Raw genomic sequence first — 288,358 nt, 5'->3', positions numbered from 1 at the left:
ATACATTACCCAGCATGGGCAACTATTTAGCTGACGTAGCTGCTCAATCTCATTGGAACTAGTTTCTGATGGCAGCTTCTTGTTTAACTGACAACTTCCCCACAGATTTATGGACAGCACAGTTCTTATGCCTTTTCTGCTTCTCATACAGGTTAGGCGAGCTGTCCGGCTCCATTACTATATTGACAGTTGCTGCATTACCATCTTTCATTTATTTTATTCCTTTTGTTTCACACTTTTATTTTAACTGTGCCTTGGCTCCCAGGAGGTACATCTGCTAATGGAGCTTAGCAATCAACGAGGAGCGGCTGAGCTTCAGTGGGCCCTCTTTGGACAATCATCTTGTGCTCCAGCACAACACTGGCCATACCACCTTTCAGCATAACTAACTATTTCGCTGACATGGCTGTGCATGAGTGCAGCGTAACCATGCAGTCGGTGCTTGATGTGCACGAAACGTAGGCCAAAGGCAAGCCAGTCTACGCCCATCCCCACCAACACCAATGCCATGTCTAGTAGCAGGGGCCCTGGTTCTTCAGCCCCACAATGCTTAAATTGCTGAATGAATGATTCATCCACCATTTACTCGCTCAATGACAATTGTAAGAAATGCCCGCTTAGTCCATTAATAATGCACTCACGTATGGGTCCTATCTCCTAAAATGACTGCAGTCTTTCCACATTTCCGTTTACTTCTCTAGGTAATTATCACATGCTTCTTCACTGAACAATTCTCCCACACTGTAGCCAGTTGTTTTTTATTTATTAAACAGAAGGGCCCATATTTATACTTTTTTTGCTCCACATTTGCGTCGTAACTTACAAAATACACCTCTGGCAGAGATATCTCAAAGCCAAGTTCATGTCTGGTTTGCGAGATCTTGGGAAGTTTAAAATATCTAGTTGATGCCTGGGTAGAAACCTAGGCCCATATTTATACTTTTTTAGTGCCTCATTTGCGTCGTTTTTTGACGCAAAATCGCCACAAACTTCCAAAATACAATTGTATTTTGTAAGTTTGCCCCAATTTTGCGTAAAAAACGACGCAAATGCGGCGCAAAAAACGTATAAATATGGGCCTAGGTTTCTACCCAGGCATCAACTAGATATTTTAAACTTCCCAAGATCTCACAAACCAGACATGAAGGTGGCTTTGAGATATCTCTGCCAGAGGTATAATTTTGATGCTTCCATCAGGGTATTCTATTTTTCACAGAAATCGTCCAGAGAAACCTTGAGGTGACTGGCAAATATCCACAGAAAGCTGCTTGTGCACTCTTAGATTTACCTTCCAGCACTTTGGTGGAATTCAAGTTACATACATTGAGCTTTAGCCCAATTAGTTATTTCTCTGGGAAACTGATCTACAGCCCTCCAGGAGCACAACCTAAGTTCAGTAATACTCTGGCCGACAACCTTTGTAATGCATATTAAAATTTGCTAGTTTTTTACATTTTAGGTGACCTTCATTTTCACCTAGGCTAGCCTTCCAGTGTAAATACGATTACGCCCACAGAATCACTTTGTAGTATGGGACTGACACAGATTGTCTCCGTTCCAGGTATAAGGCCCATCGCTTGTAAGACCCTATTCTCATGAACCTAAAAATGTTAAACTGTTTGATCCTATTTCTTTGGTGTGGCTCCATGCAATTCCATTTTATGTCCCATGTCTATAATTCAAACAGATATACTGAATCAATTTCCAGTAGATAGAGGTTGGTTCAAAACCAGGCACGGTGAAATGACCAACACCCTCTCTGCCACATCACTGAGAACTTCTTGTGATTTAACATCCATGGTGAAGCAGTTCAGTGACTGGATTTCATCCACGCTGGATGTGATTTCTCTTCTAAAAATGACACCATCTGTGATATATCATCTGCCCCTTGATACTCTGATGAGTTATAAGTGGTAAAACACCACCGCAAATGGCTGGCAAGAATTATCTGGTGATAATTCCAAACGTACCTACAAAAGAGGCATACAGGAATATCAATGCTTAATCTTCACTACTTGCAATTCCCTCTATCGCTCAGAAACTTGATGCTTCCACTAACTCTTCTCACTAAATCTTTTCTACTGCCAGTAGCTATTTTCAATCAGAAACATGTAATTTCATCCTGCCCTCAGGGAATGTCTGCTGTATCATCTTGTCCTTCTTCCTGAATATATTCATCAATGTATGCACAATGCATTACATCCCTAGCCTTCCTCAGATGTGTTCCCTTTCTTAGAGTCTTCCCCTGCCGCTTTCACCAGTCTCTGTTTGCACTCTTCTTTGAGCTTTCTACTTGGGAAACACAGGAGCTTCTTACCATCAGTAACTCATGGTCTCCAGCTGACTCATGTCCGTCTCACATCTGACACCTTATGTAATTTATCTCTTTGTACCTAAAGAGAACCAGATTCTTGAAAACACTCATAAGGCACTCAACCTCTCAAGGTATAATCCACTTACTCAAGCACCCTAAGCAACTGCCAGCCTGTCTCATTGCTATCTTTCCCTTCTAAAATTTCAGAGAAGGTTGATAGCATACAACTCTCTACATCTCTACTTCTCAAACCAAATGGCCTTCATCCAGCTCACAGCACAGAAGCAGTTTGTTGTCCGTCACAGCAACACTACTGCCCAGGTCCTCCTCGATTTCTCAGCTGCCTTTGATGCAGTCTCTCATTCTGTTCTGATCTCTAGTCTTTTCAATCTTTCAATCTTTTAGCAAAACCCAAGTCAAGTGAATGACCCTTGGACTCAGAGTAGATTAATACGTCTGAAGTATGTGGCTTTTCCAAGTCAGGTCCATAGTCAGGGTCAAGTTCGTCACTGGTGATTGTGAGGCATTGTCAGAACTAATACCTAATAGGGATTCATCCATTATGTAGCTCAGCAGAACCTCTCCATGGATTTTGAGCTTTCATGCTCCTTAATTTAGGTAGTTCTTTTGGCTTCGCAAGGTACTCCTGTACAAAGTGCCCTGACCTACTGCAGTGCGGACAGGATGTTTTATATAATGTCTCACCTTTTCCATTTTACTGCAGTATCTCTATGCATTGACTATCTGCATTGCTTCAGGCACGCACAAAAGTCGTGCCACTGCCTTTAACCCTTTTTATTTTGCAAAAGTGTGAAGCAAAGGCCCACGGTTCCCACCTCTTTTGTTCTCTCTTTTTATCTTGTTATCTGTAGTCAATGCTGAAACGCAAATTTATTATATCTGTACAGTATGTCTATGGCACGGGGTATTTTTCCTTTAGTCAAGTAGTCTCTACACCCAAAGGTTTCCTTTCCTGTTTTGATAGTAATGCTCGTGAAGCTTTTGTGCAAAAGACAGGGGTAGATTTTTACCATAAATAGTAGTTTCTTACCCATCCTGGTACTGGATGCTCTGCCTGGCACTAGTCAATAGGGATTGGTGCCCCTACCTTCTTTACCTCCTTCCACTGGTAATTATTCCCCAGGTTTTAGTTTTCATTAGCCTTGCACAGTTGTGGAGTCTTGTACTATCAATAGATTTTCGCTTATCTAGAAGGTCTCACACTGTCAACAGATCCTTGTACAACTAGTAAAATTGTTTTTTTTGCCCAGTAAAGAAAACGCCTCACACAACAAGGTAAGTCAACTAAAGTTGGATAGCGCAATGACTGGAGCTTCTTTCAGCCCTCAGTGCCTTCTAGAATGGTGTCTCATTCCTATACTGCTCAGGTTTTGCCTGACAGTGAATTGTTGTCCTCCGATAACCTCTGTTTGTCCAATATCTCTGTTCTTGTGCTTTGAGTCCCACTCCAATTGCTCACCTGAATCATCATTTTGTTGAGCTTCTTGGACTAGTGTGGCCTACTTCTTACTGGTAAGAGAGTGATGAATCTACCATTGTCATCATATCTTCTCAGGACACATTCTCGTTGGACTTGTCAAGTATGTCAGACTGGACCTTTGGTGAGCATGTCCATGCCAGGATCTAAAATCACACAACCATTGTATTTGCTCGCATACTGCCATTGCCACTGTACATGTTTAGAACACATGGTTTCTATAGTGCAAGCAAATAGTCTGGCTAACACAGATGTGCCTCCCAAGGTCCACTGTAATGGAGCATTACAGAAAACAACAACCCTCTCAGTTTCCTAATGATTAATAAGAACATATTAGGTGAACCATCAGATCTGGAAGTCATAGTGGACATAGGCTCTAAGGTACTGAACAAAGACATTTAGAAAAGTTGACCTTAATGTGAGAGAAAAGAAATAAGATGTACGCTCCAGTGTACAAAGGCCCCACTTAAGTCCCTATGCTGAATTACCTACCTAGATATAGATGGAAATGGAGCGTGAAAGTTCAGTGTGGGGACGCTGGGCACCTCCGGGCCCTCTCATGATACTCCTGGACAGATTCCAATGCAAGGCAGTTGAGCACTAGTTTACAGGGCAGTAGTCGAGGGTACACTTGTATAGAAGCCGTCTACCCACTATTTTCACAAGGTGGATGCCGTCTGCCCCGCCAAGAGTTTGAGCCCCACAGAAATATGCTAAGCTTGTAATTTTCAAACGCTGGGACACATCTAGCGGCAGCTGCATGTTGTCTGCTTTTGTTTCAAGCAGCAAGGTGCAGGGAGCTTATCAGATTCCATCTGGGCCCATAACAAATGCAAATTAAGGGGCTATTATGCCTCCTTTTGTTGAAGTACCCTGGCTTGGAGCTATCAGGAGCCTCACACCTTTTTGCAATGAAAAGGAAACAAAGGTGCACAGCTTGTGATCACTTCACAGGTACTTGAGAGGCATGCTTTTGACCATGTATATAAGAGATATGTGTGCACTGTAAGAATGTCAAATGTGTTGGTCCGTACCAGTTTTTACATAAATAACAACTTAAACACCACTATTTTGTTTATTTCCTTTATAGCGCTTCTCATCCCAAGGCAGGATTTTCAGAGCGCTTTACATGACACGCACATTTAATACATTGACAATACATTATGGGGGTCATTACAACATTGGCGGTAAAAGGTGCTTACCGCCGTGCAGAAGACCGCCAATACACCGCCACGGAATACCGCCACAGCTATTATGACCCACAGCTCGGAATCCGCCGAAATTCAGACACCCACACAAGTCCGCCACACCAAAGGCCAGTGATAAACTGGCGAAAACAAATCCTCCACCGTCACGCCAACAGAAACACGCCCATGCTATCACGACACACGAATCCACGCGGTGGTCTTTCAACCGCGGTATTCCATTGGCGGTACACACAGCCGCGCTCAAAATACACACATCTACAAAACACCACTACATTGGACAATTCCAAATACACACACCTGATACACATACAAACACCACTCCCACACACCCAATACAATATAAAACACACCCACATCACCCACAAACCCCTACGACAAAAAATCTGAAAGAAGGCCAGAGAGAGACTACAGCAATAGACAACCCCACCACACAGAGGCACACAACACCATCACTTATACAACATCCACGCTCAAAACACCCCACACCACCACACATCACCACACTCATCAACACATACACCACCCCACACATCACCTACACCACCCCATGTCACGCCAAAGACACCCCAGGTTTTCCGAGGAGGAGATCAGGGCCATGGTGGAGGAAATCCTACGGGTAGAGCCACAGCTATTTGTAGCACAGGTGCAGCACACTTCCATAGCCAGGAAGATGGAGCTATGGCGAAGAATCGTCGACAGGGTCAACGCTGTGGGACAGCATCCAAGAAATCGGGAGGACATCCGGAAGAGGTGGAACAACCTACGGGGGAAGGTGTGTTCAGTGGTCTCCAGGCACAACATCGCGATTCAGTGGACTGGCGGCGGACCCCCACCTCCTCCCCCACAACTAACAACATGAGAGGAGCAGGTCTTGACCATCATGCATCCAGAGGGCCTTAGAGGAGTCGGTGGAGGAATGGACACTGGTAAGTCAAATCTCAACTATCATATCCCCCACCCTACCTGCATGCTACCACACACCCCCACCCTCACCCCCTCCCCTATCACTCCAACTCCTCACTAATGTACTAATAACACAAACCACACATCTCAACTCCAAGCCCTGCATGACACAACTAAGCATGGACACCCAGCGCTAAAGCATGCTCACTGCACATATCCATAACAAACCCCCAACCATCATCATACAAGCCCCCACACAGGAATGCTTGCACTGGGGTACACCTACACCCACCCATTGCACACCATGACACACACATGCAATAATCATGCTCTTATACCCCTGCAGGACCCCTACCCAATGTCACCAGACAGGAGGGTCCAGACATCTTTACTCCACCCACAGAAGAGGCCCACAGTGACGACAGCAGCTCTGGCCAACTCGATCCAGATGACCAGCCCGGACCATCGAGGGCCTCGGGACAGTCATTTCCCTTGCACAGGCACACTGACCTTCCACCCTCTGGTAACACCAGCACAGCACCCACCCAGCGGGCCCATACCTCCGTACCCAGGACACGTCAATCAGCGGTGTGTCCACCACTACAGGGAACCCAGGGTAACCCACCACCCCAACAACAACAGGGACCTGGGGGCAGTGGTAGTGGGCACACGGTCCAGGGGACGGAGGCACAGGAACACAGGGGAACTGGGAGGGCTGCTGTGCGACAGGGGGCGGACAGGCCAAAGGAACCCACCCTCCACAAGGCCCTCTCCTCCATCATGGGAGCATACCACCACTCCCAGGAGACGATGGCCACGGTCCTGGCCAAGTTTCAGGAGACCCAGCGCCTGCAGGACGAACAGTATTAGGGGTTCAGGGAGGAGCTCAGAACCATCAGCTCTGCCCTGGGCACCACTGTAGGGGTGCTGAAGAACATACAAAAGACCATGAGGGACACCGTGGCACTCCAAGGGGCCCATGACACTAGCATGGCCGATGAACTGCCCACCACCTCCGCCGGCGCTAGTAAACAGGACGCCCCGCCACAGGACCACCACACCAGCACCCCACCCCCTGCAGACAGACAACCACCCTGCAAGCGGTCCCTGAGATACAGGAACAGGACAGAGCACGATGGCAAGACCCCCGCCAGGAAATGAACCACCCTGATTGTCCTCCCACTGTCTCACTTTGTCACCCTGTCCAGATTGGAACTGCCCCAGCTCCACTTCCTATGCCCATATGGGCAGTGAACCTGTGAGACTTATAGACTGGACTCTGCCATGGACATTCCTCCACCATCACCTATCACCATTTTGCCATCCCCTCCAATAATTAGCACTTCAATAAACACCCTTGAACCACAAAACAATCTGGAGTCAGTCTGTGCTTTGGAAAATGTGTATTAGCAATGACAGTGACAAAATGCGTTTTCAAATGTAATGCCAACATACCTATGTCACACATCACAAGTCCATGAAGGATGCAAGCAGATGACACACGTTGGTAACCACACCTGTGAAACCATAAGGGAAATGTACAACTCAGTTACCAAATACTGCTACTAATTGACAGACAGGAAGTGTGAAAGTGAATGTAATAGTAAAACAATTGGTCTCACCTGTGTGTCACTGGAAATATTGCTGTATCACTGACTCCCTGTTGTCTATGTCTTCTTCCTCAGCTTCCTCCTCATCACTGTCCACAGGCTCCACAGCTGCCACAACACCGTCATCTGGACCATCCTCCTGCAGAAAAGGCACCTGGCGTCGCAAAGCAAGATTGTGAAGCATCGAGCAGGAGATGATGATCTGGCACACCTTCCTTGGTGAGTAGAATAGGGAACCACCTGTCATATGGAGGTGCCTGAACCTGGCCTTCAGGAGGCCGAAGGTGCATTTGATCACCCTCCTAGTCTGCCCATGGGCCTCATTGTAGCGTTCCTCTGCCCTGGTCCTGGGATTCCTCACTGGGGTCAATAGCCATGACAGGTTGGGGTAACCAGAGTCCCCTAATAGCCATACCCGGTGCATCTGGAGTTGACCCATCACATACGGGATGCTGCTATTCTGCAGGATGTAGGCGTCATGCACTGAGCCAGGGAACATAGCATTTACCTGGGAGATGTACTGGTCTGCCAAACATACCATCTGTACATTCATGGAATGATAACTCTTCCGGTTCCTGTACACCCGTTCACTCCTGCGTGGGGGGACCAGAGCTACATGGGTGACATCAATAGCACCTATGATGTTGGGGATATGTCCCAGGGCATAGAAGTCACCTTTCACTGTAGCCAAATCCTCCACCTGAGGGAAAACCATGTAGCTCCTTACGTGTTTCAGCAGGGCAGACAACACTCTGGACAACACGTTGGAGAACATAGGCTGGGACATCCCTGATGCCATGGCCACTGTTGTTTGAAAAGATCCACTTGCAAGGAAATGGAGCACTGATAGCACCTGCACTTCAGGGGGTATTCCTGTTGGATGGCGGATTGGTGAGATCAGGTCTGGCTCCAACTGGGTACACAGTTCCTGGATTGTGGCACGGTCAAACCTGTAGGTGATGATCAAATGTCGCTCCTCCAATGTTAACAGGTCCACCAGCGGTCGGTATACCGGAGGATTCCGCCATCTCCTCAAATGTCCCAGCTGACGGTGCCTAAGAAGGACAACAGCGACCACAGAGTCAACAAATTCCCAGGTATGTACCCACAGCTACACAGAACACGACACCAAATACAAAACTCTTCCTGTATGTGTGTTGAGTGTAGGCCTAGGTATGTGTGACGCAGTAGTAAATGAAGCCATGTGGGCCCCTGAAATGGCGGCTGCCTGACCTCTAAAGTGGGACAATGGATGTGAGGTATTTGCGCTGGCGTTGTACACAGTTGCGGTAGGCGGTCGTAGACCGCGGCGCAATGCTGCATTGGTTAACATTGGACCCTATGGGTCCCAGGAGCCAATGATGAAGTGCGCCGGCGGTGATGATACGCACCGCCGCGGACGTCACCGCCATTTTCTAGTTGTTCAATCACTCGATACCTGATCTTCGACAGGAGAGGACCTACACTGCAAGTGCTGCTGTGACCTCGGTCTGGAAGAGACAATGGCTGCTGCGTCTGGGAAAGGGCCCCTGCCTTCACTGCTCAGGAGTTGGAGAAGCTAGTCGACGGGGTCCTCCCCCAGTACACGCTACTCTACGGTCCTCCAGACCAACAGGTAAGTACACAGGGAGCACGTTGTATGGGCTATGCCTGTGTGGAGAGGGCTGGTTCTGAGAAGGAAGGGGGCAGAGTTCAGCGACAATGAAGGAGTGTGAATGCATGTGCCACATGGCAAGGGTAGGGATGGGGGCCACTCACTTCAACGGTGCAGTTGGTAATGACTTCTCTTCTTCCCCTGTACATGTCATGTAGGACAGCGCCCACCAGAAGAAGGACATTTGGCGTGCCATCGCCAAGGACGTCCGGACCCTGGCGGTCCACCAGAGACGGGGCACCCACTGCTGTAAAAGATCGGAGGACATTTGCCGCTGGAGCAAGAAGACGGCGGAGGCTCAGCTGGGGATGGCCTCCCAACGTGGGAGGGGTGCCTGTCGCACCATGACCCCCCTGATGTTCCGGATCCTGGCGGTGTCCTACCCTGATTTGGATGGGCGCTTGAGGGCATCACAGCAGACACAAGGGGGTGAGTACAACATCATTCAGCAGACTTTGCGCGCAGTGGAGGGGTCTGGGTGGGGGAGGAGGGCTGTGGGTTTCCCTAGGCTAGGGCGAGTTACGTAGCCTAGGCCCCTCCGGAATGCAGGCCATGTGGCACTCCACCCCACCTCTGTAGAGTGACAAGTACAGGTATACATGCCCCTGTGTCATCTATGTGTGCAGATGTGCACCATAGCCATGTAGGCCAGATCCCAGGAATTGCATCTGTAGAGGCCAAGAGCACGGCGTAGTGCAGGGGGCTGCTGTGTCTGTATTGTCCGCCAACGGTAGCGGTAAGCCATGCACTCAACCTGTCATTCTTCTGTCGTCCCCCCCCTTTTTGTGCTCTCCCTGTTCTTTTGTGCATCAGCTTCATCAGGCGGAGGTACAGTGGCACCGGAGCACGAGGGAGCTGCATCCCACATGGCTGTGGAGGGCCACACCACGGACTCTGAATACACCAGTGGGACGGAGGGCGAGGGGAGCTTAACGTCAGTCACCGGATCACCAAACAGCGACACGGACTCGTCCGCCAATGGGAGCTCCCTTGTGGTGGCGGCACCATCTGTGCCCCCCACTTCTACAGGTACAGCCGCCGCCCCCCCGACCAGCACCGCCCTCCCAGCAGCCCCTCAGCCTTCGCTCCGTGCCCGCTCACCCAGGAGGGTGGGCATCACCTTCGTCCCAGGCACCTCAGCCCCTGCCCCACTCACCCCTGCTGCCCTCAGTGAGGAGGCCATTGACCTCCTCAGGTCACTCACTGTTGGGCAGTCTACCATTGTGAATGCCATCCAGGGTGTAGAAAGGGAGTTGCAACACGGTAATGCATTCCTGGAGGGCATTCATTCTGGTCAGGCTGCCCTTCATCGAACCCTGCAATCTCTGGCCTCAGCACTGATGGCAGCCATTGTCCGTGTGTCTAGCCTCCCCCCTCCAACTTCCTCCACCCAGACCCAGTCCCCTGTACCCCAGCCTATCCCAAGAACACCATCAGACAAGCATGCACACACCTCAAAACACAAAAGTAGCTCAGGCAAACATAAGCACCACACAACCCACAGACACTCACACAAGCATCACCCACATACAGACACAGCAACATCCACTGCCTCCACTGTGTCCCCCTCCTCGTCGTCTCCCTCCTCCCTCCCAGTCTCGTCTACACTCTCACCTGCATGCACTACATCTACAGGCACTAGGACTCGCACCAGAACACCCAGCACCACACCCCGCTCACCTGCACTCACCACCCCACTACCATTTACACATCCCCTGTGTCCACTCCCAGTGTGTCTGTGACGCCCTCTCCCAAAGTACACAAACGCGGGCACCCACACAACCAACATCCATCCACCTCACGACAGCCTCCAGTACCTGCACCTGCACCTGCACCTGCACCCAAATCACCTAAAGTTACACCTCCTACAACCACCTCCTCTTCCTCCACTCCCAGACCCCCTCCAGCTACCCATCCCAGTGTTTGTCAGAAACTCTTCCTCAGCAACGTTGACCTCTTTCCCACCACCCCCACCCCTCCAATTCATAGGTCCCGTAGTAGGACCTCAGCCAAAAAAAGTCCGGTACCAGTGGTGCGTGTTAAAGGTGTGTGGAGTGCACCGGCCACCAGGGCAGCCAGTGTGACACGGAGCCAAAGCACTGCCAGTCCACCCCCTGTAAAGCACCTTAAGTTGGAAAGTGGCCGACGGGAGAGGGTGAAGACTCCTGCCAGCAAAACAGCTCACAAGGGTCCCGGGGGGAGTGCTGAGTCAGCTGTGACTCCTCCCAAGGTGGTGAAGGGGCAGAAGAAGTCTCCAAAGTCTGGGAAGAGCAGCACGGCGGAAAAGGCCGCCATCCTACCCCGCCGGCCGGGACGCCACCGCCAGCACTGTCGTCACTAGTCCGGAGACCACCGCCAGAGTCAGTGCCCTGGAGGGCAGCAGTATTGTCACTGGTCCGGAGACCACCGCCAGAGTCAGTGCCCTGGAGGGCAGCAGTATCGTCACTGGTCCGGAGACCACCGCCAGAGTCAGTGCCCTGGAGAGCAGCAGTATCGTCACTGGTCCGGAGACCACCGCCAGAGTCAGTGCCCTGGAGGGCAGCAGTATCGTCACTGGTCCGGAGACCACCGCCAGAGTCAGTGCCCTGGAGAGCAGCAGTATCGTCACTGGTCCGGTGACCACCGCCAGAGTCAGTGCCCTGGAGGGCAGCAGTATCGTCACTGGTCCGGAGACCACCGCCAGCGTCAGTGACCTGGAGGGCCCCGGCAGCCACAGCCCCGCTGGGCACTGAGGGACCATAATGCCACACACCGCTGAACAGGGCAAAGCACCGCCATGGTGAAGACCGCTGAACAGGGCAAAGCACCGCTGAACAGGTCAGAGACAGCAAAGGCAAGCACCGCTGAACAGGGCAAAGACCGCCATGGTGAAGACCGCTGAACAGGGCAAAGCACCGCTGAACAGGTCAGAGACAGCAAAGGCAAGCACCGCTGAACAGGGCAAAGACCGCCAAATCAAGCATCGTTAGCCCATGTGCAGCTGGGACAGTGACGGAACTGGGACCATCACTGGGAGCGTGATGCACTCTGGGCACCAGTCCCCCTCCAGAACCAGTGGAGACCTGCATCCACTCTGTCTGTCCTTCACAGGATGAAGCACTCTGGGCACCAGTCCCCCTCCAGAACTAGTGGAGACATGCATCGACTTGAGAGACTGTGGCTTTGCACTCCCCAGGATGGTACAGTGGGCAAACCAACCACTGTAGAGACTTTAGAGACTGTGGCTTTGCACTCCCCAGGATGGTACAGTGGGCAAACCAACCACTGTAGAGACTTGAGAGACTGTGGCTTTGCACTCCCCAGTGCAAGTGTTGTGGCAAACCAACCACTGTAGAGACTTGAGAGACTGTGGCTTTGCACTCCCCAGGATGGTACAGTGGGCAAACCACCCACTGTAGAGACTTGAGAGACTGTGGCTTTGCACTCCCCAGGATGGTACAGTGGGCAACCCACCCACTGTAGAGACTTGAGAGACTGTGGCTTTGCACTCCCCAGGATACATCAATGGGCATGGAGCCCCGTTGTGGATCTGGCGTGGTGCTGTCATCCGGCTGAGGTGCCCCCCCTTCCCTTCACCCTGAGGTGCCTGTTGTATTTCTATCTGATGCCCCTGCAGTGTTCTCTCTGTTCAAGGACAGGTATCGTGCGTGGGCCTCGCCCATGCATTTTGGGCCCAGTGGTCCACGGACATTGAAATGTGCATACCTGTACTACTAATCGTGATGTAAATATTTGGAATGTGTATATATTGATGTATATATGTGCTTACTGATTTTTGATACATTACAATGGTTTAACTCATTTCCTTTTGTCTTAGCATTTATCCACGGGGTTTGGGGGTTGTTACTGTGATGTTCGGAAATGCATTGGTGTGTGTGTTGTAGTGGGTGAGGGTCGGGGTGGGGGTGTTGCGTGTGTGTCCCCCTGACTTTTGCCTCCCCCCCCATGTCGTAGGTGCAGTACTCACCGTTGTCTTCGGTGCCTACGTTGCTGGTGATCGTAGAGGAGCAGGAATACAAGCGCAGGGAGTATTTGTAGTTTGGGCTCCATGGTGGGCTCCTTCCTCTTGGAATGTGTTAAGGTGAGCGTTTTCCCATTGCAAAAGCTGTTTCCACCGTGTTTTTATCCACTGTGAATCCGCCCTGGAAAAGGTGGCGGATTGGCGGGTTGTGAAACTGTGGGCGGTACATTGTGTTCCACCTGTCTGTTGGCGGTGACCGCCGCGCTGCTTGTCTGTACCCTGTGGCGGTCGGAGTGTTAAAGTGGCTGTCTATGTTGGCGGTTTCCGTCACGGTCATAATTCCCTTTTTTTGTCCGCCGGCCTGTTTGCGGTCTTACCGCCGCTTTAACACCATCTGCCAGGGTTGTAATGACCACCTATATGTGTGTAAATTGATGTACAGGATGGGTTACATAAGACAGTGTGATTTACAAGGTGTAGGAGTCACGTCCTTCATATCTCACTGTGCTCCTTTAGAAGGATTGCAATTTATGAACTTCAAATAACAAAAGGATCTCTGTGTTATAAGCATTAACCCACTCACCCATTCACATAAAATAAAAAATCTGTCATCTGTGTGTTACATGATGTGCTTTGCAAGAGACAAATTAACCCGGTTTGCTACTTTGGTTTAAAACTAGGACTAGAAAAACACAGATCTCTCCAGCAAATTTACTAACTCAGAGTTATCTTACCATTATTATTATTATTCTCTAAGCTTTAGTTGACACACAAAGATCTATGTGGCTGGTACTTTAACCCCATAAGATACTTTAAAATTCAGTCTTTGCAACCAATTAAGCAGAACAGATTCACTGCTACGCTTTCCCTTGTTGCTAATTTCTTTGTGACAGAGTTTTAAATTATAGATGTGTAAGTTGAGGCACAGATTTTGCTTTGCGGTTGTGTCACTTTTTTGGCAGAACCCCAATGCAAAATCTCATTTGTTTAATATTGTAATGTGCTCAAATGTACTCACAATAGACGTGCTAAACATATGTCTGAGGTCTTAAGATCTGATGTCTCTTCTTGTTATGTCAGTGCCTGTGAAGTCATGGGTTGTGATGTCACTTCCTGTGATGCTACATGCAATGTTACGTGCTGTGATGTTATGCACTGTGATGTCATGCACAATGATGCCATGTGCATGCCGACTAACTTGGTCAGTCCCCCCACTTCTTTTTTAGGACTTGTGCCCTGCTAGTATAGTTTGCATCAATGTCCCTGTCAGTGGCAGACATTTTAGTTTCTGCTGCTCAGATGGCAATGCAGTCCTACCCAACTGACCACTCAATGAGGCACCATGTCCTGGAGAGCAACCTGGGAGCAGTCAAGACACCCAGTGAAAAAAGAAACTCTCCATCCACAATTGATAATGTTCACTGAGGTGCACAAGAGTGATGTAGACCAGGGAGAAGCAGATGTGACCTATAGGCACAAGCGAGAAGCTTGCTACTTCTCAACATGAGAGCACACATGGAATGTGAGCTGCACAAAGTGTGAAGATTCACACATGTCCTTGAAAAAGAGTGAGCATAATGATGAAAATAGTAAGAGTGCATCTTCACTCTGAGATCCTCTACATCCACAGAAACGTGAGTAGTTAATGAGGACCAGGCAGGTCTCCTTCCTGCAGGGGCAGACCATGGTTATTGTGGCACTCTGGGGTGCAGGGCTTCATGTGGCACACTAAGGGGAAAATGATGGCTCTGCAACAGGGTTGGACAGGATCATACAATAGACCTGGGCACCAAAATAAAAGTGACTCGATTAGCAAATCAGATAGCTAAAAAGTGGCCCTCATTTGCAAATCGGGCAGTTTTGAACTTGTAAAGACACACTGTGCATGTGTTTTTCAAGGTATGGAATACTGCTTACATCTGTGCTAGCTACAGTCAATGTTTCTGTTAATATCAAGAAAATCAACTGTAAGAAGCACTTGCAATGCAGCAGGTCTCGCATTTTTGAAAGGTAGAGCTATTGTCATTGAAAATGACAATGGGGGTTATTACAACTTTGGAGGAGGTGTTAATCTGTCCCAAAAGTGACGGTAAAGTTACGGATATACCACCAGCCGTATTACGAGTCCATTATATCCTATGGAACTCGGAGTCACTTTTGGGACGGATTAACACCTCCTCCAAAGTTGTAATAACCCCCAATGTCTTTTATCTAAGTTTTTTGGTTTGGAGTGTAGTGGATGTATGAACAGAGATACAGCTGCAGCGCTGTCTAGAGGCACGAGAGAGTGCACAAGAGAGAGCACAAGAGAAAGAAAGAGATCACGAGAGGGAGAGAGTGCACGAGGGAGAGAGTGCACAAGAGGGAGAGAGAGCACGAGAGAGAGAAAGAGCGACTGCATCGTGGATCGGCCTGTGGAGAAACATGCATTTAGAGATGTGTTCATATGCAGTACTCACACCCCCACCAGGCAAGTATCACTGGCTTCACTTAGATCATAACCTATATCGGCAAGCATCACTTAGGGAAAAGGGCAAAAAATAACATTGTAAAAAAGGTTTCAGTGGTGAATGCGGAATTTCCTAGCTATCGTGAAGGAAAGTTTCAATTCTATTAAGGACACGGAGGCGAGGATTATGTATATCTTTCTTCACTTTTTATTCAAACAGCAATTTCAAAGTTACACAAAAGAAACAAAAAACGGCAATGAGCTCCACAAGACTGCGACCATGGAAACCATTGTCCAATGAGGATCCAGTCTTGCCGGCAGTATATATATCCTCAAGCCTGTCAATCTTCCTCGACTTCGCTGCGAAAGGAATTGTAGATGTCTCAAGAGGCCGTTGTCTCCGATCCTATGGGTAGATATGAGAGGCTAAAGTAGACTGACCAATGGTGCTAAATATCAAGCAAACCAAATAGCCTGTATGTCTATAAGATCTTAGCTATTGCAAAGAAAGAATACAAGTCAAGAACCAATGCAGAATAATCTAACCCTTAAAATCGTTAAAGAAAACATACGATTATGTATATATGTAAAATATATATATACCACCTCAGTACGAGGAGACGTGAAGTTCGGGTGGGAAAACACGTGTCCAGTGTTGGGTGGGATAATCCTCGCCTCCGTGTCCTTAATAGAATTGAAACTTTCCTTTACGATAGCTAGGAAATTTTGCATTCTATGTCAGGACCGGAGGCGAGGATTATGCAAGTTCAAAGCTTACTTACCACCAGAGATGCTGCATCGTGTATCGGTTTAAAATAAAACTTTTTAAAAGTAGATTCTGAAGACCAATCTGCTGCACTCATAATGTCTTCCAGTCTACCACCAACCTGGATGGCTTTTGAGGCCATTGCACCCCGAGTCAAGTGTGCACCGAACACTTGTACATTGACACCTGCTTCAGCTAAAATCCATCTAACCCACCTGGCGATGGAGGGGATGAGACTGCCTTAAAAGGTTTCTTTAATGAAATTAGAAGTTGATTCTCCCCCGGAGGTCTAAGTTCCGTCGTTACATCCTCGTAGGCCTTGAGGCAACATAATACACATAACTTAGGAGCGCTAGGGAAAGCGGGGTAAGATACCGACCTTGTATTATTCTTAGTTCTTCTAGAAATTGTAAAAGTTACTCCTTCTGGAGAAAAAACTCTAGCAGAGATATCCAAGGCCCGTATATCCGATACCCTTTTACATGAAATGGGGAACAAAAGAATGGCCAGTTTTGCTGACAACTCTTTCCTTGACAGGTATTGATTGTCCTTCCACGAGGATAATAAATTAAGAACTAGGTTGACGTCCCAGAGCTCAAAATACCTAGGTTGCGGAGGCCTGGAAAGTCTAATACCCTTAAGAAGTTTACATATCCAAGGATGTTCCCCGATCGGTTGATTATCAAGAGGAGGATGACCTGCTGAGATGGCTGATCTAAAAGAGTTTATCGTACAGTAAGCCAAACCTGACTCCGCTAATTCTGCAAGAAAATTCATGATGTCAGTAACGCGGGCCCCATGGGATCGAAATGTTTGTCCTTACACCAGCAAGACCATCTATTCCATGTGGACCTATACTGCTTACCTGTCCCAGGTGCCCAGGCTTGTGCAATGAACTTCCTAGCTTCTTGTGAAAGTTGGCAATCCTGCCAGCGATACCTGAAATCTTCCACGCCACCAGAGATAAGTGGCCTTGGAGAACCAGGGGATGGAATACGCCTGCTGGATCTCGGAGAGTCGAGGGAAAGACCGGAAGGCGGATTGGAGCTTCGCTTGAAAGCTCCAGTAGAGTTGGAAACCACGCCTGGGATCTCCATAGTGGGGTTATCAGAACCACTGTCGCTCTCTGGCGGCGAACTTGAGCCGAAACCCTCGGGATAAGAAGAAACGGGGGGGAATGCATATCCTAGATGCGGTTCCCAATTCTGGAGAAATGCATCCACTGCTGATGCTTCTGGATCCGGGCACCAGCTGAAATACAGAGGCAAGTGGGCATTCCATTTGGATGCAAACAGATCCACCGAGCAAGGACCCCATCGATTCATTATTGACTGAAAAATCGAGTGGTCTAGTTGCCAATCGCTGGAGTCCGTTAGGAAGGGGGAACTCCAATCTGCTACGACGTTCTGATCCCCCGGGAGATACTCCACCGTGACCGATATCTGATGCTGAAGGCAAAATTGCCAAAAATCTTTTGCTAGATCCGCTAGAGCTTTCGAACGTGTCCCCCCCAGGCGGTTTATGTATTGAACCGCTGAGACATTGTCCATGCGTAGGAGAACAACACATTAAATTCTGTCCCGTGTTAGGGACTTGATCGCAAAAGAGCCAGCAAGAAGTTCCAGGCAATTGATGTGCATATCGAGCTCCCGAGGGGTCCAGCATCCCCCGAATGAGATGTTCCCGCAACACGCTCCCCAACCATGGCGACTGGCATCCGACTCTATCACCAGGTCTGGGGAGGCTCCGAAGATGGCTCTGCCATTCCATGCCTCCATGTGGTCCAGCCACCAATGTAACTCCGTCTTTGCCTCCAGAGAGAGGGAGATTAATTTGGAGTATGTCACCCGGCGTCGAAGGTGATAGGCCTTGAGACGCTGAAGTGCCCTGTAGTGGAGGGGACCCGGAAAAATGGCCTGAATCGATGATGAAAGCAGACCCACTACTCTGGCCAACTGACGCAACGAAATCCTGTTGCATCTTAGGACCTTCTTTAATTCCTTCTTGATCTTGGAGATCTTCGGACTCGGGAGACTGAGGGATGCTGACCAGGAGTCTATAAGGAAACCTAGAAAAGTCATGGTTTGAGAAGGGAGAAGATCTGACTTCTGTTGGTTGATCACAAAACCTAGTTTCTGCAGAAGCACAATAGTTGTGTTCGTATTGGAGATAAGTTGAGATCAGGATTGATCCATAAGAAGGATGTCGTCCAGATAAATGATAAGACGAATTCCCTGCGACCGAAGAACCTCCACTACAGGTTTGAGGAGTTTGCTAAAGCACCATGGTGCCGATGACGGACCGAATTGGAGAGAGGTGAACTCGAACACCTGATCCCTCCACCGAAATTGTAGAAACCTGCGGTGAGGCGGAAAAATCGGGACTGTGAGATAAGCTTTCTTGAGGTCCAGGCGGACCATCCAGTCCTCCTTCAGTAGGAGATCCCGGAGCAAGTGAATGCCCTCCATTTTGAAATGCCTGTATGTTACCCATTCGTTGAAAGACCGGAGATTGATGACCGGGCGAAACCCTTTGTCCTTCTTCTCTACAAGGAAGATGTTGCTTAAGAAGCCTCTGGGATGCAAGGACGTGACGCATATGGCTTCTTTTTGGAGGAGATCCTGAACCTCTGTATCTATGAGATTGGACTCTGTCATTGAAAAAACTAAAGGAATGGGTAGAGAGTCCTGGATTGGGGTTCCCCAAAATTCTATTTGAAAACCGGAGACAGTTTGTAGCACCGAAGCATCGGAGGTGATACGTTTCCAAGCGTCCTTGAAGAAGCGTAACCTCCCTCCAAATTTTTGAGGGGAAAAAGGGGCAAGCCTTACCAGAGGGTCCTCCTGGGGCATTACTTGCTCCCCGGGCGAGTCTATTCGCTCTGCCTTTTCCTCTGCCTCTGTTGGGGTAAAAAATTCCCTGGCGACCGTCACGCCAACCGTTGTTTCTGTAGGAAGCGGGGCCTTGTTGGAAATGGCGGCCGGAAGAGTGACCCCTGCCTCGTCCCGCCCCTCCAAAAACCTTATTTGGAAAGATCTTTTTAATAGACGTCTGCGCCTTATCTAGTGCTGAAAAGGTGTCCACAAATTTTCCCAATTCCTTCACAAAAGGATCACCAAATAAGTTGCCTTGGGCAATAGCCCCTGGCTCTGAGTTGGAAAGTTCCCTCAACTTAGGGTCAATTTTTATAAGCAATGATCTGCGCCTTTCAGCCGAGAGGGCACAGTTTGCATTGCCCAGGAGACATCCAGCTCTCTGGGCCCACCCTGCTACAACGTCAGTTGGAAGGGGTGAGTTTAACTGTTTGGCACGTTCTGCCAGTTGAATTATTTGAGTAAGGGGGCCTAACACATCCAGGAGTTTGTCCTGGCACGTCCTCCAGGATCTATCTATACCCTTCTTAGGGTCCTTCATGTATTTGGAAAAAAAAGGTACACAACTTCGGATCGATATCCGGCGTGACTGCCACCTTGTCCACTAATGTTGGACGCGGGCATTCTGCTTTCAACCGGGAGCACACCTCTTTATCAAGAGGTTGTCTAATTTTTGAGGCCACTTTTTCAGCCACCTTATGGTCTGGTATCCATTCCGAAGAACGAGGATGATAAATTCCTTCTGGTTCGAACATGTCTGATTCAGAATCCTCTGAATCGAAAGTTTCTTGCAAAGAAGCTCCAGGACGCCAAGGGCAACCAGTCTCATCGTCCTCCAAAGAGGAGTCCCCATATGAGTCACCAGTGATGCCTTTTGGAGACCCAGCATCAAGGTCCCATTTGTGGTGAAGCTTTTTACCCATTACGCCGGGGAAAAAACCCTCCTGGGAGGGTTTGCGCTTTTGCGTGCACGCACTCTTACTGAAGGCGCCAGATAAAAGCAAGACGTCTTCAAGGTGCCCTGCGTCGCGCGATTTCTTGGGGACTGAAGAGGATCTACCTTCCGTCCCCGTCGCGCCAAACATGCCCGTCCCTTTGGAAACTTGTTCCGTGAGCTGCGCTACGCTATCTCTAAGAGTAGCGAGGGCTTGAGATATGGCTTGAGAAAACACATCCATTCCTGGGGGAAGGGAACTGTGAGATGGGCCCTCACCTGGGGACATATTGGCGATAGATTAATTGTCCTGAGTGGACTGCATCTTGTGACTCATAGGACTTTGACAGAAAAAACACCCGGAAAAAATCTACAAAGGGTAAGAAAAAACCCCTATCCAATTCTGCCAGCAGCCGAAAGCCGTAAATGTATTCAAAATGAAAGTCCTCCCAAATGGGGTCAGTAACTACCGTAAAACGATGTCCGTTCGATGGGGAAAAGCCGAGGCTTAATTTATTCCTCAAGACTGAGGAAAATCGCGTGCTGAGCGCCGAGGCGTCTCGAGCGCTCAACACACGAGTAAAATATGTAAGGAATGTGAAGCGCGCGGCCTCTAGAGGGCCCGACGCGTCTCCTGAAGAAAAAAATGCGCTCGGGCAGAAGCCTGCTGCGCTGAGGAGACGTGTCGAAATAAACACCCTGTACAGGCAAAAGTCAACAAAGCAGAACGAGCGCAAGCAGTAACGCGTTAGAAATAAAGCGTGTAGTATAATTAACGCTCAGAGGCAGAAAGGCACTTATCTTGTCCTGAGCAGTGAAGAAAGAGGAAGATTGACAGGCTCGAGGATATATATACTGCCGGCAAGACTGGATCCTCATTGGACGATGGTTTCCATGGTCGCAGTCTTGTGGGGCTCATTGACGTTTTTTGTTTCTTTTGTTTAACTTTGAACTTGCTGTTTGAATAAAAAGTGAAGAAAGATATGCATAATCCTCGCCTCCGGTTCTGACATAGAATTATCCCTGGAATTAAGTACAAATCCACATCAATGAAACACCCCCACTGCACGGTCCATTCTCCAAAGAATAGCCGCACCTGCTGAGGGGAGTAGCCGCGTGCCCGTCTCGGACCGCCCTGGACGGGGCGGTCGCACGGGAACCGGCGGGCACCGGCCGCCTCCGCGGGGTGGAGGCGGCCGGGCCGAGGCGCAGCCTGAGCGGGGGACGCAGGGGGTGCCTGCCGGCCGGGACCGGCGGGGACGCCCCACGGAACGGTCGTTCCGAGCTGCTGGGGAAAATGCGCTGGGTGGAGGAGGAGGCGGGCGACGGCACTCGGGTGCCCGGACCGCCGTGGGGGGGCGGATTCCCGGGACCTGGCGCCACCCGACCCCTCTCCACTCTGGTCGGACCGCTGGGAGGGCGCAAGCTGCCGGGCTGCTTGGCCTTCGCTCTGCCGGGAAGGGCCTTCCGAGAAACGGCGGGCCCGCGAGTCGGACGGTCCCTGGCGGGGTTGGAAGCTCTTTGCTTGAAACAACAGCCGAGGCTGGCCAAGCAGTCCATCCCCAAACGGACCAAGTGTGCCCAAATATAGCTTAACAGGTTAATGTGCCTACATTGAACATACAATAGTAATTTAGCAATTATTTATTCTGGTCACTGAAGCGTAATACGAAGGCGCAGTAATGACGAGGTGGCCTGCCCATATGAAAAGCCGATTCACACCAACAAACGTCTGAAATGGCTCCAAGGCCATTAGAGAGCCAGTTTGCTGCTTTCAAGGGCCACTTTTTGTTAGAGCCTGGGACAATTTTTTTGTCCCAGTGAGACCCTGCCAATGGGGCCACTCCTGTGGCCTCTGTCGTATGAGGCCCCGAGGAGTCCAAGCATTACAGTGGTCCGCATCAGTGTGGTGGTGGAATGTAAACAAGGGTTTTGGTGCATATCACACGACCCCTGAACCTGGGCTTAATCTTAACACTGAAGCGGGTGCAGAGATGAGCAGAAGCGCTGCTTTCTAAATCTGTAGCTTGCGAGGGGTGGGAGTAGGGGGACCTTTGTCCTCTATCTTATCTTACATGAGCAGTTAAAGATTTTTTTTCTCATTCCTTGCTGCTAAATATTGCCAGAGGAAGGAAGTCCGGTGAGGGATGAGATGCGGTGCAGAGTGCAGGGAGAGAGAAAGTAAAAGTACGTGGATGATGTGCTGGAGAGATGGTGAGAAGCCTATGTGTCAGAGGTCTTCAAACTTCAAACTGGGGGGCCTCAAGTGATCCCGGGGCCAAAAGGCCAAAAGAAGCATTATACAGATAACGGGTCTTTGTTTTAAGCAGAAGCGTGTTATCGCATTTTAAAAAGGAAACAGCACTTAACAGCAATGTTTAAATAGGTCTAGACATATTTAAATATTGCCATCGTTATAAAACAATTGTGAAAAATTCTGAGGGGGGGGCCAATGATTTGTATTTTTCAACTGGGGGGGCGCGGCATTAAAAAGTTTGGAGACCACTGCTATGTGTGGTGTGTGTGTCTAAGCGAAAGAGCTGTACATGAGCTCTGTGTGTCTGAACCCTCATTCTGTTTGAGAACGTGTGTACTGTGTGCTCGAGTGCGCTCTGTCTGTACAGAAGTGTTATGATTGTGCGCATGTGCTACACTTTCGTGTCTGTCTGCGTCTGTGTGAGTAAGCAGAATATTATTAAACACGGAATGGGATCGATTTCATTACCTAGCCCTCCATTTTGACTACAAGCTCCGATGGCCTCCTGGCAGAGTTTCGCCAAAATACGTCCAGGAATTACAGCCCTGTAAAGAGGAACAGAGCTCGGAGCGCCCACTCAGCGCTGGTGCGGCAAAACACACAAAGAACTGCATGTCTCTGCACTTAATAGAGTGGCAGGGGCAACTCCGTGCTTGAAATGGCGGTGGAGGACAGGAGGGGCAGAAACAGGCACACTCGGAACACAGCCGATTAACACGTGTGTTATAATGAAAGAATTATACTGACTGGGATAAAAAGTTCAGGTATATTGGAGTATTGGCACTACTGTCTTTCAATGCACAGCAAATGTAATCAGATAAGAACATGATTTACAGCCCTGCTTACAGAAACATACCTCAGAGGGACTGAAAACATCTAGCGCTCTGGCTAAAAGCTCTGAGAGAAATGTGAAAGTAGTCTCAAATAGATGCTACAATGGGACAAGTGGAAGGGTACAAGTACTGGGGCACTGCTCTTTCAGAGAGGAGAGGAAAAGGAGGGACAAAGAGGCAGGACTGACCACTAGTAAGCAGGGATTTGCAAATGACACTGAAACAAATAAATTAAATGGCTTTAAGCCCTCAGAAGTATAGTATACTAAAAGTATACAAGAGGCCGTACACTTATGCTCAACCTAAAAACTGTCCCACCAGACAATAAAATAGGCACATGAACATCCAAACTACTGGCCCGCACACTGAGCTGTCGGGTCAGCCTTTCTGGCACTACCAGATTGTCTCATAGCCAGTCCTGCTCTGGGAGGGCATTTGAGGAACTGAAAGGTTGCACTAGTGCAATTGAACACACTGAAGAAAATTGGACTGCTCGTTATTGGACATGGAAGGTGCTGCACAGAGCCACAACGATAATGTCAGCAGATCCCATCAAAGCAAGGATTATACAATTGTGTCAATTACCACCCTAGAATCTAAAATCGAGTTTATGGATAATAAGTCCAAGGCCACTCAAATCCTGATCCTGGTGATGCTCTCTTCTCTGACGAGGGCGACTGAAAGACAGGTGTAATAATGCTTGTGGGATGAAGAGACAAGTGTGTGCCTGCTTAGAGGGCCTCCAGGATTTCTAGGAAGAACCCTGTTGATGTAGGGAGGGGCGAGAACAGGGCTAGTGGAACTGACAGGTGAAGGTCAGAAACTAGGGTTAGAGGATGGCAGCAAATAAAGGATCTGCTTTACTAAAGAGCTCCAGAATTCATAATTTCCAGATCTCATCCATGCCCTTCATTGTAGAGGGGAGGACTGCAATAGATGAAAACAATGTTGCGACTCGGGTGGAGGCCTCCGTGTGGTTACCGTCCCAGCTGAGGGTTCACGAGGAGGGAAAAGCATTTGTGGGGCTCAATGATACATTGAATTTCAGCTTATGTGAATGTGTGTTGTCTTCTTTGGGTGAAAATGGTTACTTCTATAGTGGATGGCGAGGAATATACCCCAGTGTTATACTTTTGTATAAATTGTGTGCTATGTGCAGACAGGAATTAGTGGTGATCCTTCTCGAAAGTGGAGGCACCCTCTCTCTCTCGTGTAAAGCAACAAATCTGAAATATGCAATGGAAAAATGTGTTACCTCTAGGGATCATAAAAACAAAACTAATTTGTTCTTGCTGCACCAGCTCCCTTTAAAGTACAAGGAAAGAAAACATTAATAATTGTTGGGAACTCATAAAATATTGGTGTAAAATTGCAGCAATCTCGTTTGTATGGCTAAGAACTATACTAAAATCTATGTAGGAGCGGAGCCAAAAGCACATACAGAATGGGAGTTCTGGTATACAAATATATATATATATATATATATATATATATATATATATATATATATATATATATATATCCAAGAAAGAAGTGACTCAAACAGATGATCTCACTAAAGAACAAAAATATATTTCTACTACAACGTTTCAGCTTCCGCCTTCCTCAGGTAGTACAAGATTGTTTGCTCAGTGGCTGCATATACTGTTGTAGGTTGGAATTAGTGTATTTGACAAAAATAACATGCACACACAGAAGTACATATGCTTCAATACTCTTAAGTATTTGGGAATTTTGTCTCAATTGATGTGAGTTAAATTAAAAACGTTTGAATAATATAACATAGCCTGTAGATTCACTTACTGTCATTTGTCTCACCATAGTTAAGCATCTTTATTTTCTTTAACTTTTAGGGGTATGTGATGTTCTATGCTCTCCAATATCCCCCTGATCCTCTATTCAACCCCACTGGGTTGAAAATAGTGACTACCTAATTGAAGTTCTATTCCACTTCTATTACAAATGAAAATGTATGACTGGCAACAGATTTGGGCCTTCTACACTAATTTTCAACCAACTGGTTTTTCAGCTGGGAATGCTTTTGGCACTGTTTGGTGGATGTTGGTTAAAAAGGCCAAATGTTGAGAGATCACTCCAAAGTAGTTTGTATCCTATTCAGAGGTGCTGGAATTTGTTTTTAGAGTGGAGGTTCTGGCCAGTGACTTCAGAGTATTTTTCCAGTGCCAAAATACCCTGTTGCTGACTAAGCAATCTTAGAATTAAATGGCTGACATAGAAAGAGGCACTTGAATGGCCAGGTTCACTGATAACTCTGCAGCAGACAATACTTAGTCACTAAGAAGAGTTCTGTGATTGCTAATATCCACACTCATTCGGAGACCTGCCCTTGATAATATCCACTAGGGCAAAACTCGTTTTAGCATTGACAAATACTCAGAGCTCTGCCTCATACTATAGGCATGGCTCCTCAGACTTATGTTCCTACCTATACCTACAGGTACTCAGACTATGCTAACAGTACTGCATAAGCCCACTCAGAGCTCCTTAGGAAACACAGACCCACTCAGAGTTCTCTCCAGATAATTACCCAGATTTACTTCACCATGAGGTCTGGGTTGCTAATACAGTGAGTTGCTCATTGCTCTGGTGTCAGTAATAGATTGTCTTATACAGTCTATCCATGTCGAGCAAGCATGAGAGTTTCAAGGCTCACCTTTTGTTGATAGGCATTAGTCAGCCTCTGCCATCAATTGACCTCCTCGTAGGTCTGAGCCCAAAAGGCTGGGGCATTCCAACTCTCACTGACCTCCAAGTAGCGGCATTTCCAGTCAGACATGTAGTCTATCAGGTTTTAAAAATATGGAATGTGGGTCCTACTTTCCAAAGAAGTTCTTGAGAAAGCTCCCTTGGAAAGCTTTCTTCACTTACTCGTTGATTCTTTCCTTGGTTCTTGTTAGAAATGGGGTCTCTAGTTGGTAGTCAGTTTGCACCCTGTCCAAGTAGGGACCCTCACTCTAGTCAGGATAAGGGAGATACCCACTCAGATAACTCCTGCTCACCCCCTTGGTAGCTTGGCACAAACAGTCAGGCTTATCTCAGAAGCAATGTGTAAAGCATTTGCACATAACACACAGTAATACAGTGAAAACACTACAAAAGGACACCACACCAGTTTTAGAAAACTATCCAATATTTATCTATATAAAACAAGACCAAAATGATAAAAATCCAACATGCAGTAATAAAGATATGAATGTTGCAAGAATTACTTAAAAATACAGTTCCTTGAAGTCGATAGCTCCATCTGGGGTTATCAGGGTGTCGTGATCAACAAAACCAACAGTTGAGGCCAGCTGCGGCGTCGTGAGCCAGCTACGGTGTCGGGAAGACCCGCAAACAGTACCTTTGGATTTTCAGGACATTGTGATCCTCATGATTAGATCCGGAGGGCTGCGTCTCTGGTGTCAGTTCCGGAGGTCGGTGCGGGGGTCGTCGGGCCCTTGAAGTCACACGTGTTGCAGATTGAACTCCGGGCTGATGAAGTCAGGAGCGCTGGCGTGGACGGCGTTGGGGCTGTGGTGTGAAGCGGGACCATGCTATGTGAGGTGCCCACAGGTCAAGGCGCAGACAGCGGATTGGTGATGGTGTCCAGTGGTGTCAGTGAGACCAGGGCTGCAATGTGAAGTGGGGCGGTGCGACATGCGGTGTCACCAGGTCATTGTGCAGGCAGCGGCATCATTGTTGCTTTAGCGCTGTTGTCGGTAGGCCCAAGTTGGCGGTGCGGGACGGGCTCCCTGCGGTGTCAACGTGTACCTCACGAGCAGTGTCCACAGGTCATGGTACAGGCTGCGGTGCCGGTGTCAGCAGGAGCGCCGTCGGGGATGCCTAGGCTTTAGTGTGAGTAAGGTGATGCTGTACTGCGGGCCCATGGGTCATGGTGAAAGCAGCGGCTCATGACGATGTCAGATGGCGCCGTCGGTGAAACCAGGGTTGCGTTGAAAAGCGGGGCAGTGTGGCTCCATGCAGCATCGACTGGTCACAGTGCAGGCCAGCAGGCATTGTTAGCGACGTCACAGTGGTTTTTCTTCTTAAACAGCACAAAACACAGAGTTCCCAGTGCTGTGAGCAGATGAAACTGAAGTCTTTGGTGTCCCTGAGACTTCCAACAGGAGGCACGCTGTACTCCAAGCCCTTGGAGATCTCTCTCAAGCAGGATACGCAGCAAAGTCCACCCTTTGCTCTCTTTTAAGGCAGAAGCAGCAACTGCAGGCCAACCCAGCAAAGAAACACAGCAAAGGGGCAGTACTCCTCCTCCAGCTCTTCAGCTCTTCTCCTTGGCAGAGGTTCCTCTTGATACAGAAAGATTCTAAAAGTCTGGGGATTTGGGTCCACTTTCTGCCTTTGAAGTAGGCATACTTCAAGGGAAAGTCTCTGTTGTTCACAAGGTCCTGCCTTGCCCCGGCCTGGCCCCTGACACACTCCAAGGGGTAAAAGACTGCATTGTATGAGGGCTGGCACACCCCTTTCAGGTGTAAGTGACCACTCCTCCCTCCACTCTAGCCCAGATGGCTCAACAGGATATGCAGGCTACACTCCAGCTCCCTTTGTGTCGCTGTCTAGAGGAGAGATGTAAACAACTCAATTGTCAAACTGACACTGACAGGGAATCCAAAAGAAGGCAGAGTCACAGGATGGTTTAAGCAAGAAAATGCCCATTTTCTAAAAGTGGCATTTTCAAACTAACGATCTAAAAAACCAACTTCACTAAAACATGTTTTTTTTTTAAATTGTGAGTTCAGAGACCCCCAATTCCATAATTATATCTGCTCTCAAAGGGAATCTACACTTTGAAGTTATTCAAAGGCAGCCCCCATGTTAACCTGTGAGAGAGACAGCCCTTGCAGCAGGTAAGACTGAATTTAGTAGTATTTCACTATTAGGACATGTAACACTCATCGGTACATGTTACACCTTTAACATACACTGCACCCTGCCCCTGGGCTACCTATGGCCTACTTTAGGGGTGCTTACATGTAGTAAAAGGGAAGGTTTAGGCCTGGCAAGTGGGCACACTTGCCAAGTCGAATTGGCAGTTTAAAACTGCACACAGACACTGCAGTGGCAGGTCTGAGACATGGTTACTGGGCTACTTATCTGGGTGGCACAATCTGTGCTGCAGGCCTACTAGTAGCATTTGACTTACAGGCCCTGGGCACCTCTAGTGCACTTTACTAGGGACTTACCAGTAAATCAAATATGTCAATCATGGATAACACAATAAACAGTACATTTTATATAGGGAGCACTTGCACTTTAGTACTGATTGGCAGTGGTAAAGTGCACAGAGACAATAAACCAGCAAAAACAGAGTCCAGTACACCATAAAAACAGGAGGTCAGAAAGCAAAAAGACAAGGGAGACATGCCAAAAAGCTGCTTGGTCTAACAGCGCTCAACCTGTTTCTACTACTGAAAGTCACCGGTGAATATAAGTAGTCAGTGAGTCAGATGGATATTCTACTAGAAGCAGGCTCCTTGTGAGCAGACAAGTGCCATTTAATTGAGTAGTAGTTTCTCAAAGCATTAAAAACTCAAAAGGGACCACAAAGCCACTAATTCGATGCACTATCATGTTTTACTTTTTGTAACCGCTAAACGTGTTAAGCGTGGTAAGCACTGATGTTTTATTTTTCCAAATAGCAATTGACTAATTGCTATATCTGCGGATCGCAATTACGTAATCGATATTTGAATAAGTGAAATTCCAAGAGTTTCATTTAGCGATTCCCAACCACTCGCAAATCGACCTTGCTCATTAATATTCATGAGGTAGGTCTCAATTTGCGACCCATTGTGAATGGGGACAATCACAGGGATGGTGGCCTGCTGTGCTCAGCAGACCACCATGTCTGTGATTGCTTTTAAATAAAGCCTGTTTTTTTTTTTTTAAATGCAGCCTGTTTTCCTTAAAGTAAAACGGGATGCGTTTAAAAAGAAAAATGAAAAGTTTTCTTTTCATTTTTTAAGAGTTGGTAGTGGTCCCTGAGACCACTGCCTGCTCTTAAAAAATGTTTTTGCATGCATTCACAAAGGAGAAGGGGTCCCTTAGGGTCCACTTCCCGTTTGCGAATGGGTTACCTCCTGCTTGAAGTAGGTGGTAAAATGCAAATGTTTTACGACTGCATTTCGGTCACAAAACATTCCTACATACCGCTACAATTTGGTATTAGGAAGGGACACCCTTGACACGCCCCTTCCTGATACCAAATCGGTATGTATTTGCAATTTAAATTTGCGATTCTGTATCAAGTTACTGAATCGCAAATTGGAAATCATTCATACCAAAATGCATTTTTGCAATCGCAAAAATGCCTGATACAGCTGGCACTATATACTTGATACCTTACTTCTACTAATGCCAGCCGTCTAAATTGTGCAAGAGTGTTTTTTGGCATACATACTCAAAAGGACTATCCTATATACCCTTGTGGGCTTGAGTGCTTAAACATAAACAAGAAAACGTGTCTACAAGGGATTTCATTTTATTGAGGGTTCATTAAGTTATAAATATTTTTGATGCAATAAACTAGCATCTCAATGCAATTATACAGAAAAATCATACTATTTCTAATCAAAGAATGCATTAAGGAATGCAGAGTTGCTAGTTTATTGCATCAAAAATATTTATAACATAATAAACCCTCAATCGAATTAAGGGCCACATGTACAAAGCATTTTCTCGTTGCAAACAGGCCAATTCGCAGAATCTGCCCGTTTGCGACCAGAAAAATTAGTTTTGGGCTGTACAAAGCCCAAATTGTGATTCGGTAACTTGTTCCCGAATCGCAATTTGTGTTTTGCGATTCGGTATTAGGAAGGGGCGTGTTCAGGGCGTCCCTTCCTAATACCGAATCTGTATGGTATGTATGAATGTTTTGTGACTGTGAATGAGGTCACAAAACAATCGCAGTTGGCACCAATTTCAAATTGGCACTAACCCATTCTCAAAGGGGAAGGGGTCCCCAAGGGACCCCTTTCCCTTTGTGGATGCATGAGAAAACATTTTTTAAGAGCAGGCAGTGGTCCCACGGACCACTGCCTACTCTGAAAAAATGAAACTGAAACGTTCTTTAAGGAAAATGGGCTGCGTTTAAAAAATAAATTGCTTTATTTAAAAGCAATCACAGACAAAGTGGTCTGCTGACCCCAGCAGGTCAACATGCATGTGATTTTTGCGATTCCCAGTGGGTTGCAAATAGCGACTTACCTCATTAATATTAATGAGGTAGGTCTATTTGCGACCCACCGGGATTCGTAAAAGAAAGTGGAGTTTGCATGGAATTGCAATTAGGAAATCACAGTTCCAAATGTTTGTACATGTGGCCCTAAATCCCTCGTCGGCACCTTTACTTGTTTATGTCACCGTTTTTGGCAGCACGAACTGTATAAATGAAGATAGTGTTTCAAACAGTCAAAGTGAGAGAAGCAAGAGTAAACCCCATCTAGAAATCTAGTGCAAATAATGGCATTAACAGTAGAGTGGGTTAATGTGCTTGCTACACTGAACTCAAGCATACCAAAGAATGGCACTGCAAAGCATCATAATATAACACAGCATAACAAAGAATAGCTTAAAATAACACAATGCAGTATAACAAGGCTTGGCATGACATTATTCTGCATAAAATATAACACAATATTATTCAGTATACCAAAGCATAGATTAGCATAACAAAACATTATGCAGTGGAACATAACACGATACAGCAATATAAAACATGGCAACATAGCACACCATAGCAAACTATAGCTTAAGAAAACACAATATAGCATGATATTCATAGCATAACATTTTGGAGGTCATTATGACTTCGGCGGATGGTTTACACCGTCTGCCGAAGTCCCGGCGGTCAGTTTGCTGCCAATGCCACGCCTTCCTGCAGGCCCCATTACGATTTCCCCACTAGGTCAGCGGGCGGAAACAGTGTTTCCGCCCCTCTGGGCCAGCGGGGAACAGCCTACGATATTGATGCCAGCTCATAATAGAGCCGGCGGCAATATTATAGTGTGTAGGGTGCAGCAGCACCTGTTGCGATGAACATCGCGATGGGCTGGCCAGGGGGACCCATGCCAGGTGCATGTGCAGTGCAGAGGCCTCCCTGGAGCACCCTGCACCCTGTCTCCACCAGCCTTTACATGGCAGTGCTACAGCCATATAAATGCTGGCGAAGAGGGGGGTCATAATCCCCAGGGCGGTGCTGCTTGCAGTGCTGCCCTTGCAGATTAGGACCGCCAGGAACGTCAGACCCTCCTGTGGAGGGAAACTGCCGGTGCTGGGGATCAGACTGTGGCACGACTGCCACGGTCATAATGTGGCAGTCAGACCTCCGCCGAAGCGGTCGGACCACCTCTATGGAGTCAGTCAGACCGCCACTGCGACTCTGGTGGTCTGAAGACCACCAGGGTCGTAATCAGGTCCTATTTGTTAAAGAGATTTAACCAATGTCTAAAAAAAGCAAAAACATCTACGACCATATAATATGCACTTTGTGTGACAGCAGTATACTAAATATGCTCAAAGTCTCACAAAGGGGACTCAGATGGCAATTTCCCTGAATGCCTTTTTCCTGTCTGTAAAAAGAGTTTGAAAGCTCCAAAAATAAACCACTTTACAAGGCCTCATTATCACAGATTCCCTCTTATGAACTCCTCTGATGTTATCTGGGGGTGCGGAAGCACTTGTTGCGCCCCTGCTTCTAGAGTCCCTGTACACTTCTCTACGGACACCGGTTATGACACCAAATTCAGCATGGACTAAGAACTTCTTAATTGTGTGCGAGTGTGTTTGTTTTAAATGGTACTCGGAACATTTCCCCTAAATCATTTGTAGATATATTTATAGTTCCTCTAAATTAAAAAAGCTACTTTTGATTGATTCAGAACGCAAAGTTTTTTCACTCGTAACTCCGAAAAATATGTCTACTAGTGTATTTTCCACAGTGGCAAGTGCCATTTATGACCATAAAAATATCCAGATGCTGCTTTTGTGAGTCGGAATATGTGCTTTGTAGATGCAAATACCTTTTGTACACTTATGTTTCATGGCCACAGACTGAATACTTGCATGAGCTGTGAGATAAAGTGTTCAGGCCAGCCCTCATGCCCCTGAGTAATCTCAGGAAGTATTAACAAACAAAATCATTAAAAGTGCCTTCTAGAAGTGCCAGGCCCAGCGCTGGGAGGGGCTCTCTGCGTTACTGTTCTGTGTTCTGTGTTCTGCTGACAATCCCTGCAAACCTCGATAATTATAAGAACCTCTGCTGCGCCTATGGTACCAAAGGCGGTACAGACAGCTTAACGTATTGAATTACCAGCTACAGTTGGTGGCGTCCTTTGAAAGCATCTGCTCCAGGGGGATGAACGGCAGTCTGCACCTTTCACTGAGTTGCACTTAGCTGGCAGCAGGAGGCTTGCTTACACAAGCTCAATGTTTCGTTGTGTAAAGAAGGGAGATATGTTGTACTAAAATGTACTTCTTGTTGACATCTGTTCCCTCATACTCACAGTGTGAAAACGTCACTGGTGGAATGTGGTTCCCAGCAGTATACCTCTGACGTGCTGATAGTTGAGATGAGAAGCTGACAAGGAGCAAGCGAGGGAGCCTCATGTTATGTGGTTGGAGCATCAATAAATTAATTATTTTACAAGGAGCAACGGCGTGGAGTTTTTCTACAATTTGGTAACGAATGCCTGTTTCAGCATCCAGTGATGCAAAGACATATATACCTTGCCACAAAGAGAAAAGGAATCTGTTGACCAAATGGTAACAAGATTGAGAGAGTTGGCAGTCAAAATAAATTTTAGGGTAATGGCGGATCAGATGAATCATGATCAATTAATAGTTCAGTTTAAGAATAAATGAATACAAGAAAGTTTATGGGCAGCGACAAATCCCACAATACAAGAAGCCATAGCTATTACAAAGATAGTTAAGGAATCTGATATCTGTATAAAAGAAATGGAACAATTTGACTCTAAGAAGGATGAGGGAGTCCACTGAGTAATTAAAAAAGAAAGTACGGTTAATGTTGATAGTAAAAATAATCATGAAGTAAAGCAAAATGTGGATAAAATAAAAGTTAAGTCAAACAGTGCTAGAAAAAAACAACTTCAGTGGATGTTTTAGATCTGGAAGTGTGGGACATGCACCCAATTTTAGAGAATGTTTTGCACGAGATAGACTGTGGAAAATGTGGGAGGAAATGCCTTCTAGCAAGAGTATGTAAGCACTTAACTAAAAACAGGGTGGCGTTTATGGAAGAAAATACCACACAAGACATTGTACTATGTATTGAAAACAAAGAAGGTTTAAAAATACAGAGATCAAGAGCAATATTCAAATTGAATGGGGTACAAGTAGAATTAATGGTTGACCCTGGATCAATCTATACTATTATTCCCAAGAATGTATTTGAGCAGAAGTAGCCTGATGTGAGACTGCAATAAAGTGACATTCAACTTAAAGGATTTAGTGGTGAAAGTATTCATATTGAAGGACACATGGAGAAAGATTTTGAATTCTAAGGGAGAATAGCAAAAGGGAAGATGCATGTATCACAGGAAGGTCCAGCTATTTTAGGTTGCGTACAGCAATACGATTTACATGCAGTAATAGATCCCAGATCCATGGAACAAATTTTAGTTGTGTAAAATGTGGAGGGATTGTAAGTGATATTGGAGAAATTTTCTCAGGTGTCTTAGAATATAAATGGGCAACTTAAAGGATACGTACATTAAATTAAAGTAAGAGAAGACGTAAAACCTATGAGACACAGGGTGTGGATAATTCTAATTGCCATTCATGGAGAAGTGAAAGAGATGTTAAAAAACATGCAGGAAGAAGGTATCATTGAACTGGTGGAGGCACCAGAGTGGCTTTCTCTAGTGGTGATCACAAACAAAGGGGGATGGAAAATTAAGATTTTGTGTGGACCTTTAGTGATAGTTTTAGTGGTTCTAGAAACCTACTTAAACGGTAGCATTGGAGAGCAGCTAAGGCTTATCAAGGAGAGTGTAAAGCAGTTGCAAATACCACTCGGGTCAATCAATGTTGTGCAGACAAGAAAGAACCACATTAGTGTTAGAAAAATGATGTATCATTTATTATAACACGAACACTAAACTAACTTTGGTATATCTCCTAACTGAAGTTATATTCACACAAAAATATATTTAGAACCAGGTAAGTAAAGGCATGAAATAACATGGGCCCCTATTTAGGGGTGAGTGGAACCATATACTAAAAAAATGGAATGTGAAAGTCACTACAAATCAAGACTACCTACTCAAGGACCCTTAGGACTGGGAAAGCACTAAACCCCCAAAGGCAGAAGCTAGGATTCCCCAGACACCTACTTGCAGAGTTGTAACCCCGGGTCAGTGTTCATTGATAACATGGGGAAGTCGTGGTTTGAATTTTTGTGTTCTAGGGTCCTTCACAGAGGACCTCGAGGAAACCCATTTGGACCAGAGAGGTTCAAAAGTGCCCCCACCTGTGCATACCCACATAAGCGTAGTACCTACATCAGGGAACCGTGGTGCATAGGGGTGAATTTGTGTCAGACCCTCCTGTTGAAGTCAATGGGAACCTTGGTTGTCCAGCCGGTGTCGTGACCCGTGGACCAGGTTGGTGGAACACAGGCATGGATTCCAGAAGAAGAGGACCTAATGAAAGAGGGAACAGAGTCTAGGCAACCTAGGGGTTTCCTGGCAGTGCAGGGGGCAATGGCCTTCCTTCTTGGTGATGCTTTAATGGTGGACGGTAGACAAAGACGTGCCGCTGTGGAGTCCAGGCGATGCAGGAGATCCCATGAGCCATTCACGAGCTGTCTCACGCTGGTCATCGAATTTCAGAGGGATCAGTGGTCAGCAGAGCCACTAATAAGCCTTGGCAAATGCAAGAAAGTGTTGCATAGTGTGCTACAGAATTGTGGGGACCAGCAAGGTCCAGGAGACTCAAACTTTGCAGGTACATCAGGGCCAGACCTAAGCAAGCAGGAGAGCAAGAAAGAATTGTTGGAGTCCCCGTTCGGACCCTCTGGCAGCAGCCACAGGGAGTCACAGGGAGACCTCAGCAGCACAGCCTAGAGGGATGCTTACGTCGCAGAAGTTATAGAGAGGACGTTGTTCTTGGACCTGTGTAGTGTTGGAGGCTTGGGCTTCTTGGAGCTAGGAGGTCTTGGGACTGAAGAGCCAACTAGCCTTGGCAATGGCAAACAGATGCAGTGCACAGGGGTTCCAGTGAGGGATCCCAGACTTCTCAGTAGCAAAGAAGACAGGTCAGACCTCTGGAGAACAATAGAATCACCACCTGTGTTGCAAAGCCTTGAAGAGTCTGTGGGACAGCAGGATCTGACAAACCGGTGGTTGTCGTTGAGGTGCCTGCAGATGCAGGGCAGTGACTCCTTCACTCCAATGGAGATTCTTTCTTGCTGTCCTAAGTGCAGGCAGAGTCCTTGTGACCCTGGAGAATGCACGGCCCCAGGGTTGCAGAGTCCTTGCAATGCATGGTGACAAAGTTGCAGTAGGAACTCTCCTACGAGGTGCATTTTTGCCTAGGGTCCTGGTGAAGTCCAGCAGCGGTTCCAGTGTCCAGGTTGCAGAAGTGTCTTGTGGAAGAGTCTTCAGATGGTTCCAGAGATGACTCCATAGACAAATCTGAGGTAAGCCCTTAAGTAACCCAGGAAGGGAGTTGGACAGCTTTGACAGTGACCCACCTATCATGGGGGGATCAGGGACGCTAATCTGGTGGACTAACCAGTCAGATGCTTCCAGGGGCCTCTGCTCATCTTATTTCCAAGATGGCACAAGCAAGTGGCCACCTGGCAGAGCTCCGGGCACCTCCCTAGTGGAGGAGTTGGAGGTGGGGGGTCACTTCCCTGTCCTTTGTGTGGTTTTGTGCCATAGCAGGAAACCCTCACACTTAGAACCATGTACCCTGCCCTTGGGCCGAAGGGCCTCCCTTAGGGGTGACGTGTAGGGTCAGAGTGCAGTGACCATGACATAAGGGGAACCTTATATCTGGGGTGAAAGGTGCAAGCCGCATTTCATACAGGCTGCAATTGCAGGCCTGTAGTCACAGTTTGAATGGGCTTCTATGGGTGGCATAATACATGCTTCAGCCCATGGGGGACCCCTGGTGTACCAATGCACTGGGTACTAAGTAGCATATACTAGGGAATGTGGGAAACTGGTACCCTGTTGCAGTACCCCCCACATTTTGTCAGGTTTCTGGATGCAACTTAAACTGGAGGGCTCTGTGATCTTTCTAACCAGGTCTCCAGTGCCAGTGCTCTTTCCCTAAAAATTGGAAAGTTATTGATACTTCAACACATATGGAGCCCTTCCAGAGTGTGCAGCTAAGCCCTAAATTGGAGGGGGACAGATTGTGTTTATGCCACATTTCAGATTCCGAGTGCTGGAAAGTTACCACATTCCTAGAGCTGCACAGGGAATACAGCTCGATGATAAGGACAATGTGTGTATCTTGTGTGGTAATATCACATCTGCACCTTTGTCCCTATTCCACTCTGTTAGACTTGAATTGAGGTGGTAAATCTGTCCTAGGTAAACTGCGGTAGAGGGTTTACCACGTGGTGACTTTATGCACGGTGTTGGAAAATGGGTTATTGGTAAGGGCAGGTAAGTACCTACACTTAGCAGTAGGCCACTAACCTCCACTTAGGTCCAGTTAGGTCTCAGTAAATTAAACCTAGCTCAATCCTTGGTAGCTTGGCAACGAGCGACAAGGCTTAACTTAGGAGACAAAGCGTAAAGCATTCAAATATCACAAAACAGTAATTAAATAAAACACAGGAAACAGTTTAAAAATCCAAAATCACTTTATAAAAATGATTATATTTTTATCTTTAAAATGACACCAAAATGAATAAAATTGGATAAGGGGAACCGGAGATATGAATTTTTAAATAATTAATGCTTTCTAGCGCATAGAAGCAACTAGCGCTCAAAGGGTTAAAAAAAGGTCACACTGGAAAGGAACAAAGTTCAGGCCACCCACGAGGTAACACTGTCGCACTTACTTTCAGAAGTGTTTGATTCAGGAAAGTGGCCCACAGCACCAGCCAAGGGTTCAGAGGCTCTGGGGTGCCTCTTGGGGTCTGGGACTACAACTCCCACAATGCACCTGTTCAACTTATGGAGTTGCTCCAAACGTCTCCAAACTTCTGGATCTTCTTCCAGAGGTCCTTTTTGTGTCCTTGAAGTCTCCACAGCTTGATCCAAGGTTCCAGAGTTGCTCCTTGGGAGTTGGGACTACAATTCCCAGAATGCACCTGGTCAGAATCCTCAGATGGCCGCTGGACGCTGGTCAGCTGGGCTCTGCTTGCAGGACTTGATGCAGGGGACTCTGGGAAGCTCCTTTATACCTGTAGCAAACAGGGAGTCCCTTCTTGAAGCAGTAGAAGACAGGTAAAGTCCTTTTAGTGGTGAAGCCCAAGTGTGCATCTGGTGCAGTCCTCTAGAGTGCAGTGTCCAGGTGCAGGTCAGGGGTCCAGCAGGGCAGTCCTTCTCCTGTAGTTCTTACTTGTTGGAAGCTGATAGGGATCTGAAGTGTGGTTGCAGGTTTGCCAGTTTTATCCCTGCTCCTGGGTGAAAAACAGGGGGGTCTTGGTTCTCCAATCAGGTGCAGGGTCCTTCCCCCTGTGATGATCAATTCCTGGGAAGTGTGGCAAAAATCAATCCCAGGGAGCAACATTCCTCAAAAATCCATCATGGCTGAAAGTGATTTTTGGAGGTTACATCTGGCTGAGCCCACCCACTGGTGTGGCTACAAATCCTAAACACACCCCTCTCCTGCCCTCTCTTAATCAAATGAAGGGGGCACCTAATTGTGTGGGTTTGCAGGATGTGAGGGTGTTGCTGGGTTGCTTCAAATGCCCTTCTCTGCCTTTGAAGTCCAGTTTGGCAGCCCTCCCCCTTCCTGCTTCACCACCTGCTGAGGGGAGATCTCCTCCCACAGGCACATCTCTTTGTGTGGAGCCAGGCCACTTCACACCTCATCAAGGCAGCCTGGCCATGCTGCCAGAGGCTGGCCAATCAGAGCACAGCAGCAAAAACACTGCAGGGCTGAAGTTGGCATCTTTTCAGGTAAAGTTTAAAACTCTTTACCTGAACAAGTTATATTATATCCAACAATTGGAAGTTGTGGGATTTATTATAACAAGTAATTTGATACCAAACTTCTGGTATCTGTTACTTAAGGGGACTTTTAAAATCAAAATAAAGTCTCCCTATTCTAGCCTATGGAGGCCATTCACTACAATGAGGGAAAAACGAATTTGGCTGTTATACCTCACCAGGGCTTATAAAACTATTTTTATAAGGTCCCTGCTTATAGTTACATGGCACCCAGCCCTAGGGGCACATAGGGCACACCTTAGGGGTGACTTATATGTACAAAGAAGGTAGTTTAAGACTTTGGAACTACTTTTGATTCCAAAGTCGAATTTGCATATAACTTTCATTTAAAAGCAGCCAGCAAGGCTGGCCTGCCTTTAAAATGACACTGGGCATCTCAGAAGTGCACCAATGGGTGCACTACCTATGCTGGGGTCCTTAAACCTACATGCCCTACCATATACTAGGGACTTTTAGGTAGGTTGACTTAGCCAATTATAATTAGCCTAATTTGCATTCTGATTTTACACAGAACACAGGCCCTGTGACTGGTTAGCAGTACCCAGGGCACCATCAGAGTCAGGAAAACACCAGCAAAAAGTGGAAAATGGGGGAAAAAGTTAGGGGGCCTCTGCAATCAGCCCTGTTCTTTTTGAATAGGTGCATAGTAGTTGATTCCAAGTGTTCCTGGTTTGCCTCCCTGCCCCTGGGCATGTCCTGTGAGAGTTAGTCTTCTTGGTAGCATCGTTCACATTTTCCACAGAGAGGGTCAAGGTTAATTTGCATCTACAGCGAAGGGGTCGCTTGCAGACTAGCATGTTAAGCTTTTAACCTTGTTAATGTTTTCTCGTATTGGCCATATTTCGTGTTTCCCAATGGCAAATTGTTTAATGGAGCTATCTCAATCAATTAACAAACGGAAGATGGAGGCCTCTAGAAATGTTAGTGTTCATTTATTAGCTTCCTGCTGCTCTTTCAATTAACTAGCGTCCTTCCTGCTTACTTCCAGATATGTGTGTCTTCAGTACAAGAATCCTGCTGTGATGCTGCAGAATTATTTGTCCTCCTCTGTTTTTATTGTCTACTGCCTTTAAGCTGTCTGGCATTCCTTCCTTTATTGAATGTGATGCTTAGTGTTAGGGGGCGTTGTGGTGGTGAAGGCCACACCCTGCGCAGCCAGGCTGGGCCACCCTGTTCTTATACAAACATTCTGGCACATTCTATATTCTAAGATACGGCAGAACTCTAAAATAGTTCATAATCAACAAGTCATCCAGATGAGTTTGGTTGTAGTAGGTTCCTTTTATTAGTAGATATGGACATCATAGTAATAAGATGAGTATCGTTCCACAATCACAGCCAATATGTGTTTCGTCACAACAGATGACTTTTTCAAGGCTGCAAGATATACAGAAATATGATTGCCAAATCTTGTATGCAGATGTTGAGGATGATAGCATAGAGATCAAAAGTGTTTAGTCTGATGGTTGGGTTTGTGTCCATCCAAACCAGGGGTGATTGGTGAAGCACCCATATATCAAAATAGAAGGAGGCAAATGGTTGTGAAGCACGTGAGACAATTAATGATATTGCAATGATACCAGTGATGAGTGTGGAAGCAAAAAGCCAAAGTTGTATGTGCCCACTGCATAACAGTGCAATTAGAACAAAGTCTAGAGTGAGTTTAGTCAGCCCATGTCAAGGTCAGTGGGGTTAGTTTACTAGACAAACCCATAGGGGGTGGTGGTGATTCATTGTGAGGGAAACAGAGCATTGTTGCAAAACCAACAAAGCAAAGAATCAAGAAAAACGTAGTAGATTGCTGTACCTAATTGGGTAAGCGAGTTCTAATTTGGAAAAATCACAAACGCTTATGTCTAAACCAGAAAAAGTAGTTGTGGTCAGTGGCAGAAAAACAGCGTAAAATTGAGAGCTATGTATAGTGAACATCCTATAAATTGAGAACTCACCTCTATACAACAAAGTATAACAGAATGTGGATATGAAGTCAGTCACTTGTTTATGCAACAGGGTACATGGTAGTCCCTGATGCAACAGACCATGGTAAGTCTAGAACCTAGGGGGAAGACACAAAACAGAAGAGCTCAGGCAAGACGGGAAAATGAGTATGTGAAAGATGAGGTGACCGTTACGCAAGCAGCAAAAGGGTCTGCGTTGAAAGAGTAATAGTATGTTAAAGGTTAAAAAACAACAGTAAAAATGGCCAGTGGGTAAGGCGTACTGACTAGCAGGAAGCAACAGTAAGCATGGTCAATGAGTAGGGCATACTAACTAGTAAAAACAAAATAAACATGGTCAGCGAAGGGTCTGCTGGGCAGAACAGCTAATCTGTATTAGAAATCATAGAATCATAGAGTGATAGTATGCTAATGGTTAAGAAGCAATAGTAAATATGGCGAGTGAGTAAGGCAAGCTAACTAGTAAGAAGCAACAGTAAGCATGGCCAGTAAGTCAGGTTTACTGACTATGAAAAAAAATAAAGTAAGCATGACCAGTAAATGGTCTATTGGGCGAAACAACCAATCTGTATAAGAGACCATGAGCACCATAGTATCTATGTTCTGGGCAATACCCAGCTTAGACCAGCATAAACAGTGCTGGGGGGAGGAGAAGGATGTGTGCATTACAGATAGCAAACCGTTAAAGATAGGAAAGCAGACAAAGCAGGTGCGCGAAACGCGATAAGTTATCTAACCTCACGTGAACAACCAAGACCAGTACGAGAGCTAGAAATACAATGGTGGCACAACGACTGAGTCTACAAACTGAACGGCTATAATTGTAAGAGCCAAACTGTAATTAAAATTAACAATGAAAACTGCAGGAACAACCATATGGACATAATGAAGAAGTCCCAATCTGCACATAGGATTCAAAAAAATGTGCAGTAAATCGCAACCACTTACCTGTAATTTCAACGACAACAGTGCGAGAAATGTAGTCTGAACAAACCAAGTGAAAATCCAAACCAACCCCTTATTAGCCCCTTGGCAATGAAAGAAGGGCATGTAAGGGGTGGTGGGCTGCAGAGGGATGTGGCTGCCATCTTTAAGTGTAACAGACCAGAGACGAAGTGCAGTGAAAAAGATGGTAGGTGCGTATATATAGCAGTGAGCAAGAAAGCCAAAGTCACAGTGTCTGCTTGATCCTAAGTAGACACTAGGGAATGGTGTCTACGATGTATGGGGGCACTGGATGGAGTGGTATTAAGCCATATGAAGGTAGAAGAAGAAGGCTTGGGGGAAATGGTGGCCATCTTGGTAAACATAAACATAAGACCCGCACTGATAATTACTCTGTGCATAAACTAGTCATACTAGACTGGTCATACTTACTAGGCAAGAGAGGGCAGTGGTGGCTATCAGAATAGTCCAAAAATAACAATAAGAAACGCAGTGACAAGGGGTAAATGCTGTGTGAATTTGATAACCAACTAAACGTAAAAGAGCGATGACGTAGCACAGAAAAAAAAAGAAAACAAAAAAGTAGCGAGTGGACTGAATAAATATGGCCAAAAAAACATGTAACGTGAAAATGGACGAAAATGTTTTGATAAGATGGCTAAAAGACACCCAGAAGGCTGGTAATACCACCATTACCCATATCTTTCTTTGTATTGTGACACATTCTGACGGTTTAACCGCAGTGGTGCCTGGGAGGTTGCTGACTGTGCTCCACCAGCAGAGTACTAGACTCTGCTGAAATGGGTGCATTCGTGACCTCCTCACCAAGCTAAGAAGAGACCAGTGGTTGGTGTTAGTTGAAGTTCAATGCAGGGACACAATACATTTTACCTGTACCCTTTTAAGCAGGATCTGCTCACCTTGCTGGTGAAATATACTCAGTCCTCCATAACTGAGGTACTTAACCCCCCTGCCCCAGAGTGTTTGTTGGGTGGCAGTGTTATATGTGCATGTGCGTGGAGACCATGAGCTGTTTGCACGGTGTTCTCTTTGAGGGCACCAAACATGTAGCTGTAGACGGGGTTACATGCACTAGAGTTAAGGCCGTTAAAGACGTTTTTTTAAGAGCGGCCCTGGAACCTACATATGAATATGCCTCTAGTCATGTTTGACTTCTGGGCTGCAATTCTCATTGTTCCCAATAACACCTGGCTTTGGTGGTTGAGCTCGCTGAGGACAGCAACCCCTTTATCTCCCCAGCAATGGCTTTACCCCACTTGGGATGTGTAGCCTGTGACTTCGCAACCAACTCCCCCAAAGCATTTCTTATTACGTCACACTCTTATTTCTCATTACCTCACACTCCTATATTCGATACAGGAAGCAAAGGAAAGTGCCCCCATGAAGCTCTCTTTTGTGATTGGCCGAGGATATGAACTGTGAAGCCCGGCTTTGAACGGAGGCTGTGTTATTGCTTTTACTGAGCCTAGGACCAGAGGTGAAGCTGGAGACCCTGCTCAGAAGATTTGGTGGTAGGCCACTCAGTGTGGAGGGGAAGTGCTCTGACCAGGAGTCACAGAGCCTAGGACCAGGTGATGGAGACCTCTGGTGAGGACCAACTCAGGAAGAGCTTGTCCAGGAACTTCAGGGATCCCTGCCCCTCTGAGCCAGATGGAACCTCAGAGAATTGCTCCCACAATGCCCTCTTCCACCAGGCTACCTCGGTGAAGTTACAATTGCACTCTATAATTGAGGGCCAGATGTATAAAAGATTTTACCCATTCTGTGTCTATGGGAAATAGTGTTCATACATATAGGCCCTCATTCTGACCTTGGCGGGCGGCGGAGGCCGCCCGCCAAAGTCCCGCCGTCAGGTTACCGTTCCGCGGTCGAAAGACCGCGGCGGTAATTCTGACTTTCCCGCTGGGCTGGCGGGCGGTCTCCTTCAGACCGCCAGCCAGCCCAGCGGGAAAGAGGCTTCCACGATGAAGCCGGCTCGGAATCGAGCCGGCGGAGTGGAAGCTGTGCGACGGGTGCAGTTGCACCCGTCGCGTATTTCACTGTCTGCGCAGCAGACAGTGAAATACATTTAGGGGCCCTCTTACGGGGGCCCCTGCAATGCCCATGCCAGTGGCATGGGCACTGCAGGGGCCCCCAGGGGCCCCGCGACCCCCCCTACCGCCATCCGGATCTCGGCGGTCCGACCGCCGGGATCTGGATGGCGGTAGGGGGGGTCAGAATCCCCGCGGCGGTGCAGCAAGCTGCGCCGCCGCGGAGGATTCAATGGGGCCGCGGTACACTGGCGGGACCCCGCCAGTGGTGCCGGTCCGACCGCGGCTTTACCGCCGCGGTCGGAATCCCCATTGAAGCACCGCCGGCTTGTCGGCGGTGCTCCCGCGGTCCTCCGCCCTGGCGGTCAAAGACCGCCAGGGTCAGAATGAGGGCCATAGTCCTTAGTTCCATTCATTCAGAGAAAATATCATAATCTGCGCAACAAGAAATCTGCCACTTTCCACCTTGACAAGACCTAAAGGCTTCTCTACACCAAGCTCGGTGTGTTTTGTGTTTCTGCAACTACCTCCTTTGTGTTCCAATTAAGCTCCTGCACCGTGCATCCTCAGTGTTAACTGCCATATACTTGCTCACTGTTATAACGTATTCTGTTTTGCAGTATTGTGCTTCCATACTGCCAGAGCCGCCATGTCTTTGAACACAATAATACATTGAATAATGATGGAGTATGTCATTGGAACAGCATTCTTTTATGCAGAATTACAGATATTAGACTGGTGAAGCTGCTGACAGGCCGGTAGGGCTGAGGCCAAGTCAGTTTGTGTCTTCAGTCTTCTCTGCTGGGTTCAGCTTAGCAGTCCTTTTTCTTTCTTCTTTTTTCTTGTAAGGTCAACAGGAATCTGACGAACTAGGTTTAGGGGAGCCCTTAAATCCTGAAGTTAGGGGCATTACAGGGGTCAGAGGACAATAGCCAATGGCTACTGTCCCTGAGGGTGGCCACACCCTTCCTGTGTCCACTCCCTTTGGGGAGGGGGACACAGACCTAACCCTATTGGTCCCTGTCCTCCAGACCAAGATGGAGGATTGTGCAGGGAGGGGGTCACTTCAGCTCCGGACACTTTAGGGGTGGTCCCAGCTGAAGTGGTCACTCCTCCTTGTTCTTCCTAAGTTTCTCTCTGAACTTGGTGCCACAAGTGGGGCTTTGTCCAGGGGGTGGGTATCTTCACTAGCTGGAGTGCCCTGTGGTACTGTAACAGGAGGCCTGAGCCTTTGAGACTCACAGCCAAGTGTTACAGTTCCTATAGGAGGAGGTGTGAAGCACCTACACCCAGAGCAGACTTTGTTTTAGGCCTCAGAGAGCACAAAGGCCCTCACCCCATGTGGTCAGGAACGTGTCTGCTAGTGGCAGGCTGACACAGACCAGTCAGCCCTCCACTAGAGGGTTGGGTAAAATAGAGGGGCTTTTTACAATAAATCCAACACTGGCATCAGTGTGGGTTTATTGTGCTGAGAAGTTTGATCCCAAACTTCCCAGCCTTCAGTGAAGCCGTCATCGAGCTGTGGAGTTCGTAATGACAGACTCCCAACCCATGTACTTAATATGGACACACTGCAATTACATTGTCTAAGAATGGACTTAGACACTGTAGGGGCATATTGCTGATGCAGCTATGCCCTCACCTGTGGTATAGTGCACCCTGCCTTAGGGCTGTAAGGCTTGCTAGAGGGGTGACTTACCTATGCCACAGGCAGTGTTTTGTAAGCGTGTCACCCTGAGAGAGATGCCATGTTGCCTTTGCATTTTTCCCCCCACCAACACACACAATCTGCAATGGCAACGTGCATGTGTTTGGTGAGGGGTCATTTTGGGTGGCACTTCACATGCTGCAGCCGTAAGGGACCCTCCCTGACCACAGGGCCCTTGGTACCACTAGTACCTTTTACAAGGGACTTACCTGTGTTCCAGAGGTGTGCCAATTGTGGAAACAATGGTACCATTTTAGTGAAAGAACACTGGTGCTGGGGCCTGGTAACAGGATCCCATCACACTCTCAGTCAAGTCAGCATCAATATCAGGCAAAAACTGTGTGTGGGGGGGGGTAACTGCAACAAGGACCAGTTTCATTCAATCCAGTATGTACTGTCGACATCCAACACAACGTTGTGAGTTTTGACATGTTTACTATATGCTGTTCTAGCCATGACTCCAGATGAGTAGGGTACTCTAATGGCATTTGCATTGTCATACAACATCATTGACATGTAAGTCTTTTTAAACAACTGGCAAAGCACTTCAATCGTCTTACACGCAGGCCAGAAACTCTGCACATGTGACAATTGTCTTGCCTCTTGGTTCAGTAATGGACTGTCCCCAGTGTGGGGAAGGGGTCAGGAATGGTTCTATGTTCATTTTTTCAAAACTATCACTTTTAATAAGTACTTGTCAGTGCAGTGCTATAATGTGACATTCGAACGTCAATGTTTGCATGTGTTATATAAAATTACGCTTTTTTTTATTTTGAAGAGACTTTAACATATTTTAAATGATACCTTTACACAGCAAACATTTTCAGGGCTCGGTTTGTGCATCGGCTCTAAGCCAAGCCAGACTCTTAGCTTAGCTGGACCTCAGCTTTCCCTGTTAATTTCTTGGTTTGCCCACCACTACTCCATACGCAAACAGGGGGTTTACTCAGCGATCATAATTTAACAGCCCACCCTTTCTGGGGATTAAAGGCAGCTAAACAAATGGTGTTTTACCCAAGTTAAGAGCACTCCTTTATTGACCCCAGAAGGAAGATAGATTGCAAGTTTCATGCAGCCTCTTCAGTGACCGCGGACATTCTGCCTCAACCTTTGAGGCAGAAGGTAATTTGAGGTGCCTGATGTGAGAAAATAACTACTTTTGGGGTTAATTACGAGAAAATATTTACTTTTAATTAAACCGGACAACCATACCTATGGGTGTGGATTGAATAAAGGGGGCACGTTAGGCGCGCTGACTGGTCACCATAGTAAGTTCATCTTTAGCTGCAAAGCATCCCCTCTCGGTTTCTGCTCTGTTACTTGAATTTGTCTAGGGCTATGGACCTACCGAACGGCATGCAGGCCGAGTTTGAACTCAAAAAAATATATTTTTTAAAGAAAACTTCAGTAAATTCTGCCGTACCTTGGCATTCAGTCATCGTCTGTTCATAAAACTCCATGGCTAGGGCAATCCTTTTTAATAGAATCAGCACTTAATTAACACCTGCTTTAACATTTAGAATTTGAACTAATGTGTGACTTTCCAGGGACCCAAAGGACTGATGCCATTGCAAAAATGTCGGGGGGTTCGGGTGCAAATGTGTGAAAATAAGCGACAGGCCACTTCTGCTTCTGTCGCCTATACCACAACTTTTGCTACTCTGGCCTTCCTCCACCCTGCAACACCTGGGGAGCTGGGAACATAGATTCCAGCCAAAAACCATAGTAGTAAGTTCACACGAAGAACAAATAGCGCATAACTAACAAAATTAAAATACACACACAAGTGAAGAAAATGTACATGGCTTCACATCTGCCATAGTTTCACGCCCATTCTTTAATCAATGGACAACCTTCCACACACACAAATTGCTGACTAGCGGGTCGTATATATAAAGATCAGCTCATTCCCCAGGCAGGAGAGGGGATAAGGTGCTATGGCCAAAGCTGAACTGAGTCCTAGTCTCAACGTCAGCTCAACATCCTGTGATTTTCATCAAATCACATATTTTGCTCATACCTTCAAGAAAACCAAAGAATGGTAATTTGTGCATCAAAACTGGCGAAAATGTAAAGCACCTTCAGATTGAGTTTGCGCTGTATAAAACTACAAACAAGGTGTCACCTAGCCTATCATTAAAAACATCATGTCTATTCGACTCTGCATGCCTTCCTCACTTCTACGTTGAGAGAAAGGAGAAGTCACTTCAAAGGTTTTGCCAGAGCATTTTATGGCAGCCAGAGAATCACATGAAGTGAGTGCTGCTTAAGGCATAATGCGTGGAGGGAATACACATTGTGTGTGGCCTCTTAGAGGGAACTATGGCTGTGGGATTAGTGTATCATGATGGCTCAGACAGTGTCAAAAGGTAGCTGTTACTCACTCACTCATTCACTCTGTATTTTCACAGCGAATCTGACTGGTATTTACGGGATCGTGCCAAAGAGCACACACAAGCCAGCCTGGAGGCTTACTGTAGGGCCATGGGGCCATTTAATGTGTGACTTTCCAGGGATGCAAAGGACGATAACATTGCAAACATTTTGTTGGGGTGGTGTGGTGGGGGTAAAAAAATGTGTCAAAAAAGAAGTGAAGGGCCACAGCATCATTTGCTTCTGTCGCCTATGCCACAAATTTCACCACTCCGGCCTTCTTCCTTCTTGCAATGCCCGGGGAGCCGAGAAACAGCCTCACTTCAATAAATGGCATTTTGAGTCCAGTCCGGCATTGTGGTTGTCTCTGCCGCTCCAAATGGTATCAGAGTGGCAGATGTTCATCGAGCCCGCCACCTTGCCAGCGTTTCATTCACTGTTAAAAGAAAAACAAGGAAATTAAAGGGGGCAGTGTTAAAGCCACAACAATTAATCCAAATTGCTCTGCATTCCAAGCTGAGCCTGGGACCAGCCTTTTTTTAGGGGTCAATGGGGGAGCAGATATTCGAGAAGCAGAGGACAAGGGCAGGATGAATGCAAAAGAATGTCATGGGAGGAAGCAGGAGAGATGAATGCTGCAATAAAATGCAAGCATCTACAGGCTTGATACAGAACATGCACCCACAGTGTAACACCAGCAGTAAAAAAAATTGTAAAATAGTCCCCCGGAGGAACAGATAAACACTCAAAGCATAAAGATACAGGGCTTGGTTCCTGCTCTGTGGGAGGAAACAGAAGACAAAAAAGAGGGACAAAGAAGAAGGATTGACCCTTAGCAAGAAAAGATTTTTAAAGGACACAGAAACAAACAAATGAAAAGCAATGAGCAGGCTTTATGTCAACAAAGAAGTATATACTATAGTATATTCAAAAGGCCCCAAAAGCTTGACTTAAAAAAACGAAGTATATACTTAAGTATATACAAAAGGTCTTGAAAGCACATCCTAAAAATGACTATATGTCCGCCCATCCTAATTGGGTGGACAGAGATTTACAGTCCTCTGACGGCCCTTATTCTGTCAGGCCATTGGAGCAGTTTGGCCATGGCAGGAGGACCATAATGTTGGTGGTAAACACCCTCCGTCATTGTTGCAACATAATATGCTTAGCATCAACATTTAAATCAAGCCCTAAATCTTTTATCATCATAGAGTACATATTCACAAAGCAGAAGGTAGAAAGCTTTTCAGCAGAGGAGGAGGTTTAACATTTATGTAGTTACTAAAACCTCGTTCTGATTCACTTTCAGGAATGTCATCTTCACATCAGAACACAAAGAATCGGGTACAAAGAGGTACTTCTAAGGTGTACCCTTCCAACTGTTAAGATTATTTGTAATATCGTAATTACAGATTATTAGGCTATCTCATCTTGTCTTTAGACTTCTATTTTGACCTGCACATGTTCAGCACCCATCAGAGTGACTAGGCAGAGTGGTGCTATCCAGTGTCTCTGTTTTATCTCTTATTCCATTTCCTCTCTCTTGTTGCTACAGTTGGACAATATATTCTTATTCTGTGTGGTTAGGTGGTTAGCGGTATATGAGGTGATTAATGGAAGAGTGCATTGTTCCCGCTAGATCCTGAAGAAAAGTTAATGTTTTCTGTAATAGTAGTGTTTTTACTGCTGGAATTGTGGAACATGTATTTAACAAGATTTTGCAGGAGGGAATGAGTGTGCTTTAACTCCGTGTGAAAGACTACTAGCCTTTCCCTTCAACGCAAGGAAGGTATTGAAAATTCGTTTTTTTCTATGCCCTTGTTTTCACTAATGTGAAGGAAGCAATTGAATGCACTCGTTCACATTGTGTCGGCATAAGCCTTTGTGAAGAAATGTTTTTTAATTGGAAAATGCATCATGTGACGCTTGTCACTAACTCGACCCTGTTACAGTGACTGACCTTTGCATCGATCTGACTCACACTAAGTGTTTCTATTTCGTGATGTGTCATGACCTCAAAAGTGCAGTTTTACTACCCTAACTCCTAGTAGTGTAACGAAACTTGAGTGGGGGGCCTGCAAAGTACATGGAGTGCCCTCCCGCTCCAGACACACTTTGAAGCTCTCAGGTCAGGGTACTGTGCCGAGGGGGGCCCCTGGAGCTCACCCACCCCCCGCACCGCGGGGCTGTGGGGGCTGCTGCCATAGTAAGTCTGGATAATGTTTGTGGTCAATTAAATGGTTAGTGCGATGAAGTGGTAAGTTCCAATTTGTGGTGTTAATGTGCTAATAATGCATGATGCTAACTTGATCATTAGGCATTGATAGGAGAAATAACGTGCTGAAGAGAATGACGTCATTAACACATTTTTAATTTGAAATGGGCTGCTCTGTGGGCTGACTTAATCATTAACGTAGCAGTGGTGTTTTTATCTTATTCGATTTATGTCTGCATGATGTCAACATGATTGTGTTCTTCTTGATGTTTTTCCTTAGTTAGGTGACAGTGCTTAAGAAAGCTGTTTTATTTTTGTACCAAAAAACGATTTTCTATACCAAAAGGAAAGGTTGATTTCGTTTCTAAAAGTGTGTTTTTTATGTTCTACGGGACTGTGGTACAAATGTTAAGTGTCACCATATTGAACAAGGCCTTTAGTTTTCTTCTAAAGTAATGTTTCAGTAACTCATCTGTAATAGATTAGCGGTGATGATTCACCTATCCGCTCCATTGCCTTCTGGGGAGTTTAACAAAGAGCACGTGTTTATAAGAGTCACGGGACCCGCAGTCCATGCTGTGAAAATCTTTACATCTATTGCAACAATATTTTTCTTTCGGAGACTATTGCACTTCTTCGAACACCCAACTGACATATATGTCACTGCTTATGAGGAAAGAAGTCAAACTGCAAGAAGGGCTTATGGAAAACAGCACAGAGAAAATTAACAAATATTCTTCTCTTGAAGGAATATTCCAGAAGAATCCTTTACACCACTGGCTTCTTGCTTGGCCAAATCCACTATGCGACCGAACTATCCTCGCAAGGCATTCGGAACTACCAAATTTCTGCACATACTTTCAAGCATGTACAGAACATCCACTTTGACGCAGAATTTTTAAAGTGCTTCAAACAGAAATTGTGTCCCAGTGTTTTACGTAGATATTACTCAACTGAATTAAAAAAATGAAGAAAAAAGTGATAAAAAACCTAAAGGTGCCATTTAAAAGTGGTGGTAACGAATTATGTAAACCCGCCCTCGAATAAGAAGCAACCAAGAAACACGTTAAAGCTGGTACATTAATTTTGAAATAGTTTGTGAATTCTTTTTGAATTACCTCTGAAGGGGCACCTTAAATTAATGAGTGGTATAGGACTATTTACAATGTGCAGGAAATATTACTGACATACAACGGGACCATTGTGTGCTCCTTCTGAACGCAGTATCTGTTACGCACTGCAATTTTTGGCCTGGTTTGTCGCCTGTACATGCTGCTTGCTCTACTCTTCCCCTGATGGGTGTAGTTTTTTTTGTGGTCTCACAGAGATATAACAAGCCTGTAATCTGCAGTTTGATGATTGGTTTTGCCATCTGTGTGTGTCATTGACATTGAATACAGAATTTCAAAGTGCCAGGAAGCGAATATTGCTCCTTTGTAACTCTTTTCAACGGAGAAACCCCAAGCAAGCTGGCAATCCAGGACCAGAGTAGAGAACACCCACCTCCTGAAGCATGTTGATTGCTGCTCCTAAATAGAACCTTCATCTACCCAAACTGCACGCGGTTAAACTGTTTCTCTCATGAGAGCCTGTATTGCTGCGATGGCCGCCACAACCTGCCTTCCTTTGTACCTCTACCTTCTTCAGGAGATGCTTTCCCACTACATCCTAGTTGCGCCGGAGCTCTGTGAATGTGTCCTGTGACCGTACAGCTCACTCCTGCTTGCACAACTGCACTGCTCAACCTACTTCCCTTGATGACCTTGTATGATCTTCACCTTATAGCTTTAAAAGGTTAGGAGAGAGATATAGATTTAACTTTTGACCAGTCGCGGGACTGCTTGCTTGGTCTTTTGTACGGAGAGGCTGATTCGCTCAAAATTGTAGAAAGAGTGGGGGGTCATGAAAGAAGGAGGAGTATTATATAGTCTGCTCCCACCCAGAGTTAAGAGTCTATTTGGGAGAGAAGTCACACTTTTGATGTGAGATGTGACTACACTGCCTAAACACAACCAACCACATAGATAAACCTGTTTTTTCTTACTTAGGGCAATCCTTTGCTCATATTTGTTACCACAGAAGGTGTTATAAGTTTATAAGCAAGAAAGTTAATTAAATAACAATACTATTAATTGATGTAGAGGTCCAAGAAGTGAAGTTAAAAAGATAATAGTGTATGTATTGAGAAAGATGCTTGAAATAATAAGAAAATCAGTAACGTTTGAAAGCTATGTCCAAAGGGGACCATGAGAAACTTATCATTGCACATTAGTCAGTGAGAAATAGGTATAATCTTACAAGTCCCCAGTCTGTGACTGCACATGCCTGGATGAATGTTGCTTGAGCCCATCAGTGCCACTACGATCTGATTTAGAATCTTTCTGCGGGTGTTATCAGTGCAGTATGTTGGGCCAGAAGGCTGTGTTGGCGATGCAACTTCAATCGTGAACATCCATGATTCTAAGGTGCAACTGTGATAAAAAGTTCAGAATGTATTTTTTGCAGCTATGCCTCAAAGCGGCATTGATGGATTCAGGTGGAGTCTTGCCCATGTTCTATGCTGAAAGACTACATGGATGGAAAACTTAGAAGTGAAAGACAGTGTTACAAACACACATTTCCCATGGCAATCTTTAGGAGTGGCTCCAATAAACGCAGTTAACTTCAGTGTAACTATATGGGGATTAACACAAGCTTGACAACTGGTACCAAAGTTGTTCATCTGACATTCCACTGACGTGTGTCTTCCTCTAGTAGAAAGCAGCCTTCCTCTGTTCTTTTCACATAGCCAGTTCCAAGCTCCAAAGACAGATTCCAGAGCACTTACTAAGCTTTGGGAGTAGAACAAAACTCATAAGTCCTTGGGAACGTGTCCAGGAAATTGTCTTTACTGCTCCTGGAATATATTTTTCCAGGCAAAGTGTAGCTTGCTCATGGCAACTCTTTTGTTATTTTCTCCAGCAGGTGAAACAGAGATTCTCTTCTAAGCAAATTAGGAATTCTTCCTTGTTGCTGATTGCTTTCTATGCTTGGCCTGAGAGGAAGAGTGAGGTTAGCACAGGGAAAGCATGTCATTGCAAGTTTCTACACTCCCAAATCAGTGTTGATCTGTTTCCCATGTGTCTTACTTGCCCTTCCTCAGCAATGTGATATCACCCAAGCTCTAATATACTTCTCTTAAAGTTGTGAATTTTCACAGAACGCATCCTGCAGATTTCATGATGTAGAAAGTCTTGCTTACAGGGCCAGAGCTATGTTTTCCTATTGGGACCTGCAGACACATTTCTCTCTCCTGCGAAAACCAAGAGGCAAGGATGCTTCCATCAGAGGGTGGAGGAAGAACATATAGTGTAACATGCAGTAGCGAAAGGGCTGTCTGCAAGTGAAACTGGTATCCTGGCTTTCTAATGATCGAGCACACAAAAAATCTGCCTGTGGTCTGTGGCCTTGGTCCGAGGTTGACCATGAGACCCACGGCCCACCTTTGAGGTTAAGGTCGGGTTCATAAATTGTTATGAGTCTTGGGACAAGCACAGTGAGCAAGAGTGTAGTGAAGCACCCGCTACCAGCTCCAGCAGGGATTAGAATAACTTGTTCTTGATGGCCTGCATTACACTTTGATCTGTGAAATAAGATAACAAGATCAATGCTAATAAATATTGCAGGAAATAGGCTAAAGCAACAAAGCTGTGGGGGCACCAAAGTGCCCAAACACTTGACTGAACAAGGGAAGTTATGAAACTGGCAAAGAAAAAAACGAGAGGTCAGTGGGGTGACAGAACGAGAAAGAAGAATGGACACAAGATTGCAAAGAAAAGAAGCAGAGCTGAAAGAGTGAAGAAAGAAGTCACGATGAATTGAAAAATGAAAGATAGAAGGAAAGGAGAAGAAAAAATAGAAAGCAAGAAAGGCAGGAGGGAAGGGAGAAAGAAGGAAGAAAAAGGAAGAAAGAAATGAAGGCTAAACAGATGGACAGTAAGAAGAAAAGATGGAAGGAACAAAGAAATAAACAATGAAGATTGGAAGAAGGAAAAAGAGAAGAAATGCTTAAACACAGAATGAAATAAGAAAGAAGACACATATGCAAAGAAGGAATGAGAGACAAAGGAAGGAAAGAGCCCGGAGGAAGGAGACTGAAAGGAAGGAAAGAAGAAGAGAAAAGCAGAAAGAAGTAGAGAAGGCAGAGAATAACTAAAAGAATGGGAGAAAGATGGACAGGAAAACGATACAAAAGGAAGAAATAATAACGGATGAGGAATGGGAAGAAGGAAGGAAAAGTGGAAAGAAGGAAAAAATGAAATAAAATATAAAGGACAGAAAGATAGCAAGAAGGTGAAATAGAATGGAAGAATATAGAAAAGGAAGTACACATGTATTGAAGGGAGCGTGGAAAGAACTATATAAAGAAAAGAACAAAAGCTCAAAAGTAAGGAAAGAATGAATGAACAAAGAAAGAGGTAATGAAAAAAGTAGCTGTTCGGACAAATTGTTTTAAAATTATCCTTTAAATGCTTCACTTTGCACCTTTTCCCCCAGTGGAGCAATTCACATAGGCCCTTATAGAAATTATTTGACACACTCACTTTGTTCACTCGTTCAGTGTCAGGTTTAAAGTGGAGGATATTTTATTTCACTGACTACTCCATTGACAGTGAGTATTGGTGGCAATATGCAAAATTCAAATCTATTGTGTTTGGACAGGCCTTTCTACCTGTTCCAGGTAAGAGTGCAATGCCTACATGCCTACTCGTGTAACAGTCTGCATGCATGGATTGCATGCCATTCCCACACCCTGCTCTGATATATCCATGTATATGTTGAGTGTGTGTATGGTGCCTGGTAGCACAACTCAACATTTTTGGGAGTTTGTTTATGTCTTAGCCACTGTGATCCATTTTAGATTTCCCCTGTTATTGACATGGCAGAAGATAGATGTTTTGATACACCCTCCAAAGACAGTGAATTGAAGGGTATAGCTTCAGACACTAAGGTGAGGAGGGATGGAGACAGGGCTCCCTTTAGAAATTGTATATGATCTATTTAAGAGGAAATTGCTCATTAGTCCTTCTTGAGCACTGCCATTAAGTTGATGGCAGGACCGGACTGGGAACCCAAAGTAGCCCTGGCAAATTTTGTGAGACCAGGCCCCATAGGATGTGAATAGCAGCGAGACTGACCACTACAGTTGGGCTTAGGGGTGTTCTCCTTCAAGAATATTATGTAAAAATTGCAAAAATGGTGCCTTCTACACCACAGTTTCAGGTTAAGCATGGCAGCATGCAAGCGCTGCATTTCCAATGTGTTGGTATCTACGTGGGTTTTTAACCACATCCACCGCACGCCCATCACTATCACTCGTTCGTGGGCTTGCCTTTCAAAAATCCTTTGTTATCATTAGTTAATGCTTTATGTTTGACCCTTCTTGGGGCGGTTTTGTTACCGCCCTGGGGTCCAACCCTGATACATGGATAATTGCACGTTTGCCAATACGTTTGACTGCGTGCAAACTTCTTTTTCTTTTTGTGTCTCTCCTTCGCGCTCTTGCTCATGGCGGCCGTGGCACTTTGAATCAGCTCGCTTATGTCAAGTGTTTTACTTTTCATTTTCAATTTATATGGCAAGAAAAGTCCAGTGAGGAATTTACAACGCTAATAGCTCTAACTCGAGGAAACACGAGACCCATTGCATTGCAAATGCTTTTTGCATTATATATTCGATTGTATTCGTTATAAAGCATACTAAATGATGACCTTACAGTGCTCCAGGATACAGCAATCTGTATTGGGGCTCTTCACTGATTCCCTCACTATCACCCTGTAACAGTGCCCCTCATCTCTCCATAGCCCCTCTATCACATGTATTTCATTTGTTTTATTGTGCCTGTCTTACCAGCGCAGGGCGTTGGAGCACTTTACATCACAGACACATACAGAGACAATGAATCATATGTGTGTAAATAAGTGTATATAAAATGTTACATAACACAACGGGGACGACAAGGTGTAGGATTCACATGTCACCTATACTGGTAGGCATTTTTTTTAAGTGCTTGGTCTGCGGAAGCACAAACTCATAACGTAGCACAGTAGTTAGGGTTGAATTTACTAATAACAATTTATTTCTACCCAAACAAACCCTTTTTAGGAAAATTAGGATAATCAAAGACTGGGAAACAACATAACTTTCCAACCTGTACAATGCAGTTTGAATTCAGCTCTTTGATGGCATTTCATAGCTCACCGTGCTAGATTTTGATAGAAACTTATAAACCTCACAGTAACAAAAGGATCTGTGTGACAAAAGCAGTATATCACTGATCATTGCACATGAAATACTGTAGTGTGATCTGAATAGTACATGTTCTGTATATTAACCCTCTGTGCTACCTTAGATAAGTCAAAACTGCCTCTAGACAAAACGCCAATCTCTCTCCAGCAGGTACATTAATTGCTAGAGTTATCTTGGCACTTTTATTGTTGTCTGAAAACTGATGGATATGCAAGGGCCTCTGCAGTGCTTTTAAAACTCCTACACTGCTACAATCTGGCTCCCCAGTAACAAAGGCTCCCCCCACCCTTCCAGCATCCCAGGAAAACGCCCCATACCCAGTATGGCCACTACAGCCTTGGTTGATGGTGGGGTAATGGGGGTGAATTAGCAGATTCAGTTATTAGGCGGCACAAAGTTTCTAGGCAGAGCCTGAGACTTTTGTCTTCACTTGAGTGGCCCAAGCAAGAAGACTGATGACAGCTAGGTTCAGAACTATTGTGCTTGTGTTATGAGTACTCCTGCTTAGACCCAGCATCTACACCACCTGCTTTGAGCGCTATGAACTTACATAAAGAAGTTGCCTGCACTGCAGAAAAGAAACAAAGTTATGTAACCACCACAAACTGGTTCCTAAACATTAGATGATGGATCCACATCCTATGTCTGGAAATCATGCTTAAAAGTGGGGCCCAAGCTTCCCACACAGCACTCAAGGAGCTGCTGTGATCCAGAGCTGGTGTGGATATTAGTTAGTCTCCTGGTGGCGATGAGACAGTGCCTGAAGACTTACCGGAGAATCTGTTGGTCTGTATGAGGGTTGGAAGCCTATCTGCCTGCTGAGTGCAGAGAAGGGGAGTGACTTGACTAACTGAGGGCTATCTGCCCAAGGAGGAAGAGCCTCGCTGCCAAGTCAGGAGCGTGGAATGGCCTATAATGGCCTGTGTGACCAAAGAGCAAGTTTATATGTGCGATGAGCCTGCAGAGCACCTGCACCAATGGCCACCACAGAAGAAAGGGAGCTAACATTGCTGGATCTACATTCACTGCATTACTGCATCCTGTGGATGTTGCTCCAGCACCTCATTATTTAGCTAATGCCCCCCCCCCAGCCACCACAGGTATTGAAACATTAGTCCGGAGTGCATTTACTGAGTCCTGTATTCTTCAATGCCTGGACATGTAAGGAAGGCGGTGGGGCTTTCCTTATTAGCTCCAGTGTTTGTGAGCCCCTTGCTGCCAAAAGCCCACACTTAGAAACCCCAAGTTCATCTCACATCAGGAAGCAACACATCAACACCTAAGAGGCATTGACTTATAAGTTTGCTGAACAGATTTTGGTGGGACTTTTAAAGGTACCTGCAACCTGCATACAGGAACTGCATCATCAACAATTACGGACTGACCTCAAGTCATAGAATACAAAACAACTGCACCACTTCATCATAGCGAACCTGCAGCTTCACTTTATTCAATGACTTTCTGTTACTCTCTGTAGTAAACCCCATAATAGTGTGAATCCAGGTAGTTCCACCATTTATCTATGTACCATATTATGTTTTGATGTGATTAAAGTACTATTTTCTTTAAAAAAACAAAGTATTGGCTAGACATTTATTTAGCGTGCATATAAAAAAAAAAACATTTGATTAGTTTTAGTGATACGTGTCCCAATACAACACATTAACGTTGCAACAAGACGTTGTACATTCCCACTATCATCCCACACCACCACTTTTGAAATCAGCCCCCACTTTTTATCTGTAAGGCAGTCTACCAAGCCTGCCTCAATGCCTATGACCCACATAGTTACAAATGTCTGGCTCTAAAGTAATCATGCGAGCATTCCACTGTATCCCACTGTGTGGTGGTGATCCCTCTGTAATCTGGCCATTGCTACCAAATTTTAATGCATTTTTGGCATCAACCCCTAGTTTCATAAACCGGTTGCTCCTTGCTCATGCACCAGTCAAAGCATTTCCTCCACTCCTGATCAAGTGCGGTGCATCTGCCACTGATGGGTGAAGTCCCTTTTAGCCACAGTTAAGCCTAGCCATAACAATGTTTTTAGGTCGAGCGTAAGCGTACAATCTCTTGTATACTTTTAAGTATACTTCTTCTATGGGCTTCCAGCTATTTCATTTGTTAGTTTCAGTATAATTAAAAAATCCTTGCTTGCTAATGGTCAGTCATGCCTCTTTGTCCCTCCTTCTTCTGTGTGGGAGCAGGGACCAACTACTGTATAATTACGCTTTGTCCTGTTTATCTGGTCTGTAGGGGACTTTTCTTTCACTTTGCTTCCTGCTCCGGTCCAGGGAAGCTTCCCTTTTCATTTGCAGGGCATTCTTCCTCTGAGCTTAGCTGTAAACAATGCTATAAATCATGCTGTTATCTTGGTCACATTTGATCTTTGTGGGTTCTCGGCACCTTCTCTCAGCTGCCTGGCACCCGCCCTTCCTTGGCTTGTATTTTTTTCACCAATCTAGCCTGACTGTGTGCTGACAGCAAGGACAGAGGATTGCTTGTAATTGCATATAGCCTAGGTACCCAGCTCTATCAGGGCTACGCAATCCTCAGTGACAGTGCCCACTTCTGCTCCATACTGGGATCCCACTCGCAGCTCCATCAGTGCACCACAGTTCACACACTCCAGGCCCTCAGCTGTGCCGGTGCCACTTTGTCTGCCAGAGCACCTCAGTTCTCGCAGTCAGTACACTCCGCTGCTCTAGTACTAGGACCTCGGGTGCAGCTCCAACAGTGCACCACAGCTGACAAACACGCTGTCTGCCAGACCACCTCAGTTCTTGCAGTCAATACACTCTGCTGCTTCAGTACTGGAACCTCGTGTGCAGCTCCATCAGTTGACCTCAGTTCACACACTCCAAGCCCCTCAGATGTGCCCGTACCAGAACCTCACACACGCTGTCTGCCAGAGCACCTCAGTTCTCGCAGTCAGTACACTCTGCTGTCCAGTACTGGGACTTCTGGCGTAGCTCCATCAGTGCACCGCAGTTCACACACTCCAAGCCCTCAGCTGTGCCGGTGCCACTTTGTCTGCCAGAGCACCTCAGTTCTCGCAGTCAGTACACTCCGCTGCTCTAGTACTAGGACCTCAGTGCTGCTCCACCAGTGCACCACAGCTGACACACACACTGTCTGCCAGACCCCCTCAGTTCTTGCAGTCAGTACACTCTGCTGCTTCAGTACTGGAACCTCGTGCACAGCTCCCTCAGTGCACCTCAGTTCACACACTCCAAGCCCCTCAGATGGGCCTGTGCCAGAACCTCACACACACTGTCTGCCAGAGCACCTCAGTTCTTGCAGTCAGTACACTATACTGTTCAGTACTGGGACTTCAGGCGTAGCTCCATCAGTGCACCACAGTTCACACACTCCAAGCCCTCAGCCATGCCAGGAACCACAAACACGCTGTCTTCCAGAGCACCTCAGTTCTCGCAGTCAGTGCACTCCACTGCTCCAGTATTGGGACTTTGGATGCAGCTCCATCAAAACACCGCAGTTCACACACTCCAAGCCCTCAGCTATGCTGGTGCCTGCAACCCCACACATGCTGATTGCCAGAGCACCTCAGTTCTCACAGTCATTGCACTCTGCTGCTCCAGTCCCGGGAACTGGGGCGCAGCTCCATCAGTGCACTGCAGTTCACACACTCCAAGCCCTCAGGCGTACCAGTACCAGCAACCCCACACACACTGTCTGCCAGAGCACCTCAGTTCTTGCAGTCAGTACACTCTGTTGCTTCAGTACTGGGTCCTGGGGAGCAGCTCCATCAGTGCACCGCAGTTCACACACTCCAAGCCCTCAGCCATGCCAGTGCCAGGAACACCACACACACTGTCTGCCAGAGCACCTCAGTTCTTGCAGTCAGTACACTATGCTGCTCCAGTACTGGAACCTCGTGCGCAGCTCCATCAGTGCACCTCAGTTCACACACTCCAAGCCCCTCAGCCATGCTCATGACAGAACCTCACATTCGCTGTCTGCCAGAGCACCTCAGTTCTCGCAGTCAGTACACTCTGCTGCTCCAGTACTGGGACTTCGGGTGCAGCTCCATCAGTGCACCGCAGTTGACACACTCCAAGCCCTCAGCTGTGCCAGTGCCAGGAACCCCACACACTTTGCCTGCCAGAGCACCCCAGTTCTCGCAGTCAGTACACTCCGCTGCTCCAGTACTAGCACATTGGGCCCAGCTCATCAGTGCACCGCAGTTGACACAGTCCAAGCCCCTCAGCCATGTCCGTGCCAGAACCGCACACATGCTGTCTGCCAGAGCACCTCAGTTCTCATAGTCAGTACATTCTGCTGTTCCAGTACTGGGACCAGGGGCGCAGCTCCATCAGTGCATCGCAGTTCACACACTCCAAGCACTCAGCTGTGCCAGTGTCAGGAACCTCACACACGCTGTCTGCCAGAGCACCTCAGTTCTCGCAGTCATTACAGTATATTGCTCCATTACTGGGACCTTCTGTGCAGCTTCATCAGTGCACCTCAGTTCACACACTCCAAGTCCCTCAGCCGTGTCAGAACCCCACGCATGTTGTCTGCCAGAGCATCTCAGTTCTCGCAGTCAGTAAACTCTGCTGCTTCAGTACTGGGACCTCGGGCGCAGCTCCATCAGTGCACCTCAGTTCACACACTCCAAGCCCCTCAGCTGTGCCAGAGCCAGAACCCCACACATGCTGTCTGCCAGAGCACTTCAGTTCTTACAGTCAGTGCACTCTGCTTTTCCAGTACTAGGACCTCGGGCGCAGCTCCAACAGTGCACTTTAGTTCTACCCTGGCGAGGTCACTTCCTTTCCTATACTGGGACCCCGCTCACGTACAGTTCCATTACAGCAGTTCAATTCTAATATTTAGCCAATAGTGGACCCAAAAGAGCAATACACAGCTCAGCCAGTGCACCTCATGTTTAACATCCAATGCCACTGTTGATGGGAACCACCCCAGTTCCACCAGAATCCATCAGTTCTGCCATTCAGTGAACATTTTTTCTCAGTACTAAGGCTCACACACACGCCCTGCCAGACTCCTCGCTTCTGTGGTTCAGAGGCAATGCCACTCCCATACTAGGCCCCACTCGCAGCTTCTCCAGGGTACCTTCAGGCTAACACTTGGCAGCACTGGCACGCCAATACTAGGTTCCACACATAACTCCATTAACATGCCTCACTTCTGACCTTGTGTGCCCGTTCCTATTCCAGTACTGCAGCCGACATACAACTCTGTCAGTGCCCTTCAACCCTAACCTGCAGCGCCCCATTACTTCAATACCAGGAATTACATGACGCTCTGTTTCTTATTCCTCACCCAATGCCTTTCTGTTATTCCAGCACTGGGCCGGGACACAGGTCTGTCTGTACCTCCAATCCTGATCTGAAGTACCCCAACATTGCTGTATTGGGGTTCACATACAACCCTGCTAATGCACCTCCTGCTGTTCTGCAGTGTCTCCTGATGTTCCACAACTTCTGTTTCAGGACGTGGGTGAGCCAATTAAATCTATTCTTAGCCGCCATCTTTATTTGTAAGTGTCTGTTTCACCTATCTCACTTGTTATTTCCTTTACTCTGTTTACTCTCAATGTTTTCTCTCTCCCCCACTTTTCTCTTTTCAGCTCTTAAAATCCACGCGTTAACAGTTTTGCTCTTTCTTTCAACTATTTATTTCTACTCCTCTCCCTTTTTTTATTTCCCTCTTCCTCTTGCTACCTCCTCTTTCAAACTCACAAAAACTTGGTTATGTCTTTCCTTGTTTCGTTTCGAAGGCAAATGGAAGTGCTTTAGTTAAATGCTGGGCCACTGGAATTATGTCAGGAAAAGACAAAATTATGAGGCAGGGTTGACTAGGTTATGTGACAAGAAAAGTCCAGTTATGAATTTACAATGCAAATAGCTCAAACTCAGGAAAATGCTATACTTATTGCATTGCAAATGCTTGTTTATAAATGATCCTCCTCAACATCAGTGGCAATATGTAGAAGAATCAGATTGGGGTCCTGCAGTATAGGCTGCCCTAACATGCAAACTGAAACAGGAGAGTATCTTACTCCAGTAAGTGTATCTTTTAATGCAACCCCATATGGTATGTAGTAGGTCGCCTTCTTGCATCGTACGTAGGAGGCAGGAGGGGGAAGCTATCATGCCCACCGACCATAGATTACATCTTGTGAGTTATTCTTTGTGGAGATATTTCAGTTGTATGAAGCAGAGTTGTGTGCCAATTGCTGATTGTCTCGAAGTTGCCCTGGCTTCTGCCCATTCCACATTTGTAAGGACCCCTCAACCCTGCTCCTAGGCAGCACACAGCACAGCAAAGGTATTAGGCAGGTGATGTATCAGTGAACAATATGTTGGTGTTATCTTATGATCTCCTAACTCTCCCAGGAATAGTCTTGCTTCCACTGGCTTATATTTGGGGAGTTCTTACAGTCCTATTGTATGGGGTATCAGGGCATGCTGTAGCTGGAGATACTGATACAAGTGGCTACGGTGTAGGTTGTATTTGCTCTGTAGGACCAAATATGACTTTAGTGTGGTGCCTTCGATTACATCAGCCAGGGTAGAGATAACTATGGTGTCCCATTTGGAGTATCCATTCAGCGCTACTTGATGGTTCAATACTGATGCCACCCACAGTGGACTCTGCCCCATGAATCTCCGATTCCTGCTCATTGCTTTTACGGTGCATTCCCATGTAGGAAGCACCACCCTCGTTGCTGGAAGAAATGAAGAATGTGTGTTCCCCCATACCATAAGTGTTGAATTGGAGAGCCTTGCAGCATCCATTTTTCTGAGGCATACGCAGGGTTGTCCTGTGTGTCGAAACACCATTTTATTGTGCCTATTTTTGATTGCTTGAGTCCTGAGCCGGTATCCCTCCACTAGCTTCACTGGACGCCTTGAACTGCCCTTGCTGCTGTGCAAGGGTGCTATCCCTTGCAGAATGTGTGACTATAAGGGCATGTCATCACTTGTTTCCTACGAGGCACTACGAGGTGCTAGACATTTGGGCTAAGTAAGCCTGCATATTTTGTTATATAGGCCTGTTCTAAATTAAAATTATCATTACCGGACTCGTAGGGATAGGACTGGACATAGTGTAAACTTAGGGGTGCAACATTAGTCCTGATGAGATCCTAACCCATAGCGGCCGGTGAACAGGCTGAAACATGTTGAGCATTAGAGGGATATACGTACAATAATGCACATGAGCATCGATATAGATTGCTTCTAAACTATACAAAGAGCACCCAAAATAAAGGTAAACTGGGGTGAGCCTTAGGTATTTTATCTCTATAACCCTACTAGGAGAATATCCAAAGTGCTCTCTGTGACTTGGTGAGCCAATCCTGGTTTATAGGGACCAGGACAAGATCCAGTGATGAACCATTCCACTAACAGAGTGAGTGAGGATCTTCAAGAAAAATAAGAAAATTCATTTTTTGTGTTTATGTTGTACCTGTTTGCAAACATTGGGATCACTTGTATGGGTTATAGGATACTTTCTTTTTTTTATTTATTTGTATGTCTGTATTTTATTTATGATTAATTAAAATCTTTACAATATATATTAAGAAAATAATGTTTGCAATGAATAAAATGGTCAAAAACAGGTGCATTAGACGGATCATTTAAAGTGTTGTGAAAGGCGTGCTAAGTGCTCTGAAAAGGAACTAGAGTGGTAGCAATCAACATAAACATACTCACAGAAGTGTAAAGTGCTTAGACAGAACATTAAACATGTCATAAAATATGTGTTAAAAACTCTGGGAAGAACTTAGACCTATAGTAGCAAACATGGCCATGCATGTGGAAATGTAAAGTGCTCAGAGAGAGCATTTGATCTGAAAAGGACATGAAGTTATTGCAGCAAACATGGACATACACGCAGAAAGTGCTTAGTGGTAGCTAAAATACTTATAAAATAGGTCTATCTGTTGGAATGATAGTAGCTAAAAAGTTGAATGTGAAAAGAGGTGAAAGAAGCTCACAAGTGGAGAGCAATAGGCCGTCCATGGGATATGGTCCGTTGACGTCGCACATGTTCAAAGAGAGTCCGCCACATGCTGACAGTAGCTTGCTGAGGTAGGAATTGTCTTTTCTGGACAGGGACTAACCAGACTTATGAAATTGTATTTAGAGTTCATGTATGAAGCTGATATATTTGCCGAATTTGCCCAAGTAATTTGGCTCTGTGATAGTAAAGACTAGGGGCCAGATGTAGCAACATTCAGAATTGCGACCCGCAAATTGCTAGTCAGAGTGACTCGCAATTTGTGAGTCGCAATTCTGAATGTTGGATGGTGTCCCTGACACCATCTGCAATTCGCCAGGGGGTTGCAAAGGCCCACCTCATGAATAATCATGAGGTGGGTCGCAATTTGCGACCCCCTTGCGAATGGCGGCCCTCACAGGGATGGTGGCCTGCTGCGGACAGCAGACCACCATGTCTGTGACTGCTTTTTAATAAAGCAGTTTTTTTTTGCAATGCAGCCCGTTTTCTGAAAAAATGTTTGCAGTGCCATTCACAACAGGGAAGGGGTCCCCAGGGGACCCCTTCCCTTTTGCAAATGGGTTACCATCCATTTGACATGGGTGCAAAATGCGATTGGTTTGCGACCGCGTTCGCGGTCACAAGCCAATCCTGCATTGCACTGCGACTCGCAAATAGGAAGGGAACACCCCTTCCTAATTGCGACATGCAACCTATTTTGCGATTCGGTAACCAGGTTACCGAATCGCAAAACGAGGTTTGTGCATTGCGATGTGCTTTTTGCACGTCGTAAACAGCTAAATTCGCTGTTTGCGATGTGCAAAAAGCTTTCTACATCTGGCCCTAGATTCCTTGCCTCATTGCAGGTTCTGATTTTTTGTGTTAAAAAAAGTGATTTTAACAAAATGCACCAAACAGCAGCATATCAGATGGTTAAAAGACTCAAATTCGTATTTTCAGAGCCTGCAGTTAACAGTCTTAGAAAGGGAGGGACATTTAGGGTTTAATTCTTTGATCTGGAGGCCCATCGATCTTGCAATTATGATTTGCTTAAGGCAATCTTTCCTGCTCAAGCACTGAAGGTATGGTTGAGGGCTCAGGCAATCTGGGTGGTGGCTGGTGTAGGATTTTGCCACTGCTTGTAACACAAGTGTGCTCTTCAATTTAGCCATGTCGCTTATCTTTGACAGTGTCTGGTTTTTCTAAATTGCTTTAAAAGTTGTGTGGGTGAGCAGAGACTTGATCAGCTCAGACTGATCCATTTGAAGAGTGTTAAATATTTTTTTAAGATAGTTGATCCAACGACACTTCTGTAAATCAAAAACATGCTGGAGAACTGCTTTTAAGGTATTGGATGGCACCTTTATAATCCAGTAATAAGGCACCCATATTAGCCCACATTTTGCCTTCCAGTCCGAATTTCAATCTTGATCATACAACCTCGTGTGTATTGGGGTATCTTGAAGACGTGGATGGTAATTCACCAAAATGCCCGGGGTAGTGGAAATGGCATCATGCACCCTTGGACCTCCACTTTCCCTCACACACGCATACTTACATCTACACACAAATTCACACACACAAACTCTCTCACATAAACGCACTCTCACCTGCAAGTACGCACATAACATACATTTAAAAGCTTTTTTAATTACCTCAGCTGCCATGGAAGGGCATATTCCCAGCTGATTGTACCCCATTTGTATTACACTAATAGTGAATAATATGTTATTATTCACTATTAGTGTAATAACAATTAACAGAAAACAAAGAGAGCGGAGCCCCAACTGACAACAATACGGAGAGTTGCCACTATGTTCCTGCCCTGAATTTGCCACCTCTGAAGCCAGGGTCTCAAAGGCAGTGCTAGGAGGCACAAAGGGCAGCCAGGGGTTCAGCTGCGACCCCTGGTGACCCCTAAATGGCGTCCATGCTTGAAGACCCTTTTGTACGATTTAAGTTGGAATTTTACTGTTATTTTGGTAGGTTGCCCCGGGTCGGCCATAATTAATCGCGGGTAGAAGAGTTGCCCCTATTACCAGTCGTATTGGGACTGTAGAAAGACTTTCTAATAAGTTGTTCAGTTAGCAGACTCTGGTGATTATCAGTTTGGCCTTTGCTTCAAGGTGTCTCAGATGGATTTTAGCTCCTCCCTTTGAGGTCTGCCAAATTCCCAAGTAATTTTATGATTTAGTCCCTTTTATTTTTAATGCGCCCAAGTTCCAGTCATAATTGGTTTTCTTGGTTGTCTTCCCAAAAGCTATAACTTTAGACCTGTTTATCGTCATTTTGTTAATCCTGTTCTATTTATGGAGGATGTTTCTTCATCCTTCGCACTGATATGTTTTGTGCCTATAACACAATAACCGCACCTCGATTGTCGTCCCGCATGATATGGAAGCACTTCCCACATAGGATTAAAACAAAGACAACACATTTCCAACCCTACACGATGTAGCATGCGGCCCATGTAGGCAAGCTCATTAGCCCCCCACATAAGAGTACTAGGTGCTATATAAATGTTGCAATATAATACAATAAAATATAATTCAATACAGTAGTCAGATGAAGATGAGTGATTGGTGATTTTAGACTGGGTTAACTTGTTAGGGACAAGTACTAGGGGCCAAATGTACGTACCTTTACAATTACGATTTCCAAATGGCATTTTTCCTGAATTGCTGTGTGTTAATTGGTACTCTAAATGTATGAAATGTTTATTTTTTTAATTTGCAATATCCAGTGAGTCGCAAATCGACCTATCTCATGAGTATTAATGCGGTAGTTCGCAATTTGCGACCCATAAAGAATCGCAGCATCACAGAGATGGTGGCCTGCTGAAGTCAGCAGACCATCATGTCTGTGATGGCTTTTTAATAAAGCAATCTTTTTTTTTTTAATGCAGCCCATTTTCCTTGAAGGAAAATGGGATGGGTTTAACAAGGAAAAAATGAAACTTTGATGTTTAATTTTTTTAATAATAGGCAGTTGTCCCATGACTTAAAAACATATTTTTTCAATATTCTCAAAGGGGAACGAGTCCAATGGGGATTGCTTCACATTGTGAAAGGGTAACTGGCACTTTTAAAATGGTGGTAAAATATTACTGTTTTGAGAACCGAATTTAGGGGGTTATTACAACTTTGGAGGAGGTGTTAATCCGTCCCAAAAGTGACGGTAAAGTGACGGATATACCACCAGCTGTATTACAAGTCCATTATATCCTATGGAACTCGTAATACGGCTGGAGGTATATCCGTCACTTTTGGAACGGATTAACACCTCCTACAAAGTTGTAATAACCCCCTTAGTCTCAAAACAGTAATACATGCCATACCGGTTTGGTATTTAGAAGGGAACCTCAAAACACACCCCTTACAAATACCAAATCACAACTGCGGTACAAGTTACTGAATCACATTTTGTACATTTGTAAAAACATTTTCCAGTTGCAAATGGCCTGATTCTGCAAATCTTCGTGTGTAGGTGGGGTAGATAGGGAGGGACGCACTAAATGGTCAGATATGGATAGACAGAAAGTTTTGTGCTTGTAGCAAGTGGCATTGAAATCACTAAAAATAGTAAGCTAAGTTTTGAGGTTTCTAAGATGCCATGAATATCCTCATAGAACAATTCAGCAGTTCCAGGTGGGTGCTAGAGGGCCACAGTCTAGGAGCTGAATGAAGGAGAGATAACAGTGGAAGTGCAGTACTCAAATGAAGGAGGATAGCGGCCCAGTGCAGGGGTGGGTGTGATGGTGGTTGATTCAATTTCTTACCAGTAACCTTCATTACCCCTCATCTCTGTCCTTCTCATCCCCGTCCTTACGGTTTGAGGTGATCCTGCCTCCAACAGGAGGTTTAACTGCACGTTAGGACCAAAGGTCCTTTAAACATAAGATTTTTCCTTCTATATATGCTTCACCACACCACCTCCTGCATTTTACAAGTACCTTTACTGGAGGTGCAGCAGGGAGGAAGGGAGCATTGTGGACTGGGATGAGGAGGACTACGAATCAGGTTATTAAAGAGTACCAGTAAGTATTTGAATCATTAAGCCCTCATCTCCATATTCTTTACAGTGTGAGGATTTACCAAGATAATAAATTGCACCAGCAGCAAATGCTGCAGGAATAACTTAATAAGACCCTCAATAATTGCTTCATTTCTGATGGGAACACGGAAGAACCAAAATTACTGTCAAATGAGCAAGACAAATCACGCCTACAGTGCTTTACAAACATCAAGTGTGAAGTCAAAGTTGCTGCTCGGAGAATCTCTTGAAGAGGGGCACCATCAACCTCTGGCCAAAAGGCAGACATTGCTCTACTTGAGCGACCTTGAACATGGGAAGGTACAACTTTCCCTACTGATTTATGGGCTTGAGAAATAGCTTGCCTGGCCCATCTACTTATGGTCTGCAATTTTGCTTTTTACCTTTGTTGGCTGATCCATAAGACGTAAAAAGTGGAGGATCGAAAATCCTTTGTGCATTCTAGATTTGTGATCAATGCTCTTGACACATCAAGAAATGATGGGACACCTGAGGTAGAATCAGAACACACAGGAAGGACAATTTCTTGTGCCAAATGAAAGTGAGAATTAACCATAGGCACAAACTTTGGATTAAGTTCAGAACTACTTGATCAGAAAAAAACACTCAAGTAAGGAAAGGACGCTAACAGAGCTCCTAATTGCCCGCCCTCCTAGCTGAAAAGCAGTTTTAGTGAAAAGCTAAGCCCTTTCTGCTTGCTCCAAAGACTCAAAAGTACATTTAGAAGAATAGAAAGGCATTAGGATGGCACTGGATTCTGAACCACTGGCCTTTTTAAATCTAAAACTCTTCAACAGTCTAATCATCAGTGGGGAAATTTTAGAACAGTATTCTCCCACTTTATTAAGAGCTTAGGGCTGGAGAAGCTAAGCACTTTACAAAAACGGTGCTTAAGAATTCAAGGATTTTAAATTTATCCATTGATGATGTGTCAAAATCTTTAGAAAACCAACATCTATGAAAAAGGTATAAATGCTTCTTATAAGAGAGTTGGGTAGGAGCCAGAATATCTAAGGCAATCAACTTTGAACAGACCATTTTTTCTAGGTCTACCCACTCAGAAACCAGGCCATCAACCTGAGCTGCCTGATTCGTGGCACAGGAAGCACTAGCAACTGCATTTGAGAGGGATGCATCAAGAGGTACAGAAAATTCCTCTTGGACATGTTCAACAGAAGAGCAAATCATGGGCAATGAGGCCAAAAAGGAGCTACCAGTAACAGTGTACCCTTCTCCTCCTAAGTGTTCCGAAACACCCTTAGGAGAAGGTTAATTGGAGCGAAGCCACACAGAATGCCTTGAAGCCAGGGTACCGAAAGAGCACCCATTGCCTATGCCTGATGTCAGCGAACATCTGAGCAGAATGTTGGGTTCATTGTGTAGTGGGGTGATGCAAATAAATCCCTCCAGGGTGTTCTAAAGTGGGCACATATGCGATTGAACTCCCAAGTTGACAGATGGAATGATACTGAGGAAGGGGGATTCCGGCTCAGGCTGTCCACTTGAGCGTTCAAATGACCCTGGATGTAAATTACTCCAGTGCTAGAAAATAGATTTCTGCCCAGGTGAAAATTTGATATCCCTCCTGAATCAACTCTCTGCTTTTGTGTTGCCTTGATGACTGAGGTAGCACTTTGTGGCTTGATGTTCTGTTCTCACAAATAAAGTACTTCACTCCAAATGTGTGGCAAAAGGCTGTAGTGACTTCAAGGGACCTTTCCTTTACATCTCCCCCTAGTGTTGCACCCCAACATCAGAGACTGGCATCTGTGGTTAATCTGAGTGGTTTAGGGTGCCTCTACTGACAAATTGCCCACCACGATCCACCAGCCTAACTTCAGTGATACTTCGGGAGTCACAGGAATAAGGACTTTGTAATCCTGTGTGGGGGAAACAATCACGTCAGAATATGGTTCATCACATGTTTCAGATGATATAGGGCCCCGGGAACTATTGCCTTCATTGCTGTTAATAGCACTTGTTGCAGCCTAAACTTGAGAGATGTTGTGTTGAATTGCTGCAATCCCTAGTAAAGGTAGAAGATCATGTCCCAAGAGAGTGTTAATCTGGGCTCCAATAAACATCTTCTCTTGTTTGACCTGGAGGCAGGCTCGATTATTGTTCATTGACAATGAAGCCTAGTTCATTCAGGACTCTGGTCACCAACTTCACATTCTCTTGAGCCTTCAAACGAAGGGGAGCAGAAAGAAACCAATCACCTAGATACAGGAAAACCATAACACAACATAATTAAAGATGCACAACAACAGGAACTAGTACCTTGATGAAGATCCTTGGAGATGTAGCAAGTCGAAAGGGCAGTGCTTGAAACTGGAAATGTTGGTCCCTCACAGCAAACTGAAAGAACTTTTGAGGGGAAGGGCGAATCAGGACGTGAAAGTATTCTACCTGAAGATTCAAAGTCACTAGAAAAATGTTCTCTGACAACAAGGGAACGATCATTTGGTAAGAAATCATCCTGAATGTTTTTACTGAAGCATATTTGTTCAGATTTCTTAGGTTTATAGCGGGCCTTCGTTTTCCGTCAGGTTTGGGAACCAAAAATAGGATTGAATAAAACCCTTTTCCCCTCTGGTTCACCGGAACTAGAATTACTGCTTTCTTCTATACAAGAGTTTGAACTCCAAGTGACATTGCCTGAACTTTTGATTCTTCTTTTGGCCACCAGGTAGATTTGAAACAATTTTAAAGAGGATCTTGGGCAAAGGTAATTTGGTATTCGCTTTTTACTACCTGTAGCACCCATTGGACTGTGACGCAGGATTTCCAGTGATTATATAAAAATCTTAATCTTGTCCAACTTCTAGATATTCATTTTTTAGACTGATCCTGCACATTGGAAATGTTGGGTCAGGTTTTGTTTCCAAATGCAACCCCTCCAACCCCCCCGACCATGGACCTGGCCACGAAAGGGAAAGGGACGATTGTCCTGAAGATTCTGAGGAGAACGTCTGAACATAGATTACTTCTTTCCAGGGCCAAGCTTAAAAGGTTTGAGAAACTTTTTCTTTTCTGCCACCTTAGGTACCATTTATCCATTTCATTACCAAAGAGCTTTGCGCCGGGTAAAGGGTAGATTTTGAATAAGATTTCTCTGAATGGATTTCCACAACATCATCCACAGCAACCCATGGCCAGGTAGCCTGTAGCCTCCCACAGGATATCAAACTGTAGTCAGACAGGGATTGAATATCCTTGAGTAAGACCTGGGAAGTATAGGCCTTTTATCCACCACATCAGACTGAGTGAAATCTTCTGACACAAGGTTAGAAGTTGAAGCTACTGATGCTAAAATTGTGTGAATCTTGGGTGTCTGTGGAAAATCTTTCCCAAAATCTTTAATCAAATATATTTTGCTCAAGAATCATGGGATGGTAGCTTTTTCTGGGTCTTTCCACTCTGTAGAGGAAATGCCCTGGATGACATTGTGGAAAGGCAGGACATCCACCACACCGGTCCTGTATTGGAAATGAAACCCTTCCTCTGGCTGTGTCTTTTCCTCAAAATTAGGGTTTGTCTAATGTGACCAACAAACCCCGCAAATGTTCTTGAACATATTTGCCTTTTTTATTTTCCTCGGGATCATGATCCTGTTCTTCAGAACACTTTGATCCAGGCTCTGCCATTGCAGAATCCACAGCCTCCTTCATCAAGGATTGAAGATGGCGTGGGAGACATGTGGTACCTCCTCCTCATCAATCTACAGCCCAGCATTGCTGCTTGGAGTGATCCCTTTCTGCCCTTCATGCAGCTTTATAGAGAAGAGACGGCGAGAGCAGCGTCCTGTCTGCTTTATAGGAACTTTGCAATGACTTGTCGAGAAGGAGTCACGCTCCCCCGCCTCTGCCATTGCCACATGGAGTGTGGTAGAAAGTGGCTGGTTCCGTGGAAGGGCTGCTGGTGTGGGGTGTCCTTAAGGTTAGGCGATGCCTCGGTAATGATGGTCAATAACCCCCGCCTAGCCTTCCTTGCCCCATGGTGCCTCAATGTTCGCACTCTTCCGTTGTCAGCTAGGGTCCCTATGGCAATACATACTCCCCAAAAGCTCAGAAATGATTGGTGGATTCGAATCGAGCAGCTGTAACTTGTCAGAGGACCCCCGTGCGAGGAATGTAGCATGTCCTAGACACCACCTCTGGCAGGGGACTGGTGCGGTGTCCATTTCATCCGTCCCTCCCCCTTCACGGAGCAGTGTGTTGGTATGCCTATAAGCAACTGGTCTGCAGAGCTGTGACTGGCGCGAACCTCTCTGCACCTCCCTCCAGAGGGGAGCACGTCTCTCCACATCCACTCTGGGTCTGCCAGCCTCAGCACCGCTCGCAGGGCAGCTCCGGGGCCGGCAGGGTGACCTGGAAAGGAGGCCGAAAAGGGGTCGGTCTATTCTCGTTTAACCTGACCGAAGCTCAGGATCGCAAGAGAAGATGCCTCCCGGGAAGACGGCCCTTTGCTTCCTATTACAGTTCCTACTGCAGTTAATGCCAGACTTCGAGGCGCTCCCGACGTACCAAGGTAAGAGATTAACATGTTTTTCACGCTCGTGGCTGCTTTAAGGCACACTGCTGTTTCCATTGGTTCGAATGTCAATGAATACATTTAACGTACTTTGTTCCCATTTATGTCTATAGTCCGGTTGACTGAGCTGAAGAACGAGATGGATGTATTAACGATAAGTTTAGAGAAAAAGTAGACCCTCGGTAATAGGCGCTATAAATACAAAATAAAAAACATAAAACTAAATGTTATTAATTGATCATTATCCTAACTGAGGGTGTCATTGGGACCCTCTGTCAATGGCCTAGTTTAATTAATTGCCGTTTGTACGTCCAAAGACCCGTTGAACTCATCTGAGAAATAGGTTTATTTTGTCATGTTACTCGGTGCCTACAGCATCTTCTGGGCTCGTGTCGTGAGTTTATATTTACAAGCATGAGAGTACCGCACTCGTGGGCATTCGGGAGCGGTATCACCGAGATTTCTTATCTTCGTATTGCCAGGCAGGAGGGTAAAACATAACAGACGCTTAACAAGCCTATATTTCAAGGGCCTGCTTCAAAATGTGAGGGAGTTGTCTAGTATGAGACTGTTAGTAGCTGATGTGATCCCCATATACCCGCGTCCACCGTGTGTTTCTGTCTGAGGCGTCCCTGAAGTAGTAGGGCTCCGGCGTTGATTAGAGCAGTGTGCACACAACGAATGAAAGCATATCCTTAATAGTTCACAGCCTATTGGCACACATGGCACCCTTAGGAAAAAATCCTTCTGAGTAGCAGTACCATGTGTCGTCAGATGCTTATACAACTGCTCCCTTCTTTCAGAGGATCCGAGGCGATGTACCCCACCTCAAACGTACCCCAAAAGTCAAAAGAGTCCACTTTGTATATTCCTCTATACTCACAGACACAACAAAGATGCGTAAATTTAGATGCAGATCACACACCTCCAACCATCCATGCACACAGAATAATACACATACAGTCATACATGCACAGAGATTAACAGGCATGAACACATACATGCACATGGACCAACAAACATACAGCACATGAGTACAAACCAAGACCTATCCAGACTCTCATAAACACAGTCCAACATGCATAATATGCACATATGTGCATAGACAACGCACAGAGGGACATTTAAACATAAACAACACACATGCAAAGAGTCACGACAACACACTTACCGGCATTCATACAGACAGAAAGACAGGGAAAAGATGGGCTGATAGACAGCTGGAGAGATGGATGACGGACAGACAAAACTCCTACAGACTGTGCTGGTCTGTGCTGTACACCCCTGTCCACAGACCTACGGTTATACATGCACCCATGCACACGGACCCATAGATACACAGTTGACCATGCACCAGACAAAGGTTTGTGTTCCCGTTCACACGGACCTACACACGTGCCATCACTCACGAACAACAGTCCAGCAGATGCACAGGCCCCATGCACAGACACTAGCAGAAGCACAGGCGTCTATCAACACAGGTCAACAGGCTTAAAAGTACCCATTCAAAAATACTAGAGTGCACATGAAGCATGCTTGGGCCCATCTGTATGTACAGAGGCACATCCATACACACACAGGACAGGGCCGGACTGGCCTACGGGGCAATCTGGCAGTGCCAGAAGCGGTGGGCTGACAGGTCAGGGACGAGGCCAGCTTTTTTGGCTGCGTGCATGCCTATTTTATGGTCTGGTGGGTCGCATTTTAATATTGATTTCCCGATATCACCACAAACATTGCCTGCAGCAAGCACAAATACATGCCGTCTCCTGATCCTTGGCAAACACCTACACAGTGTGCCTTTCCAAGTTCAAAACTGCCCCGATTTGCAGACCTTGGGCCATTTTTTAGCTATCTGATTCACTAATGGGGGACACTTAACGTGGTAACCCGGCTTATTTTCTGTCCCAGTTGGACCTGTACAGACAACGCACATACAAGACGAAAGGCTAGATGGATGGAGGGATGGGTGGATGGATGGAATCATTCAGTCTGAGGGTATGCTGGTTTTTATCATTACACAATCTACTGATGAAATTACTTTCAACGTCGAGTCAAAATTCAGTATCTCTATCTCTTAAGAACTGACATATGATAAATTTAGGGTTGCCAGATGATACCATGTTCACTAAAAACATGTTTTCATTCCTGGACTTTATTTACGCAAATTTTTGACACCAGGTGTGTTTGTCCAATTACCAAAAGCAAAATTATAACTTCAAGAATGAAGTGATTTGTTAAGTGAGATTTCTCTACTAAAAACATAGTTTTTGGCCTATAAGGAGCGATATGGAGGCCCTGGTTGCAGATTGCGATATGCATACATTGCAGTAAATAGGTTTCATTTTCTACAAAAATGTACAAGTAGTAATACTGATAATTTCACTTGTTTTACAGTTCCTTCTTTGTCTCCTTAGTTGGCATTTTGCAACAGCCTAGATGCAAAAAAGCAAACTCTCTATAACATGATGTCTTTTTTTAAACTTGGATTGCACTTTAAACCCATTGAAATACGTGAAACATTGGCTGGTTTCAGCTGCCATATACCACTCCCTTTTTGCACTTTTTAGCACTTTACGATTTACTATTTTATGTAGCCCAAAATAAAGCATGTTTTCTACTTTTGTGTCCAGTAATGGCCTTGTCAGCTCAGTGCATGGAGAAGTTAAATGTAGAATACTGGATAAGAAAGAAATACCTCTGGGACATGACTGTGTGCTGCATTTCAAGTTAGTATCACTGTGTCTATATTTTTCCATGACCATTTAGGGTCCCATGCAATACAGTATTTTAATGGGACAAGTGGGGGCTAAGAGCTGCTTTGAAATTGATTGCTTCCTCCAGTTAGGTAGTGCATTCATACATGCAAAAGCTATTCGAGCAGATGTGTGTTCTCAAAATGAATTTGTTAAAGACATCATTTCCTTTTTAGGCATACCGCCAATTAAATGAACAAATGCCATATTAACTTGGTTAAACTTCACTATTCGTGAATGGAAGCTTGTGGAGCTCTAGTGATGCACCAAATAAAAAGGGCCCGATTCATAAAGAGACTTACGACTCGTAAAGTTACGAGTGTGGTGTCTCCGCACTGGTGAGAGTCTCAGCACTTGAGGCAGAATCTCCGCCCTCAGGGCGTAATATCCGCATGGAGCACAACAGAGAGTGCGTCTGCGGAGATTCTGCCCGAGTGCGGAGATTCCACCACGAGTGCGGAGATTCCACCACGAGTGCTGAGATTCCACCACGAGTGCTGAGATTCCACCATGAGTGCGGAGATTCCACCACGAGTGCTGAGACTCCGCCCGAGTGCGGAGAGTCCACACTCGTAACTTTACGAGTCATAAGTCCCTTTGTGGGTCTGGCCCCAAGCCTTCAATTGCACAAACCACACCTTGCCCTTTTCTTCTATCTAGATGCAAAGGAATCGCCATGGATCGGTCTCAGTTGTATAAATTAAACCACATCTAAAGTGGAATCATTCGTATGCTGGCTGGGAGGGGACAGGTCTAGCTGCTAGCTTGGAGATGGAATTTCTTAGCCCATCAGCCCCAACAGACAAGGTTGCTTAATGCCTGGTGCTAATTTTTCGAAACCCCCATGCTTCAGGTCTCCTATCTGCTGATATCGGAAGCGCTTAGAAACAGGCTAATTCCCATTATTAAATGTTATGTAAAAATAAATTGACATTTACAGTCTTCAGATATATCTTGAATTTCAAACCTAAGAGCACATCAACTGTTTATGAATGACACAGATGAAAGTAAATATATTGATATCATTGGAGCTAACTGTGATAAAAACTCCAAGGAAATTGTGGACTTCACTCATAGGATTAAAGATCGTATGCATATGAATAAATAAATGGATTAACACTGGTGAACATTGTGTACAATGAGTAATTTATGAGAATCACCATGGTTATCCATAGAAGAGTTGGGACACTCAGAGAGGCCATTAAGCACCAACAAAGGAGCAGTGATATAGGAAGAATGCAATCCCAGGGAGGGAGAGTGATGTCAGTCTATCAGATATAACACTCATGATCAAGGATATACCTCCACAGCACGCGGATAGAATGTTAACACAAAATGACTTTCATGCGAGATTGACTGACACAGAGGAATGTGAGTGTGCTGGTAATCACAATTGTAAAGTCTGACAAAACATTCCAGTTGACCACCTATAGATGATTTCTACTGGAAGCAACTGCTGCCATGTGTTTTAAATGACTACTGAATTACTTCCGAAAACATTCTTTTTACACCTGGGAACTAGTTTCTGGAGTCTATTTGTGTCAATTGTTTAAGAAGTAGTGTTGTTTCGTGGACTGTCTACAAATGCCCAGATACCCCTTAGCCCCAACTGGATAAAGTATACACTATTACCTCCCATCCCTCCCTCGCCTTCCTCAATAACCTATGAGGCCCCTTTGCCTCTCCTAGACCCCTCCCCTGTCTCTTAAAAGGAACCCCGCCCACTCCTGTTTTTCTTTGTCTACTCACCATTTTAAACATACCTTTTCTCTCCTCCTTGGCGTGGCTGAGGGGGCGTCGGCTTCTTCCTAAGTGCTGGTCGCAGTGCCTCTGGTGCCGTTTTCCCTCGCCAGGCGACGGCAATGTGGAGGTGTGCGTGGCTGCCTCGTTGTTGTTCCTTGCAGCGGCCTCTGACGTGGTTGTCCGGCTCTGCTGTGGCTGTGGCTGTGCTTCCGGGTCGAAGTATCGCGGAGCACGTCGAACACCCAGCAGCATGATTTCTGCTTTTCTGAGCAGTAAGGCGGGCGTTTGGGCCCGCGTTTTTTATTTTTTTCATGTGTTGTCCTGATTGGGGGGCCTATTATGGATTAGGTTTTGATTGGTGGTCTGTGAGGGCGTTTTAACCCTTTTTAAGCTCAGAAAGGTGGAGTTGGGCATTTCTTATGTTCCATCATGTCGTGGCAGAAGGATGTGAAACACAGGAGGGTTATTTCTTTCTCTTCCTCTTCTGAGGAGGGGGGCGTTCCTGTGCCATTGCAGTCTACTAGAGTGGCCAGGAGTGATGTGGCTGGTGCTGCTCCTCTTATGTCTCGTGAGGAGGTTCAAGATATGATTGAAGTGGTAGTTTCCAGAGCTCTTCAGGCTGGGGCTGTCTGGTCGAGTCGTCCCTCTGCTGCTACAACCTATGTGTAGGATGCTGGTTTCTCTTCATTGGAGGAGGATGGTCCTTCTACTTCTTCTGGGGGCAAATATGTGTCTCATGAGGAGATGTGGAGTATTCTGGCTCATGCTCGGGACAATCTGGGTTTTCCTGCTTTTTATCCTGCAGGGGATAATTCTACCTTATTTCCTCAATATGTTACTCCTTCTCGGTTTGCTATGCCTTTCCTGGGGCCTGTAAAGGACATGGTTTTCCGGGAATGGAAGGAGGTGGACAAAGCCCAGCTTCTGCGTTTTCTCCAGAAATGGTATTTGCTGGGAGGAGAGGATGTTCTTCCTCCTTCTGTGTGTTTAGATTCCATGCTGGCTACTTTGATTGGTAAAACAGCTGTCAGTCCTGAAGAAAGTACTCTTTCTGATGCCACCAACCGGAAGGTGGACTCTGGTATGAAGAGGGCTTTTTCTGCTGGAAATTTGACTCTTCGAGCTGGTATTTTTTCAGCTTATTCTGCGCAGACCTTGGTTCAGGACTTTGACAAACTTGCTGTGGCTGTGCAGGATGGGTTGGAATGTTCTGAATTACTGTCCATTATGGAACAACAGGCCCATTTATTTGCTGATTTTTCTTCAGATATTATCCGCTCTTTGGCTATGGTCTGGGGCGGTGATTGGAGCACACAGGTCTCTTTGGTTGCTGCAATGGAAGGCTGACCCTGGGGAGAAGGCGGCACTCCTGAGACTTCCTTTTGAGGGTCGGTCTCTGTTTGGGGATCAATTGCCAGCAATGATTTCTAAAGCCTTTAAGGACCGCAAACATGCATTGCCTCATAAGGGAAGTTCTGCACAGGGCAAAGGGTGGAAGTAGCACTCCAGGTCCTCGCCCAAGTTTGTTCCTCAGTTCTCTTCTTCCAGGAAGCGTAGGTTTCAGCCTAGGTTTTCTCCTAAGAGGTCAGTTCCCTTGGCGAAGGGGGCTCCCAAGAAGGGTTCCTGACAATCAAGGTGTTGGAGAGTGGCCAGTGGGAGGAAGACTGAAGCCTTTTCTGTCCGAATGGAGAAAGGATGTCACTGATCAGTGGGTCCTGAACATTGTAGAGAATTGATACTCCATAGAGTTCGATCTTGTTCCTCCAGACACTGGGGTTAGTCTAAATCCTTTACCTGTGGAAGGAGTACAGACTTTGCTGTTCAAAGGAACCATTTGCAGGGTTCCGGTGGAGGAGTGGGGAAAGGGGGCTTATTCTGTTCTGTTCCTTGTTCCAAAACTGACAGGGGGGGTTTGTCCTGTCTTGAACAGTGCTTAATTGTAAATAAAGAGGTGCTGGTGCCCAAAGCCCTCCTCTTAAACATGCGGCTGCTGCAATTAACTGTGCGAACACGAAATACTGAGGCAGCGTAATCCTGAAGCAATCTCGGGCCTCTTCAATCCATATAAAGTCACTCCCTGCCCTTCAGCTCACTCTTGCAGCTTTCTGCTTTCTTCTTTTGTGATGCTTTTTCATTATTCCCTTCCTCCGTCTTTCCCATATGTGTCTTTTGCCCGCAGCAAATGCTTAAGGCAGAAGAGCAAGCCCCGGCCCTAAAAAATAAGTGCTGGTGCTCAGCACCGGAAACAACAAGCACAAATTAAGCACTGGTCTTGAATCTCAAATGGGTGAATTCTTGGATCAAGACTGCACACTTCTGGATGTTGTCTATTAAGGATATTCGTCCTCTGATTTTTCCAGGGGATTTTTTGGGGTCTCTGGATCTTCAGGATGCTTACCTCCACGTGCCTGTCGCAGTTTCTTCTCAAAGGTTTCTGCGCTTTGCAAGAGGCCCGGACAATTTTCAGTTTTGTGTTCTTCTCTTTGGCCTGAAGTCCGCTCCCAGGGTATTCAAAACGTTCTGCCTCCTCTCATGGCGCTTCTGCATGCGGAAGGGGTGTTTGTGCATCGTTACCTGGACGATCTGTTGGTCAAGGCTCCAGACGCAAATCTCATGAGGTTTCATGTGGAAAGGGTCTTGGGGGTCCTCCAGAGCCACAGTTTCTTAATCAATTGGGGGAAATCAGATTTGGTGTCTTCTCAGGACCTGGTGTTTATCGGGGCTCGATTTCTGACTCTGAGGGGGTTGGTGACTGTGTCAGAAAGGAGGAGGAAGGGTCTTCAAGATCAGGTGAACGCTGTGCTGTCTCAGGTAGCTCCCAGGGCACTTCAGTGGTTATGGCTGCAGGGTCACTTGGCTTCAGTGACATTCTTGGTTCCTTGGGGAAGGTTTCATCTTCTTTGTCTGGTAAATTGGTTGCTTTCCTGGTGGTCTCTGGATCCTTGCAATCTTCGGACCCGCATTCCTGTGTCGGATTACATTCGCCGGGAGTTGGGTTGGTGGATGGTGCCTCTACAGACTGGGGTTCCTTTGGCTCCTCCAGTGCCTGTGGTGCTGGTGACCGATACCAGTCTCTCGGGGTGGGGGGCGTGGCTGGGGTCAGAGCATGTTCAGGGGTTTTGGTCTCTGAGAGAATTGGACAAGTGCTCGAATTGGAGGGAGTTGACTGCAGTCCGGCTAGCTCTGGTGCATTTTCAAGCGCTCCTGCGAGGGGAGGCAGTGTTGGTCCAGGCGGACAACTTGGTGACCAAGTCTTATATCAACAGCCAGGGGGGGACCAGGTCCCGCTCTCTGAATCAGGTTGCTCGGGCCATTTGTTTGTGGGCTCAGCCTTCGGTTCTGTCTCTTCGGGCCACCTACATTCAGGGGTCAGACAATGTTCTGCCAGATCAATTGAGCAGGGTCTTTCCTTCCTCCCGTGATTTCTCACTTCAGGTGTCTCTATTCCGTTGTCTGATGCAGAAATGGGGTCGTCTGGTTATGGACTTGTTTGCATCCCTGGAAAATGCGAAAGTGGGAAAGTTCTGCTCCCAGTCTCGGTGTCCTCAGGCATGGGCAGTGGACTGTCTGACGTGTCAGTGGCCGCAGGGTCTTCTTTATGCGTTTCCCCCTTTTAAGTTGATCCGATCCTTTCTTGTCCGGGTCCGGCAGGTGGGGGCTCGGGTGATTTTGATTGCTCCCTGCTGGCCTTGTGCGAATTGTTTTTCTCTGCTTCAGCGGTTGAGCTCCGGGAGTGAGTGGGATCTTCCTCTCCATCTGTTTCCTCTGGTGTTTCCTTGTCTCTCCTGGGGATCCTTGCAGAGGCTGAACTTGACGGCTTGGAGGTTGAACGGCAGTGTTTGACTGGACTGGGGCTTCCTGGTTGGTTGGCTGTGACTTTGCAAGCTGCTAGGCGTAAACCCATGTTACATTCCTATGGATGTCAGTGGAAGGTTTCTTCCTTGTGGTGTTTGCAGCAGCATATAGACCCTACGGTGGCTTCCCTGTTTGTGATCATGCAGTTTTTGCAGGATGGGGCGCGTATGGGGTTGTCGGTGGCTACGTTGCGAGTACAGTGGGTGGCGATCCAAGCCTTTCGGGGTCTTAGGCGAAATTTGGACAACAAAGGTCATTTGATGCCCAAATTTTTTCAGGGTCTAGTGAATTTATTTCCGAGACCTGTGCGTTCTTTTCCTGGATGGAATCTCCAGTTGGTGTTAGATGTGTTGCTAGACCCCCCTTTCGAACTTTTGGGGGACATTGATTTAAAACATTTGACATTTAAAACCTTTTTTTTGGTGGCTATTGCTTCGGCCAGGCGTTTCAGGGAGTTGGCTGCGTTGTCCTACTCATTTCCATTTTGCAAAATTGTTCCTGATCGGGTTGTGCTGGTTCTGGTTCCCTCTTTTGTGCCTAAGGTTAATTCGGCTTTTCATGGTCGACAAGAGGTGATTCTTCCTGCTTTTTGTCCTGACCCTTCCTTGGGGGAGGAGGTCAGATTACATGCTTTGGATGTGTGGCGGGCCTTGTTGTGTTATCTGAAGGTGGTTGCTGCATTTCATAAAGGGGATTCTTAGTGAATGTTGGTCCTGCTAGGAAAGGGGAGAAGCCTTCTACTGCTTCCCTCAGTCGCTGGATCCGGTCAATGGTGCTGTTGGCCTATGATTTGAAAGGGGTGGTGCCTCCCTCTGGGATTCAGGGTTGTTCCACTAGGGGTATGGCTGCTACTGTAGCTGAGTTGCAGGGCGGTTCGGTGGTGGAGATTTGTAGAGCCACTACCTGGGCATCTCTATCCACTTTTGTGAGACACTGCTGTATTGCTGAACTGGGGTGTTTGGAAGCTGTTTTAGGACACAGGGTTTTGTCCTTTATGGAGAAATAGGGGTCTTTCTGTGTCTGGACTGGTTGTAATTAAATATTTTTTGGTGCATTGCAACTCAGTTGTCTATCTCCTGTTTTTCTTGCTATATCTCATTGGTGATTAAGGAAGGCGTGGGAAGGAGGGGAGGTAATGCGTCCATTACTTACCGTTAATGACATAACTCCTAGTCCTACTCACTCGCCTTCCTTACAGTTCCCTCCCGCCCTCCTGGTACCGGACAACTGAGTTGCCTTTGGCTTGTTCCTGTACAGGAGTGGGCGGGGCGGGGGGTCCTTTTAAAAGAGAGGGGAGGGGTCTAGGTGAGGCAAAGGGGCCTCATTGGTTATTAAGGAAGGCGAGGGAGTAGGACTAGGAGTAATGCCATTAACGATACGTAATGGACGCATATACAAGTAATCAAAAAAACGTTTCTAGTGGGAAGGGTAGACTGAACCGGTTTTATTTCATGACATATTATGTTATTGCCATTCATAGAGTATGCCTTCAGACGCTAACACGGCCTCGTAGTGGCTTCAGAAGTCCAGTGACTTTCCACATGGATCAACGGTTACCACTGCAGGCTGGAGTCTATGTGCTATGGGTATTGTGATCTGGGGGTAGGCGCTCTTGGTTAGGGTGCTATGTTTTACCCTCTGATAGCACGAGTTTGGCTTTCAGATGCAGAGGCCAGTGGCCTTTGCCAGTTGCTTTGACATGTTCTAGGTCAATTGACATGTCTGTTTCCCAGCGCATAGAGATATATATGGCGAGTGTATGCCAAGGACTTGCATGTACTGTGATACCTGACTGCATAGCAGATTTCGACCTTGTTTGATACATGTCAAGAGCTTGCAGCAACATGTTCTGTTAGATGTTATTGTGTGGCTTTTCATAGTTGGAACTGCTGTTGTAAGCACGGTGGTTGTTTAATATGTCACGTCTGTGCTGGTGCTATGTAAGTGGTCTATTTAATATGTACTATGGTTTTAGCTCCCTGTGTTACATTCTTCATTGCGGTTTGCTGGCAGGCGTTTGGGCTTCTTGTGTCTGTGTACAACGCGCCAAGGCAGCAGGACAGCTTATGTGTGGGAGGTGTAACAGTGCTCAATGAAATTAGTCGATGTTCTTAGGGTGTTTTTATACATTCTTCACACATATAGTGGGAAAAACTATTACTATGATAATGAACTGGTGCACAACATGTCGACCTCAGAAGAAAGTGAGAACCACACCTGTGCAGGTAGAGCGAAAAGTTCTTCAGCTCTGTCTCAGGCACATTTAGGTAACATGTTGACATAAAACCTAAAAAGAATAAATTTGCTCTGCCTCCCATGTAACCCCAGCTGTTGAATAATGAATGGTGCGCATGCGCAATAAGGAGCTGTGCGCTTGTTTCTGAACAAATTGCACTGTCTGCTAGACAAACATTAAGGCCCTCGGGAGTCTTCAGGTAATCCAGAATTGGGCGCAAAAAACGTTTTTTTGTCTGACTGGGGATTTCCTCTGTGAATATTGATAGATAACATTTGGCAAAATGTGCACCAAAAAAGCGTTTGGAAAGAGGGTAAATTGGCGTTAATCAGGCGTGCAAGCAGGGATTACACAGGTTATCCCTCATTTCAACCTCTGAAATTTGGGATCGACTGGTAATTTTTACCCTGATTAATACCGCAGGTTTCTGCCAGTGGATTTCCTCCGGCGCAAAATTGCCATCCGGTAACTGCTACACTCAGCATTGGGGCTGGACCCAGCACGCGTGCAGGTCAGTGCCGTGCCCGCCCGGACAGCTGCCGGGCTGCGCCTCTTTTGTGCTTTGCTGTTCTGTAGACAAAACCATTTAGGGGCATATTTATACTCCGTTTGCGCCGGAATTGCGTCATTTTTTTTGACGCAATTTCGACGCAAAACTAACTCCATATTTATACTTTGGCGTTAGACGCGTCTAGCGCCAAAGTCCATGGAGTTAGCGTCATTTTTTAGCGTGGACACCTACTTTGCGTTAATGATATGCAAGGTAGGCGTTCCCGTCTAAAAAATCGACTCCGAGGCATGTGCGTCGGATTTATACTCCCGGGCAAACTTCACGCCCGGGAGTGGGCGGGTCAAAAAAAATGACGTACGGCCGTTTTTTAGCGCCTGCAAAAGGCAGGCGTTAAGGGACCTGTGGGCTCTGAAGGAGCCCAGAGGTGCCCTCCCATGCCCCCAGGGACACCCCCTGTCACCCTTGCCCGCCCCAGGAGGACACCCAAGGCTGGAGGGACCCATCCCAGGGACATTAAGGTAAGTTCAGGTAGGTATATATTTTTTTTTTTTGGGTGGCATAGGGGGGCCTGATTGGTGCCCCCCTACATGCCACTATGCCCAATGACCATGCCCAGGGGACAGAAGTCCCCTGGGCATGGCCATTGGGCAAGGGGGCATGACTCCTGTCTTTGCTAAGACAGGAGTCATTTCTATGGGGGTTGGGAGTGAAAAAAAATGGCGCAAATCGGGTTGAGGCGAAAAAATTGCCTCAACCTGACTTGCCCCATTTCTTGACACCCAAGCCCCATATCCCCCTACGCCGGCGCTGCCTGGTGTACGTCGTTTTTTTTAACGCACACCAGACGGCGCCGGCGGCTAACGCCGGCTAACGTCATTCAATAAATACGGCGCCCGCATGGTGCTTCAGAATGGCGTTAGCCGGCGCTAATTTTTTGGACGCAAAACTGCGTTGGCGCAGTTTTGCGTCAAAAAGTATAAATATGGGCCTTAGTGTAAAACGGTTGCACACTTCCGTCCCGTGGCTTCCGGTGTGGTCGGCCAGCACACCTACATTTAGAAGGTCGGTACAAGGCGCGCCGTCTACAAGGCGTGAACAGTGGCCGGTAACCAGTGGGAATAAAGTCCCAGAACACGATTCTGATGAGCCCATCAGTGGCGTCATGGGCCACAGTGCAAGGCCGGAATTGACCCCCCTCGGCTGCTCTTTGAACTGTGAAATACAGCAGTCATCGGGGTTCGGGGGCTCCTCAGGCCTCTGTGAACCGGTGCCACTGCACCCGCTGAACCAATGGAAGCTACGCCCATGAATCCCATACTATGTTGCCATAGTCAGAGAGTATCTCTTGGCCAAAGGCTCGTTCCAGAACGGTATATTTATAAAAGGAAATCTACGGAGGAAGTGCCTGTCTAGACTGACGGCAGAGCGTATCTTTTCTTTATTAAAAAACGAAAGATTAAACCTCACATACACTTTCCCGTACTAGTTTAGTCAGTTATGAAAAAAGTGGAAAGATTAAACCTCACATGTAGTTTCCTTTAATAGTTTAGTCAGTGCGTGTACTTTTGCAAATAACCAAAATCTATTCCCCAGCAGTTGTTTAGTTATTTTAACGATGCCCTGTCTGGCTCCGAGGACACTTGCCACAGAGGGGTCGTTCACAAAAACCACAGCGCCGCGGGTTGTTCACTGTTATTCCAGCTGTGGATGGAATCTAACACGTACTTCCTGGCACTTCCCACAATAGCTGATTTCGAGTGCCCAGAGACCGCAGAAACAAGCTTCTGAGCGCCTAGTTCCACAAGTTACACTCGTCGGAGCTTAACTACTGACCAAGAATAGCAACAGCTGGGGTCTGGCTGCTGCAGTCCCCGAAAGCACGAATGTCTTTTTAAAAATAATTTACTGTATGAATCCAGCCACGGAAGCCTGGCGTAACCCACCCCAAGGAGAAGCAATCAGCCGAGAGATATAAACATGAGTCAAATTACCTCTAGTAGCCCAACGCAGTCCAGTAAACTGGGCAGCGGCAAAACGTACACTGTGCAGAATACGTTAAAAAGCGCTTTAAGGGCGTTCGGAATCAGTCACGTATTTAATCATTCTCCTTTTACCCTCTACTGCCCTCTTTTCCAGAATCTCCTGAATAGCCCTTTTTCAAGCGCATAGGAGCTGAGCTGAGTAGTCAGGCGCTTTACCCGGACTGTGAGTGTGTTTGCTGCAGGGTAGGCAGATGATGCCAGATGCACTCGACACTTCTCCACCGGAGTCAACCACCGCGTGGTCCACGCTGCTATCTCCCGTGAGGCGTGGGCACTCACACCTGTCTGCCGCCAGGCGTTGCCTGGTGGCAGGTGTCAGTCAGGTCCCACGTGCCTCCATGCCCCGCCCCCACCAGTGCCTTAATCGGCACCTTCCAGGCCACCCGCAATGCCCATGGATGTAAACTGAACACTAAAGCACGAGCAGCATATGTTAAATCCGTGCGGGGTGCAAGCATGCATCTGAAGTCACGTGCCATGATGGCTCCGAGCATATCACATCGGGTCAGAAATCGCATGTTTTTGCACGTGTTCATGACAATGGTGGTGAGGCAGGATGATAAGGGGCACTTCGTTTGCCTTCCGTTTTGAGCATAGCATTTATTTATTTACGTGTGGGTTGCAACTGTCGCACCGGAGGCATCCTGGCGCTAAGAACTGAATGAAACCAGCCCATACAAACCAGGGACAGACAGTCTTGAGTTTTATTATTTTCAATTTTACGTTTCCTGTTTGAATTTTATTATTTCCTAAAGAGAGATGTGTTATAAAATCTACTGTGCTTGTGATGCATTCTGTGCACACCTCCATTGCTCTCTGTTCTGCTCAGCCACTGTGTGATGTCATGGAATGTTGGTGAGTCACTGGAGGAGAGTGACAGAGCAATGGCTGAGCAGAGAGGACGCTGCTCCCGGGGGTGGGGGAGAGTGTTACTTATTAAGTAACTTGTAACTTATCCTGTAATCTTTTAAATAAGTCTACAACCTTTGTCCTATGTGTACTTGCTACCTGACTCCTCCTTACCAAGAAGGAATTCTTGATTACAACAGGCCTATTGTTCCACTGGACATTTCCCTGGTGGACTGGAGCATCGGCCGGTTTTGAAAGCCCAGGTTCGCTCCTGGTACCTCTGTCACTTTCCACAGCTCCCTGAGGTTAATTGCAACAGACTTAGGGAGGCTTCAGGAGAAAGACCAAGAGTGAAAGGGATGGGGAGTTAGAGGGAAAGCGATCAGCGAGGGACAAGAGAAAGAGGAGAGAGAATGAATGGATGGAAGGAGAGAGACTGTGCGAAGAGAGGAAGGGAGTGGGGCGGGTTTGATCTTTTTTGTCAGGGCTGCTTTTGGTTCCCTGTCCGGCCCTGACACACCAAGGGCAAAGAAACAAAATGAAGGGTACTGGAGGCGGGTTAGCAGAAAACCTTTCAATTCTTGAAGGAAGAGAAGTCCTCAGGTTGTAAGAAAAGAGGCCCAGTATTCTGAGGGACCTACCACCCCACAACAGGCTTTCTCAAAATGGGGAATGGTCACAAGGGTATGGGAGCCTGACCACGGAGGCAGGCAGAAAGGGAGGAAAGATATTGACAATAATTAAGGCTGTAGGATCTAGGGCACTGGGTAAAAAGCAAATTACCTTGAATCCTTTGTGGAACCAGGAGTCAACGAGGAGCACTTCAGGATGCTGTAACATGATCACATTTTTGGGTAGACTAGTCTACCCACCATGTCTGAATTTTCTGGAGCTTTGTCACCTGGGAGTCCAGGAAACCTAACAATATTCTGCATAGTCCAAGCGAGATTGAATCAAAGCAGCAACTAGGGAAGGTCAAATATGTCTTGGATAAAAAAAGAACATTTTTGAGTGCTTTGAGGGTCAATACACTGCTAAACCAAACTTGCTGGATACACAAATGAAACAGAGATCCCGGTCAAACCAGATTCCAGAGTTTTTACAAAGTTTTATAGTACTAACCCTTGCATGCTCTTTTGTATGAACAATCACCACCAGTGAGAAGCTAACAGTAACTGCATGTGGAAAAATAGAGCACATACAATCCATGCTTAGCGTTGTTCTAAGAGGCTTACATCTGTTCATGGCTAACCACACTACACCAAGAAAGCAAGAGATGACTGTAATCTACACATCCTGAAATTACCTTGTCAGCCTATTTAATAAATGTGGATATTTTATGCCATATGTCTTCTCCTTCAGCGTGCTTAGAAGGCAGGACAGCATAGACTGCCCTGCAAATGCCAGTATACTGAGATAATTCGGGAGAATTCAGCCTGTCTGTTGTTAGCAGGTTTTCGTAGCACAATAAATCATCATAGCATCTTACTTTAGAAGACTGGAAACTAAAAACACATCAAAAAGGTTTACATTTAAGTAGTTCATTATTAGCTCCTCCTTCTAAACTGAGCCTTGATAGAGAATGGTCACAGGAAGGCTCCAATTCCTGATGCTAGAGAAGGGGGCGGAACCATTGTGCTAATTACAGTGGAGTAGGCCAATGAGGATATTTGAAAGTAGGCCTGCTAAATAGATCAGTGTAAATACATCCAGATTGGGTGAGGCGATTGGTGTGCCCTGATCCCATTGACTGGAGCAGTCCGTTGAGGGTATTTGAAATTGGGCCTGCTAAAAGATCAATGTGAATACACCAATATCGGGTGAGTGAGGGCATTGGTGTTAGGGTGACAACCTGGCATGGACGCAAATACTGGGCAGTGACTGTAAAAGTTCAGGACAAAGTGTCACAATTCAGGGCAGAGGGTCAAATTCAGGACAAAAAATCAGGATAAAAGGCCAATTTTCAGGACACATCAGAGTAGGTCAACCAATAATATGAAAGTAAGTAAATAGTTCAATAGCATGAAAGGAAGTAAAAAGTACAAGTCAAAATAGTTTTATGGTCGTAGGCTTGCATAACACATAGGATTACTGAGCAAACATTCACATGTAACTGGACTTAATTAAAGATTAAAAAGCTAGCAAACATACACATACTATGATATTACCTGAGGTAGTGCTCTGTTGATGAATGCAGACTTCCAGCTCATAGGCAGTAGTACTACTAGTACGAGAAGCAGCAGAGGAGTGAAATTGTGGCTAGTTTACTAGATCAAATTTGAGGGAGACGGAGAATAATTGTGTATGTTTCATTGTGATTGTTTCTGATAAAATTAGGGTATAGTTTCATAGAACCTACCCACCATGCTATATGGTTTACCCCTGCACCCATCAGCCTAGGCTCAGTCCCGGGTGGTAGCTTCGAGGTCCTGTGAAAGCACAGCCAACATGTTGACTCGTAAGAGCTGACAAAACAATCGAAATACATACTGTAGTGCTAAACAACACTTTACTTTTGATTACTTTTTCTAAACAGTACATGGATGAGTTAAAAAAAATGGAATGAGGAATGACAGTGTATACTTTTCAGATGTAAAATAGTCCCTAATCCATTCCAAAGGAAGCAGTCAAATACACCCTAACAGTCAATAAAACGACCAGACTAATACTCCTACAGGCAAATCAGAAACAGTTTACAATGTCTCGCTTCAGTAGCGGAAGGTTCCTGAGACAAAGAAGGTACGAGCCGAAGAAGGCTGACCCAACTACAGGTGAAACCTAAAACATGAGTGAGATACAGAAAAGGAGCACATACAAGATTTTTTTCAAAATCCCACACATGTTCACTTTGATCATCAAATCAGGGATGTGCCAAAACAGTGTACCACTATGCACTCCAGTGGGCACCATTAGCCACTATGGTATGTACCACAACAAATGTCATAAGGCACCGGATCACTTAGCACAAGGCACTACTACTTACAGAACAGTGGACTACTGCCTTCAGCACATTCAAGTACAACCCTGGGCACCTTGCACCACCACCTTCAGCACAATGCACTAAACCTTTGAGCAGAGTGCACCAGACTCGCTGTATAGTGTAACTCCAGCAATGCTTTCATGCAGCATAACACACAGCCCAATGCTCTACTACGAGGAAAGAGTGCACCGTCACCCTGACCACAGTGAACTCCAACCTTCGATAGACTCTGCCACGACCCTGAGAACAGTTAACAACAACCTGTGGCGTGCAGTTTTGCACCAAAAAGTATGAATCAGGGCCAAAGAGTGTGCCAGTCTTCCCATGACCTAGTATCGGCGAAGTAGGGGTGGACAAGGTGGATCCATTTACTAACACAAAAGTGATGCAAACTGGCACAATGTGTTGTAATGGGATGTACTTTCAAATGCAAAACTTGTTTTGTGCTGGGAAGTAGCCCTAAAGTAATGCACAGTAGTGCAATGTGCTACTTTGCCCTGCCTTGTGTCAAGGTCGTGTACCATGGGTGGTTCATGGGCATTCCAATACTAACAAGCATTTGCAATGCAACGGGTCTCGCGTTTGCTCATGTTAGAGCTGATAGCGTTGTACACTCCTAACCCGACTTTTCACCTATCGGGCAAAAGTGCATTTATATAAGTAACCCGAAAAAAGTGCAATTAACTATGAAAAGCGCTCGACTTCTGCCAAGCGAGATCGCGCTCGTAAATTAGAGAAAAAGAAGTCCATGAGCCCGATGGAAAACAGAGAGCCTCGCATGTTTTGTGTACTTGGTCGCTGCGCTCGATGAGGGCTAGCCACCGGAAAAGGCATGACGTATGCGTGCCTTTGACTAATGAAAGCAAGCAGATTTTATTAGGCAAGCCCACGAACCAATAAAAAACACTGACGTGAAGTTGACAGGGCTCCGAGCCCTTTTCTGAACACTAAAGAGTCTCGCTGCGATACGCATGCGCGAGCGCATGCAACGCAGGCTCGACCCTAAAAATGTAGACAGGGCGTTGGCCCAAAAATATACGCCTCTTTGAAGCAAGCATTAGAGAAGTTTTATTTTCTCCAAACACACTTTTCCAGCTTTGGCTATGTGCTGTGCTGTGCAGCACACAAACAAACGTGTAAACGTTTCAAACTATGTCTCAGCGTAGAGGTTTGTACAGGATGTATATCCTCCCAGGGCAAACCTATGCTAGCCATCACCCACATACCCTTTCAGTAAGGTGCAAAGCTGTGCACATGGTGCAAGGCAGCCTGAAGTGTGTCATCTTATGGAGGGGTAGATAGCTCTGCTCTCTCCCTTTCATGCTTGAAACGTAAGTGCATTTTGCCCTGTATGTCTAAGAAGGGGCCTTGGAAATGGGAAAATAACAAAAGGAAAGGTGTAGGAAAATATCTGCTCCAAGTGTCTCTCGTTTGAGACAGTTCGGTAACCACAGAGGTGCCAAGCAGCTAATTTACCAGGTGTATGACTCCAGGATGTGTTTTACAAAGGAGCTGGTGACGTGCGAAGGTCATCTTGCTCATACCAACGAGTCACTGGTCTAAACTATGAAACATGGTTACAGAAAGATACATGTGAACATGCAATGCATATTCCTGTAAGAAATGTGTTTTAGTCATTTTACACGAAAATACACCGTTCTTTGCAACCCTTTCCTTTGTACAGTCTCAGATATTTGATTTCCTATTGCACTTTGGACGTGAGCTCGTTGGATCTGTGGAAGTTGCGGTCACTATGGGTCAGTAGTGGCGGGCTGAAGCACTCGACTGAATCTGGGAGATGCTTCCGCTGTAGTGGGTATGGCCTCACTTTTTTTCCTCACTTTCTTTATGCCCGTCAGGGATCCAAGTTCCCAATTCCCAAATGAGTATTTACAGAGCTGGATCAATTACTAGTGCTCTTGTTGAGGCTGGGAGGCGCAGCAGGCTTAGGTTTAGACATCTTGATGCTACCATGGAGGCGATGGAGGCTGGAATTCCCAGATATGGAACCATTTTGTATGGCCTTCCGCCTGCACCAGGCACTGAAAAGGCTGGCCAAAGAGAGTACCTGAGAGAAGCAACTTCTTTAATGATGCACACAAATCTTCTTATGATGGGAAGCGCCGCCCTGGTGCAATCAGACAAGTGATATGAGATAGAGGGGTGAAATTCATCATGGGGTCCCCACTGTTTGTAGCTGGGATGCAGCGGTGGAATATTTGCCATCTACACAGATTGCATGGGAAATGGAAGTAACTGTTGTGCGATAAGGGACAGAGGAGCAAGTTCTAGGGGACACTTGCCCCGAAAACAAGTTTGGCACATTTGAAGAAGCACAATAATAACTTTGAATTTGCCCAAGTTAGTTTATACACTTAGTACTGAGTGTCAGCGAGATCTGACAAATGTTCCTTGACACTAAGAGACCACCCAGATGTTGGCTAATATGTTAATACCAGCGCAAGACAAAGATTGGTGGGTAATCTCTATGGAGCTCTTCCACAGAATAGAATAGAGGGGATACTACTGAAGAAGGGAGAAAAGGGTTACAGACTGTAAGGAATTGCTAACAGAGATGACACAACACAAGGCTTGCAGATGGCTTAAAAAAGTTCTAGTAATGCACGATTTAATGAATTAAGTGTAATTACGTCAATATAACCTACTTAACCCTACATAAATCAAGTTTTTTTTTTCTGAATGCTTCTCCAGTTTAGACCAGAGCAGACATTGTGCAAATTACAATGTCCTGCAAGGTAATTGGTCAGACGTGGCAGGGAAGCTGCAACAAATCACAGAGGAGCTTCAAAAGATAACACAAAAACAGTGCCTGCTGGAACTGCTCTCAAACAGAAAGGAGACCAAGATGAGGCTTACCTTCGGGATATTGAGGAAAGTACTGGCCGAATGAAGCATAGCCATACACTGGATGGGCCAGCAACCACCAAGGCTACACACCTAGATCAGGAATATGATAGAATGGACCTTACCAAAAGAGAGCCAGATGAAGGCAGCAAAGAAAGATGACAAACGTACTGAAAATGAGGCTGAATGGGCAGCAATGCTTCAAGACCTCACTGATTCCATGGATGCTGGTCTTACATGAGTTTGTGTGTGTTGATTGATGAGAAAATCCTTTGGTGGAGAGAAGATTCTGGACACAAGACTTTACTAGCAGGGAGAAGGGAAACATGAACACCCATGACTACAGAAGGGGTGTGAGGCCCAGCACATGCACACACTGTGCTTATTAGTTAAGTATAAAGATGGTGTATATTTGCAATGACCACACTCAGTGACAGCGGACCTGTGAGAGACCATATATTCCAAAGTCTTAATGTATAGTACGAGATTGCATTGTATATGCAAAAAAGTTCTTTGGACTTGCATTCATTTTAAGTATATACTTAGTGAGTGTTCTGTCCACACTTCACATGTTAATGTTTATGCTGATGTGAAGGGTTATTATCAAGAAACTAAAATTCAATATTTTTTTTAAGTTGTACTTGTGCATAAATGCTCAGTTTTTATGCATATCTTGCCCTAGGCACATGTTTGTAATTTGGCTCAGCGTACATTTTCTACACAGGAAAAGAGCAAGTCACACATTTTACTAATTTTTCACTGTTGTTTTTCAGTTGGGCCCTCATGTCAAATTCACATACAATCTGGACAAAGTCAGAGTTCCACCATCCTAAATTCCATTCTGTCAGTTCCCAGATATCAAACTTTTATCGTAGTCTCAAGAATAGAAAGGGTGATTCACACAAATTCTAAACTTCCATTTATTTGTAGAATACTCTATGCATATTTAAGCAGATATTCCTCCCTACAAGTTTTGAGGGCGTGTACAAATTACAAAAAACATTCAATGACAAAAGACATAAAGACAAATGTTATTGTAATAATTTGTTAGAAATCCATTAGAGCGCCCTCCGACCAGCTCAGTTTACATTCTTATTGTTCATATACATTTTTCCCTCGCCTAACCGGAAGGTCCAGGAATCCCAAAACCATTTGACTTCCAAAAGTGCACAATAACTATATGTCCCAACTACAGCATTAACGCACATTTATTTTTTTGTTGATATGCACATGTTCTAAAATGTAGATCAGACCTGCAGGACAGCAGGAGGCTTTATGAAATTGAAAATGGGAGAGTTATTTCAAAATTGTGCTATTGATGTACTGCACAATAAGTAACATTGGAGGGAAAATCCCTGGTTTTATTGAAACGAATAAACAAAGGTGATTACGATGGATGGTGGCTACAGGGTTAATACAACGCTCTTGCAGAAAGAAGGTGCTAGATTGCTTTGGGATGCAGGGTTAATGTTTTTTTAGGTCAAGGAAACTTTGTGGAACACATTCATTTGTGCTAGATGGAAAGACAGACTGTCCCAAAGGGTAAAAGTTTCAGTAAAGTGCAAGTTCTGTATAGGGCGGAACATTCCCAGTGAAGAACTGCTCCTCGTTTTTGTATTTTTCAAAGGAGAAGGTTCTCAAGTGAAGTTTCGTGTTTTTTTTCTGGTGGATTTTCGAATGAGAGAGATATGATGTTAGCTTACTAGGTTAGATGTACCCTTTGAAATGGATTCAATCGTGGCAAAGACAAGTATGTAGGCTGCTAATGTGAGTCAGTGTGCAAAAGTTAGATGGGTGCAATGAGGTTAGAATCTTTGGCACTAGAGCTGATCCTTTTTTTGAAGAGTTGAAAGTTGCAATAAAGCGAAATGTGAAGTATTCGTGAGGTTGAACAAATGGGTATTTCCACATTGTCACTTGGCAAGAACCCAGGCCCTTATGCATCAATGTGTTTCCCCAAAGAGGCAAAAAGGGTAAAGCTTTTTGATACACCAGACCCCAAGCCTTGTGCAGATCAAGGCAAGAGGGAAGGCTCACTTATTTATGAATTGGAGTTAGAATAGGCAGGACATGGAACCCGAGAATGTAGAAAGAATTATATTTTGTTGGGGTGATTTTCAGGTAGATACAAGATGTCCTGCCCTTGGTAATGGATATTTTGGTATTTTCTGCACTTGATGGCACCTGTTATAAAAATAAAATAAATTGTGCACTCAAGGACGTGTAAATAAAATCAGATAAATGAAATAAATGTGTTGGGTTGGTTGGGTGTCTGGGAGAAGATCATTCTTAGAAAGTACTCAGTATCAGGCGCCTTTTAGTAGAAGTAGATGGTTGTCTACTGGGGCGCCCGCTGGGGAACCATAGTAATTGAGAAGCCTTAGAGTCCAGAGAGCACTGTGATACACCACTTTGGTGCTGGATTGGAATTATTTTGAATAGAAAGGAGGAAACCAATCTATTGTCTCCAGTACAAAGCATATTGCCTTCCATATCCATACTTTTCCACATCATCTTCTAATAAACCATGTCTTAAGTGGCCAAATGTACTTGAAAGTTCAAATAATAAACGCAGGCTGTATGTGGAGGTGGTGACCAAACATTTGAAAGATGACAGGCACATCAAAGAAGTAACCCATATTGGTGGTTACTTAAGAAAGAGTTGTTGTGGATAACGAGGTGGGTGTAATCTTCAGTTGCATTAAGGGGCTAGACTTTCCACAATGTTTCCCAGGGCAAAGTTTGGAAGACCAGAATGGCAGTATACACACAAATACATTGTGCGTCACATTCAGGTGTCTGCTTGGCCTCAGCTATAGAGGCAGCTGCAGGACAAAGTATTCCAGAGTTAGCCTGCTGGCACAGGTCAGGTGTGGCTGCTTGTGAGCAGGGCATGGTAGGCTTGATGGACTGTCATCTTTTCAGCCCTATGTTCCCTTAAACGTTAGACGCAATGTTCTTGAATTGCTTAGGAAAGGGTGATTAAGAATAGGTTGACATTTTCTAATTGTTTGGCTCAAGGAATATCCCCTATTTACAAGGTAGTATTTTGAGCATCTTTGAGGCACCTTGTTTGAAGACCCCGGTTTCTGATCTGGCCGTGAGGCGTAGAGCAATATTACTCCTACCGCCTGCATTGTTCGCACGCTGGGAAGACAAGAGTAGTGTTGTGGTGGAAGCAATCAATGGTCCACGTGATAATGCAAGTGATAGATTTTACAGTGTGTGATTCAGTTTGAAATACAGTATGATACTTTTACACATGTGCAAATTCACTTATGCGTGTTCTTTATTTGCGTCACATATTATGAGAAAGTCATGCAGCCCCTGTTCCTTCTCGTCAATCCATGTTTAGTGGCGCCTTTCAATGCCGCAGTAATTGGCTTTAAATTCGGAAGCTTTGTACTAGCCCTGGGCAGGGATGTTCTCGGTATTTCAGAGTGCGACTATCGCCACCTAGTGGCCTCTTGGGTGCAGAACAGAAGGCGTTGCTGATGCAAAGCCGCCAGTGCTGCTGCTGTTTGAACTGGAAAAGTTCATGAGTTAAAAATGTGGGCCAAATTATCAGCTTCACTTTAGTAAATCTTTTGGAGACCTTGCTTTCCCTGGCGAATGTGTAAATCTTTTGACTGGTCTGTGCTTGCCCAATCCCTGGTTCTGAGCAACTAACTATCTTTCTCAACTTTTTTTAAAATTACTTTTTTTAGAACTCCGTGGCTCAAAGGCCGGCCTCATCGTCAGTTTCAAACATCTTAGCCCCGTGACAGTTTTAATCTGAATTCTCCCCATCCCCAACCCCTCCGCATGGACGTCATTTAGGGGTCGCAGCTGCGACCCTCAGCTTACCTCTTGCGACCCCTGCCTGGCACTGCCCCTGCGACCCCTGGCTTCAGAGGTGGCAAAATCTTTGAAGGAACACAGGGGTAGCTCGGGGCAGCTCCTCCATATGGACGTTGCTTGGGGCTCCACTTCCTTGTTGTCAGTCCGTTTTTTAAATTACTCAAATAGTGAATAATACAGTATTCACTATTAGTGTAATAAAAATGGAGTGCAGTGAGCTGGAACATGACCCTCCTTGGTAGCTGAGGTGAGTTAAAAACACTTAAATGTATGTTGTGTGCATACTTGCAGCGGAGAGAGTGCTTATGTCAAAGAGAGCTTGTGTATGAGTGAATGTGTGTTTATGTAAGCATGTGTGTGTGAGTGAAAGTAAAGATGAAATGGCATGTGATGTCACTTCCGCTACCCCTGGCATTTTGGTAAATTGAAATCCATGCCCTTCCCCACCCATATTTTGCTCTACTATTCAGTAGGAAGCCAATATTTTGAGAGTTGCTGCAAACAGGACAATCCTCTCACCCTCTGGCTCCGAGTTCCACCTCATCCCAAGCAACCGCTTCTGTGAGGTGATGACATTTTAACAAGACTTCCGGGGGCCTGAGTCCTCAAAAGTTAAAAGTATTTGCCTACTATAGAGAAGGTAGGGTGACTGCCTGATAAGAAGGCAAAGTCAGGACAGTGACAGTAAAAGTTTAGGACAAAAACTCAGGACAAAAGTTATTTTTTATGGACGCATCGGAGGACGTTGCTCGATTTTAAAATAGACAGCTCACAGAAGTACAAGCCAAAGCTGTTTTATGTTTAGTTTTTTAAAAACCTTGGAGTGTGGAGCTCACATTCACACATAACAGGACAGATTAAAGATGAAAAGCTAGCAAATGTATACACTCCAAGCAGAATTAGCAGCCAACATAAGGAGCAGTTTTCACAATTCTACCCCGGTACCATGAATGATAATGGCAGAAGTGGCGCTCTGTTACTGAACATATGCTTCGAGTTCACAGGCATTAGCACTACTAGAGAGTGTGAAAAAGAGAGCGAAATGATTGTGAGAAAGGACTATGTACTAAAAGGGAGATACAAAAGTTTTGCACACTGAGCGTGAACAGTGGGAGAGGAGTAAAGCAAGTGAGGATCTGCAAGCTGATAGAAAGCAGATGGTGAAAAGAAAAAATAAGACAACAGACGATTGGGCGGAGAAAGGAGCAAAAACAGATACAGAAAGATGCTGAGGGTGACAGAGAAAAGGGCGAAAAGAGAACAAAAGGTAGAGGGGGTATATAAAAGGCAAAGCATAAAGGAACTGATAGAAAGCATGTGGGAGAGTGTGAGAGGCAGAGATGAATGGCTCGGTAGGGGAGAGGAGGGAGCAGAGTGAGAAAAGGGAACTGAGAGATGACGTAAGGGTTTGTAGTGTTGGGGCCCTAGGCCCTCATGCTACTAGAATAAGTCACACAGACACAGTGGCATGGTCGGGAGAACTGGCCCTGGGCACGTGCGCCCGGCCCTTTTTATTGCCAGGGTCACCTGACCGGTGACGCCTGTGTTGGGTGGGTGTGGGGTGTGTGTGGGAGCCCAGCCCTCAGCAGAGAGGCTGGCCAAAACACTAGAACGTGTCCAGCAGGACACTACATTCCTCCAAAACTTTGAGGAACAAAAAACAAAGTCCAACCTGCAAGAGAAAAACACAGTAACAAAAACACCACCATCAGTCTCTCGGCCTCAAGAAGGCAGGCCGCAGGATTGCCGTGGGCAGGTGCAGCTGGGAGCACCCGGATCCTTCTGCATGAGTTCATGATTTAACCAGTCACAGCCGGGCACGAACACAGTGTGGAAGAAATCCGGACTCTGACAGTCAGATGGTTGGACAAGTGTTCACTGATGCACCGTGCTTCAGTCCTGTGGGCACTCGTGGCGAGGCTGGTGGTGTTTACAGTTCAATTTGTTCAAATAGGGCGTATCATTCGAATTGGGTGCATCACCCGAATTGGGTGCATCACGAGCGTTGGTGGAGTCTACTGTGAATCTGCTTGCCGAGACATCCTGGCTTCACGAAGGCCAATCCCTTGAAGACGGATGACATCTGTGATGGCGTGAGGTCCTCCTCTGAAGCCTTTGTATGTTCTGACCCTCTGATGGCAGAGCTGGTTCCAGACCATCTCTCGGTTTTGGATTCTTCACTATGGAACTTCCTCGAGGCCCTTTCGATGGGTTTGCCACGGGATTGGCATGGACTGTGCTGGGCTGCGTGTGGGCCATCTGCCGGCCGCTGCAGGCTCTCCGACAGGAGCCATGATCAAATCATTCGCACAACCACAAGATGGCTGTTCCGTGGTCAGGGCGCTTGCCGACATGGTTCAGGTGCATGCGGGCTTTCAGATGGTCTCAGGGCAATTGTCTATCACGTTGCCAGGAGGGTGTCTAGTTGGTGTCATGTTAATTCACTGAAGACAGTCTTGGTGTGCTGTGACCTGTTGGGAGTCTCCATTGCACAGCCCTGTCTGTCTCTTTGACTTCATCGGTGGGGTAATGTCCAGTCCTCTCTCAAGCTTGAGAGGCCCCTTGTCTGGGTTGTCACGGGACTGCTTGTGGTCTGCGCTGGGGCTGCTTGTGTGCCACATAGGGCAGCTGCAAGACCTCCTAGGAGTCACTGCCTGGTCGCTCGTGCACTTACAGGGGTAGATGGGTCTAGGTCACGACTTGCTCTTGTCACCGAGAGCAGGATACAGACAGGGCGAGCAGTTGGTCATTGGTTGACTGGTTCTTCAGAGCATTAACGCAGAGGTGTAGGACTCCAGTCTGGTTGTTTAACTGCTCCTTTGATGGATACCGTGATGCACATGGCAATGATGGTGCTTGCCATTCGGAGACCTGGACGACAAGTGATGTTGCTGGAGTGAGGGTGATTGGAGGGACTTCGCCATAGCTAGTGCAGTCTTTCTTTTCCTCATGTGCAGATGCTGGCAGTGATGCCATCTGCTTTAAGCAGCCGGTGACAGGTGGCTTGGACGGTCTCACTGTGAAGCGTGGGGCAAGTAGGCGGTTCGCGCATGGCGTCTTACGTTTGGTACTCTCGCTGAGCTGTCTCCAGTGACGTCCCCGCACCCCTGTGGCGGTCTTGTCTGTGGGTGCACTCTTTCTTTGTTGCATGAGTCCTCCAACTCTCCACCCTGTTGATCTTCCATTCTTGTTCTTCTGTGGTCCTCAGGTGTTGCAGTGTGACAGGTGATGTCACACAATCTTCTTTCTTCTTTCTTCATAGCATGGTGCTGCGCCACGCTTTCTTCTCCTTTGTTGTGTGGACCTTTAGAAGGTCCTGTCCTGTCCAAGGACTAGGCATTTCTCAGTGTTGCTGGGTGGCATCGTGCCACTTGGGGTGTGCGACTCTCCTCTTGCCTGTTGCGAGCCACTGCCGACTCCGTCTTGAGGCAGTGTGGGGGAGGACACTCCTTGTGCGACTCTCATCTTGCCTGTTGCGAGTCACTGCCGACTCCGTCTTGAGGCAGTGTGGGGGAGGACACTCCTTGCTGAGTCTCTGGCCCGTTGCAGGGCAGTGACGGAGGGTCACTTTCTTTTCCGCTTCCTCTTCACTTGAGGGCGCAGCGCTTGCGCCCCAAGGCAGTGCTTTCTTGGCACTGGGTCTTGCTTGAACCTGCGTGTGCTTTGCAGGGTTGGTCGCTTCTGATGACCTTCTGTGTGATGGGCCAACGGTGGCCATCTTGTGTTGCTGAAAGGCTGGCTGGCACGGCCTCTTGTCCCGTGCGTTACGTCACGCTCTCGGGTGCTCTCTCCAATTTCGCAGGCGCTGCCTTAGTCGTCACGTTCTCTGGCGCAGCTCTCTGCGCATGTGACATAGTCTCTTTTCTGGGCGTCCTATGGTAACGCCTGGCATGTCCCTTTCTTGTCCTGCGGAGATGTCCATCACTTCTGGGGCATGTGGCGTTCTTTTGGCGGTGGCAGCGGACGCCCGCCAGGGGCTGCGCAGTCCACGCGCGCTCTCCTCGTGCCTCACGTGGCACTTGCGTTCATTTCTCGCCGTTGCAGCTTGGCTGGGACAGCTGCAGTCCTCTCTGTCCCTGTGCAGCGTTGTTCACGTCGTTGTCATCTTGTGTGCCGTTTCCGTCTTCTGCGCCATTTTGCTCCGCATGCGCGCTGTTAGTCTTGTGCAGTCACTCTCTTGGGTGTTGCTGTAGACTTTCTTTTGACAAATCTGTTTTTTTTTTCACTTTAAAATAGAAAAGGGTGCAGTACCGACTTTGGCCACTGGATGCCAGTAGTGCACTTCTTTTCTTCAACTTGAAAGACAGTCTTCCTCCTACCGGCCTTGTTTGTTTTGAGGCAGATGCCGGTGAAACCATGCTGCTGAGGAGTTCTTCAGGCTGGTGGGGGCTTTTGCTGGTGTCTGGAGCGGCAGGTAAGTGCCATTTTTCTTCTTTTGTGCTTTTCTGTCTTCTTTTTTTTTTTTCCTTTTACTGTAGAACAAAACATAACCTTCTGGTGACGAGGTACTTTGGGCAGTTCAAAAGTTCTGAGTGTGTCAGCAGCTTTTGGTTTTTTTTTTTTTTCACAGCCTCCTGGTGACATGTGGGCACATGCTGTGGGGGTCAGCTCTGTTGGTGCAGGCCGTCGCGGGCCTGTGCTGTAAACCTCCCTGGTATCCCACATGGGATAAGGGGATTCTCGGGCACTCTGCTTCTTTGGTGCGTGCCAGCACCATTTTCATTATGTGGGCCGCATTTCAGCATTTCATTCAGAACCAGACGAAGGTGTGGGGGCGGCCCGGGGCTTTTTTTCTACTTGGTGCGTGTCTGCACCATGGTCATTCACTGTTTTTGGTGCGTGTCTGCACCGACGCATCCTAAATTGTTTTCGGTGCGTGTCTGCACCAATGTCTCCTGTGACCACGCAGCAGCTGGGGGGCGGCTCTGGGCACTTTGTTTCTTCGGGTGCAGGTCAGCACCTCTTGATCGGATCACTTGTATGGAGGGGCAGCCCTGGGAACGGCACTTTGATTTCCGGTGCGAGGCAGCACCGTTGCGCTTTCTTGCTAGCGGCGGCCACAGCCGGGTTGGCAGCGCTGCGGGCCGCTTTGTAGCGCACTATGACCCTCCTCTTCATAGCGACTGCAGCATTATTTAAATGGAACAGGAGAGAGGGGAAAACGGCCCGGTTGCTTTCTCCCTTCTCTTGGTGCACGATCGCACCATGTTTTTCACATGTGGCCGCAGCACGACGGCACACGCTGCGGACCGCATTCCTTTCTTAGGGGCGGGGGCGACCGGCCCCAGTCGCGGTTTGGCGCCCTGTTTCACACAATGCGCGGCCGCGCTTCGGCCGACACGGGGATCACCTCGCGCCTCATTTACGGCGACCGCATCCGTATTGGCAGTGCTGCGGCGCACTGTTGGCTTACTGTTTTCTTGTTGGCGCACAGCACCAGGGCGCTGCCTCTTTTGCGTAGAGGGGTGGCAGGATAGCCCCCAGGTCGTGTGCTGGTGGGGCTGGGACTACGCCGGCCTTCTTCTCCCCCCAGCACAACGTAGAAGATGCTCCTTGCCACGTGGGATCGGACCCACTCGTCGCCAATGTAGTGTTGGGGCCCTAGGCCCTCATGCTACTAGAATAAGTCACACAGACACAGTGGCATGGTCGGGAGAACTGGCCCTGGGCACGTGCGCCCGGCCCTTTTTATTGCCAGGGTCACCTGACCGGTGACGCCTGTGTTGGGTGGGTGTGGGGTGTGTGTGGGAGCCCAGCCCTCAGCAGAGAGGCTGGCCAAAACACTAGAACGTGTCCAGCAGGACACTACAGGGTTCACTTTGTAACTTGCATGTCAGACCTTTCAACCCTATTTCGAATACACCACATCTTTGAAAATATGGTGCTACTCCGCTCTTTCCCGTTCATGCGCCGCAGCACAGCAACGTCACTTGCTGTGCTGCGTTGCCTGAAACGTTAATAAATGCATCCCTCAAAGATTTGGCACAGGTGTCCAGACTTGTTTAGTACCTTGTACGTGCTTTTCTGCCTTTCGGCTAGAGTTCCCATTAGAGAAACAACATATATGTTCATAGAGAAGATCACTGTTTGTTAAGAAAAGAAGAATGAGGGAGAAGTCCATCCAAGTTTCCAGCCTGGAGCAATTGTCTGGCAGGGTACAGTGTGGCACAAGAAGAATCTGACATTCAGCACTTCCGTCGTGATATTAATGCCTTTCTACATCAATCAGCTGAAGAGATTTTACCTCAAGGCCTGGGGCACTGCTCAGGCTGCAGGAATGATAGTTACATCCCTGACAGGGTTGGCTTCAATGTTGGAGCCAGATGGTGTGAGAATATTCCCCCCCCGGCTTCCTTCTTCAAGTATTCAATCAGCACGATCCTCCAATGTTGCCCCTCTTTACTACACAGACCCGCTCTCATGCATATTTAATTCCTTTCACAGCGCTACTCGTCCTAAGTATGTAGGGTAGAGTAGGGTGCTACAGTGAGGTATATCACACACATATTATTCAGAGATAATGGTGTGTAAGTTTGTAAACTAGTGAATAGGAAATGTTACTTAAGACCAAGGCCCATGGAATTATGCAATTGTGCAGCTGTGGCCATTTTTGCTTAATTATAGATTTGCCTCATTAGCCAGAAAATCCATCATCTGCTGCGTAATGTGCAAAGTTTACCTCAGACAGTTCAAAAGTTACTAAAAACGCAGCAAAAACGTTTTGGCGAAGAGGCAGGCCCTTACGAAGGTTGACTGGTCATCTTTCTGTTGCTTATATCTTTATTTGGATGTTAAACTGGTACTAATGAGGTGCAACCAAAACCCAGACAGTGTTAACATGTTTAAAAATAATAAAGTAATACTATCACAAAATGTGCCGCATTACACCACATAGTTTAGCTGTTCTTATTACATAATTTACTTAACCCTGCCGCATAATGTGGCCCTCCTCTGCAGCATATTTCCAGTGGCCTCGCTCAAGACATGAGGACTTCAACATGTGAGAGCCACATGTCATCCATACTGGAAGGCATTATAAGTTAAGTGTGGTTAGTCTGGTGAAATACAGGTGCAGAATTTAAAACATAACATAGTGGTTGGGGTTGTTTTTACTAATACGTATTTATCATTATCAAAAGGAACCCTATTTAACAACCTTAAAATAATGAAAGATTAGGGAAAAACAATAAGGTTGCAAACCCATGCCTTGCAGGTTCCATGCTTCTATTTGGTTTTTATTCACAGCCAAGGCCATTGGAATTATGTGGCAGGAGAGGGCCAAATTATGCAGCAGGTTTGATTAAATTATGTGAGAAGAAAAGGCAAATTAAGCAGTGTTCCACTGAGCTGCATTTATTTTTGTAAAAATCTGCTGATTATGCAGTAGATAATGAATTATATGGTAAATGCAGCAAATCCACAACTATGCAAAAAGTGCAGAGGACGCACAATCACATAATTCCTGTGACCCTGTTCATAGCTCAGTGTGCTACATTAAGATTGTAGTTTATGAACTGCAATTAACAAAAGTATCTCTGGGACAAAAACAGTAAGCCATTGAACTATCTACATAAAAAAAAACATTTTTTATTTCCATGTTACACATTGTGTTTTGCTTGAGGAACACTATCCCTTTGCGTTGCTTTTAGTGGAGTGAAAACTCAAACTAGGAAATCTCCATCTCTGGAACAGATGCATTAGAGTAAAATTGACGTTGATATTTTTAACATAAACTGCTGGCACATGCAGGACTTTAGGGTTTGTGCCTTTAACCCTGCAAGAAGTGTCAAAACTCAGCCCTCCCCAAGCTTGGCCTCTGGTGCGGTGACACCGTCCTCTGGTCACAAGCAAAATGCTATTCCCTAGGCCTGGCAGTAGGAGGCCTAGCACATGCTGTGACTGCACAGAGAGGCCCGCTATTATTCTGTGTGTGACAATCAGCGGCAATCACAATAAGAATGGGCAGATAGCAGTCTGTGGCAGGCCGGGGAGGGGCTGCTGCAGGCCCTTGAGGTCACAGCCTGAGTGTGTGCTGGCCCTGTTAAGTATTAAAGAAATGGGGCTTCTTGCAGGTGGAAAATGCATCCCGCAGCAGTGTGCAGAATTAGCGACCAAAGGCGTCCGTGAAAGGGATTATCACGAACAACGGATGTGAGGCCTAAATAATGGACGGTCCACGAAATTTACAGACAAGTGGTCATCATAAGAGGAGGGCATTAATGGAAAACCTGTCAAAATCACAGATTTTATTTACTCCATATCTGTGTCGGGATAAACCACCCTATTTAGGCTGGCATTTTGGTGGAAAGTCTGCCAGCAGAGACCGTCATGGTGGATGTTCTTCCCATGGAAGATGCATTAGTGGACGAACCTTGTAGCCTTGCATTGCCCTTTAGATAACGCAGAATTCCTACCTCAGCCTCGGGGTAGAAGTTCGGTCTCAAAGTTGTGCCAGACAACTCTAAGTCACACTTTTCTTTAGTGCCTCCAGGGTAGAGGTTCCTTATGTATCCCTAACAAGTCAGAAATTTGCTGTAAAAGTACATGTAAATCTGCAGGAGCAAATTCCTGATGTTCTACCTTATGGTTTTGTAGCTCAGCCCTTAATGATACACTGTAAAAAATGTGGTACAATGGGTGCAAACAGTTTTGTGGCCCATTTGCCCCCATTTATTGATTTTTGAACATGGTGTTAACACCAGACTACAGGTGGTTGTGAAGTATATTACACATTTCCACTATTATAAAAAGCACAGTGATACCAACTGCTGCAAAAACCTTGTGCCAAATTTTACTGCTCTACCTGGGTCTAAATGAGGTAGATGTGCGTTGTCTTAAATTAAAAATTTGATGCTGGATTTTTTCTTAAAACCCAGTTGCTCAAATGCTTAGCCCACTACCTAATCTACCCACGTTGCATTCTTTTATTTATCAAACAACCAGCAGTTTCGCAAGTTGGCACAAAGAGGAGAAGCCCCACCTTCACTGCACCTCCTAAAATTATTTCCACAGAAAAATTGTGTTTCTAGAAGATAATGCCCTTGTTACCTGATTTAGAGGAGGGTTGTAATGGAGAATCTGCAATAACTGGGTCTTTGAGATTTAAGCAAGAGTGTTGGGCTCACACAGGGCGTAGCTTCGGAATGGTGGGGGGAGGGGCGGTGTTTGGGGTGTACATCCCCATATGTATTCCCTAGTAAATTGTTGGGTACAGGTGCTTTCAGTAGGGTATGGTGAAGTGTTTGTCGGATTTTTTACATGCACATACAGACAAAAACATACACACTCTTGCTCTTTCCTCTCTGTTTTGAAGTTTAAAAAATGTTAGTTATTTTACAAAATATTGTCTTTTTAGTATTGTTAACAATCTGCACTGCTCTCCCTTTCCATTGCACCTTAAGCTTCCTCATTCCCTGCTTCTCATTTATGTATTTTGCTATGATATGTCAGAGTGATTGTTCAGAAAATCGGAAGCTCATCTCCCTGCCCCAATCTTACTAAACAAGCTACGCCTCTGGGCTCACATAGAGGGGTGAGGAAAGCAGGGTAATATGAGGCAGCCCAATTCACTCTTGTGCTGTCAGGGCAGCAACCTACCAAGCACTTTTGTCTCCCACCCGTACATGTGCAGGATGCCAGTCTGGCTAGCGTCTGAACCACAACCCGGCTGGGCGCTCTGGCCTTTGAGAGCCTTTTAGAGATTAAAAGGTGCTTGGGGAGTGAACCCCAGCTCAAAATATTAGCATCCTTCAGCCTTGCAGCAGTAGGTGGAATCTTGACCTTTTATAAACATTGCAGTGCCTACAGTTTAATGGTGGAAATTCCACCATCATTGACAGGCACTGATGAATTTCTCACAGACATTTTCTTCAGTAGTAGATACAGCCTATTGGTGGCAAAGCATACATTGCCCTGTGTTGTAAAGTAAAAATTCTGCTTTAGTATAACTCATCAGGGGATGGAAGCAACCACTGGGGGAAAGGAAGAGGGGGAGCAGGAGGGGAGAAACCATTTAAGATAATGGGATATAACACCCAGTCAGGACACTGTATACATAGCTGACTTTCTAACTTCGCTTTGACTGTGTGGAAGTCCTACCACATTTGTGGCCGCCCTGTTTGCTCTCTAAGCTCTAAATCAGCTACTGCTCTTTATTGCCTCAGACAGCGATTATATATGGGATGCCCCTCCTTTCACCCCGGGCGTGAAAGTTATTTCTTTAAAACACATATTGACAGTAGATCTGGCTTTTGTACTGAGTGCAAAAAGAGGCACAAAACCCCAATGCACACATTAACATAGGTCCAGTGCTTTAAATGGACAGGTGCTGTTAAGTACTCGGTACCTGAGATTATTTGTCTCTGAAGGGATAGTGCCAGGACTTCTCAGCTCGGCTCTGATGCTTTTAATGGGAGAGTATTAGCGCTGCCCATCATCAAACAGGTCATCTGGGACAAGGTGTACATGAACTTTTATCTTTCCATTTCAGCCACTGCATAGATCACACACATCCTTATACAGACGCAGCAATCTACTTACAGGCATGCCTAGAGGCACCAATGCACAGTGACATGTAGCCTCCCTTATGCGCAGGAAAACAGACATACGGGTTTCCATGTCCAGAGACCACCACACAGAAAGTCACAAAGACAAAGAACACACACGGTCCCACTCAACACACATTAAGTTAAACAGCACATAAGCACTCACACATTGATGAACAATGGGGTGGATGGATGGGGGCAGCCATGAGGATGCAGGCTTTATGTCCACTTAATCTAAAACCCACTGTGGAGGAAATCAAGTTCAAAGTTGAGAAAGGAGTGGAGTATCAACACCATCCTACCTTGGGCTTCCTCTTGGAGAACGTCATCTCCTTGGAGGAGAACAGAATCTTCAAGTGCATTCAGTGATAGAAATGTGAAAGTGTTGTGCAGTTGTACAGGACAAAATCATGGGTGTTGTGCGGGGGGGGGAGGGTGGAGGGGGTTTCTCACGATAACTGACAGTCAACCAGACCCTGCTGACTCTTACCACAGACGCTCTCCCACATGGAGGGATCACTAACTGATGAGTTGCAAATCTGAGATTGTTTCCTAAAGTACTGAGTGGAGTGAGGCAAATCTTAGCACACTGGGATGATTTGTACATGAAGGGCAGTAGACCTGAGCAGTCTCTCAGGACTTCTGAGTGATGAGGTAGATATATGGGAAAATACTGCTGATTACTGATGATTAATGAGTGGTTGTCTCAGAAGGAGACCTCTACTGGTCCCACTATACAGCACAATATGAAACAGTAGAGAGGAAGCATAGGAGAGATATCAGTACTTGTGGAGGTGAATGTGGCAGCATGGCTTAAGGAAATGTATGGCGCAAGTGTCATGGGCAGGCAGGAAATGGGCAAACACTGGATATTTCTGTGCTAAACCTTCTCTAATTTGGGCCCCTAACATCCATGTGAATAGTCAAATATGTGTTGCATGGTTTACCTCAGAAACAATATAATTTAAAATGGTACTTTGTTGTATTTATTTTGCAGACAAGAATGTGAAACTTCTAAAGAAAGGCACATACAACACACATAATATACATTTGTGTTTTCCGTCTTTCAAATAGAATTCATGTTTTGGCATTTTTTGTAACAAGACGGAGGAAAAATGTAACTCACCCAATCTTTTGAATCATTTTACTGTACTTCGCTGTACACCTTCAATGAGGCAGTGTTCACTTTTTCCTTTTGAATAGCTTATCCCAAAAAATAAATCTTTCTAATGGGCCAAGAATTAAGGCAAACCTCCTTGGAACTTATGACTTGTTATCGACAATCAAGGACATACATATGGGCATACATATGTATCACAGAGGCTTCAAAGCAAGTGTGCACCAGAGAAATACTTTTCTGTAGAGATAAAATGTAGATTTTCCTAGTAAATTGTGTAGCAAAGTCTTAGTTTTATTAAAGACACATAGGCGAGTACTATGCTGTTCTAATGTCGCTTTATTCAAACAGCAGCAGTCAAGAACATGAAAAATCTACAAATCCCATGAGGTTTGGGAATAGAAAGCCAGTGTGAAGAAAACAGTTGTAGTAGAGTGCACCAATCACGGCCAGGGGGTCCCTTATTATACCTAACGTGACTGCAAGCAGCCCTCTTTTCTTGTGCGAGAAGTTATGAGTAGGTATTAAACATAGGCACAGTGAGTAACACAATTGAAAAGCTATGACAAAAGAAAAAACATTTTGAACAAAGTCTATCTAATCGGGTCCAGACTTAAGGGAAGGAAGTGTCTAAGAAGTTTCTTCCAGTGGTGGAAGTATTCCCCTCCTTAGATGGAGGACGTAGAGGAACTTTGTCCTCAATCCCATGTAAGGAATCCTCACCAGTCAACAGCACAGTAGAATATTTTGACACACTCAGTTGTTGTGAATGAGGCAATGGTTAGGCCACCATGGCCCTGCGCTTTCTACCTTCCCCTGCAGATAGGGCCACATTGGATTGGGACATTAAAATGAGAACAGCATTTTCAAATTTTCTTGTCGCTTTGTTCAGAGAAGCTGAAACAGCTTGAGCCACAGAGGACTGGATAAGTCATTTAGATTGTTTGTTTTCAAAATCCTCTTCATTATCATTATTTTCCCCAAAAAAGGAAGAATTGCCCACTTCCAGGGTGTTAAATATATTAAAATGGGCCAAAGACAGGTTATAATTATGTGGGGAATCAAAAGGTCTCCACCCAGAGGGAGGAGACGCGTAGGCCTGGCAATGTGAGGAGAAGAGGAGGCAGGAAGCAAGGCTGTGCCTCCAGAGAACAGAAAAGTCGACTGGCCAAAACTTGCTGCGGAGGAGGCATTCCAGCCACGGGGAGCCCTGGAAATGAGTCTGTGGATGCCTCGAACAAACGGGGCACCGGGCACTGTGGAGGGCAAAAGTCCATTGCGCTTTGGCACAGACAATGGCAGGTGCGACCGACAGAGCGGAAACAACAGGGAAGGAGTGCTCACACATGTGCGGTGCTCAGAAGACGAAAGATAAAATTCACAGAAGCAATAACAACTGCATTAATATAATTTCATGAGAAACATTGTAATATGTAAGAAATACAGCCGTAAAAGGTGCAGGAAATGACAATAGTCCTTATCTTGCCTGCGAGCAGCAAGGAAAGAGAGCTGCTTGCAGTCAAGTTAGGTATAATAGGGTCCCTTTGGCCCTGAATGGTACACTGTACTTATAATGTTTACTTCCCATTGATTTTCTGCTCCCGAGCCTGCTGGTATTTGAATAAAGCATGATTAGAACAGAATACTATGAGCATCCGGTCTTGCCATAAGTTTTATTTCTACAAGTGTAAGCAGGAAAACAGCGGATGTAAAACTGCTGTGGAAATGCTAAACTCCATGTATAAAGTGGGACACTTACGGAATCCTTTGCTTGACTAGTTGCAAAACCAACAATATCACTTGCTGCACCTCAGTACACTTTAAGACTCATCTCCACAAGGCCCAGGCGTGAGTGGATACTGCAAGGGTCATTCATTAAAGCCAGGCATAAAAAAGTTAAAGAATTCTTACTGCCTACCTAGTTTGCAGGCGCTGGCAGACAATGAAGAGGGACCTTCATTGGTCCATAGCTCAGCTTGGGAGATGCTGCTGGACATTTAGACAAAAGTCTTTGTGAGGTTTGTGGTCACAGAGGGTCTCCCAGCACCAGTGGAGAGAGCACACCTTCACTTATGAAGTAGGAGAGGCGGGGGAGTTATCCGGCTGCAGCAGGTTGTGAGAAGCTAATAGGTAAGTGAGTGATTTCAATCTTTGACTCTTAGAATATTTTTTCTGGTGGATAAATGCATTTAATGAGATTTTCACCTTTTTGCACTTTTACTTTCAGAGACGTTTTAATGCATGGGCAAAGGCCCCAGTCTTTCAGAGGGATCCATGACAGTGCTAGTAGTGTTCTGCAGAGTCTTTCCCCGATGACCTTGACTAATTCTAAAACAGATTGTTTGAAATACTGTTTCCCTTTAATTTATTTGTAATGAGGGTGATGTGTGTGAGTCTATTACAGACATTTTGCAGAGAAATGTTGTGTTTATGTTTCATGCAACATCCATAAAAAAGTTTTTACACATCAAAACAGGACTTCACATATGTAAAATGGGAGGGTGTTGCAGAGATTATGTGCAGTAATATTAGGGAGTTTCTGCTGTGTTACAACATTGAAAACACACGCCACTATCCCTGAATATTAGATGTAACAACTTTAGAATTTGGACAAGTGTGTGTGAACTTAGTGACATGGCCAAAGAGAACATGAAAGAGCTGAAACTGGACCATAAATTTAACGCTGCTCCGAAGAGGGCCCCCCAAAATGTGTTTTGCCCCGGGCACCCAAAATCCTTATGATGTCCCTGCTCACTTCACACTTTTTGGGGTCTATCTGTGTATGTTAACTAGTGGGAAATGACACTGAAAAGGGATGTGAGAACCCACAATTTAAAACCTTTTCTGTTTTCACTGCCTTGCTAACGGCGACCCCCACACCCACTGACCTTTCCCTGGGAACGCACGTGTCCCATCCCTAAACTCTCAACTGTCCTGTCATAAGTTTCATCTTTAGCTTATTGACGGCAGATCCAGATTTGCTGAACCAGGATCTGCCGGTAAGGGGTACAAAAACGGGGACTCAGCCCTTCGGATGTCTCCTCGCGTGCTTTTCTGACAAGAAAAGGGTAAACACATGAAAAATAGTTGTATGTCAGCGCAGGGCTCAATGGGACCCTTCTTTGATGAAAAACGCAGTTGCATGTATTGTTCTGTGCTGAAATTGTGTGAAGATATTTCAATTGCATTATTTGCTTAGAAAGTGATTTTGATACTTGAGTAATGTGCTTTCATAATGGTGTTTTATTTAAACTGCACTAGGCTATTTTTCTCGCCAACAATTTTAACGTGAACATTGTCACAAAGGAAAAGGAAATATTTTGTCCAGAAAATGTCTTTGTAAATGTCATTGGTAACTTCTCTTTAAGGCACAATACAACCTTAGTCCAGTGTGGTATCTCTAATATGGCCGCTAGGTGTCACCACTTCACCTTTGCTCGCCTACCTCGCACATCTGCTGGCTGCCGGGCATCATCTGACTGAAGGACAGCAGAGTTTGCGGAGCTCACTATCCTCACGCTTTAACGAATACAGGACTTCAGTTAATTTTCATAGGGAAATGTTTGCTTCCATAGAAAGAGCAAATATCTACCACATAAATAAATGACCTGTTCTTAATACAAAAGACACGTAATCCTATTAAAAACAAATGTGAGATAATTTATTAGTTTGAACAGAAGGCGCCCTTGATATAACCTGCCCCAGATAGGCTACCTGGTCCTACCGGGCCTCTGAGCGTTCCTGCCCTCCACCCACCCTTCCTTCAGTTGCAGTTTATTAACATTAAGTCGTAAATCATGAGATGGTAATAAATCATCATGACAGTAATCAAACATTGAAAAATGCCATAAATCATGCAAAGAGCCTCACCATAAATCAAACATACAGTCATACATCAGTGATTCCCAGTCTCCAGTCAGTTTGGCAACACCGTAACTCATCTTTGGCAGCACCATCTGACCTAGGTTCCTGTCCATTCGCTTGATTTGAAGGCCCCTCAGGTTGCACAGCAGCTTCTAGGCTTCTCTTGCTACCGATGTGGGACATTCGAGGCCCTTTCCGGCCATACCCTTGCTGCAGGTGCCGTGTCTGCTTTGCCACTAACCCGTCTGGCTCACTCCCTTGCCCCCCAGTGTCCCTGGTGTCAGGCATCCCAAGGACCACTGTTGTAGCAACTCTTTCCTTTGAACGGCCTACCGGCCATCCTTATGTGTTACTGATGCCATTTAACTGTGCTGTCTCCACCATGCCATGTCTGCTTTGCGAAAATCTTCTCTGGTTCGCTCAGTTGCTCCCCTCAATGTCCCTGCCATCAGGCATCCCAAGGACCACTGCTATGGCAACTCTTTTCTTTGGACGGCCTACTGACCACCCTTACATTTTATTGATACCGTTTTGTCATGTCTTTTGTAGCAGATCTCTTCCACCCCGTAGCTAGCAGCAGCTGCGACGTCCACTGTCCTGCAAGGTGTGGGTGGTGTGGTGTCTTAGGTCTGTGACACAACAGACCACATGACACTGGCCGCAATGACGAGGGTGAGTCCAACTAAGTTTAATCGGACAACCCCGGATGTTCGAGGTGCGATTCACCTCCGACCGGCGGTGTAATGGTTTGCTCTGGGGTGAAAGAGCAAAAGTATAAATAAAGGGAGGCGTGGTCTGAAGGGGCAGCGGCAGACGCGTGAAGGACGGTCGGAGCAGCTACGATCGTAGTTAGCGACATGCCGGGGCCTCAGATGACCACGTGGGCTAAATACTAAATATAGTGTCCGTGTATTTATTCCTGCGTGACCTGATTACCAAGGTGCCCTGCTATCTAGCAGGACACAACATTGGCGACGAGGATGGCGGAGCCGCGCCGTTTTTTTTCTTCCTGCTCTGCAGCGGCTGCAAGTTGAGCGGTGCTCGCACTGCGAGTGCGCACAGAGGGCTCACCTCTCTCCACGTGGGGCGGCGGCCACAATACACGTGGTGCTCGTGCCGCGCGTGTAAGCAACAAGCGGTTCAGTTCTTCAGTCGGGAACACACCGCACCCCTGACGGCGGCCGCTCCTCCAGTGGTGCTCGTGCTGTGCAGGTGTGCCGCCTCTATCCCGAATTAAAATTGGACTGCCGAGTGCTGCCCCCAGCGAAGGGAGGCCCAGTAGTGCCGCAAACTACTGCCTGCATTGGAGGGAGAAGGTGGATGCAGCTGACACCCTCATGAACACAGTGAGCCTTTTCTCTGATTCTGTGGCCCCACATGAGTGATGCCCTGAGCTACCCCGTTCCGACCGGCCCTCGTACCTTGCACAGGTTAGAATTCTCCCTGCAGATACCCTAAACACTTCATCTGCCATCAAGGAGGGTGTTAACACTTTGGGTCCATCCGCTGTCACGCTAGCCTGGCCACCATGTCTGCCATACCACCAGTGGAGCCATTCATAGTCGAAGGTGCCCCCTTGGCGCAAGCCCCTAAATGGAAGGAGTGGGAAGAAAGAGTGCTTCTCTTCTTTGAAGCCACGAAGGTCGGAAACGCCGAAAAACGCGCCATATTACTCCACTTGGGGGGAAAGGACACCTACAAAATATCGAAGAACCTGGTCGAGGATGCCCCGAAAACACATGCCACACTCATTGCCGCGCTGAATAGGCATTTCGAACCCATGGCTAACACTGATTACGAAAGGTTCATATTCCGGCAGGCCAGGCAGCATGCGGCGGAATCACTGGATGCCTTCCACCTGCGGCTCAGAGACCTAGCGAGTACGTGCAGGTTCAATGATGAAACGGAGGAGGTGAGGGGACAAATAATACAAGGGTGCGCCACACTGAAGCCCAGGGAACGCATACTGGAAGAGTCCGGGAGATCCTTGCCGGATATTCTGCAGATGGGGAGAACGAAGGAGCTATTGAGGGCTCGTGCATCCCACATGGAGGCAGCCTTGCAGCGTCCCATCAAGGAAGAAGCAGCCAATGCAGTCATGATACCCGCAAACAGACAAAAGACGAGACCAAACAGACCACAAGCGAGACAATGTGGATATTGTGGGGGAGTCTCACATAAGCCTTTTGAGTGCCCAGCGAGAGGAAAGACGTGCTCCAATTGCGGAAAAATAAACCACTTCGCAAAAGTATGCTGATCGAAAAAGACAAGACCAGGAAGCGCCTCAATCAATACAGCGTCAGGCAAGTCAGAACATGGCAGTGACATGGACGATGACGACACTGTCGTGCATGTGGTCCACGCCATATTCACGGTAAGAAACGCTGACAGTAGGAGGGCGAAGCTGCTGAGGTGCCAAGTCCATATTGGCACCCACAAGACTGTTGCAGTGGTAGATACGGGGGCGTCAATTAACCTCCTGGCGGCAGAGGAATATCGTCGAATGGTGCCAGCCCCGACCCTGACCAAGGCCAAAGTAAAGGTCTATGCCTACGGACAAAGCACCCCCTTGCCCTGTTAGGGGTATTCCAGACCAGCATTACTCATGGCTCACAATCCATCCCGGCCAGCATCTATGTAACGGAGGAGGGGCAAGGGATGCTGCTTGGCTGTAAGGCGGCAGAAGAACTAGGAATAGTTACTTTTGTGTTCAGCATTCATCAAGAGTCTGTGGCGGACCTGCTAGCCAGATACGAGGAAGTATTTGAAGGGATCGGGTGCCTCTGTGGCCGTGAAGTCAAAGTACACATCGTCAAAACTATTCAGCCGGTGGCTCTCCGCCACCAGCAGGTGGCTTTCCACCTTCGGCCACAGGTGGAAAAGGAGCTGGATCGTCTCGAAAAAGCCGGCATTATCGAGAAGGTATCCGGGCCCACCCCTTGGGTGTCACCCATTGTGGTAGCGCGAAAACCCGAACAGCCGGGGGAGGTCCGCATATGCGTGGACATGCGCCTCCCTAATGCCGCCATCAAAAGAGAGAGGCAGCTAACCCCCACCATTGATGACATCCTGGGAGAGCTCAGTGAGTCGCGGTGGTTCTCCAAGCTCGATCTTCTATCAGGATACCACCAGCTGGTACTAGCCAAAGAATCCCGTTAGCTCACGACGTTCTCCACAAATGACAGGCTGAGGAGGTACAAGCGGCTGAGCTTCGGGATATCCAGCGCTGCTGAGGTATTCCAAAATGTCATCCAGGAGTTGTTGGCTGATCTGCCGGTGACCATCAACGTTAGTGATGACATCCTCATCCATGCACCCACGATTGCCGAACATCACTCTCGCCTTCAGAGTGTGCTTCAATGCATACAAGACTCAGGACTCACCTTACACCGCCACAAATGTGAGTTTTTGAAGGACAGGATTCAGTTTTTTGGATACATCTTTTCAGCGAGCGGTGTTGCACCTGATCCGGCCAAGGTGAATGATATCAAAGTTGCCCCACCTCCCAATAGCGTCACCGAAGTAAGGAGCTTCTTGGGGATGGTCAATTTCTGTGGCCATTTTATTAAAGATCTAACAAATCTTACCCAACCTCTTCGGAGATTAACCAAAACCACTGAATCTTGGAGCTGGGGGTCGGATGAACAAGTTGCGTTTGAAGCCATTAAAGAAGCGCTGTCCATCGAGACCACTCTAAGGTACTTTGATCCGAAAAAGAACACAAAAATCGCTGTCGACGCCGGACCGAAGGGTTTGGGCGCTGTGTTACTCCAGGAACAGGCTGAAGGAATGTGGTCCCCAGTCGCGTATGCCAGCAGATAACTTACAGAAACGGAGCAACGATACTCACAAATAGAGAAGGAGGCAATCGCGGTGCATTGGGGTTGCAAACATTATCATATATACGTCTATGGCCGCCCATTTGTCGTGACCACTGATCAGAAGCCCCTCCTGCCTCTGTTCAATGGCACCGCTTCAAAGCCACCTCCAAGAATAGAAAAATGGATGCTACAGCTACAAGACTACAGATGTCGGCTAGAGTATCACCCGGGGTCTGAAAATCCCGCGGATTACTTGTCTAGGCATCCAAGGGCAGCCTCGGATGTGGAGACGTCTGACGCACAAGAGACGGAAGAGTATGTCCGGTACGTGACTGACCGGTCCCGACCACTACCCATGTCAATGACCGACATCGTCCAAGCCACCAAGAAGGATGAGTGTCTGCAAAAGGTGTTGATGGCTGTGCAACACAACGAGTGGCACTCATTAATGAAGCAATTGCCTCTGTTGAACTCTGACTCACAACGCATTCTCAAGAGTTTGTTTAATGTGAGAGACGAACTCACAACAGATGATGGAGGATGTTTGCTATGCGGCAGTAGACTGGTTCTTCCATCGTCTCTCACCGGCAAGGCTGTGGAACTGGCACACAATGGCCATCAAGGTATGGTCAAGACTAAAAGTCGGTTACGCTCAAAAGTGTGGTTTCCTATCATGGACGAATAGGTGGAGAAAGTGGTGAGATCCTGTGTCTGGTGCCAAGCCACAGGGGAATCGCCAAGGCCCGTGCCCATCGAGACTGAACCCGCTCCAGAAGGTCCCTGGATATCGGCGAGCCTTGACTTTGGCAGTCTGCCGGATGGTCGCCACACCATGGTCATAATTGATGATTTTTCTAAGTATCCTAAAGTGGAGATTATCTCTTCCCTCACGGCCGATGTGGTGATCTCTAGTCTAGAAAAGGTCAAGGACACCCATGGCCTGATTTCAGAGATCAAAACGGACAATGGTCCCCTTTCCAAAGTCGTGAACTGTCAGAATACCTAACCAACATTGGTACTAGGCATCGGAGGATCACCCCGAGATGGCCTCAGGCCAACGGTGAGGTTGAAAGGTTCATGAGGACACTAAACAAGGTGATTCGCATTGGTCATGCTAACGACCAAACAATGGATCATGCCATCTACTCGTTCCTGCGAAATTACCGACAGACACCTCATTCCACGACCAACCGATCTCCGAATCATATTGCATTTGGGAGAGTTTAGACAGATCTGATACCTCATCACCCATCGTGGATGCCTCTGGTTCTCAGTCCTGATCAAGCTCAAGAACGACGGTTTGTTTCTAACCAGCGCGCCAGTGTGCACCGGCGGTCAGCTCCATCTGATCTCACAGTGGGTGATGCTGTGTTGCTAAAGAACACTTCTCCGGGAAGTAAGTTCCGCACAACCTACAGCCCCAATCCCTGGGTGATCGTTCGCAGGAAAGGTTCGGCTGTGGTGGCCAGACGAGGAGGAGAAATTATCACCAGGAATGTGTCTCTGTTTAAACGATTTTACCCCTCGGGTGAGGTACATCCGGGAGACCTTTCTGACCCTCGGGATGACGATTTTTCATTGATTCCCGACACGAATGGTGACGATCATCCAGATCAAGCTGGAGGTCACAACGGACCATCCAGTTCAGCGCCAGTGGAGTCTTCGAATGCCTCTCTGGATCCTTGTCCGGTACTTGGTCGGGCTGAAGCTACTAGATACAATCTACGCAGTAATCCTTGCCCGTCCGTCCGTTTACGTGATCATCTAGTGGACAAGTGAATTGTCATGTGTTGCCTTGTTGGTTTTGTTTGTTTGTTATCTTATTAGGAATGTGGTGTCTTAGGTCTGTGACGCAACAGACCACATGACACCGGCCGCAATGACGAGGGTGAGTCAAACTAAGTTTAATTGGACAACCCTGGATGTTCGAGGTGCGATTCACCTCCGACCGGCGGTGTAATGGTTTGCTCTGGGGTGAAAGAGCAAAAGTATAAATAAAGGGAGGCGTGGTCTGAAGGGGCAGTGGCAGCCGCGTGAAGGACGGTCGGAGCAGCTACGATCGTAGCTAGCGACATGCCGGGGCCTCTGACGACCACGTGGGCTAAATACTAAATATAGTGTCCGTGTATTTATTCCTGTGCGACCTGATTACCAAGGTGCCCTGCCATCTAGCAGGACACAACAGGGGGGACAACCTTTGCAGCCAACAACTGTCCGTTGACCCTGCTCTCTGCCTTTTAGGCTCCTGGGTGGAGGGTCATGCCCTCCTCCCGACATTGGGCCTTTTAAAAGTATTCGACCAACCCTGTGCATGGGTTTTCCTGCGTCAAAGTATGGCTACCTGCTGAAGCTGAAAGGGGAAGGGCGTCAAGTGCGCATGTTCTCTGCTTCCACCCCAACACTCCCCTTAATCCTTCTCTCTGATGCCCGTATATCCGGAAGCCCTCGGGAAAGATTAGGCGCTATCCTCTTATGGTCTGACTTTGCCTCCGCTGCGCGCTTTTCTATGTAACATTGGGTCTATAACTTCTAACGAGCGCTACCAAGAACCACGCTTTTTGTGCCTGAACATTCGTTATTTCGGTGTACAGAAGTCATTGTATCTTTATAGTCAAGGCTTTAAGGTGGATAAAAACAGTGTGCTGAGGGTCTCCAAATGGGGTGTAGCCTAAGAAACATAAACAGGAATCCTTTACACAAGGCATGGCCTATGTAGTTAAGGGTGCGTCTTGAAACATGCAAACTAAAATCCCGTGCTTCCCTCAGCATTCAACCCGACCAGTATTTCGGTGCCTCTGTGTAAGCTTAGTGTTAATGTATCCAGACAAATAACAACAATGGACGTGTGACTAAAACAAGTCCAAACCTTTAGCTTTGCCAATGCTTATTAAGTTGTATTTGATAAGTGAATAGCAATGATTTCAATTAGAATTAAAAATGCTCAATTAGAATTAAAAAGTTTACATTCTCTAGATATGAGTCTGTGAGTTAAACATTACCAATTAACAGAAACAGTGATTCACCTGGCACTCATTTCGTTCATTCATTCTTTTAAAGACAACGATTTCAATGAACCCAAATATTGAAAAAATAAATCATATTGTATGTAGTTTTAATAAAAAATAAGCACAACAATGACATTTTAAAAATGATGCTTGTATAAATATAATTTATAACAAACGAGTGACAAAACAAAATGCATTGAAAAAAATGAAACAAATGTGTTCCTTATTACACATAACTAGGTTTAAAATTGATGGCAGTAGAATCAGGCCAAGCTGGTTTGTGTTCCATGGGGCACTAACAACAAGAGTTCGCATCAGGTCAGTTGAGGATGGGGACACCTGAGTAGAAATTCAAGGAAGGCCTGGTTCAGTACCTCTGTGCTAGACCAAGTTGAGCGGCATTTACCGTGAAAGGGCAGGCTCATGGGGGAGTACCTAGATCCAAATGTCACCTGTCCATCAAGGTGAGAGTAAATTAGTCACTGCTTCTACAGGAGAACACATCAGGGCTTCTAGAGGAGAGGGCCTCACCTACTTGTTTGTATAGAATCACCATGGTGGAAAAACAAGATATGATATCCTACTTATTCGACCTTGCTGGTACCTATGATGTCGTAAAGTATGTGTGAACACTCATTCTCACAACAACAAGGCGTACGAGTGCCCTGTATAAGGAGAAACCACAATTGTACCTACCCATGAGTAGAGATACCCATTGTGGTGCAGTCACGCTGTGACTTGATTATGGATGGACTAAACTCCACATATGAGATGGAAAGAACAGAATTCAATTTATCATAAACATTTCCAACAAATTCTTTAAAACTGGCTATTTGAAGCATGCATATTTCAAAACTGGAAGATTCGGAAAAATGTGAACATGAATAGTTTAAGATTGCTACACGAGTTCCTTTTAGTTGCGGAAACACGAGGGATGGATTAAAAGGAGTAAAAAAATGTAAAAGCAAAAATTAACATGAATACAAATATGAATAATCTTTATTTCGGCCAAAAGGAAATAAAAGAACAGTATAAAAAGATTAAAACATCTTTAGCTAAAATCGTACATAAAACAGCAATAGATTAAAATAATGCAAAATACGTAAAAATATCTAAAAGATTCGATTCATCCAGAAGCCACCCATTTCCCCCTAAGTATCCATATGCACAGCAAAAACCTAGAGAGTGCAAATATAATGCACCGCCTAGTGTCGCTTCTTAATATTCTAAATGCAATTTTATAATTCCTGAGCCCCAGATTGGGACACAAAGGCAGTATCCATTTCTTTCTGCACCCTTTGTATGCTGAACAAAATAATAAAACATGCTTGACCACCTCCACCACATTTGAGCAAAAAGGGCAAGTTCTATTTAAAGTAGAGCTACAACACCCCGTGCAGTAGTGATTGAACAAAGGGGCAACATCCCTAGACGGAATATAATGTACAGCAACCTGGCAAAAGGAGGCTCACCCTCATACAGGTACAGTTCAAACAGATACTGCACTTTGAATTCCAAATGAAAAGCAGTAAGAGATCCCGCCCTGGGAAGGCTCAAGTCACGCTGGTCTACAAAACACCAATGTGCTCTTTCGAGCGCCTGCTTGGAAATAGGTACTGGGTCTGCAGAACATAGTGAGAGATTGTCAAGCCTTAGGCAGTCTCTCGAAGCTCTTACCCAGGGGATCTTTTTAGCCCCCACCATCCCCAACACCGCTTCGAGAGACCTGCGGAGTGAGGTCAGCTGGGGAGTGGACCATAAGCTTTGCTATTACAACAATGGCTTTAGTCTTACCACATCACCATTTTTCCTCAGGACATGGTCTAAGCATAACAAGTGCAAGAGAGTACTAACTGGAAGGTTGTTTAAACTCCTTAAAAATAGTTTTTCAGCTAATTCAAGTGGCCTTGCATCTAAGTGGCCCCATAATTCCCCGCCATACAAGGATGCTCCCAGCGCCTGGCACTTGTACATCTCAAGGGCTGGGGAAGTAGGTCCAAAAGACAAGGCACGCTGTGCTCTCGAGATGCCCCCACAGAACTGTTCAAGTCTAAGTTTGCATTTTTGTTCCTGGGGGATCCAATCAAAATGCTCAGACAATGTGAACCCCATGTAATCAATACACGGACCCGTTCTAGGCTTTTCCCATTAAGGATTGGATTAACGCAAGAGGTAGGACAAGAATTAAAAACCATGTACTTGGTTTTGCTGAGGTTAATCCGCTGTCCTTGAAGTCCTTGAAGTCATCCAGTAGTTTCTGAAAACCCATTGGTGATCTAGATAGTAGCAGAGTATCATCCACAAACAGAAGGGTGGGCATTTTAACCCCTGTAATAGACAGAACATCGCCCCCACAGTCTAGGATAGCATCATTCAGAGGATAATTGATAAATGAACAAGTGATTGCAGCACTCATATTTTGAATTACTGTCACCTATTGTTTAGAAACATTACCTATGAGAAAAAGATTTATTAGTGTAATGTTAGTGAGAAAAGTTTCACTCATACAAGTCAAGTTTTCTTGAGATATAACAGTCCCTCGGGAAAATAACTGAACGTTTGAAGGTTGAACAGGGCTTTTTCTTGCAGTGCTGAACATCATCATGCGATTCAGTAATTGGGTTAATTCCTGTCAGGAGACTCATGTAAAAATGTAACTCAGTTTAGAATCCGTAACCTCAAGACTGGCTTTATCAGAGGCCTGAGCACAGGCTAAGCTTTATATATGAAGTTACCATGAGGGTACAAGGAAATAAACATAGAGCCAATTACCTACACACATCAGGTATCATTAAAAATTAGCGTTACACAATTGTGCAAGGATTACCCCACTAAAAATGTACCTAGATGGGCTCTGATGTGGTTGTGACATATATTTCCGTGAGCCACAAATGTCCCTCCACCAGTCTAAAAATGATAGCGAATATTTAGCCTCAAAATATCTAGCAATGCAACTCTGCTTATTATCACCCCATAAAGGATTATTATTTGTGTTGATGTACACCGAAGATGAATTTGGACTCTGAGGTCAGTATTGTAATGGAAAGATGAAAGACCAGTGTTCCACTAGTGTCTGGCACAGGGAGAACCTGGGGCCATTGGAACCCTTTCTCTGATCTCACTTTTCTATTACATCAGGTCGGTATACTGTAGTAATAGTATATAACTCGATATCGGTAAATTTTATATTTTATTGAGATCATAGTTTAGTACACATATAGAAGAACCTTGTTAGGTTCAAAGCCACGTTGTGGCCGTGTTAATGGCCTCACCAGAGGTGATGATTTTTAAAATCCATTGACCGTGGTGAAGCATGCAACTGCACACAGTGGGAGATAAATATTTTTGGCTATCTCCCAGATTCCTTTTACCAGTCCAGTAGCCATCTAACTTATTACACACAAGATCTATTTTAAACAAATGCTACAGTGGATCGTCAGTGAGTCGACACTGAAAGTCTCCTGTTGATATTTACTGGACCAACTGAAGAGATCAGTGCAAGGACCCAACTTAGTTTTCATGTCTTCACTGTTGTGCGTGTTGTCCTTCAACCAGAGCTCTAGGCCATATTAAATTTAACTGGTGCATGCTTGTGGTACTTACAGATGAGTCAGTTGCTTATGTCTCCCTCCATTTTTGTCTTCCAGTTCTTGATCTTCTCTCGTCTCCAGCCCAGAGGCAAGTGACACAGTTTCTGCAGAAAGAAATGAGAGATCCCACATTAAGTGAAATATATGTGCTGTCAACGTTCAAACTGCAGCCCAAGACCACTGCCACCATCTTTGGTCTGTATTCTCCGGTGGATAATAGCAGGTTTTTTGAATTTGCTGTGATGGGGAGATTGAATAAAGGTGAGTTTCTAGTGCTAAACCAAGCATACGTTAATGCATAAACTGAATGAATACCTTAAAACAACACTATGGCCTATAGCCGTTCTTTGAACTGACAATGCCACGCCTGTGCTCGTGGTCATGTATGGTAAAATTAGAAGATGAAGCTTATCTTTGTGAACTTTAATTTGACTGAGTCTCCTGGAAATGGATTGTCGAAGCCTGCTGAAAAATAAACTAAAGCAATAAAGTGCATATGCATAGTTTATGCCTACTGGTAGCTGTAATTTACATATGTTTAATTCATTTTTAGTAGTAGAAGTAGAAAAACACATTGAAAATTATATAGATATAAAACCTGGGCAAAGTAGAGAATCACACCTAGCAGATGCCAGATGGACAAATCTGTTGAAAACAGATCAACTTCTAGAAATTCCAAATAGGCATTTCCTAACATGTTTCATCAAGGCAACAAATCCAGTGGCTCAGGGATGAGCTCAAGGAGAGACAAGGACAACAGAGATACAACAATGACGAAACAAAAACGTCAGTCAAAAGATGTTTCCCTAACCTCACCCCCAGGGAGACAATCTCCTGGACTGCAGGGACTGACTGAGGGGTTAACAGTGGCTTCATCCCAGGCATACTCCAGTAGAGACCTGAGCATGACAATAGTCTGTCAGCCTGGGTCTTTATACAGTCTCTGCAGAAAAGCCTTTGCTTAATCAACCTGTGAAAAGTGGAATTTCTTTGCCTGGTGTTTTACTTCTAGACATACCGGGAAGCTCACCAATGCCTGGCAACATTTTACCAGCAGCCCTTCCTTAATGTTCAACATGGCTCATTTTCTGACTAAAGAGGCAGTGTTTGAAAACCGGAAGAAAGCAGACATTCCCAATACAGCAGAACCATCTTCTTTTGCAGAATAGCTCAGAAGATTCTATCCAATCACTCAGCTGAACCGAGATCTCAATCAAGATGCCGTCAAATTTGAGAAGAGTCTTAGGGCCTCCTTACAACTTTGGGGGGCGGCAACCGCCGCCCGCCAAGTTGAAACCGAGTTTCCGCCTGCCTGCCCAGCGGGGATGTGGGCCGTAACATGGGAGCCGGCTCCAAATGGAGCCGGCGGTGTTGCGGCCGTGCGACGGGTGCAGTTGCACCCGTCGCGCTTTTCACTGTCTGCGTAGCAGACAGTGAAAAGCTGCACGGGGCCCTGTCAGGGGGCCCCTGCACTGCCCATGCCAGTGGCAGGGGCCCCGCGACTCCCCATACCGCCAGCCTTTTCCTGGTGGTTAAAACTGCCAAGGAAAAGGCTGGCGGTCGGGGACTCGTAATCCCCTGGGCAGCGCTGCTAGCAGCCCAGGTGGATTATCACCGGCGGGGCAAATGTGGTGGGAAACCGCCGGCCCCGGCGGTGCGACCGCGGTGCAACCGCAGCGGTCGTAATGACCTCGGAAGCACCGCCAGCCTGTTGGCGGTGCTTCCGTCACAACAGCCCTGGCGGTCTTGGACCTCCAGGGTTGTAATGAGGGCCTAAATGCCTGGATAGTCACCCTATAATGTCATTCCCACTGCAAGACCAGGAGCTCCCATTCCAATGCAATCCACCTCACCCCAATCCAATCCACCCCACTCCAATCCAACCCATTCCAATCCAACCCACCCGACTCCAATTCAATCTAACCCTATCTACTCCACTCCAGTTTACCAAATTCCAGTCCTGTACAATTCACCCTACTCCAACCCACCCTACTCCAACCCAGCTACTCAAATCCATTCCACTCCATTTTAGTACAAGCCACTGCACTCCAATCCACTGCAACACAATCCACTGCACTCCAATCCAATCAACCCACCCCACTCCAATCCAAACCACCTTAATCCACTCCAATCCTGTCCACTCCACTCCAGTCCATTCCACCCTTTCCAATCCAATCCACTCCACCATAATCCTCCCCACTCCAATCCAATCAACCCAACTCCAAACCATCTTAATCCACCCCAATCAAATCTGCCCTACTCCACTCCAATCCACCCCACTCTAATGCAGTTCATCCCAATGCATTCTTCCCCACCCTACTCCAATCTACATCACCCCAATCCAATCCACTGTAATCCACCCTATCCCAATCCAATCCACCCACCCCACTCCAGTCCACCTCACCCCAATCCAATCCACCCTACCTCAATCCAATCCACCCCACCGATTCAATCCACCCCAACACAGTCCAGTACAATCCACCCCATCCACTCTAACCCACTCAATCCAATACACCTCACTCCAATCAAATCCACCACACTGCAATCCACCCACCCCACCCCACTCTAATCCACCCAACTCTGGTCCACCCACTGTAGTCCACCCGACACAAGCCCAATCCATCCGGTTCAACCCCCCACTCCAATCCAGGCCACCCCACTCCACTCTAATCTAATCCACCCTACTCGAATCCAACCAACTCCACTCCAAATCGCCCCATCCGATCCACCTCAATGCAATTCACCCCACCCCATCCAATCTACCCATCCAATGCCATTCACCCCACTCCAATCTACCCTACCCTGGTTCGATCCACCCCACACCACTTCAATCCAATCCACCCCACTCCAGTCCATCCTACCCAATCCAATCCACCCACTCTATTTGAAACCTCCCACTCCAATCCACCCCATCCACACCTATCCACCCCTCTCCAATCCACCACACATCAATCCACCCCACTCCACTCCAATCCAACCTACTCCCCCTCACTCTACTCATATCCTCCCTACCCTCTCTACCCTAATCCAATGCACCCCACCCCAGTTCATTCCACTCCACCCAATACAGTCCTCCCCACCCACCCCCACTGCAATTCCCCAACTCCAATCCATCCAGTCTACCCCACTCAAAACCATCTCACTTCAAACCAATCAACGCCTCTCCTATCCAATCCACCCCACTCCAATTAAATCATTCCCTATCCATTCCAATCCACTCCACTCCACTCCACTGCAGTCCAAACCACCCCACCCCAGTCCAATCCAGTTCACCACAATCCACCCCATGCCACTCCAATCTACTCCAATCCAATTCACCCCACTACAAGCCATCCCACTCAAATCCAATCCAAACCACCCCACTCCAGCCCTATCACTCCAATCCAATCCACTCACTCCAATCCACCTACCCAATCCAATCTAATCTACACCACTCCACCCCACCTCAATCCACCTCCCCCATTTCAGTCCACTTCACTCCATTCCAATCAACCCCATCCAGTTGGCCCACTACAATCCACTCCACTCAACCTAACCCACTCTACCCCAATCCACCCCACTGTACCCCAATTTAATCCAAACAACTACCTCAATCCACTTCAATCCTCTCCACCCCATCTACTCTATAACACTCTCTGCCACCGAACCACTGACCTCTATTCCCATCTACTCAACTCTATCACACTCTATTCCACCTACTTCACTCTAGGATATTCTACTCCAACAAATCCACTCCACTCTATGACACTTCACAACTCTAACTTTTAGTCATACTGAACAGCAGCCACACTGGTGTGCACCATAGCAAAAACACATTGCCAAAGCCAGTAGCTCTTGTATAAGTGAGACCTATTGGCTTTGCCAATGTTTATCTTTACATGTGCCCTCACATAATGCTTCAAAGGTTCACTGTTTGCATTCACAAGACAAGCAAGTACATTGACAATATATATGCATGTGTGGGAGTACATTTTATTTATATATATCTATGGATAATAATATATTTATAGCAAAATGTGTTCTCCTTCATTGACTATAAATTTCATCCATTTCCATATGAGAAGGTAGGGAGGGGCCAGCAGTCCTCCTCACTTCCTGTGATGTCCTTGTGCAATGCCAATAGTAATTTATGCTTCTAAAACACATTTCCTACGTTTAGTTAAGCAATGATGTAAGGCATGCTTTGACATCAGAACAGAAAGTTTGAGATTTATAAATAAATAATGCTCCTCAATATATATCTTGTCTAAACTTTCCAGAAAACAAGTTTATTTAACCCTTGTAACAGTAGGCAGGGTGTACTATGGATGTCACCTTTGACAGATGAATGTCTGAATGCCTGAATGAATAAATGAGTGAATAAATGAACTGGATACCCGGAAGAGTGTCCTGGTGCTAAGGACTAGAAGGTAAGGTGAACGGTCTCAGTAAGATGGTCACCAAATAGAATGCAAAAAGGTGGGTTTTAATAGTTTTGCAAAAAGGCAACTTCTGAGAAAACCTATCAAGCGACAGAGGGAGCTGGTTACATGCACTACAAGCTAACACCATAAAAGAGTGGCCTCCATATCTTATGCAGTGAAATCTAGGGATGGTAACCACCAAGGCAGAGGCGCAGCAAAAGGTCTCTCAGAGGCGCATAGTGCTTAAATCTGGAAATCAGATTTCACAGGCCCTGTTGATGGAAGGATGCATAGAGGATGATATGATCTTTAAACAGAATCATCTTCTTTATTAGGAGTCAATGTAGTTCTCACAGATGATGAGAGATATGTGCTGTCTGAGGAATACCAATTATCAGACGGGCAGCCACATTTTAAAATATTTGGAGTTTATTGATCAGGAAGTCCGAGACACAGCCCATTGGTAGAGTCCAATCTTGAGTTGATCAGCACATGCACAACGGTTTTGCAAGACATCTTGGGCAAAAGATCCAAAAATGTTCATAATGATCTCAAGAGTGAGAAACATTAGGCAACAATAAAATTAATTTGTGGAATAAAAGACAATTTATCATCTATAACTACTACTAAATTACTGTCTTCTGAGAGGTAGCAGATCCTAGGGCCAACAGTTAAGTAGCTATTCTTCTTTTATGTGTCCAAACAAAAAGATCTCTGTTTTGTCTGCATTGAATAACGGATGATTCTCTCCCAGCAATACAGTGTGTCAGCGCCTCTGCTGGAAAAGGGGACGAGGCATCTAATGTTAGAAGAAGTTCCATGTCATCGGCATATGAAAAAATCCTTAGAACAAAGGATTCAATCAACTTGGCGAGAGAAGCCAGAAAAGTATTAAATAAAGTAGGACTAAGTGAGGATCCCTGGGGGACTCTGCATGACAGTTTCCTTGTTGCTGATTGGTAGAGGGCCATCCATACTTGTTCTCTTTCTTTAAGGAATGATTTGAAACACCCCCAAACCTTATCGCATATACCGACCTCAAAGAGACATTGTAGTAATATAGCATGGAAGATCATATCAAAATGCCACAGACAAATCCAACATGATAAGAACACCACTATACCATTTATCCAGTGTGAGTTTAATACTCTCTAATCTCGAGAAGAGCCATGTAGTACAATTGCTTGACAAAAGCCAGACTGCGTACAGTGCAAATGAAAGTTGGCTTCCAAATATGCTGTCAAGTGAATAATAATTAATTTTTCATGAATTTGGAAGCTGCTGGCAGAAGGTATATCAGGGGGAAATTAGCCAAAACGTCTGGATTGGCAAAGGGTTTTTTTTTGTCAAAGGGACTACATTTACCCTTTTCCAGCCACAAGGAACACAGGCAGAGGACATCAAGCTGTGAAAAAGTTCTGAAACACTGGTGCAATCACTTCACCTGCCATCCGGAGGATGACAGGAGGATATGGATCATCCGGGACATCTTATTTACAAAGGAGAGGGAAATGGCCTGAGAGATGAGTTCCAAAGGAAAGGGACCAAATTGAGTCAAATTATGATGTGTCATATTAGGTGGCTGATACACCATACTCTTAGCTCAAGAAACTGCTTACAAGGCGATGCTGCCAAATGTATCAGCCAGAGGCGCAAACAGAGAGGAAGATAATTTAAGAATCTTGTCCTCAAAAAATGCTAAGAGTGTATTGCACAATTTGGGTAAAGCAGCTTTGATGAGGTTGCAGGCTTGAGGATTCAGGAAAGTTTTAGTGATTTAAAAAATGTTCAGAGCAAAATTATTTGCTGTATTTATTTAATTTGCAAAATGCATCTTCTGGGCCATTTGTAAAGCTTTATGATACAGTTTAAATGCAGTTTTCTACACTTCTTTAGGTTTTTTCATAATTCATACACCACAGGCCCTCCAACTACTTAAATCTCTATTTTCGGAACAAAAGTTCTGGGGGAAACCAAGAAGCAGATGTTCCTCAACTGGTAGAAAAATGGACTTTAGTGGGAGCCTGATCATTAACAACTCCCCTATCCTTCTACAGACATACAGTCCAAATGAATGTCTCCTATCAAAGGAAGTGGGCCGTAATTAGTGCCTCCACAAGCTAAGAAGGGATGACTCTTTTCCAAGCTTGGTATTGTTGTGTGCACTACCCTTTAGCTATATCTTTCTATCAGGCCCCTCAATATGGACCTTTATCTAAGTGAGCAAAAGAAATTACATTGCTGCAACAACAATTGTTTAGCACGTTAGGTTCTTAGAGTCAATAAAGTGATTTTTCATAATTTTTTATTATTTATTCTCAAAAGGAGTTTAGTGTATTTTATTTATCAGAAATATGAAATCACAGAAGCACACAAAAATAGTGTCCCGAATCTGTCCCTAATCTATTTGTCTTTATCTTCTGAATGTGGTATGTCTGAGTAATACAGTTTCTTTGTCTGGGGAAGTTGGAAAAGAACATTCAATCTATTACATTACACACAATTCTTAAGGTTACCTGCCTCATGTGCTTACAGCTATCAAACTATTCTGAAACAATTCATCTGAGACCTTCTACAATATTGCAGTGGAATGAATACCTCTGTTGTAGCTAACATATCAGTAGGTGGAGAAACTCTGTAGCTGGAAAAAACTCTCACAGTGCCGTCTACACTCAGTTCTTTTTCCCTAAACCAACGTAATCAGCTCAATATGGTCTATCTCTAAAAAGTATAAATCCTTCAGTAATTCACTTGTCTATATATTCACCTACATCTCTCAACTTCAGCGGCAAGGACCAGTGGCTCAAGAGCCAGAGCGGTTGTCTCTCAGTCTCTGGGCATAGTCCCGTAATCTCTTGTCTCAGAATCAGGAATCACTGCACCGCATCACACTGCCCTCACTGGTCTGCTGCTCTGCACACCGTATTGCTCTCTCTAGGACACCATTTATAATTATTTGATTGATACAATGTAAAAATATTCAGATGATGTTTCACATTCAAACAATACATCTTGCTGGATGGCAGGGTCAGTTACAATTCTTTTCTCATCTACATTAAGTATCTGAAAGAACAATTTTATATATAAACATATAACACCCATGTAGTTCACACCAGCAATGTAATGTTAATGTTTCTAGTTTTAGGGCATGGCTACTTTTAATACATCTCAGTGCATTCCAAAACAATTTAGTAGGTGGGTAAGAGTGTAAGTAATACAGCTCCCATTGTTTTAAAGAAATATGTCATTGCATAGTTCAGAAAGAGGTTATCAAAGAATCTATTAGAGGAAAAACATTTTTATGCCAGCCTAGAAAGTTTTGCAAATCATGCAACATGGGTTAGGCAAAGTTCAGAGCATGCTTTTAAATGTTCAAGCAACAGCAGTTTTTGGTCCTAGTAGTTTATTCTTATGTTAATGATTAATACTTATGATTCTTTTTATTCTAATTTTCTATGGAGGCCCTATAAGTATTCAAACCCACATTTCCTGTCCTCCTCATGGACAACACTGTTATAGATCAAACTGAAAGGTATCAAAAAATGATCTGACAAACTTAATTCCAGAGGGGAACTAACAGTTAAAGAAAGTTTAGATAAAACAAGGTCCAAGGTGTGTCCGGCTTGAGGAGTGGCCGTTAAAATCAAGGGATTAAGATCAAGGACTTTACATAATTCTAAAAGTGACTGCCCCTACCTATCTACTGATAAATTCCCGTGCAAGTTAAAGTCCCCACAACTGTCCAATTAGAATATTGTAATGCTACCTCGGATGTAGCCTCCTCTCAGGAATTCAAGAAATCAGAAGAATATCCAGGGGGTCGATCAACCAGAGAAGGAGACATTAGGTGAGAGGGAAATAGGGTCTAGTCAACCTGTCTCAACGGAAGATGACATAGCTGGAGAGAACTGCAAAGGCAATGTCTGGATCGGAATCCTGCTGTAGGGAAGTTTGTGCCAGGAACATGGTGTCAAGGTTATTATTTGATAAAATCTGAAAAATGTGGGGGCATTTTCTAGCACAAACTGACCAGTTCTGCTTCATGCACAGAATATGTAGTTTCATTATATCTTAAATGTTACGTAGTATCTATCCGAAAACTATTTTTTGTCATTAGACTATACAAAATATGTTAATAAAATTGGGAACGCAAAAGTTTTTTATCAATACAGTGATCCGAATGAAACATTTTTCTCTAACCAGAAAAAATGTTTGCCTTTGTTTTGATGGAAATAAAAAAGGAATTCGAAAAGACACACTTAGGCTTATGTCAGGCAATAGTGCCAGAAATATATCACGATAAGTTTAAATACAATAAACCTTTTCCTAATTGAGGTTACCCACACTTGAAGAAGCCAGTGAAATGAACCCCAAGTTACAGTATTTTGTTACAGATGCACATAGTTGGAAGTTTTAAACGTTTAATACACATGCTAAAGTCACTATGACGTGTTTCTCAGTTGCAGCCACCTTCAGCTTGAGGTAGATCAGTGTTTGCCTCCCCACCTACCTTCCTCGTCGCAGTTCCTATGCTACGGTGATGAGTCCCCTTCGTTAGACTTTCTTTCCTTAAAACAATGCAGTTCTTCCCTTCGAGCCCTAAAGCAGAAAGATTTATTTAGATACCAGGTTGGCTATAACAAGGTCTCCTACCCCATCCGCTTACTGTATAGTAGCAAGATAATTTGCACTTGTAAGAGGGCCGGGAAGGTAGAACTGTGACGAAGAAAGCTTCTTCTTGAGTAATGAAGATTACTGATAATTACTCGAACCAAGAGGCCAAAGTAAATAAGAGAAGTCCTTCCCACTATCATATCAGGCTGCTCAGGGGTCGGTCAATGGCTGCTCCTACCATCAGTTTGCCTGGATTCAGGAAGATGTGGGCTGGGCCATGCACAATTAAGATCATCCAAACTGATCTATGCAATACTAGAGAGCACACTTGCTCCAGGAAAGCACTACAGAGTGACCTCTTTGGGGAATGTTATGCACAATGTTGCCAATTTAGTAAATGTCTTCTGCCCTAAAGTTTCATATGTGTTTGCTGCACTTATAGGTCATCGGACCTGTGATCCACACAGCCTGGAAAAGCCCAGAGAATGCATGTTGGTGCAGATTTGATCAGAAACAGACAACATAACATTTCACTTTGAGTATCAGCTTCCATAGAGTAATCAAAGCTGGCAGAGTATAAAAAGAACAGAACAAGATATATACTGGGTAGAGTTTGCTGGTTTTAGTGAATTCTTGCATGTATAAGGTGAACTCCAAGAGAAAGCCTTGTTTTACTCTTGTTTACTAGCACAACCGCGCCTGGTTTTAGCCAATCATGTCTTTGTATCCTCTATCAGCTTCCCTTCGCTACTTGAAGAATGATGGCAAGCTGAACTCTGTCATCTTCAACAACATCCAGCTGGCTGATGGGAAGCGCCACAGCCTCCTACTGCGCCTCAGCGGCCTCCAGCAGCGATCCAGCACAGCCGAGATGTACCTGGATTGCATGCAGGTGGACGCCGTTCGTGATCTACCCCGGGCATTCTCTGGCCTGCCGCTCAGCTCAGACTCCGTGGAGTTAAGGACCTTTCAAAAAAAGCCTACGGTAAGTGAGGCAACAGAGAAACTTGTGGGGTGAGAGAAACAACGAGCATGTGCTGAATAGTTACGAGCTCTACTAGAAATATTCTTGAAAGAAACTATAGGCCCTAGGGACGTGCACAAGTCCTTCTTCCATACATTTGGGCTCCCAGAAAAGCATATGTTTTGCACTATGTAACCAGGACATCACTTTTCCAATCCTGGGGTTTTCGGTTAAAATCATTGCTCTCAGGTGTGTCAGTAGGGTTCATTGGAAGCAAACTATGACTAAAATTTTCAGAACACATTAGGTTGTTAATAGAAAGCCTGGGACTGGAACCTTTGTGTCCTGAATATAGGCAGGTTCGTAGCAGCCCTTCCTGAAAATGTCCTGTTGATAGCGTGATAACATTGAAAGATCCTAGAGCTACTTTCAAGATATGGGTAGCTGGTCAAATATGGCTTATTATGTATTGATTTGTAGCACTCTGAAAGAAGCAACAGTCTAATGGATTACTATCTAGAGCAATAGTATTTTGGCAGAATTTGTAATTGTGTTCATTATCATATTTGACGTAAAACTGATCTGTGCTTCAGAATAGAGAGGACACAGCTGTAAGAGAACCTGCTACAGTCATAGTCTGCAAATCACAATCGTGTAGTATAGAGACTTCGGACAGGTCATATTGCTAAGATAATTGTAGAAGGCCATCACCCGCTTTACTGTGGGAGCCCCCAAGGACCACCATGGCTCATGAAGGGGCTGGTGGGAGCTCAGGCCCTCATAAGCAAGCATGAGTGCAATGCATGTGATCCTCTCTTAGCCAAGTGGCATAAGTTCTTGTAACTGGTAACATTTTTGGATTCTGTTCTTGATCTGCAGGACACATTGGAGGAGCTGAAGCTGGTGATCGGTGGCTCCCTCTCCCAGGTGGCTTCACTTCAAGACTGCCTCCTGCAGCAGAGTGAGCCCGTACAGAGTTCAGGTAATACAGCTTTCTCTGCAAGAATAATGCGATGGTGCACGGCCAATTACCACTCGAGGTTTATTACTCACATCCAAAAGATATTAAATACTACATGAAATAATAGCATCCACACCATCATTTCACCTCTAATGAATTATGCGTTCGGAAATATATAAATATTGGGTTGTGGTCAATTTTCTTGTTGGACAACAGCCCAGTACAGAGACCAGATCTTCTATGTGTCCTGCAATGTGGGAGATGCATGGTCATTGGGCAGCCACTGGTTTATATCAGAGTGCGTACTCTGGTAAACCTCCTCACTCCAAATGTCTGTCAATAAGATTTTTAGCACTGTAACGGCAAAATGACTCAAGGATAGAGGAGTGATGTGAGCATGTGTTTTATTCACCATGATAGGTAACTTGTGTAGGCACTTCCTGTAATGTAAGGCTGATTTGTAGAGTGCTGTTTGTCACCCTTGAGGGTATCCAGGCACTCCTTTGCCATTAACAGATACTGTCAAGAGAGCCCCTACTCTGAATTTGGTATATTGAGGAACATAGGGTCTGTGTCTCTGCCAGGCTATATTGTTCAAATAAAGAAGAACTGGACACCTGTGGCAGGAGATAGTCAAGCTCAATTTTTCAAAAGAGTTTCTTAGCCCCCTGTAAGATTTAGGCAAGGAGGGAGCTGTGATCCATGGAAGAACCTAGGGCCAGATCTACAAGAAAGTGGTGCATCCGTCCTGATGCGCCACTTTTCTTGCGCCACCCTTAGTCCTCCTAACGTCACCATGGTATCACTGGATTTACCATACAGCGCACCATGATGCACCTAAGCACAACAGCATCCGAATTTATGATGCTATTGTGGTGCTTTGCTGGATTAGCGCCATTAATTATGGCGCTAGTCCAGCAAAGCACTAGAGACGCATATAGGTTATTATGGGCTTGCCACTTTAACGCCTGCAATGCAGGTGTTAAAAATGACAGAAAAAGTGATGCTGTAAAATCTTAGAGATTTCACTGCGCCATTCTTTAGGCCTCCCTGCGGGAGAACACCCCCCTTGCATACATGATGCCTGGTGCGGGCATAATGTGGCACAAGGGGTTACAAAGTGGTGCAATGCTAACATTGCACCACTTTGTAAATATGGCACGTCAGAAATGCCTACCTAACTCCACATTAGTATTAAAAAAATGACGCTAATGTGGTGCAAGGAGGACAAGGGCCTTGTAACTCTGGCCTCTATTACCAGGGCATGGAGTTACGAGTGTCAATGATGGCTCTTCCTTAAACACTTGTAAACACTTGCAAAGTTATTTCTAATAAAATCTTACAGTAACTGTTCGAAGGGAACCTCTGCTCCTCCCAGTCCCCCGACCCCCTGTTTCCTGGGTGTTTAGAGAAGGGATTTCTTCAGTGGGAAAATATTTTTCCTGTGGAGGAAAAAGAAATACGAAATTTAAATGTGAAAATGCACTTTCCCCTCATACTTTGCCAAATTGTCCCCCTAGTTGGAATCTGTCTACATATTTATGGGGAGAAGGAGTATTTCTGGAAATATACTACTTTTATAGTTCCAAGAATACACCAAATGAGTTTACAAATCTTTAAAACTCAGAAAGGTACTTCACATTTAGAAGACACCCTTTTGGGAGTAGATTTTGAACTTTTTTGAGAGGGCCTCTTCAATTGGACCCTATATGGTGGCAGGAATAGCATGGCACAATATTGCTACCCTTTAAGGTAGATGGAAAAAAGTACCCAGCAGTGATATTGATCAGATAGGTGAGGAATCGTTATCATTAGTGCAAGCTTATTGATAGTGTGATAGTATTTGACAGACTGGGAGTAACACAAGATGTTATTAATTAAACAGAACAGAGTGTAGCGGGTAGAGGTGAAGGAAAGACCAGATGAGATCCTAAGAAGTATTTGCGGTGTGCATTAACAAATGACCTCAGCAGCTCTTTACTGGTATGTTCAAAATGGCGTCTGGAGAGGAGAGAAGAACTACAAAGAAGCATTAATCTACAAGTAACAAAAACCAGAACTGCTCTTGGTGTATTCAAGGCTTTGAATTAGGATAAATGACTTCAATATTTCTCGCTTGAACTCTACTTCATTTCTCTACATAAGAAATTTACTGCGCCCTCTTGCAATAATTCAAAACGTCACACATCTTTCTTCACAGGAGATGGGTTAGCAAAATATTGAATTTGTGAAGTCCAAAATTGTTATTATTCACAAACATGTGCATTTGATCTGCACAAGCACAAAATGTGCAAAAGTGGTAGATCCCATGTTTCTACAGGTCAACAATAGAAGACTGGAACAGTCACGAAGGCTGCCATAGGACACGCATGCATTTTTGTAGTTTGTGCAATAATGGCATCTCTGATTGGCTCCACAGGTCCCTTTATCACAGGTCCCTTTGTTGTGTTGGTATACATTTTTTTAATATTCTTAATCTGAGTTCCTGTCCTGGCTGTGGAAGGAGGTTGTCCAGTGGTGGCTTCTGCGCTATAGCGAAGGAGCGTTACCGCCCTGGCTGAGCCGGCAGCAGAAAAATAAAACAATAGTTCACTATCGTTTTAATTTTCTGCTGATGTCTCAGACAGCATGTGAAGGGAGGGGTAGGACTGGGTGATGGGAGGTGGGAGGGGGGAGGATTGGAGTGCACCTAAGTGCGCATGTGTCTTTGGCCGGCTGTCTCAGGCCGGCCAAACACACATGCACACTTAGGTTTCTGCAGCCTGGCTGTGTTTAACAGCGGCGCTGCAGAAACTGCACATACCCCAGGGTTGTGTCTGAGCGGCAGTCCGAGCTGCTCAGACCAATCCTGATGCTGCTTTCATCCTAGGTTTAGCATAAAGCAGCGCCAGGATTGCCAGGGCGCCTGTGCTGGTGTCCCAGTGAATGCTGGGACACCACATTGAGGGAACAGGAGTGAGGCAGCAAGAGGCAGCGGGAGACAGCGGTCCAAGGTAAGTTTATTTTTTAATATATATTTTTTATTTTACCCCACCATCCTCCCAACCCCTCCCCGGACCCTTCCATTGAGATTTGCGGCAACCGCCACTGAGGTCATCCACTCTGAAATATTATGAGTCCAGAGATAGTAACGGTGTCAAGCAAGCGTGAGGGGAGTCAGAGATACTTCAAGATAGACTGTTACAGTTCCCCTTTACATAATTTCTATTATGAGATATCAAGTAAGGAGACATGCCAATATGCACTACATTCATGCTTTGTATCATTGACGTGGTATGACATGAACAGCGTATATGGTTATTTGACGGCTGAAGGGTAAATTAGGTCCTCCTGTTACCAGCAATATGTGGTAGAGCCCTCTGGTATTTCCAGGCCTCTCTGGTTAGTATTGAGTAGTTAGTTAAGGGGCTGGCATAGCCTGTACTTGTGCTCTCAATTTGAAAGCAAAGTTCCACAAATCCATGAAAACATTATGGAGCAGATTTAAGAGCACCTTGCGTCACTTTAGCGTCATTTTTTGACTCTAAGATGGTGTTAAGGTGGCCTCTCATTGCACCACTTTCTAACCCTTTTCATCACATCATGCATGCGCCATGCATAATGAATGCAAAGGGGGCATTCCGGTGCAAGGAGGCCCGCAAAATGGGGCAATGAAATCTACAAGATTTAATTGCGCCATTGTAGGCATCATTTGTAATGCCTGCTGAAAGCAGTCATTAAAAGGACGCACCCATTGTAATCAATGGGCCTCCTTGCACTTTGCTCCACTAGCATCAAAATTTATAACGCTAGTGGAGCAAAGCACCACAATAGCATCAAATTTTGTTAATGCTATTGTTCCTAATACCGCCATGGTGCGCTGTATCACAAATATGGTGCACACATGGTGGCGTTGGGAGGGGGCAAGAAAAGTGGCACTGCATTGGACTTTTCTTAAATTTGGCCCTATATGTCTACCTCTGTGATGATGAGAGATCACAGAGTGACTTAGTGTGTAATATCGTATTGTAACATGGATTATACCAGATTGAGGGCTGTCAAGAAGACTGGAGTTACAGTTCTGTCAGCATGTTGAGGTCATTGTGGCTGCATAAGTCAAACAGAGCAAAAACCTTCATCTACCCTTTTGGTACCTTGTGTTTTGTAGTAAAAACTATTCGAATTGAATAGTTTTGCTCAGTGAAATCATTTTAATGAACGTGAAATTAACAAGCCCTCGAACATGCTGAGACCAAAGTAGCGCACTATGCAGAAGGGACAAAATAAATAATAGTCTTTGCGCAGTCTTGGACCCTTCTCCAAGATGAGCATGTTAACTGGACGTTTACAGACCACATGAGTAAATCTGCTGAATGAAGCTAATGAAAGGCCGAAGTCCGGGCCGGAGACTTGCCATGTATGGTAGGATGGTCTTCATAAAAAGAGTTACAAATCCTGCGTTACACTGTTTATTATTGGATGCTCCACCACCCTTTATGAACATATGCTTACCTTTGGTTTGCACATTTGCGTACTATCCCTCTAGGACAGAGGTCTTCAATCTGGGGGTTGCGACCCCCAAAGGGGCCATAGAGACATGGTCAGGGGGTCGCGCATTCCCCCAGCCTCACTTCTCCCATCATTAAAATGCCTCAGCCGAACTTTGATTTACTGAGTCTCCTGTGCTGGGAAATAAAGCCACACAGTCAGCTAAAAACGCTTTTGTGCCACTGTGCTTGCTTCCCGAATGAAATGCAAATGTGCCCTACAAGTTGCTCTGTAAATGTAAAGGATAATCTGCAACTATAAAGGATGCTTGGGAGACGGTTCTTGGCTTTGAATGATCTAGTCACTCTAAGCTTTATTATGACAAACATTTATTCTTTATGAGTAGTAGTGCAGAGTTAACAACTGTGTGTGTGATTTTAATTGTAATTTTATTTACATAGTGCTTACTTCATTCTCCTGGAGGTGTTGAAGGGACAGCTATTAAATATGGCATTACATATACTCTGATATTACTTAAATCTACATTTTGAAAGCACTGTTTTATCTTAAACCTTTTTGTAGTGGCCTATCTTATACTGTGTGTAATGCAAGTAGAAAATAATGCCGTACATATTCACAGTGCTTTCTGTCACATGCTGTGACCCGTGGCACTAAAAATACTCAAGTCACTATTTTCCACTGCACCAACCAAGATTTAATTATTTTGCTTTTCCTTTATACACAGACCTCTGCAGTGCACTAACTAACAGAGGTTTCATAATGCACTACAGTGCATCTCCCAATGAGTAACATCTTTCATTTTTTTTTCCTTTAAGCTCACTGTTATTTTATATGTAGCTACCTGAAGGTGAAAGACTATAAAAATACTTACATCATATTTTGGGGCTTATTTATGAGAGGCTTGCTCTGCCAGAGCATTACATATTTTCCGCTCCGCCGCTCATTCATACCCATGAGGCAATGCAAAGCCACTCTGCATGGCTTTGCATGGCGTCATAGATATGGAGTAAGGCAAAGCAGTGCAAGCCACTGTGTTGCCTTTCTTTGCATCAAGGAGCAATCCATGGGCACTGTGGTGGGTGCTCCCACGCAACACCCATGGATTTTGACGCTGCCCTAGATTTTCAAAATCACATAAACTGGAGCAGTGCCAAAACCACGCGCCTCCTCAGAGCAGGTGTAGTGAGGAAAAATGTTTTAATTTCTCCTTGTTTCTTTCTCTTTCCATGTGTGTTGCTGTCTGCTGCACATATAGAAAGAGGAAAATGCCTCTTGGGATTGTTTTTGTGCAGGAAGGGACCCCTTCCAGCACAAAAACAATCCTACTTACATTGGCGCTAGGCAGCAATTTGTGCACCAGCGCAGGGGGAAAGGACAGGAATGCACTGTATTTGATAAATACGGTCCATTCCTGCCCTTTTATATTGCCGTAAGGCAGTGTAGCAAGAAGACTTGCGCCACTGCCCTACGCCAATTCCTCATATATTCGGACCTTAGTTTTTAGCCACACCTTTAACCACGCCCCCACACTACTGACATTTGGTTTGCTGAACACTGTTTAATATTTCCTCACCGTCAAAATGATTTGCTGTGGTAATTGGAGACGATTATGATTGTCAATGATGAGGAGTACCAAGTTCTAGAAATTTTTGTCAGAGGAGATCCTTACACCTAAAACATTTTGAGAGGGGGTCCCAGCATCAAAAAGTTTGAAGACCTCTGCTCTAGGGTGACCCAGGATCCAAGATTAGGCCAGATATTAAGAATACGATCCTATTTTTCATTGCATGATTTGATGAAGGATTTTCGACACACTAACATCTCAAGCATATAGTAGTGATATCATGCACCTTTTGTCAGCAGTGGCGTAAGAATGCTCAATTTTTGTCACACCTTAAACCCCTCAAAAGCCTTCTGTTTGTTGCTAAGAGGAGAGGGGAAGGCCAGGGGCAAAGAAAGTAAAAAGGGCTCTGAGAGCCATGTTTTCTTGTATTTGCTTACTCCTTTCATAATCTCTGTGACTATGTAAAGTACTTTGTCTGGAGTACCAAACTGAAAGCCAGGGAGTTGCAGATGCCACCCGTGGCTACTTTTCTAACTGACGCCCATGAAGAGTCGCGTGTAACAGATGTGGCCATGCTAAGGGTCTGTTGGTTGTGGTTTAAAGTCTGTTCCAGCCGCGCGTCATGTCACCAAAGAACCCGATGCTGCTGAGGATGAAAACGTTCATAGAACATCTTCTATCACAAGTCTGAATTGTATAGTCATAAATAACTAACAAACAGTAAGTTTGGTGGCTGTGGTGGTTGTGGTCCACTGAAAGACCTAAGCGAGATGACTTGTGCATGGGCTAAGTCTAGTTTCATCAACTATTTATTGGTTCTCTTGTGGATGTCTTTCACAGGTGACACGAGTAGGCTGCTACTTGTTCAAATGACGCAACTTAACCAACTTCTGGGAGACATGAAGGAACTAATGTCACAACAGGTGAGGCCATTTTGTATTTTAAGTTCTATGCAACTAGCCCCTCGGTTATAAAGGACATTTTACGTTTTATGTAGAAAATTATCATGTGACTCCAGTGAGGGAAGAAAAGGCAGTGAGAGAGTGGTATCGTAACCATACACTAGATCTAAAATCCACCAGGAGTCAAATTATTCACTGTTTTATGATGAAAGTGTTCTCATACGATCACGTCTGGAACTATCAGCGCTTCAACAGCCCTATAATACTGCAGAAAACGAGAGATAAAAATGAATGGGGGATAAATTAAACATGGTAAGAAATAAACAAAAACAGGATATCATTTAAAATCCATCTTACGTCAGCAGAGTACACCAATTTTTTCTAGAATATATCCGAATTAGCATGATGTTTCTTGAGATAATGTGTCCAAATGAATTGAAGTAAATCTGTAAAAATATGTTGCCTTGTTTTGTGCTTAAAGGTGAAAGAGACAGTGTTTTTGCGGAACACCCTTGCTGAATGCCAGGCCTGCGGTAAGTATACAGTGGCAGATAAATATGGCTTTATTAATAAATGACAAATCTTTCAAATATTCAAATAGGTGGACAGAAGTTTGTGTAGGTTTAAAACACCAAAGCTGCTGCCAGTGGGAAACACTTGGGATGGAGGTGGATAACTACTGCTAGTAACAGTGTGCTGGTCACTGAGAGGAAAAGGTATAATACTTTAAGGCAGGGTTTTATGGCCAGGCACGTTATTTAACACCAAGACTGAAGTGCCTTCTCTTATCTCTTAGAATCTATACTTAATATGAATGTTAACAGAGCAATTTAACAGAAGTGCATGCAAAAGTTGCACAATAGGACACAACTTCATAAAGACAATTTAAAAACAAATGTGTTTAACTGGAAACAGAATTAGGCCACTACATTTGTTGGCCAGATAGGGCCACAGCTGTGTGAGAGAACACAAATCTTTAGGCTTTAATAGCTAAACGCCCTCATATCCTGATGAATCAAACATACAGTGGTAGGAGAAGGCGTGGCACTACTGGGCGGGTTACAGAGGACATTACTGCCACTGTATGTTGTCAGATATGTGTGTGGTAGTGTACAGGCAGAATCAAAAATTAGCCTAGAAACTTTAGCAGCCCTAAAAAGATTTTTACCTTTTGAAAGAGGTACTGTGGCGTCAGTCACATCAAATGTCTATGGTACACGGAACACTGAAGCTAGTTTGAAGCCCTCCTGTTGCAAGGTCATCCGATAGTTTCCAGCCCAATAAAACAGGTTGGCTGTTCAGACCTTTTTGAAATTTAACCCTGAAACATTCCTTCCATCTATCCCATGACCACTGTTCAGGATTCATAACTTCCAAAGGGAGATGAACTGAAGCTGCACTTGCAGATATCAAGGATGTCTTTCCCATCACTCAAGATAACGATATGTAGTCTGCATCAATTGGATTTCTCTGCACCGTATGACATGGTGCATAACCATACATTGATGAGAGTGCTTTGGAGGCTGATGGTCTGCAACAATTACTTCATGACTGTTGTGAGCTAATATGAACTGGATCAGAGATATCCTCTAAGGTAAAGGCATAGTGCACCGTTCCTCTGAGAGCCTTCTTTTTACTGTTTGTTTCCATCTGCAAGTTACAAACACTAATCAACAAACAAAAGTGAGAAATTCAACTGTAATGGCCAATTTTCAGACAATACCCAGATCCACATGAAAAATATACTGTTAGCGAGGAAAATATCACAAAGTTCATGAACCATAAATACTAGAGGATTAAAGAAAATGTCAGTAGACTTTTGTTGCAAAACAGTACTGCAGTACTGAATAGAGCTGAAACCACTCACTTGCATACAATTTCTGTCCCCAAACAGAAAGCAGTAACCATGATTCAGATGTGACCATCTCACCCCAAATAAACCAAGTGGTCAAATATTCCAACGTCCAACTGTCCAAGCACAAGTTTTGCCATGATTGGATAAACATAATGCAATCTTGGTTTATCTCCCAAAAGCTTATAGACAGGCTTCAACAATTTCAAAATAAAACTTCTTAATTAGGCCACAATCTAAAGCAGAAGGAACACATCACCCAGCTCAGAATAATTTAAATCTGTCTCTCAGTATGCACCAAGGAGCAAACTCTTGTTGGCTTACATGGTTTGAATTTACCACTCGATGCTCAGATCATATTAATATGGAAAATGTCATCTGGAGTTAAAGGTAAAAAGCCTTTGGATTCCTCTTAGCTCAGTCCAGAGAGCAGACGTAAAGCATCTAATCTGGTCCAGACAGCAGGCGTAAAGCACCTAATCTGGTCCAGAGAACAGTCGTAAAGCATCTATCTGGTCTTGAGAAAACTGTAATAAAGCAGATTGTTCAATCAACCATTTAACTGAAGATCATCAAGGAGCACAGCAATAGATGAAGGCACAATAGAGGATACCATGAAACACCCTGGCCATGCTCTAAGTCCCATGATGTGCAGCATATAAAACAGTGCTACTCACCAGACTACGGCCCTCCATACTAACCCACCGCTATTCATGTATGATGTTTATACGCACAATACAGACGCAATAATGCTTCAAACTGGAGGAATCCGATCTCCAAAAGCCAAATAGCTTCTACCAAAATGTCCTGGTTTTCAAATATTATTTACTAACCTTTCAAACCACTCTGAAGAGCTTACAAGGTGGCATGTGTGGCACTAAATAAAAAACTAAATAAACTAATGGTCTGTGTTTTAGTTATTTTGCCTGTTTTTTGCTTTCAGGTTTAAGTCCAAATGATCCAATTCCGACAAAGCTCCCAAAGCTCCCAAAACCCAAATGCAATGCCAACTCTTGTTTCCGATGGGTGCAATGTGTAAACACAGCAGATGGGTTTGAATGTGGCCCTTGCCCGGATGGCTTTTCGGGGAATGGAGTTACGTGCACAGATGTTGATGAGGTACTGAACAGCGTCCATCATGTGATGTATTTTGTTGTTTAACCTTGTGCTCCACAGGATGCTTGTGGTGGCCATGCAACTGTGCTTGATGCTTGCAATGAAGTGACTGGTGAATCTCAAATGTTCCAAACTGACTAAATAAAAAAATATTTTTTTACACAAAGAGTGAAGCAAATCAAGTCACTAGTACTGCTGCTTCTGAGGAGGTGTGTCAGGGTCAATAAAATGTCTCAAAGAGCTGCATGCACCAATGCCAGAAATGTGTAGTTACTGCTGTGCTCTCAGTTTTCCCGTAGCTGGTCATTTCTATGGTTTTGAATCCATATTTCACAAATACTCTCCCTACACTGTGGTCTCCAGTAATCTCATAAACAGAGAAGGGGCCTTTGTGCCTTGTCATTCATATGTCCAGCGGGACGTAATTAAAAAAAGTCTTCTAAGGTGCAAACTAGTGCCTCATCAATTTAGTCCTTGAGTCGTTTCTGATGATAATAAGGAAAAATATGAATTCTATATCAGAAGGTCTGGTGTTTAGGCCATATCAGTTAAGCTGCACCCATGAAGAGAGTAGTCAGAAGGTGTTGGGCATTTTCACCTTTGTAGACGGTACTGCTGTACTTTCTAGTGGTCCATTTGCACTTGGTGTGTACAAAGTTCAGCTGTAGGACCACAAGTTCACAATGTTTCATTTTTTTAAACAGTTAAGCCCAAGCACTAGACCCAAACAGCTGGTGTGCCATGAGCAAAACACAAACCAAAACCAAATGAGTCCTTGGGAAGGTAAATGAAGATCAGCGGTCCCCGTGCATATGTGCAGAAATATTTGTAAGAAAACAATAGTGAAATAAACCAACAGATACATTGGTGCTAATCAATCAGAATCTTTTCAAGATTTTCATTGCTTAGGCATCCTCAGTAGAATACTAGAAAGCCGTTGTTCACCTCTATGCACCTACTTCTCCAGGCAGGCCTCCAGGCGCTGTGACAGAACGGACTGGCTGGTGCCATCAGCTGGCATTTGTTCTGCATTGTTTGTAATACCGTGTTGTTCCGCTCTTTTTTTGAGTAAATATTATTAAATCATCCTACCAGTGCCCCTGATGTGTTGTACAAAGAGAGTCCAACTCGTGGGTATAGTAAGTGCACCTTTAATCAGCCCAGGGCAGCCGCCAGCACTAAGACCTCCAGACTCATCTCTTCCCACTCCTTGACTGACCGCCCAAATCCTCTTCAAACCCATACATTCTATCTAGCGTAACATCCCATACCTCAACCCGAGCAACCAGGAACACGAAGGAATGTGGACGCAACACATCCTGTTCCCTTCACAACAATAAGTATACATATTACATAAATACTAAGACTAACATAAATATTTACTATGTTTACTGTACATAAAATGCTGAGCCTAACATTATATACATGGTACATTAAATACGAACCCCAAAATACAACATACAACTAGGAAATAAAACAAAATCCCCATAATATCCCCACAACTAAGAACAATATTGTTCATGTAACATAGGGCCAGATGTATCAAAGGGTTTTACCCATTCTATGTCCATGGGAAAATGTGTTCGTACATATGGCCCATAATCCTTAAGATATGTCGGTCCTTTAACCACTTTTACCCAGATCGCTCTTACTTTACTCACTACAGCATCTTCCACACCTTTCACCGTCCTCTGAACCTTCTTCATTCATATCAACAGAACACTCTGAGACCATTAAAGCACCTTCCTTCTGCGGCTTTACCTTCCTTAAGTCTATCCTCGTCCAACCAATCAAACCGTCTGGTCACCACATCACCTTCGCCTTCACCTGCCACTCCGTTACACCTTGTCATCCTACTCAAATGCCCCACGCACCCATCACTCTGTTTAGCAGCATTCACATACATGTCGTCTACTCTCAAAGGTTTGGAAAATACACTCTCTCCTTTTTTAATTTTACCAGGTTCCTTAACTAACACCATTTCACCAATTTCGAAACATACCATATTCGTTCCTGACTTGCCATCTCTATAATGTTTATAGTTTTTCTGCATGTTCCTGACATTCTCTTTGAGAAGCTCCGGTGATCACAACACTTGTTTAGACTCCATTATCCACCCCTAAGAATCCTTTGTGTAAGGAACTGTGCCGCGCATGACCGTGAAGGGACTGTACCCAATGACACCTGGTGTAATCCTATACATCCACACCATTTTCTACACCTCCAACATCAATTTTTTTCTACTAGAAGCCATCTGTAGAAAACCTTTAATAGCACAATTAAATCTTTCAACTTCTTCATTACCTTCAGGATGATAGACTGACATTCATTTGTGCTCCATACCACTGCGCTTTAAAAATAATTCAACTTCCAATGTCTTAAATCGAACACCATTATCCGTAATCACTTTCCTAAGTAGACCTTCCCTTTGAAATAATTCATCCAAAAATGTGAGCACACTTTCAGCATTCGCACACTCAACAAAGGTTACCCGCAGCCATTTCTGAAAATAATTTATAGCAACTAAAACATGCGACACCATCCATTGTGCTATGCATGCGTGGGTTCATATCCCATCCTTTTTTCCACCTGTGGTGTATAAATAAACACCAACTGGTGGGTATAGTAAGTGCACGTTTAATCAGCCCTGGGCAACCACCAGCACAAAGACCTCCACGCCCCTCTCTGCCCACTCCTTACCTGACCTCCTGAACACCCTTCAAATCCATACATTCTGCACCTGAACACTGACAACTCAGGAACAAGGCGGAATGTGGAACACAGCACGTGATACTTTTCATTAGCTCATTTAAAGTTCCCATTTTTCCATGACCAATTTTTTGACACTGTTGATGGCTTTAAAGAAAATGACTGTAGGAAGCTGGAATGGTGTCTGATGAGTACCTAAGGTATTGTCACCTTATACCAGGTCCAGGTATCCTCTATTAGTGAGGTGTAGTCAGTGTCTAGGAAGCCAGGCTCTCTAGAGGTAGCTGTGGATGAGCAGCCAAGACTTATCTAGCAGACATGCAAAGCTCGTGCAATACCACATATAATCACACAGCACTTATACACACGAAAGAACCACACAGTGTTACAAAAATAAAGGTACTTTATTTTAGGGACACAAATACTAAAATACTATATAAGCAAAACCCCACTGTAGGTAAGTAAAAGACACTATTATAAGTACAGTAGCAGTCAGGAATTAGCATTGAATGCAATAGAAAACAGTGAAAGCAATAGTAAGCACTGAAGGCCTTGGGGGGAACAAACCATATACTAAGAAAGTGGAATGCGAAAGTCAGGCCACCACCCAAGGAAGTGGAATCAGTAGAGGGGAGCTGGAGGAACTAGGAAGCCCACAAGGTAAGTACCAGAGTACCCCCCAGCGACCAGGAGAAGAGAGGTAAGTACCTAGTACTCCCCAAACCCACCAAAAGGACTTCAGAGAAGGATATTGCAAGACCCAGACAAGACTGCAAGAAACCAAAGGTGGATCCTGGAAGAGAAAGACATTGAAAAGACGGGGACCAATTCCAGTTCACGTTGGAGTGTCCGGTGGTGGCAGGAGCCACTACCAACCTGTCTGTGGATGCAGGATCTGGTCGATGGTGAGACGAAGAAGGTCAGCAATGGAGCCCTGGAGCAGCTGAGGTGTTCCTGAGTGATGCAGTTGACGTCCTACAATGGATGAAGATTTGCAGTCAGTCCGTGGTGTGGAAAACCACCAACAAGCCTTGGCAAAGGCAAATGTTGCGAATGAAGAAAAGTGGAGCTGCCAGGGACCAGCAAGGTTCAGGGGGACTCAACCCATGGAAGGGGGTCCCAGGTGACCTGCAGCATCCAGGAGAGTCAAAAGAAGAGGAGGCAACCCCCACAGGCGACCCACATCAGCCAGCACAGGAGTCGCAGAGAGGCCCATGCAGCCTACCTAGAAAGGAGTCCCACATCACAGGAGGGGCACACAGAGGGCTGTGCGCCACAGGGAAGAGTGCCGGGGGTTGGGGCTACACAGAGCCTAAAGATCCCTTGGAGGAGATGCCAACAAGCCTTGGTAGCTGCAAGAGACGTGGTGTATGGTGGTACTGTCCTGCTGGAGAGGCAAGGACTTACCATCTCCAAAGCTAGAAAGCTGGCAGAGAGGACCAAGGAGGCCACTCCAGACCACTGCCTGTGATGCAGGATTCACGTAGCTCTGGAGGAGAGGAGATCCACGCAGCCGGTCGTTGTTGCAGTTGGTGTCTGCCAATGTAGGGGAGTGACTCCTTCACTCCAAGGAGGAATCCTCCTGGCTTTTTGGTGCAAACTGAAGGCTTGCCACCCTCAGAGGATGCATAGCCATGGAAATGTTGGCAGTTACTTGAGGGAGCCGGAGAAATAATGTTGCGGTTCCAGTGGCCAGAAGTTGAAGTAAACATTGCAGAGGAGTACTGCTGGAGTCTTGCACGTCAAATCTGAGGACCCACCCAAGAGGGAGACTCTAAAAAGCCCTCGACGGAAGATTGGTCACCTAGCAGCATAACCACCTATCAGGAGGGGGCTGTGACGTCACCTGCTTGACCTGGGCACTCAGATGCTCCCAGAGGCCTCTGCCCACCTTGGATTGAAGATGGCAGAATCAAGAGGCCACCAGGAGGAGCTCTGGGCACCACCCCTGGAGTGGTGATGGTCAGGGGAGTGGTTACTCCCCTTTCGATTGTCCAGTTTCGCACCAGAGCAGGGACTGGAGGTCCCTGAACCAGTGCAGACTGGTTTATGCAAGAAGAGCACCAAATGTGCCCTTCAAAGCATACCAGTGGCTTGGGGAGATTACCCCTCCCAAGCCATGTAACACCTATTTCCAAGGGAGAGGGTGTTGCCTCCCTCTCCCAAAGGAAATCCTTTGTTCTGCCTTCCTTTGCTTGAGCTGGTCAAGTTTAGAGGGAGAGAGCACTGTCACTGGGGTCCTGGTTAGCAGGATCCCGGTGAACACAGTCAAAAACATACTGACATCAGGCAAAAAGTGGGGGTAACCATGCCAAAAAAAGGGTACTTTCCTACAATTACTGACACAAGTACAGTAACCTGGCTTGATCTCCAAAGGATACATTATCATTTCAGAAACTTGTTCATGAAAAAATGTATTTGTTATCGGAAGTCGATCAAAGGCAGAGTCGAGCAGAAGAAACTACACTACTTTTTCTCTATCCTTACGTATGTCACATCCAGTGCTTGAAAATGGCCCAGATTTGTTTTTGAACAATTAACCTAGTTGTCTAATATTACCAATGTATGATACAATAGTTGATAGAAGTGACATCTGCACTAAATGCGGATGCTCCAATTATTACAAAGCACATTCTCTTCAATCAGCAATAGACTTGCTCACTGGACCTCTTCGTGATCCAGTTCCCTGTCAGAACGTCATCAGTGTAATATCATGTGTTTCTGTTTGTTTGAAGTGCCAGTATCATCCCTGCTTTCCTGGAGTTCGTTGCCTAAACACGTCCCCAGGTTTTAAATGTGAAGCCTGCCCGCCAGGATACACAGGAGCAGCTACACAGGCTATCGGGATAACCTATGCGAGGACCAAAAAGCAGGTGAGGTATTGTTAGGTGTACCCATCCAATCAGCAAGCAGCCTAGGCCCACTCCTCCTAAAGTGAGCAAGCTACAATCCCAGGCACTACTTTCATTGGTTGTGAGGTTGCCTCCCACACTCACCCCATTCCTTATTTGATCATTCGATCTAAAGCCTGGCACACCACCACAGTGTACTGCAGGGTCTCCGTTCCATAGTGCTCGCGATGAAGAAATCTATTCACGTTACATGTTGCATGTTGTCATGCTTAATGTAAGTCCAAAATTAAAAAACTTTCAGAAACAAAGTGGAGCAGTAGTTCTACACTGGGGGTCACAATACTAACTGGTGCCACAAGGGTATAAACTGAATTTCCAATAGTTACACCTTAGAGATGGAGCACCTGCAGCTGCCCTTATAGCAGCAGACTGAGGGCCTGATTACAAATGCTCAGATAAAGTGACTGAGTAGGGATCGCAAACATAAATAATGAATTGTTGATCACACTTTCTATTACCAGGTGAGATAAAGTCTGCAGTCCTTGTTAAATGTTGGCAGGTCAAACCTGCAAGAATTTAAGGGGAGAAAATGTCCAGTAATTACGGGGACGTGTGGATTTTATTTGGTTTGCATAGAAATCCGCATTTTGTGCCCCATTTTTGCAGGCTGAACTTGAAATAGATTAAACTTATCAGACTTGATAAACTAGGAACATCTTGGTGTTGGATTTAATCACGTGTGATTGTTATTGCATCTGGTCTCTGGGTACTTGTAATCAGGCTCAGGTTGGTTAAATGATGCCGCAACCACCCATCACATTCATCACACTCTGTTTTGTGCACCCACAGTCTGCATCCCGGACTGCACCACACAAGCAAACAGTGGGGAAGGGCACCACCTTCCTTTCGTAAAACAATGGACTCTTCTGTTTCTTTCTGCTCTAAAACCTTTTTTCCATCTGGTCCTCTTACTAGGTCTGCACAGATATCAATGAATGTGAAAATGGTACAAACGGTGGCTGTGATCCAAATTCTCAATGCATAAACACCATGGTAAGTGCAGACTTCTGGTGCTTGTCTTAAGAACAGAATAAACGTGCAGGACACAAATAGAACTGCTGCATTCTTTGTTAACAATATGATTATTGAAAAGAAGCATTGTTTGAGATCTCTATATATAATTCTGCTTTAGTTATTTACTGAGAGTGGGCCTGACCCAGATGGTTTGTAAGCCTGAAATAATGATTAAAGAACTGCAAAATAAATACAACAAACATTGTGAATACCATAAGGTGTGGGTTTGGCTGAAGGCTTTTATTTGGGGACGTTTGGAATGTCAAAAATGATGAATGAAAATAATTCAGAGGCTGATTTATGGTGTGGCGGTTGTCCTCTATATCTGGCTAAACCCTCTAAGTAGGGAGAGCTGGACATCTGCACATTTTTGGCGGGAATCCTGCATCCACCAAACTTGAAATAACTCTCTTAGTGAGAGACAGAAGGAATTTATTGTCTGCTGAAATACAGGAGAAACTTTAGCTCTTATTTAGAGTTTGACAGACAGAATAGTCTGTCACATACAGGGTAGCTGTCCGATCAGCTGTATTACAATTGGATTAAATCCTATGGCATTTCTCGTACCGTGAACGTATATCCATCATAGTTCGATAACTAGTAAAAGAGGTACCGCTTGAAATATATTTATTCCAATTCCCAGACTGACAAAGGAGGAACTACGTGACTGAGTTCATAAATCTATTTATTCACCATAATGAACTTGAATTCCGAAAGTAAATTCACGTTTGACATTCAACCAAACCTAAATGAACACTTGCAGATGGATTTGCTCACAAATGAAATTATGACACCACTATAATGTCACAAATGCAAAAAGTGAAGCCGAGCTTGCTGACATTTTATCGCACTAGGGCCACGATTGCCAGTGGCCTGTAAATTCCAGTGGCCTCGGTAACGGAAACTACTGGGCCCGTTGGAAGGATGAGTTTTGGTTTTTCATACTGGGATACCAGCAACCGAATGCTGATCAATGTGCGAAGGCCCAATTGGTGCTTCTTTCTAAGGGTAGGATCAGTTCTGATGACGGTAGGAATGGACTGTCCCACAAAGTTTCTGCTACTATACTTTTTTATGATATGGTTCAATCAGAACATTTACCTTAATTGGTAACGATTGTAAAAAAATCGGTCTGCTGTGCACGTTTTCCCCTTTTTATTTTTATTCGTAGATCTGGATTTTTTTTTGCTTAGGCTTACCAAACCGACCCAGACACCATTTAATTTATTTACTTACTATGCGTAACTTATGCCAAAACAATGTAGTTTCAAGATGCAGGGGAGGGAGAAAAGGTAAGAAGGGAGCGGGAGAAAAGGACAAATTCGTGGGGAGGGGCCTGGACAGAATGAAAGAGAGGGCATAATATGATTCGGAGTTCATTAGGCATCAGGAGAGGTACTGTTAATCAAGTGTTTTTTCACATTGCTTTGAACGTTTTTAGGTTCAAATAATTTTTATTGGTATATAACAATATGCAGCGATCGCAGTGTATGATCCCCCCTCCCCCCCCCCCCCCGAGGGGCTGCGTAGTGATAATAGTTATGTAGCTGTGTTAACAGTAAGAACATAGAACAGGATGAAGGACAAACAAAACAACCCCCTTCCTCCCTCCCCCCCAGGAGCACATTTACCCATTAATACAGCAACAATGAGGGACAACACTAGGGCTGAAACCCCTACAGAGCCCTGTTCACTGTATCACAGCTAGTGCACCAAGAAGCCTCAGGAGTCGGAGATATCTGGGGCATGTCAATTCCCTAAACTCCATAAAAAGGAGAGTCAGAAATGGGCACCATAACTCTCTGAAAGAGTCCACTCATCAATGTCAAAGTTATCTTTTCCATGCCTAAGATGTGCCACAGGCGGTGTATCCATCCCAGGTGCGTGGGAAGAATATCAGTGCCCCAATGAGTAAGTATGTTTTGAGTGACCGCACCCAATGCCAACACTATTAGACGCCCCCTGTGGGACTTCGGAGGGTAAGTAAGGACATTAAAGAGGCCCAACAATATATATGCAGGGAAATGGGGGAGCTGGGTATCCAAATGTGAGCCTAGATCCTGCAGCACTAGTAGTGTGTGAGCTTCTGACACTTTCAAAGAAGATGTGTCAGAGTACCTAAGGCGCCACAGCTCCTCCAACACTTGGGGCCGCGTGAAGGGTCCCCTTTGTGAATGTGTGCTGGTGTAAAATACCAGTAGGTGACTACTTTAGTTGCAGATTCCACGCTTGCCATATTTTTAGCTGTGTGACGTGCCGTGTAGTATAAGTCCTCCCATTCCCTATCCGTGAGAGGTCTACCGATTTTGGCTTCCCATCATCTTTGTCCTGGATATTTCTGTGTATCAGGGGCCTTTTGTAAGAAATTATAGAGATCAGTGATTCATTTTTTATCTGAGGCCTTCTTCATTAGCCATTGTTCAAATTCTGTGAGGGGTCTCTGTTCCTGGTCTCGTACCCCCGGATGCACGACCCAATGACGAATTTGCAAGTATTGCATCTGGAAATTCAGATTTCAGAGTGTCAAAAGGTATCATGTCCTCAATGTCAAATAGATGGCCAACAGAGTGATACTCCCGTTCCAACCACTTGCTATACGCCAAGGTATCAATACCGGGGGTAAAGTACGAAGTGCCAACAGTTGGTGTCACGGGTGAAGGAAATGTAGTAAAGTGTTTCTATGTTGCCATCCAGTCCCACATTCTCATAAGGGAGTGTGTGATTGGAGAAGAATATAAAGCGGGACGTTGTGGACGGGATAAGAATGGGATCTTCCACAGGGATGTGTCTGTGAGTGCCCTATCCATAAACAGCCACCTCTTTTCTGAATCGTCTTTCGACCACTCTACTAAATAGCGGAGTTGGGCAGCTTGAAAATAGTGCAGTAGGTTGGGTACCCCTAGATCCCCCTTGCGCTGGTGATTGATAGCATAGGGTGCGGCTCAGGCGAGGCCGCCTCCCCGCCCAAATAAAGTGGTAAAGGTCCTTCTGTAAAGATTGAAGCATTCCTGGGGAGGCTTGACCGGTAGGGTTTGATAGAGGTATAAGATTCATGGGAGGATCGTCATTTTAAGGGCAGCAACACGGCCCAGCCGTGAAATCGGGTATGATTGCCATTGGGCCAGGTCTCTTCGTAATCGCTGAACCAATAGGCGGTAATTAAAAAGGGTTGTGTGCGGGATGGTTGAATCAAGCTGGAGCCCTAGATAAGGGATACTCTGTCTATGCCCTTGATCTGCAAGGGGGACCGATATATTAAGGGCTTGGGATTTCTGAACATTCATGCAGAAGCCAGAGATCTTCCTAAACTCCTCTATCTCCGGCAGAAGAGCTGGAAGGGTCCCTCTAGGATTAGCTAAAGCCACTAAAACGTCATCCCCATATAAAGCCAGAGTGTGCATCACCTCCAATCATGTGATCCTCGGGCGAGCGGAGATGATTAGCCAGCAGCAGGCCCGTACGATTGCCTCGCACGTAGAAGGAATGGCACAACCGGAGGAGCGCATATTCCGCTATGTCTTGGTCCCGGCCTGCCAATTGTTTATGAGCTAAAAGGCATATCTCGGCTTTCGAATGCTCTAGGTGGGAAAGGACCGTCCTATATTTGACCAGACTGTTAAGACCCTTAATGTTAAGGGTCAATATAGTTAATCGGTAGAGTAAGATCTTTCCGATATAGTAGTATAGCCCCAGCAGAGTGATAGGAAGTCCCATCGCCTGTCCTACTATGAACGTGCTCCTCTTAGGTTGCTGGCTGTTTGCCTGCCACTGAGAATGTGCCCCCCTCTCAAAACAAAAAAATCCCAACCCTGAAAGAACAACATAAGTCAACAGCTCTGGGCGAACCAAGAATAGTCTCTGTGGGCAATCCTATTATTGAAGGTCTAAACCCACCTGAGTCCACTGTCTCCTTCCATTGGCCCCTCCGTCCCCCACCAATATTTCTTCCATATCTGGCCCTCAAATAGCCAGAAAAGCATTGTGATCCATGGATCGTCACCCCTTTGCATCCCCCGATAGCGATTCCAGCACCTCCCTCCTCTCATTAGCCATGGTATCTGGATCCTGGCGGAGCATGCCCGGTGATGTCCTCCGGCCATGCCGTCTCCACTGGCCCGGCATCTCGGGGTCCTCCTTTGTTGTCGACCGAGTCGGCTCGTGATGGTACTCCATTTGCAGGGCCTTGCAGGCTGCCTCCAGTGAACGATGCTGGTTCCATCCTACCAAAAGATAAGCCGTAAAGGGTGGCCCCACGACTGTGCTATTTCTTTTTCTCTGAGGAATTTAGTGACCGGTCGGAAGCCTTTACATTTTTGCAAGGTGATCAAGGAGAGGTCCTGGTAGAAAAGCAATGTGTGGCCCCTAAACTTCAATGGATGCGCATCCCTAGCTTTGCATAAGATCTGTTCTTTAAGTTGAAAGTCATGAACGCAAGCTAGGATGTCCGCTGGTGGGGCATTGTCCTTGCGGGGGGATGGGACCCACTCTATGAACCCTGTCAAGCTTCATGCCTTCCTCAGGTGGGGGCTCCAGCAGCTGTAGGAACAGGGCTGTGACATAGACATGTATGTTCGATTCCTCTGTGCCAGTCGGGGTCCCTCTGCTCCTGATATTTTTCCTGCTTGACCTGTTTTCCAAATCCTCCGCATGTGCCTGGAGGTGGATCTGTTGCTCTCTTAAGTGGATGATCTCTTGCTGGAGCATCTTGCGCCATCTCTCTATCCTCCATGGAGGAGACCCTTTCACCTAGCTCCGATACCCCGCGTTGGACCTCTCGTAGATCATGTGAGAGATCTCATTTCACCACCTGCAGGCCCTCCTTAAAAAAAGGGGGAAAGGGCCTCCAGAAACAACCTGTTCCTCTTGTCCGTTGCCCTCTGGGGTGCGATCATGTTTGAGAGGTGAGGACTTCCTCCCCGGTTTGTTCTCCGTGGGTTTGGAGAGCATCTCCCTCAGGGTGCATCCCTTTTTAGCACAGGCTGCAGTCATGCTGATCTGGGTTCTAGGCCCTCTCCAGACACCGTTGCTATGGCGGTGAGGGCCCCAGTGGAGGCCGTGTTCTATGTTGGGGAGGTATCTCACGGGCTGTCGTGCTGTCTCACTCTGCCCCCTCCTATCATCCTAATGGGCACTGAGTAGAGGGGGGTCCACAAGGTGGATCGCTCACTGGTATGGCCCGCCAGGCCCGCTGTTTTCAGGGGGGGCCCACGCCCCAGATAGGGTCCTGTGTGCACCACCCTAGTGAGATGGCATCCTGAGAGCAATGTCCTGGACTCTCAAAATAGACAGGCCTCTCCAATCGTGGTCAAAGCAGAGATCCACTGTGCGCCCCCACTTCCTTGTAGTCTCCCGGCTCTAGGCCGCTGTGTTCTCCTCACTTCTCCCCTGATGGTGACGTCCAGGGGGGGCGATGCTCTCCTTCTTCGTCTGCTGCAGAAGGGGGGGAGAGTGCTCCACAGATTATAGCATCGACCCCACCTTCAACCTGGGCCCTGCTGTCACCCCTCGGGCCTGCTAATGTCCTGGTGTGTATTAGGCTCCCCTGCATCCTGGGGTTGGAAGCAGCCCCAGCATCAAGCCAGGCCTCTGCGCTGGGCCCAGCTGCGTGCTCTGTCCTGGGAGGTGATCAGGCTTTGCCCTCTGGGTCAGATGTCCCCTACTCCACCGCCACGGCCACAGGTGTGGTCAAGCCGCCACACCTCTCTCCAGGCCGACCTAGGCAAAGAATGGGGCCCACACCACAACCGCCATGGCGGGCAACGCACGGCCCAAGCGATGTTGGACAGGTGGCGGCGGCCGAGGGATCCGCTTTATACGGGGGGAACCCACCTGAGCACCACCGTCACTTTGTCATGCGCTGGGAGGGGTTCTCGGGGGTCTGCATCGCTGGATTCTCCCCAGGACCGCCTTGAAATGGGTGACGACCACTGAGAGAACTTGGATGGGGGAAGCAGATGTTCTCACTCCGCTTAAAGCTGGGTTTAGCGCAGGGATTAGTACGACTGATCAGGTCTTCCAGCTTCAGCTAGTATATTAGAAACATGTCGTATTGGGAGGGGGTGGTTATATGTAATTTTTATCGACCTTCAGTCAGCATTTGACCTTCTCCCTAGAGAGGCCCTGTGGGAAGTCTTGACAATATGGGTGTGCCCAATTATCTTGTTGCCATCTTTAGAAGGCTCCATACAAACAATTACACCCAGGTTAGGTAGGTGTGGGCACATGGGGAGCTGACTGACTCTACTCCAGTATCCCAGGGTGTGAGGCAGGGGTGTGTGCTAGCCCCCACTCTTTTCTTCTTATTTATTTATGATCTGGTGTCATTTCTGCAACAATGGAAACATGATGCCCCAAGCCTGGCTGACAGGCGGGTTCCTGCCCTCCTGTTTGTGGACTACACCTTACTGTTATCAAAGTCCCCTGTGGGCGTTCAAAGATTGCTTGATCAATTTGGGGTTTTCTGCAAGAAGAAGGGGTTGGAGATTAACTTAAGTAAAACCAAGTATATGGTTTTAAATCCCTATCCTACCACCTGGTCTCACCCAACTCTAAATGTTGTCTAACTAGAGAGGGTTTGTACCTTTGAATATTTAAGGTTTACTTTCAATGAGTCCTTTAGTTGGTTCTCGCAGATTCAGAAGTGTAAGCTTAGACTGGAGCTTTCCACTGGTGGCATCTTGAAGGCAGCCCAGGGGTCCAGATTTTGCTTGGTGACTCCCATGTTACAAATAAATAACTTGCAAGCTTTGGGAGGGACACTGTAAAGGGGAGAGCTAAGGGGAATGGTAATGTAAATGGCTTGAAGCTGGTGGAGAATCACTTTTTGCACCTCCTTACAAGCATGCGGTTAGTATGCCCCTTGCTCCTCTCTGCTTAGATTTGGGTATTCGACCTCTCACCCGTAAGGTGAGACTTCGACCGCTACTGTATTGGAGGAGGATTTAGTCCTTGTACTTTTATGGCCAATGGCAGAAATAAAGTTATGATGATGATGAATGAAGGCAATCCTGCATTTTACAATTCTGTAAACCCCGTGGTGAGCTGTTTCCCTGCTAGACTTCTTTCCCATTTGTATAGAAAGCTTTGTGTCATTCTTAGAGGGTAGGTTTATTTCTGATTTAGTGAACAGCTCTGTTAAGTACTTAGGTGATGTGTGCTATGAAGCCTTCCAGATGATACAGATGGCCTTTAATATACCTTGCTGTTGTGCTCCTCTTTTGGTTTTATGACTTTTGAGACTTGTGATATTGTCTGCCTCATCCAACAGCTGTGGTCTAATGAGATGACTTAGCTGAAAGAAGTCTTCTATTGAAAAATCAGAGTCAATGTATGCAATTCATACAATGGTCCTAAAAATGAAGATGCCTATCCTAGGCGGGCTGCCTGTAAATCTGTGTTCAAATAGACCTGATAACACAGCTTGCAGTTCCTAGGCATCACTAACAGAGAGGTATCTGCGGCCACAATGCACCTGTAACTCATCCTCCTCCAGCCCACAAGAAGAGCCCTGTAACATACTGACTGCAAATATAAGTCCACTAAAATTCAAAGGGTCATGCAATAGCTTATCTCTTAAAATTTATCCAACCACAATGAGAGGCAGACCTTAATCTCACATTGGAATTAATTGGGACACATGAAAGACATAGTTCAAGTTCAGATAATTTTTTTTATAATACATGAGTGATTCTCTTAAGATCCTGATTGATGTATACTGATGAGTAATTAGGCGTAGGGTTGATATTTTCACACATGTTATAAGAGAATAAGTATTTAGCTGGTAAGTATGTGAAGGAGTACCAAAGAACCAGGACTATAAGCTGCACAAGCATGGGAAGTGCTATTAGTACTGTTTCCTAAAGGAAATACTCATCCTTCATAGTTGATAAAAAGAAATTGCTCAGAATCGTGGGGTGTGTCTAAAATCAAATAATTGTATGAGTATTGGTGTAGTTGATATATATGTAATAATGAAATGAATAGGTTGTCTATAAACTATTTATACTGTGGGGAGATAGGGAGGGATCAATGGATGAGTTTATAGGTATGTGACAAATGGACATTTATAAACCAATCCATCTTATTACTGAAGTCTATAGGCAGAAACTTCAAAAGACAATTTCAACTGATTTGCTTGTTATTTTTAAGATTAGTTTGGTTTGAGCAACAAGATTAAAATGTTGATACTTACTGGCAAGTGGAAATCCTGCAACTAATGCTGGAATAATGTAAATGAAGATAAAGAACATAAACAAAACAAAAAAAAACAAAAGTGCACTTATGCCTGTTGCACGGCAGCAGCAAAGAGGGCACCTAAAATGTTCATGCTTGATTAAAAGGTATTGGCTAGTAAACAAGAGGGAGCCTTTATTACCAGGGGCGTATTATGGAAATGATAAACATAATTGAGTAACAATACCTCAGATATTGAAAGGAACCCCTATTGCTGATGGTGAGGTCTACGTACAGAGGAGTGGATCTGCCTCTGTTGTCCGGTACAGTTGAACCTAAGCTGCTGTGATATGATCATTGTCTCTTTTGCACACAACATACTTACTGGACACACAAGTCCATCCAGTACTAACACACAAAACAAACCCCACTGCCGCTTGTGGTAGCCTTTCTAAAATGTCAGCGGACAGGACTGCGCCAAGGTCCTTCCTCAGGTTTGCCATGAATAGCCAGCTAACTAAAGCATGTACTCTTGTTCAATATACCATGTTTATCCTCGAAAATATTAGGAGACAGCTAGCTTAGGCCCATATTTATACTTTTTTAGCGCCGCATTTGCGTCAGTTTCTGACGCAAAAGTGGTGCAATCTTACAAAATACAATTGTATTTTGTAAGTTTGCGCTACATTTGTGCCAAAAAATGACGCAAATGCGGCGCTAAAAAAGTATAAATATGGGCCTTAATGTCCACTGCTGTAAGGGTACACTTTGTTTTGTTATACGATTCCTACTAAGATAATAGGACTGCATATTTAGGAGGACAGAACTTCAGGATATGGGGGACTGCACCATTCCACACCATCAGAGACTGTTGGTCCAATTCCTGGCTAGCTCACAGTGCCTCTCCCAAAGCCCTAGCCTTACCAGAGTGGAGGGTAATTACGGCACCATAAACATGACACCCTGACTCCCAAGAAAGTTGTGGAAATAGATCTCACCCTTTTGTCGCATTACTCATGCATGCCCAGGCAAAAGAATATAGAGATATAAGATACGTTTTCAATACATTTAATTAAACAGTCGTAGTCTTGCATAAATAGAATGAGTTGCGATAACTAGGCAGATGAAACAAAGCAAGGTTGCCAGCATCTTGAATGTGGTAAAGAATATGAACAATCCAACCATGGTAAATGAGTTCTAGAGGTTCCTTCCTAACCTTAAGACTATCATAGCGGGTGTACCCTTCTGACTCTGCCCGGTGTAAGGGATTAGCCTTAGCCCTATACCTGGAAACTGCATCAGGAATCAGCCTGTAGTGTGAGTGGCAATCCTTCCTGGAAGCTGGAAGATTAGTGCCAGCAGAGCTGCATGTCGAACACCGCATTCATTCCAGGATAGTCCCAGCCGTAGTGTCCCTCTGCCCCTTCCAGGTCAGTGTACCATTTATATAATTAAACCACAGTGTGTTAGAAGCACAGCTCTGATGCAATGCTATGTCTAGATGTTCGAAGCTGTCTTCCGAATGGACAATGCAAGCACTAGGATATTGTGTACTGTGCGCCTAGCTTCGAACAAAATGTACTGATTATCTATCAAGAAAAGTCTAACTGAAGAAGCAACTCATATAATATATTCCTAGAATAATATCATGCAAGAAGAAGTGGGCAAAATGGCCCAGCCAAAGGCAATGCAGCTAAAACATGTAAGATGTACAATATAAAATGACGCTAAAAACAAGAACCAACTTGGGTCCAAGAGGGTCACACTACAGTTCCCCCATGCTGAAACTATTAAACCTTTGAAATCAATACTATAGCCTCAAGGGACAGCAAACATCTATCTTTATAATTAAAGTGAAATATTTTACAATTTATGTTATGTATAATTTACGAAGAACTAGATATGGCTGTTAAGGTATGTGCCGTCATTCACTAATACTACTACTATTTTGTGTGATGCTGGGTTTTGTTGTGGAACTTTGATATGGCATACTTCATGTTACTCTTAGTGAACAGCACATTCATGCAGCCCCTCTGTGATCTTACCAGCTTATCTATCAATTTTCAAACAATCTGATATTATAGCATCTTTTGATTTTTCAAATTGAGATGATCCGTGGTATTTATATATCAATACAATCAGTGGCACTGCTTTGCTTTTTGTCCCATTTAGGGTTCCTTCCGCTGTGGTAGCTGCAAACCGGGGTACATCGGTGACCAGGTCAAAGGTTGCAAGCCTAACAAAAGCTGCAAAGACAGGACACTGAATCCATGCAGCATCAATGCTCAGTGTATAGAGGAGAGGGGAGGGGGTATTACCTGTGTGGTAAGTACACCATAATTTCCTATTATTGGCACCATTCCTGCACTTTTCTAGAAGAGACATAACTTTTTTCTGCAGTATTTTAGATAATAAATTCATCTTTGGTACCTCCTTTTCTCCACTTTCCTTTTCAGGATTTTATGGTTTGCTTCACCCCCACCTTTTTCCTTTATAAATGGATTGTCATATTTGATGTACTTTTCTTATTTCAATAATGTGGGCAGTGCGTGTGCCCCCACTTGGCCTACATAGGTTTCCAGTAAATCAAATCAAAGAAAAAATTAAGGCTCCCAGTGCGCATGTACCTAAGCGGTTGCAGGTGTAAACCATGTCCTTTTCAATGCAAGTAGCAATTTATGTAGGCACTTTAGTTCAAAACCCCCATCAGAAGGTTTACATGTTGGAATTTCACCTGTTGAAGAAATGAGATTACTAGGAGATTTCTTTTGTCTCCACTCAACGGTCGGCAGAACCAGTTGTGTGTGGTAAATGGCAGCGTGGGACACGTTGCTTGCTGTGGTCACACCACAGCAAATTTTACAGTGACTGCTCCATGTTGGGCTCAATACGAAACCAAATCCTGAAAAAAGTCAGGGATCAATAGAGATATTTAGATCTGTGCTTCATAGATTACCCAATACTGCCACGGATAGTCCAGCTCCCTGGAGATACATTAATTAGAAAACATATTCAGGAAAGAGTTGATACTGGAAAGAGGTAGCTGGGCTTGAAATTGCAGTTTCTGAGTTCGATGTCATGAAGATTATGTCAACCCTTGACCAGGTGGCTCCTCCAGCACATACCTGCAACACCATGAGTCCCAGCTTGGGCCTCATGTTCTTATCTCTCCTTGTCATCTCTGTCATCAAAGCCCCCCTCGCCACAGGCAAACTCTAAGTCTACCCCATGCATTATGATGATGATGCATTGGAGGGATATCTATAAGCCCATTTCAAAGGCATTGTAAATGACAGTCACATAGCAAGTACACGTAGCCGTAGCAGTCCTTTTAACATATGCAAACCAACGATCATCCCAGCAACTTTAATTTTGCTCCTACTGAGGGATTTAAACAATCATTCTAAACCTTAGAGGAAAATGGCTATCCTAATTGGATGTCACGATGGGATACACTTTGCTTCTCCTTGGTCTTGAGCACTGTCAAATATTTGGTGCTGCTGAAATAACTGCAAGAACATGACGCTGGCTTACTGTACGTCAGGTCTGGAAATCTGAATCCACCAAAGAAGAATTCCTTCTTTCCTCTCAAACTACAAACATTACCTGGTTAATTCTCGAAAGATCAGCACTCTTCAGTGCATACATGAGACCACAGTCCCATATCATGGACAATTCTAATGTTGGGGGGTGCATAAAAGTCCATGTAATACAAGTCCATCCCTGTCTTGCACATGCTCAGGTTACGTCAGAACAGATTTTGTGTAATAATAGTGTCCCGAGGCCTTAATTTCTACAGCACTCCAAGTGGAAAATAAAGTTACTCCTTTTATAAACTTTGGGGCATATTTATGTCTTTTTGGGCACAGTGCAGCCCAGCGAGTCACCATGCTGCGCTACCATACATCACAGGGAAAGGGCAGGAATGCTGCGCACTCCTGGTTTTTCCTTTGTGCTGGTCCTGTTTCAGCAGCCTAGCGCCTACGCCGGCCCCCTTGTACCTTGGTGCACTGGTGCCTGTGTTGTAGGCAGGATTTGTTTGTGTGCAGGAAGGTGCACCTTCCTGCACAAAAACAATCCTGAGGGGCTTTTTCCTGTTTATATGTGTGCAGCAGAATGCTGCACACACAGAAAGTGGAAAAAACGAGGAGAAATAAGGATATTTTTTCTCATCCCACCTCTCCTGGGGAGGAGTATTGTTTTGGAGCATTCCAAGGTTTATCAGGTTTGGAAAACTGGAAATGCGTAAAAAAACATGGCAATTGTTGCAAACACCTACGCCTCTCTTGTGATTTGCACTGTGTTGTATTACTCCTGAGTTTTGAAGCCATTCAAGCCATGCACAGTGGCTTTGCATGGCTTCAAAAATCTTACATAATATTTGCGTCATTCCTGCACCACGTTCCGTGGTGCAAGAGTGATGCAAACCGGGTCATAAATATGGCCCCTGATGTTTCAGCGTTGGTTGGTTTTGCAGTCCAGGTGAACTATGATATATTATGAGACAGTAACACCACCTGATGTCTCTAGTATCTTGTAAGGTGAAAGCAGGGAGTTCTCATACGACGTGTCTCCTGCAACCCTGAACAACCTGCAGGGTCATCGGAGTCTCTCAGTCGGGTGTGTCTTGGTTTCAATTGCACAGTGAGCACAGGACCCACATCTGGGTGCAAGGCTGGCTGCGATCAGTAAAGCTGCACCTGGCACTGAGCTCGTGGGGGCGCTGGGTTTAAAAATAACTTATTGGTTTAAAAGCACCTGCTGCAGAGTTTCTTGTGTGTCCAACAGTTTCAGGCAACAATAAAAAGGGTCAAGATATCTATAGTGTAAAGAAATGGCTCCCTGTTGCAGTTACCCCCCACTTTTTGCCTGATGCTGACTTGACTGAGAAGTGTGCTGGGACCCTGCTAACCAGGCCCCAGCACCAGTGTTCTTTCACCTAAAATGTACCATTGTTTCCACAATTGGCACAACCCTGGCACCTAGGTAAGTCCCTTGTAACTGGTACCCCTGGTACCAAGGGCCCTGATGCCAGGGAAGGTCTCTAAGGGCTGCAGCATGTCTTATGCCACCCTAGGGACTCCTCACTCAGCACAGACACATTGCTTACCAGCTTGTGTGTGCTGGTGGGGAGAAAATTATTAAGTCGACATGGCACTCCCCTCAGGGTGCCATGCCAACCTCACACTGCCTATGGCATAGGTAAGTCACCCCTCTAACAGGCCTTACAGCCCTAAGGCAGGGTGCGCTATACCACAGGTGAGGGCATAGGTGCATGAGCACTATGCCCCTACAGTGTCTAAGCAAAACCTTAGACATTGTAAGTGCAGGGTAGCCATAAGAGCATATGGGCTGGGAGTCTGTCAAAAACGAACTCCACAGCTCCATAATGGCTACACTGAATACTGGGAAGTTTGGTATCAAACTTCTCAGAATAATAAACCCACACTGATGCCAGTGTTGGATTTATTAAAAAATGCACACAGAGGGCATCTTAGAGATGCCCCCTGTATTTTACCCAATTGTTCAGTGCAGGACTGACTGGTCTGTGCTAGCCTGCTGCTGAGAGACGAGTTTCTGACCCCATGCGGTGAGAGCCTTTGTGCTCTCTGAGGACAGAAACAAAGCCTGCTCTGGGTGAAGGTGCTTCACACCTCCCCCTGCAGGAACTGTAACACCTAGCAGTGAGCCTCAAAGGCTCAGGCTTCGTGTTACAATGCCCCAGGGCACTCCAGCTAGTGGAGATGCCCGCCCCCTGGACACAGCCCCCACTTTTGGCGGCAAGTCCAGGAGAGATAATGAGAAAAACAAGGAGGAGTCACTGGCCAGTCAGGACAGCCCCTAAGGTGTCCTGAGCTGAGGTGACTCTGACTTTTAGAAATCCTCCATCTTGTAGAAAGAGGATTCCCCCAATAGGAATAGGGATGTGCCCCCCTCCCCTCAAGGACAGTAGCCATTTGCTACTGCCCTCCCAGACCTAAACACACCCCTAAATTCAGTATTTAGGGGCTCCCCAGAACCTAGGAAATCAGATTCCTGCAACTTACGAAGAAGAGGACTGCTGAGCTGAAAAACCCCTGCAGAGAAGACGGAGACACCAACTGCTTTGGCCCCAGCCCTACCGGCCTGTCTCCCTCCTTCGGAAGAAAACTGCTCCAGCGACGCTTTCCCCAGGACCAGCGACCTCTGAATCCTCAGAGGACTGCCCTGCTTCCAAAAGACCAAGAAACTCCAGAGAACAGCGGCCCTGTTCAACAAAGACTGCAACTTTGTTTCCAGAGGAGCAGATTTAAAGACCCCTGCAATCCCCCCAAGAAGCGTGAGACTTGCAACACTGCACCCGGCGACCCCGACTCGACTGGTGGAGAAACAACGCTACAGGGAGGATCCCCCAGTGACTCCGAGACTGTGAGTAACCAAAGTTGTCCCCCCTGAGCCCCCACAGCGACGCCTGCAGAGGGAATCCCGAGGCTCCCCCTGACCGCGACTGCCTGACTCTAAAATCCCGACGCCTGGAAAAGACCCTGCACCCGCAGCCCCCAGGACCTGAAGGATCGGAACTCCAGTGCAGGAGTGACCCCCAGGAGGCCCTCTCCCTTGCCCAGGTGGTGGCTACCCCGAGGAGCCCCCCCCTTGCCTGCCTGCATCGCTGAAGAGACCCCTTGGTCTCTCATTGAAACCTATTGAAAACCCGACGTGTGTTTGCACACTGCACCCGGCCGCCCCTGTGCTGCTGAGGGTGTACTTTTTGTGCTGACTTGTGTCCCCCCCCGGTGCCCTACAAAACCCCCCTGGTCTGCCCTCCGAAGACGCGGGTACTTACCTGCTGGCAGACTGGAACCGGGGCACCCCCTTCTCCATTGAAGCCTATGTGTTTTGGGCACCACTTTGAACTCTGCACCTGACCGGCCCTGAGCTGCTGGTGTGGTAACTTTGGGGTTGCTCTGAACCCCCAACGGTGGGCTACCTTGGACCCCAATTTGAACCCCGTAGGTGGTTTACTTACCTGCAAGAACTAACAATAACTTACCTCCCCTAGGAACTGTGAAAATTGCACTGTGTCCACTTTTGAAATAGCTATATGTGTTTTATGTAAAAAGTATATATGCTATTGTGATTATTCAAAGTTCTTAAAGTACTTACCTGCAATACCTTTCAAATGAGATATTACATGTAGAATTTGAACCTGTGGTTCTTAAAATAAACTAAGAAAAGATATTTTTATATACAAAAACCTATTGGCCTGGAATTGTCTTTGAGTGTGTGTTCCTCATTTATTGCCTGTGTGTATGTACAACAAATGCTTAACACTACTCCTTTGATAAGCCTACTGCTCGACCACACTACCACAAAATAGAGCATTAGTATTATCTCTTTTTGCCACTATCTTACCTCTAAGGGGAACCCTTGGACTCTGTGCATACTATTCCTTACTTTGAAATAGTGCATACAGAGCCAACTTCCTACATATGGTGATTAATGTTCCTGCTGAGAGAGATCAGAGTTTTGTTTAGTGGTAGTTGTGACTCATCATAAAGTAGCGCAGAGGGATAAATTGCCTGCTGCAAAGAACATGTACCATGCAGATCACAGAACTGCATTTTATGTGGATTACGTCATTGGGTTACTGCTTTGTCACAGATATCCTTTTGTTACTTGCAGTTCATAAGTTAGAACTCTAACATAGAACAGTGACCTATTAACTCACAAAGAGCTGCATGCAAGCTGCTTGGTATAGGTAGAACTTAATTTTTTCCCCCAGACTTTTGTTACTCCAGTGTTGCTAAAAAGAGATTGTTTGGGTAGAAATACATTCTTATTAGTAAAGCCAATCTCAAACATTGTGGTATGTTTTAAATCCAGTTTGTGTTTCTCCAGACCAAACAATCATAAAATATACTCTCTGTTAGTATGCATGACATGATTCCTACACCCTATAATCCTCATTGTCTTAAGTAACATTTCTGATAGACTGATTTACACACATATGAGTAATTGTATCTCTATAATATGTGTGTGATGTAGGGTGATGTAGGGTACCTTGACACCCTTCATTGGTATGATTACTGCTATAAAACAAATGAAATGCATGTGAGAGACAAGCTATGGAAGATGAGAGGCACTATTGGATGGTGGAAGTGAGAGAAAAATACAATTGGGGGGGTTTCAAAAAAGATTGTCACACCTGGCTCAACCAGCTCTAAAGCCGACCCTTTCTGGCCTATCTGTTCCATCGCACCACAATGAAGAACACAAAAAAGTTATGGATGGAATGCTTGAATTAATCACAGCCACGGGATATTACTTGGGGCAATATCTCTCCTGCTCCCCCAGGGTGCTGTGATCCTCCCCCACCCACCACCTATCTGGCGGTGATCTCAAGATGAGAATAGATGTGACTTGGATTAACCTGTTGTCTCCTCAGAAGTCATACTTATTGTGGTTACAGCCCCTTGCTACACACAATGTCTTGCAAAAGAGGACAAACCCCTTCCTTCATCTCGCGAGATCCTACATACCCTGTCTGCTGAGCGATCACTCAGTGTCCTTGTCAGGGAGTTATTTCATAGTATGTCTTTCAAACAGGAATGCCTGTTTGGCCATGATAGGGGCTTTGGGCCACACCCCTACCCACCGGCTTCAGCTCTTGTCCTTTGAAACTTGACTGGCAAAATAACAACTGGCAAAGGTGGACACCATCACTTTTTTTCTGCCATTGTAATGCGTTCAGGTGCAAATCATTTACTTTGTGTTTTATTCCTGTCATATTCTTCTTCTTTTGTAGCTTGTGTCTGAAATATAAATCTGCTCCTTGTGACTCATAGTATATGCGCCTTTTGCTTTTATGCACCATAAGTTTTTTCGGCTTCTAACTCTTTTAACATTTATTAATGTAGTCACGTCATTGATGCAGCCTGATTTATGTGAGCTTTTTGCTAATTTGTACCATGGTTAATTGTTTGCTGCCTATAGCGCACATTATTATATGTTTAGCTATTTGCATTTTGATTAATTACAGTCATGTTGCTGTTGCACCCAGATTTATACGATTTACATGTTTTTGAAGATTGGTATATTTGATTAAGTACATGTTCTATTCCATCTTGACCTATATAACCACTGAAAGTTTGCCTTCCAAACCGATAATTGCGAAATGAGGCCAATTCAGACTTTCTCGTGACTCTCAAAATAATTTACAAAGCGTCATTAACATGATCAAAAATATTCCTCAAAACTATCTGAAAATGCAAAACAAAACAAAAAAGAACTAGTTCCCATTATTCAGTGTCTCAGTCATTTCCGATAGTCTTGATAACCCCTGTTGGCAAACAAGTCACCGCTGCAATTTTCCTCAGGAAAATGTCAGGGACAACCTGTCAAAATGCACCTGGGGTGGGGGTGCCTGGTAAAAAACAAACCATGCAAGTCTTGGTGTGAAAAGCACCAAACTCCGCATGCAATGGTCCATTTCTAGGGCAGAACTTATAATTGCTGCTATTTATGGCGTCGGGCTTAATTGGGTGTGGTAACAATTACACCTTTCACTGGGACACTCAAAATCGTGGCCTTAAGAGCATAAAATCGTGCATTAGAACCCGAAAAAGCTCATTGCTGAAATATATTTCAGCACAACCAAGAGGGAAAGGAAAAACAACATTTTCTTCACTCATAATACTTTTGCTCGGGAAGACATAATTCGGTCATCCTTTCCAAATGCAAAAAAATCATACTTCACCCAAAGAAAGCAAACCAAGCATCTCTATTCACAATGGTACCACTCATGATTTACCATTAAGCATACACAATAACAACAAGGTCATGATCCAATTAAATTGTCAAAACTTCTAGGTGTTTGAACCCTGATTTAGCATAAATGTTGCTAAACATTCAAATCTAGATATCCCTTCTACATGTCGACCCTCATCCCAGCATGGTGCCCAACTGGACTGATTCACCCATTTGCCGAACCCATGTAACCCAGATATCTTATGCAAAGTATCTGTGCATCTTATGGTATAATTCAAGGTGCCAAGCCCAGCTTTCCCTTTCCACTGTATGACCCAGTCAGATTGGCCTGTGCAAATGAAACAATTTCTCCAAATTGTACCCACCAAAACATTACAATTAGACAATCATTGAACAGAAATGGTATCTATCTTGCTGTAAAACCAATAGTAGGGCAAGGCAGCAACCATGCTTTAAACAAATTAACAGCTCCTTCCAAGTGGAAAAAAGAAATACTTATTGTCAAATTATCTCTTGAACAGACAAAGAATCCTTTCTCAAGTTCTGTGAGGATACCGTCCTGGCAACAAATAATCCAGAGAAGACAAATACTATGCATGTCCCCATGGTCACCAATAACCCTTCAAGTGACATAACCAAATCCTCAAAACTCTCACAAACAGATACCATGACGTCCAAATTCACCCTCTACCAAAATCAAATGAAGAACCTCTCTTCTTGGTATACTCTACAAGACTGATGTTGTAGCTTTTAAAACACCTAATCCCACATCAGCAGTAAATACTCCCTTTGACCAGAAAGTACTTAAGAAAGCAACATCATAAATTTCACTGACAGATCTATACCAGGCATTACAAGCCCTAGAACCCTCACACAAACTCACACATTTGTCACATATACCCATGACTAACTAAAAATCTATTTATTTTTCATATCGGAGCCTCCCTATTATGCCACATGGAAAAAAGGTATTGCGCCTTTAGAGAACTGCAATTGCACGTAGTATGTGACTGACTGAAAATGGTGCTCAAACACCTTCCAAATACATATTTAAGAATGCGTCCTGGATTTAGGATGGCAATCACTGACAGATTTTGACAACTGACTAGTGAAGTCGCCTTAAATTTTGAAACCTCCTTGCAATGTTCAAAAAGTAACACCACCTGGTTTATTTTTTTCAATACCTAGAGTAGAAGTCTTCTCTTGAAAGTGTTTAAAACTTCACATTATCTACCATCCACTGGGTGATAATGCTCGAATTAAAGACAAATGCCAATGTCTGCGTAATCGTCAATGCCTTTTCTGGGACATTTTAGCTCCCTGAATTACAAGAAAGACTTAGCCATCTCAAAATTAATTTCCTTTCTACTTAATCATTGCCTGCTATACTTTGTTGAATATGTCATACATCCCAAAGAAGGCATTCTTGAGCACCTGAGACTTGGAAACCAAACTCTGTGATTATTGGTAAATTCCTGAAGGTTAACTGGTCAAACCACCTTGTGACCTAAATCACCCTTTTGAAAGCGCATGTCTAATCTATTGTGCAACCACTTAGCCAGATGACCTTGGATTTACAAGGCCTAAACGTTGAAGGTCTAAAGAAAATGATTGAAAGCCAATACAAACTGGCATTCTCGAAAACCAAGGTCGCAGGTATGCCTTTAGCTCACTCATCCTTAGTCTTTTTACAGTGACCTTGCTTTTATGCTCACTCAACAAGCAATCTTCCTTGAAACTACAAAAGAAGATAAGAAGGTCAGCAACCTAGTGCTCTGCTAATCTGACAAAAGAAGAACAATTAACAGACATACATTTAAACCTTAAAGAACACCTTGTAATAGCATGTTCTATTAGCCAAAGAAAACAATTTTAATGACTGGCTGAAAGAGGCTTAAATATTCACAAAAAGGTTTTTTTTAATTGGGAAAAAAACATGCACTTAAGTGAATATGCATTAAATTAAGGCAGACAATGTCATGATTTTTTCTCAGGTTTTCCGCACTAAAATTAGCCTGATCACACAGGGATTTTACTCCTCCACTTTGGAGATCTCTAACGTCACTGTCACTAAGAAAACAAATACATCATGAACCCATTTCAGTCAGGTTTTAGGAGATTCACTCAAAGGCATAGTGGATCACAGGAAACCCTCAAGTTATGATGTAGCTCTGATACCTCCAAAAGTGGCAAAAAACAGTCATGCTCTGATAGCAAATTGACTTGAAATCATTGATAGTCTGGAGATGACCTGTTCCCACTCCCCACACTGGAAAGATGGTTGTCCAACCCTTTGTGGAATAAACTTGCAATCATTTGTAGGATTGGAATGGTTGGATTGGACTTTATGATTGCCAACAAATTCACAAGTTTGTAGATGTTTACAAAGTTACAAGGCAGACCACACCTTCATCTGGCCATTCCACACCCTTTCCATGGAGTTTGCAACTGCAGGCTTCTCCGTGCTCGAGGTATAGAAATCCACAGTAGTAAAACCTATTTTGCCTGTCAGGAATCCTTCTATGAATCCATGCTGGGGGCAAATGAAGGCCTTCACCTAAGTTAAGAAACATTTTGGCTGTATACATTTAAATACTTAACTTCTTCAACCAATGTAAGAGGCATGTGACCCTAAATGAAACATCAGAGCACATGCTCTGAAAACAATTCAAGTGCTGATTTAGAAAGGCAAAAACTCTTGCAACTGACAATAGAAATTACACTACTTGTAATCACTTTTGGAAAGGTGAATCAGTGTAATGATGCATTTTGCACCAGAATTTTCATATCATTTGGTTGACAATCCAGAGTTATTCTAAAGGGGCTCTATTGAAATGTACCACTGCTTTCATGATGTGCCAGTCAGGCATTACCTTCACCACATGTGGTGGGGCATCACCCTCCTTAATGCATATTTGAAACAACTGACAAAATATTGTATAGTTCAGGACGATTTTCCTAATATTTGACTACAAACCTCCAAGTACTATGGGCTATTCCAAAAGTCTGTGTGTACAGTTTCACGTGGTATATCATTTCCACGTTATTTATTATCTTTCTGCATTCCTACAGTGCACCCCTGCCTCTTCCAAGTAGAGCAATTTGATTAGGACTGAAAATCTATTTTTAAGTTAAAACACTTAGCAATACAGATAAGTTAAATGTATTTCCACTAGTAAAAAATTGAAGCTAAGGGTGTAGGAGCTGACTGGTAACAATGGACTAATATCTACAATAAGTATCACAAGGTACACATTATGTTCCTAATTATATAAGTTTAAAATATCACGAATGCAGACATTTGCCCCCCAGAAAACCAGCCTGCAGGGGGTTCAAGTATGGTTTACATCAAAGGCAAGATCCCTATCTATCACCCATGGCCTCAGTGTTCTAGGCAGGAGATGGTTTCTGTGCTAGGCACTAGGCTGCCAGACATTGACTTTTATTTCTGCAGGGCTGCGGTTTCCAAGAGTCGGTGCATATGTGTGCTGCATATGTGTGTATTAGAGGTTGGTTTGCCATACAACAGGGGTAGAGAGAGAAGTTGAGTTTATTGTACATAAAATGCTTACAATAAATACATATAAGATAACAAATGACTAAATACCAATAGTAAACTATGTAATGGACCAGTTTAGTCAAACACTGTTTACCATACAGTCGGAGGAGTACATGTCCTTATGCATTGCCAGAATGCTATTCCTTTTCCTACAGGTAGGTGTGAAGTATGGTGGTGCTATCATTACACATGGATGTAGTACAGGTGCCCCGACATAGCTTCATGGAAGCCCTAGTGTACACTCTCCTTCAGTGTCATGTGAAAACGTACACTTATTGCTTGAATCCTCTTCAAAGCGCAGCTTCAAAGACTGCACAAAACATTAAACCCACACCTTGATTTTCCTTTCAGTGCGCCATTGGCTGGGCAGGTGATGGATATATCTGCGGGAGAGACACAGATATTGATGGATACCCAGATCAAGAACAAAAGTGCCTGGCCAGAAACTGTCGAAAGGTGAGCAGCTTTATTAACTTTTAAATGGAGGTGGGCGAATCACTGAAAGCTTGAGCCAGGCTCGAGCCTGAAGACTGGCTCTGGCTCAGCTCGAGGTTCTGTTGCAATCTCATGCCAATAACGAGCCGAGCTTTTGTGTAGCGTCTGCCTGCCTTCCTCCCTCCACCCAGGGCGTGGCGTTAGGGCAAGAGGTGCAGACTGTGGAATTGGGAAACAAAGTTCGAGTCTCTGCATCGGATCAACATCCTGTGATTCTGGGTGCATCACTTTATCTCCCCACGCCTACAGACAATGCAGTGCGACCTTGTGTAATGTAACTGGTGCTAATATAAAGCATCCAAAACCTTCGGGTTGAATTTGTGTTACATTTCGAAAAATGCACTGAGGTGAAAACAAAGCCTTAACGTAAGGTAAAGCAAGTAGATATCTCTTTACTTGCTGTTTTGTTCAAAGTGAAACCAGAAAACCTGGGTAAATCAGCTTAAATTGTGTGATCTTAGGCAAATATTTTATTTCAAAAGTTAAAAAACTGTTTTTTACTCATTATCGCATATGAAAGCACTTTCAAATAAGGTTCAGACTACCAGTTGTATATAGTGTGCCTTATGAATGTCAAAGCTTCCACATGTAAAGAAATGCACTTTTTTGAATTTTGAAGAGACTTTATCATATTTTACGTGATGTTCATTGTATGATTTACATAGGAATTATCTTCAGGCCTAGGCTTGGGCACAGACTTGAGGAACCGAGCCAAACCATAGGCTCGGCTCACCCTGTTAATTTGTTGGCTCACCAACTTCTACTTTAAAAGGGGTAGCAGTGATTAAATGTTCCTCAAAAATGCTTTAAAAAAAAAAAAAAAAAAAAAAAACAGCCATTTAAACGTTCTAGTTTGATGCATGTAAGGGGGCGCACTAGAAAGCTCGACAGCAAGGTAACTGCCACCTAGCGAGGCTCAGCTGACCTTTAAATGAATCCATAATTTGTCCTTGGAGTGAGGGCACATCTGTCCTTCTTGTTTCCCTCCCATACTGCTGCATTTCCTGAAAGGAGATGATTAAACGCTTTCTCCCACCTGTGAGATGGTGAGGGGCCCAAAATCAGCCTTTGCCTGTCATCCTTGTTGGTATGCCTATGTGAGGAAGAGGCCAAGCTGTGATGGCTATGAGTAGAGACAATGGAGGAGCGGCTAGCTTCTGGTGAGGAACGCTATCCCTGGTCCTCAGGTGGCAGAGCTCACACTGAGGGTTCCCTGTGTGGAGAGGAGTGGAGCAGCAGATTGGTGATAACTGAGGCCACCTACGTGCTTGGAGCCACACCGATGGAGTGAATGGCCTGGCAGCGCAGCGGCTGCTCTGAGGCCTCGGCTGGCGGTAAGAAGTGTGGCAGCCAGGACTGCCATTGAATGGGATGCACACCTGCTCTGGCCTTCCGCTCCTCGTGCCAATAGATACAGGTGTGGGGCAGGAGGCGGGCTTGGCCTGGGTTGCGTGGATGCAAGTACTGGATGCTGGAGTGTGTGCGCTCGCAGTCCTCTGATACTGGCCAGCTCTGGCCCGCTAGGGGCCAGTGGGCCTGCTGAATTGTCCTGCTCACAGAGATCTAGGGAACCACTACTGCATGTCCCTGTGGTAAGGACAACATGGGGCCACTGAAGGGCCGCTGAACATCTAAGGCTGAGGATCCAGTTGCAGGACCTTGTAGGGATGAGATCATCCACCACCATCCTTGGACATCCCTGCTCTTGACCGTTGACCGAGTATTCTCATGCCCCTGCCCCTCCCCCCCCACTCCTACCTGCTCGCATATCTGGAGCCAGAGAGGTAGCCCCCATCCATCAATCATGCATCATGGGCAAAGCTGACGCCAGACATCCCAAGCTTACCTACGATGGTAAGAGGCACATGCGCACAACTATCCAGATGTGGGCAACCAGGACACCTCTGCTGCCACGTTGGGAGACACAAGCCCAGACATAAGGGCCATGTTTATTGATTTTAAGAACAGCCTCTGCACCACTGATTCCAAGATAGACTTCTTGACCAGCAAAATGGATCGCATCAAGGAGCCAGTGGACAAACATGAAGACTGCATTGATAACCCATACCTCGAATCTGGAGGACACACATGCTTCTGTTGGTGAAAACCTTCTCTGGATGGAGAAAAATATGCTCCACTTTCTGTTTGGAGATGCTTTATCACCATTTTTATAGTGGAGCTTGCAAATCAAGTGCTTGGTCTACATTGCCTGCCAGGGGCCCCGGTGTTACCTATTGTTGCCAGGTTACTTAAATATAGGGATAGAGAAATCATTTGGTGACTGGCCAGAGATCATCAGTCAGTCTAATACCAGGGCAGGTCGCTCTCTCTGTATCCTGATTTCACACTTGCGGTCCAGACAGCACACCACAAATGCTTGTCTGTGAAATGTGTCGTCCAGTAGTCTGGGATCACTTATTCCTTGCTGTATCCGGCTAACCATCAAATCAACTTGGACGGAAAGCAGCACTACTTCACAGACCCCAAGGCACCCATGAAGTATTCCTGGAAATGTGGCATCACCCAACAGCCAGTAACAGCCGCCCTGGGGACGGTACCAGTGGACATTTCAGTGCTAATTATTAGTTGATTATATGGTCCTGCTCTGGCTCTTTCCTAAACCTGGCTGGAATTCTCTGCATATCTTGACTACTCATGCTGAGAGGTGATGCAATGGGGGATTCCAGACGATAGGTGAGAACAGTAATCCTCGCATCGACCTACCACGGGGTTTTAGATACTCGGCCACCCAGCTTAGTATGAACCAGGATGCAAGCTTGGGCTTCTAATGTCCCCGAGGGATGATTCCTGATGTGCTGTATGAGTGCTGGGTTGTGGGTGGGTGAGGGGTGGGGGTTAGGATGGCGTTATTCAACTAGTTTGGGAGGTTGAAGTGTGTGGTATCTCTGTTTTTTTCTGTTAGTATTGCATGCTTTACACTCCACATTTTTGCCATATCACCCTTTAGCATTCTATGCATGATAGGCATATTCCCTTCATGTGTGGTGTGCGCAGTATATAACCCTATACACCGGATGTCACTTATTAGATGTCTAACCTGGAACATCCAGGGGCTCAATGGTTGCAGCAAGGCACAACTGGTACATTCATATCTTAAACAACACCACATGGACTTCTGCTCCTACAGGAACTTCACCTAATGAAGGGTACGCGCCCCAACCTTTGGTTGGAATGGGCTACTGAAATGCATGTCTCTCTATGTTCCAATAAAGCTGTGGCACTGTCATCCTCATCCATAAAGGGCTGTACTGGTGCACTCATCAACCACTCTATGACACTGAGGGCATGTTTGTTATACTACAGGGTACGCTGCATGGCCTCCCTATAATACTAGCCTTGCTCTATTGCCCCAGTGTTGATCCTTCTGATTCCTTTGCAGAGATCTGGCATTTAATCACCGCTATGGAATCTGGTGTGATGCTTTGGGGTGGGGATTTTAATGTGATCCTAGACCAAAAGGTTGACAGGTCAAGCAACACTAGGCGGCCTGATGTGGGTGCTGACGCTCGACTCCATACATTTATGCAGGATAACAATCTCCTTGATATATTGCGGACCCATCATTCTACCAGCACCAGGGGCAGATGTATAATTTCCACTCACAACATTTGGTCCAGGATAGATTACTGATTAGTGTCCTGTGATGCGCTGACCTGGACCACCAGTATATGTAACCTCGCTAGTACCCTATCTAATCATGTCCTGGGCTTACTGGAGCTCGCCCATCCCAGCCTAGGCCCTTCTCTCGGAGACTTGCTCCACATGCACTTCACGACCTGGTGTTTTCCGACAGGCACTCATGACAGCAATACTTAAATGCTTCACCCAGAACAAGTGATTCGTTGACTCCCAGTCCACACTGTGGGAGGCATTTAAGGTGATATTAGAGTTGTCTGCTTCACGCACACACTGGACCTGATTGGAAACTGACATCCGTCAGCTTGAATTGCAATTTTTCTAAACTACGAAACTATGGGCATAGGCTGTCCTTCAAGAGCGATTGTCCGAATAAAATGAGGCATCAGTTATGGAGACTCGCTATATGAGCTGAGAAGCAATAGGCTATGGACACAGATCGATAGAGTAGCCTGCACACTATGGGTGTGGGATGGACTGCAGCGGAAAGCACGCATGGACTACCTCTAGACACCTGCAGTTCCAACAGCAAAACATACTGATAATGATGGGGCTTGTCAGCAGGCCAGCCATTTAGGGCAGACCACACTTGGCACTCTTTACCCTGGAGAACAGTTCCTTAGGCCGCAAACCAAACATGATGATCCAAACACAGACCCCTAGTCATACTGTTGTACCACCAACTCCACGTTGCATTACCTGCTTTGCACAGTACATTTCTGAAACCCCCACCTATGCTGCATGCCCTAGACCACATTCTCACAAACCCATCTCCCAGGAAGTTGATCACAAGGCTGTACACCAAAATGCAGGACAAGGCCCCTGTGTGCCTCCAGAGCTCGCGCTGCTCGCACCCCTCCCATTTCAAAGGAACAATGGTGATACCGCTATGCCCAACCACTGTCCTGCTCTCCGAAGTATAGACTAGATTAATACATTCCAACTTTCTGCACAGGGCGTATTGTACGCCTGTTCAGATGCACAAAATGGGACTTGAGGAGGATGCCCACTGCTTGCGGCACCCTTGACCACTTTTCTGCACCTCGCCTGGTCTTACATTGTACAGTGGCATACTGGATAGATGTTTTTAACATTGTTGCCCAGATTACAGGCCAGCAACCACAGTTAACGCCACAGGCAGTCATTTTGGGCTTCATAAAGGAGACCCCTCCCAAGAACAGACGACTAAACGCAATGATATTTCTGCTGGCTAAAAGGCGAGTGGCTAGGCACTAGGGTCGAAGTGCTGCCCCTACTCCAAAAGGTTGGCTCCAGGATGCAACATACTGCCAAGAGCAGCTGAGGGCATATTGGGAACGTATGCCAGCGCGTTCTTGCCCTAAAGTTATTTGTGCCCCGTTTGACTACCTATCTTGCTTGCCAGGGATTGGAGGGGTCGTGGAGGACGCACCTAACTCAGTGGTGCTGGTCAACCCCGCCGACTATCCTTCACACTGCTTTCTTCTTAGGCTGACCCTGGGAGTCCTTGTGAACAAGCATTAACGGGACATATTTCTCAGATCACTACCGAGGAGGGTGTTGTCTGAACAGAGTGGGGTTATTGCTTGCATCATTTGCTCAGATATGTCAAAATGTAATTGATGTATGCATATGCATGTCTTTCCCTCCCATAATGCCTCCTGTTCATATGATTTGTTTGTTTTAAAATCAATAAAAAAAATTGCATGTAAGAGGGAACATCTTCCAGGCAGATGGATGAATGTGGTGCATTCATGTCCTGTTCTTTCACTTTTTTGCCCATCTGTAGGACAACTGTGTCAATGTTCCAAACTCTGGCCAAGAGGACTCAGACAGAGACGGCATTGGAGACGCGTGTGATGATGATGCAGATGGGGATGGCATTGCAAACGAGCAGGTGAAGGACCTTATTTAATCAAAATGATTAATAGCAGGGCAGAGCTGGGGTTAACCTCATGCAGGATAGAAGAGCAGTCGTGCACACAATACATGGGCATAGGAACCGAACTGTGGGGTATGGGTGTGATTGCCCCCTCCACCATTTGGAGTGGGGGATTCTAGGGGCAATATTACCCCCAGATTTTTAAATAGAAACTGAAGATTAAACAGTGGCAAACAGAACGTGATATGTCCCTTTGAAGCCATGCTGCACGTAGCCTTAGTCTCCAAGAAGTGCTGCAACCTGAGGAACAAACTGTGGGGGCTGCAAGACCTCTTTATTTCGTTAAGTATTTAATTGCTGTCATTGAGGAGTAGACCCTCTCTGAAGATTGCACCAGGCGAGCCAGCAAAGAGAAGGCAGGGCATCTATTTAAAGTAAATGTGACTGCTGGCTAGGCTGGCTTGAGAAAAAGTATTTTAGGAAAGTGTCGACACCTCAATGATCGCAATTAAATAATTAGCAGAACAATTGAAGCTTGCACCTTAGGCTGCAGTTCTTCAGGAAGACACTCTTGAGAACTGCAGCATGGTTTCAGACAGGAATGTTCTGTCCAGGGGTGTAACTATCAATGTTGCAGAAGGCACAGTGGGACAGGGGTGTGAAGGGTCCACTTCACTCTAATTAGTTACTGTTTTTACTACCATACTAAGGAGTGGAGGGGAGGAGGGGATCCAGCTTCCTTTCTTGCATAAGGGCTGATGAAGACCTTGCTGTACCACTGGTTCTGTCACTGTGTTTGAACTTCAGTGTCTGCGGAAACATTCCAAAGTGCACCTTTAAATCTTATTACTGCACACATGTACATGTGTGTGAACAGTATCAGTTTGATTCAAGGAGTGGTAAGTATATTTTTTGAACTCCGTACTTAACATTAATTGAATATCTGAATACAAAGCACTGAGCTCTGTTATTAAACGGACAAGAGAAGGATGCAATCCTACAGTCTTTGTACTCCACAATATGCAATCCTGGGCTCAAATCCTCGCACCCACTCTTAATCAAATTGTGTGATCCATGGCCCATCACTTTACTTCACTTCACTTTCCTTAACCATCCCGTGTGAAAGCACATTGACGTAATGCAGTACATGATCTGTGCTCTATACAAAGCCTCTTATAGATGGTTCATATAAAATATTATTGCTTCACATTTGCTAACCATATATTGGCTGCATAAATAGAGACCGTGACAAGTTACATTTTGGGTAACTTGTGGCAACATCCTTGAAGGGGCATGCATGCTCTGCACCACAGGGAAATAGCTGGACTCTGACATTGCTGTATGTAGACGGATACATTTGCTGATGGGCTTTAGTTACATCAACCCTAGTCCTCACCATGCCCTGAATTATGGTGGGTTGGTGGAAGTTGAGGCGGTGGTTAAGGTATGCAGGTCCGATGGTGTGGAGGGCTTTGTATGAGTGTGTGTGAGTAGTTTGAATTGGAATCAGTTCTGGATCGGTAACCTGCAGTTCTCTGAGGTGGGGTTTGATATGTGCACTGTAGGGGATGTTGAGGATGGGTCTAGTGATGGCATTCTGGGTGGTCTAGAGTCTTTGTCTGAGTTGACTTGTAAAGCGGGCATAGAGTGTTTTGCTGTAGTCTAGTCTTCTGGTGATGAGGGCCTGGGTGACCGTGTGTTTGGCGTCAGTGAGGAGCCATAGGAATATTTCACAGACCATACATAGGATGAAGAACCAGGAAGAGGCAATGGCGTTCACTTGTTTGACCATTGTGAGTCTGTCTTCCAAGATGACGCTGGGGTTTCTGACATGGTAAGTGGGGTTGGGTATGGGACACAGGTCTGATTGCCACCAAGAGGAGTCCCATGGAGAGCTCTTGTTCCTGAATATCAGGACTCCTGTTTTATCCTTGTTGAGTTTTAGGCAGTTCAGTTTCATACAATTTGCTATGTTTGACATGCAGGTGGTGAAGTTTGTCCTGGTGGTGTGGTTGTTGTTTGTGAGGGTGAGAGTGGCCTGGCTGTCGTCTGATTTGATTATATGATTTAGAGGGATCTTGTGGGTGAGTGGTGCCATATAGACATCGAAAAGGGTAGGGCTCACCGAAGATCCTGGAGAGACTCCACAGATGAGGTTCTTCTGTTCAGAAGTGTAGGATGGAGAGAAAAGAGGCCAGCCATCTCAGGGTGGGTTGACATACTCCGGAGTTGTGGAGTCTTGTGATGAGGGTGCTGTGAGTGATGGTGTTGAAGGCTGCAGAGACGTTGAGTAGTATGATTGCTGCAGTTTCCCCATGTCCATGGTGGTCCGGGTGTCATCAGTTGCTGCAATGAGAGCAGTTTCCATGCTCTGGTTGCTCGGGAAGCCAGACTTAGAGATATCCAGTAGGTGGTGGTGATAGCTTTCTCCATGACTGTAGATGGGAAGGGCAGAAGCGAGATGGATCTGTAGTTGCTGAGTTCTTTTGAGTCTGCTGTGGGTTTTTTCAGGAAAGCTTTAATTTATGCATGTTTCCACTTGTTCGGGAAGACTCCATTTTGGATGTAGGTGTTGATGATCGTGGTGAGATGGAATCTGATCAGAGCTCCTCCTAAGTTGTAAATGTGGTTGGGGCATGGGTAGGTGGGGACCCCAGAGTTGATTGTTCTCATGATTTTGGGGGTGTCTTCTGAGTTGAGGGGTTTCCAGTTTGTGATCTAGTGGTCTGATTTGGTAGTGGTGGGCAACTGGTTCATGAGTTCTTGTGTCTTGTGTTGGGGGGGTCAAATTTGTTGTAGATCTTGAGGATTTTTGTGAAAGACATCAAAGAGGTTGTCATAGAGGTTTGTGAAGGGGTGATGGAGTTGACGAAGCGGCTGGGGGGTTGGAGAATTCTTTTAAGATGTTCAAGAGCTCTTTGGAGTTGTTTTCCAGTCAGAGAATTAGAGCTGTTTTTCTTGCCTGGTTGAATTGGGTGTGGTATTTCCTGAGCATGGACTTGTACGTGTTTCTTGCAGTGGTGTCTTGGCCGGTTCTGCATTTTCTCTTCAGCTCTTTGCAATGGCATTTGTAGTTTTTAAAGCCAACGATGAACCAGCTGGTTTGTGTGTTGGTTCCTAAGTGTCTGAGGTTCTTCCGGGGGTCTAGAGTGTCTGCGCTGGTAAAGATCAAGTTGTTGAAGGCTTTGAGGTCGGCATGCCGGTCATGGATGAGGTTTGGTTGATGGCCATTGAGGGTGTTGGCGCAGTCTATATCCTTCATCTTGTTCCAGCTTACTGACCCCTAGACAATGCGTCCCTTCAGCAATCTTCAGCAAAGTTTTTTTCAGAGTCCACTCCCCTGATCCTCCAACTTGGCAGTTACTACTATGGTATCTATTGTTGATGTGAAGACTCTACAGTTAGGAATATTTATCAGAAGAACAAGTTACTTACTTTCGCTAATGGCCTTTCTGGTGGATACTCTATCTAACCGCAGGTTCCTTACTGCCCTCCCTCCTCCTGTTCTGTAGAGTTGTCTCTTAAACATTTAAGTCCCATTGAGAATCTAGCACACTGTCCTGACTAGTTTTTCAATGCTCTGATTCTGAGGGTGCTAAAGGAGAAAGTTGAAAAAAACTGGTGTCAATTGCCAGAGGTGGTGCTTATGTGCAGCTCTGCTCCATTATTTCCTGGGGGTATGGAGTCATTGCAGAGCAGAATGACACCACCAACTAGCATGTGGGAACACTGCTATAAAAATCTCTGGATACAGTTTAGAGCAGGGGGTATTCTCAAAGGCAGGAATCTGCATTAGCCAGAGTATCCACCAAAAAGGAAAGAAAAGGAACTTGGGCCCATATTTATACTTTTTTAGCGCCGCATTTGCGTCGTTTTTTGACGCACAATCGGCGCTAACTTGCAAAATACAATTGTTTTTTGTAAGTTTGCGCCGTTTTTGCGTCAAAAAGCGGCGCAAATGCGGCGCTAAAAAAGTATAAATACGGGCCTTGGTTTTTTTGGCCTATCATAGGGCAGTGATATACTGCACAGCTTTCAGGGTTCTAGGTCTGAGAAGGTTTGATGTCAAGTATAGAAGCAATTATGCTTTCTCATGTGGATATAAAGATTAAGGAGACCTTGTGAACTCACCACTGTTACTTTCTTATTCCTTTTGAGTCTTTCATTATTGTATTTGTTAATAGAGTGATCTAGGACGTCTTTGTCTTTCAATCAATCTTTCTGTCATTGGAGCACACTGTTTTCTTGACTTGCTCCCTGTATGGCATTTGTGTAGGCTAATGACATATACTTTGTGGTTACAATTCTAGGCCCACTCTTCAAAGAACAATTAGACCCTAGTTAATAATTGGTTTTGTATTCCTGGTTAGTGAATTTGCTCAGAGGCATGTTTCTGTGATTGATCACTTGTTACATGAATCAAGATAGTACTTTATTTTTTACTGTAACAACACTTACAACTTTCACAGCCCCTACTTAATTAGCTTTATTATAATAATACTTTTACTGAGTTTCTTTCAAATCAAGCAAGGTAAAAGCTAAATTTGCCGTTTTAGGGCTCTAATTCCCCCTGTCGTAATTGTAGCAAGTGATTCTAAGAAACATTCTTCTGTCTTCCGTCTCTACTTAACCACTTAATGCATTCACTGTTACTGAGAAAACCTACTTTCTGATATGTTCATCCATCTGCGATAAACCAGTTTCTTCTCACTTTCTAGTTCCATGTGGATGCCCATTGAGCCAATTCTATGCTTACAAATGTTGATACAGAAGTTGATACTTGGGATCGGCAGATTTAGAGTGCTATTTGTGTTGCACGTGTGTTTGGTGAGAATCAGCAGCTTTTCACCTGATGGCCAGAAACTATCTAGCATGCCAAGATGTAGGCACCTGGTTGAGGCAGATAGCAGTGGTGCCAGCATTTATGAGTTGTGTTAGAGATCCAGGAGTGCTAGCGGATCTTCACCAGTGGTGCTGCTATTATGATGGTATCAGCAGTAATGTTCATCAAATACTGTCTCCTGTAGATCCCGTATATGATGGCAATGACAGCAACTGAATAGAGCTAGTCTTGTTTTCAAGTGTTGACCACATTTGGCGTCTACTTTTAAAGCTGGTCTCTTGTTCCCCTTTGTTCATCTCCTTTTAATAAATGAACAATGCTTTCACCCCCTCCACCATCTCCTGGGTCCCTTCTGATGCACCTCTCCCCACCTCATTGTTGACCAGGAACTGGATGCTTTGCTCCTCTTTAGCGTGGACCAGGATCTGGATGCCTTACTCTTCCTGCTGCCATTAACAAAGTCAGTATCACCCAGTTCTTGTCCCTCTCCAGACTATTTTGAAGAAGATAGCAAGTGTCAAAAAAAGAATGGTGACATGGGAATAGGCACTTATTCTAGAGCTATCTAGTAGTTGGAGGTCTGAAGCAGGACTTGTTGATTACTCACATATCAAGATTCTTCCCTAGTGTGACATGGGCCTATAGGAAGGATGAATGCACATGGAGATATCCTGAATGATACGAAGAGACGCCCCAGATCGTGCCAGACAAATTTTCATGTGTACAATAAGACATATGTTTATGAGAGTGGAGACTCTGTTAGCAAATGTTAGATCTATATCCATGTAATAGGAACACCGGCATGACACATGCACACATGCAGAAACATAGTACAGATTTGATTTCTTAAGCATGCTTAACTGGCTTCTCTTAGTGAAGGGCAGCATGGATGCAGCAGAGACAGATACTCGATATTATGATGAGAATGTAGGTCTACATATAAGGTTAGCCCAGAAAACGAAAGGACTGTCCATAGATATCAGGATCTTCCCCTCTACAGCCATGTCCATGGACAAGACCCTATATACACGTATGGTCTCAGACAATGTTTCTCATTATCGCAGCACATAGAAGTAACACAGATTGCCAGAGTCTGACATACCAGGTTGTACCTGTATAAGTATGTGTTAGAAGGGTAAGCATCCACACTTGTTGCAAATTGAGAAATTATGGAGTTCTTCCCAACAAAGCTGCTGAAGTGCGCCAATGTCTTAGTGCAAAACAAGTGCTTTACTAGCTTACTTTATATATCTCAGTAACCAAACACATGTTGGGATTTTCCCTACTTTTGGGTATCCATAAATTAAAGTTAAAGATTTTAGGCCTTAAAATTAACAGCAAATCTGACTCCCAAATCATACAAACCACATCTCAAAAGAAATGATGTAGTCATGCACTTAAAACAGACATAAGACATAGGTTAATGTAGTATTCCATCACTAGACAGCATACTCGCTGCCAAGTGCCATATTTAAATTTTGATGTGTTGATATGAAATTGGCTTGTAGGCTACGTTGTCCAGACATGAGCATGTTGACATTTTGGGGTGGATATTATGGGTGCCCAACTACCCAAGGCATTAGTCTATCTAATAGGGAAAATCCAGCCAGGGAGTGCCCTCTCATGTTGCCTCAATTAGAGGAAATGATGATAAAAGCTTGGATTTGGCTTGGTGCTCACAGAGGAGCTGTTTTTGTCTTTTTATTTAGGATAACTGTGTATACATTGCAAATGTTGACCAGAAGAATAGCGACCAGGACATCTTTGGAGATGCTTGCGACAATTGCCGCATGGTACTGAACAATGACCAGAGGGACACTGATGGGGATGGAAAAGGAGACTCCTGTGACGATGACATGGATGGAGATGGTTTGGCAATTATTTTCCTTTATTCTTTCTGGTGAATGGAAGATAGAGTAAATGGGAATTAGTTGTGCAGTGAAGTAAAACCACATTGGAGAGGAGGTGTGACTGTTAGGAGAGTTGGTTCCATGTGTAAAGTAATTGTGGCATGCACTTTATGAGGCAGTCAGTTTTCTCTACTGAGATGAAAACCCTAAATTTGACCTTTACAGGGTAGTAGTAAATGCATCAATGTGTTCTCATTAGTACAGAAGCTCTAAATGAAATGCGTTACTGCTCCACATTTATTTTCAGCACATGACATAAATATATTCATGCCATGCCATTGAAAATATTGAGTGGAACCACAATATGGTTGTTACATAACTAACGCTATGAAATGGACATCCATGGGTTGCTTAGATAATGCTTTATGAGAAGTGTGATCTGGCTTCCATCTGCTTTCCTTTGAATGCCAATCAGCATAGCAGGGAGAATTTGGTGCTACTGACAGCTGTGAAATCTGATTGGGTGGTGTCAAGAAGGTTGTTGTTATCTAGATAATAGAATAAATGTTCATGTTGTTTTCTTAAGCATTGGCAGACTGGTGATAAACCTTGGCCAGTTGGGTGTTTTTCAGTGGTGCCATGAAATGTTTCCATTTACAGATGAAGGGGTCCATTGTGGACAGATGTGAACATATGTATTTGTACCTTGGAAGCAATAGATACCCCTTTCAGTTTAGTTCCATGATGTCTTTTCCTCTCACCTCCTCTTTCTGGACTGTGAGCTAGCAAGAAACTATCATGTTCTCTTTTGATCAGTGGTTTTTAGAAGTGAAAGTGAGATACTTGTACATAATGCTCAGGTCAAGTGCTTAGGAAGTTTTTGAATACTTTAGGTGAGTAGAGTTTCAAGGACCATTGCCATGATGAACTAGTAAGGTCAGGTTCATTGGAGTGTTGTGCATTTTGGCTGAAGTTTTTGGTACAAGAGTTTCGGACAAAGGATGATACTGTTTTAGTGATCACTGTGCTGCTCTATCTTATTTGGTGTTTTTGGACCTGATGATAATGTTAGCAATGTATCTTTAGTATGTGGCAGGGGTTATGCGAGCAAAGTAGTAATCAGCAAATAATTGTTCTGTAGTGAAGGTTTAGCCGGTGCTTGACTCCTATGTGTCTCTGGACAGTGCCTTCTAAGCGATCTGGTATTGATACGGTGGGAGAACAGAGTCTGATTGGATGACCTTCCCAGGTGCATTTGTTTGTTGAGTTTGTTTGTCTTAAGGTACTGTAGTTTGCATGGTTTTAAGCAAGTGAGAAGATGTTTGGGAACCCTTTTGTACCACGCAGTCTGCAACAGAAGAAATAGTGGTAACTGTGCACATCTGATTAAGTGCAAAAAGGAAAGTGTTACTATTGTTCCAGAAACAGCTATACATTATTTACATCCAGGTATTAAGAACTTCTTGGACAACTGCCAGAGGGTTCCCAACGTGGATCAGAAAGACAGAGATAATGATGGTGTTGGTGATGCCTGTGACAGCTGCATTGACATCAGCAACCCTAACCAGGTCAGTAAAAGTATTTACATGATCATTGTGGTACCGTTCAATAGGTGTTCACACCATGCCACCCACAGACTATTGAATGAGAATCTTAATGACGCTACCAAATAAGTAAAACAGTCTGAGTCACTTTATAGATACACATAAAGCACAGATTTATGGTCTTGCGAATTGCCATATTTTCCGACACATTACAAGTGTCTGCAGATTACTGTTGGCATTTTTATAACAGAAACTAATGAGTAAAAAAGGGAGGAGTCCAGAATAGATTTTCATGGGTCTGGTTTTACATGCTATGTAAATTATGCAACATTAGTGATATTTTTCTCACGAACCAGCACAATATGATAAGAGGAGAAAGCAAATAATCCCTTAATGGGACATATTTATAAGTGGGATTGTGTTGCTCTTGCACCACGCAACATGGTGCGTGCACGAAGCAGGCCCAAAATGCGGTTCATGAAGACACGCACGCTCACCTTGTGGGGCCCTAAGTGGCTTCATAAATCTGGAGTAAAGCAATGCAGCTCAGCACCATTATTCCATGGGCATTGTGTGGGTGTTCTATGCAACATCCATGGATTATGATGCAATCCCAGATTTACCGTAAGCGGTAGACCTGGGGATCCGCCAAAAGGCCTTCCTAGGTGAGGCGTAATGAGGGCAAATAGCTATATTTCTCCTATTTTTCCTCTTTCTATGTGTGCTGCATTTTGCAGTTCATATAGAAAGAGGAAAATACCTCAGGGGATTGTTTTTGGGCAGGGAGGTGCACCTTCCTGCACAAAAACATTCCTTCTTAAAATGCAGGCAGCCTTGCACCATGGTGCAAAGGTGTCTACATTCGTGCTAGGCAGCCAAACGGCGTCATTGCAGGGAAAAAGGCAGGAATGAGCCATATTCTTTTAAATAGGGGACATTCCTTCCCTCTCCCTGTCACGCAGTACAGCAAGGTGACTTGCTGCGCTGTGTGACGTGGCCAAAAATATGTCCCAATATGTTTAGAATTTCATTCCTCCAGGCTCCAGCTCTCTTGAAATGGTGGTCTGGGAAGGACATTTATTAAGTACCTGCACACGAAATCCAATCTGCCCAGCATTTACAAGGAAGATTTAGCCATCTGCCTTGCAATTTTCCTTTTCTGGATTTAGAAAATAGATGGCACAGATCGTTTGTGCAACAGGTCCCTTTTGCGTAGAGCTTAGACTACACATGATATACTGCCAAGTGCAAAATTCTCTATTCTTTGTGGCCCATGTGAAATGCTTCTATGTGGGTCCCTGTGTTAGGCAACTGTGGCTCTTTGCATGAGGCAGTGGTGCATTTGTTTACTTAAATGTCCTCATCATGTGTTAGGGAGAATGTTCGTTCTCCCTCGGGTCCTGTTCAACACTTTAGTGAACAAGCATTGGCAAAGACACTGGGTTTCGCCTTTGTCTTTTTTTCTATCTAACTGGCTTAAAAAATGTTGAAAAATGTTACAATAATGTTTGTTTTATACTTTGTAAACAAACATTTTTTTAAATATTTGTAAGCCAGTTACATGGTAAAAAAGGCAAAGGCGAAACCTACTGGCATGCAGCTTAAAAGAAAGAAGAAGGCATGCGAGACAGAAGACGGCAATGAAGACAGAAGATGGCATGTGGTAAAGAAGAAAGAAGACTGCAACAAAAGAATACAGAAGACGGCATGCGGTAAAGAAGAAAGAAGACAGCAACGAAAGAATACAGAAGACGGCATGCGGTAAAGAAGAAAGAAGACAGCAAAGAAAGAAAACGAAATGCGGAATGAAGCAAGAAGACAGCAAAGACGGAAGACGGCATGCAGGAACGAAGCAAGAAGACAGCAAAGAAAGAAGACAGAAAACGGGACCGAAGACAGAAGACGTCATGCAGTAGAAGAAAGAAGACATAGAAGACATAAGACGGCATGCGGGATTGAAGCAAGACAGTGAAGAAAGAAGACAGAAGACAGGACTGAAAACAGAAGACGGCAGTGAAGACAGAAGACGGCATGCGGTAAAAACAAACAAGACAGCAAAGACAGAAGATGGCATGTGGGCATGAAGCAAGAAGACTGCGAAGAAAGAAGACAGAAGATGGGACTGAAGACAGAAGATGGCATGTAGTAAAGAAGAAAGAAGACAGCGAAGACAGAAGATGGTATGCAGAAAGAAAAACGAAGGCAGACGGCAACAAAGAAAGAAGAGAAAGAAGAAGGCATCGAAGAAAGAAGACCTCCGCGAAGTAAGAAAATGGCATGCAGGATGAAAAAAGAAGACAGCAATGAGGAAAGAAGACAGCAAAGATGGCAGCGAAACAAGAGGACGTCAGTGAAGAAAGAAAATGGCATACAGGAAGAAAAAAGAAGTACCTTCAGCATCATAGCCAACGAAAGGACACTGTCCAGTGTCCTATGGGAAGTGACCAGAAGGAGTACTTGGTCCACAGGCAACTCGATGGCAAGATTGACGAAGAAGACGAAGAGAAGACAACAACAGGAAGCAACGTGATGAAGACATGCTGATGAATCCGAAGCACATAAATCAGAGCAACGCTGGCGTAAGCCAGGTTTAGGTAAGTAAAGGGCTGGTTCTAAGCCCCTTTAAGTTTTTTAATAAAAAAGATTTCACAAGCATGCATGCAGGTGAAACCTAAAAAGCACAGTTTCACTGTCTGGCTCCATGTTAAATGGATGCACTTTACTGAATCACAGACCTTCCTTTTACAATTCATGTGTGATCATTTAATAGGTTAAGTTCAAATGAGCCAAGACCTCAAGCCCTAATGTACTGATTGTGTAAATGAAAGCCTAGGCCTGGAAACAGTGAGGCCTTGTAACATGGAGTCATGTGGTAGCTGCAGGCAGAAGCAATTGTGCCTTCCAGGCCACGAGCCCTCGTACACCACAGGTAAATGGGATTTTTTTATAAGGAAGGAAACTTCCTCTCTACCTCTCCTTGTGATATTTATTTCATTACAAGCTACAGATTCACCACTGGCGTGAGGCTCACTGTGTGCTGTGCAGCTTGCTTCATCTCATGAAAGGCTGGTCTTCTGTTTTTCTTTACAGTGGCAGCTGTCTGAGTGAGTCATTTGTTAATGGTAGGCTGTGTTTGTGGTCAAGCAGGAGGGTAGGGTTATAATCCTGGCTGAATCACTGATGCGTAGCGTTGTTTTTTAACGCTGCATCAGCGAAAATGTCTGCATGGAAGGACTAAAAAAGTCCTCACACAGAAAGTACATGAAAGAGTCTGTTTAATATTATTCGATTTTTAAACATACCCTTTATGGTTCTAGTCCCTCCTTCCCTTCAGGAGAGAGAGTAGCTGTCTGTCTAAAAGCTTTGGGTGGTTTGTGTGTGCGTGAACTAGTGAGTGCCAGAGGTCTATCTGTTGAGTCCTCTATCAGTGGATTCTGAGGGCTTTTGAAGTTGACGATCAATTGATCCGAAGAGATCGGAGGACAGAATGTACGATAACCAAGGCGAAGGCTGCTGGTTGTCCACTTACTGCTTCTTGGGCAGAAAGGCTTAGATAAGCCAACAGTTAGGACCGGCTTTAGGGCAGTGCGACTGGTGCAGCCACACTGAGTGCTGACCTGGGGAGGTGATGCTGACCTCAGGGGAGACACTGTGTTTAACAATAAATTAAAACACCTGCTGCAGAATTCCTTATTCTTCCAGCTTTCAGGCAGCAAAATAAATATCAAGATAACTCTTGTGATTAATGTTCTTGCTAGAGAGAGAAATCAGAGTTTTGTCTAGTGCAGGTTTGACTCACTATAAAGTAGTGCAGAGGGTTAATATGCCTGCTGCAAACAACGCGAACGGTGAGGTTGACAGATCTGTATCCATGTGGCTAACTGAGTGGATTAATGCTTTTGTCACACAGATTTATTTTGTTAATGCAGCTCATAATATGAAACCGTAATATAGAACAGTGACTGTTAACAAACTGTCGTCAATGTGCTGCATCCAAACTTCATAAAATAGGTTATGAAGTTATTTTTTTCTCCAGTCTTCCATTTTATGTTTCTAATGTTGCTAAAAAGGGTTTGTTGGGGTAGATATACAATTTTGTTAGTAAAGCCAGCCTTTACAAGTGCTTTTAAAACAAAAGAAATGTACGTGAGAGAGAGGCGATGGGGAGATGAGCACACTTTTGAACGGTGGTAGTGAGCGACACCAGGTAGGAGGGAGGGTGGTGATGGAGGCACCTAAAATGCTTGAGGTACTGGGCGTCACCAGCGCTAAAGGCGGTCCTTCCAGTACTGCTGCCCTGGCAGTGCTTGTAGGCTCGGCCAGGAGTGCCACAAACTGTTGAAGGAGACAGGTGAGAGAGGAGGGATGCTTTTTCAGAGATCCTTTCTTTTTATTTTGACGATCATCTATCCGATAGTGTATTTGTGCGTCTGTCTATCAGATGGACAGGTCTGTGAGACCCACTGTGATGCACTGCAACAAGTGACTGCTCAGGAAATAAAACAGGTGTTATTGTGTCATTGCAGCATGGACTGGAGGGTCCCACTGCAATGCATTTTAAAATAAAATCCCTCATACTTGGTAAACAAATTGCAAATGCCTACACACTAGCATGAATAAACACATCTAACGCGGGGCATGACTAAACCTGCAAAACCTCCAGTCTCATTCGAGAAACCCTGAAGTGTCCTTTGAAGGCAAGACATGCCTTTGGTCGTGGCTGTGAATACGTGTGTTCCGTTTCTACTCCCGGACTTCTGGACCACCACTGCTGACTGTGAGGGCAAGAAGGTGGAAACTTTAAAACTTTTAAACTTGTTTTCAACTTGTATGAAGAGCATCATTACTTTTTTTTCTCCTTCTGTTTCTAGTCGGACATCGATAACGACCTCGTTGGAGACTCCTGTGATACCAACCAAGACAGGTATGTGTACTCAGAACACCGGCGAGAATCAATATGTGTTTTTCAGATAGCAGTGAAAGCGCGTCACAGGAAACAAAATGGTTCTTCCGTATGGTGTGGTTTACAGACTCACATCAAAGTCCGGTTGAGATTACAGTTTTGGATGGGAGTCGCAGCTTCCTTGAGACGCACTGTCATTTCATTCTGTGACAGCCTCGCTCCTCAGTTCCTCCAGTGCACTTGCTGTGAGTGCAGCCAGCAAATAAAACTCAATATCTCAGACAGGGTATCAAACCTTGTGCAGGATGGAAAGGAAAGTAATTCAAAACGTGTAATAACTGGAAAGAAGTAAAAAAAAAACAGAGAAGATGAACCCTTCCTGGACTATTACTTCAAACAGTGAATCTTCAAACAGGGCGATCATTGACATCGGCAATGGTGTGAAGTTGTTCACCAAAATTACAGAAATTACAGAAAACAGAAAATCAGTCCCTAGATAGGACTCGGGGGCTCTGGGGGTTTTCACAGCCAGTCTGTTCTTCTCCTGCTCTCGTCTGCTTCTGCATATGTGGTGAAACACCTGCTCCTCGGCTGGGACAGAGAAAGGGGCACATGAGAGGGAGGGGTGCATGAAAGGGAAAAAGAAAAGTAACTGAGAAAGAGAGGCCACTGAAAACATGGAGTTAGGAGTGTGACAGAGAGAGTGTGGAGAGATGTGCCGGTAGATTTGGTTTTGTAGCCTCTGTGTGGCATTGTGCAGCGCCGAAGAACATTCTCTGACTCTGGCGTCTCCAGTGAGTAGTTCTGGATGCTATTAGCTCTTATGTGCAGCCCAGTCCACTAAATCAGAGGGCTTTGCTAGGATGGATTAATATATATACTCCACAATTAAAAATGCAAAGATGTGTGTAATTTCAGAGTTCATATACTAATGTTCAGATGAACACGGTTACAATTCCAAAGTTTTTTTTAGCTGATATTTGAGTGGCAAATCATGCAGTGTTAGGGAGTCACGCACCGAGGTCATCTCTGCTGACAATCTTGTGTGAGGTGGAGACAAATATAGTATTAACTGATGTGGTCACTCTTGCAACACTAATATTAGTAACTTGGGTTGATTTTCATCAAACATAAGTAGTTCTTATTACAGAAAATGTCAGAGTCCCCGGGTTCCGTATGGTTTGCAGAGAGTTGTGATCCACTGTGGGGAGGTTCTGGAGTTGTTTGTGAGTGACCAGGGAGGTGCTCTTATGTCTTATTTTAAGCTACAGTTCCTGGCTCCAGGCAGTGTGATGGGAAGAGAAGGTGTTATAGATAGGCATACAAATTATAACTGTAAATAGCTCACAGTTATAGTTTATTCTGAATTTCCCCTGTAATGTTTCATGTATTTTTAAGATTTTTTTAAATTTATAATCAACTTCTTAACATAAGACACATCATGACCACATTCGGGTACAAAGAAAAGGCCAGTGTACATCTCTTCCCTACTGTACGTTAAACCCCACATATTTAGTTTTTCCGCCATCACGCCCCATTCTATTTATAGTTAGAGGGTGTTTCCAGTTCTGCAGGACAGTCGTTGGAGATTCATGGCCATGCTTAGCAGTGCTGTAGTTCATGTGAGTGGTAACATGACAGATTCTGTCTGATTAATCTCGGAATAACAGAAATCCACAGGCTTCGTGGTCTCTCATCAATGGCCATCGCCATTTAGAGAGGCTACAAAAGCAAGATTCCGGCTCAGGGAGCTTCAGAGGGTGTGTTCAACAGAAAACCTTTGAGTGGACCCCAAATATCTGTCAGGTAGCAGCTTGGCATACATGTTGTACTGTTCATTGCAATGTGCCAGTGTGTCAAACCATTCCTTATATTTAGGAGACCTCCCACTGCTCAACAATATGCCACCAGCCTCTTCGTCTGTAATATTGCCAAAGCCGTGTGCCTCCTATGAGCAGCTGTGATTTCCCACACATATTGTTACCCTCTGGTCTCAGGGCACATCACGTCCAAACGTAGTGGTTAATGCTGTGAGGACATCTTTCTAATAAGAGTGAACACCAGGGCAAGACCAGTCAAGGTATAGAAAATATGTTTAATGGTTTCTGTCATGTATTACGCTTTCCGTTCATATCCCATGATGACTGCAGAAGTTGGGTAAATCATTCTTCAAATGTATTGAGTCTGCTAGGAAAAAAGAGGAAAGAGTCCGAGATCTTCCTGGATGGTTAGTGTTACAGGTGTAGGGAGACTAATCTGGGGCAATTTGGGCCTTAACATATATAGGCAGCTTCATAGCAACAACCTAGCCAAAGAGGCAGTGGGGTGATGTTTGTGTGTGTCTGTCTGTGTGCATGCTAAAAACGAGGCAATAAGAGAAGGAACAGTAATTAATATGACAACATTTGAAAGGCAGAAATGCTGACAAATGAGAAAAATGATGACAAATGGGCAAGACTAGAAGTTGGTGAAATGAGCAGAAGCCATGCACACTTTAAAGCAAAGGATACTGCTTGCTGCTGTACAACCACACCTAGGGAGTAAGAAAAGAAGTGAAAGAGCAATCAAGGTTGGCAACCTGAGGAGAAACTACTCAGTCTTTAAAGGCCCAGTTTTCCCCTACTCCTGCTAGGCTGAAGGACATTTTGGGGAGGGTTTGTGTTCTAAGCCACTCTCATGCCCCAAAAGGTTGATGTGCACCTGTTTGATAACCTCTAGACGGGTCATGGCTAAAATTCTTATCACACTGGAAGCTTGCACATGCATGTGATGGTAAGAGACAAAACATTTGGTAGGTTGCTCTTCGAACAGCACATGAATGAATTGTTCCACCCAGTGTTACTCTTCTGTCCTCTGTGTGAGCCCAATATTTTTTCTTAGATCCCAGTGACTCTTCCTCTTTCTAGATTGTGGTGGCATTATTATGTTCTTCTAGAATGAATCCCCAATTTCTACCTTCATTATTAGTAGGAATTTACATTTCAGTATAAAAAAACAGGCAATATGGTGAAAGGACAATTATCTGTATTTCAGTGATTAAAAAGATTGGAGGCAGTGTAATTTTGAAATTGATGAGTCTGTGTGATTCCAGAAGCATTGTACCACCTGCACAATCTGTTTATTTTATCTCCAATAAACATTATCAGGGTTGAGAGTTTGGACTAACGTTGTTTAACTTTTGTTTGGAAACAACCAAGCAAGCATTCATCTTTTTACACAGCAGTCACAGGTTGACGAGGAAGGAGGCCCTGTTCTATGTTGTCTTTCTTGACCCTAGTCAAACTTCTGATACAACCCGTAGAACGTCTCTCAAAAAATGTGTAAAAACCCGCTCCTCTTTAACATAATCAGACAGTTCTATGACAAAGCTCTCAAAGTCAGGTATTGTCCTCAAAGCCAGAGCAGTCATAAATTAGTGGCAAGACACCCACTGTCATTTATGCTCTTTTATTTATACACCATTAACTTCTATAGCACCCACTATCAGTCCAGACCAGAAAAAGTACAATTTCCAATATTTCTTCATGAGGATGACTCTATTTTTCTGGGATGATCCTTAAAGATTTGTAGGCCCACACAGAAACAATCAATCTTCACAGAGAAAAAAACTCAAATTCAGCAGCGACAAAGCAAGGTAATGGTATAGGACCCTACACAGCTAGGAGACAATGAACATTTACAATAGTGAAAACAGAACTAGGAAGAGTAAATAAATTCCCCTATCTAGGTCTCAAACATATGCAGCATAACAGCCAGAAACTACAATAAAATGAAAGTATAAACCGAGCGAAAGGCCAGATAATGGGTACTAACATTTTCAGAAAGAATAGGCAATAACACCCAGCCCTATCTGAAGAAAACCTTACATGCAAAAAGTGGTAAGATTACTACTATAGAGAATTACGTTGAGGCTTGAAAAAACATACAAAAGGATAAGGACAATTCACAAATTACATGTATAAATGCTTTTTATTCCTGTCCTTCACAAACATCAATTTTGGTCAAGAAGTAGTCATAGGGTTGACATACACGCGTAATCAAACATCATTGATGCCAGATCATTGTGCGAGCAACTGTTCCACCAGCTGAGCAAACATTTTGATTGATAATAGCAGGGGGGGGGACTCAAATGCCACTTTGATCCTGAAAAGACTCAAAATTGATGTGTTACCAGAAAGTTCTTGAGCCTCAAAGCTTCAAAGGCAGAATCGTCTTGTCAAAATGCAAAACAAATAAATAAACAGTAACAGGAGATTTATTTTTGTGGAAACCACTCAGTAAGGTCATTTGACTGAGATGGCCGAGGTCTGTGTGCAGGAGAGGTAACGTCGTGGTTGTCCTGTTGCCTCTTGTTCTTGGGTTCACTGGCATGGCCATGGGGTCTGTCCAGGAGAGCCACCCCTGTCTCTTTTCCAGTGCCACTATCTGGTTCTTGGGTTTACTGGGATGGCAATGACCTGTGTCCAAGAGAACCATCCTCATAACTGTCTGGTGCCTCCATCTGGTTCTTGGGTGCAGAAATTCTATTATATGACCAGAATGTGTTAATAAGGTGGCTGACATAGCAGGCTGTGTGGCACACTCTTGTGTTTTTTTTCGACATAGTCCCTGATGCCAAGAGCCCAAACTGGCTATCTCAGTGGCTATAGGGAAATTAACATACATATAAGAGACAGGTCCAAACAGGGAACACTGCAATCAATAATACATGGTGCATGGCGCATTAAGCATTCTACATTATCTCTAGCCCTGGTGATCATCTGACTCACAAGAATGAGGATCCTAATTCTCCTGGGAAATTATACCCTCATTGTGAATCCTGAGGCTTCTCAACCCTTTCCTAATGTTAGTAGCACAGAAGAAATTGAATGAGGAAAGCTATTCCCAGCTCACTGTTTAATTTTAATTGCAGTCTCATTTGTAAAGCAGTTCACACCCTTGGCGAGACACGTGCAGTCGCCATGCACTTCTTAATTCGATCCCTCACGGTTTCTCTGTTTTTCTGGACAGCGATGACTGGAGGACATCAGTAATGCACACCGTCTCCATAATCGTGTTGTGCTATTTCTAGGATGTTATGGATGTTATGGTTCTATTTCAGGTCAATACATATTCATAATTATAATGTGGTCAGTATAATTGCCCATACTTGATAGCTTACTCAGAATTTCCCTTTTCCCAAAATTTATGACTGTCACGTCATGGGAAAATGTGTTCTTGTTCTTGTTAGGTGCCAACATTTAGTCCTCCTTCTATGTCTGCAGTGTCACGTTTTTTGGTTCTCAACATCTTGTCACCCAGGGACAGGGGCTAAATGAGATGAAATTGTCAGTTCGTTCACACTATACAGCAGTTCCAAGGGAATAGCAAACATTTTTCTCTGAATCCCAAACATGATTTACTGCAGCTGAGAAACAATGATGCAGGTACTGTTCCAGATGACAAAGAACTGTAATATTTCATGGGTTCCATGTTAGAACTGCATGAAAATCCCATGGGCGTCATTTAGGAGTTACCAGGGTCGCTACTGCGACCCCTGGCTTGCCCCTTGCGACCCCTGGCACTGATTTGGGACCACTGGCTTCAGAGGTGGCAAAATCAGTGTCAAGAACACCGGGGCTGCTTATCCCTATGGGCATCGGTTGGGGCTCCACTCTCCTTGTTTTTGGCAATTTTTTATTACACTTATAGTGAATTATATTACATTACTCACTATTAGTGTAATACACTATACTATGGAGTACAATTAGTTGGAATACGATCTTTCCTGGCAGCTGAGGTTAGTAATGAAATGCTTTTGAATGCATGTTGTGTGCGAGCTTGCGGGTGAGAGTGTGTTTATGTGAGAGACATTGTGTGAATGTCCATAGCTAAGTTTTCAGACTGCCCATGTGTGACATTTCTATGGTTTCAGTGCACTTATGACTGACATTCAACTACGAAATGTGTGGCACTTTCTCGCAAGTAAAACCAAGCAATTAAGCACACAGAAAGACATAAATAAAAGAAATGAGACCCTTTTGAGCAATTAAGTTCTAAAAGAATCTGATTCCTGACCCCGTTCTCATGCTCACGGACATTGCCCAATTTGCACTCAGCTTCAGTGAGCGCTTTCTTGCTGGACTCACCTGTGGCACCACAAGTGAGTGCTCCCTGCAGGGTCAGACTGAGGCAGAGAGCACCTTTGGCCAGTGTTCTTGGGCAGAAGGCCCAGTGAGCTCACTGGCAGTAATCCTGTAGACTGGCTGCAGCTCGCTGTCTCATGGTGCCACTCTGGTGATTAGCATTTGGCATGTGGCCTCTCCACCGCCCATTATTCCATCAGGTGAAAGCAAAGCCCCACAATGGACTTTGTTGTCCCTATCAGCATTATGATACAATACAATCATGCTTCATTTAGACTTCTCTGTATGCTGACAACACATAAGGCTTGCTTGCTATTTAGGGCAGCAAATGGTATTATCCTATAATGCTGGTCTTTAGAATTAAGTTTTATGTTATTTAATGCTGCATGAAAACTATGGACTTATCTCATTGGTGTCCCATAACGTCTCACACTGACTCTCAGGCTGTGCGTGGCAGGTTGGTGCATACTTCTCTAGTGCCACACTAAGGCTTTCTAGTAGCCAGCCAGTGACACAGTAGTGATCCTTATGTCAGCCTTTGGCAGCTTTTCATTGATTGAAATCCCCCTGGTCTGGTCAGAGGCAACTTCACCGGCACCAACAGAAAGTCAGAGCCGCCTTCCACCGATCCCCTTTAACCTTGCAATGACTGCCAACTTGGCACATTCATCCCGTATTTCAGTTATATTAGTCAAAATGCCCTGCACTTGAAAGACACTAATATTAAGATAATAAAATGTGGACAGTCAGACGAAGAGTCATTAACACTGCATACTATAACCAAATTGACAGTAAAAGAACAAGCACATAGAATGGAAAAGACCTCATGGAAACGTCCCAACATTTGAATTGAGAATAGGGGTAGCACATTGCGCCGACAGAGTCGCCCCTGTCAAACCCACCAAACTTAAGAGATCCACCTAGCAAGCCAGTTGGTACACCACAGAACTGAGAACCACGAAAAACAACTGCAAGCGACTAGAAAGGAAATGGCACACCAGCAAGGAGCCCACAGACCGAGCCACCATCAAGACATCCCTCAATAAATACCACCAACTTATGAAAAAAAAAAAAAAGGAGTGCCCTACCCGACTGCATCAAAGCCAGTTCTAACCACAGCAAATAACTCTTCAAGATTGTCAGAGAGTTCTCCCACCCCTCAGCCACTGAAAACACCATCACCCAAGCCTAGGAACCCTGCAACATCCCAGCAGACTTCTTTCACGATAAGATCTCCACCATCTCAAAAACTTCGAACCCTAATGCATTGCCACTGACTTCCTCAGCCTCCTCGCTCCCAAAAAGGCAAACTCCGACCACCTGCTCACCATCTGGGACTGGCTCACCACAGAAAATCCCACAGCCACCATGAACCCTATCCACTTAGGAGCTCCTATGGACCCCTGTCCCCACCACATATTAAACATCGGGAGCAAGATGATCAGCTATGAGCTTGACACCATCTTCAACACAACCATTGCCATGGCCACCTTCCCCGGTGGATAGAAACATGCAGAAGTAAAATCCCTTCTCAAACAAATGTCCGCCAACCCCCAAAAAACAAAGAACTACAGTACCATCTCTCTGCTCCCCTTCCCTGTAAACTCATCAAAAAGGCCATAAACTGCCAACTCACAGAACATCTGGAGACCAGCAATCTTCTGGACACCTCCCAATCCAGATTCTGCACCAAACACAGTACTGAAACAACCCTGATCGGTGCTACCAACAACATCAGACCCGTCCTTGACAGGGCAGAAACAGTGACCCGGATCCTCCTCAACCTGCTAGGGGCATTGAACACTGTATCCCACCGCATCCTTATCAAGAGGCTTCATCACATCAGAATCCAAGGAGATGTCCTCAAATGGATTGCCTCCTTCCTCACTGGAAGAGCCCAAAGAATCTGCCTACCACTTTTCACCTTGGGAACCCAAGAACATAATATGCGTCGTTTCTCAAGGCTCGTCACTCACCTCTACAATATTGAACACCTACATGATCCCCATGGCCAACATCGTCAGATCCCATGAACTAAACATCATAACCTATGCAGATGAGACCCAGCATATCTCTCTCACTATCAAAAGACCCCTCCACCACGATGGCGAATTACCGCAGGTGCTTGACGACTGGATGAAAGACTCCTGCCTAAAACTCAACACAGACAAAATGGAAGTGCTGATCTTAGAGAACAACATCTTCCCATGGGATGACTCCTGGTGGCCCTCTGAACTAGGACCCTCACCTACTCTGAAAGACTAGGCTCACAACCTTGGCATTATCCTAGAGAGCAAGCACACCATGAAAAGCTAGATCAATGCAGTCTCTTCCACCTGCTTCCTCACTCTTGGAATGCTCCGTAAGATCATCAACTATCTCCCCGTCAACATCAGACAAACCATCACTCAAGCCCTCATCAACAAGCTGCTGGACTATAGAAAGGCACTCTATGTAGGAATCACCACACACAGCCTGAAGAGACTGCAGACCAGACATAATTCAGTGGAAGCCTCATCCTCGACCTCCCCAAAAGGACCCACATCACTCCCCCACCTCAACAAACTCCACTGGCTCCCCATTCAGAAGAGATGCCAGTTCAAGATGCTGATCCACACCTACAAAGCCTTTCACAATCAAGGACCAGCATACAACCAACCACCACATGAACCACCAACCCTCCAGAGAACAACCTCCCCCTTCACCTCTGGACCTCATCCTCTCTTCTCGAATTCAGAAAGGGACTTAAGACCTGAAGCAGCAAGGCTTTCAGCGCTTAGATTCCCTCATTGTGAGCAGCCACGCTTTATAAATTCGGTTTGATTGATTGATTGATTGAGTGACATGCCAAATGCTGAATAAAGAACAGGTAGAACACGTGCAGATCTCTGAAGTCTCTGCATTACGAACATATACCACAAAAGTCAACATTTCTGTGGGGTGGCATACATGTCGGTTTCTTTATAAAGAGCACTCACAAAGAAAACATGGACATGTCTTCCCTGCATTAAGGACAGGTACCACACAGGCACTATAGTACTCATTATGGGTTCATATCATTTTGGGCCGCAAGAATGACTCTGCATTAAGGGAAAGTGTCACACAAGGCACTCTCAAAGGGGCATAGTGGAACACAACAGACAGTGTTTTGGGGCCAGTTTGGCACAAAATTGAGTCTGTGCATCTAAAAGAGACGGAGTGCATGCTAGTTTCACAATCTGGTCTCTATACTACAGAGAGAAGGAACAAATGCCAGGCCAGTGCGCCTGAGTGTCACGAGCACACAGGCCTGCACACGTGTCTAGAGGAGGAGAGGGCAGCAAACTAAGAGCCTGATTTAGAACTTGGTGGACGAATTACTCTGTCACAATGGTGACGGATATCCCGTCTGCCAAAATATGAATCCCATACGATATAATGGGATTTATCTTTTGGCGGACAGGAAATCCTCACCGTTGTGATGGAGTAACCCTCCCGCCAGGTTCTAAATCAGGCCCTAGGTTCAAGACTTGTTGACAAACACAATATCTGTGCAAATCTGGGTCCGCTGACCCAACCTGCAATACGACCATGTCTGGGAGGCTGGGAGCCCAGGATCGAGGGGGAGTTATTTGATTCTGCTCTCTCGGGCTCTGGTGCCCTAAAAACATACTTTGATGAATGGCTCGTAACAACTCTTCCACAGAAGCACACAGCGCCACCTTGTCTCGGCAGTGCAGGCCCAAAGCAGGAAAATGGTGCTGGAGTCTGGACAATCACAACAGCAGGCCCGTATCCAAGGGAAGCTGGGTCGAGCTGTATCATCTACTATTGTCAGGTAGTTTATTTGCTAGACCTTGGATCTACGTGGGCCACTGAGCCCAGGCCAGATCAGCTTCTTTTTTTTTAAAAAGAGAGAAGGAGTGCTGAAACAAATTAACAAAGTATGAAGGTGCGATCATCGAAGTGCAACTCCAGGCCCAGGCAGTTGAGCGAAATTGCAGTGGCAAATGGAGGCACAAGTTCAAGCGAGAAGGGAGCAATGATTCCAGCGCCTCATTGAACAAAATGTGACAAAGGAGCTGTAATTAAGCGTGACTAATGCATTTTAGTGCCGTGATGCGACCACCAGCACTAAAAGGCGTTAATCCAAGCCCTGATGCGTGGTGCTTGGCAGGGCTGTATGTGTAAATGTGTGTTTATGTGTAAGTGTGTGAGTGAAAGTAAAGATCACAGGTCGTGTGATGTCACTTCCGCTACCCCTGGCATTTTGGTAAATTAATGTCCATTGTAAATCCAAAGTATTTTAGCTAATATAGTTGTAAACTGTGTGAGAAAAAGAGCATTCGTTCGACAACCTTCCTGGGATGGGACCCTCACCACAAGTCCCTGGGAGAGGAATGTAATCATTCTGCTTCATCAGTGCCATCTGATCTTACCGTTAAAACATTTTCAAGGCCTCCTTCTATTCCCTTTCCAGTTCTGATCAAGGTGTATAGCAATTTTCCAATCTAGAAAATGTGCCTTAGGTTGAAAACAAACCATATAAACTGATACACTGTGCATAGTCTTTCACAGTAAAATCCCACTAATAAACCCAGCCTTCTCAGAATCACGTTATATTATATTTAGGATAGCAAAGTAATCAATGTATAATAAATTGTGAATTGATGTTGGACATATATGGTGATCATGTAGGTCAAGGTCTCTGGTTGCAGGCATGTTCATGTCACTGATGGGCTCAACTTGGTGTGAGGACTGATTGCTTCTTCTCTGTGCACACTACAGCGATGGCGATGGGCACCAAGATAGCACTGACAACTGCCCCAACGTCATCAACAGTGCCCAGCTGGACACGGACAAGGATGGAATGGGCGACGAATGTGATGATGATGATGACAACGATGGGATTCCAGATATCATTCCACCGGGCCCTGACAACTGCAGACTGGTGCCCAACCCAGGACAGGAGGATGACAACAGTAAGCGCCCCACTCTAAGCCTTCATTAATAGACGTGTGCAGTCAGTACATTTTCCTCTGGATCTATATTACCCAACATTTAAAATGAAGGGAACAGGGCTAACTGGCCCCCATACAGATCTTTTTTATTCAGTTATCATTCTGGAGTGACTGGCTTTGGGGCCCACTTCTTGGGTACTTCACTATTCCTCCTGGAATGAGTTTCACTAACTATGTCATTCTACTGAAATGTGTTTATCGTACCATCCAACCGCTGAGAATAGTGCATTTCAGGTAAGTGCCTCATGCTGATCTGTCTGAGGCCGAGTTTGTTGAGAGACCTCCCGCCAGTTTTAGAGTAGTCCACAGGACTGCCCACTGAAATGCTGCAGCAGAGCCCAAGGTAAGATGTCCTAAGCATTGGCGACGCCCAATGAATGAAGGATGGGGTCTTAGAGGACAACTTCATGTCCACTGTGAACCAATGGCGATGGCACTAAACCGAGGTAGGATCCAAGAGAAGTGACTTGGCTGTTGCTGGGAATTTCCTTTTCACTCCGTTATTGGCCAATGGCAATAATGTATCTCGTGCACGTTAACCTGTGAGCCCATGACATAAGAATGACATTAATGCTTCTTAATGCGTGGATGCATTCCTTGTAGGTAGTTATTGCCCTGGGCAGAACTGCGCCACTCTCATATTCGTTTCAGCTATACATAACAATATTAATAACAAGGAGGCACTTAAATAGTGCTTGTCCCAGTCCCATTCACGTTGATGCCTGGGAAGCCAAATTCCCACTATTATTTATTTGTTTCATTCATCTAGTAATAGATTCAAGTCCACTCGGGGTAATGGACTTCGTGGTACCCCCGGAATCCGGATCAGCTTCTGTATTCTTCATTTTAGTCTTTTTGGTCGAAGAATAAGTTCCATGTAGTGCTTAATTGGTCAAATAAATAAAAATGAAAAATACACGCAGGATCCCAAAGTTTTCTCGAGAGCCCACTGCGGGTGCTGCGGGTGGCACGGCTGCTGCTGAGGACCAGGCTGCCCGGTCTTGATTCCACCGCGTGTGATAGAGCGGTCCGTACTAATAATTTACCTGTATTCGGACGCTCTTTAGGCCGATGAATCTTTTGACTAAGTGGAACTCTCCGTACTCCTAATCAGTCAATTTAATCAGATCAATAATCAATAACGAACATAAGCAATACCTTGATCGACATAACACTTAACAATTAATCCAGAATACATTTCGGCGAACCCTGACCTTTCAGTCAGGAATAACCACACCTGTTTATTCAAAGTTAGTGAATTTATTTCCCTATATTAACAAAGCTAGCACAATATAAATGTGTCTCAACACCAAATGATATACGTAAATGAACATTAATAGCTGTCCATAACGGCGGAACAGGTGCAATCTATGCAGCATTTGAATCACAAGGCATTCGATAATGGCAATGCAAATCACTAATACGATAATCTGTAATGAACTAATTGCATACATTTAGTCAGCATAACAAGGTCTCAAATTGCATCGTGCAACAAAAGGAATCCTCGTCTAACCTCAAATTAGCATCGGCATGTGGGACTTCATGCAAAAACAATTTAGCAACATTAATTTAGAAAACTCCTAGCTAGGGATCTTATCAAAATCAGCAGTTGGTTACCTAAAAGAAACACAATGCAATTATACAATTTCCTTTCATATTTACCAATTACGATCAGCATACAAGGAAGTCTTCGTCTCACAGGTACCGTTTCTCGATCAGCATGGGTACCGTTTCGACCGGCATGGGACGGGGCAAAGGGGCAAGGTGGACGGGGCAATTGCCTCACGGCGGCAAGGTAAAACTACTACTTCATGCAAGGGGACAAGTCAAAGGTAAAGTCTCTAGGGTAAGAATCATTTAAAGTCTCTTCCTCTCGATTAGAGAAAGAATCAAAGTCTCTCAAAATGGCGTCGCAGCAAGATGGGCCATAATAGCTGCAATGTCCTGCAAAATGGCGGGATGTCCAGTAATGGCTGCTTTCCTCTCGTGCACCTGGTTTTTATAGACAACAGTTCAAATCCAGTAGGGTCTTCCATTGGAGGGTTCATAGGTTAGCTTCAAATTGTCCAATCAAAAACAACAGTTCTCAAGCTTTTACTTAAGCATACATTATCCTTGGAGATGGGTATGCAAGTTGCAACATTTTATACCAATTAGCTCACTTTCAGAGCCTCCATTGTCCGCACCTGCAGATCGACCTTGGAGTAAAGAGAAAAATGCCAAGCTGGCACGAAACTTTAAGATAAGCATGTGAACGATCTCAGTGGAAAAGTACAGCTTCAAGCAAAAATACACGTTTAATAGCACATTGGAAAAATACGAGCATCTAAACCGTGAGACCAGGCAACTAGGCCGAAGCCTCTACTAAAGTTATGCTAAGCTAAAGCATTTCAAACAAGCAAATCGTAGCATACGTTTATGATTATGTCGGATTAGTGCAATTCTAATACATCACGTTATATAAAGCACGCTTATAAATGTTGGTGAACTACTCTAAGGGCACATTTTGTCCCCGTACAATCTTTATTAGTTCGGTTAAAGTCACACATGATTATTTCACTCTACGTTTATGCGCTAATAAATGTAAAACCTTCATTTTCTGCTTCATCAATCCCTCCTCTGATGACTACTTGTCATCACACCAAATTATGCCCACAAATTTTATTCCATTAAAATTCTGTCAGTTCTCTTTTCCTTTTAATTCCCCTAGTTTTCGCTTTGTATTCTTCTGCCATTCTTTTCATAATTTTCTCTTCCTTCCGTCTTTTAATTCTTTCCATTATCATTATTATTCCCCTTTTTATTCCCCAAATTCCAAATATGCAAATTATAACTATTAAAATTCCCTCTATTATTTTTAGCAATATCCCATTCCAAATTCCCCCAATCCAATTTCCCACTGAAGCAAGTCCTTTTCCAACCTTCTCCCACACTCCTGGTTCTTTCAATTCCTTCAAATCTGCACTCTCTTTTGTTAGATTAGCAAGCATAGTTTTAATCTTCACACTATTGTCGGGAATATACGTACAACAGTGTCGTGCACCAAGCATTTTGCAAACGCCGCCATCCTTTGCTAAAAGAATGTCTAAAGCAAGCCTATTTTGAAGAGTCATAGCTCTTTCCGCTGCAAGTTCAGCATCTATCAGGATTATAGCACCTGAAAACTTTGTCAACATGTTATCCACTATAGTAGACAACTTTCTTATTTTGATGGAATTCAGCACAACTCCCAATGAAGGAATCATGGCTCCAAATATATCTCCTACCACAGCAGCTGCAGTCTCTCTTTTCTGGATACGATGGGATCCAGATGTCTTTGGAATCATCGATAGGTCATCCAGTTGATAAACCTTTGGGAACACTATACCCAAATAACATCTCCCCCACCATCCCTTTGGAAGACGATAATAGGCATTATACCCACAAATGTAATATACACCTGGAATGACAGGGTCAAGTCCGTTCATCATGAATGTCCATTTGGCCTTAAAGATAAACGTATGTTTACACTCACTCGCTCCTACAAAAATGTTGTCATAATAAGATTCACCTCGATATATACAAAATTTCCCTACATGCCAAGCATCTAAAGCTATTCTCCCTTGTGTCTTTATTGCGGCAAAATCATAATTGTCTACTGAAGTTCTCTTATGTAGCTCCTTTTCTAACTTCGCATTCATTTGTGCCCTTCTATCATCTGTGCGATCTAAAAAGCTTATTTCTACTGCAGAGAGCGAGCAGGTAAGGTTTTCCCTATGAGCGTGAGCCGTTTCAAAAGGTTGCATTGGCTCGAAGAATTCCCTCATTATTTTAGCATCCCAATCTTTAGCAATCTGGCTTAGCTGCGCTATTATAGGAACATATGCAAAGGCAACATCATAATTTGAGTAAAAATACTGTATGTTAGTTTGACCATAAAATCTAGACATTACTATACTACATGTAATCCCGTATGTAAGAGGCATGTGGTGATAAGTCACCCCTTCCTTTACTGATGTTGGTATCTGTGTACACACATAACAATCTTTCGCATCCATAGTCTCAACATATTCTGTTAGCAAGCGATAGAAAACGTTATATGAAAGCTCTTTCTTATCATGCAAGTGTCTCTAATCTAATTCTAATCTTTTCAATGCGGTTAGTTCAGTGACAGTAACAGGAGCAAAAGTAGAAGCGTCAATTTTCTCATTCTCGCCCTTTCCATGCATTGCAAGCACTATTGCCATTATTATTAGTACACATGCAATTATCAAGCCTATACACACATATTTACAATATTTCTTTCTACTGTTTTGCGTCATGATCTGTATAGAATCAGAGAGCTAGAAGCACTTATAAGAAAACTATTTAGCAATTCAGTTACAAAGCTGAACGAGCGCAATGTTCACACCGTCTCCTCCAAAAGGCCAGTCACTTATCGGTTAGCAGCATTTGTCTCAATTCGGCAATAACTCAGTCTTTATCGGTTTAGCAAATGTCTCATTCGGTTTAGTAATATCTCAGCTGGTTTTATCACTCTAGATTGTAGCAGGCAATGTCATTTATCACCCTTTCAATCAACACTGTCCATAAAACTTTTCTTTTCTATTGGTATCTCTTCTTCTTCGTTCTCGATGCTTAGAGATACAAACTCGTCAGTCCAATCGTCATTGACTGCATACGCCCATTCTGGACCGGAATATCTTCTGTTTGGTATCCTTTTCCTTTTCAATTTTGCTTCTCTTTTCGATTCTGCTTCGCTGGTACTTTCCACTTTTGTCAAGTCTTTTTCTTCACTCGGGGATGGTACCACGACAGATACTTCCTTTCTTTTCTCTTTCACTTTTGGCCTTTCTCCGTCGTTCAAACCTTCTTCAGTCTTTTGTTTTATTGGTGATATGCTTAGTCTCCTCTTTGCACCATGTCCATTTGATGGACCTGCGATCTTTTCTGTGGAAGCTTGAACTGTTTCGTTCTGTTCTGCCTTGTCCCCTCCTTTTGGGGAATCAATCACGTTCTCTTTTTCTTTTTCTGTATCGTCTGCTTCTGGGAAAGCCCTCCTCTGATCAGGCCCTCCTGCCTTTTCACCCTTTTCGAGCCCTTCGTCACCGTTACTTTCTTCAGGCTCTTTATCACTTTCAGCTGCTTCAGGTTCTTTGTCACCTTCAGCTGCTTCAGGCTCTTTGCTACCCTCAGCTGCTTCAGGTTCTTTGTCACCTTCAGCTGCTTCGTCGCTGTCTGAACTTTCTCCTTGGTCTTCCCCAAGTGAGTTAGTCTCTTCGTCCTCCAATAATATCCCTCTCTCTCCTGCTTCTGCCTGTTCGCTTTCAGTTCGGTTTTGTTCTGTCTCAGCACTCAGCACTGTTTTATCAGGCACTGGCAGTTTTAGCGCTTCAACTTCCTCATCTGTGGGACACAACACCTTCTTTGTGTGACTGGCATGAATCCAGTTGGGAACCCCCGCACACTTCACAGCGGTAGTTGTTGTCAGGATCACTTGGAAAGGGCCTTTCCAACGGGATTCCAGACACGACTTTCTCACGTGCTTCTTTACCACGACCCAGTCACCTGCTTTCAGTGCGTGTCCTGGACCTTGGATCGGTGGCAAGGTGGTTGCTTCCACCTGGTGAGAGAAAGAGCGAACCACGTCAGCCAGACCCTTGCAGTAGTCTAACACCATATCATCTGTAATATTCAAAAGCGCATTTGCAGGAACTGCAGGAAGTCTCATAGCCCTGCCCATGAGAATTTCGTGCGGAGACAATCCAGTCTTCCTATCGGGGGTGTTTCTCATTGACATTAACACTAAGGGCAATGCGTCAGGCCATTTCAAATTTGTCGATGCACATATTTTCGCCATTCTTGATTTCAGTGTACCATTCATCTGCTCCACCAGTCCTGACGCTTCAGGGCGATAGCTACAATGCAGTTTTTGCTCAATGTTCAGCGCTTTCAGAGTAACTTTATCACCTCGTTATTGAAGTGACTTCCCCTGTCTGATTCTAAAGAGATCGGGAATCCGAAACGTGGTATTAACTCCCTCAACAATAGCTTTGCAACTGTAAGGCTGTCATTTCTACGTGTGGGGTATGCCTCAATCCAGTGACAAAAAATGCACACAATCACCAACACATACTTCAGACCTCCATGCACAGGCATCTCAATGAAGTCTATCTGCATTCGACTAAACGGGCCACTGGCTCTGCCAATGTGGCTCGCGTTCACAACTGTTCCCTTTCCTGGGTTCATCTGCTGGCAAGTGACACATCGATGGCAAACTGCTTCTGCAGCTTGACGAAATCTGGGGTTAAACCAATCAGTTTTGAACAATCTTATCATGGCATCTCTCCCTAGGTGAGCTTGCCCATGATAGAACCGCGCAAGCTGCGATAAGAGACTATTTGGCAAAAAATGTTTCCCTCATTTGAAACCCATAACTCATCTGGTCTCTTTATACATTGTGATTTAATCCAGGACTCTCTTTCATCCTCCCTGACGTTATTCTGTAATGCTTTGAGTTCATCTATTGTATCTACGACCTTTAAGGCAAATGCTTCAGCTGGTTCGAGTTCTGGCTCACTTATCGAATTCCATTCATCCCTGAGTAATATACAGTTCAAGGCACAAAATCTTGCGACTTGATCCGCATATGCATTTCCCAGAGAAACATAGTCCTGTCCTTTTGTATGAGCACTGCACTTTACCACTGCAACTTCAGCTGGCATTTGAATGGCGTGTAACAATTCCCTTATTCTCTCCCCGTTTTTCACTGGGGATCCTGAAGAAGTCAGGAAACCTCTCTGTGACCATAGTTGTCCAAAGTCGTGCACAATCCCAAACCCGTACTGACTATCAGTGTAAATGGTGACTTTCATCAATGTAGACAGTTGACATGCTCTTGTAAGGGCTACAAGTTCTGCTACTTGCGCAGAATAGACTCCTTGAAGCCACCCCGCTTCCAAGACACCTGTTACAGTACATACAGCATATCCTGCTTTCAAAATTCCCATTCCATCTCTTAGACATGAACCATCAACAAAAACAATTTGGTCATTTTCATCAAGTTTAGTATCCTTAATGTCAGGTCGAGGTTTTGTGCAAAATTCAGTCACCTGAAGGCAGTCATGCTCGACGTCTTCAGCGTCCTCAATTTCAGCATTTTCACCAGGAAGCAAGGTTGCTGGATTCAACGTAGTGCACCTTTTCAGCTGCACGTTCGGTGAGCCCAGAATTATCGTTTCATACCTTGTGAGTCAAAAGTATCTCAACTGAGTGAGGGACCATGACTGTTACTGGGTGTCCCATCACTATTCCTTCACTCTGAGTGAGGCTGATACCAACTGCTGCTACGGCGCGCAAACACCCTGGGAGTGCTGCTGCGACCAGATCCAAAGTAGCTGAAAAATACGCTACTGGTCTGTTTATGCCACCATGGGCTTGAGTCAAGACAGACAAAGAACATGCATCACGTTCATGACAAAACAATGTGAAAGGCTTTGTGTAGTCAGGCATACCTAAAGCTGGAGCCCTGCACATGCATTCTTTCAATTCAACAAAAGCATCCATCTCATCTCCTTTCAGCTCAATTTGATCCAAGGCATCCTTCTGGGTCAGCTTCAGTAAAGGCTTTGCTAGAGTTGAGAAGTTGGGAATCCACTGGCGACAATAGCCCACCATTCCCAAAAACTTCCTCACCTCCCTCCTTGTCTTTGGTGGACTCATTTGAAGTACACTCGTTATTCTTTCCTTCATTATTCTCCTTGACCCTTTCTCTATCTGGTGACCCAAGTATTTCATTTTCTTCTGACAGAACTGCAATTTGGAAGGAGACACTTTGTGTCCATTCCTTCCCAAATGGTTCAACAGAGCAATGGTATCGGCTGTGCAGCCACTTTCTGTCTTCGATGCAACCAGTAAGTCATCAATGTACTGTACTAGAGTTGACTCGAATGGCAATTCTAATGCTTCCAAATCTTTCTTTAGAATCTGATTGAAGATTGACGGTGACTCAGAGAACCCTTGAGGAATTCGACACCAACTGTACACTCTATCTAGGAATTTGAAACAAAAGAGGAATTGGCTGTCCTCATGAAGAGGCACAGAAAAGAATGCTTGTGACAAGTCGATGACTGAGAACCACTCGGCATCGCAAGGGACTTGAAACATTATCACAGCTGGATTTGGTACGACAGGGCAACACTTGACTGTGATGTCATTTATTTTCCTCAAGTCCTGCACAAGTCGGACCTTTCCACTTGGCTTTATTAGTCCCATTATTGGTGAATTACATGGACTGCTTAACACTTCTTTCAGTACCCCCTGTTTTACAAATTCGTCAATAAGTTGGGCAACTTTCATGAGGGTGTCTTGTGCCATGTGGTATTGTGGGGTCTGGGGAAAGATCGCATTGGGCTTTACAGTCACTTTCACTGGTTCCACTCCTTTCATCAATCCCACCTCTTTCCCTGTCATATCCCACACTTCCTTTCCGACTGTTTCCCGTAATTCGGCTGGAATATCTTCTTCAGTTATCATTGGGAAAAGACAAATCAGAGGATACTCTTCATCGACAGTTTCCATCTCATCCCCCTCTACACTGTCCTCTTCTTCCCCATCACTGCTCGTCTGGATTGTTATTCCTTCGTTCGAACACATGATCGAACAACCCAATTTGCACAATAGGTCTCTTCCTAACAGTGCTATCGGGCTTGAGTCACATACCACAAACTGATGCACCCCTTGATAGTTACCGATGCTAACTGGTACCGGATCTGTTATTGGGTTCGTCAGGTTCCTGTTTGCTACTCCCACCACTTGAACTGTCCTCCCTGAGAGTGGCAAATTTGGTACTTCACTGCTCTTAACAGTTGAACGTGTGGCTCCTGTGTCAACCAAGAATGAAACACGATGACCCATTACTCTTCCCTCTACGTACGGACCCTTTTGATCAACTTCCAAGGATGCTGCAAGCACACAATCTCCTTCTTCTTCTGAGCTTTCACTCTCCCATACATTGTTTATTCCACTCTCACTGTGTAGTGGGAACTGTTGTACGGTGCCATTTGTACTCATTACCTGACCCGAGACCTGTGGAGGAACCATCACTTGCTGCTGACTCATTGGTGCCAAAGGTATTTGCATTTGCTGATTAGGTACCATGGGTAACTGCTGTTGCATTGGCTGCATTTGCGTCATCTGCATACGAGGCATCTGCATCTGCTGCGGCTGCATAGGTTGTAATCCCTGCAACTGATTTATGGTCTGAAAATTTGGGTTTGGACCTCTCATTTTCGGTCCCCTCATTGTCTGAAATGCATTGACATCATTGTTTTGCTGACCAACACCTGCACCTGCACCTTCCTGCACCACCATCGGGCACTCGCGTTTCCAATGACCGACAATTCCGCACACGTGACACGGCATCAGCTTCTTCATTGCCTGCACACCAGTCACAACAGTATTCAAATCCGGACCATTATTCGCAAAACCTCCTCTGCCTCTGCCTCTGGCCTGTGGCTGAAACCCCATGTTTCCCTGCAACTGCGGCTGCGATTGCGGTGCCTGTTGTTGGAACCCTTGCATCCCTTGCAAACCTTGCAGACCTGTCTAAGCTGCTTTAAGTTGAATCATCATCACCTTCTCTTTCAACCTTTTCTGTTTCACTTCAATTTCGTCGCTACAGTATTTCGCATAATTCAACACCTCATCAATCGGTTTCGATTGCCAACAAATCAAATGCGACTTTATCATCTGACTTATCTCTGGTCTCAGCCCTTCCACAAATCTGAACACAAAATGAAGCATGTCCTTCGCCTCTATTGTTTCCGTGCCACTGTAGTTCTTGAACGCCTTCAACAACCTCTCATAGTAACTATGAATCGATTCTTTAACCTCTTGGGCAGTTCGATCGATCTTCTGCCAATCTACATTTTTCGCGGCAACCTTCGTCTTCAGGTGCTCAATCACCTTATAGTACAGGCTCATCACCATAGGTGATGGTGCACCCGTCTCCCTGTCTCTCTCTGGTTCACTCATTGGCCAACCTACAGCTCTTTTGCAATCCTCCCACAAATCTGCCGGAACCACAATCTCAAAGAGAGTGTTCAGATCTTCCCAAAGACATTTTGCAAGCTTCACAAACCTATCAGTCTGCTGATACCATTCAATCGGTTTCTCTCTCAGTTTGGGAAAATCATCCGTAAAAGACTGAATGTCACTTCTGTGCCATGGTACATGTATTAATTTTCCCCCTGCTGTCTCCCTCATTGGTAACATGGTTACTGCCTCGCTGCTCTGTGGTCTTTTCTCATTGTGCTCTGTAGCACTGTCCCTCCTCTTTTCCTTTCTCTTTACCCACCTGCTTTCCCACTTGTCTAAGCACCTCCACACTTGTGCACTCTGTAGCAGTTCTCTAAGGTGCGCCTTCATGCCTGCTGACCTCATGTGTTCAAAGTCTGTGGTCCCAAAATCCAACCTGTAGCTCCTGCTCAAGTGTTTTGTCTTGTCTATGTCAACCCCGTTTTTGTCAGCTATTTCTTGCAAGCTTTTATGTACCTTGTTCACTTCTTTCGTAATCCTTGGACATAGGTATCTCAGCTCTTCTTCCGAGTAGGACTCTAACCTATTCACACCCATAGTCCCTTCCACCAATTCTTGTGCTTCCATGTTCAACCTCATCCTATTCATATAATCTTCTCCCTTCCCACTGTCTGAGCCTTGTGTGGAATTCAAACTGTTGAACCACTGTGTCAGCTGTTGCGCATTCAACCCCATCAGTGTAGCGTTCACATCGACTGCCATTGATGGTTGCGGCAACTTTTCAGTGTTCGATGTTAGAGGTATTATCAGTGGGGGACTCGACCTCACCAGTGTCGACTGAGCACATATGGGACTAAACTCCATCAAGGATCCGGATCCATTTGGCTGAGCCGCTATAGGAGTTATCCCTGGAGTGTTTTCTATGCACCTCCTTTCAGTCCCATTCTGCAGCATTGATCCCTGACCGCTCATACCTATATTAGGCTGACTGTACAGAGGTACCGGTGGACCTACAGTAATGGGTAGCGATATCGCATCTGGGTTTTGTCCATTTCCCATGTTCTGAGGCGTGTTCATTCCCACACCATGGGTCATCATTGCCGGCATGCCCATCTGACTCCCCGTCATCTGAGCATGTGCGTTTCCCCCCTGCATCTGCTTTTGAGGCATCAAAAACTGAGTTGATTCAGCTTGTGTCAATGTCTGGTTGTGACCATTCTGTACTCCTCTTACGGTTGGATCTAGAATCATTCCTGCACTGTTGTCACTGCTGTAATAGCTTGGGACCTGCGGCTGATAATTTTCTGCGGGTTTCAACATGGGTACATCTGGATATATTCTCCTAACCTGCGGTATCTGCGGGGTGAACAGTAGACTCGGGTCCTTAGATCCCGATGATGCTCCTGAACTCTGACTTTCACTGTTCTGTACCGGTGCCGGAGGGGCAGAACTGGTACTTGGACCTTGTCCACTCTCTGCATAAGGTGGTGGACGGTCGTTCAGCAATTGCATTATCAACTCCTCATCCTCTAACTCCTCTTCTCTTCTCAACTTTTCCTCGTCCTCTCTATCCTTGGAACACCTCCTGTTTGTCTTACAGGTAGCTTTCTTACCTGTCTCCTCTTCTTCCTTAGTAATTGCGGGGAACAATTTTATCCCCTGCAATACATCTGACCTCCACACCTTCTGTGCATTATCCCACCTAGCGTCCGCTAGTGTCTTTTCTACCTTTCTTATCCTGGTCTCGAACTTATTTTGCTGCTGCTGTCTAGCCATTAGTTCCCAAATTGCTAGAGCCTCAAACTGGGCTGGCCTTGGAGGCACCTTCATGTCGTACATCGTGAACCTCAAATTCTCCAGAATCCTTATATTGAATGTCCCATGGATCGGGAATGCTACGCTCCCATGTTTCTCTGTCAGTTTGTGCCATCGCTTTAACCAAAGGCACGGAGCTACCCCCTTTTCCTCCATTACAATGTAAGCTGGTGTGCCTTCGGGCGGCGTCTCCTCTCCTACGCTCGCTTTAATGTAAGACTCCCCCTTCATCGCACTCCTGAATGCTTTAAAAAATTTCATTTTCTCGTCTTCTATTTCACAAAGTTTGTAATCAATAGGTGACTTTAATTCCCGGAATACTCTTCGCTTGCCTTTCCCCTTCCAATCGAGCCCCACGGACTGTGTCCAATCCGTGCGCGACCCTTCTCTGCAACCAACCTATCCCAGCGCGGCTCCTAGTGACGTCACACTCACACACACTGCGGCTGACAAAGCCTCGCGGCTAGTCCTCCTTCACTCAGCTCCTTTCGTAACAACTTCTTGCATGTATCGCGAGCTACCAAAAATATAAAACAGATCTGTCGGTTTACTACAGGAAGGGTAACACAATCGCTTCAGGACCTTAGGGATTTTTCACTAGCCTCGGCAGTTATTCCATCTTTCTCGGTCCCCACTTTCGCAAGCAAATCTGACCCGCAGACCTACTCTCAACTTGTCAATGATCTATTCTAGTGCACTTAGAATCTTGTCAAAGCCCGAAGTCGAAGTTTCTTTCACTCCCTAACACACGTACCGACTCGTTGACCACGCCCGATCAACCTACTAAACCGCCCAGACCACAACATAAAACAACATACTCCGGAGTCTCTTGACCTCTCAGGGCCCGTCTCAACAACAACAACCACGTGGACCTTTTTATGCACAAAGCACCACACGCACATGAAGTTCGACGACTTCCCTACTCTCACACTCGGAGTCGCACCTCCGCTATTTCTATGAAGTTCGACGACTTCTCTACTTCTACACTCGGAGTCGCACCTCCGCTATCCTCTAAAAAAATAAAAAAAAATAAAAAAAATACTCGCAACCTTTTCACACACCCTGCGGCAATAAGCTGTGCAAGCGCAAAACCCTAACTTCACTCAAACCATCACTAGTACCGCCAACGCTGATCTCACACCTCCATTCTCTTCATTCGCAAGCTCCGAGATCCCGGGAAAGTCGCGGTGGACCTAGCCCATCATCATTCTGTCAATCTGTTTTACCCAAGAAAAATCTAATTCAACTTCTCGAGTGGGATCTCAAAATGCGTACCCGTTAATTCAACACCATGTACTCTAGGAGTACAGGGTCCCAAAAGACGAAACCGTCCTCTGCTACCATCTACTGATAGAGCGGTCCGTACTAATAATTTACCTGTATTCGGACGCTCTTTAGGCCGATGAATCTTTTGACTAAGTGGAACTCTCCGTACTACTAATCAGTCAATTTAATCAGATCAATAATCAATAACGAACATAAGCAATACCTTGATCGACATAACACTTAACAATTAATCCAGAATACATTTCGGCGAACCCTGACCTTTCAGTGAGGAATAACCACACCTGTTTATTCAAAGTTAGTGAATTTATTTCCCTATATTAACAAAGCTAGCACAATATAAATGTGTCTCAACACCAAATGATATACGTAAATGAACATTAATAGCTGTCCATAACGGCGGAATAGGTGCAATCTATGCAGCATTTGAATCACAAGGCATTCGATAATGGCAATGCAAATCACTAATACGATAATCTGTAATGAACTAATTGCATACATTTAGTCAGCATAACAAGGTCTCAAATTGCATCGTGCAACAAAAGGAATCCTCGTCTAACCTCAAATTAGCATCGGCATGTGGGACTTCATGCAAAAACAATTTAGCAACATTAATTTAGAAAACTCCTAGCTAGGGATCTTATCAAAATCAGCAGTTGGTTACCTAAAAGAAACACAATGCAATTATACAATTTCCTTTCATATTTACCAATTACGATCAGCATACAAGGAAGTCTTCGTCTCACAGGTACCGTTTCTCGATCAGCATGGGTACCGTTTCGACCGGCATGGGACGGGGCAAAGGGGCAAGGTGGACGGGGCAATTGCCTCACGGCGGCAAGGTAAAACTACTACTTCATGCAAGGGGGCAAGTCAAAGTTAAAGTCTCTAGGGTAAGAATCATTTAAAGTCTCTTTCTCTCGATTAGAGAAAGAATCAAAGTCTCTCAAAATGGCGTCGCAGCAAGATGGGCCATAATAGCTGCAATGTCCTGCAAAATGGCGGGATGTCCAGTAATGGCTGCTTTCCTCTCGTGCACCTGGTTTTTATAGACAACAGTTCAAATCCAGTAGGGTCTTCCATTGGAGGGTTCATAGGTTAGCTTCAAATTGTCCAATCAAAAACAACAGTTCTCAAGCTTTTACTTAAGCATACATTATCCTTGGAGATGGGTATGCAAGTTGCAACATTTTATACCAATTAGCTCACTTTCAGAGCCTCCATTGTCCGCACCTGCAGATCGACCTTGGAGTAAAGAGAAAAATGCCAAGCTGGCACGAAACTTTAAGATAAGCATGTGAACGATCTCAGTGGAAAAGTAGAGCTTCAAGCAAAAATACACGTTTAATAGCACATTGGAAAAATACGAGCATCTAAACCGTGAGACCAGGCAACTAGGCCGAAGCCTCTACTAAAGATATGCTAAGCTAAAGCATTTCAAACAAGCAAATCGTAGCATACGTTTATGATTATGTCGGATTAGTGCAATTCTAATACATCACGTTATATAAAGCACGCTTATAAATGTTGGTGAACTACTCTAAGGGCACATTTTGTCCCCGTACAATCTTTATTAGTTCGGTTAAAGTCACACATGATTATTTCACTCTACGTTTATGCGCTAATAAATGTAAAACCTTCATTTTCTGCTTCATCACGTGCTCCCTTCTTCCACCTCCTCCCACACTTCCGTCTCCTCGGCTCACTCTCGAAGGATATTTTCCGTTGATGCTTTTCCCCTTTGGCACAGTTTACCTGCCTTTCTCGTGCTCTTCCTTCTCCCTGTTCTGCCTCTCTCTTGCTCTGGGTCAAACGTCAGATGAAGAAAAGTAGGTCCCGGTCCCCAAAAATGAGTGTCAGTGTTCACCAACAGCAGCCATGAAGCACTGGTGTCGAGAGGCTTGACTCATTCGGGTCTGTGATGCACCCGAAGATGAAGGGTTGTTCCTTGATTACAGAAGCCCAGCATGGACCTCGGTGTAACGGAACCTCCCAGCAGGAGGAGCAGATCCCTGATCTGGTAGGCAGGCCTGTGCTGAGCACTGAACTCGTGTCTGCTGCAGAGAAGGTGCCTTACAACAAGAGACTTTCTGCAGTGTCCCTCACTGCATATATCGAGGGCTCCTTTTCAAATAAACACCACAAATGCATCACACGACGCCGTCCCTTACATAATGTGGCTGCATTCTGCTGCACACGTCTTTACATTTTATTTGCTTACACCAGAGGCCATGGAAATATTCTGCATAGCCTCAGGCAGTGACGTCACACAGAGCTCCCGTACATCTGTCTGTGCCTTCGCTTAGTTCTCTACGATCGGGGCTACTTAGGCGTGTATCAGAGAAGTCTTCGTTGCTCATCGCCCCAAGACAACTGTCACTAACACAAAGTTCTTAAAACTTATACTACTATTTATAGAAAAGTTCACACTACCCGAGTGCTGAGTTCACCTCTTGTGAATCGGATATCTGGCTTTCTTCAACAAAACAAAAATTAACGTGTCCAGACAAAATCATCACAACTCGGTCATTAACAAAATAAACACTCTAAGCTAATTGAACCCCGGGGGTATGACTGTGGCAAAAGATTTCAATATTTTTTTTCACACCCACAGTGACCATCATATCTCGTGACAATAAGGGTCTATAGCCAGTCCATTGGGGGACTATATATATATATATTTTTAATTTAAATCGTTTTATTTTTAATAACATAACACATTCAAGTATATAGACTCTTAACAAATGTCTATCTAGGTGTCATGAAAAAGGCTAGAGCAAGCCAAGAAATAACATATCTTATCCACAACTCAAGAAGATAGATCAATCTCTCTCTATATAAGCAGCTGTAGTTGTTCAATACACCTGTCATTCAATATCCTTTAGATAACAATGCCAAAAAGTTAACATCAAAGGCAAATTAATTTCTTACAACAAATGTAGAATGTAAACATGTAGAAATTGTAGGAGCATTTGTACTAGTCTTAAGTAAATGATAAGTCTCCAAACAGAGAAATATGTAACATTAAGTTCAGGATAGGGTTTCCATAGTGCATTAAGCACAGATTCTTTGTTTCTAGGTTTGCAAGTGATCCTTTCCATAGTGGCTGTAGGAAAGGGCCCTCTTTCTTGGCATGGATACCCCAATTTTCTGCCTGTTGTCAGTATGTTTGACTGTGTCTACTGGGTTCCTGCTAACCAGGACCCCAGTAGGTTTGCTCTCTCCTCTAAATTGTACCTTTTTCTTCCCACAATTGGCATACTGGTCCCCCCACGTAGGTCCCTAGTATATGGTACCTAGGTACCCATGGCATTGGGGTTCCAGGGGATAGCTATGGGCTGCAGTAGTTATTCTGCCACCCATAGGGAGCACAGGCAAAGAGTTCAGCAGGCCTGCCATTGCAGTCTGCGTGAACCAGGTGCATGCACCCGGTTTCACTACAGGTCACTGCACCAGGTCACTGAAAGTCACCCCTATGGTAGGCCCTCTCAGCCCAGAGTGCAGGGTGCAGGTGCCTGAGTATGAGGGCACCCTTGCACTAGCAGAGGTGACCCCACGAACTCTAGCACCATTTTACTGGACTTCGTGAGTGCGGGGATGCCATTTTATATATGTACTGGACATAGGACACTACCTATGCCCAGCTACATAATGGTAACTCCGAACCTGGGCATGTTTGGTATCAAACATGTCGGAATCATACCCCAATACTATTGAAAGTATTGGAAGTATGATTTCATGCACTCTGGGCACTCCTTAGAGGAACCCCAGCATTGCTACCACCAGTCTTACAGGGTCTCTCGGGCAGCCCAGCTGCTGTCACCCCTCAGACAGGTTTCTGCCCTCCTGCTGCTTGTTCTGATCAAGCCCAGGAAGGCAGAACAAAGAATTTCCTTTGGGAGAGGGAGGTAACACCCTCTCCCTTTGGAAATAGGTGTGACTGGCTTGGGAGGGGTAGCCTCCCCAAGCCACTGGTTTGCTCTGAAGGGCACATTTGGTGCCCTCTGTGCATAAACCAGTCCACACCGGTTCAGGGACCCCCAGTCCCTGCTCTGGCACAAAACTGGACAATGGAAAGGAGACTGACCACTCCCTTGTCCATCACCACCTCAAGGGTGGTGCCCAGAGCTCCTCCAGAGGGTCCCTGGGTTCTGCCATCTTGATTTTGAGGTTGGCAGGTAACTCTGGGAGCATCGGAGTGGCCATGCGAGGCAGGTGATGTTAGAGCCCCCTCCTGATAGGTGATTACCTGTTTAGGTGACCAATCTCCCTTTCAGGGCTATTTAGGGTTTCTCTCTGAGGTGGGTCCCCAGATTCGGCTTGCAAGATTCCAGCAGGACTCCTATGCAACCTTTACTTTGATTTCTGGCCTCTGGAACTGCAACTGGGCCCTCCAGGAACCTACAAGCTGCAGATCCACGAAGAAGACTCTCCTGCAACAGTTTCCTCACTGTACATCCTCAGAAGACTGCAACTATTCATCCTGCACAAGAAGAATAAGGAATCTCCCTTGGAGTGAAGGAGTCACTTCCCTGCAACCGCAGGCCCCTGATGACACGTGATGACTGGCTGCGTGGATCCCCTCTCCTGCTGCGCTGCATGGATCCTGCATCACTGGTGGTAGACCGGAGTAGTCCTCTTTGTCCTCTCTGCCAGCTGTCCCACTTTGGCAGAGGTAAGCCTTTGCCTACCCACGCAGGACAGCACCCCATGCACCGCATCTCTTGTGGCTGCCAAGGGTTGTATGCGTCTCCTCCAAGGGATCTTCAGGCGATGTGCAGCTCAAGTCCCCAGCACTCCTTCCTGCATATCCCTGCGTGGTTCTCCTGCGGCGTGGGATCCACTTTTGTAGTGCTGCGTGGGCTTCTTCTGTGACTCTGTGTCCCCATCGTGTGGGACTCCTGTGGGTGCTGCCTCTGCTCCTGTGGACTATCTGCGATGCTGAGGGTCCCTCGTGACTCCCTCTCCTGGGTTGAGCGCTTCTGAGCCTTTGCTGGTCCCCAGCAGCACCTCTTTTCCACTTATCATGAGTTTGCCTTTGCCTAGGCTTGTTGGTGGAAATCCTGCACTGACACCCATCTGAAATCTTCTTTCCGGCGTGGGACATCTTCTGCATCCATCTGGAACCCTTCACCGGCTCCTGGGCTACAGTGCTGACCTGTTCTTCAGAACAATCGACCAACTCCTGCATCCACAGCTGGGTGGGTAGTACCTCCTACTCCTCCTGGACTCCACTGTGACTCTTGGACTTGGATCCCTCTCTCCACAGGTCTTCGTTCTTCCAGAATCCACTGCTGGTTTTCTTGCTGCAGTCTTCTCTGGGTGTCTTTTTTTTTCTTTTCCTCCTTTTGGGTGGTTTGGTGAAATTCCAGTGTTTTATTCCTGCATTCCTGGTCACTGGGGGGAGGGGTACTGTGGTACTTACCTTTGTGGTTTTCTAATACCCCAGGTAACCTCTACACATTTTACTTACCTAGGTGGGGGGTACCTTGTTCGCATTCCATTTTTTTAGTATATGGTTTATGCTCCCCCTATTGTCACTATTGGTTATTATTGTTTACACTGTTTTCTAACCTTTTTTATGCCTATTTCTAATTGCTAATGTATATATTTAGTGTATTACTTACCTCCTAAGGGTGGGTCCCCTGTCTAGTGATTAGTGATATCCTCTGTCAAAAATAAAGTACCTTTATTTTTGTACAACTGAGTGTTTTCTTTCATGTGTGGAAGTGCTGTGTGACTACAGTGGAATGGCATGAGCTTTGCATGTCTCCTAGATAAGCCTTTGGCTGCTCATCCACAGCTACCTCTAGAGAACCTGGCTTCTAGACACTGCCTGCACTTCACTAAGAGGGAATACCTGTACCTGGTATAAGGTGTAAGTACCTTGGGTACCCACCACACACCAAGCCAGCTTCCAACAGTGGCCAATATACTTATTTTAGATTTTAGGAATCCACTTTTGTATTCTGGTATTTTCAGAAGACGTCCAACTTTTTTAGTATCAATCTTTTTCGTATTGACATAGCTTTCTTAATTCATATTTCGTTCCTGTGGATGACTTGTTCCTCATTTACCAGTCTAAAGATCATCCAAAATTTACCTTTACCATTATCTCCTCCCACTTTGCTTGTGTTTCAGTTCAGAGAGGTCCAAGCCTGGTGATTTGAGCTACACTGTTTCCATTGAAACAAGACCAAGGCTGATTTGCATATGGCTGACTGTGACATTTTGAGCAAAGATGACATGGGTCGGAATGCCACCCAAATGATTGCCTGTGGTTAGACAATTTGCAAGCATTCTTCCCATCACCTTTTGTGTGTTCCAGGCTGGATTTCCTGGAGTAGGCAATTAGAGCGGCACCTGTGCTATGTAGATTAGAAAAAGGTCCAGAGCAATGAAAACTCAAGTTAGTCAATGGGCCTTTTAGACACTGGTGTGTGGCCCCTTGTGACCAGTTCAACTTAGGCCTTGGTGGAGGACAGTCTGCCATACTAGAAGTCTCGGCCTGCTTGGCAGGGGTTAACTTGCCTTCAGTACTGGTGTGCCATTTGCACTGAAGCCAGAAAAGTATGTCGTGCAGGTGCTGTGTTTGTTTTGCCTCACCCAGAATACATTTTGGTTTTTTTCAAACAAAGTCCCAAAGCAAGAATGTTATTTTAGAAAAACTACAAAATCAATATCCCTGAGGCACATGGATATATTTTCCTGCACACCAGAGCCATTGTGTGCTTTCCCTACTATTGTCCCATGCATGGAAATCAAGTGATGGGTGCCTCACCCCAAAAAGGGTGAGTACCCTGTAGCTGACAGACCACCACATCAAGTGTTTCTGTTCGTGGTGCCCCCTGAATCACCATAAAAATACCTGTGGTTTCTCCATCACTAAATAAGACATGAGAACTCCAAGGATGGTGGCCAGAACATCTGCATTTTTTGGCAGATGCCCTTAATTCACCAAATTGTAAATGTATACTTTAGTCTTCAGCAGAAAGTGGAGTTCACTTAAGCATCCATGACTACGTAGAATTGGGTGAGCAGTCCAAGGCTTAGTTCAATGGAGGATGGGTGGAATCAAAGTAGAGTACAGCACAGTAAGGAGCAATAAAGTACTCATGCTCACAGCACCTTAAATAACTCATATGTAGAACATGTTTACAGTAGAAACACCTCAGTTAATGTGTAAAGTACGCAAAACACAATACTTAACAGCATCAAACAGTATACAATTAAGGTGCAATGAGCCAATAATCCGGCTTTGAGAACATTCAACTCTAGACACAATCGGATGAAAAGAACACTACAGTACTAACACTAGGGCCACTGGCTAAATACAATGCTTTAGAAACTCTATCATTCGTAAAACGTGGCTTATACCTGAAGCAAAAAAAACAAACCGATACAGAGCTGCTACTAGAAGTGGGGACAATGTTTTTAGAAGGTTTGCAAACAGCTACTGTGGCTTATACCTCCGGCACACTAATTTTCATGAAGGGCTATGTCAGTGATGACCATGCATATCTGCAAACATTATATTACAATTATATTATACTTAACATAAAAAAAATACCTGTGAAATATACACGTGAATAGGCATCCATCCACCCCAGGTTTTTGGTCTTCAATTTACCTGGTGACGTGTATAAGCAACCTTCTTCTCAGCACCCAAAAAGAATCCGCTGCCACCAGCCTATCCTCGGTTGAGGGGGCTACCCCCTTATGACAAGGGGTGGGACATCAGTGGACGTTTCATCTCACTGGGCCCATGCAAAGGGTGGCCCTGAGTGCACCCATCTGTAGTTTAGGGGTTATTAGGGATTACGGGTCTTTCAAACTGTTAAAACAAATCAATAGGCACAAGGGAATCACAGTGAACTCTGGGCCAGACGTACAAACAACTAGTTACAAAATATTGGTTGCAATTTGCGACCAGTATTTTGTGAGCAGTGTGGTAATTTGCCAAGTGCAGTTTTAGAAATTACTGATTCGTAGTGGTTGCAGTTCGACCTACCTCATGAAGATTAATAAGGTACACCGCAATTTGTGACCCACAAGAATTTGCTGCCGTCACATAAATGGTGGCCTGCTGGGGTGAGCAGACCATCATGTCTGTGATTGCTTTTAAATAAAGTAATAATTTGTTTTTAAATGCAGCCCGTTTTCCTTAAAGGAAAAAAGGATGTGTTTAAAAATAAATGAAATGTGGGACCACTGCCTGCTCTTTAAAAAAAATTAAACATTGGCAAAGGGGGAGGGGATCCAAAGGTTCCTTTTCCATTTGCAAATTTGTTACCACATCTTTGCATTTATAGTAAAGTACCAATGTTTTGCACCACATGTCAGTTACAAAACATTAGTATATACCACTTCAATTTAGTAGTTGGAAGAGTCGCCCTAAACATCTTGAGACCTTCACAGGTGAGTAGTGCACTACAAATTCTCTGATTGATTGATTGAACACGCCCCTCCCAAATACTGAATTGTTGTTAGGTTGGAAACCCATATTGGTATTCAGTATTGTATTATCGCATGTTGGGTTTGATATATTGGAAAAGGCCTTCTTGAGTTTGCAAATGGCCTGGTTCTGCGAATCAGGCCGTTTGCGACTGCAGAAAGGCATTGTACATCTAGCAAAAAAGAAGAAATGGCAAGGGCACCAGTTGCGCATATTATCTTGTAATTTCATCCTTAGCATTACTCACGCTCTACATCTAAAATTATTGCTTTCGGCTGTAGCATCCAAAGTACAATTTAGCAAATCTAGCCATACATGTTTCGCTCACTCCACATGTTATTGCCATTAGTCTTATTTTTTCTGAGCTCTCAGCATGTTCTCTAATCGTCCTATGCTTCTGGTTTTTAACCAACATGTCTCCATTTACACTTATCATATATCGCTGTAAATTTTAAAGATTGGTTGCATATTTCTAAATAATAGTTAGCTGCTCCTTCTGATTTTTCCTAATCTGCCAGGTAATCCCAGCCACTCATATATATGAATGCTGATTCATGTTGCTTTGCCGTTTCAGGTGATGGTGTAGGTGATATATGTGAATCAGATTTTGACCAAGACACGGTCATAGATCGAATTGATGTGTGTCCAGAAAATGCAGAAATTACTTTAACAGATTTCAGAGCCTACCAGACTGTTGTCCTGGATCCTGAAGGAGATGCCCAAATCGATCCAAATTGGATAGTGTTGAACCAGGTAATTGCATAGTGTTGAACCAGGTATCACTGCAATTCACACTTGTAACTATTTAAATAGTAAAGGTTTCTGTAATTTTGTTTGTGCCAGATACTACTCAAAATCTTATGAAATGAAACAAACTTTCCGACTTGTTCCGTTCAGCTGGAAAGTTTTTAGCTAAATTTGCCACATTTTTGGGATCTTGAAAAATTCTCTTTAAATGTCATTCATTTGAAAGGAATTGTTATATTTTCTTTAATTCTGCCACAACAAGGTTATTAACAGCACAAAATAAAGTAAATTGACACAAATTATATTGACTGTGTGTTTAAGTGATTAGTGTAGCCTGACCAAACTACAGTCTTGCAATATTTATTTAAAAAAATGCCTTTTTTATTAAAAAAATAACTTGTTGGTTATGCAGTTATGTTTAACTGAAATAGAAATCGCATGTGCCTGACAGGTTTCATCACACTGAGTTTTAGGTAAAAGCAGTGTCATATTTGTGCCCTTTATCTCTTGGACCCCACTGGTAATCTCCCCAGACTTGCCTACTTCCACTTCCCTTGGTGGATCGGTGGATGTATTTACCTAAGTGTATATCAATTCCTGCAGTAAAAAGCGAAAATGGCCTTCTCAAGTTAGCTCTTCTAACTGAGGTACTCACATCGCATTAGTGCAAAAGACTGAGATCTCCATTGCTTATATGCTGCTTGGCTACAGAAATTTGCATTGTATCACTGATATTGGCAAATTGATGGAGAAAGTCACAAAAAGCTAAGCAGCCTATTTTTGGCCCTTTACTCATTCAATCACTGTAGCAATATTATGTAATACTCAAATTTCTCTTTTAGGGAATGGAAATTGTCCAGACTATGAACAGCGATCCTGGCCTGGCAGTTGGTATGTCCAAATTCTCTGCAGTAGCATAGTGCATTATACATTAGAGCGAAACCTGACCGGATTTGTTTCAAATTCTATGAGTAAACTGATGTGTGTCCACTCCACAGGTTACACAGCGTTCAACGGGGTCGATTTTGAAGGCACGTTCCATGTCAATACTGTGACCGACGATGATTACGCTGGCTTTATATTTGGCTATCAAGACAGTTCGAGCTTCTATGTGGTCATGTGGAAACAGACTGAACAAACCTACTGGCAGGCCACGCCATTCAGAGCCGTTGCAGAGCCGGGCATTCAGCTAAAGGTAAGTGCCCATTTTAGTCATCATCGCCAGCTAAATTTGTTGAAGGTCATAACTGCTCCTACCATTTTTTCAGGAAAATAATTCCAAAGAAAATGAATCAAGAGGTTGTTTTTGGAACTAGTAGTGTGAAACTGAGAGGGACCTATTTATCAAGAAAAAGCATCACGAAATGGAGGTGTTTTTGAGTATGCTACAGAAACTGACATTTTTTCCAGCTTTAGTAAACGTAAATGTAAAAAAGGTTGGGGTAGAAGTTAAAGAATTAATTGTTAGAGTAACCATGGAGAAAGTAGATATTCTAAACTAATTTAATGAAGTGCATTTAACTGCATTATACATTTTAAATCTGGTTACTAGCACTCCTCAAAATCAGCAAAATTAAGAGAATAATTAGCTTCTTGCTCTATGAAAAAAGGTTTGTACCATGACAGAACCATGTACACATGATGCCTTTATTTGCACTCTGTATTGGAATCCACTACCCCTTCCCATGGATGTTTGTAGAATATTAGTATTTATTATTTATTAAGCGCATATATGCATAGGCATCATGGCACTGGAAAGAAAAAATATTCAACTGCAGAAGAGAAATAAAATAAATAGGCTAGGTACAGGCCATGTGGGCGTGCCCGTGCCTTAGAATCATACCTGATTAAATAAATGGGTTTTTAATGTCTTACAAAAAAAGAAAACAGGTAGGGGATTAAGCGTATTTCCTCTGGAAGACTGTCCAGTTCTCTAGCACCTCTGTCCACCTCTCCCTCCCTCTCTCTCTCTCTCTCTCTCTCTCTCTCTCTCTCTCTCTCTCTCTCTCTGTCTCTCTCTCTCTCTCTCTCTCTCTCTCTATATATATATATATATATATATATATATATATATATATATATATGTGTGTGCCAGGGCCCTTCTCAGGAGGCCACTGCAGCCTGCACCACACATTGCCCACCGCTGTCAATGACAGTACCAACATAGCTACTAACAATTGCACTCCTACCAGTGTGCCAATTCACACTATTTCAGGCCACCCAAAGCTATAATAATGGCATGAACAGCAGTTATTACTCATTTTTAATGTATAATGACCTATTAAACACTGTTGCTCTGCTGATCTCGAAATTAGACAGACATCACCACCATGTGGTGGACTGCCAATAGATGTGGTGCTTAAGATTAAGTTCCGGTGCCAAGCACTGGAAACCACTGGTTCAAATTAAGCACAGACTCTGACAGAGAAAGGTCTGCCCCCAAAGGTTCTCATCTGAGTTCTAAAAATGGCCAGCATTCAAAGACCTCTTAACCCCAAGCTTCTAAGAATCCTGTTCTGCATGAATTTGTACTTTAAGAACCTCAGAGCACTGGAGAATGCAATGGGTTGTGACCATGGCCTTGAATAGAACTTGCTTCCTTTATAGTATAGGTTAAAAACTTGAGAAATGTGCTGAGATCAGGGGCTGCCCGTAATTAAGGAGTCCCGCCGCATTCTGAACCATCTGTAGCAGCTTCAGAGTCCTCTCTCACATCCCCAAATAACAAGCATTATCATATTTACGACTGGATAAAATTAGAGCTTGTATTACCGGCATGTGATAAGTATTATCCATAAATGGGAGAATTTGTTTCACCATTTTGAGCTGCCAGAAGGTTCTCGCTACCTGAGTTGCGTAATGGTCTAGCGAAGGCTGGGCACAATCCTGGCAGGTGAAAGGCATGTCCCCATATGCTCTTGTCAAGCTAAAATATCTAATTTACAAATATTGTTTCTAATTACCAATACCTCTGTTTTAGTGGGGTTCGGTTTTTAAAAATTGAGAGACATCCATTTGTGAATTCCCACAAGCGTGAGTGCTAATGTTGGCTCGGGTGCAGAGATATTGAACTTGGCTCCTTTCTTTTGGTGCAGTTTAACTAATAAGCTGTGTATCATCAGCATACATGTAAAACTGCACCCCCTGTTTGTCTAGTACCACTGCAAGGGGACTGAACAGAAGTGGAAACAAAATTGACCCCCTGAGGAACTCGACATAAGGAGGTTTTTGTGCTCTGCCATGAAAGGTGGCAGGACTGCAGCTTGTGTACGGCTAGTTAGTGTACTTAATGGATCATATTCCACCTTTCTTGAACTCTGCAGCAGGATGGCATGGTCGATGGTGTTGAATGCTGCCGACATGTCCAACAGGACCACGGTGGCAGTTGTCCCCCCTGTCCTTCATGAGCCATAAATCTACTTGGACTGAGAGGATTAGAAGCTCCATGCTCTGACTGGCCCTTACCTCAGTTTGTAGAGGATGTACCAGATTATTACCTTTCACATAGGTTTGCATCTGACTGAATAACAGCTTCTCAAGACTTTTGTTAGAATTGGCAGCAGTAAAATGGGTTGGTAAGTATTTTGGTCTACAGGGGATAATGAAGATTATTTTTCAGTAGAGCTTTGGTTTTTTGCAGCCTTCCATTCTCCTGGACCGTTACGGCTATGTGTAGAGAGGTTGAATATCTCATTGATTTCCTCTACCATGCGTAACGTCACCTGTTTTAGGATAGCTGCAGGGCAAAGTTCTGAAGGTGAACTTGAGGATTTAGCCATGGAGATAACTTCTGACATCACAGAGCTAGATAGTTCATGGAAATGGAAGTGTAGTCTGTTATTGTGAGGATCTGGCCTTTCATCATTAGAAAGAAAATAACAAAATTGTGACCAGTTGGAGCCTGCAAAGTCTGCCAAAATGCCATCTCTAAGCTTCTGAATTTTCTCAGCAAAGAAGCTACATAGAAAGAGCATTGCATAGAATGTGCAAAGGAACACAACCCTCCTGATTGTCTAATGGACCTGCCAACTGCTTGACTCTCTTCAAAAGCTCCTGATGTGCCTCAGGTGCCTTAGCTATCTGCGGAGAGACATAGTTAAATTTCTCTGCTTGATTCTCCTTTCTATAGCTGGCCAAGGTTCATTTATGGTACTGTCTAGCTTTAGGATCCTCTGTGGCACGCTAGTGGTGTTCTGCCTCTCTGGATCTCAATTTAAGTAGCATTTTGGAGAGCCATAGATTAGCCTTACAAGCAATATTGGTAGCTCCCAGGTTTCCAACAGTCTGGCACTGAGAGCTGCCAGGGTAGCATCTCAATCTACTTTAGTCTGCTCCTTCCTTGGGTTATGTATAGCTGTGCTTTTGTGACATAGCTCTAGTGAAATCATCCTCTGATTAAACGATTTCCATTGCCTGGAATGACTGATGTTGTCGGATTGAGCCCGACATCTTGGGTTAGGTAGTTGAATAGAAAAAGTAATCCCCCTATAATCCCTCCAAGGAGGAGGCAAGTACAGATCTACCTGACAATACCGGTCATGTAAGGTGAAAAATGCATCCACCAGAGGTCCTTTCTATTCATCTTGTAAATATGCATACAAGGAGCCCCTCTTTACAGCAGTCAGACAGTGGCGGCCATGCTTTTGTGCACTCTTGACCTTAGCAGTAAATTAGCAAGGGAAGGGGTGGCTATTGGGGTAATTTGAGATTTGCATCGGCAATTGGTTTTAGCAACACCTTTCTTACCAATAAGGTAATTGAAAACAGAGTTGTATTGGCTTATTAAACATTTGCTGATTTGCAATTGTGGGTTCCGACCTTAAGAGTCATTTGGCGCTTATTTGCTGTACCTTGTTTTGCGCTATACAAACACCAATGCACACATACATTTGAGAATTAGACGTGTACAGAGTCCAAGGAGGGTGTGGAGAAACCAAAAGAGGGGTCTGAAATTATGTTTTCTGCCTTCTATGTCCCATTCAGAAGTTGGTATTTTCACAAATGGTGAGAAATCTTGATGACATAAACCAGTATTTGCTCACTATGCAATACATTATGAAAATAGCCACTTACAAGGTCACACTTGAAATGATTTAAAATATTCAGCAAAAAAACAATAGTCTGAAAAGAGCATTCCGGGATGAATACGTTTGCAAGCTTTAAGTCCCAATATTAACATTTAAAGTATTGTATTTCTTCTTGTGTGATTTTTAATCACAGAGAGGTTAATATTGTTGAGACTATCTATTTTGATCGGCACGCAGGGGCCCATTACCTAGGAGGAGGACTTGTACTTACCACGGGAAGCCATATAGCTCTACCTCCAAGTGTTGTCCTGCATGCAGAGAGCAGCAGTGGGAACTGCACTGTTTTCAGCACTTCCATGCAGCCAGTGGTGAGGTGCACCTCAGAGAGAACCGCAGAGACAACCTTACAGGGATTCGCCCCAGGAAAATGCGAACCGCTCCTCTACTTCAATTATTACCTCATTGGCAGAGACTGGGGGATCCTAAAAGGGCCCATGGACATCTGCCTCGTTATAGCAAAAGCAAAACCAGTGCTGGACGACTGGGTAGTCTAAGTACCTCTAATACCTGCAAGCGAGTGTCAGAGGTACTCCAGTACCTACAACCGCAGAAATGATAGAGCACCATGTAAGTCTTCTACCCCAGGCCTTGCTCCTTGGATTGCAAAATATCCTGTTGCTACATGATATGTAACATAATTGTGCACTAATGTTGCCCTAATGAGTGAAAATATAATTGTTGGTCATGTTTCAGTAAAAGTCATTTGTTGGTAAAATGTGAATGATTTATTGGGCAGAATACACAACCATTTAGGTTGGCAGTGCTTCCTGGACTCCAGAGCATTAGAACCATTATTTAAAGTCTCAGGAAAGTTATGATCAAGTCGGTACTTGAGACTCCTTTCAATTAATATCATGCTACAAATTTGTGAAATTCAGCAGTGAAGTTTGTTGTTCTTGCTAAACTTGGCTCTTATTCCCTAAGGCTGTGAAATCCAAAACTGGACCAGGTGAGCATCTAAGGAACTCGTTGTGGCACACTGGAGACAGCACAGATCAAGTCAGGCTGCTTTGGAAGGACCCCAGAAATGTGGGCTGGAAGGACAAGGTGTCTTACAGGTGGTATCTTCAGCATAGGCCTCAGGTTGGATACATAAGGTAAGTTCATGGAGACTGGAGTCAATGTAGTAAAAGGTTGCTTCTATTTAAAGTTGACAGTGAATCTCTGTGTGACAGTTTATTTGCAATAATAACATGTTTTGGTTTGAGGAGAGATCCAACACACCTTTCATTATGATGGCGGCGTTCTCACAAGGGCTCTGCCAATGAATTAGAACAATATTTCCAAAGCAGTGCTTAATTTGTGCTGGTGTTTGCTACTGGTGACTGCTTGCTCTCTTCTTGGAGACTGAGACTCTTTCTCTAGCAGTCAGGCAGCGGCTGGGACATGAACTTTCACTTACACAGGGACATGAACTTTCACTTACACAGGCGAGAGACCAAGCTGTGGTGCTGACCCCCCGTACCCACGTGAGCCTCCTGCCACCTCCTTTTCTAGGCTCAGTTGAACTGTCTTACTGTCTTAACTAGAGTGGCAGGTCATCCATACAGCATGCATGCACTTCACCTTGCCCACCTGTGCTGTTTACTCTCTGTGCCACTGACCGCACCCGACAAATATGTTGTAGTACTGCAGCAGCAGCCTGGCGGTCTACCACTGCGCTGGGACAAGCAGCAGGGGGCGGTGCACTTTACTAGGCTTCATGCCCTGATACCTGGCACTTAGTAATGACAGCACTGACATGGCGGGCCAAAGACCAATCACAGCTAAAGTGAGAGTCCATGACATTGGTTGCCACTTTATGCCAGCTTGTTCCCCTGGTAAGCCTATCACAGACTCATAGTCTCAGTCCAGAAATGAAGTACCATTAGTGCTAACTAGAACTACACGCTACTTGTAGATCTTTTGGTCTGCTGCAGCACATGTACTTATCTGCACATATGTGCTCCACTGCTGGGACATGAGAGCAGATGGAGCAGTAAATGGCAGTGGCTTAGCTCTGTTTCACCTCATGGGGTGGAGAAGACAAATTTATCAGCATAAAAGATCAGATAAATTATCCTGCAGAACTTGCTCTAGGATCCTGGTTGTGGTAATTGTCCAGTTAACAGTAGAGAGAGATCCTCTCAACTTTTCACTAAATCTTGGCACCGCTGGTGTGTGAGCAGGCCACTGGCACAATAGCAAGAAGGGTTGGAGTGGGAGATGTCTCGGTACCTGGAGAAATCGGATGCCAGCCTTTGAAAACACAAACCCCTCAGACACAGCTGGCTTCATTATGATACAGTGTTGTATTGTATTATATTATATCGTACCATTGATTTAGCACTTCACACCCCAGTATGGAGCACTGGAGCACATACTTGGGTGCATTGTACCCTTCACCATGGGAGAGTACATGGTTTGCAGAGTGATGTATTTGTTATGATTTTATGTGGGAAGTATTTCGGTGACATGCATAAGTGACCAGAAAGGTGCTTTTATCTTTGGGCACAGTGTCTGGCAATGTGATGGAGGAGGAGGTGTTAGAGATAGGCATATATATATTATTATAATTATAGCTAGGACTAAAACGTATAGGCAGCTGGCAAGAACCTACTTAGCTCAAGAGGCAGTGAGGTGATGTGTGCACATACACCTAAAACAGGGGGTGGGGGGGTCACAGAAGGCCTATTAGGTCAGAACACAAGAAGACGCCAGATGCCATGTTTTCTCTTTCCCAGAAGAACTTTTTTAATATGTAGGAACACGTGCTGCTTATCATGCCTGGCCAAAATGAAAGAAGCATCTAGAGGGCCCTGCATTAACTTTTGGCCCCAGGACTCACACCAACTTCTGACAAACTTGAACCAAGAAAGAAATGGAAGAGGATTCTGAGCAGAAATTACACAATGTTAAACATGCCCAGATTTCACGTATCCCTGCTAGACCAAAGAGCAAAATGTACGACCATCAGTTCACACCCCAAGCTCGCTTATGCTCCTGAAGGTGAAGGAGCATATTTCGGGGAGCCCTAGTTAGGTCACAGCATGGCACCTTGCACATGTGAGGGTGAGAGACGAAGTGCTTGGTAAGTTGCTGCCCTGGCAACACAAGAACAAGTTGGTTTATCCATATTACCCTCTGACCTCAACTCTCTAGGTAAGCCCATTAATTGTTCTTAGACCCCGGAACTCTTCGCTCTTTCTAGTGTTACTTGATGCATAATTATAACCTTTTAGAATTTCCTCCAAGAAAACTTCGACTTACATTATTAGGAGGTGTGGGAAAACAATTCTGGTCAGGGTGAAAACAGAATTAAACCTGGGCTTGGCACATACAAGTAAGGCTTAACTTATAGGCAATGTGTAAAATATTTATGCAGCACTTCAGGCAGTAATAAAGTGAGAACACAACAAAGGAAAAACCCCACATCAATTTAGAATAATAGAGTAAACTTCAATAAAATATTGACACCAAAACAATAAAAATCCAATCAGTAAAATCAGAGATATGCAATTTTAAAAAATGAGGTAAATATAGTGCCTAAAAGCACAAAGCGCCAACAGTGGTTATCTAGTTGCGCTGGACTGGAACAAAGGCACAAGTTCAGGCCAACTGAGAGGCACGCAGGCCAGGCACAGGGACCAAGTTAGATCCACTGAACAAAGTTCCTTAAATCCTGGCTGTGGATCTGTGTGAGATCCTGCATTGAGGATGTGTTGTGCAGCAGTTAGTCCAATGCAGGTCAGCAAAGATGCTTCGTGCTGCGTCGGTCCTGACCAAGCAACCACAGCTGGGCTAACAGAGCACCTTCAGGCCCACTTCCAGGGTCCAGGACCGGGGTAGAGCACTTCGGGGGGAAGGCAAGCATTACAGCAGGCAGGGTCAAGGAGCTGGGTTCTTTTTTTTTCCAGTTCAGGAGCTGGGTTCGAAGAGGTTTCAAGCCGTTTGTGTCCCTGAGGCTCTGATCAGGAGGCCAGCCAACTAACCCTTTGAGTCACTTGGGTAGGCCTGGGTTCAAAATGCACTACCAGCCCTTCTCACTCAGGCAGAGGGGCACCAGGGCAGCAGAGTAACAGTCCTTCCTGCACAGCAGCATAGCTTTTGAGTCTTCCATAGGTCCAGAGGTGTAATGAAGTGTTGAGTCTGAGAATCCAATATTTATACTTGGTGCCAGCTTTGAACTAGGAGAAGGTTGTGGAGGTTAATACTCCCAGAGGTGTTTGGAATTTCCTTCCTCCCTGCTAACGTACAAGTAAATTAAATGTACTTATTGGGTGTAACACAATTTCACCATGTTTAAAGGAGAGAGCACAGGCACTTTAGCAATGATTAGCAGTACTAAAGTGTGCGAACATGGGGGGACGTTAAAAGAATTGGGGATGAGCCTGCAGAAGGGCCAAGCCCAACAGGAGGAAATTACATTTTAGGTTGGAAGAAGAGACAATGTGGTGAAATGAGACAAGAGGTGAAAAGAGACAATGTGGTGCTTCCATTGCTACAGCAGCATAAGGAACCATCTGCTTCCGATTTTGGAAACGGCCTTGAGGTCGACAGAGTGCCACTCTCCGATGTGAAACCATTGGGCGGGTAGCTGCTGGTTTCATGCCATCTTAGTTGTTGAAATAGAGTTTATTGCACCACTGGTAGGCAGCTCAAAGCCCTGAAGGGTGACCTCCCAGGGGACAAGCTAAGAGGGAAGAGGGGAATCTAAAAATTATGCAAGGAGGCTAAAGGAGGAAGGAATGTAATATGTTGCTTCATGCTAATTGCTTGTTTAGTGCTTAGCTGAATATGATGCAGTTTCTAACTGCTAAGGGTGAATAGAAATGGTGGGGAAGGTACACGAAAGAGATGGAAGGGGCCCGGAGAACTAGGATGAATGAGAAAGAGATAAGGGTGAAAAAAAGGAAGGAGAAGGAGAACAATGAGGAGAATTATGTTAATGATAGCACTAACAAACTGAATTCTTTTGGACACCTGCAAAGTTGTGTTTTTATCACCAGACTCATTGTCATCTTTTATAGCACCAGAAGCCCATCCTGAGACATCACTGATGCACTGTCCGGGGCTCATTTATTTTCCTTGCAATTATATTTTGCAAATGCTGGCTAAGTCCCAGCAGACATGACAAATTGATAAAATACTTGATTATCTTCGGACTCTTAATTTATCAATGTCACCAGAACACCTTGATGCCAATATTAGTAAAGAGCAAAGACAAGCAAGATGAAACGCATTTTATTGCAGCTCCCATTGATTTCCTCAGCAATGAACAAATGGCTGAGAATTAGAATCCTGAGACCCACGACATGGGGACATGAAACACGGGGAAGCAAGAAAGGATGCAACACTGGAAAGGGTGCACAGTACAAGGTAAAACCAATGGTAAATACAAAGTGCGACAGCTTTGATAAACAGAAGTAGAAACGTCATAAATATACAACACAAATACTACCATTCTCAGAAACAAATTCCTTGATATGTGCAAGTCTCTTACTTCGCCTAGAGTTACGCATCAAAGGAAACAGGGGAAGTGAAGCAGAAGTAGCAACCAAAACTTTGTTTTCACAGGGAACATCCTGGTTGGCAAGACTGTCATCACAATTATCAGAGAGAGTACTTGAGTTGTATCAAAGCCCTTTGAGAACATGGGAATAACATGGCATGTCACTGAAAACTACATACATTCCCTGCTGTGAATCCTTGGCAGCCTTACCCACATTCCATCAACACCCATCATCCAACTTGGCAGAGGAACTTGTGTTACACACAACGTTTTTAGTACAGGAGCATTTTAGATAAAACTTTAATGCAAAACCTAGGTCTTTTTTTTATTCCGACAACATCCCCTACTTTAATCTCACTCTTTTTAACACCATCCTTCTGGCCATACCAATCCTTGAATCTTTTGAAGATTCTTGCATGCAATACATGCATATCTGCATGAACACTCTTTTCTTTGATTTTCACCAACCATTACAGATGCATTTCAGAGCTGGGTTTGCACTTTCATAACAATTCAAATGCTGGAAACAGTGGTAGCGTGTGGTGTGCAGTGACAGGGCCACAGTTTTTCTTGTAAGAGTTTACACACATCCAATCTATTGGCAATAGCAAACTCAATTCCCTCAGTGAAAAATTATGTTAATCCTTTCAACTAAACCATTACTTTGAGGAGAATACAATGGTATGAATTTGTTTTTGTACGCCAAACAAATGAAAATACTTCTTCATTATAGGTGAGGTAAATTGCATGCATTGTCATTAGTAATCAACAAGAGAAAGTGTCCTCTAAAGAAACAATCCTTAAGAAACCAACATGCAACTGTCTCAACTGCAAAAGGTTTTAGTTATATGTCCATTCAATCTACTTTGAGTAGTGGTCTAACAAAGTCATAATATATTTCTTGTTATCACTGAATATGTGACAGGGACCCAAATGATCTAAGGCTAAATGTCACCATCGGCAATCAGGAAAAGGAGTGGGAATTAGTTGAAGTTTACAGCAGATAATACATTTGTCAGCTGCTGTCCAACAGTTCTTAATAAACCAAGATGTGATACTATCCATGTACAGCCACCAGTGTACTACTTTGACCAGCTTCTTATTAAAGCATTCCCCCAAATGACCTATAATCCTGTGCTATACACTTTCAGGAGGAACATATTTACCACCTCTCACCATAACTCAATTTTCACAAGATAAATCCTCTTTGATTTTCCAAAAAACTGGTAATTCTGTAGGCAAAGAACATTCCCTAGGCCACACCTCAATAATGAACATCTGACTTTGCTTTAAAATAGAATCTTCAGACATACTTTATTTAGTGCTTTTCTACAGGAGATCCTTCTTTGAATTGTCAAAAACTACTATGTCATCTTAGAATACCTCTGTCATAGGAATCTTACCATGGGGGTAAGACTGCTTGGTTTCGGGCGGCAGCACCACTGCATGTTGCTGACTGAGTCACTCCGACACTGATAGGAAGCTGTCAGCCTGACTTTCTTGGCTAGCTAACAGCACCTCAACCAAACCTAGAAAGTAAAGGTAATTTGTGGCAGCCTAAAAACATGGCATTCCATCCATGTCCCTGAAGAGTGAACCCATTACTCCCTGAAACACAAGAGCAGCTGCATGCAAAAGAAACAAAACACACCATTAGGGATAATAAAAGTAGTAAGGTGTTTGCAAGTATCTGTTAATCTGATCTGGTAGTATGCTGTTGGCAAGTCCAAAGTGAAAAACCATTTGGTGTGACACAATGTGGGGAACAACTTTTTAGTTTTTGGGAGAGGATAGCAGTCACCAGAATTTGCTTATTAAAGGGATGGAGAACAGCAGGTATCTTCAAACCTCTCGACTTCTTTCAATCAAGTTTGGGCAAATCCTTTCCTTACGCTAAGCGGGACATTACACAATTTATGTTTGACAGGTACAATATTGTTCTTGAGTTTGATGTTGAACATCTACAACCGTTCCGAATTTGCAATTAAATAGATCTTTGTATTCAGCAAGAATGTTCCCAATATCAGAAAAAGGCCTTTCAATATAAGAAATGGGGTTGTACATTCCCAGTCGAAGTACCATTCTAAGATTACCCTGGTAATACCAACTCAATAAATACTGACCTTTTTGGCAATGTAAACTTTACCCTAAACAAAATCAGTGTTAGACGAATATAGGAAACCATGAAACCAAACATGTGAATCGAGTTACCACAGTAGAAATCATTTTCTTACATCAGTGTCTTGCAAACTTCTGTCACCCCATTTGTCTTTAAAAACAACTCATCAACAACAGTATAAGGGGAGCTGGACTGTGCCAAAACGTCAACTTGGATGCCATCCACTGAAATGCAACAAACTGAAGGAAAACGCGGTTTGTCATGAATGCCTTGGCATACTTCTCGAACAACAGAAATATTTTCAACGTCCAAAACTTCAATATCTGAATAGTTACAAATCCATAAGGTTTTATTGATCTTTAGCAGGTTATGCGCTGTTTTGGCAAAGAGAGCGTGTGAGCCACAACAAAAACATTTGGGATTCAAGTTAATTCCAGACAAAACATTATCCCTGCATTTAGACTCAGTAACCTCTTCCTTTGCCTTATTTTGTAGAATACAAGTCAGTTGTAAATAGCTGTGATGTGGATACGTTCTTGACTGAACACATTGATATTTCACACTCTTAATAATATCCACTGTTTCCTTAGAGTGAATTTCTATGACATGAAGTTGTTCTTAAATCTTATTGAAACAGTGTCCTTGAACTAACATTGTGAAGACAATGGGGGTCATTACAAGCTTGGCGGGCGGCTACCCCCCCCGGACCCCATTACGACATCCCCGCTGGGCCGGCGGGCGCAAACCAAGTTTACACCCGCCGGCCCAGTGGGGATGAGTCCTAATGGAGCTGGCGGTGTTGCGGCCGTGCGACGGGTGCAGTAGCACCCGTCGTGCTTTTCACTGTCTGCTATGCAGACAGTGAAAAGCTGCCTGGGGCCCTGTTAGGGGGCCCCTGCACTGCCCATGCCAAGGCATGGGCAGTGCAGGGCCCCCCAGGGGCCCCCAGGGGCCCCAGGACACACCTTACCGCCAGCCTCTTCCTGGCGGTGCAAACCGCCAGAAACAGGCTGGCGGTAGGGGGGTCATAATCCCCAGGGCAGCGCTGCTTGCAGCGCTGCCCTGGCGGATTATCACCGCCGGGGCTAAAACAGCGGGAAACCGCCGGCCCCGGCGGTGCGACCGCGGCACTACCGCCGCGGTCGTAATACGGGTCTCCGTACCGCCAGCCTGTTGGCGGTACGGACGCCACATTACCCCTGGCGGTCTCTGACCGCCAGGGTCGTAATGACCCCCAATATCCTCAGTGCTGCCACCTTGGAATCAATTGAATCCTGGTGCGGAGCGTGCCTCACCATGACAACATAAGGCTCATCAATAAAGTGTATTTCAGTCTGGCAGTTATCTCTCAGCACTCTTCATAACTACATGCAGTTCAAAAAGGTGAACGAAGTAAATGCTCAAAAATCTTTGAGCCACCTTTCCAAGCAAATTTAAGGGTAAGCTTCTTTATTTCATTGTCAAATCATTTTCTGTCCATAACCACCACATAATTATTGTATACTGTGAACCAGGCATCCCATTTCAACAAAGGGTCACTTGCTTAGTCAAGAAATAGCGGTGCCGGATTGTACTGCATTGTGAAATCAATGTGCACAAAAATAAAAGCAATGAAATGGCAAAACGTTGACGGCAGTTCAGACGATGGACAGAGGGTGGCAGAAGAGCCCAAAACATGACTGGCAGGCGAGCACTATAAAGGAGGTGGGAGAAACTCCCTGCAAATCCGACCAGAAGGAACAGGGTAAGCAGAGCAGAGGAAGCGGCTGGCTGCATCCGGACGGCCCGGGGCGCAGTAGCCTCTGTGAGAGGTGCTGGTGCAGCAAGGAGATCCGGAAGAAGCACAGTATCCGGGGGTCACCAGAGGTGGCTAGTGACTGGGCCTGGCGAGCGTCATCAAATGTTGATTAACTGCACAGGCAAGAAGGATGAAACAGTTTATTGAAGCCCTCTTAGCCTATGGCTCCATTTCCTAAACACAATGCTTAATTTGTAATTAGAACATTCGAATGTTGGCATGTCCATTGAAGACAATGGAGTGCTGCGGGCTTTTACAGGGCGGTAAAAGCCCGCAGCGCCAACAATCCAATGTTCGCTTTGTTCACAGCAACAGCTGTGAACAAAGCCTCACGGAGCCCGAGGGGATTTTAATCCCCTCGGGCTCCGTGAAAATATTTTTTTTTTTAATAGAACATTCTGCCCTGTGTGGCAGAATGTTCAAATAGCCTTAGAAACCGCCGTAGCGGGCTCTACCGGCTATTAAAATCCCTCTCCCTTGTTAAATGCCCTCGCCTTCGGCTCGGGCATTTAACGCGGGGAGCTGGCCTTTAATAGCCGGTAGAGCCCGCTACGGCGGGTTCTAAGGCTATAATAAAAACGTGCTGGTGCTCAAAGCACCCCTTTTAAAAACACGGCTGCTCCAATTAAGTGTGCGAACACGGAAAACTGAGGCAGTGTAATCCTGAAGCCATCTCGGGCCTCTTTAATCCATTTAAAGCCACTCCCTCGTGCAGCTTTCTACTTTCTCCCATTGTGACGCTTTTTCGTTTTTTTCTTCCTCCGTCCTTCCCATAGCTTAATATATTTATGTATTGCCATATATGTATCTTTTGCTCGCAGTAAATGCTTGAGGCAGAAAAAAAGTTCCGGCGCTCAAAAATAAGTGTTGGTGCTCAACACTGGCAACAACAAGCACAAATGAAGCACTGCCTAAACAACGATGTAAGGAAGTAATACAGAAGCAACACCTGTGGGCAACAAGAGAGTTGAGGTGAAAGAGTACTGCATTAGTTACTGCACAGGTAAATAATCAACAACTTTCATCTGGTTTTTATGTTTCAAATTCTCAGCTCATCTTTATAAATGCTATGCATTTATAATTACGCAATAAATTACTCGTCAGTAAGCTTATATCTGCATTTCTAACAGTAACTATACGATATGAGGAGCGGTGCTTGACACGGCAGAAAGTGGCCGCACAGGCCGTGAGCTCCGTCGATCAAAATAAATATCTGACATAATCCTGGCATCTAAAGTGTGCATACACCCAGTGCTTGAAATGGAAAAATTTAAGTGCAGGTACTCTGTAGCAGAGTACCCGCTTGTACCTGAGAAGTGCCGGTACTCTCCAATTAAAAGTATTACGTTTTTCTTGAGATATGCCGGTACTCTCCCTCTCAAAATAAAAAAAGTGCCGGTAAGCAGTACCGGACAATACCGGCCCATTTAAAGCGCTGCATACACCCCGAAAAACCACTTGAGGAGGCCCCAAACACGAGCAGCAGCAGATAACGCCCCACCAACTTCTCCGGTGAGTTGGTGATAGTCCAGGATGAGGGAGCGGCCTGCGCAGAGGGTGGGCTGCATCAAAGTAGCGGCCGGAGCCTTGCGGCGTCATTGGCATGGAGAGGCTCTGAGCTGTCCTGTGGCCGCACTACGGGAAGGCACACTCCACGGCAGATTGAAGCCATTGACATAGCAGGAAAGTGTAGCGAGCTGAGCTGCTGGGCCCCGCTTATACAAACTACACTGTCTGCCCATGTGGCACTATGGGGCCCTGTGGGATCAGTTGACCGGCATAGAAACTTGACCACAGCGATGATGGGAGGCAATGAATAGAACAAAGAGACAGGAGACACTTGGGACATAACAAACGGCCTAATTATCCAGACATCACACTAAAAAAGCTTCGATTGCAACAGTAATCACCCAACACCATACAGGGTTTGGGCTGGAGAATTTCCACGCATGGGGTCCTGAGAGTGACACGCAGAGGCAGCGGAGGAGCGCTGACAATAAGGCGAGTGGCCCCGGGCCCTGGTCTGACCTTCAATCAAGTCAGGCATAGGCTACGCCCGGAGGACCTGGAGAGACTGCCAGTGTGGGCCACGCCCGGAGGATGTGGAGAGACTGCAAGTAGTGGGGAACACCACTGACTGCAGTGAGACACTCATTTACAACAAGGTTTGGTGCTGAGAGTTATCAAACCGCCTCACTATGGGAAAAGCAGATAGAGTGCAGACGAAGCTACAATTTGACTAGAGACATACCCCAAAGGCCAGGGGAGAGGGAATGACAGCACCGGATCCCACACCTGATGACGGAAGTGCAGAGACAGAGGCAGACATAAATCAGATACTGTTGACCATGCAGCATAGCTTGATAACAATCTATGGACAAATTGATGCTTTAATCTTTCGCATGGACCACTAGTCTGAACAAATTGACAGACAGGCAGAGCGCCTTGATCAGGTGGAGAGGCGAGTGTCGGGGGCGGAGCAGTCCGCGATTGCCTTTACCCAGAAGTACATGGATTAACTGTTAATTACGCTACAAGCCAAAGCCAAGGACTTGGAGGCCCGATTGCAGCCTACCAATGTCCGGATCATAGGAGTTGCGGAATCGACTAACAAAGATAACATGGAGTGCTATGTGGAACAACTACTTATTAACATGCTGAGCCGAGAAACCTTCTCTACCATGTTTGTGGTTGAACGGCGCATCGCACGTTGGGACCGCCTCCGATCCCTGGAGCGCTCCCACATCCGATTGTCGCGTGACTACTTAATTACAGATCGTGGCGTGACTGCTTAATTACAGAGACAGGGCTGCAGCTCTCCGGAAGGTTCATGAGCTGGGCACCCTGCGGCATGCAGGCACTGAGATAACACTATCCGGATTTTACACAACAGGTGGAGGAGGTGAGACAGCAATTCCAACAGGCGAAGCGACGACTACAAGAGCTCCAGATAGACTATAATATGCTATACCCCGCTCAGCTGCGAGTGATGCTGGATGGAAAAGCACACTTTTCACCAATACTAAGAACCTCCAACAATTCATAGCCTGCCAACAGGCCGCCACAGCATGAAAGAATTCGCCGAGAACTGATAGTCAGGATCCAGATACAGAGATGGATGGCATGGAGTGACATATAAGGGAGGGGGATGAGCGAGACAACAGTGCTTTCCCCCTTCTCCCTTACCAGCTGGTAATACTGTCCATGTTGGGACGGAGAATTAAGGATGGTGCAGCATTACTCCCATTGTCATTTGGCATTATATAGGTGGTAAGGAGTTACAGGGAAGGCTAGGAGTGGAATAAACTGGAGTTATCCGAAAAGATACAGGACTGCAAATGAGAAGAGAACATGGAGGGTTAATGCTTATACTGTATGGATACGAGGCGTGGTGTAAGCTTTTCTTGTACTTGTACTGACTACCATTCTAATGACTACCATCACATGCACCACTGGTTCCTAGACCTCAGTATATATCATATTGTTTAGGTTTTAGAGGCATCTTATGGAGAAGTGTAATTTTTGCTGCCACTGCACGTTAGGGATGACTGGAATTTCTGGCAACATCTGGCCCCATGTGTTACACTATTCAAGGGGTATGAGGGAGGGAGCCGGGTGGTGAGTAAGGAATTGCGCCAGTTGGGGGTCAGCTTAATGTGGGTAGGCGAACAAGTTATTCAGTGTTTGATGGCTGATATCTATATTTGCACCACACACTGAGCCGGCACCACTACAATGAGTCATGGATTTACACAAGACACAGAGGGGGTCATTCCAACCCTGGCGGTCATCGACCGCCAGGGTGGAGGACCACGGAAGCACCGCCAACAGGCTGGCGGTGCTTCCCTGCCCATTCTGACCGCTGCGGTAAAGCTGCGGTCAGAAAAGGGGATCCAGCGGTTTCCCGCCGGATTTCCCCTGTCTGGGCTGAATCTCCATGGTGGCGCTGCAAGCAGCGCCGCCATGGAGATTCCGACCCCCTTCCCGCCACCCTGTTTCTCGCGGTTTTTACCGCCAGGAACAGGATGGCGGGAACGGGTGATGTGGGGCCCCTGGGGGCCCCTGCACTGCCCATGCCACTGGCATGGGCAGTGCAGGGGCCCCCTAACAGGGCCCCAGCATGATTTTCACTGTCTGCTTAGCAGACAGTGAAAATCACGACGGGTGCAACTGCACCCGTCGCACCCCTGCAACACCGCCGGCTCCATTCGGAGCCGGCTTCTATGTTGCAGGGCCTTTCCCGCTGGGCCGGCGGGCGCTCCTTTGGCGGGCGCCCGCCGGCCCAGCGGGAAAGCCAGAATGGCCGCCGCGGTCTTTTGACCGCGGAGCGGCCAAATGGCGGTGACCGCATGGCGGGCGGCGGTCAGAATGACCGCCAGAATGACTGATGGGGGGCAAACACATTCAGTGCATACCAGCGGACCTAAACCGTTCAGGTTGATCACGTGGAACGTTTGTGGCCTTAATGATAATAGGTAAATACATAAGGTGATGGCCTATTTACACAGACACAAAGTGGATGTGGCTATAACATCTACCCCCGAGTGGTTGGATTCTTACGCAGCGTAGAAAGCAAGGACAGGTCTGTGCGGTGGGTTTCACATCACATGCCAGGGGTGTACTTATTTAGTCTTGGAAAGGGTCAAGGATAGGGGTACACAAGCTCTATGCTAATTCAGGAGGCAGATATGTCATTGCCGAATGCACTGTAGAAGATTTAGAGATAATACCGGTAGGTGTATATGGTCCGAATCATGATGATCCGAACTTTCATCATGCACTTGCCTCTAAGCTGCAGCAATGGGGTGACCTAATGCAGATATGGGGAGGGGAATCTCAGTCAGTCACAACAACTTTATTTTGGAAACAAGCCATACAAAGCAAGGTGGTACAGCGCACAACATAAAACAATTCATATGAGTAACACCAGAAGTCAATAAAACATATAAAATCACCGTCAATAAAATTAAAAAAATCAGGAGGGAATTACTGCTCTTTCACATTAAAATCTCAGGTTAAATTTACAAGCTCATACCGGTCTCTGATTCGAATTGCACTCTTAATAAAATTTAACAGAGCATGGCAAAAATCAATTGTAGGTAATTTCTGTAGAAATTCCAGTGCAAGATGATATTGTCCAAACTCACCCCTGACGCATCAATGGAATCAGAAAGGTCCTCCTCGGACCTGCGTATAGTGGACAAAATAAAATAAAGTGACAAGTGCTTTGTTTAGTGACATGATCACAATAACAAGGAGGTAGGTCCCACTGCCAAAACATTCTAACTGGAAAGCCACTTTAAAATGAATCAGATTAACTCTAAAATATGTTAAAAGAAGCTGGCGGTTTGCGTTCTCTATCCATCCTAAATATGGTTCAATGGTTTTAACGGTGAAAGTCTGCAAATAAAAATCCACCGATTTTATGTCCAGTACACCTCTTAACTTCTCCTCGCCCCAGCGGGACCTAGATTTCACAATCAACTTGGCATTCTTAGGAAGACATGTGGGGGAGTTAAACCAATCAATTAAACCTAAATTCTGAAGACCCAATTTTACATACGTCAACAATGGTATTTTTTTTTTTTTTTTGCCAAATTTCAATCCACAATAAGAGTGCTGAGATTTTTATTTGATCGGTTATATAGGGAAGGCCCACCTCCTCACGGCTTATAAAATTTGCTGTGTGTTTTGGGATTGCAAGCAACTTACAGTTGAAGGCGTGCTCAATATATTGGAGACTATCTGATTTTTGGTAACCCCAAGTCCCTGCCCCTTTGATAGCTGCTGCAATGCATTTAGCTTTATACAGGGAAATCATCTCTGCCAGAGGTGTGTAGCATAATGACCTAGCGAATCAAAAGATGCCCTCCACATTCCTTTGCAGTTGTTGTGCTTTCGCAAAAGTGTGTGCTTTCCACCCTAGAGAAGAGCTAAAAATGATACCTAAATAACTAAAATCCTTTATATGTTTTAAAATGATGCTTCCCATTCTAAAGTGCAGAGATTTTGTACGTAATGGCCCACAGAGTCATAGTGTATGATTTTGAATGGTTTACTTTTAGGTCCAGACCTTCCATATCTTCAGTAACAACATCTAACAGCTTCTGCAGTGCAATTGGGGTGCAAGCAATCAGAACTGCGCTATCCACATACAAAAGTATTGGCACAGGATGATCCCCCACCTTTGGGACGTCCACACCTACCCTGGATAAATGATCTGTGATACCATTAATATAAATTATAAACAAAAAAGGTGCTAAAATACAGACCTGTCTAACACCTCTCATGGACTTTATTGGAGACGATAATTCATATAGTACCAATACTTTGAGATCACGGTGCATATGTCTCAATAAAATGAGCAAATTTGAATCCACCCCCATTGTGTGCATGATCGTCCATAATTTATCTCTATTAACCAGATCAAAGGCGCTTGACAGGTCAATCAATGTCATATGAACGGCGCATCCCTTAGCCTTTACATATTTACTGGTAATCAGGCTTAAATTTAATATTTGCTCCACAGTCCCTATACCCGGCCTGAACCCGTACTGGACAGGTTTTTAAATCTTATTCTCTTTGGCCCATGTCTTGAGTCAGGCAAGGATAACCCTTCCCAGGGTTTTTGCTGAAGCATCTATTAGAGATATTGGCCTATAATAAGCCAGGCACGATTTATCTCCCTTTTTAAAAATGGGCACAAGGATGGCCGTTTTCTATGAATCAGGGAGTTCCCCTCCACAGCACTTCTTAAGAAATTTGTCACACCTGGGGCCCATAAATCTGTATTTGATTTAAAAATACCAACACGTATCCCATCCAGGCCTGGGGCTTTACCAGAAGTAGATTTTCCAAGTGCAAAAAGTATCTCACTAATTTCTATGGGAAAGTCCAAGGTTACTGGGACTGGCTCTGGTTGAGGGAAACAATTGGGGGCTCCTTAAATGGGCCGGCCTCTTTCAGTTGGTTGAAAAATACCCTGGAAGTGTGTCACCACTGGGCCTCTGGAATTATAGCTTCCAGTTTGAGCGTCTCATACTCAGAAAAATAAGGATGATTTATAATGGCCCGAAACCTCACATTATCCCTAAATGATGAGGCCAGGGCCAGCTGTTCCCAAGGCTTATCTCTTATAGACCTCTTCCTTTTATCCATGGCAGACTGATAGTCACGCCTAGCCTTTTTAACTCGCACGGGGTTGCGCTGAGACTTTTAAAGCCCGCCTATAGATGCTTGTGCGCAGCAGAGCAGGCGATGTTAAACCAGCAATGCAAAGAGATCCTGGGGGGGGCGGGATTATAGATGACCAAACATTCAGAAATCGCCTCACATAAAATTTGGAATTCTTTTAGGACTGAGCTGTCCGACAATTCTCATCCAAACATGCAAAAATGGACTCTATGTTACCATGGACGATTTTCCTGATAAAACTAATATGGTCAGCCTTTGCCCAGTTAAGCTAAAGTCCTTTATTCATGAAAAGCCCCGTATTGCATTCCGCCACTGCAGAAGTTTTGTGAATTTTTGACTCCAAAGTGAAACATACAGGATTATGATCACTAAGACAGTTTGGCACTATATTAAAATTCGAAACAAGAGTTACAGCAGCTGCAAAAAATAATATAAAGTCTATAGTACTCCCTGTAGCCACCCTATGAACGTTGGGATCTGATGAATATTATTTAACTGGGCTTGCCGAGAATTATAAGGTCATATTTCAATATTAGCGTATTCAAAACAGCCCACAGCTTAGTATGTTTAAAATGGGCCCTATCTTTGCATTCACCCGGCAAGAAAACGCAGACATGATCATTTCCAACAGGGCACAAGATGATATCAAAATCCCCTACCCATATTAGAAATACATTTTTCTCAGCAACTGCATTTCATGACAACTACTGTAAAAATACTATGATTTTTGAATTCTAAAGTAGTTGATGTGGGCTCAGAAAGGAATTGAAAATATATTCCAAAATGGGGATGCTAAGTGCAACTGCCGAAAGCATTAGCAGGTAGCGATTTGTTCACAATGACAATAACAGAATTTGTGGGCTATCTTGTGAAGATGGGGCATGGTCTTCGAGGACACCATCACTAATAGTTGGAGCCGGTGATATGGTTTCTTCTACTAAAACCCACCTCCTGACTAAGAGTGCTGCCTAGCTCTAGGTCAACTGTTCTCAGTAGAGGAGAAGTGTGAATGTCAGTTTTGGTTGCATCAAGTCAAATGTGATTTTCTCTTCAGGTACTAGTCACCATAGTTACCATAGTTGACCCCCGTTTTGAGACTGGTCACCAGAATGTCCACGGGTGTATGTTAACATCTCATATGTTAGCCTGCCTTCATACATTGTGTGTATTTATGAGTATTTTTGAACAGTGGGATGGAGTGACTCGCTTAAGGGCATCAAGCAAAGCAGTGGCGGGAGGGAGAGATTCTGGTCAAGCATTGAAACACCCTGGATCTGAGTTTCTTCAAGGAGGAAAGTAGTTATTGCATAAATACTTGTCATCATACTTAACCTCTTGAGAGGTTGCGGCATCAAGACATTTCAAAGATGTGATAGTTCATGAGTACCATTAGAGATCCCTGTTTTTATTTATGAATTTTATATAGCGCACCATCATCCCAGAAGGTAGTGAGGCACTGAACACCACAATTATAAAAACAGAGTTCAGAGTCAACATGTGAACAACTGAACAAAAAAAAAACACCAGAGTAAAGAGCTAAGATTAGAGCCAGCACAAAGAAGAAAAGATCAGGTGTCTTTCCTATATCTTGCCCTGGAGTGTAGAAGAGTCAGGTTTCTCCTGTAGTCCCCAATCCTAGTAGTTGGTAAATCAGATGAGTTGGAATAGTGAGCTCTGCAAGAAAGAAGTTGTAAAACATTGATACACAGATTAATATCAATATTCATTGGTAGCAATTGTGGGTAATACAATATTAGGAAGATGTTGATTCTGAAAAACGTTTAGGCAATTTCCTAGTGCAGGTTTCCAGTATCCCAGTGATCCCAATGTAAACATCCATTTATTGAAATATAAAGTGGGCTATGTTACTGGAAAATGCAATAAGAGTTTAGCAGGGCTCCCAGTTGTGAGACATAAATATAGGAAGTGAGGTAGACCTGGGCCCTTGGGTACACTACAGTAAGTGGCATATCCTAGGAGCAGTGCTGGCCAAAATATGCTCTTTGAATTTAGCTCATTAATAGAAAACATATTGAACTCATCACTGCACCATTCTCCTACAAAACAAATATCAACAGGGCACGGTAAGCTTTAATCATAGACTATGCGACTGGATAGCCCCTAAAATACCTCCAACAAACCCAACTTTAGCAAAGTGATTATACTGGATCATACTTCTTGTGTGATGTCCACTAGAAGTTTCGACTCTTTCCCCCAGTGTTTTAAAAATCATCCTCATCATATATTATTAATTCAGTTCCATATTTGCTTTTCCTCAGCAACATTATCCTTTTTTGATATTTTTTTCGTTTTTGCAGCACATGATCTTTTGGACATTTGAATAACAGTACACTGCCAGACAGCATCACAAGTCACCACCAGCAGAGGGTGCTAGGTTATCCAGTAGCAAATGGGATAACATTGCTTTGGCAGGTTCATAATATGTTGGTTTGCTTTGCAGCACCAACATTTGTTGCACCTGGTTCATCACAAATCACAGTAAGGTCAACATCAGAGCAGGTGTTGTGTGAATTTCTTATGGCCATATAATTTATACTCGCATTGATTTATTGATGCATTTTCCTGAGATACTGTTCTTTATGTAAGGAAATGCCTTTTCTTATGATCACCCCACATTTACTTGGACAGATGCTTCTGGTTTTTTTACTCTATGCGCTGGGACTCTGCTAACCAGGCCCCAGTGCATTTGCTATGACCCATAAAACATGTCCGAATATGCAATACTCCTAATTGGCGTATTTAACTTACCTATAAGTCCATAGTATATGGTACAAACAGGTACAAAGTGTACTCAGGGCCTGTAACTTAAACGTCTCAAGTGGACTGCAGCACATATAATGACACCTCTAAAGTGTCAAGCACAGTCTGACTGCAGGCCTCCCATCAGTAACATGGCTGTGCAAGGTTAAAATGTAAATTCGACCTGTCAAAATAACCCCTTTTGACAGACCTAAAATCTTGTTTTGAACATTAAGTCACCTCTAAGGCAGCCTAAATGCCCAATTAGGCATGGTGCATAATATTTCAAAGTACAACATGTAAGACATGTCCTTATAGTGACAAAGTCCCAAACGCAGGGGTAGCTGTTCCATAGGAAAGCAGTTAATATTAAAATAAAATAAAATAATGTTATTGTCGCCTAGAAAATCTGTTAAAAATATCATTCTTCTGCAATTAATTGGTAAAGACAAATTTCTACTGAATATTTTACAAAAGGTATTTTAAAGTCACCTTTACGCTGCCTAGAGCCTCTAGAAGCCCATTTGCATGAAATTCCAACTGTCACTGAGAAGCCGAATAGCACCTTGATAAGGTGTGAACTTGCTCCCAGAGCTGAGACAAAGGCTTTTGGTGTGGGGAGGTGTTTTGTTCCTCTGATAGGATGACCAACTTGGGCTGAGCCCAGTAACATATTTAACATCAAAGCGACCTACCCTGTCACAGGCAGATGTACCTAACACCTAAGTCTGCCCATTCTTTGTCCCCTTAACCAGTCAGGCGCCAGGCCAGTGTTATTTCCCTGGCAGGACCTCTGGGGTGGACAGAGGAGCTCTTTAAGTAGGGAAGGGGACTGTGGGATTGTTTGTGATAGGACATACAGGAACTGCTCACAGACTAGTACCAAGCATAAATATAGTACCCCTGGACACCCTCTTCAGAACACTGCTGTACTTGTGGGAGATAGAAGAAGGACTGCACCTGCTGTTGAGACCTGTGAGGAGAACTGTCTGTGCTGAACCTGCTCCAACTTGTACCCAGGATGAAAAGTGGACTCCAGGGGTCAGTTAGCTGGCCTCCTTTTCAGCTACAGGGACACAAAAGCTGCCAGAAGCCCACTTTCTTGAAAGAGCCTAGTTGACTAACTTCAAATGGACCTACCCTGGACCCTGGTGGTGGCTTTTAAGGGAGTGAGCCCTGACCCCCAAGTACTGTTCCTGCAGTTGTGGAGTGTACTTCTCCTGCCCAAACCTAAAAAGCTACGACTTAGAAACCTTTTGCTATTTTTTTTTTACTAGAGAACTGTTGAGGGACTGGAACGAACCTCTCAGCCAATCCAAAAAGGGGGCATGGCTGAGTTTACTCCAGCTCCCATTACACTCTTTGCAGCTGAAAATCAGATTCAGCTGGCTTGATGCCCATTTAATAACGATGAACCCTTTTCTGCTACAGCCTGTAGCTGTGTCCCGCTGAGGAAATCTGGCTTCCATAAAAGAGTCTTGAGTCAGAAGGTAGAAATCTTCACCACCAGGCTCGAAGCTGAGGTGCATCCAATCAACATCAATGGCTTCCTGGGCACGAACTCCAGATTTTTTCTGCTGTCTTGGCTCTGGTGACAATTTCACCAGGACTGCATCCTTCAGCAACCTGTCACCAACGAGCCTGTCGTTGTATCCAGCCTGCGAACTTGCCCCAATGAGGACTCTACCTTTTTGAAAATTTTCAAAGGTAACTCATATCTAAGCTATGCTCTATCGGAGTTGGTCTCAAACCATACCCTTTCCCATCTAACACGACTAGTTGCCCACAGATTGCCCTTTACACTTTTTGTGATATTTGTAATTAAAACTTTTAAAAAAATCCTATTTTTTGTTCCTCATGTTGGAATTTTTTTGTTTTGGTGTAATATTGTTCATTAAAACATTCTTTATTTTTATAATTTGGAATTCGATTTTTATTTTATTGTGATTTCAACTTTTCAACTGTTTTGGTACTTTTAAATGCTTTACACATTTTCTTTAGTTAAGCTTGTCTTTGCCATAGTTACTAGGGGTTGACTTCAGGTTTAAATTACTGTACCCTTAAGTGGATCTAACAAGAAAAGTGCCTTTATTACATGTGGTAGACTACCATCAATTTAAACTAATATTTCTCACACTTTACATCAAACAATCTATGTTCTTTTGAGAAATGTTGATCATTTTCTATCTGTAGTGTATTTCTATTTAGTTATAATAAAAATTTGCTCTTGTGATAATGCTAATGGATTTTGAAAAGGTGGCTAGCTATAAAATACTACAGTATCATAATGGAAATCATATTAAAAATGCATGAGCAATTAACGGAATAGAAATCATATCAATGGAAGCGCTCTCCTCATAAATACTTTGACTTTTCTCCTGTGCCTGGGGACCACTCAGCTTCTCTGATCTTGCTCAGCTGAAATCAGAAGTTAAGGTTGTTCTTTACAGCCCACTGTAATATTCAAAACAGATTACCAATAGGAATAGCAATATGTTGAATGCTTGTGCTTTAAATGCATTCGGTCTAAACTAAAGCAGGGGCAGGGGACTTGCACATTGCTTCAGAGTAGTAAATCTTGCAAATGGCAATTAGGACTTGTATCAAGGTAGCGTAGCGGGGAGGGCGAGAGTAGTAAGGGAAGAGGTAGTGAGCGGTCAGGGGATGTGTGAGTGATTGAATGATGGTGCCTGCGGATTTCTCTTTTCCTCATGTCGGGCATAGGTCCCTGCTTTGTTCTGCGGCCTTGCTGGGTCCCATATGCTAAGTTTGGCCCCACAAAATCTCACATAATACTTCCAGCCTCATATGGGCAGCAGATAATCCCTCCCCTTTTTAAGTCTAGTCTGTCAGAACAGATGGCTGTAAGACAAGCAGTTTACAATATACATGGGGAAGGTTTTGAGTCAGCCCTCTCTAACCATTGTTTTGAGATATCAAAATAACAATAATAATAATAGTTGTTGTTATTATTATTGCTGTTATTATTATTATATTAATCTGTCATTTATATAGCACTTTTATCCAAAGCACTTTACATAGAAAATTTTATATACAATTGTTGTTACCCAGTTGAAATTGTTCCTAATTTTTCTGACCTAAGTAGGTTGAAAGTCTGCCATCCTTTATGAGCTTTGAACCTATCACTGGCAGGTCACACACACACATCTCAACACTGAGTGCTCAAATCACTAGGCGATCATATCTACACATCTTGGAAGAGCCAGAGGAGTATTCATCCCCCACCTCCTGCTAATGGCTTTTTGGTGTTCCTTCCACATCCAAGGATGTGTTTTCTCTACAGGTCATGAGAAACTATTTTACATCATGAAAGTACATTCAATCGTCACAGTTTTTGTCACATTTAATTCTTAATTTCAGTTGTTTTAACCTGTGGTCTGGGGACCCCTGGGGTTTGCAAGTGATTACAAAATAATATTAACAGATAAATAAAGTGTATATAAATGAAGAAGCAAAATGTACAACTGAAAATTTAGAAACATTTTCTAAATGTGAAGGAATCTGAAATTAGAGGGTTAAGAAAGTATCCTCAGGTTGATTTGTGGGAGCAATGGAAGTGCAATTAACAGAATATAGCATGGATGATGAGTGGCCTCAATTGAATTGAGAAAAGGTCTAACCCCCTATTAAAATTAAAATGTTGACTTTTTTAATATTTGTGAATTAAATAAAATATTTAATCATTTGTGTATTTGTTGAATATTTGTTTCTGTATATTTTGTGTAGTGTTTTGAGGTTCAAGTAATCAAAAATTCTTATGCCAGGGTCCTTTGCATCCAGTTAAGACTCAGGCCCTCATTCCAACCCTGGTGGGCGGCGGTAGCCACCCGCCAGGCGGGAACCGGCATTTGGCCGCCATGCGGCCAAAATACCGCTTCCCTCATTCTGACATTCCCGCTTGGCCGGCGGGCGCTAACCAAGTTAGCGCCGGCCGGCCCAGCGGGAATGGGGGTCGCAACACAGGAGCCGGCTCCGAATGGAGCCGGCGGTGTTGCGGCTGTGCGACGGGTGCAGTTGCACCCGTCGCGCTTTTCACTGTCTGCTAGGCAGACAGTGAAAAGCTTCATGGGGCCCTGTTAGGGGGCCCCTGCACTGCCCATGCCCCAGGGGCCCCAGGACACCCCTTACTGCCAGCCTCTTCCTGGCGGTGAAAACCGCCAGAAACAGGCTGGCGGTAAGGGGGTCAGAATCCCCAGGGCAGCGCTGCCCTGGCAGATTCGCCCAGCCGGGGCAAAAACGGCGGGAAACCGCCGGCCCCGGTTTTCTGACCACAGCTTTACCGCCGCGGTCAGAATGGGCTTGGAAGCACCGCCAGCCTGTTGGCGGTGCTTCCGTCATTCGTGGCCCTGGCGGTCTTGGACCGCCAGGGTCAGAATGACCCCCTCAGTGTGGGTCCCCGGATTCCAATATTGAATCAGTGAGGTCCCCAGGTTCCATTAATGATTAAGTGGGGTTCCACAAAAGTCAAAAGGTGAAGAACCACTGCTTTATCTCATAGAGGATTTGCATACAAAAAATCTTCAAGATCTACTAGTGTTTTATTATCTTGTCTACTGACTGATCCATGCTCCATGGGAGGTCAGTCTTCCAAGGCATTGGCTAAAGATATGATCTTCATACTGGCCAGCTTCAGGATGTACTTAGACATGGCAGTTCTGCCGGAAACAAGAGGTTGGAAATTTAAGGTCTCATGATGTCATCTATGTTTATAGATCCAGGGGCTCAGTTTCATCTTGGGCCACTCTTATTACATTTTCAGAGTCATTGGTAGGCATAATTTTAGTCACTAGAGGGTATACTTTAATTTACAACTGGGATCATATCAGTCCTACACTGGTGGGTAGATCCTGCATCAATCTACAAAAGTCCTCCAGTGCATCCAAATGCCCTTTTGATTTCATCAAAGATGCCAGCTTCATGGTTCAGGTAGCTGTTTTAGTGACTCCTTTCAAGCTCTTTGATCTCTCTTGGAGAATCACAAATCATCAAACTGGAAGGAAATATCAGCAATCCTCCAAGCTCTCTAACATTTTCAGACTCATGTTCAAGATCACAATGTCCTGGTAAAACCATACAATATAGCGACAGTAGATTGCATAACCCAACAGAGGGGCACTGGTTCCAGGTCTCTGAATACTCTAACGATCCATTTGGGGACTTGACCCAAGAGTCATCTAGTGTCTCTGTCTTGTTTAGCCTCTCAAATCAAGGGGCAGCACGGGCTCAAGGCAGACTAATGGAGCAGACTGTTTCTGTCATCCCAAAACAACTTTTTGTGCCCAGTAATATTCCAGAAGGTGTGTTCACGTTTTGGCTCAACACTTCTGGGTCGCTTTGCTTCCAAAACTAATGCTTATCTCCCCATGTTTTGCTCCTTAAATACAGAGAAGAAACTTGGGGTGTGAATGCTCAATCTGCGAACTGGCCCAAGAAAGTGTTGGATGCCTTTGCCTCCTTTCTCTTGATCTCATGAGTCCTGTCCAGCGTTCAGGTGGAGGTAGCAGAGATTATTGGCCTCCCCGGAAATCTCTGGTAGTTTGCCCTCCTTGAGTTCTCATCTGTTAGTTTCTGCTATTTATCCTTCACAACCTCCTCTAATGATCAGATTATCTCTATTGATGTTGAGATTGAAATTAAAGACATGCAGCATAAAAGGCTTCCTTTCCATCTAGTTCAGGCAAATATTTTGGGTACGCTTTCTTCTTAACCTTTTTGTTTCTACTCAAAAGATGTGGTGGGCTGCCTTCTGTTAAAACTGTGGATATTTACTGGAAGGGGGAAAATTAATTAAAAGTTTTTTTCCTTTCCCAGGCCCATAGTTAATACTGTATATCCCTCTAGGGACATACCCTTGGTAGTCCTAGTTCTTGAAGCTCATCGTTTTGAAGCTCTTGCTTCAGTTTACGTTTTTAATCTTTAAGATAGCCTTTCTGGTAGCTATCACATCTTCTTGTAAAATTGGACAGTTGTATTCCTTATTGTGCCATCCTCCTTGTTTGATATTTTATGATGCTGGTTCCATTTATAAACCTGATCCAACCATTTACCTAAAATCTCTTTTATTTTTGTAGGTCTAAGTAGTGGTGTTGCCAGCTTTCTTTCCTATTACACCTTCTGAGGAGGAAGCATTGATTTAATTGGTTGATTGGAGTTTGTTAACATATCTTGACAGGTCCAGCACCTTTAGAAAATCAAAGCATTTCTTGATAGCCTGATCAAGGGACTGTGGTTTCATCCATGGCCACAAGCAAATGTATTAAATCTACCATTATTTTGGCTTACTCAAGCAAGCTGTTTCTCTACCTTAAAAGATTCAGGGCGGTCAGAAAGAGCTATAACTGCACCATGAGGAGAGATTCAGAGCGTTTCTTTGAAAAAGATATGCAGTGCCAGGACTTGTGCTTCACATCACAAATTCAATAATCATTAACGTTTGCTAGAGTTTCTTTCTGCAATGAAAAGTTTGATTCAGGTGTTTTGAAATCTGTTACTCCTGAAGTAAATCTTTCTTTTGTTTTCATGACTGTGACATTTATGTTATGTCTGTTTTGTTACTAAGTATGCATTAAAAGGTGGGGGATATATTTGGTGGCTCCTGTTTAATTTCTTGCGTAGGCCTCTCAGCTTTGGTACAGCTCAGGAAGTAATGATAGGGATGAGGGATGCCAAGGAAACAGCCTGATTACTTCCTGGTAATCTTTGTTACTGTTAGTGCTACTTATCCTTGCCCCAGTCATTACAGAGCACCCACCCTCAAGCTTCCAAAAAGTGCTTTGTTTGTAAAAGAAGCTGTCACCTCTCTTATGCTACCCAGGGTAAGTGGGGTTTGCATTGAGACTTTTTCTTAGAATTTCCCCTTTTTCTGATGGTGGAATACATCTAATGAAATAATGACTGGGACAAGCATAATTAGTAGTAAGAGTAAGGTAGATTACTGGTAGATAATCAAGACATTGATGTTGAATGCAATGAGGCCATGATAAGACCATTACATGTCAATACAAAAGGTTAAGGACTAAAGACAATATCAGGTCAGGGCAGTGACTAACTATGTTAGTGGGGATGTCAACAAAATGAACAAAGCCAAAGTTATCCATGTCTGTCGCAAAGCTTTCAGCATTGCATAGCTGTTTGATGGGCCATCTCATGCGATGCTTAAAGAACCCATGAAAAAACTCTGTAAGACAAGGAAAGGCGAGAGGGGAATGTGGATAGTGATGTTTTCTTATGAGGAAGGTACACGACTATACAGAGGAAGGAGAAGGCTGTGATGCACTGCACTTGACGTTATTATTAAGGAGTTCACTTTAGGTCACTCTGTGGTTGCATAGAATAACTTATAAGTAAGTGTGACACTACTTCACCTTGCTTGATCATGTTCCCTGCACAGAATGTTCTCTTTTCCAAGAATCAGGTTCATTAGGGTTACTGTACTGACTTCATTGCTCTGTCGCTTGATGGTAGGTAGGATTTATAGTAAATTGTCAGCAGTAACATCTCAGATACGGTCACAGTTTTCACAGCTAGCCTGCTATTGGTTAGGGCATGTGAAAAGTTTGGTTTTACCCCAGTGTTATTTTGGAGGGTAGGCTGAACACTGAGACCTGTTACATAGTTCTGTTGTGAAGTTGCAATCTACTGTCTCTGGCATGCGCTGCTGCTTTCGAGACCTGTGATCGTTGTCTATATAGGCAAGGACTTGTTGTGGTCATCTAAGGAAGGGGTGTATTCCTGGCAGAGAGTTGGCTGGGTTTCAGTTTGTTTAGAGAGAGTGTGTGTGTGTGTGTGTGTGTGTGGAGTGTGGTGTGTGTGTGATGGATTGCAGACGCTGTAAGGAGGCTTATCAAACTGACCGTTAGCTACAACTTGCCCTTCCAAAACTCTGTTATTTCCAAAGTGCTGACATTTCGGCACACCAAGGTCCTTGCAAACTTTGTCAGTTTACATCCTGTAAAAACGTCCATTGTGATACTGCAAACTTGTTAACATAATTACTAAAAATGCTCTAGAGGTTGTGCAATGACTGAAAAACGAAGTACATCTCAAAGCTAATCAGAAGGCAAACATAATTTACAAATACTTAACATTAATTCTGTTAATAATGAAAGGTCTACAATTGTAGTACAACATTTATATAGCACTTTCTGGCCCTTTGTGGGGGCAGAAGTGCTACCCTACATGCAACACACCCTACACTGTTTCAGCTGCAAACAAGCATGCATTCCAACCCTAAGCTTTTCATGGGCTGGGCTTCCCAGCAGCGGAGATGGTCACATCTCATTAAGCAGCTTCTTAAACTTACCAGACTTCCCCCCATTGTTAAAACCACAAAATTCTAATAAAAGAAAAACAAATACAAACAAATGTGAATGAGTACAAACGAATGTGTCACAAATACAATATATACTAAAACAATTAACAACTGTGTCTATGATAATAGGGAAACAGGAAGAAAATTCAAACTCACCACAAGTACACTAATACTTATAGGTGTTGCACAATCACAGCACGAGCCAGGCCTAGACCAGCAACAACCATCTCAGGACACAACATAGTTTACCCTTTGCACAAATAAACTACTACCATTATTCCATTCGAAATTAGTACACACTCACACCTTAACCATTAAGGAAATCATAAACTTAAAACCTGGGGAACCTGGAATACCACACCTTAATCCTTCACAAGCACTACGCCTAACTCACGAGCCCACAAGACCAAAAAATGAATAATAAAATACAGTAAGTGTCAACAAATAATCAGCAACAGTGGCATTATATTATTACAACCATCAACAAAAACAACATACATTCTACTCCGCACTAGACACACACTTCTACCTCCCACATCAAAAGTGCCTCATGTTCACCAGTCCTGGACTGGATCACCTCTCCTTGGAGCAGTGTCGACTGTCCACAGAATTTTCAAATAAATTTGAGGACGAAATTATTTTAGTGGCCACCGCAGTTCTCCACCAAGAACTATAAATGCTTCTGTTCTGCCAAGAAAGCTCAGTCTGCAGGATAATAGGGAGGCAAAGTGGATTCAGAAACTCTGCTGCAAAGAATTCCATCAAAGGCACTCACTTGTTTTTTTTCACAATATTAGATATGTTCAGTAAATACAAATAACTTTACAATAGTAATGTCCACCAAAAGCTATGCCTATAAATCATTAAAGTGGTATGCTCATGGCACATAAATTGACTTAAAATCACAATACACAAGTGAAATTAAAAGAGCATAATCAAACATTCAAATCATTAGATTGAACAACAGAGCACCCAAAGCCCAAAGAGTGCGAAGTACCCATAAAAAGGGCTTTCTAAAGTGAGCCCAAGTGTGTGCTGCTAATGTATGATGCTGGAAATGAGCTCAGTGAGCTGCTTGCCAACAAATTTCAGTCTTCTTATCAGATTTTGATCAATACAAACAAATCATGTAAAGGGGATTAAAAATAAATGTGACACATTTTGATACATAATATTCTGTCAACATGGAAACTCAAATGTTACACAAAAATCAAATAAAAACATTTTCTCTTTTTCTATCCCGACACATATAACTCTAAAATGCAAGATTCATGTAATCTTTTCCACCAGAAGTAAAATAACATCTTTGAAATATAATGGATTCCTTTGTTTCTTTCATTTTCATGCTGGAAGGAAGCATTCCGTAAATATAACAGCTTGAGAACATTTACGTGCTTGGAGATCTGTATCTCGGTGGCCAATTTTTTACAAGTGTCAAAACAAATGACTCCTTCTTGTTGGGACCCGGGCAATACCTACAATATGCTAAAATATCAGCTATACCCCACATCTGTCCTTGTTTCTCAGATGAGCCCTTACCCTCAGAAACGCTGACCAGCTAACTGGACTCATAAGGGGGCCGTAGATTAATATCACATCTGTATCGTGCACTTCGGGAGGATCTACCGGAGATCATACCTAAGATACATGGCAAGTGGGAGGAGGCATTGGGTGAGGTCATCCCTGAGCGAGACTGGAAACTAGTACACATGAGGGTGCACACTGTGAGCTCCAGTGCACCTTTTAAGCTCATACGATATAACTACACCCATCAGGCGTACCTTTCGGCTATGACCCCACACATAATTTACCCCACCCATTATGATGTGTCCGTGCTGTGGAGTGCCAGAAGCAGACTTTCTTCACGTGGCGTGGAGTTGCTCCCTGATAGGGACTTACTGGGAAGAAATGTTAAAAAAGTTTACAGGCTGGGAGGTTCCATGTAGCCCGCGGGAGATGTTGCTTGACCTGATCCCTGCTCCACCATAGAAAAAGCTTAGCCGTAAATTTCTAATGCTCTGTTTAGTATTGGCTAAACCACGTATCACTAGGAGATGAATGAGTGTGAGCCCTCCCAAAATACAAAGAGTGGTGGCGCGATATGTCTGAATGGGCAGTGGTGGAGGAAATACGAATGAAACAGGTAAGACGTGATGAGCGGCTGGAAGATGATTTGGCAGCATGGAGACAGATGTTGATGGAGCTCCAGAGCGGAATAGAGACCGAAACTAGAGCTGGGGTTGAGCCATAGGAAACTGCACAGTGGAGATATAATGGTTGGCCTGAGCGAAGCTAGATTGATACGATTATGTTCTGAAGGGGAGAGTGAGTTTATAACAGCGACATTGGGGTGACGGGCAACTGGGCCTACAAAGCCCACATAAAGATGCAAAATATGCTGTTTACACCACATGATTCTTAATCTATGAACATGTTACAAAAATAAAGATTATGATATTAACAGCACGAGAAGCTGAGGGGGAGAGGGGAGCTGGGGATTCAATTAGTTTATATGATATTTGGATTGGATCCTGTGATTGTACACTTGTCATAATGCTGCAGAAATCAATGAGATATGTATGATGCAATATGACAATTGATATTGAACTGTACAAACTGTTGGCAAAATTAATAGAAAGTATATTAAAAAAAACTTGAGAACATTCGCACTTCTGCCAAAACACACTTCAGATTTCGTCCTTGTATTGTTAAATCTTGTTGGTTAAGGAAAGAGACCACCGACCATCCAGCTAGCAGTTTAAAATTAATTCCACACAATATTTTACAGAGTAAGAAACACGTACAAATTTACAATACGGAATTATAAATAATATCATACACATTTTTATTTTACTAATTAGCTTACTCAAGTGCAGTAAGCAAGGAAGCATTATCATCTTAAAGAGTTCCTCCTTGTATTAGGAAGGGAGTTCTTTTGGTGGGGATTACTGGTTCCCTCCCCTTCTTCCACAGACATTTTTTTTTCTGTGCAGATTCCATTGATAGAGCAGCATTTTTTTAAGGTTGTCACTCTAGTGACGTTTAGGTTGCCATGTGACACACTCCTGACTGCACATAAATGACATGCAGCTATGCAAGGGGTAATTTCTGTTTTAAATTTTAACAGATGTTTTTCTTTTTTAACTTTTTTTGTTGTTCTAATATTCTCTGAGTCCTCTTCATTTTAGAGACTTGGCCCCTCATTACGACCCTGGTAGTCATGAGACCACCATGGCTGCGGTTGAGGACGGACCGCCGCCAAAGCAGCGGTCCGGCCTCCACATAATGACCCTGGCGGACCTGCCACGGTTGGACCGCCGGCACTGCCAGGTTGCCACCAGTCGACAGCCTGGCAGTGCCTGTGGTCTTAATCCACCAGGGCAGCCCTGGGGATTACGAGTCCCCTCTTTGCTGGCTTTTGCATGGCAGTCCCACCGCCAGGCAAAGGCTGGTGGAGACGAGGTGCTGGGGGACCGAATTACAGGCAGTTGAAAAGCGCAACGGGTGCTGTCGCACCCAATCCACCGCAACATTGCCGCTGGCTCAATTACGAGCCGACGTCAATGTTGTGGCCAATTTCCCACTGGGCCAGCGGGTGGAAACACTGTTTTTGCCTGCTGGCCCAGCGAAAAACTCGTAATAGGGCCAGCGGATGGAAAACCAGAGTCGCGGTTTTCCATCCTAAATGAGGGCCTTGGGGCCACATTTACTAGAACTGACTCATCAGCATTGATGTGTCAGTTTTCTTGCGTCTTCCGCAAATGCCCTTATGGTGCCATGGATGCGCTGTATTTACAATACAGGGCTCCATGGCACAAGGATTCACTGAAGTGTCAGAAAGACTGATGCAGTTCCAGCAACGTGTCAGAAGACAGAGGTGAGTCCCATGTTAAAAGCCCTGCATCAATCCTTACGCCTTGTTTTGGAGAGGCGTAGGGATTTTGACACAGTCAAGTCGTAGAGTGATGCAGTGAAAAGTTGTAAATTTCTCTGCATCAGTTCTACATGGCTTTTAATGTGGGAACGCCTACCCTGCATACATTATACCTAGTGCAGGTATAATGTGACGCAGGCATCTACAAACTATTGCATTGGGCCCAATGCATTAGTTTGTAAATTTGGAGCAGTGTGGAGCACTGATTGGGCCACCGCTGCGGAAAAAAATGATGCTGCAGCAGCCTAAAGCTCCTTGGAAATATGGGCCTTGTTTCGAGAGAGGAAGGTGTCTTACACTGGAGTTTTTTGGGTGGGAATTAATGGTGTCCCTCAGCTGCTTGTTCAGACATTTTTTTCTCCATGCTGGTTCAATTAATAGGCACCATTTTTTAAAGGTTAGCTCTCTAGTGGTGTTTTGGCTGCCACGTGACACACTTCTGACCGCACATAAATGTTGACCGGAATGCAGATGTGCCTAGGGCACACCAAAGGCAAGTCTGTCTGCACCCGTCCGGGTCCCATATGCACCCAAGCGCGAAGGGGTATCCTCTCAGGCTAGTCCCCATATAACATACAGCAGGGAAGTCTTCTATGCTTTGAGGAATCAGAACTGCGACTGTAAGATCTTTTTCGATGCAGATTTCATTAAGTTCTTGTCCTGTAGGTTTTGTCAGTTTACACTGACCCCAGGCCATCCAGTTCTCCCTAATAATGACTGAAAGTCCCACAAGTATGAAGGTCCTAGGCCTAAAGAGAAGGTGGACCTGTTGAATAATCAGATCAGTGTCAGCCTTATCAATGCAAGATCTCTTGTAAAACACAAATTTGATGTCTGGGAACTTCTTTCCGAGAATGTGTGGGTTGCTGTTTTCATTTCTGAGACCTGGCTGAATGAGACGTTAGGCTCTGTCATAGCTCTTGCCATAACAGACAGGTACTGAATGGTTTTCTCTCACTGGGAGAACAAAGTAGGAGGTGGCTTTGCTAGTGTCCATCGCTCTCACTTCAGTTGTACTACCTCTAATTTGGAAGATATTGGGACACCACAAGGGATGGGTTTTTTTCTTAAAGATTTCAGATCATTCTCCCTTCTGAGGTACCTTAATATACTGCCCTCCTGGCTGCTTTGCCAACTTTGTCGAACAGTTGGTCAAAGCCATAGCTCCTTTATATGTCAAATATGCAAACTTCTCAGTGATTGGTGATTTCAGTGTCCATATGGATGATCTTATGAATAAATGCGCACTACAAATAAGAGAATGCCTTGAGGACTTAAATCTCTCTTTAATAAATTTGGAGCCAACTCTTTATAAAGGACATCAGTTGGACCTTATTTTTAGAAGGTGCTGGATTTAGGTCCTGATTTAGAGCTTGGTGAAGGGGTTACACTGTCACAAATGTGACGGATATCCTGTTCACCATATTACAACTTCCATAGGCGATAATGGAATTATAATAAGGCAGATGGGATATCCGTCACGTTTGTGATGGAGTAATCCCCTCCTCCAAACTCTAAATCAGGCCCTTGGTGTGTAAGACCCCCCGTATCCTACAATCTGGTCTGACCGCTACGTAGTACCTTTGTACTGGCTTGACCAAAAACCAGCAAATGTGGAAGCCATGTTGGTTCCTATGATATGCCATTGCCATAAAATCACAGGAATCGACTTAGTCCAGGAGATAAATAAAGTAGGGTGGGACTCAGGATCCACACCTCATATAATGGTCAAAGGTTTTGGCAACCATCTTGTGGAAGCTTTACATAACGTACCCCGGTAAAATCTGCTGAATCAAAATGCTATACTCCTTCTGCCTCTTGATTTACGCAAGATTTACATAATGAAAAAAGTACTTGTAAATGCTTAGTGGTAAAATGGTGGGACAAATATGACCAAAATGATAAAATCATCTACAAACTGCTCTTCATGGCCTTTCACAAGAGCATATTCAAAGCAAGATCAGCAGCCATTGCCAAACAAATTGACAATTGCCAGTTTAGAGGGTAATGTGTTCAAAGCAATATTTAGGGTTGTAAAGCCTTTTTCTTTCTCCAACCTTCACTAATCAGAACATAGAGACATCTCAAATGTTATGTGGTAATTTTTCCAACATTTTTTCCAGGAGAAGATCACTAACATCTATTCCAATCTGGATTTGGATAATAAAACCTCCTGCCCCATTAGTCAAGTAGATCTGAATTACATCCAGAAACACTTTTACATGCAGATAGAACTTCTTTATCAGTTTTTTAAGATTATCCGTTTAGAGGATATAGAATCCGCTCTTGCTTCAGTGAGATCGGGGTCGCCTTAAGATCCTTGCCCACCTCGTACTCTCAGATGAATGTCTGGTGCACTCTGCAAACACATTAACAAGATCCACAATCAATCACTAAAATTAGGCATCTTTCCCAAATCATGGAAGAAGGCCATGATTCTCCCTTTGGTAAAACAAATTGAACTCAGATCTCACCTGTCTGAATGAATTATAGACCGATCTCCCTTTTGCCGTCCCTATGCAAACTGCTAGAACAGATCGCTCATTTTATCTAAGCTAATGACTCACTGCACCTCTCCCAATCTGGCTTTCATAAAAGTTTCAGTACGGAAGTGCCACTCTTAGAAGTGGCAGAATTTGTCAGAAACAACTGAGACCTGGGCAGACAAGCAGTGGTCATTTTGCTACATCGCTCAGCTGTGTTTGATACCATCTCCCATGAGATTCTGTTGGACCAGCTGAGAGATGCTGGTATCAGTAAGATGGCAAATAAATGGCTAAAACCTTTTTTATCTGACAGAGAACAAGCTGTATACCTCCCTCTGTTTTCATCAGACCTGAAGAAAATGTGATGTGGGGCCCTCAGGACTCTGCCTTATTCTTTAGAATAACTACCTTGCATCACTGGGCAAGCTAGTGGAGACCTAGGGCTTTAATTTGGTTTCTTACCCCAATGATACCCAGTTGATGCTCTCCTATCAACAAATGGACCGCAAATTGGTGGAAACTGCACAAAACTGCTTGACCACCATTGTGCAGTGGATGACGCAGAATTATCTGCAGCTAAATTCAGAAAAAATGTGAAATTTTATCATTTGGAGCCTTATGTTCTCCAGCAGATGCATCTTTGTGTCCAGTTGTTTTAGGTCATTTCTCCCCCATCCCCCCATAACGAAAGAAACAGTTACGAACCTTGGTGTCATTTTTGATAGTCAGCTATCATGCAAGCCTCAGCTGAGAAACACCACATTCACCTGTTTCTTCCTCTTAAAATCTTTTTAAAAAGACACTTGCGTCCCTCACCTGGACAGTCTTGTAAGATGGTAATCCACGCAATGATTACAGCTAAGTGAGACTATGTCAACTCACTGTATCTTGGACTGCCTGTAGGACTTCATAACAAATTGCAGCTAACCGAAAATGCAGCTGCTTGCCTCATTCTGAGATGCCCAAAAAGACACAGATTGAGGCAAAATCTGAAATCTTTACACTGGCTTCCCATCAAACAGAGGATATTGTTAAAGCCCTATCTCTCACCTTTAGGGCTCTGCACTGTTCTGGCCCTCTCTACCTAAAGAGGATTTTAAAACACAGAGGGCCTGATTTATAAGTTGGCGGTAACGATCCCATTGTCGACTTTTCAACTGAAAACCGGTCCACCTGCCGTATTTAGATTTTGGCAGTCCCATAGATGAAAGCCCACATTTGAACCACCGTCTCTGCCAAGAAACGCTGCCGGCATCGACGACGGGAAAGAGAAAAGTGGATGCCGACGGAACCCCAACTACGCTTCCTACAGTGCAGATTTGGATGTGCCTTACTGCCAAGAAGAAAGTGGTGGTCCAACCTCCATGTCTGAGTTGGCGGATTGGGGAGCAAAAGGAGAGAAACCTCACCTTTTTTCCCCATTCCACCCCTGTCTTCAACTGGACATGACTGGACAACACCTGCCGTCTTTGCTACCTCCGACCCAAGGAGAAAACACAACCCATCATCTCTGGGCTCATAGGTAGGGCACGTTGGGTGGGCACTGCACAGGGGGTCGGGACCACTACAGGCATATCCATGTCACAGTCATTTTTTAAAGATTACTGTGACATACATATGTGGGGTACATGATGGTGTCACACATGGCCGGGGACACACTGGCACAACATGCATCAGACACATACACAACTGTCATTGTGGTGTCATCATTCATTGCTAAATGAATGCTACCACCACAATGACGGTGCACTCACACTGGATTATGGTGTCCATGTGTGGACATTGCAAGGGGACCTATATGGGTAGGTTTGTGCTATCTGTTGTGTATGTAAGTCATTACCTGTATGTGTGTGTGTGTGTGTGGATTGGCTTGTTGAGGTGGAAGGAGGGGGAGTGGGGGATGTGGTTGTGTCCCATGAACTTGTTATTGTAGAAGAGGTCCCACAAGCATCTGTAACCTTTTCTGTCCCCAGAACACTCCTGATATAAGACCCAAGGTTTATGGTACACTATGTTATCAGGCCATTTTTGTAAGTCTCACAATTTTAGAAATTTTAAATTGTAGTTGTCAGCTTAAAATGACTATGGGTTTAATTTAGAGTTTGGCGGATGGGTTACTCTGACACAAACATGACAAATATCTCATCCACCTTATTACAAGTGCATTATATCCTAAGACACTTGTAATAAGTCAGATGGAAAATCCAGCCCTAGACCTCTAGTTTCTTTTTTCACCACTTATGTCACCACTTCTCACTAACCAAACAGTGGGTGTTCATCTTACCAGGTACTTGTGGCTTAATGTAGGTGCCTATCTGATAAAGAAAATGTCGTGCTCCATAGTATTAGTCCATTCATCGCTTCTAACACTTCGGTTATCCTGTAATGTTGTTTGCAGACCAGAGGTAAACAAACTTTCTCCATCTGGTAAGGTGTGAATCTAGACTACGATCTCTGCTAATACCTCAGGTAAATCAAGTACCCGAATCTGCCTTCAAAAACATACTAGAATTCTCCCACTAAGGCTATTTCCATAGAACACTTGGGGCCCCAACCATCCTGCTTCGCAGATATTTTCTCCCAGGTGACTACTACTACATCTTTGACAAGAAGGTCACAGCACTTCACTGGCTCCATATGGGCAGGCATATCTTATTCCAGGCCTTCTGGATCACACATCAAGCCGTTCAGGGTGCAGGGCCAGTCCTTCTGTAACTCCAGCTTTACTGAGCAAGGTTGACATTACCATTGAGGTACACTGTTTTCAGTTCAGACTACTAACTTCTGGACGATTTCTGGAACTAGAAAGCTCTCTACTCACTTAGAATTCAGACAAGTAGTTGAGACTTTGCAGTTCCCCCTGTCGAATAAGTATTTCCTGATCTCTGATAGCAAATCAGTGATAGAATGTGCCATTAATATAGCAAAATGTGCTAATTTGACCATGCACGTGGCCAACTAGAGAAGGTATGGAAGAACAATACACTCCAGATCTCTTAGATGGAGGTGTACAGCGTGCAGAGCACTAAATAAATACTTGCAAAACTGGGGCACCCATCTGTCCCTTATCAATCACACTTTGATTAAGATCACTCATAATCTTCAAGCATACACAAAATACAGCTTGCACAAACCAGAAAGGAACTACATAGTGCTTTAATGGCCAAATTAGTGGTAGTAAAGCACTATATAAGTTCTCCATAATAGCACTATATAAATGCTCCATAATTCACAATGCAAAATATTTTCAAACCTAGACACAATTTCCATCTAGGAATAGATGCCCCACTCAGTACTTAGTCAATATCGAAAAACACACAAAAGAGATACATTTGAAATAATAACATTGACTGTTTTCAAACCGGTATTGATCAACCCTGTTTAGTACTAGTGAAGCTGGGGAGATGCACCTACAAGGGAAGAGCAGGGAAACAAGGAAAACTAGGTCTCAAATTGCAAATGAAGGAAAGGGAGATTAGTGTCCATACGCTGAAAGTTGATAGAGAATTTGAAAAAAAGAAAGCTAAACATATATGTGATAAGAAAGCTAATTCTAAAATAGGAAGAGATGGAAATACATTTGTAAGTTTGTAATTTTGAAAGTGAGTTTTTGATATCTTCATATAGATTCGACCCAAGAGCTGTTTTTTAAATTGACCTAAATGTATGTTGTCTAAGCCATCCGACAGGATCATCTCTTGATTCACTGATATTATACGGGGTCAGTTCACAAAGATATTTATGAGTACAGGTAGAGGTACACCAGAGGAATTCTTAATCATAGTCTTACATGTCTTTGTGAATCAGCCATGAAATGCCAACTGTTTATTATTTAAAGTGCAAGGAGGCCACAGTTCTTTCTATCTGAACTAATTGTGTATGAATATTAATATTCCTTATTAGTCCCCATTTTACTTTGAATTTAGATGTTTTGGGGCCAATTCATAAAGGCATGAAAGAGTACATAAAAGAGTAATGCAGGAGTACTACTTAAAATATTCTAAAATTCCCTTAAGAATAGGCCCCCTATCTCTTTTGGCTGCATTCTTCAAGTCCCAGGGGGGTGCAACCCCAAGACTTCTTTGCGTTTTGACTATGATTGAAATGAACTAAAAGATTGTCCAGCTGTACCTTTCCGAGGTTGTCATTGGGATTGTGAACATTCACATACTCAGTACAAAAGTAACCTAAAGAGGCCTCAGGCAAACCTCTAGCCAGTCACTTCATGTGTTTTACAAATGTGAAACAACAGGCAGGAGAGATTGCCTGCAGTCATGTTAACAAGCCCTAACCACATCCAAAACATTTATGTTCCGAACATCCATCAACAGTCTGTGCCCGTGGCGCAGCCCGTGCTGATATTGGGGGGAAGGGCCAAGGAGAACAAGGTGTAGATAAATGCCATGTCTTGTACCAGGCACTGGACCCATTGGTTTTTCTCGTGGGGATCAGGGCAGTAGACATAAGTAGAAAACATTTCAGATTGTTGTAATATCCTGAGAGTTTTCCGCCTGACACCTCCCAAAGGCTAATAAAGATTACCATAATGACACTGATCCTTCACACAAGTCTCGTCAAAACTATGGATCAAGGAGATCTTAGTTTTCCTATAGATTGTGCAAAAGGAAACAGAGATAGAGGGTGAGATGGTCAACTGATGAGAACAGAAGAGGCCAGTGTGCTATATTGCAAGAGAAAATGAGGTGTATGCCGGGATTGATAAATTGTGGCCTTTACTAAATGGATTCCTCAAATTCTTAAGTGTTGCAGTTGGAGTGGCAAGGTACGCCACTTTTCCATAGTGGCTATACGGGCCTTGCACTAGATATTTCACAACCAACAATGTGAAAATCATTCCGTGGTTAAACACGGTGACATCTGAATAGTATACTTTGTTGAAAGTATTTTTGAAGTGGTGTTTACTACAGTTTACGTACAATAAGAAGTTTGAATACCTTACAAGTCACAAATGTGTGGAAATAATTTGACCAATTTCCTTTGCAAGATCATCTTATTGATGAGCAGCACTACAAGTAGGAACAAGTGTGAACACACTTGGATGGATAGACTAACTAATGAAAACTCTACTACTTTTGTTTTTTAAAGGGTAAGATTCTATGAAGGCCCCGAACTGGTTGCAGACTCAGGGGTTACTGTGGACACCACTATGCGTGGAGGGAGACTTGGTGTTTTCTGCTTCTCCCAAGAGAACATCATTTGGTCGAACTTAAAATATCGCTGTAACGGTAAGATTTCTGTTGTGTATCTTGAAATCAGCTGTTTGTTTCTTATTCCTGTGTCCTGTCATTAACTTTCATGCTTTAATTGTTCATTACATGCTGAGACTGCATAGTGGAGATCACCAAAATGCCATTCTGGATATAATTGTATATGAAATGTGAGTATGTGCCCAAGCACCGAAGATTGATAACAAATAATCCACCAACAGGAACACACATCACGTATATCACATGTACAAAGAGCACCACATATTACTAATGAGAATAGGATCACATGTCTAACACACATGAATAGGATCACACATCACTAAAAAGCACACTAACACACACTACCAGAAAAGAATAATACTTGACCCACAAGGAGCAAACACCACCAGTGCCCTTTTTATAAAAATTTTAATTTGGACAATGTTGGTTCAATAGGAAAAGCACTGATCAAGCATTGAAGGTCCCAGGAGCTGCTAAGGATGGACACTTAAAAGGGAACACGCACCAGTCCTTTCTTCTATTTATCACTTGATTGTTGTTTTTAAGTAAAATCATAATTGCTTATTGCATAGTTTCATTATTTAGGAACCAATGTGATCTTCCAATAAACCCTGGACAGATTTAGGGTACGCAAGAAGCAAGCAACCCCTAGCCAGTCCACTACTGTATCAGCTCAGGAAATTCCGTGTGCATCGTTCTTGGTCACATCATTGAGTGCTCAGTAATCCATGCAAAAGGGCAAGTCTTGATCCTTGTTTTGACGTATACACTACTTGACTGGCCCAAGGAATACAGGAACTCTCAATCACAACCTAATCCAACATCCTAACAACCTCTACTTTTGGTGTACTCCTGAGCTTGGTCTCACATTCTGTGAACCTTGCTCTTCGCTGGCAAGCTATCCCTGTATCCATGTCATGTGCACAGACAGGTGTCAACACTGGTTCACGTGAGAACAGATGGGAAAATCATCCAGGGAACTACCTACATTGTTCTTACTGTTTGGAGGTAAATTCAGGGGCAAGATGTACCCCTTTGACAGGAGCATCACTGTGCAACAAGTCAGGGTGTGGTTCACAGTCGTACTCAACCCCCTCTGTCATTGCCAGAATGTTCACTGTAAAGTTTCTCCAGAAGTATGTTTTCAGCTGCATCACGTGGAAGATCCTGGTCACAAAGTACATCACCTAAAAAGGTTTCTGCACTACCTTATATGGCCCATACCACTAGGACAAAAAAGCTTCACCATCTCCTGTCCCTCCTGTTACCCAGTCAGCATGGTCATACCATCCTTTCATCAGCTCTTGGCCTGCCTGAATGTTTTTCTTTGCCTGGCTAATGTATTGTGCCATCAATCTCCTAAGTGCATGCCATAGTCCACCATGTCCTCAGGATGACTCTGAAGTTACTCTGACTAACAAAAGTGGGCCATGCACTGGGAGCCCAAAGAGAAGTTTGGGGGGACTGAACACAGCCCTTTCTCTGGAAATTCTCTGTAGGTGAACAGGAGACATGACAGGAGAAGATCCTACTTCCTCCTCATTTTTACTGGCAAAGTTCCCACCATACTCATAGGGGTCTTGTTTAACATTTGCATTAGCCCATTGGTTTGCAGGTGGTGTGTCATGGAGAAGTGGTATTTCACACCAATTTGTAATGGAATAAGTGCTAGTGCCCAAAGTTTTGCTCAGAAGCCCACAGCCGGCGCTATTGCATGGGAGGGTGATGAATACCCAGGCTGTGTAGTCTTGATTCAAAATCATGTTTATTCAGAACCAAATTCCCTTTCTGGCTGTGTCCTCATTTGGGCCTTTGGGATTTGCCCTGGCTCTTGCACTCAAATTTGGAACCAGTACGGTGAGAATCTCACTTCCTTTGGCTTTGAGCTATTTTGCCCCAGGCTCTTGTTAACCCTGGTAGCTAACAACTTGTCAGAGAACACTGCATGTTTATTTGGACCTTTTGCGGTCAAGTCAGGCTGTTATTGCTTAAGTTAGTCACATTCGTACCATTATCTGTTTAAGGACATGAAAATCCTTGGCCTCCTTCCCTTTCATCTACTCATTCCAATCATGCAACACACCATTAATCTAGGTTTCAAACTGAACAATATCCACTCACTTGTTTTATTTAAATCTTTGGAGCCCTGAGCTGGCTACATCAGTCTTATCAGAGCTTCCTTCTTGTGTTTATAGTGTATCTGAGCTCCTGCATGTCTACTCACAGTCACTGCCTTTCTTCTGTGGGCAAGCAACACCATTCAAAGGCTATGCACTATATGTAATTTCAAAATTCACAAACCATTCTAAAATATCCTGTCCTTCTATATTCACATTAACAAGCTCTTTTGAGCCTTAGCAGGAAGGCTGGCAGAACTGCAGAGAATCACCATTCTCAGAAGTATCTGTATCTGCTGCCATCCTCAGCTTTTCTTTCTAAAAGGCTAGCCCCTCTCTCCCGTTCTCTTTCCTTTTTATCACCCTCCCTTTGCATTCTCTCCCTTCCACTCTATGTCACTTTTCTTACCTCTGGCTCTCCCTTCTGCTTTTTCTCAGGCCCATTCCTTCTGTCTCTTGCCTCCTTTTCTCTTGTTCTTGGTGCCTTTTTCACTTGTGTGCTTCTCCCTCCACCCTCCTGTGTTACTCTTCTTTGTTTCTTTACTTTTTTTGGAGGGGGAGAACTACATTTTCATTTTTGTTTTTTATTTAGCAATCCATCTCGGATCAGAATTTTTGTTTAAATGGCACAGCATTTTGTAAGGATGCGTGAGTAACGATGCATTTGCGTTTACATGCCTTTTTTGTGCACTATATCTTGCTAATGCTGTACAGTGGTGGTTCTTAAACTCTTGATGCCTGCTGACCACCCTGAATCACAACTGGAAGCCAGGGACCTGCCTCTAAGCCATTTCTACGATTTGTACCTCAACAATAATACACAAAAATATACAAACAAGTATCCACTATATGACCTCAGCACATCTACTTTCCTCTGCAACTGTACGAGACAAACTACACACCCGAAAACACAGGTACAAGACCCAGGTCATATAGAAATGCTGTAGACCATTCAGTTCATGGTGTCAGAAGGTGACAGTGATTACATAAAAACTAGAAGGCTGGGTGCTCATTTTGGCAGAGTTTGTGCTGCCTACTGGGAAGTGGTAATCTGCAGTGGAAGTATTTCAGCTCCGATGAAAAGTGCAGGCATGCCCCCTTCCCAATACAAGAAGTGTAGGTGTTTGGAGTCAGTAAGTACCTGCCCATGTAAAGAAGTGGATGGGAAAATGTACAACCTGGAATGGCCTTTTGGGCAGTCAACCTGCGTATACATGCAGAGGTCTCTGATTGCCTACAACACTGACTCTCTAGTGGGCATATTTATACTTTTTGGTGCAAAACTGCACTAACCCTAAAAATAAGTTAGCCAGGTGGGGGTGGCAGTATGGGAGAAGGGGGTTTTGCACCAACAAATTGACATTAGGCAGGTTATAGTAAAAAAAAATTACTCTAACCAGCCTAGCGTCATTTTCTGATGCAAAACCATCCATACCACTTGACTCCTGTCTTAGGTAAGACAGGAGTCATGCCCACCACCCCAATGGCCATCACAGGGGACCAGGGTTCCCTGGGCATGGCTAGTGCACCAGGTGCCATGTAGGGGGCCCCATTTCAGGGCCCCCAAAGGCTCTTTAAAATAAAAAATAAAATGCTTACCTGTACTTACCTATACTTACGCGGGATGGGGTCCCTCATCCTCCGCTGTCCCTCTGGTGTGAGTGGGGGTGTCCCTAGGGCCTAGGGAGGGCACCTGTGGGCTTATTACATGGTGTTCCACCATGGAAATAGGCCCACAGGTCCCCTAACACTTGCCCTGACCCAGGCGTTAAATAATGGTGCAAATTTGACCCCTCACACTACCCCCCCCACCAACTCCCTTCACCCCTGTGCGTGATTTTAGCACAGGGGATAAATATGGCGCTAAGGCCATAGAGTCAAATTTTTGCACAGGAACTCCTACCTTGCATCTCATTGACACAAGGTAGGTTTCCACGTCTAAAAAATGACTTTAACTCCATTACTTTGGTGCTAGACAGGTCTAGCGCCAAAGAATAAATATGGAGTTAGTTTTGCACCAAATTTGTGTACAAAAAATGATGCAAATTCGGCACAAAACAAGTATAAATATGCACCTTAGGCCCATTTTTATACTTTTTGGCACTGCATTTGCGTAATTTTTTTACGCAAAAGCGGCGCAAACTTACAAAATATAATTGTATTTTGTAAATTTGCACCTCTTTTGCTTAAAAAAATTACGCAAATGCAGCCCTAAAAAAGTATAAATATGGGCCTTAGTGTGCAAATGTGTATTATTTTCTATAAAATCAAAAGCAATTCAAAAACTGATTGCTAGTTAGGGTCAGAGCGTGTCTAAATGAGAACAACTGTGCACATTCACAGCTGTGCTGTCCTGAGCTTGAAATCAGCCTTTAACTAAAAACATTTTTAAAATGCTTTATGTTTTTTTAGCATACCTTCGTTGAATTTATTAATCCATATATCAAATTAATTAGGGAGACAGTACAGCAGACATCAATTAATTATAATTGTAACTTGATAAAAACAATTGATATCATGGAAGGAATCACTCTACACAGTTAATGAGCTCAAAGTGCCTTTGATTATTGACATAAGTAATGGTTAGCGGACATAGGGGTCCGCAGACACCAGGAATTGGTGCTGCAGATCCCCAGGGTCCACGGAGCACAGGTACTGCTGCTATACAGCATTGACAAAAGTCTTTGGCAAAGCCTGTAGGTCACAAAGAGAAGACCTGCTGGCGTTGCCATTGCTTGTTCTTTACAGTGACACCAACTGCGATTCTTATAATACCGTAATGCCAATGCTGACATTCCTGTCCATTCACAGCTATATCAGAAGCAAGCGTCCCGCCCCCTCACAGTGTGTCACCAATTACAGCTAGACCACGAAGTAGTGAGGTAGTGACCTCTACCGACAGGCTGATGTAACTTTTCAAGGGCCTGGGGCGCGTGCTTTAGATAGTGAGTGGCTCTCCTCAGTGCTTCGCGCTCCTACGAGCTTGAGCAGAAGTACTTTGTAACTGTGTGACTGCAAAGCAGCTCAACTCCTGACAAGCAGTTATGTGGGAGCAGCCTCTGAGTTAATGACGTGGTTTAGAGTCTCTCTCTCTGCACGCCAGAGGACACTCCGCCGTCCCACCCCCCACAAGAATAAACACGGAGCCAGGAGCTAGGCCCCAGGCAGGCAAACGCAAACATTTGTGCAGAGCAGGCCGGGCACTCCCTCCTCCCAGTGGACCCCGGTGCCAGTGCACCAGCGGCACCACGGAAGGCCCGTGGACGGATAACAGAGTTGTAAATCGGACAGAGAGGAGAGCACGGGACAGAGGGGAGCAAGGGAGTAAGCACGGTGTCCAACCAACAGCAATGCAGACTGATTTTATGGAGATGATACAGCTAGAACTGGGACAAGGAAGCAGGACATGAGGTTTGCAGAAGTTCATTTGTTTACTGGTTATACTGTAATGTACAACATCGAGAATAAACCATCTATGTATTTTGAAAAATATGTGAAGATACAAAGACAATATATTTGTTTGTCGTCTATCGAGGTGTGGAATTTCTATAAAAGGTGTGACGGTGTTGCCTTTAAATCATGGGTGTAACATGTTGTAATTTTTTTTCAGATGCTATCCCAGAAGATTTCCAAGCGTTTCAAGCTCAGAAATTTGGAAGTGAAAACAAATAAAAAAAGTTTCTCTTTTTCACTATGATGAAATAGTTTTCATTGTTTTTTTACTTGCTCAATTAAAACTAAATATTACATTGTATTGTGGTTGATGTCACATCATCAGAATACGAATGTATAAATAAAAAGAAAAACGTGCCTGCTTCCTTATTCGTGTTTTATGTGTGTGACTATCTTGACAAAATAATCGGTACCGTGGTTATAAAATGGGTATTATTCTATTGAAGAATAAAAGGGTCTCCGGCCGCCAGATTGGTGATCTCAGCATTTGAGAAATGCTTCAAGATCTTTGTAAAGCGAGCCACTTTCACTCGTGGCCTAATGCATCTCACTTCTCTCTGCAAAAAAGGCCTATCTGCCACCCAAAGTCATACTGCTCGATACATCTTCTTAGTGCAAATCAACCAGCATTGGCAAAGCCAATAGGCCTAACGATGGCAAGCTGCTGCGATGGTTATTTTGGGGCATATTTATACTCCGTTTGCGCCGAATTTGCGTCGTTTTTTTCGACGCAAATTCGGCGCAAAACTAACGCCATATTTATACTTTGGCGTTAGACGCGTCTAGCGCCAAAGTATGGGCAAATAGCGTCATTTTTTACCGTGAACGCCTTCCTTGCGTTAATGAGATGCAAGGAAGGCATTCCCGTCTAAAAACAGTCGCACATAGCGGTGCGTGGTATTTATGCTCCAGGGCAAAAATCACTCCCGCGCGGCAGGCGGCGCAAAAAAATGGCGCAAAGCACGAATAGCGTGAAATTTTAACGCCCGGGTCAGGGCAGGCGTTAAAATGGGGCAAACACACCTGTACTTAATCAGAACACAGAACAAACAACAGAGCAGCAGAGCAGCAACAGGGAGACATGGAGGTGTTTTTTCTTCAACGTGCACGTAGACGCAGAGCCCTGCAGCAACAACAGCAGCCACAACAACAACAGCAGGGACCCCAAAGACAGCGCAGAAGGCAGGAGAGGATATTCCGCCCACGAACAACCCTGCATGGCCTCAGGGAACGAGACATCATCCAGAGGTACCGGTTGAACTGGCAGGCCATTCAGCAGCTGCTGACAAATATTGAACAGCAATTGGCCCCCACTTTAGTGACTCCACGCACTATCCCAACCGAAACAAAGCTGCTTGCCGTACTTCACCTGCTGGCAAGTGGCTCGTTTCAGACAACTGGTGCCCTGGTTGGTGGAATCTCACAACCATCTTTCTCCGCATTCCTGCCTAAAGTACTGGATGCCATCATTGGACTGACACCCCGCCACATCTGCTTCCCTAACACTGTGCAGAAGCAGCAGGAAACAAAACAGGGGTTCTACGCCATCAGTGGCTTTCCGCACGTCCTTGGTGCAATCGACTGCACACACGTACGCCTTGTGCCACCTGCTGCGAGTGAACACCTCTACCGCAACAGGAAGCACACACATTCCATCAACGTGCAGGCCATAGTCGATCACCAAGGACTGATCAGCAACATTGTGGCTAAATATCCTGGGAGTGTACATGACGCATTCATCTTCCGTCACTGCACCATCAACCAACACTTCCAGGATGGACGGTATGGCAATGGACTACTTGTTGGTAAGGACAAACATCTACTTATATACTCACTGCACAGAAACCCTCTAGGATAAACAACACATACACCACAATAGCAACACCTAGACAGGAACACACTGAGGTACTCACATCACTAGCCATGTGTCACAAGTCACCATTGAACCTCTCACACATTTGAATTTACTCCACAGCTTAGTGTGAAGACATTCATGACTGTGGTTGCCTAAATGTCACCTTGCAAATTGGAAGTCTCACAATAACCTGTACACTAATACAATGCATAACTTTTAAGGGATGGGATGGCCTGGCTATGTTCATATGAACATTTCTAATACCCTTTCATGTTTCCACTCTGCATGGAACTATCATCACACCCCCAGTGAGGACACACGGACACCTGTGTCACAAGTCACAATGCAAGGGAGGGCACACTGTACTTGAGAAACCAATTCATCCTGCTGACAAACAGTTAGACAACAAACACTTGCTCAGCCAAGGAAAAAAAACAATGCCAAAGTTTCCACCAACAACCATAGGTTGTCACATTAGTACACAAAATAGTCACAGACAACACAACACAACTACTGCCATCAAAGATACGTACAACAGTGCCTCCTACATCTAATTGATACCATTCTGTGTTTCTCTTTCAGCTGATCAGGGGTATGGCATCCAGCCTTGGATAATGACACCATATGGGAACCCAAATACTGCTGCTGAGCGGGCATACAATGACGCCCACAAGAGGACCCGCAGCATTGTGGAGAGGACCTTTGGGATCCTAAAGTCAAGGTTCCGCTGCCTTGACATCACTGGCGGAAGCCTACTATACTCCCCAGAGATGGTATGCAAAATCATACTCACTTGTGCCATATTACACAATATTTGTGTACAAAGGAACATTCCCCTCCTTGAACCGGACCCAGACTTGCCTGATGATGATGATGATGAGGAGGATGCTGGCCTGCAACAGGAGGGGGAACAACCTAACACCGCAGCAGGAGTGCGTAGGCGCCAACAGCTTGTGAACAATTTTTTTACTTAACTTATTATAATCACTTGTATTCCACACTTGTAAATAAACACAGATCACAAACACCACATCATGCTTTGGCCTATTCATTTCTGACCACCTTTAGTTTGAAATAGCTGAAGATGAATGTCGTCTCATTGATCAAGAATGCCATTAAAATTCATCACACCAAAAATAAACATCACAACTGTATGCACAGAGGGTAGGATGTGACATGTTACATTACCATACACAGAGCCCAACAAGAGTACAAATGTGACAATTACACATGCCGGATCCAAAAAACTGAAACAGTCTCTCATCCAGCCCAAAATTGGAGATCATTTGAAAGTCACATCACACGTGTTCAGAGACAGGGTGGGACCATCCATGTGTACGTGAACATGTCATCAATGGCTTCTCTCAAGTGTATGATGTGAGAAATACACAATTGCAACAACATCAGCTGCCACTAACTCTTGAAGTTACAGTGACAACATACACACAGACAGGTCATACTGGATCCACATTCCCACACACATGTACACATGTGTCATACAACCAACCTAATATTTGAAAGTAGACCATCACAGTTGTGTCCCAGTTTGAACCTAGCAGGAAGATTGTAACATGACACTAAACCAGTTTATGCAGAAAGGGACACAGACAAGCAAAACAATCTTCGCATTATCACATCGTGAACGCTGAGAGTCTTGCAAACTTAGGGGGTCATTCTGACCCTGGCGGTAATTACCGCCATGGCGGAGGTCAGCGGTAGCACCGCCAACAGGCTGGCGGTGCACCGATGGGCATTCTGACCGCGGCGGTTCAGCCGCGGCCAGAAACGGGAAGTCGGCGGTGTACCGCCGACTTCCCGCTGCCCTTGAGAATCCGCCATGGCGGCGGAGCGCGCTCCGCCGCCATGGGGATTCTGACACCCCCTACCGCCATCCTGTTCCTGGCGGGTCTCCCGCCAGGAACAGGATGGCGGTAGGGGGTGCCGCGGGGCCCCTGGGGGCCCCTGCAGTGCCCATGCCAATGGCATGGGCACTGCAGGGGCCCCCGTAAGAGGGCCCCACAAAGAATTTCAGTGTCTGCTTTGCAGACACTGAAATTCGCGACGGGTGCAACTGCACCCGTCGCACCTTCCCACTCCGCCGGCTCCATTCTGAGCCGGCGTCCTCGTGGGAAGGGTGTTTCCCGCTGGGCTGGCGGGCGGACTTTTGGCGGTCGCCCGCCAGCCCAGTGGGAAAGCCAGAATGACCGCCGCGGTCTTTCGGCGGGAACCGCTTGGCGGGCGGCGACCGCCGACCGCCGCGGTCAGAATGACCCCCTTAGTCATATGAAAATGGTATGCAACTTAGCTCCAAATCATCATTACTGCAAACGTCAAATGGGCTAATGAGATGAATGAATGGTCAACAGTCATTCATACCATATGGCCTTACATTCGCCCGCTGCTGCAGGTTTGCCAGGATATGATAAAAATACTCCATGGATACAGTAGCTATTCTGGATGGTCAAATCCTAGGGTGCTGGGGGCCTAACTCCACCTCTACCACCCCCAAAACATACAAGAATCATGTACTTGTGAACTAAACACATGCATAAGGCACATGTGTGGCCTCCATGTCACAAGTCCTACACAAATATGAAACACAAAATCATAATGGGACATGGTCAGCCCCATAAAAACTGAAAGTGACTCTCCCACTCCCTGTTAGGACTACAGATAAAAGCATCCCCATCATAAAGGTGGGGACATTTTGGAGACGGAATACATAATGGTATAAAAAACATCATTTCAAAATAGCCATCAGCAATTACACCAAATATGTTGTCAAATATGGTCAATACATTAGTTAACGTATCCCAAACATCACAGTGTGAAGGCCGTCTATACATAAAAGTACGGAAATTTGTCATATACAAACACAAATGTGTCTCACATCGCACCGTTTTACCATGACAAATCACCTTTCCAAAGCTAAACACATGAAGACATTTGGATAAATTTGCTCCATATTCTACGCATACAGCATGGCCGTCATAATTTGTTCACGTATATGAGTGCACACAATGCAGAGTCAGATACAAATGTATCCAAAAGTGTCTTGATATTTCACCTTCAAATTATTATTTACATCCACAATATTTTTGACTCTGCATCATGTGCACTACTGTACGTGTAAAAAAAAACACGCCCATGATGTATGTGTCGTGAAATTGACGCTACATGCACAATATATTGGTCATTTCATGCACAGTATTAATTATTAATATTCATATCATATTTTTTCACTCAGCATCATGTGCACCACTATACGTGTAAAAAAAATGACGCCCATGATGTATGCGTGCTAAAAATGACGCTACATGGACAATATGTTGGTCATTTCATGTACAATATTAATTATTAATATTCATATCATATTTTTTCACTCCGCATCATGTGCACCACTGTACGTGTAAAAAAAACGACGCCCATGATGTATGCGTGGTGAAATTGACGCTACATGCACAATATATTGGTCATTTCATGTACAATTTGAAATATTAATATTCATATCATTTTTTTTCACTCCGCATCATGTGCACTACTGTACGTGTAAAAAAAATGACGCCCATGATGTATGCGTGGTAAAAATGACGCTACATGGACAATATGTTGGTCATCTCATGTACAATTTGAAATATTGATATTCATATCATATTTTTACACTCCGCATCATGTGCACTGTAATGCGTCAAAAAAATATGACGCACATCTGTGTATGCGTGAAAATATGACGCATTACGCGAAAATAAAAACGGCGGCCATTTTATGCAGGAAGTGATGTAATAGGATATCCTGTTTACAAAATCTGTACTGGGAGTTGACTTTCACTTTCACTTTGCAGTCTCAGAGTTATCTAGACTGTGTGGTTGTGTGAAAGGTGTTGTCCTGTGTTTTACTGCTTTAGTGTCCTGTGTGCCTTGTATTTTGTCTTTGTGTCAATCTTTTATTGTTGTCTAACAATGTCTCAGTCTGTTTAGTGTTATTTTGTCTATACCTGTGATAGTTTGTATTGTCTGTGGGAGTCTGTTGTGGGTAGCATAGTTTAGGGGGTTAGTTGGGCTATTTTTCTCCTTCTTCTTTTTCTTTCACACCTCTACCTTTCCCCATTTCCCACTTTTTCTTTCATTTTTCTTTTGTACTTTTTTACACCTCTCATCATGTCAGGTAGGCCTCGCCTGTCCAGGATGGGTGAGGACGAATTGGGGGGCTTCATATGGCTCGTAAGCCATTTCCTCCCACTGATGCTGGAGGCTGGGGGCCGTGTGATACAGGGGTATCACACGGAGGCGAGGAAAATCCGTTGGGAGAAGGTGCGCCATCACCTGGTCCGGGTCTACGGGAGTCTGAGGAATATCCATCAACTCAAGCACCGCTGGGCAGATCTGATCAGCAGGGAACAGGACCTGCTGGACCACCTGGGACTCCGGATTGGTGGCTATGTTGGTGAGTACTAATCAATTACATGGGAATAATAGGAATGTGTGCGTGAACATGTGATGATTGGTAGCCAATCTGCAAAATAAGTAGCTGACTGCGTGTTATGCTAGGGAAACCTAGGCCCATGGGTATACACATAAATCCCCATTTTTGCTACACATGTACACCCAATAACAGCAGTAAAATGCAACATCTATTTGTATTTTGCTAAGTAGCCCCCTCTCTGCGTCACAAAATGATGCAAATGCTGTGCTACAAAGGTATACATATGTGTCCAAATGTGTATTTGTTGCAGGATGTGTATGAAGACCTATGCTACCAGGCCGATGCCTCATTTTTGCAACACATACCAGATGGCTGTAGCTGCATGGAATGTACTGTTGCATTTGTGTCTGAAAAGCAACACGTGAACTGCTCTATTTGTACTCTACTGGTCATAATGGCCAGTGAGTACGTCATGTAGAAACAACATACCTACATATGTAGACGCCATAGCTAGACCGAAAATTGCAAACACATGATGATGCTACACATGTGTGTTGCCTTCACGTCACATGAAGTTAGTCATGTTGTCCACACATATGTCACATGTGTGTCTGGTTGCTGTGTGTTGAACCTGTCCACATAGCCTGTTTGATTGTGAGTGGTCATGCAGTTCTCATGGAACCAGTTGTGGAATGTTTCTCTCTGGGATGCACATGCTGAGATGTATGGATCACATGATTGTTGGGGCCTACTAATGGAGGATTAACTTGGACGACACATGACTGTCCTGGCCACTGCATGAGTGTAGTAGGGTGTGTCACTGGAGCAGGAGACTCATCCAATGATAATCTAGAATACAAAGTCAGCCAGGCAGGATGAGCATGTGTGAAAGTGTATCATTACCATGTAATATTCACACACTGTCATTGTAACAGAAATTATTTGTCTGTTCACCCAGTCTGAGTATAATCTTCCTTTCATGCTTTACAGGTGGACCAGCCCCGTACACCGTTGGTGAGGTGGCCCATTTTGACGACCCCGATACCTACAGTGAGTGTTGCCTAAGTGCTATTTACATTGTTTGGAAATGAAGCATGATGGATTACTGTGTGTTCAGGATAATTCATGATTTGATGTGCTGGCCGTTCATTGGCTTTGTTGTTTTGGTGTGATATCAAATTGGAATAATGTTTCTGTAAAGCAATACCTAGTCATCTCTCAGATTGAGGGGCAGTAGGTCATTCAATTAGTGCGACAATTGGGAATGGCATGACTCATTTTGAATACACTGGTCAATGTTAGACTTGGTCAGTAACTTGCCATTAACTGAGTCAGCATATCAGACTGACAGTCTCCCAGATAGCTTAGGCACATGGCTTCGATGACAAGTGCTTCTTCCTAGTTGAGGATGGACTGTGTACACTGTAGGTCGGATCTTCCGGGGGCATGTACTTCCACAAGGTGACCTCGAAGTGTGTGTGACTTGAGTGCAATGGCCTAGGTGTTCTGTTGAATCATGTGAATGGGTGTTCTACCTCCTCTGTGTGTGTTGTAAAACATGCCTCACTAATAGTATGTTATGTTGGGCTAAGTCATATCATTTTGACATGTGTGGACCTGGGATGTGACAAGGTTGGGCTGACTCCACCGTGTTGCTAGCCCTTCATAGGTGTTGTGTGTGAAGGCACATGCTTGTTGAACTTTCTGTACACTCCTGGTTGTGCATTGATCATGGGATTGTTGTTTGTTCTTCCCACACCACCCACAAAGACGGGGATGTTACTGTGAAACAGGGTACCTAGGACTGTAGCAACCAGTATGTTACACGTACTTAACACCTTTTGTGACTTGAGTTTGTACCTAGGTCCAGATGTAGCAAAATGTCTACACATTGCAAATAGCATAATTTGATGTTAGTGAGTTGCAAACGTCTGTTTCCTAATCCAAAATGTTTTTGGTGGTCATGTACATATTCGCAAAATGCTTTTCTAAATGAAAAAAATAAAGGAGTTTACCAGCCCTACTTGCAAATCACAGTGGTAGGCAATCCCATTTGCTAACGAGTACGTGGTTGCAAAGTGAGTAGCTGTTATCATCCACTTGAAGTGGATGCTAACCAACTTGCTGACTGGAAGGGGTCCTCATTGTGAACCTTCACCTTTGTGAGTGGACCAAAATACTCCTGCACAAAACAGCCAGTGGTCTAGGGGAGCAATAATTATTGTGTAAATTACGAAAAATCAATTGTTGTGAATTTAAACAAATTGCAGCTCATTTTCCTTTCAGATAAAGGGCCTACACTTGGTGAAAAATAACTTGCTTCATTTAAAAGCAGTCACGTCTATGGAGTTCTGCTGTTCCCAGCAGGCCTCCATCCCCGTGAGTGCCCATAGTTGCTAAGGTGGTGCAAGTTGGAACCCACATCATTGATGTTCATGAGGTGGGATTTAGGGACCCCATAGTGACTCGCAGACGGTGTCAGAGACACCGTTCAGCTTTGCAATTTGCTAGTTGATTTCCCATCAATTCCTACATCTGGCCCATAGTGTCGACATATGATTCATGGCCAGGGGTTCAATCTTAGCACACAACTATTTCGAAATGCCATTGAGTGAGGAGTGTGATTCTTATCACATAGAATGACATCTGTAGTGAAGTCAGTATGCGGACGAGCTGGTGCCATAATGTATAATGCCTTAGGTATGAATTGTATGAGTAGTTTAGGGTGATGTCATCCATCATGTAGAGACATGGATATGCTATATGTGATATGCCCTTCAGTATGCATGATTCACATGTACTTCCTCTGAGCCTTCCTGTGAACTATGTTGTAACAATTGCTGCAACCAATACATTGCTAGTAATGGACAAATTACCCATTGTGGTATTCAACCCACTGTAAATTCTATGCTCAATATTTGCCTTTTCTCTTCACAGCTGCAAACCTGAGTGCCGCAGCTCGCAACCAGTTTGAGCGCCGGGCAATGAGGTACAGCCACATCCTGCAGATGCAGTGTGGGTATCGGAGGATGGCCCGCAGATACAATTCGGAACGGGCCTCCGGGGCGTGGTATGCCACACCACAGGCTCCCCCAACGGTGCCCCCAACAACCCCCGCCACTACATCCACCAGGTCTGGCCAAGTGGACCCAGCAACGGACCAGGCATCCTCATCCAGACCTGGACCCAGCCGTGTGGTGGGAGCAGGGCAGTCCCGTGCCCACACCACTCCACCAACACAATCCAACCTCCACCGGCACCCAGACCTGCACTGACCCTCCGATCAACCCAGCGGACTTCCACGCATTGTCCAGGAAATTGGACAGGTTGATTGCAAAAGTTGACACCCTGACGGAGGACATGGCTGAGGTGAAGAGGAAGGTGCGCTCCATCCGGCGAACACTACGGAGGCCAAATCAGTAGACATTTTGCCCTCCAGAACTTTTACCCCTCCCCTCTCACCTCTTTCCTATTTCATACTGTTAGTTGGGTTTGGGGGGTTAGTTATAGGATAAGTGTAGGAAATTAGCTTAGTTAGTGTTAGGTAAGAGGGTGGGGGGTCCTTCTTCTTTATATCTTATCTTTTTGTGTGGGTGGGTGGGTGGGGGGCAATGGTGGGATTCCTGTTTAAAAAAAAAAAAAAAAACTATAAAAAAAAAATAATAAAAAAAATATATGTTTGTTTAGGATAGTGTAGTATGTGTGTAGGTTAGTAAGTGTTGTCCTGCATGTGTCTTGTCTCATAATGGTGGGTGTGGGGTTGATGTTTAGATCGTTTCGTTACATGTGTAGAGTAAGTTTAGCTTAGGTTAGTTAGGGACAGTTGTGGGTTAGTAGTAGTCAGGTTAGATTAGTGTAGGTTTATCTTTCCCTTAGTTGCCTCTTTTATTACTTATTGGAAATAAACATTTTGTTAACCCTTTACCTGATGCGTTAGGTGCTACCTTTTCATGGCCTTGACATCAGTGTAGCAGAAAGTTTTAGTATGACATTTGTGTCCTATGCTCGCTATCCCCAGGCTATTGAGGTTTAACATGCCAGCTACCCGTGTGCTAACTTGGTAAGTATCCACCATGTGGGAGAGCCACCATTGGTAGTGTGCATAGATCATCAAGATTTGGGGTTGGTATGTATCCTACTTCACAAAGAGTGCTTCCAGAGTTGATTTTGTAGGTAAATAGATAGGTCGGACAGCATTGTGAAGTTCAGGGAGAGCTTTGTAGATGAGTATTTGTTCACACTCTTGTCTTGTTGCTGTCATTGCTGACCTACATCATGTGTGTACTGCTTGAGCATGACTTTCCTTCATGGTAGTATACGCTGTAAGGGTGATTGATGCAGTGTAATTTGGTTATCATTCCTTTCATTTTACAGCCTAATTTCTTGTTTTAGTATTGCAAGGTGCCTACATTTCTCAGCCACCATTAGTTGTCTAGAATAGCTATGGATGGGGCCTCATTCTGTCCAACACAGCATGATTGTGTGTGCTTAGTCCCTACATCAGTTATTTTCCTCAGTCTAGTAAAGCTATGATGCAATCCTGGCCACTGCACAGATGTTTCAGTATACATGAAATCAGGACAGTAGTATAGAGAATCGACATGGTTGCCACACAGCCACTTTGGAGTTATGTACTGCACAGTTGAAGTGTGAAATGACACAGAGACACAATAGGTGTGCAAGTGATATTTATTTTTAGGTGGAGTAGTGCAAAAAGTCCATTAACAATGTTAGGTGAGTCCGTTCTGGTGCATTCTTAAATGGTGATCCTATTTACAGGGTGTGGATGATGCTCCTGACATGCTGGGGTGATGTCACAGACGGTGCAGAGGAACAGGAATTGCCAAATGGTAGGAGAGAAACATTTACAGCCAATGTGGACAAGTTAAACAGTGGATTGCCGAACAGTCATTGAGGGTAGTTGGAGTGAGGCTGGCATGTGTCAAAACGTAGGACCTTGGTCAGAGTAGGGCATGGTGCAGGGACTAGGGCTTCCGGGTACTCTTGCGAGTGAATGTTATCTGTTCCATGTCTTCTTCTTCTGATGTGTGTGTTGCCTGGTGTGTCCTTGTTGTTGTTGGTTGTGAAGGGGCAACACACACCTCAGTGTCAGAAGACATGGAGGCAGACATCCCGGGGGCTGATCCCTGTCCAGTTATGAAGGGCAGTACTGCAGCAAGGAGGGCGTGCTGGTTTTTCAGAATGGCAGCCACATCCCGATGGTAGGCAGCCAGGTCGGCCCTGAGGGGTTCGATGTTGCATTCGTGCACACGCTGACTGGCTTGCTGTTGGAGTTGTTTGGTCAACTGGATGACAGCTGTGCAGATTGCCTTCTGTGTTACTAAAAGTTCCTCCAACAGCGATGTTCTGGCTTGCATTGCAGCTGCCTGATCAGCAGTTGACAGCATGCACGAACGCACCCCCTCAAGGCTGGCTGCCATAGTTTGCATCCCCACCCGCACCTCCTTGGCCAGCTCCCGCTGGACCCCAACGACTGTTCTTTCGAAGCTGGTGCCAGTGTCGTCAGAGTCCTCAGCTGTGTTGGAGCTGGCAGGTCTTACAATTGGGGTGGTGGGTGGTTCTACTGTGGTGGCTGCTTCTTCTTGGCTCCTCCTTGTTACTGAAGGGGGGGTTTGGAGGCTTTCGAGGACCATGTCAATGGTCTCTTGTGTGAGGTTGATGGTCTCGTCATCCATGTCATCAGGGAACTCATGGACAGGCTTATCGGCAGGAGATCCGTGTTCCTCTGCAAAGAAACAGGGTACAATTAGTGTGTCTGTGTTGAGATCATTTTGCACTAAGATACAAGCCTTTGGATGCCTTGACTTTGTACTCTGATTTTGTCTTGGTATCTGCTGTCCGTCATAGGGCATTGTTGTAGGCCTATTGCCCACCTGTGTGTCACATGTATGATATGGAGCTATCAGACATGCCTGCCAGGTCATCTCTAGGTGTTGATTTGTAATTATTTCGGAATATGCATTTTTTTGTCCTACTCCTCCCTCGGTGTTTCACTATTGTTATGGAGGGACATTTGTTTGGGTGGGCTCTCATTATCCTACATGTGATTCTTGGCTTTCTAGGCAGCAGGATAGCTAATGGTGTGGGGGACTAAGTTTGACCCACTTGTAAATAACTCTGTCACCCAGATATTCTATTTAGCTCAGACAGACTAGCAGTGCCTCTGGTCTCCCACAACAGAGGAAGGTTTAGAAGTCCAAGCCCATGACATCTTTGGGACTTCTCAGGGAAGTGGTGGTCACTCAGGTCCTACACATTTCTATCTTTTCCGGTATGTTCCCATACACAAATGACACAGACAGTATTTGTTTGATATGAAGTTTCATTGTACAACTGACTTGTAGGAATTTAGGTGTGAGCCCCAATAACCAAAACAATACACACAGTTAGAACTGAAATAGTCCGCAGGAGAGTAATACATTGGTACACAGCTATCATGGTGCCTAACAGTTTCTACTCTCCCTCTGCTTGTTCTATATATAGCACAGCATGTTAAGTTTGGAGCTTGGCTGTCTGAATCACAGGGGAGACATCATCCCTCATATCAGAGGAATGGGCTGGGATCTGGTTGTGCATCAGCAGCAAGGCAGGCAGCATCTAGATGTGATTTTCTGTTTGTAAACTCCCCCATGCGTGTCTTGGGACGAGGAAGTGAATTTAAAAGACATATGTCATTGTGATGACAAAGTTTCCCTACGCAGGAATGGCAAACCTTAACCCCTAACACATCTATCATCAACGAACCAGACGGTATCCTTGTCTGGGGCACAGAGTGAATATGTTCTGGCAAACTCCAGTGCAGAAGTAGGCAAAACAGGGTGATTTGACTAATTGCCAACACCTTAGGACTGACTATTTGCTACATTAACTGATAGGAAGGGCAATGAGATTCATTTAGTGCAAAGTGCTCTGAGGCACTTAGATGTCAGCAAATGAGTATAAGTACATTCAGGGTAAGATGCACAAAGGCCTCCAGCCTGAGGCTATTGCGCAAAGTATACGTTTCACTTGCCACGCTACACTTTGACTGACTGTGGGTGTTGTGACTGCCCTGCCAGCACACTTGCCTCACAGGCCCTGCACCATACACTTTTTATTCACATTGCATGATCTGTACATGTTAGGTGGCATGACCTATGTATGTCAATGTTAGGATGTGGTATGGATGTAAACATTGTTGATGTTTGTATCTGATGGGGTCTCATGTGTGTCTTACTGGATTGGCCTGTTTATCGTATGAATGTCCTATTTTTTGGTTAGACTGTGCAGATGTGTTTCATTGACCAGTTGCCTGTGTCCCCTCGTCAATGTTGTTGTCTGAGCAGTATGACATTTGTGATGTAGCATTGTTAGGCAGGCACGTGAGGGACCCTGACGTATACAGCATGTGTGTGTCATTAGTGCTGTGTGGCTCCTATTGCTGTTTACTTAGGCTTATGTATGTGTCAGTTATGGACATTCGGCATTTAAGTGTACTGGTACCTTTGTCTTATTTCTAGGAGTAGTTGCAGATGTCATCCCCAACCCCTAATTTAGGTATGTATGTTCCAGGGTGGGGTTCCTGCCATTTGGTACTATAGCTGCCCAGAGATGAGAGGTGTTATTGTCAACTGTGGTGGCAGTTAAGTTGCAGTTGTTGTATTTGCTACTGCATTACAGGTAGGGACCTAGTTGATGGGGAATAGTTTGTGCAAAACAAGTGCCTGGATGTGGATTCAGGGTAGTGTCCTTCCCACCTGTCACTGGTTTCCCTTGGCTCTCTTGTTGTAATTACAGGATGTCCCCGTGGGACTGTAGTGGTGGCAGTATTTTGTCGTGCCCCGGCTATGGTCAGTACTGGCCATTCCCCCCTGCCGTGCCCCTTTCCCCATGCCACTTCATATATGTGCTAAGTTACATGCATTGTGTAGTAGGTATCCCCCCCCTGCTTACAGTCCCCATTATTGCATTGTAATTCCCCATGCGACTTACCCTGCATGTGCGTAGTGTCGTGGTAGTCTGCGCTGTCCAGTCCTTGTATCCCTGTGACGATCTCCTCCGGGATGACGGCTGCGACCATCTCCTCCATGTGGTCCAGGGCCTCCTGTTGTGCTGGACTCCCCCCTCCAGTCTGCATTGCTGCCTTCCTGTTCCTGGCCATTTTCTCTTTGGTCCTACGTTTACAGTCATGCCAGCGTTTCTTACACTCGGTGACTGTCCGGCGTTCTTCAGCCACACTGTTTATCTTGTCCACAATTTGTTTCCATATGGCCTCTCTCCTACTGAGTGGCAATTTTGAGGATATGAAAAGTTGGTGCTGGTGTTCCGTCACCTCT

At 44.7% G+C, this 288,358-nt stretch overlaps 1 protein-coding gene across 1 annotated transcript; it reads left to right on the top strand.

Annotated features, from left to right (window-relative positions):
- The first annotated feature begins 72,267 nt into the window (after positions 1-72,267).
- On the top strand, positions 72,268-274,114 carry THBS4 (thrombospondin 4). Its single transcript, XM_069223165.1, has 22 exons — positions 72,268-72,552; positions 122,231-122,434; positions 131,928-132,175; positions 133,034-133,136; positions 140,008-140,090; positions 140,551-140,602; positions 142,865-143,040; positions 148,482-148,619; positions 149,574-149,651; positions 160,017-160,169; positions 171,502-171,606; positions 177,071-177,178; positions 183,716-183,875; positions 185,306-185,424; positions 190,272-190,324; positions 201,196-201,389; positions 223,574-223,752; positions 224,589-224,637; positions 224,745-224,941; positions 229,758-229,930; positions 268,054-268,193; positions 273,903-274,114. The coding sequence occupies exons 1-22, from the start codon at positions 72,465-72,467 to the stop codon at positions 273,962-273,964; spliced, it is 2,862 nt and encodes a 953-aa protein (XP_069079266.1). The 5' UTR covers positions 72,268-72,464; the 3' UTR covers positions 273,965-274,114.
- The last annotated feature ends 14,244 nt before the right edge of the window (positions 274,115-288,358 follow it).

Source organism: Pleurodeles waltl, chromosome 1_1, assembly GCF_031143425.1.
Source record: "Pleurodeles waltl isolate 20211129_DDA chromosome 1_1, aPleWal1.hap1.20221129, whole genome shotgun sequence".
NCBI classification, from domain to species: domain Eukaryota; kingdom Metazoa; phylum Chordata; class Amphibia; order Caudata; family Salamandridae; genus Pleurodeles; species Pleurodeles waltl.
This window is presented reverse-complemented; position numbering and strand designations above follow the sequence as displayed.

Excerpts from the sequence above, each read along its gene's own strand:
- THBS4 (XM_069223165.1), top strand. The coding sequence starts at position 72,465 with ATGCCTCCCGGGAAGACGGCCCTTTGCTTCCTATTACAGTTCCTACTG. Across the intron at positions 132,176-133,033 it reads CCTTTCAAAAAAAGCCTACG|GACACATTGGAGGAGCTGAA; the intron begins GTAAGTGAGGCA and ends CTTGATCTGCAG. Across the intron at positions 140,603-142,864 it reads TGCTGAATGCCAGGCCTGCG|GTTTAAGTCCAAATGATCCA; the intron begins GTAAGTATACAG and ends TTTTGCTTTCAG.